Source organism: Ambystoma mexicanum, chromosome 4p, assembly GCF_040938575.1.
Source record: "Ambystoma mexicanum isolate Mex_15411 chromosome 4p, UKY_AmexF1_1, whole genome shotgun sequence".
Classification (NCBI taxonomy): Eukaryota; Metazoa; Chordata; class Amphibia; order Caudata; family Ambystomatidae; genus Ambystoma; species Ambystoma mexicanum.
This window is the reverse complement of record NC_090927.1, coordinates 252,875,360-253,163,717: the sequence shown is the minus strand read 5'-3', so window position 1 is coordinate 253,163,717 and position 288,358 is coordinate 252,875,360.

The window sequence follows — 288,358 nt, the reverse complement described above, 5'->3', positions numbered from 1 at the left end:
AACATGGTGTATTAGAGGATAGTGGCACGCCGAAGACGTTGGAAAACATGGTTTGCAGGATCGGCTGGGTGAAAGTGGGCAAAGCAAAGATATTGGCAATGTTTTGTGCTGTAGGCTATGGCTGCCGGTGGTTATGTGACTTAGTGTGTTTGCGTTGATTTATGGTGGTGGGTTTGTGGGGAATTGTTGCCATGCTTGTCTGACTTGGCTTGTAGTGGTTGTGGGTAAGGCATAGCCTTTTTACTGCATGGGCATGGCATGTAGAAAGAGCCTACGGTTTGGGCACCACCCCGCAATGTAATACCTCTATGCAGCTGAGTTTGGTCACACCGTTGTTGCAAGGGAGTCCGTAACAACATGGGGAAAGTGAAGTGTTGTGTGGCAGCACACTGTTGCAATATGGACCATTCCTTCAGCTACTGACATACACTGCATTGGTGGTTAGGTGCATAAGGGACTATCATATGTTGGTCAGTGTAGGTAGACTGTATAGGGGATGGGAAGTGCATTGGAGATAATATGAGGATATTTGCAGTCAGAGTGCTATGTTGTATTGTGCCTGCAAAACCCAAACTGGCTTGTGTGCATGGCTGGGGCGCTTGGATATAGCAGGGTGGGCACTGGTTGGAAGTAGGTAACAGAAAGTTGTCTTGATTGGGTTCATTACAGTACCAATATGTACCTGTGGACAGAAAAGGTAAGTGGTCAAATGTTTCCATGCATGGGTCTATTGCTTTGCAGTGTGTGTGGCGTAGGAGTAGGCTGTTGCTAACAAACCGGCAGCGCAACACTGCTATTTATGGGAGTACTGTATGTGGAGTGGAGACATATGTACAAAGAGTCACTTTGGATTAAGTCATTTGCATCAGTTATTATAAGCATACCGTGTGCCATACCATACACTTGTAAATATGTAAGTGTCCTAAGGTCCGCACCTTTGCAGAATCACTGGAGGACAGTGTAGTTCGCAAAGGAGCATTGGTGAGAGAAGACACCATTTGTGCTAGGAGTGGTGTAGCCGTGAACAGTGCCTTGCTTCAGGGATTGTAGTATGAATGTGGAACATGAAAGTATTGTTTTACTGCGTAACGTTTGTGTCATGGCCCATGTATGCAGATCGTAACAAATAAAGCTTTGTGGGGTAGGTGTGCAGGTGACACCCTTCAGAGGCTATTGGGGATGGGGAATGTATTGCAGGTGATATAGGGATTTGTGTAATCGGTGCACCATGTTGTGTTGGCAAGCACATACTGCAGTGTATGGATGGCTATGACCCTTTAACGTAACAATGTGGACATTTTTCGGAAGTAGGTTTCAGAATGTTACCTTCTTTGGGTCCGTTCTTATACTGATATGTAACTTCAGCAGGCACGATTGGAAATATGTATGTCTCCTGTGGGTGCTCACTGTCAAAACATGGTTGTGGAGGTGGCGTGAAGTGACTGCACTTGAATATGGTGTACGTCATTGGCCTTGTTGCCATTCATGGACTGAGATGCCAAAATTAATGTACAGTATGGTATATCCCTCATAATACCCTGTACTTTGTGAGCAAAGGAAGGTAGTGAGACATGACACAAGTTAATTACCATTACACATGTAAAGTATGGATAATGTACAGTCCAACACACATACATTTGCAGCCGACAACATCATGAACGCTGTTAAGTCCAGCCATATACAGGATGGCAGGCCATCTGACTGTTAACTCTGTTTGGTGTACTTGTTGAGATGGGCAATGGAAGCGGCTGGAGCTTTTAGTGTGTGCAATTTTAATGTGTGCATCGCTTCCGTTACCTATGCCTATGTGCCGCATACACCATCGCAGCAGTCACTGGCATCAGTGACTCTACTTGTGTACAGTCGTTCCTCATGGTGTGCACTCTAGGTATTTATTTTATGTGCGTGGCAAGCGTAGCACACTCTGTCATGTGAGCACCTAGCTCTGGAAAGGAACAAAATAAACAAAAGCAAAAGCCGACATGCCCACACAGAGTATATGGTTCCAGAACATTCTGTACTTTAGTAACAATACAGTGAATGGTTGGAAGTGCTTTATTTTGCCACAGAATGTAAACGACAACGTGCATTCACCTATCTTTTATTTTGTAAACAAAATCCAGTGACCAATGCCATCTGTACAATTCTGTACTTCTGTTCTCATCTAGCAAAGTGGGTAAAGGAGTATGCAGTGGTTCGTGGTGGCCCGTGTGGAAGAATCCATTTTCTTTGAAAGGTAGAGAAGGTAGAATCTGGTTCCTCTGGGATGCCTTACAGTATAAAGATTTGCAGGTTGGTTTCAGTGGTCGAAGTGTAAGAAAAGAAGCAGTGGAACTATGTTCCCTGCTGGCCTGCCCCGCTCCTCACAAACCCCATTGCCCTGCCCCCTCCCACACACAATACAAACCCCCAAACACATGTGCCTGCTGTTTAAGGGAATGTTCAGTGCACTGCACTGAAAGTGCAAGTTTCAACTACTTCCTACACTGTTATTTTAAAATGAAACCGTTCCGGAACAGTTTCTTTTTAAAATAAAAGTATAGGAGCTGTAAAACCTAATTTTAAAAAGTAGAGGAGCACCGCTCATAACCGCTCCCGCTCACTTCGAGCACTGGTTGGTTCGTAAAGCAGGAACCACAAGTGGACATACCTGGCCATATCGGTTGGCCCAGATAATAATGATGGAAAAGAAATTGCTTAAGATAATTTTCCAATGGTTGGTCCACCAGTCATCTATTGGAATATGGAAGGGGTGCCACACGCAGTAAGGTGCAAGATATCTGAGTAGAAAGAGGAATAAGATTAGATGTAAGTAGCGGGTATTAGTTGCAGCGTACAGGACAAAACTTTGTGGGAAGGATAATGTAGTAATAGCTGCCTGCCTGATGGACCATGAACTGTGTGTTAATGCATAGCATCATATGTTAATGCACTGCCTTGGTCTCTGGTTTGAAGGTAATACTGTGATTGTACGGCTGTACGCAAGAAAATGTCTTGAAACCGTTTGGGACTAGATGCTGTTTTCATTTGTTTTACAAAAGTTGACAGTGGTAGCAAGTATAGTTGGACCCACGGCACAATGTGTCTGTGTGTCTGCAAAGAAAGTAATACACCAAGAATCCTAATGGGGGTCACCTCGGATTGCTGGAGAATGGAGGTGCTGCTTTGGTAAGAAGTATGTCAGTGAAATGTGAGCTGTAGATGTTTGTGTGCCAGTTCACCGTTGCGTGCACCTGTGGCCGTTATAACATTCAGTACACTGAGGATGCGAAGACGTAGTAATTGTGTGAAAGGGTATACAAAGGGCACAACAGGGAATGTAGCAGTGTACAAGTGCGCAGAAGGTATGGTGCTTTAGTGTACGACTTGTGTTTCATGTTCATCTTGCCTTGTATGTCTGCATTTAGAGGGTGTGGGGAAGAATGGCAGCAAAAGAAAGTACAATGACAGTTGCAATTTACCGGGAATGGTGGAGACATGGCAGTGTAACAGTGTTTTTTTCACTGCCGTCACAAAGGTATGTGTAATGTACAGAAAGAAAGTGAGCAGTAGAGTAGATTTTTAAATATGCATACTGAGGAGCAGGTTAATAAATATTAATCATAATACACATGTGATGTAAAGGTGTACGTAAGATGTAAAATTGCAGTGTACGACATATGGGATCATTGCAGACTACCTTTGGGCAACATGGACAGAGGGACTGCAGTATAAGTTGTGTATCTTGTTTTGCTAGACTTCTATACAATATCTCACCTTGGAGCTAAACATGCTACCCTCTCAAGGCTGTTTTATAATGAGCGTGTGTCCTGTTTAAGGAGAGGTATGTTAGGTTTCGATTTCCGAACCTGATGCAAGAAAAAAAGAAAGGAAACAGCCGGCAACTTGTTTTGATTGTAGCATGTATTTACCAATGTTGGTAGTGTCATTACAGTGAGGTTAGTGCAACGTACAAGCTGATATGATGGTGCCGTACAAATGGTGCAGTGAATGCACAGATGGCAAAATATATAAAATGTGATTTTACAATGAGTAAGGACTAGTTATATGTGCAGTGTGTTACGAGGCAACGGTGGGCGATTTTAGACTGTGTTCCTGGTTCAGAAGATGTGGGTGGGTGGTCCATTGTATGCAGTTTGGTGTCGTGCTGCATGACCTTGTTTGGGGCTACTGTTCAGGAAAGGAAAGGAGTTAGTGTGAACGTTTGTCTAACATTGTAAGGTGGTTATGGGCTTTAAATGGTGTTTTCTTTACACAATAAAAAAGGGAAAGAGAAGTTTAAAAAGTTAAGCAGTAAGGCAGTGGTTGCAATATGGCTGGGGAACTATGATCTATGCGCTGCAGTGAAATATGGGTTGGATATGTTTCTTGGAAATGGTGTACATAACAATGAAAATGACCTAATGGCTTACACAGTGCCAGTGGAAAGCAAGGAGCCAAATGTTGCAGCAGTTAAGACAGTTACGTAAGATGTATTGATGCATGCATGAAGTTGTATTGTTGTTGTGCAGATTGTAGGGTAGGTTTCTGTCATGTTGTTAATTCAGTGTGTGCACTTACGATAGGCTTCATTGACCAGTGTACGTAGGAAACAGGTTATGTATTCTGTGGAAGAAATAGCAGCCAATGTCAACTGTAGTGTCTAAGGGGTAGGTGGCTGTGTTATGTGTAGGGGTAGTGGTGCGTGGATAGATGTCTTTATGTATAGTTCTGCAGTGAAGCGGCAATAGTGGGAAGGGTGTACAATATTTAGTGTATGGCTGGAGGCCCTACAATGTACAGGGTGTAGTGAAGTGTGTAGGGGGTAGGCACAAGCTGCATAGTGTAATATAGGTGTGCCTTGTGAATGATGGTATTTGTATGTGTATAGCAGATATAAGTGCACTTAATGCACTTAGGATATTGTAGAGAAGTATAATAGCAATCATTCCAGCCTTACTGTTTGGTTTGAGGAAGGCCTGCACTGTGTTTTGTGTATGGAGTGTAAAATGTTATGGTACTGGTTGCTGCATTATCTGTGGGAAAAGAAAACAGAATATGTTAGCACAGGTATTTCGTTTGTTAGCAGTCCACTACATAGCATACATTTCTTTATTTTGTGGACCTTCATAACTAGTAATTCCTAAGTACTGTGCTTTGAACCAGTGTACTGTGTAATCAGCACAGTTCCTGTGGTTCTTTGCATAATCATTGGGTATATGGGAAAAAAATCCATTCTGGGTTAAAAATGAAAAAAAAAAATCAAAATGTCATTGCTGCTATGGTGCACAATGAATGATAGTGACATTTGGAATGGTTACAGCACTTTTTAAGGTGTACTGTTGAAGTAGGAGGAAATGTAATGGTGTATGATATCTGGACTACACATGTTGGTAGGATGGGTGGCGTTGTATAGCAGGTGGTGATTTGTAAATGTTTACCTGCTTCCTTTTTGTACCACTGTTTATGTTTATGCATTTGGTTGCTGCTGGTGCTTTGCAAGTATTATGAAATTGGTCTGTGCCAGTGAAGAATTCTGACGGTAGTTAGGTACCTGTTGGCGTACTGTAACTGCTCATACTTTGGAAGTGTTTGACGCTATGTTTGTAGCACAGTAGTTGTTGAAGGTTGAGTTGGGTAGTTGTGATGCTGCTGTTTACAGTGTCCCGTTTGTAAAGAGTACATAAAGAAGCTTGTGCATTCCTGTGGTTACTTGGACATCTGTGTACATTTTGAAGTGGTACTGTCCAATTGCAGAATTACGTGGTGATATGTCCATATGTGTTGGAGTTGTATGACTATTGTTGGAGAGCTGGTGACTGATTTGCGTAAGTGGTGATTTTAGAGGTTACTGAGGATAGTTTTGAACCCTCATACTTAGCACTTTCCCTTCCACTTATTCAGTGTAAAATACTGGTACTGTGCTTTGTGTACATGTACCGTTTGTGTGACTGTACCCCTTGGGTTCATTGTGGATAAAATTGTCCAACAGATACTGTAGTGCTTTAGATCAATATTATGGAAGGAAACATTTTTTTAGTCCTCTTACGAAGGTACTGGTTGGTGCTGGGGAGTAAGTTATAGTAGGTTTGCACATCAACAAGTACATTTTGGCTTCAAGAATATTAAGTAGGCATTTGCAAGATTTGCAGGTAGTTTGTGCTTTGGACAGATGGAAGTATCATTGCATTCCCACCATGACATTTGCTTTCTAATGTGTGCAGTATAGTGGCCACCATTGGTGGAGTCCCCTGTGTGGTAGATTATGGCTACAGTTGTGAAGGTTTTTTTGTAAAGTGATACCTGTCCATGTGTAAAGGCAGTAAGTTTGCAGTTGTTTTTGGTACCGTCATCATTGCATCTTAAGAGCATTAATATCACATATTGAATATGTGAGTGTATATGTAGCGTTGAACGAACATCAGAATTGCACGACGTACACCACATGCTATGGTTTGCATTTTGCACCCATAGCATGAAAGTTGTTGAAATGGAATGGAGTCACAGTTAGGTATTGATACACTCATGACAAATGTGTTACGGACTTGCTCCTCAATGGCATGGTTGCAAAGAGTGCATCTATGTTTCCACATGTGGGAAATGTGAAAGATTTCATTTATAAGTATATTTTTTTTCTTTCCAGTATTTGTAGTAAGTACATTAGATATTCCTGTGGACCTTCTTGTCGGTTTAAAGTGAATTTCACCATTCCAGCACTGTAGTCCAATTCTTGCCTTATTCCTGCGACACTGTAAATGGTGTCAGGATGACTTACTGCATTTCTGTGAAGGACGAGAATTTGCAAACCCAACTAGTCTGCACCATTTAAATAAATGTTTTCACCAACTGCTGGTATTTGGAATAGAACATTGATGTTTACATTTGCATATGTTTTGCACAGCTGCTGGTATTTGGAATAGAACATTGATGTTTACATTTGCATAGCAATTAACACCTGTTGTTTTGGAAAATGTGAATTCTACAGGTACTTCTGTGTCTGAACCCTCTGATGTGTACCTGGTTTCTTTGAGAAGCATTTTTTTTTGTGGGTGGAGTTGAGTATGCTTTGTCCATTTTACTCCTTTTGTATGTGCTTTTGGTAGTTGCTGTAGTATGAATTTCCTTCAATTTCTTTGATGGTAGAGTGGCAAAATCATTTAGTACTTCTGATGGAATAAGCCTTCTTTTCAAAACTTTCAGTTTCTGAGGAATAGGGTACATGTTTAGATGGGTGTGTACATTGTACATAGTCTACTGTACTCTATGATGCAAGGAATTTCTGCACTGACTGCAGTTGCATCAAAATGAACCAGATACAGTCCTCCCAGTGTACGTAGCCGTGACAGTGCTACGTAACTCATGCCTTCTTTGAAGGCTGTTTTGCCAATATCAATCAATGCTTGATCTAACATTAGACCTTGCAATTTATGAATAGTTACTGCATAAGCAAGCGAGAGAGAAAACTGTTATCTGCGTACATACATGTCTTTGAAAAGAAGGAATCTCGCAGTTGTGCGTCCTATGTTTTTGATTTCTGAAAGTTTATCAAACTTGATGTATACAAACTGAATGCTGTTGTCCCGTGCCGTTGTCCCTTGGGTATGTCTGGAAGCTCACAACTGTACCAAGTACTCCATTAACTAAATCTTGCTCTACGTCAATGGTACGCTTTAGCATAACTCTACAGTTGACACACAAAGTTAACATTTTCTCCAAACCAGCTGTTTTGGAGATGGAGTTCTCCAAAGCTTGTGGTCGTGCTATGCCTTGTTGACACATAGGTATTGTCATACCGTGTATGTCCGCTTTGTCTGTGGCATGAATTTGCACTAGTGGTTGTTTTTCTTTTTGCAGCATTGTTGCATTAAATTGTGCACAGCTTGCTAGAGTTGGCATTAAGGCCATACAGCTGACATTTTTCTGAGCTAATTGTTCCATGACATCAGAAGCACTTGTGTTACACCGATACAGCTCATGCATCCGTTTACTATTGAAGGTGGGCTGGGCCTCCTTTGATTGTACAGCAATCCGTATGTTTTGAAAAATGTTGACATATGTGAGGTCTGAAGACTGACGCATGTTTTGAGTTAGTTCTATGCATTGGAAATGTTGCCAAAGATTTACATTCCCAATGCTTTGACAGCACTTTTTGTGTCCTAAGGTTTTGAAGATAGGCTCACCTTTGTCTGGTGTCAATTGAAGGAGATCTCCGAAAACAATGGGCTTCATTACGAGTTTGGAGGCAGCCTGGTGCTATTAGCACCATGGCTGCCTCCAAACCGGGCTCCATTACCGGGTTCCTTCAATGAGGAATTACCGGGTCATTCCAACATTAGAGGATCCGGTAATTCCTCCTTGAAAAAACCATTCCCCATTCCCATTTGAGCCCCCATAGGGCTCAATGGGAATGGGGACAGAGGTAATAACGGGCATATTACAGATGGCCCGTTATTACCTGCCTCTTCCCCTCGGGGGACCCGGAATGGACATCTGGTTTTACCTGACGTCTGGTCTGGGTCCCGCAAAGGGAACCTGGTAGTCAGCGCTCACATAATGAAGGGTGCCGGTCCCATACAGGCACCCTTTATTACGTGAGCGCCAGCGTCGTAATGAGACCCAATGACTGTCATGAACCACCGATTCTGTCCATTCTGGACTTCGTGGTCCATGATGCATGAAGGTCTGAACTCCGTAATCCTTCCAACATGGCTGTCAATATCAAAACGCTGCTCACCAGCCCTTGCGTGTTACCTTCACCTTCCTACTAAACAGACATGCCCCCGCGGCTCTGCGGGTCTCAACGCTACTGCTTGGAGTAGTCAGACGTGTGTTGCCGGAGTCTGCTCGGTGTTCCCTTTCGAGTCCTTGTTCCCATCTTCCTGATTCCATCTCCCGTTCGTTCCCTCTCCTTGCCCTGCCTACCTTCCGCACTTCATTTCCTGGATCCTTTCTGTACTCGGTCCTACGATGTTTCCCGTTCTTCTGATCTCAAAACTGTTCTCTTCCTGGTTCCCGGTCCTGGATCTTTGAACGCTACCCAGCAAGCTTCACCCTCTTTCGAAGAGGTCTGAATGATGAGATAAAGGATGAATTAGCTAGGGTAGTTTGCCCAAGCTCTTTCCAAGCTCTCATGGACCTCTCCCTACAGATCGATTTCCGGATCCAGGAAAGAAAGGCAGAGAAAAGAAAGTCTAAGCCAACATCCCCAAAGGCAGCCACAGACCACCCCTACAAAAAAGAAGCCACTGCAGCAAAAGCCTCAGATCCAGAACCCATGCAACTAGGCGCCTTCCGAGGACCAATTACCCCCCAAGAAAGGATCAGTCGGATTAATACAGGACTGTGCATATATTGTGCCTCTGATAAACATCTTGTAAGAGAGTGTCCTATAGCGCCACCCCAGCGTTCGGGAAACGCCAGCTCCCGATCCTAAGTGGAGCACCGTTTTGGGAGAAAGATATCTGCTCCCCATCAGTTCCTTCCTTGAACTCCCCTGGACAGAACAATCTTGTGATTCTACAGACATTTCTGTCACCTTCAAAAAAAGAATCCTACCCCATCCTGGCCTTAGTGGATTGCGGGGCTATGGGCATTTTCATAGATCATGATTGGGCCGTCAGCCATCACATTCCCTGGGAAACCAGAGATAATGCAACCTGTTGAAGCCATTAATGGCAGACCCTTGTCTTCTGGACCCATAACACATCAAACCAAGGAGATTCTACTTTCGATAAACAACCATCAAGAGAAGATTAGAATTGACATCATAAGATCTGCCCACTATCCTATGGTTTTAGGCATGCCTTGGCTTCAGAAGCACAATCCATACATCAATTGGGGAGCAGGCTCCTTGTTTCTTGGTTCAGAACATTGTACGTCCCATTGTTTATCTCTTACCACCTTCCCCAGCCCCTCAGAAAAAACCCCAGGAACCCCAGCAATCCTCAGTTACCGTCTCCAACATCATCCAGATTCCCCAACCTTACCAATCATACTCAGAAGTGTTTTCAGCAGCCATTGTTCAATCTCTCCCACCTCACAGACCTGAGGATTGTGCCATTGATACTGAGCCTTCAGCAGTAATTCCTTTTGGAAGAATTTTCATTCTATCTGAGCCAGAAAAGAGGGCCCTCCGAGAATATTTGGACACCAACTTAACTAATGGAACTATTCGACCTTCCAAGTCCCCAGCGGGAGTTTCTCTCTTCTTCGTTCCTAAGAAAGATTCCAAGGAGCTTATACCATGTTTGGATTACTGTGGCCTCAATCAATGCACCCTCAAAGACCGTTACCCATTACTTCTCATTTCAGACATCATGGAGGCAGTAAGGGGTGCAGTCATTTTCACTAAACTCGATCTCAGGGGTGCCTACCATCTCATTCGTATAAAAGAAGCCGATGAGTGGAAAACAGCCTTCAGAAATCCCTTTGGCCACTTTGAGTATCTGGTCATGCGCTTTGGACTTGCTAATGCCCCCGCTGTATTCCAACGTTTCATGGATCGGGTTTTTTCAGACATGTTGTTCCTTTTTGTCATTGTATATCTTGACGACATACTGATTTACTCCAAGGATCCTCTGAAACACCATGAACACGTTAAGGCAGTCTTACAGCATTTACATGAACATAAGCTCCTGGCCAAGCCTGTAAAATTTATTTTCCATGTATCAACCGTTCACTACCTTGGATTCGTTCTTAGCCCCAAAGGTATCAGAATGGATTCTTCCAAGGTTGATTCCATCCTATCTTGGCCTGTTCCTACCACTGTGAAACACATTCAATCCTTCCTGGGGCTTGATAACTTTTACAGGAAATTCATACCTGCGTTTTCTGACAATGTACACCCTATTGTGACACTTAAAGAAAGACACTCCTTTTTAGTGGTCTTCAGCTCAGGAGGCGGCATTTCAACGATTGAAGTCGGAGTTCACTCGAGCCCCAATCCTAGCTCAACCTGATACAGATCGACCCTTCCTAGTTGAGACTGATGCTTCCGACTACGCCATCGGAGCAGTTTTGAAACAAGAACTTGATGACAAGATGGAACATCCCATTGCCTATCTCTCCCGTACCTTGACTCCGAGTGAAACACATTATTCCATCCTGGAGAAGGAGTTGCTAGCCATCCGACAAGCCTTCACTGACTAGCGTCATCTCCTCCTGGGAGCCAAACGCCCAGTACAAGTCCATACGGACCATCGGAACTTGCACGTCTTACAATCCCTGGAGTGCAGAAACAGCCGTCAGGCCCGCTGGGCCTTCTTTTTTACCTAATATCAATTTCAAATCCACCACTTTCCTGGAGCATGTAACCTCATAGCTGATGCCTTGTCCAGACGTCCTGATTATGAACCCCTAGAGGACCGTACCTTTCCCAAGATGTTTCCTAACACAGTGTTCGTTGCTCAAGCCATTACTCTCCTGGAGGATATTCGAGCCAAGACATTGTCTTCCGACCTTTGGAAGGAGTTTAAAGGAGGCAATCTAAGGAATCTCAAGATGAAGGACGGGTATCTATTCAAGGAAACCCGGCTGGCTATTCCCATACCAGAGCTGAGACAATAGATTACGTACTTATGCCATGATACCCTCCATTCAGGACACTGTGGAATCACCAACACCCTCTGTCTTATACAAAGACACTTCTGGTGGCCAAGGATGAAAGACAACGTAAGAATCTATGTCCAGTCCTGTGCAGTGTGCAATCAGAATAAATACGATAACAGAAGATCAGCGGCTCTCTTACACTAACCAGCAATACCAACAAGACCTTGGGAAATCATCGCCACAGAATTTATCGTGGAATTACCCCCAACCAGAGGATACACGTATAATGGTTATCATCGATTTGTTTACACATATGGCTCATTTTACACCTTTATACAAGCTGCCATCCTCATCTGAATTGGCTGGGATTTTTCTGGAACATATATTCAGGCTTCATGGACTACCTTCCAAAATCATTTCCGACAGAGGGCCCCAGTACATATCCCAGTTTTGGAAACAACTATGTCGGATATTGGGGATCCAGCGCGCATTGTCCTCGGGGTATCATCCACAAACCAATGGGGCAACTGAACGAGCCAACCAGACTTTAGAACAGTACCTTCGGTGCTTTGCCACCAAAGTCCAGGATGATTGGTCACTCTTGATTCCTGAAGCTGAGTTCGCATACAATTCGTATCATTCAGCTATCAAGACCAGTCCATTCTTTTGCAGTCAAGGATTTCAACCTTCAGTTCTACCATCCGTTCTTCAACATCCTACCTCGGTTTCTACGGTCGATTCCTGGATTGAAACACTGATCAATGTACACAAGGAAGCCAAGGAGCACCTGGAAAAGGGCCAAAAAGATGTCAAACAATATACAGACACTTCAAGAAGGCCTAATCCTTCCTATGCAGTCAGAGATAAGGTTTTGCTGTCTTCGAAACTCCTTCCTCGACATCTAAGACAAAATAAATTGGCTCCTAGGTATTACAGACCTTTCTCCAGAAAGGAAATTATTAATCCAGTGGCCTTGCGACTTCGACTTCCAGAGTCGTGGAAAAGGATTCATCCCGTCTTCCACACTTCTCTGTTAAAACCATTCATACAATTCACTCGAACTGCTCCACGATTTACTCCAGTAATTGTCAATAAGCAACTTGAATTCGAGGTCTCTAGGATATGCGACTCCAGGTACAGAAGAGGTCAACTCCAGTATTTGGTCGAATGGAAAGGATATCCTCCCAGTGAGCACACCTGCGAACCCATCTCAAACATGAATGCCCCCCAATTGATACAAAGATATCATCATATCCACCCAGACAAACCGGGAGGTGTGGGGCTTCGGAGAAGGCATACTGTCATGAAGCAATGATTACGTCCATTCTGGACTTCATGGTCCATGATGCATCGAGGTCTGAACTCTGTAATCCTTCCAAAATGGCCGTCAATATTGAAACGCTGCTCACCAGCCCTTGCGTGTTACGTTCAACTTCCTACTAAACAGCCATGTCCCTGCGGCTCTGCGCATCTCAATGCTATTGCTTGGAGTAGTCAGACGTGTGTTGCCGGAGTCCGCTCGGTGTTCCCTTTCGAGTCCTTGTTCCCATCTTCCTGATCCCATCTCCCATTCGTTCCCTCTCCTTGCCCTGCCTACCTTCCGCACTTCATTTCCTGGATCCTTTCTGTACTCGGTACTATGACGTTTCTTGTACTTCCGAGTCAGGACACTATTCTCTTCCTGGTTCCCGGTCCTGGATGTTTGAACGCTACCCAGCGTAGGACATTGTAATCCTTGCGCTGGAATCCGAAGACCTGCACACGGGCCTGTATAAATCCCGGACCGTACGAAAGAAGGAAGTCACTTCCAAGAAGGTCGCAAGTAAAGAGAAACAGGTGAGAAAGGGAGAGACTTGTGACAATGACATGCTGTCCTCCAAAGAGTTCTTCGTAGTCTGTTTTGAGTACCTCTTGCAATCTGAGGTGAATGAAAGTCAACATTAGGTTGGAGACCATGCTCAGCTCGTCTATTATGAGCATTTTTATTTGTTTCAAAACTCTGCATAGCTCCATACCAGATTCTGCTGAAAGTGTATTGTACTCTAATTTGTTTTGGTGTTCTACTGGAAGGAGATGCAATCGGGGTAGAGTGACTCCACCTATGTTGTAGGCAGCCAAACCTGTAGGGCCGGTTATAACCACAGAAAAGTTGTTGTTTGTTAATTGTTGTAGGTATTTATTGATAATTTTCTTTAGGAATGTTTTACCTGACCCAGCTTCACCAGTTACATACAGCAATACAGGTTTGTAGTTTTCACAGTTGCAAGTAATACCTTTGCGCTGTTTACCATGTTCAATGGTTTTACTTTCTTCTACAAAAATGGTACGCTGTTCACCGTTTAGTTGCGATTTAAGTACTTCCAACTCTTCTGTAGAGTGCTCATACTGAAGCATAGTTGTGGTTACCTCCGTCATGGCTAATTCTGCCTAATTTGCTATGACTGGCTCTCCAAGTGGTTCTTGGCTACCTGTTTGCGAAGGTTCACTGATCTCAGAAGTGTCTACAGTTAGTTGTACTTGAAGTTCTTCTTTTTGTTGGCGTTCACTGTCCAATATGATTTTGTACTGTATAAAGTTTTAATCTGTAATTGTACTTTCAGTGGCTTTGAAAGCATCTTCATAGGAGGTGTAGGTGGCTAATAAATCGTCTTCTATTCTCCATGGTTTGAAAGGTTGCAGTAGAGCCATGTAGTACAGTTCTTTGTGTTGAGGAGTTTTTAAGGACACATTCATATGATTAATTGGGCTGCATTTGGTAAGTCTCAGCAGGCTGACTTCACAACTTTCCATTCTGTATCTATCTTTTTCCACATTTTGGTGTAATGTTGTTTTTGTATGAGATGTTTTGGGCTACCTGGTACAAGCACAAGGCTTCTAAAGTACTACTTCTGTTTAGGTAGTATGTGTCCAATACATTGTTCTTCAAAATGTCCTGGCTGTTGGGATTGCTTTTGGCTATTGTTTGTATGTCTTTGTATGTTTTAAGTTCTCTTCTTCTGGATGCAGCAGGCCCAAGGCTTAGCCACACTATGTTGTCACATTTACCATATAAGGCTGCGCCATTTAGGCGGCCATTGGCTTCGTATCTGTCATATTCTCTATGGGAACGCATTTCAATGCCAAAGCTGTGCAATTTTTGTACCAGTGTTTTGTCAGGGGATATGTCATCCCAGAGGTCTTTTAGCTCTGTTTTCTCTGCTTTGGTTAAGTAGGCAGTGACATATAATGCAACAGCATTGTAATTGTCTACAATGTAGTGTACATCACATTGGCATTCCATAAGAGGGCAATAATTACATTGTAATCATTGATGTACTTCACTCCTTTTTTATGCAGTATGTGTTTTTAGGAGATTTTCCTTTCACACTGTGTCGAACCGAAGACATGAAGTTGTTTACTTGGCCTGTTGTTGAAACTGGTCTAGGGAAACCAAAGTGGCATTTGGTGTAGTATTTGCCTCTGTTCTTATATTTGCGACAACAATACTTGCCACACTTGTGTCTTTAGAATTGCAAAATGTGTGCTTGTAGGTCAGTATGGGTACTTTCCGAAAGGGATTTTGCAAGTGACATATTTGTGAATGAACCGCAAAATAGTTTCATCCCTTTCCTCACCAAATTTAGGAGCATTTTTAATCCACAAAAGCATGTGGATGTTTGGTGCTCCTCTGGCTTGATAATCATTTCTCCAAAAGAAGTGTTCCACTTCTCCGAGGGGAGGAAGTGCTTTATTGCAAATGAAGTGCATCATGGCAAGGATGCGATGTTGAAAGTAGTGTGAAACATTTACTGATTGAGAGAGCAGAGCTTGCCTGGTGTTTTGATGTCTACACCTGATGGGTAGCGATGCTGATGTCTGTGGGTGCAGAACGCATAGATCGCTGTACAGTACTTTCTCGTGCAGGAGCTTTTGATTTACAGTATATTTGACTTCTGCGTGTTTAACAAATGTTACGCAATGTTCAATTGATGTGATAGCATTACATGCACAGTTCTTGGATCTAATTGGTGGATGTGCATGTAATACTTTAACAGTAGCCAATCAGGGAGTGCTGCAGAAAGAGTACTTGAAAGGAAAGAATGACTGGCCCTGCTTTACTGGGCCGTGGCCCTCACGGTAGTTGGGGAAATTGCATGTGCTACATGCTGTCCTTCGTAATGTGCTTGCTTTGGAAATGGGAAATGCTTTGGAAATGGGACTACAGGTTTAGCGATTCATGTGTATGTCTGCTTTTGTGTTCCGTGGTAGAATGTTCTTTTGTGCCCATAACAATGTTAGTGCTCGTAGTGTGATGTTTGTCAGCGGCAGTTCATTTTTTTCTCTTATTGCAATTAGTAATCTGTTGCACTATGTACAATGTACACTGTAGACACACATGTAGCAATGTACAGATTACATGCCGAGAGCAACCCCTAAAAAGGAGCACACAAAAAGGTGTTTCTTTACACGTACCTTTACCAAAATTAGAAAAAAAACACTTTGCACAACTTCTACGAAGACACGCACTTTCTATAATGCTTACAATGTATTGTGCAGCCCCATATACAGGGCAATATGTTGGCAAAAGCCATGCCTTTTGGCGGTGCGCACATGCTACATCAGGGTCTTTTGAGGGAGGCTGCAATGGAAATGGGACTGTGGAGGAGTTGGGATTGGTCAATATAAATTTGTGGGTGTGGTGTGTAGAAACAGATTGTGCCAGAACGTCTGTTTGCCAATAGGAGTGGACATGGCTATGGGGACGGGTGTGCCGTTCAGTAGGCGGACTATATGGCTGTTGGGCGACTCGTAGATACATTGGATACAAGTTTACGCAGAACATTGTGCACTAGCAGCACACCTTCATTTCCATAATGTTGATGCGCACTGGTATGGAATACGCAGGATGCAGTGGTTCAATGTTGGTCCTCTTTTTGCCAGTTTGGTGACGCTTGCTCATCCACATATTATTGTTTTTCATTCTGGAGGGCACAGTTTAGGGCGTGTTACCGGCATTTCATTGCAGTTTGCAATGAAGAAGACATTTCGGCAACTCATGGCCATTTTTCCAAAATCACACATCATTTTTTCTCGCATTGCCCAGATACAGATGTGGCTGCGTTCTTCCTTCTGTGGGCCACAAATGGAGAAAGCATGGTGCAATGTGAACAAGGATGTTCGCGCTTCTTTGTGCGACGTTGGCATGTTCTCCTTCGACAATGAAAACATTACGTTTCGCAGTCGGAACATTTTGCGTTCAGATGGCGTTCAACTGACTGATGCTGGCAATGAGATCTTTCTGCATAGTATCCAAAATGCTGTGTAGGGCTTACTGCAAGTGTAGGAAGCATTTTCCCTGTGGATGTTCACTACTTTTAACATTGAAACTACAAACAGCACAAAAAGGATCTTTTAAGGGCCACCACTTTTTTTAGAGAATGCGTACAATGCTTTTAACGGCGTCCTGCCACCTATTATTTCCATCACTGTACGCGGTGCTTATAGGCAGCGTCACTGCCTGCATGCTTGCATTCAGCTTCTATTTTTGAACAGTGCAAGGTGGCTCTGAAAAGAGCCTATTTGTTCCCCCCACATTCTGGCTGTGTAGCATTTTTCCTGTTGTTATAAGACACGCCAGAAAATCCAGCAGTGGAAGGGAGATTTGGATAAGTGTACCAACCACAGGGAAAATAAATTGTATGTGAGGAGCAGAGGATGTGGGGTGCACCTTAGTTGGGTAGAGGGCAGTGTTTGTCATGCTTCTGGACCGAAGACTCAAAAGCACTTTGTAAATGTTCTCCCCTACACAGTACCACATTGCAGCATATGCGCAATACAGTGACCATTTGAAAGGTAGGGTTCTGTTGCACTGTGTATGTGCTCCAAGGCTGCTTGCGGGACACAGTGGTCCACTGGAGTGTCTCTAGCGGTGGCAGGAGCAGATGCAGAAGATGTGTAGCAGACAATAACCTACTGCCTGCTTGGAAGGGGACAACACTCCGAATAGCTGCCTGGTGGTTCGCTTTCAGGTGCTGCCGCAATGAGGTTGTGCCATAGCTGTACAAGCCAGGTTTTCTGCGACTGAGTACTATGTTGCACTCAGTGCACTGCACCTGGTTTGCACAAGATTTTGGCACATCTCAAATGGTCCTAAATCGTTTCCACACCCAGGATTGGTGCTGCCTGTAGGCAATGGGGAAAATGTCTACTTTATTCTTGTTTCCTTTTCTATGTCCCTCCACATTATGATGCCTGTCCCCTTGCTCAGAACTTTCAGAAGGAGGTGTTGGTGGTGAGGGTGTGGGTGCTCCTGAGTCAGAGGTAGTAGCAGAAGCTCTGGTGGCCATTACTTGGAGAAGTAGTTTGCAGGCACACAATAGGTGAAAAGCAATTTCTGCCCCAACCAATGTGCACCGTTGCTTTTCTATTCAAAGCCAAACATAGCACTTGTAGGGTGTGCCCTTTTATAGGGCTAATGTGGAGCATGTGACACTGAAAAGTGACTCTCTTTCCCTACAATATCTACATGTAGAAGGAAGAGTGGAGGATATCTGTAAGGGTGCATTATCACTGTAACACCCCATACATTGCAGAAAAATGTCCTCTTTCGATGTATATGGATGTGGGTCGTGTCCACCAAATAAGGGACCACGCGCAGTGTTGATCCCTTACCATGGTGATGTCCCCATTGTTCTCCATTTGCAAGCTTGTCTGCCGGACGTATATTGGCTGTTATACTTTGTGGCCACGTGCATAGTTCTCCTAACAATACTCTTGCCATCCCCGGACTACTTAAACATATGGCCCACGCACATTTCTACGTATGCTTGCTGTGAGCACGATATAGTTGATGGAATGTTTATGTGTGAAAATACTCACAGGACGTGGGTGTATGGTATACACGCATTTCGCCGAATGAAATGTCATCGTGGGACATTTCATCGCCGGAATTCTCATCGCCAGAAACCCTTTTTTTAAAAAAAATATTTTTTGGGGGGTGTTTTGTGCGGGTTGGGGTATGATTATTAAAGTAGGAGGATCTGGGGGGGAACCCCCTCTGAAATAAAAATAAAACAATACAGGGTTTCTGGCAATGGGATTTCGGCAATGAAATGTCCAACAATGACATTTAATTTGGCGAAATCACATAGAACCCACTAGGAGCTTCATGTTTGCATGCACACAACCGCTTGTAAATAGTTGCAGGAGCGTCCATTTACTTGATGTAGTTGTACTAGCTGGAAGCATACACCCAGTTCTAAGTTTGTATGCATATGTTCACCAGGGACAGTGCTGCCAGGCATCACATGATGATAGGCGCATGTGCACAGTTGTGCCACAGATAAATGGACGCTCCTGCAACTATTTACAAGCGGTTGTGTGCATGCAAACATACGGCCCGTAGTGGCATCCAACGGGTGGTTTTATCATGATTGCGCATAGGATAATGTAGTAAAAATAGCACTTTATAGCGCCTTGGAGTGTGTAGCGCTTCCCTGAATGTGATGGCATTGTGTTGCTAGTAATAATGTTGCACACACATATAGCCAGTCTATGTTGCCAGTATAACATGTGAGTATGTGGCTGGAGACATGCAAGGTACAGGATTTATAATGCAGCAACAAGCTCAATGTGAAGCTGCAAAGTTTAAAAGTGCACCACATTTTTTTTTCCTTTGGAATACCTCATGCATAGGAGACTACATTATTTACATGACTGACTGATTTAATTAACAATTACTAAACACTAGTGCTAACTCATTAACATTAGTATTCTCCATGTACAAAATGAGGTGAAAATACATATTCTGAAATTCGTTTTTCAAGCGTGCACTTGAGGTTTTTTTTCTTCCTTCTCTTTCTGTGTTTGCAGCAAGCACAGAGCCTGCATACCAGGAAATTATATTAGATACAGTTGCTTCCTAGGTAAAGAGACCATTGTGCAGAAGTGAAGGCTGCTGCTGCCTTTCAACCTGATTGGAGCAGAGTATCTGCAAATTTATTACGTAGGCAAAATGGGAAGGTGCAGAGCTCTGCTGGGGGAAAACTGTCAGAGGGAGAGGGAGTTCGGGATGACTGGGCTCTGAGACAGACGTGCCTGGTCTCACTTATCGCTGTCTTGAGAACTCTATGTTTTCACTGGGCACTTCAAACATTCAAGATTACAGAGGCAATTTATGCTGACTTGGGCCTGTTCTTCTGAAGCAAGTGAAAGAAGGTTGTGTGTGGGAGAGAACTGCAAATCTTTGGTAAGCATCCAGAGTTGAAGTGAGGTTATCGTTTGCTGTTGTTTTACAAATGTCTGATCTAAAAATACCAGGCAGCCAGAGTAGCAAAGCAAAAGAAAATCCCCTGCATTTTTATTCGTCATGTTTAGAATCATAAAAAGGTTTATTTGCACTGTGTCTGTTGTTTTTATTTTCTTCTTAGTTTATTACAGGTAATGCAGAAATGTACATGGTAAGATTTGTATCATGAAATTGTGTTTATATAAAAACAAATGGTTTAGAGTCTTTATTGCTTTGGGAATTGCATATGTGGACATGGGGAAGATGTGTGTTCTTTGGTAATACATTTGCCAATTTGCCCATGCAGCTAGAATAACAAACAGAATAAGCAGTGATAAATAGGTGGATGCGTGTGTTCCCCTTGCATGTTGTTTGGGGAATTATAATATAACATATAGATTATTGGTGTAAATAAATCAGTGATACTGGCTACAGGCTGTAGGTGGCACTCGTTGGTTCCCTTGCGTGAATAAGTCCAAGGCTCTCTATAGATCACTGGGAGGTATTCTAATATAAAGGACGGTTTTGTGTATGATGTGGTTACAATGTAGGGAAGGAAAATTATGCTGACCACTAAGTAATTTACTATCACAAAATACAGCCAATAGTACACATTACTAAATTCTCCAATATAGTGTAACAAAGTATGGTCACTAGAATGATAGGAGGCTAAACCCAATCTAAATGCAAGGATAAGTTATTACCAAACTACCACTCTTCTTTTGGCGGTAAGAAAATACTGCCAGATCCCAAAATGACACAAAATATCTTACATATATGGTGCATTGGCTGGCAAAGTGATTGTAGAGCACCTACTGGGCATGGCAAGTGTGCCTCACACTACCATATGTGCATTAGAGGAAACTCATTCCATAATAGCAGTGTGACACTAAAAGTGAATTTCAGAATGTCTCAAATGGAAGCCACATTCCCAGATCTAGTGCAATATCTGGAGGCAAAGTTATATGCACATGAGACATGGTCATCAAATAATGCCACAGAATGGCATGACCACATTTATGGTAAAGTACAGAAGGAACCATTAGACAGCATTTTTGCAGAAGCCTTTTGAGACTGTTAAATGCAGCTGATAAATATGCAGAGAAAGATTGTCTGATACGGCTATGTGCCAGGACATGGTTTATCCTAAATAGATCCCTGCGAATGCAAGAAAATAATACCAAGCTGATTAGCAGGTTAAAAGCTGAGCTGGATGGGGCAAGTTAAAAAGAGGAAATGTTAAGAGCAGAATTGGAGGTATGTCAAAAAGACATGCAGTCAAAATATAGTGATCTTGAATCTCAATTGTCTCAAAGCAAGAAGCAGTTTGAGGATAGCGAACAAGAATTGAAACATTTGAAGGCATTGGTAGACCATATTAGACAAGACAAAGATGAGGGTGTTTTGGAAATGCAGATTTTGCAAAAAGAACATTGTGAGAAAGAAAGTGATCTCCAAAATGCTGAACAGGAAATGGTTAAAATGTTTCAAGAAAGAGACAAGAGAAACAAAGAATTCAATGAATGCCAAATGCAAATGGGTGATATGCAGGAGTTAATTAATACACTGAGTGAGGAATACAACTATTTGCATAAGGAGGCAGAGAGGCTCCTTAAAAAGTCCAAGGATTTGGAACAGCAAATGCATTTTCAGGTCCCAGGATAGACGGCAGGGCACCACATTCAATGGAATTGAGGTGAATCCTATTTCTACCCAAAGAGCTAGTGCCCCAGTGATTGGGCTGGTGACTGAACTTGGTTGCAGCGCCCTTGGGGGATTTGACACACCCATTGGGGGCCGCCACCAATCCCATACACCTGAAATCAGAGTTGAATCACAAAGTAGTGCAATTCCGTGCATAGCAACGAGTAGCCCCGTAAAGATAATGAAATCAATCAAAGCTCTGATTAAACCATTTAAAAAAGGAGGGGAGTGCTGCATGGAAGACCACTTAGAAGCGGTGCATGATATATTTACGGCTCTCCAGATAACTAAGGAACAATGCAGGCAATATTTTCATTTGACTCTAGATGCTCCCACAGCCAGTATCATAAGAGGATTAAATGAACAGCAGAACAAGACATGGGCAGAGTTTGAAAAAGGGATTAGACGTAATTTTTCTCCTTTCCAATCATTACAAGAGGCAAAAAAGGTACAATTACTGCTGGGCCTTATACGTCACCTTGCCATTTTTTTGCAAGACTTGAAAAGAGCTTTTTCTCGCTTTGTTGTATCTTTTGACCCGAATTCCAATGAGTTTAAAACTGCATACCTCTATGAGCTACAGAATGACATCATATCACAATTAGTGCGTGAATTTGAACATGACAGGTCCCTTGAATGGATTGTACACCAAAGCACAAAACTTTGAGAAGTACTATATTGTCAGGGAAGAGAAAATGATAAAATGAAAGACACTAGACCAAAATCTAAAGAACCTTCGGCAACAGTGATGGAGATCAGATCAGCCAAAATGTCTCTTGAGTCCGCTCAGTCTAGGTAAAAATAATTTGACACCTGAACAAAGGGGATATCAACAAAGGTCGTCACTCCCTGCACCAATGTTTCAATCACATGATCCTAGTAATAGGGGGAACTACATTATTCCTAGGTACTTAGGATATAGGCCCCGGGCAGGATATCGGCTTGATATTTCAGGTATGAACAATAACCAAAGGCAAAGCCAGGATCAAAGAAATAATGGTCCCTACCAGACATTGGGGACACAGAGCAGATTTGACCCTAACACCATGATATATGGTTATCAGTATAGACCCCGATATGTGGATCAATTTACTGATAATGGGAATCAACAAAGGAGTCAATACCCACAGAATGAGAGACAGGACATGAGGCAGAATATGAATTATGCTCCACGTCAATACAATGAATTACAACTACAACCAAAGGATGGGTGCACCTTGTTCCCCTCCACATATCAATCAAGAGTCCAGGAACAATCCCAATAGAAATCATTCTCCTGAGAGGTATCAGAATAGATTCAAACTGGGGAAAACAACCAATATCGATCTAGGCCACAGAAATAGGATTCTAGAGAAATGGAACGATTCCAGTGTCTCGAGGCCCAAGTGAAAATGTTGGCAGAGCAAATAGGAAAACTCTGTACAGCACAAAAGCAGTCATCAAAGGAGTGGGCAGAAGGCCATAGCACTGACCGGGTGGTTTCTGAGAAGTGACTAAGTATGAATGATATCTGCAATGGTAAGAAAACAGATTGCCCTGATTTGATTTTGCATAATGATTCTGAGACGCCTAATGATTTAAAAATGAAACCACCGGCAAATGAACATGTGACAGAAGGTGCAAATACTTCTAAAAAAGAAGTTCGGTTTAACCTAGAGCTAAATCAAACATTGGAGATTTGTACAAATGAAAAAGGAAAACATGAAATTCCAAAAGAACAAAGAGACAGATTTAAGAAAAATAACTCATGCATACGTAATACCAGTGAACAGGGAGTAAGTGGGGATGCTAGAATTCCTTCCCTGGTCAATCAAAACACTAACCAAACACAGGTAGAAAAAATAAATACACAAAAGGAGGGTCCAGATCAATCACCCGAAGAGTTGTTTGAGCCACAGATTTTTGAAGAAGTTAAAAGGACTGGTACCATACCAAATAACCACAAATGCACAGAATTAGAAAACAACAAATTACCAAGTGATGTTTTTACACATGTTCAGTTGCAGGATTGTAGTGTGAACTCTGGTGATCCCCAAATGAAAGGGCGAACAGTGGCCACAATCCAAAAGAAAACTGAATGTGGGGAAATAAATAAAGTCTCTCACACAGAAATGGACAGAAAGGAGGAAAAAATATCCTTCCATTTACCAATGTGCCTAGCCAAAAGTGAAAAAGGCCTGAGAAAGGTGAGTCATGAAATCAGTAAGAATTCACACTTTTTTTTGTGTATTAGAAGAAGTTGAAGACAGGTATTATGCTCCCATCACTGTAGAAGAGAAATGCAATACATTTGTGAGATTGACACCAGCACACATGCCACAATTATGTCCAAAGAATTGGTCAAAAGTATCAATGGAGGGAGATGCCCACAGAGTCAGATCACAGTGAGGCTAAATGAAGGTCCAGTGCATAATTTTAACGGGGAGGAGGTGCCTTTTATAGGTGTTACTGAAGTTGACATAACATTGGGAAAACACAGAATGAAACAGGAGGTATTGAGCACATCTATTTGTGAAATTCCATTTCTGATGGGGACAGATTGCCTGAAAAGATTTTCTCCTCTCATAGATGGGGTGAATGGAGTACTATGGTCCTTAACCAAAAAAACCATTGAGACCTAAGAAAATACAATCACAAAACAGAAGTATAAATGAATGCCACACTGTTGCCAAAAAGAATGATGCAGTGGAGGTATAACTCCAGAATAGCTGTATACCTAGTGTTACTGTTATCTTGATGTGTCAGGATAAAATGCAAAGTGAAAATGAGAAACAATCTGTGCAGATTTATTTAGACCCTAGGAAAAAATGGCAAACTGAAATAGATGAGCACACATTGCGCTTCTATTTAAAAGAGAAGCAATACAAACAGAATACTACTCCTAAAACAGACACAGAAAAACACATTACTACTCTTGCTGAAACACACATGGAAGATGAGCAACCATTGATTCACATCAGTATAAATGACCATTCTAAAGTGATAAAAGCCACCTTAGCGCTTGAACAGGAAAGAAGCTTTATTAATGAGAAATTACTGCAGAAAATAATGGAGAGGGAGGAGATCCCAAAATATAGAATTAAAAACCATTATGTCTCGGGATTGGACAGTCCAGACTTTGAAAACCGAATTGCAGGCAGATGCATGCTAAAGATTAATATTGGGCAGTAGACAATTTATCATAATGTATGGATAGTGAATGGAACCCAAAATGACTTTCACATGGGCAATGATATCATGCACAGAATGTGTATGGTGTTAGATTTACTTAATCAAAAAATATGGTCACGTCTAGGTGGGCCTGCACCTGAATTTGAAGACAAAAGAAGGGCTTATCATTGTGCACAACTGGTACCATATGCAATTGAATTACAGGTGAGGAAGGATTCTATTATTCCTGCATTCACCAACAGGTTGCAATAACGCTAAAGTGCAAAAGTGGACAGCAAATGAAAGATTCTGATGTATTTGTGTGCTTGAATGAATCCATAAAACAGCAAGTCCTGGATTATGGATATGTTCCATTGATAGATGTTGGTGAAGGGTCTGTAAACATTATGGTGAATAATAAAGGGTGTCAGGATATTCATTTAGAGGAAAGTTCTTCATTAGGAATGACAATACAAAAATCACACTGTACTGTAGATTTCAATAACATGGTAATTGGAAATATTCCTGAAAGGTATGTAGATGCAGGGGGTGTGTTGCCAGAATACCTGGATTCTCAGCCCAAAGGGATCTTTAGAATTCAATCTGTGCACCCTTATGATTCAAATGAGACAGTGTGCTGTCATCAAGAGGATTATATAGTATTTGACTTAAATGAAAGTGAAACAGAAAATCAGCACATTGAAGTGGAAGCTGATATGCCAAAATATTTAAAAGTGGCAGCTTTGCAGAGAGACACAGCCACACAGTTGGAAGAAAGCACAGAGATTCCTCCACTGGAGGATTTCCCAAAATTCTCAAAAATGGTGGAAGAGCAGATTTTGTCCGCAGATGCATGCGATAGTGATGAAGAAAAAAATGAATTGAGGAAAATATTTATGGAGTTTAAAGATGTCTTTGCTAAAGATACGTATGATTGCAGACTAACTAATGTACCTGTTGCCACATTATCGGAAGGGTGTAGTGGAATTCCTGTATTTGTGCGCCAGTACCGGTTACCACTGGCATGTTTAGAGTCATTGGCAGAGATAATTAAAATTTGGAGTCTCAGGGAATTATCATGCCTATTCATAGCACATCCAACACACCTATGTTGGGTGTGTTAAAACCAAATGGTCAATGGCGTCTGTGTGCAGATTTGAGAGAATTAAATAAAAGAGTGCCAGTGTCCAGATGGCCACTGCCATTCTTTAATCAAGGCCTTGCTCAGGTGCATGGCTAAAAGGTGTATACTACATTAGATCTCACATCTGGATATTGGTGTGTGCCATTGGCAGAGGAGATTCAGAATTTGTTTCATTTTCATTTGATAAGACCCAATACGCATGGGTTACAACACCATTAAGGTATGTCAATAGTGGGAGTGAATTTGGCATATTTTTGAGCAAGGCAATGCCTGATGCAGCGGAAGGAGGAACTATAGTTTATGTGGATGATGTCCTGATAAAAAATGAAAGCTTAAAAAGCCATTTTGATGAAATTAGACATGTTCCTAGCCAATTGCAAAAGGCAGGTGCCAAAGTATCTTTACAGAAAGCACAATGGTGCAAGAAAATGGTGAATTTTCTAGGCCATGAAGTGGCTGAACATGGACTAAACCCACAAAAGAAGAAGGTAGAGGCCATACAAAAACTAAAAACCCCAGAAGTGTGAAAGGTTTGAAAAGTTTATTAGGAATGAAGGGATATAACAGAAAGTTTATTGAAAACAATGCCGAAATTACTCAACCATTGACTAAACTACTGAAGCTGAATACACCCTGGAAATGGGAAAAAGAGCAATCTGAGGCAGTAGCTAACTTAAAGGAATGTCTAATAAAGGCACCATGTTTAGAATACCCCATAAAGAATAGGGATTTCTTTATAGAAATAGGGTTCTCTGAACATTTTATGTCAGCAGTGTTATCACAAAAACACAATTTGAATCACAAAACCATTGATTATGCAAGTAAGGCATTTTGCCAAGTTGAAATTAAATTCAGTGAATGTGAAAAGGCCCTTTTGACCACTGTGTGGGCCTTACAGCATTTCCATCCCATTGTTCAGGGAGAAAAGGTAATCATTGAGACTAATCATCAGCCACTGCAATTTTTAGAGAGTAAAAGAATTAGGTCAGGCAACCTAGCACAGTCCAGAGTTACTTAATGGACACTGGCATTGCAAGGCTTTCGAGTAGAAGTGAGATACGGCCAAAATAAAAAGAGCCCAGCTGCTCAAGGATTGGCACATTTACATGACTGTGCAGCTGAACATGTATCAAATGAAGTAGAGATGGAATGTAGTTCCCAGGAGTTTGGACAATCACTACACAAAGCTTTTGATGAAAAGACATGCAAGGATTTGCCAACTGTATATGTTGACGGTTGTGCTTTTCACATTGAAAATGACAGTAATAAACAATTGGTATCAGGTATAGGAAATGTCTGGTTGAAATGTGAAGACATTCCCAGTATAGGGATGAGAATTGGGGCTAGGAGCAGTCAAGTAGTGGAATTGGCAGCCATTTATAAAGCAATTACTACTGCAGTTGATAATACATTTAGTGAAATTGTCCTGGTGGCTGATTCTGATTATACACAAAATAGCTTTGTGGAATATTTGCCTGGCTGGAAAGCAAGAGGCATGATTACATACAATAAAAAGCCTATCAAACATGGAAACATGATACAGGCTATAGACACATTGGTGTCAGAGAATGATTTAGCAATATACTGGAGGTAAATTCATGGACATTTAACAACTCCAGGAGAAGATAAGGAGGGGAATGATAGAGCATATAATTTAGCCAAAATTGGGGCTGTGATGGGAGAATTGCTACTGATTGAACATTTACTTGGTGAAATACAGATTGATGCAGTTACACACTCTAAAGCTCCAGAAGAGGTAGAACAACCAGTAGTGCAATGGAGTTATGATACACCAGATCAAGACGTGATTAAGGCACAAAAAGATGATCCAGGTTTGGGAATCTATTATAATCATTTGATAGACCCTGACCTGAACAAAATCCTTTAACAGAAAATGATTGTGTGGGAAGGGAGAGTTGAGGGTGCTATTAAAGAATACAAAATGAATCAGACTGCATGATTAGGGAATCCATAAAAGGACAAATACAGTGGGCGGTGCCCCTTTCATTCAGAGGGCTAATGCTACACCATGCACGTGATGCAATAACTGCAGGACACAGAGGTTCACAAAAAACATTAGAGATACTGAAAGATTATGCTTACTGGCCACATATGTCCCAAGATGTGGAATTGTATACTAGAGGATGTCTAGTATGTGCCCAATTTAAACGTGCTTCACCAATGCATAGAACCCCATTGATGAAAAGAGGCTTAACCCTTCCATGGTCAGATTTGCAAATAAACTATGTAGGGCCTGTAAAAAGGTCGGGCAGGGGGAACCGTTATATTTTAAGTGTGGTTTGTTTAATGTCAAAATGGATAGAGTGTATTCCTGCTCTAGCTTGTAGCGCACAAGCAGCAGCTACATTACTGGTAAATCATATATTTTCAAGGTTTGGGTTACCACAAAGAATGGAATCAGACAGAGGAAGTCATTTCACAAGCGCTTTAATGGGTAAGGTGTGGCAGATACTGGGGGTGAAAAGAAAACTGCATATTGCATACAGACCCGCCTCTGGGGGTGTTGGACGTTACAACAGGTCAGTTTTGGATATATTAAAGAAGTTTGTAGCAGAGGCAGGTTCCAGCTGGGATTTACATTTACCTCTGGTTTTGATGGCAATCAGACCAACTCCTGCCAAAGCAACAGGTATCAAACCTCATGATGTATTGACAGGTTGGAAGATGGTGTTACCACCACATTTGTTGTACAGAACACATGAAAAGACACTTGTAAGCTCATCTACATTTCATGAATATATGGAAGAACTGAGGAAGCATTTACAACATGCCCTTGCGTTTGTGCAGCGGAATTCGGAAAGGGCTGCTGACAGTTCAAAATCATTTTATGATAAAAAGACATCCGTGAAAGAGTATAGTGTAGGCGATCAGGTATATAAATTTCATTTTGGAAAGGGTAAATAGAAAAATTAAAAATTTCTGGCGGCTTGGCAGGGACCATTTCAAATCATAGATAAGGTGTCGCCAGTGGTTTATAAAATATTAAGAACAGAGGGTGAAACGGTAACAGAGCAATTTGTTCATGTTAACCAAATTAAGCCCTGTCATCCCAAACATGAAGTAAGGAGGCTTGAGCAAGTAGAAATGAATCAAGGGCCCTAAATACATGAAAAATAACACATGGATCTATTTATAGTGCCCAATACCAAGGAAATAAAATAGATGTGATTCTTGTAGTGGAATAGATGTAAATAAAAATACCATCAGGGTAATTCATGGAATAAATGTGCGCCGAAAAAGGGAGCACAAGCGTGAAAATCTCAGCGCACGCATGCTATAGCCGCGCACAAAGCTGTACATCGATTAATGGAATGCGCTGCGCTAGTAAGACCTGGGATGTGCACCAAATCCATGGGTGGCGAACGCGGGCACACACGTCACTAAACGGCATGCGCTACGCACACAGGGAAAGTGCACATCGTGTAGCGCACACAAGAAAAGTGGGCGTAACATGGGGCGTAACACGCAGAATGGGGAACAACGCGTGAAAATGTGTGCATTACGGGGGAAGTACAGTAGGTAAATGCTCGCAACGCCCACATGCGCGCTAAGAACACATATTCATGGAATCGAACAGGGGAAAGCCGTGCGCTAAAAAAGACACGCTAATCCAGAAACACGTACACCAGCAGGAAGCAGGCGTAAGTGGCCCCGTGCAGCATAAAAGTGCTCGCAAACAACAAACAAGCTCATACGCTACAATGAATATACCGTTCCTCACAGCAGTGGTCGTGGGACATCGCAAGAGGAGGAGGATAGCCAGGCCCTGCATTTTTTTACCCAGGACCAGCCTTTTTGGGATGCCTGATGACCAGGTGTATAGGAGGTAAAGGTTTCCACCACACATAATCTTAGAAAAGGTCAGGGAGTGGGAGGATGACCTCACATCATCCACCCTGTGCTCCCAAGCACTGAGCCCCTTGGAAAAGGTGCTCAATGTACTGCACTTCTTGGCTACTGGGTTATTTCAGAGGACAAGTGCCATTGTCGGGGGTGTCTCACAGGCCACGCAGTCACGCTGCCTACACCAGGTGTTGGCCATCATGACTTCACGCCCCTCAGTCCGCAGGCACATATACATGCCCAGAACACCTGCAGAAAGGCAGGCTGTCATCCAGGACTTTTACGGGGTGGCACACTTACCCAAAGTGCTAGGTGCCATTGATTGCACCCATGTGGCTCTACGTCCTCCCAGGGCCACTGAGCACATCTATCGAAACCACAAGCACTGGCATTCCATCAACGTGCAGGTTGTATGTGATGCCAAGGGAATCATCACCTCAGTATATGCCAACTATCCAGGGTCCAGTCATGATAGTTTCATATTCAGTATATCAATCCTATACTGGGACCTGGAAGCTGGGCGGCATGATGACACATGGCTAATTGGTGAGTATAAATGCCTCTGCACATGCATGCATATTAGAGACTCAGAAATGTGAAAACCCCACTAATGACAACCCTTATCACCTCCCCAGGGGACAGTGCCTACCCTCTGAGCACCTACATGATGACGCTAATTCGGAACCGCACCACACCACCCGAGGTAAGATACAACACAGCCCATATTGCAACCTGGGGCATAATGGAGTACACATTCGGAGTGCTCAAGTTACGCTTTCGCTCCCTTGACCGCTCTGGTGGGCAGCTGCTCTATGCGCCCCCAGTAGTGTGCAGGATCATAGTGGCAGCATGTGTCCTGCACAACGTTGCAAACCGGTGGGGCGTGCCGGTGGAGATGGTGGGGACTCCACATCCCCAACCACATGCGCGGCCGCTGCGCATGGAAGGTAAAAGGGCACGTGGTGAGGCAGCCCGTACCCAGCTTGTGGCAAATTACTTCACCTAAAATCCCACCACTGCAGAGTGCACACAGGCCTGGCACATACCAGCAGACAATCAATGATGATGACAAAAGGGACAGTCAACTTTCACAACCATACCAGACTGAGATTGTTCACCTGGAAGTGCTACATTGTGTGCATCGCTAGCTACTTAAAGACAGCCAATGCTGTGTCAGAAAAAGCCACACATTCATGCAGCATGAAGGACTACCCCCTTGCAAAATACCACATCACAATAGTGGCATGTCACCCAACCCCTCCCCATCTCAGCTATCCAACAAACCATGGCACGGCATGCAATGTGAAAGCAACCAAATGAATGCACATGACACAAGTGTCACAAAGTGCACTGTGCCAAATTTAAACAGGCCACAGACGATTTGTTCTCAGTAATGAATAAAAAAAAACACACATGAACAAATACTTACCAGCAAGACAAAACATCAGTACAGGATCAAACAGTGGCAATATATGACAGTAAAAAATTAAAGTAGTGCAAGTGTCACAACCTGACTAAGGCAGCACATCGACCCCTTCCAACTGCAGAGTGTTGCTGGTAGGCAAATATGTCAGTGTACTGCATAAAACATGAACTGCATCTGCAAAGGAGACGGACTTGTTAAGACATGAAGAAGGTACATGTATATAAGGAAAACCTCATGGATGTAGAAGCATATATAAATCCACAATGCAGTGGAGAATAGAACAACAATCCCCACTAGGGATATATACACCGTTTTGACTACAGACTGCCCACACAACTGTCACTATGTAAGTTACTGTCACTTGGTCACACCCTTTGCGAGCCCATGGAAAGGGGAAGCAGAAGGGGTGTGTGTGTCAGGAACCCAGGTTTCTAACCCAAAGACAGGACAAGCCTGCATGTGCCCAACTGGAATACACAGTGGACGCCTACGGGAGCCACACAAAGCAACACAGTGTAAAATAAACATAAAAAAATAAATAAAAAATGGCCATGTGTGGACTGGGGGGGCCACCCAGGAGGGACAAGGTACAGGGTGCACCCCAACACCGTGGATGTTGAGAAAAAAAACCTCCATGGGCTCATGGCTTGCACGGCTACGCTACAGTGGGAGAACTGTTGCTGTCATCACCCTCTGGTGCTACATCAGAAGGTGGGCGTGATATTGGAGGCAGACCACGCAAAGCCCTGGCATGCTCCTCCATGGCAGCAACCATGCGGGTGTGAAAGGTTTGGTTCTGCAGGATGATGGTACGGAGATCCCCATGCAGCGCCTCATTTATGCCTTTATGGCCTCGCGTGATGCCAGGATCTCCTGATGGGTTGCATGGAGCTCAGCTGAGAGTGTGTGTGTCAGCTGCTCCAGCTGCTGTTCTGACCTTGTTCCCCGGGACACCTCAAGATCACACAGAATATCTCTGAGGGACCTGTGTTCTAACCTCAGGGCTTCCCTGTGGGCCTGTGACTCTGCAGATATGGCTGTGCGCAGAGTCTCCAGTCCAGCCCATCGGTCCCTGTCGGACGCCAACATGTCCTCCCTGTGTGAGTGGCAAATGGACTCTCTTGCCTGCTGGTGGAGCCCAACCTGCCTTTCAGGGGGGAGAATGGAAGTGTCCACCCTATCCATGGCCTGAGCCATCATTTCACACAATGCCCCCTGTTGTGCTGCTATAGTGTAGATAGAGTTCTCCCACACAATATTGCCTGGTGGCGCACGGCCACCACGTTGGGGGGCACCACACCTGTTTGGGGCAAGGTGATGTGCACCTTGCTGTGCTGGCACTGCCTGAGGCTGCAGGACTGCATTCCTCCTTTGATCTGCTGGCCCAGGAAAAGGAGAAAATATTGTGGAGTGTGACCATGCATCCGTAACCCCCACAGGCGGACTTTCCAACACTGAATGCCCCATAGAGGGCATCCCTTCCAGGAACACTCACCTGCAACGGTACATAAGTCTCAATGTCCGTCTCACGTTCACCTGGTCTCCATGGGCCGTAGCACGTGGATACACGAATGATGTCTGCGCTGGCGTGGTACTGTGTGATTGGTGATGTTGCTGCGACTTCTCCCTTGTTATTGTCTGCAAGGTCAAAATAAGGTATTAGCGACTGAGGAGGGAGTTGAGTTGGACCAACCTCCGCCACCACCTGATGCCCTTCTCCGCTTGCTCTCACCTTGAAGTTTTGTAAGGTAGGCTCTCCATCCTACAACCTAGCAGGGGCACGAATAACACAGTCTTTCCAGGATTGAGTTACTTCACTGATCCAATGAGCGATTGCTGAGTATTGGAGAGCTTGGTCAAACAGGTAAGTCTCTATGCCAATGACTGCTTGGTATAAAATCTTTGAGTCTTTATTTTGCCCCAACTCCTTTTAATCAGTGTCTTTTGTCTTCACTTTCAGGCGCGACTTCGAATGGATTTTGCATGAGGGTTCAAGTGGACTTAGAACGCTGAGCAGATGTCCTACAGGTGAGTGGAAGCGCAAGAATGAAGTGCTGTAAGTCTGAAGTAATGTTTTTCCCTTCTGTTCGTGACTAACCTGTCACTCTTCTTCTTTTGCAGAGGCGGCGCGGCGCTGGAATGAATAATGGAGGAATCGCTCCGAAGATGCTCTGGAAGGATGCTGAACCCGAGAGGACTCTTACAGCCAGACCGAAGACCGTCCCCTTCAGCCGGTGCGAAGGCCCAGGAGCGGCTGAAGAAGCTGAAGTAGCAACCGATGGAAGGATGCTGCAGGTAAGGCTTAGCCGTTGTACTGACTTGTTTTTCCTCTGTCTTTTTCCCTTCCAGGTACCAATGGATGAAGTCCTGGACGGGAGTGGCTTCAGAAGTTTAGGAACAGAACAGACACAGTGAGCGTTACGCGGCAGGACTGTGGAATAATGCAAAGCGTGTTCTGTATGCAGGGCGTGCCTTAAATAGTCTCGCAAGTAGTCCCAGGTAAAGTAGTCCCTTTAGCACACCCTGTTCTTTGAATAAAATAGTCCCTCAGCCACACCCTGAGGAAACAGAAAGGCTCAGCCTGACTAGACTGGGCAAGTAGTTCCACATGATTTATCCCATATTATGAGCCTGGCGCCAACAGCGCCAGGACTGAGTCCAAGAGGGTCTGGGGGCTTGCAAAGCCCTTATGGGAGTCGATGACTGGGGGGGCCCATCAGATCCATGGGGCTTTTAGTGCGAACCATGACAGCACTGCCCCCCAAAACCCCCCTAACGGTGGGTTCTCCCAATGGGCCCGGTTTGTTCGGGTGGTTATGATGGAACCTCTTCAACAACCGAGGGGCATGAATGTGTTCGCTGAGTTCCCACGATCTTTCATTTGGTCCGTATCCTTTCCAGTCTATTAGATAAAATAGTTTTGATTTGACGATTTTTGAGTCCAGGATATCCTTAACTTCATATTCAGGTTCCCTGTCAACTATGATTGGTTTTGGTGGTTTCAGTATTTGGGTTCCGGGATGCACTGGCTTCAAAAGTGAGATGTAATGCGGGATGGATTTTCATGTGTGAAGGTAAGTCTAGCTTTACAACTACTGGATTGATGATGGCCTTAATGGTGTATGGGCCTATGTATCTTGGAGTGAAGGTGCAAGGTCCTTTCATGGGGATATGCTTTGACACCAGCCAGACTTCATCCCCCACTCGGTATTTGGGAGCTTCACTCCTATGCATATCTGCTGATTTCTTGTATCTTTCTTTTGCTCGTCTCAGATGGTCAGTTGCTTGTCTGAAAGCTTGAGTGATAGTCGTGTGCAAACTTCTTACTGGTGGCATTTCCAGGGGTTGACGTGGGTCAAGATTAGAGGTTCGTGGATGCAGCCCGTAGATAGTATAGAAAGGACTTTGTCCAATGCTGGAGTGTAGGGAGTTGTTGTAGTCTTATTCCGTTATCCATAAAACTTCTTTCCAATTGTCTTATCTTTGGTGTAACATACACCTAAGGTATTGCTCTAAGGTCTGATTGGTTCTTTCAGTCTGCCCATCAGTCTGGGTATGGTGACTGGTGTAAAGTCTTACATCGATGTGAGCTAACTTGCAGCATTTTCTCCAGAAACGTGATACAAATTGACTGCCACTGTCAGAAATCAGGATCGAAGGAAATCCATGTATCCAGACTATTTGTTCTAGGAATTCCCTTGCCAGGATCGAAGCCGAGGGTAACCCCTTCAGTGGGATAAAATGAGCCATCTTGGAAAACAAGTCGACTACCACCAACATTGTGTTGTAGCCATTACAAGGAGGAAGATCAATTATAAAATCAAGCGACAATGTATGCCAGGGTCTAGGTGGAATATCCAGAGGTTGCAATTGGCCTCGTGATTTCTTTTTTAGGGCCTTGTTTTGTGCACAGACCCCACAGGATAGCACAAACTGTTTGATGTATTTACGCCAAGTTGGCCACCAAAAGTGTTGCTTTATCTTGGCTACAGTCATAGCGATTCCAGGGTGACCTTCGCTCACTGATTCGTGATAATTTGAAATGACCTTTTCTTGAAGTTCCTTGCTGGGCAGATAAAGATGACCCTGAAAGTATGGTAATTGGTCTAAGATTGAATGGTGAGCACTTTTGGTAGGCCAAGCCTTCAGAGTGTTGGTATCTATGAGTTGAGTGATTTCCTCATGGATGTCATCTAAAGTGAGAGACGTTGTAATTCCCAAGATTTTTGCTCCAGGGATGATTGGCACTGGATCTGGATTGACGGTCTCCTCGTCTACTCCTATATGAGATAAAGCATCCGCTTTACCATTTCAACAACCAGGGCGATAAGTAATCACAAAGTCAAATTCAGCAAAAAATAGTTCCCATCGAAGTTGGCGAGATGATTGAGCTTTTGCCACCTTTAGGTACTGTAGATTGTGGTGATCATTGATTACCGTGATCGTGTGCCTTGCTCCTAAGACATAATGCCGTCAAGCCTTAAAGGCAGCCTTGATTGCCAAGAGGTCTTTTTCCGTAATGGCATAATTCGGTTATGGGCTGTGAATTTCTGCGAGCAAAAGGCCACAGGGTGAAGCTGACTGGATTCAGGGTCCTTTTGCGAGAGTACCGCTCCCATTGCCAAACTGGAAGCGTCGGTCTCAACGATGTATGGTAGATCTGGGCGGGGATGTTTCAGGATTGGGGCTGAGATGAATTTTTGTTTTAAATCCTGGAACACCTTGTCTGCTTCCTCTGACCATTGAAAACGCCTGTTCTTTCTCAGTAACGAAGTAATAGGGTGCACCAACTGTGAAAAACCTGGAATGAACCGATGATAGAAGTTTGCGAATCCAAGCATACTCTGAACTCCCTTAATTGAGGTCGGGGAGGGCCAATTGAGGATGGCATCCACCTTCCGCGTATCCATTCCTACACCTTGAGGGGTTAGGACAAATCCAAGAAACTCAACCTCTGTGACGTGGAAGAAGCATTTCTCCGGTTTTGCAAATAGTTTGTGTTGGCAGAGTTTGTCCAGAACAGCACGGACGTGTTTCACATGTTCTTGTTCAGATGGGGAGTACACCAAAATGTCGTTGATGTACAGTACGACACACAAATCGATTAGTTCTCGCAGGACATCATTCATGAAATACTGAAACGCCGCTGGGGCGTTGCAAAGGCCAAAGGGCATCACCTGGTATTCGAACGTCCCATATTTGGTGTGGAAGGCGGTCTTCCATTCGTCCCCTTTCTTGGTTCGTACTAGGTGGTATGCCCCAGGGAGATCTAACTTGGTATAAATTTGTGCGTCTTTAACTTGGTCCAAAAGTTCAGGAATTAGAGGCGAGGGATAACGGTTTTTAACTGTGATCTGGTTCAATGCGTGGTAATCAATGCAAGTTATAAGGTCACCTTCCTTTTTAGGCATGAAGAATAAGGGGGAGGCGGCCGAGGACTTGGACGGGCGAATAAAACCTTTAGCCATGTACTGGTCTAGATATTTCATTAGATGCAGGTTTTCGGGTTCGGTGAGTACATAGATTCGACTGCATGGAATCTGTGCGCCAGGTATGAGATCGATTTGACAGTCATACGATCTATGAGGAGGCAAAGTGTTGGCTTGATCCTTCTGGAAAACATCATGGTAATCTTGATACTCCAGGGGCAGTGGATTAACTAGGCTCATGAACGTTGTCACTTCCTTGTACAGGGGTTCTTTTACCTGATAGCAGGTATGAGCACATTCACCTGAGAAGGTCAGACTCTTAGCATGGCAGTCGATGCAGGGATTGTGTAATACTAGCCAAGGCATTCCCAGAATAACTTGGAATTGTGGGGCTTAATTATATCGAACACAATGGCTTATTGATGTCCGTCTTGTCACAAATGTGTCATCTCAGTCGCTGAGTGCGTTACAGGACCCGAAGCGATCTCTGTTCCGTCGACAGTGGTGACTAGATCTGTTGTTGCCTTTTCACAGAGAGGAAGATTCATCCTTGTTGCCAATTCTTGGTCCATATAATTTCCAATGGCTCCGCTGTCAATATAAGCTTGAACTGCATGCATTTGAGACGGCTGTTGGTTATTTATAAGGATCATTGGCAAGGCTACGTGCGCGGTCTGGAAGTAATTCTTTTTGCTCGACAAGCGGACCTCTACGCTTGTCAGGCGGGGTAGTTTTCCGACACTGGCTCTGCTTCCATTTTGCAGGCAACCCCAACTGCTTTCTTCGGAGGCTTCACGGGGCACTCTCAGAGAAAATGACCGGTTGACCCACAATATAAACACAGTTGCTGCTGCCGTCTCCGATCTCTTTCAGCCTTCAATAGTGGCCCTCGTACCCCTCCAATCTGCATGGGTTCGCCCAAGTCGGTGGTTCTAGACGCATTTTCCTTTGGGCGTACAAATACCCGAGTGTCCATTCTAGCTCTGTCCGCCTTACGGTTCTGTAGTCTATGCTCAAGCTGAATCACCAAGTCTATATATTCAGCTCAGTCTCTGGGAGGGTTAACCACTTGAGCTAAAACATCCGTTAATTCACCTCTTAACCCTCAGTGAAACAGTGTTGTTCTTTTGTCGTCTGGCCAGTTGGTTTCTACTACCAGCTGATTAAAAGTGGCGATGTAAGTTAACAGATCCTGATTGCCTTGGCGTAGAGTCAAGAGTTTGTTATCCAATGCCTGGCCCTGGGAATGGCTGGCAAAGAGCTTCTCCATGTTCAATTGGAACCTCTGAAAGTCCTACAAAATAGGATCATCCCGACTTATTACTAGTGGCAATGACCAGTCCGCCGCGCTGCCACTGAGATATGACAACACAAAGGCCACCTTAGCTTGGTTGTTCGGAAAGGCTCCTGGCCTACAAAGAAAATGCAGTCGGCACTGATTGATAAAGACTGCATACCTTTTAGGGTCTCCCGCAAAGCGTTCCGGAGTTGCCAAAGGTACGCCCCCTGGAAGGACCACTTGGACTGGATTACTTGGCATTGTTGGAACCGTTGACCCCAATCCAGGTAATGGTGTTTGCCCCGCCTGTGACTGAAGCAATTGTCTAGCAAGGTCATCAGTATGATCATTGGCCACAATCAGTTCTCTCCTCAAGGCATTGGGTTCCTGCCGAGCTGAATATACCTCAGCCCTTAGTTCCCCCAAAAGCTGAGCTAGTTGATCTGTCTCAGAAGTTTCCATGACGCCCGGGTAGAGGTTTTTGTATAAGGCTTCACATTCCGTCACGCTCACCTGGTCTCCACGGTGGCATAGCACGTGGCTGCAAGAATGATGTCTGCACTGGCGTGGTACTGCGTGATTGGTAATGTTGCTGGGACTTCTCCCTTGTTATCACCCTCCCGAGGCTGCAAGGTCAAAATAAGGTATTAGCGACTGAGGAGGGAGTTGGGTTGGACCCACCTCTGCCACCACCTGATGCCCTTCTCCGCTTGCTCTCACCTTGAAGTTTTGTAAGGTAGGCTCTCCATCCTGCAATCTAGCAGGGGCGGGAATAACACAGTCTTTCCAGGATCGAGTTACTTCACTGATCCGATGAGCGATTGCCGTGTCTTGGAGAGCTTGGTCAAACAGGTAAGTCTCTATGCCAATGACTGCTTGGTATAAAGTCTTTGAGTCTTTATTTTGCCCAAACTCCTTTTAATCAGTGTCTTTGTCTTTACTTTCAGGAGCGACTTTGAATGGATTTTGCATGAGGGCTCAAGTGGACTTAGAACGCTGAGCAGATGTCCTACAGGTGAGTGGAAGCGCAAGAATGAAGCGCTGTAAGTCTGAAGTACTGTTTTTCCCTTCCGTGCGTGACTAACCTGTCACTCTTCTTCTTTTGCAGAGGCGGCACGGCGCTGGAATGAATAATGGAGGAATCGCTCCGAAGATGCTCCGGAAGGATGCTGAACCTGAGAGGACTCTTACAGCAAGAACGAAAACCGTCCCTTTCAACCGGTGCGAAGGCCAGGGAGCGGCTGAAGAAGCTGAAGAAACAACCGATGGAAGGATGCTGCAGGTAAGGCTTAGCCGTTGTACTGACTTGTTTTTCCTCTGTCTTTTTCCCTTCCAGGTACCGATGGATGAAGTCCTGGACGGGCGTGGCTGCAGAAATTCAGGAACAGAACAGGCACAGTGAGCGTTACGCTGCAGGAGTGCAGAATAATGCAAAGCGTGTTCTGTATGCAGGGTGTGGCTTAGTGCAAGTAGTCTCAGGTAAAGTAGTCCCCTTACCACACCCTGTTCTTCAAATAAAATAGTCCCTCAGCCACACCCTCAGGAAACAGAAAGGTTCAGCCTGACAAGACTGGGCAAGTAGTTCCACATGATTTATCCCATATTATGAGCCTGGCGCCGACTGAGTCCAAGAGGCTCTGGGGGTTTGAAAAGCCCTTATGGGAGTCGATGACTGGGGGGGGGCATCAGATTCATGGGGCTTTTAGTGCAAACCATGACAATCCGATTCAGCACCTGATTCATAGAGGTCTCCGGAGGTGTACCCAGAGACACCCGTGGACAGTATGGTCTGCATGAGTAATGGGTTTTCACCCACCACCACCCCACGTCCTCAACTGGTGCCCGGTTGTGGCTGTGAGTACTCCTGGCTCTGCGCCATCTCCTCCTCCTCAACAGCATCAAGCACCTCATCACGTGCAAAAACATGAAAGAAAAGTAATGAAAACAAGCATGAGCACCATAGCACACACAAATAGGCATGACGAGGCAGACATCCAGTACATAAATGACACGTCACACATGACAATAACTCTGGCATGCATGCACTATCAATGAGTTGGAAGGGGAGGCAAAAAGCAGACACTGAGGATTCCAAGATGGAAAACCAACACATGTTCTGCATGCTGGATAGCACTGGCATCACACATCAGCCTGTGAGTGGCATGGACAATCCACATACATGACACATGCCAGCACACAGATGGCACGTAGCAGAGCCATGGCAGATTTGAAAGGACACCCAGATGGTAGCAAATCAGTACTGTCACCCATCCATGTGAGATGGACATCATGAAATAAAACATGCAAAATAGTGTGACAAAACATGCATGTGCAACACGCTGCAACAAAGCCAGTGTTGACTGATGCAGTGATGGCAGGCACATGGATACATCAATGGTTGGTCACTTCGACATGACAGAAGACAATTGTCATGTTCAACATTCAAACAGGGCCCCAAAATGATTGTGTGAAGGCCATGTGTAGGTGCACATTACTCGATCAGCCTGATTGGTGAAATCATTCCCATAATAAGGTAAGATATGTGGGCCATTGTGGGGTGTAATCTATGACTGAAGTATGTCACATTTGGGGCAGAACAGCACAAAAATGTGCTGTAAAAATACTAATGTTTTCATCAATCAGGCAGAATGAACAGCAAAACAGTATGAACAATGTTGTGGCCAGATGACAGTTGAAGGGCAAGTGCAGTAACCAGGTGTAAATTGTCAAGTCCGGTCAGAAGGGATACTGTGAAACCGAAACCCAAGGCCGGGGAATGGTTTGGAGGGACCACATGGGTGACCCAGAGCAGTCATGACTACACAGCCTCACCTGGCACTCAATCAGAACACATCACCCAAGCAACATACACATGGATTGCACACACATGCATGGGCACACACCGGACATTGCTTCAAGATCTGGTAGGTCTCCCATGCCTTGGATCTGAACCTCTGTGATGAAGGCTCCAGCGATAGATTCATGTTCAGTGAGTTGTTCCTCCTCTGGTGGAGACCCACCGCCAGTCACCAGAGTAGAGGCATGATTAGAGGCCAGCTTGTTCTTTGCTCTGTGTTTCAGGTAATTCCACTGCTTAGAGCAATCATCAGCTGTGCACCTCACAAATCCAAGGGAACTAATGTGGTCCGCGATGGTCTGCCAGTGGGCCCTATGTTGAGAAGTCGTAGTCTTGCACCCTGCAGTCACCCCCATTTTGCGTCCATGGGCAGACATGTAGCCCACAAGTGCGTCTAGTTCTGCATCATTGAAACTAGGCTTCCTTGACGTGCCGGAGTGGGTAGCCGTGTCTGGGGTCCCAGCCTGTACCTCAAGAGCACCCTTCTTCCTCTTGGAAGGTGGTGCAGACCTGGAGTGGCTTACCCCACTCTGATTGGTAGGGGCTGAAGCGCAGGTGGACTGGGCCGTGGAAGTAGCCAAAGGCATGATGACCAAAGGTCTCCCTGCAGGCATTGGCTGCTGGGTGATGTTGGCAGGACCAACCACGGTGTGATGGACTTGGACGAACACTGTTCCGGCTGGGAGACTCAGAGCTGGGGTGGATTGAGCTGCAGCTGCCCCTGCAGCCTCTTCACCCTGGCTACTTGGGGCATCAGATGACATTGCTGCCCCAGATCCACGTGGCCTGGTGACAGCAACTTTCACCGCCACACGTGGCTTAGACTTGGTGACACAGAAGTCAGCCTGGGAGTCATCCTGTGCCGGTTCGGTTGACAATATGGGCCGGGTTAACAAGGCCTGAGCAGGGATGGTGTCAGCTAAATCTCCCCGACCCATTGAGGGGGGCATAGGTGTCTCTGATTGGTCCGCCACACACTGGCCTCTTGGGCCACCCTGCACATCCTGGCCACGTCCCCTACAGCGCCCACCTCTTTGAGGTCGGCCACCTTTGCCTCCCTTACTGCTTGGTCGCCTCCCAACCATGGCACTGATGTTGTTGTGCAAATGGGAGGTGCAGTAAACAATTTTCCTGGGTAATTGGGTGAAAGGGGTATGGTACTAGATAGAATACGTACCCTAGTGCTCTAGCAAGGATGTCTGTGACCCCTGGGCGAAGATGACGAGTCACGCAACGCTCAGGGACCCCGAAAACAACATTTAACGTGCACACGACCCCTAGTAGACCACATGCGTGGAATAAAGAACCCGCACTATGATGTGGCACCCAGAAACACAAAAATAAGCGTACACGTGGTACACGCAGGCTACAATGACCTCTGAATGGGTACGCTACACATGAGGGCAACCACAGTTGAAAAATACGCGTGCGACTCACCGTCTGCCTGTAAAAAGAACGTGAAAAAGATGCGCGTGTGCACGTTGGGCTCATGGACCCTGGATTTGTACTTTGTATATAGTTGAACACTGGATTTCACTTCATTATTTTTTTATTTTACCATGGATCAATGGATTTGTCTTATTTTTTACCTTTGGATTTGGTTTGAGGGACAGACACTTTGGACCCATGTTCATTCAGATTTATTTGGATTCTGCTTTCACACATTTTTTTTCTATTATTTTTCATTCCCTTGCTTTTGTGTTTAATACATTTTCTATTTCGTACTTCAAGGTGTGGTATTCTCTCATAAACCCTCCTCCGACCCCTCCTGTCTGGCTAACTATCGCCCAATCTCCATCACTCCCTTCCCGGGCAAGCTCCTGGAGAAACTGGCCATCTCCCAGCTTAACCTCCATGCTGAAACTGTTGGTAGTCTTCATGACCATCAATCTGGCTTCAGAGCGGCCAGAAGCATGGAAACTGCTCTCCTGAACATCCGTGAGGACCTGCTCTTGAACCTCGACTCCAACACTCCGTGTTTTCTCATTCTGCTCGATCTCTCTTCTGCCTTTGACACTGTCAACCAAGCCATCCTGCTCAACCGTCTCCGGGATAACCTGGGTATCACTGGTCAGGCTCTGGCGTGGCTGACCTCTTTCCTTTCCAAACAACCCTCCCAGGTCCAACTTGGGTCCTTCCTCTCTGACATTTTTTTCTCCACCTGTGGTGTTCTCCAGGGATCTAATCTCTCTCCCTGGCTGTTCAACCAGTATCTGGCACTCCTTGCCCACCGCATCGCCGCTCTCTGCCCCAACTTTCAGTGCTATGCGGACTATACCCAGCTCCTTTTCAGGCTACTCTCGGCCTCCTCCTCTCCTTCCCTCATCTCTGACTGTCTGTCTGCTATCTGGGAATGGTGTGCCGCCAATGACCTCTGCCTTAATGCCAGTAAGACTGAGATTCTACTCAAAGGCACACCCACTCCCTCCTTCCCTGCAGCTCTATAGCCAGCCTGTCTTGGCCCTCTTCCTGCGCCTACATGCAAGGCAAAAAACCTCAGGGTCATCTTCGACTCCACACTCTCCTTCTCTCCTCATATATCTGACATCTCTAAGAAGTCTCACTACCAGCTGCACCTCCTCAGAGGTATTCTTCCCTTGCTCTCCTTCCCCCAGAAGCTCACTGTCTCCCGAGCCCTGGTTCTCTCGAAGCTGGACTACTGTAACAGCCTCTATCTTAATCTGCCTGCCTCCACTCTCCACCCTCTGCAACTCATCCAGAACAGAACTGCGAGACTTGTCCTTGGCCTCAAGCCCAGGGACCATATCTCTCCAGGACTGAAATCTCTACAATGGCTCCCAGTGGCTGCGAGGATTAAGTTCAAAACCCTCTGCATTGTCCACAAGGCCTTCTGGGGCCTAAATACCTTCAACTCTCTCTTCCTAAATATCTTCCTTCCTGAGCCCTTCGCTCATCCGTCTCCAACTCCCTCAGGGTCTGCCGCTTCTCGAAGCAACGAGCTGGGGGTAGATAGCTCTCCGCGGCAGGGGCCTCTCTCTGGAACAGCCTTCCTGCCTCCCTGAAACTTGAGGAGAACCATCTCCGGTTCCGGAAGCACCTCAAATCCTTCCTCTTTGCTTCTGCTTTCTCTCTCCCTCTCCCCTGCTAAATTCTTCACTGAAACTGCACTGAATCTGCAACTGGGCCACTCTCACCGACCTCGGTCCTGGGCCCAGCCACTCTCCACTTGCACTGCCTCCCTGGCAACCCCTGCACTGCGGGACTGTCTCTGTATCCCTACAGCCCCCCCTTCCCTGTACTTTGTACTGCACTTCCCCCCTCCCCTTCTCCTTGCACTTTTTCCCTTCCCCCTACCCCTGCTTTTGCGCGGTCTGAATGACACCTGGCCTAGTAGGATCGTTGTCTGTCTTCCCCTTGTTCCCCCCTCCCTGCCTCGTCATGCCCTGAAACACTTGTGTATAGGCGCGTTACAAATGCCATATCATATCATATCATTGGTTTCATGCATGTCACGATGTGGGTTTACTCATTCACTTGCTCCCATTGTGTGTGTGATGGACATGTATTGATGTGCATACTTCCCATTTGGGATGCATCATGTGATGGGGATTTCTATGTGGGGTGGATGTAATACTTGGTTGTGTGTTTGGACTGGGGTGGTGTGGGGTGGGATTTGGGTGGCCATAAGGGCCATGATTGTGGGCCGTGATGACATGTTGGGGTGACATGAGTTGGGGCCTGCTGGCAGGTGCCTGTCACTGCTGGGTGGGTGAGTGGGTGGGGGGACATGAGTCGGGGCCTGCTGGCAGGTGCCTGTCACTGCTGGGTGGGTGGGGCTCCAGAGGGGTATGATTCGGGGCCTGCTGGCAGGTGCCTGTCACTGCTGGGTGGGTGAGTGGGTGGGGGACATGAGTTGGGGCCTGCTGGCAGGTGCCTGTCACTGCTGGGTGGGTGGGGGTGCAGGGGGACATGATTCGGGGCCTGCTGGCAGGTGTCTGTCACTGCTGGGTGGGTGAGTGGGTGGGGGGACATGAGTCAGGGCCTGCTGGCAGGTGCCTGTAACTGCTGGGGGGGTGAGTGGGTGGTGGGACATGAGTTGGGGCCTGCTGGCAGGTGCCTGTCACTGCTGGGTGGTGGGGTGCAGGTGGACATGATTCGGGGCCTGCTGGCAGGTTCCTGTCACTGCTGGGTGGGTGAGTGGGTGGGGGGACATGAGTCGGGGCTTGCTGGCAGGTGTCTTTTACTGCTGGGTGGGTGGGGATGCAGGAGGACATAATTGGGGGCCTTCTGGCAGTAGCCTGTCACTGCTGGGTGGGTGAGTGGGTGGGGGACATGAGTCGGGGCCTGCTGGCAGGTGCCTGTCATTGCTGGGTGGGTTGGGGTGCAGGGGGACATGAGTCGGGGACTGCTGGCAGGTGCCTGTCACTGCTGGGTGGGTGGGGGACATGTGTGAAGTCTCCCAAGTGCATGGTACCATGCGGCCTGCCTGCGGGGCATGTCCAGGGGTGATGGGTTGCCTGCGGGGCATGGGGAGGGGGGTAGGGACACACCAGGGAGGGACCACACTGCCAAATCGCATGTGTAACTCCCTGCACACCCCTCATAAAACACGTACCCCTCTCGCGCTAGCAAAAACGCGTGTAAAACTACCTGCACACCCCCAAAATACACGTACCCTGCTCGCACAAAGCCTATCGTGTGTGAATCTTCCCGCTCACCCCAGAATACACGTACCCCGCTCGCACAAGCCCTATCGCATGGAAAATTTCCCGCGCACCCCCAAAATACACGTACCCCACTCGCACAAGGCCTATCGCATGTGAAACTTCCAGCGCACCCCCAGAATACACGTACCCCGCTCGCACAAGCCCTATCGCATGTAGAACTTCCTGCGCACCCCCAAAACACACGTACCCTGCTCTCACAAGGCCTATCGCTTGTGAAACTTCCCGCGCACCCCCAGAATACACGTACCTTGCTCGCACAAGCCCTATCGTATGTAAAACTTCCCACGCACCCCCTAAATACACACAGCCGCTTGCGCAAGGCCTATCGCGTGTGATACTTCCCGCATACCCCCAAAATACGCCCAAAATACATGTACCCTGCTCACACAAGAACTATCGCGTGTGATACTTCCTGTGCACCCCCGAAATACATGTACCCCACTTGCACAAGCCCTATCGCGGGTGATACTTCCCGCGCACCCTCGAAATACACATAACCCGCTCACACAAGCCCTATCGCATGTACAACTTCCTGCACACCCCCGAAATGCACGTAACCCACTCACACATGGCCTATCGTGTGTGAAACTTCCAGCACACCCCAAGAATACACGTACCCCTCTCGCACAATCCCTATCGTGTGTAAAACTTCCCGTGCACCCCCAAAATACACATAGCCTGCTCGCACAAGGCTTTTCTCTTCTTATTTTATTACAGGTAATGCTGAAATGCACATGGTAAGATTTGTATCATGAAATTGTAATTGTCTGCAATATAATATATAAAAATAAATAGTTCAGAGTCTTTATTACTTTTGGAATTGCATTTGTGGACATGGGGAAGATGTGTGTTCTTTGGTAATACATTTGCCAATTTGCCCATGCAGCTAGAAAAACAGAATAAGCAGTGATAAATAGGTGGATGCGTGTGGTCCCCTTGCATGTTGTTTGGGGAATTATAATATAACATATAGATGTACTGGGGGGTCTATGAACCAATAATGATGCCTACGGTATGTGGCCTAGATATGTCAGCAAAAGAAAAAAGAGTGAGCCAGACATGTGATGTCATCAGTGATGTCATCAATGACATGTGTGATGTCATGTTTGATGTCGTGGGTGTTAGTCTTAGCAGTGCACGGTGGTGGCGTGAGTTATGGTTGCTTAGTTTACCATAACTGGCGAATTTCAGGGGTTTTTCGGTTTTACTTGGAACCATAACGTCCCTTTAACAAGTTTTTTTCACTGAATTTCATAGGTTTTTAAAAGCGCAACTTAACCATAATGTCCCTTTAACAACTTTTTTTCACTGAATTTCACAGGTTTTTAGTAGCGCAACTTAACCATAACGTCCCTTTTAAAAAGTTTTTTTACTGAATTTCATAGGTTTTTAGTAGCGCAACTTAACCATAACGTCCCTTTAACAAAGTTTTTTACTGAATTTCATAGGTTTTTAGTAGCACAACTTAACCATAATGTCCCTTTAACAAAGTTTTTTCACTGAATTTCATAGGTTTTTAGTAGCAAAGCTTAACAATAATAACTTTGACTTTATGTACATGTAATATAGAATATACTGAACCCCTTCTACTGAATTTGATGTCTGCAAACTTTTTTGATGTCCACAGACATGTTCGGACAACAGTACCACTACCTAAAAAGTCTGGGGGGGTATGTTTAATTGTTATATTATAACATAGTAACATTTAAAAAATTCACAAAGTAGCACACATACATATTATATGTAGTAATACATAAGAAATGTAACCCATATATGCAACACACTAACCATTCATTTAAATACAATATGTTCTAAAATGGAATATAACAAATGAAGATAAATTGGCTTCCAACATAATTACCTCACAGACACTCCGCAACTAAGAGAAGACCAGACCTACAGAGTACTCAGAACATATATCACCTGAAATAGTAAGTGTACTTCATTTTACTCATATATTTATAAACTTTCTGTATTAGGTTAAAAAAATATATATTATCTTTTTCTTACAGAAATGTCTAGTACTCTGGAATGGCTAGAGGAGCACTTCCCACATGACGAAATGTCAGAAGATAGTGAAGCTAATGGTACACACTTTACAATATAAACCATTTAATTATTATTATTTGATATATATTTAACATATATATATTTTTTTGTACAGAGCATACCAAAATAGAAAATACCTCTGAAGAATCTGTTACGGATAACACTCATGAAAACATAAAAGAAAAAACGGATTTATTGTTGACCAATTTTAATAATTTGAAAACTTTTGTTGAAGATTATTTAAAAACAAAAACCTCATACCATTGTCCCACATGTATCCCAAACCCTCTCCATAACCCAAAACGTTTTGATGAGACTTCCATCCCTTCTTCACCTGATACAAATCATGTTGAAACCCCTAAATCTCCTGTTTTTGTTTCCGTTTCTGCCTCGCCTTCTCTATCATAAATTATTAATTTATGTTAAATAAAGTTACATTTTTATATTGTGTTGTAATTAGTTTCTGTTTAAAAAAAACAATGTAGGTGTCCACGGACAGCGCATGTGGTCAGAAATGTTCATAAAGAAACGAAAATTAAAGTGTCCTGAAGAACACCTGTCCGTAGTGTTTGCTAGCAAGTTGAAACTGTTCTAAGAACACAATTGGTGTGCTGAAATGTTTGTAAATAAACGGAAATAGAGGTGTCCTGAAGAACACTATACCTGTCCGTACTGTTCGCTAACAAGTTGAAACTTTTCTAAGAACACAATTGGTGTCCTGAAATGTTCGTAAATAAACGAAAATGGAGGTGTCCTGAAGAACACTATACCTGTCCGTACTGTTCGCTAGCAAGTTGAAACTGTTCTAAGAACACACACGGTGTCCTGAAATGTTCGTAAAGAAAAGAAAATTAAAGTGTCCTGAACAACACTATACCTGTCCGTAGTGTTCACTAGAAAGTTGAAACTGTTCTAAGAACAAAATTGGTGTCTTGAAATGTTCGTAAATAAACGAAAATGGAGGTGTCCCGAAGAACACTATACCTGTCTGTACTGTTCACTAGCAAGTTGAAACTGTTCTAAGAAAACAAGTAGTGTCCTGAAATGTTCATAAATAAACAAAAATGGAGGTGTCCTGAAGAACACTCTCCCTGTCCGTACTGTTCGCTACCAACTTCAAACTGTTCTAGAACACATGCGGTGTCCAGAAATGTTCGTTTGATGTGTGACGCACTTTTAATTACTTCAGGACCCGAACAGTGTCCGTAGAACATCAACGCGCATACGCAAACCAATGTCCGTGCATTTGGTGTCCTGCGGACAGTCGCTTCCTTCACGAACATGTTCGCGAAGCGATCATGTGTCCGCGCCCATGCTGATCGCGTGTTCTGAATGCGGACACTGTTCATGTCCCCGAACAATTTAGAAGTACATTTTCAAGTAATCCACAACATTTCTCAATAAAAACTCACCATAGCACAAGTCCCACATACTAATCCTGAGTTTCTACATACTTTTTGAAAGTTTTTGAACCTATTTTTGTGTTCGATCTGTCCACAGACAGCGCGCATTTCCGTGAACCGCGTACAAGCACCCCTATAAAAGACCATGCCCTAGAGCTTATTCTCATTGTGTTTCTGGCTATTCTTCAGAGCACAGCTATTTGTCCTGCAACTTGCATATTACACCATCATCGAGATGGCACCCATGGCTGCACTACTTCCACCTGGTGCTGCACCTGCTTTAGCACCACCCCCACCCCCTCCACCACCACCACCTTCCCAAGGGCCTGAAGAGGGGAACATGAGTGAGGATGCAGAGGAGGAAGAAGAGGATGACGAGAATGAGGTAGAGGAAATCCCTACTACCCGCACTAGGCGTGAGTCTTGGGTGTGGCGGTTGTTTACCATTTATGGGAATGGTCCTAAGGCTTGTGTGAACCATGTCACCTGCAATGAGTGCAAAATGGTACTCAGTCGCGGGAGGCATGGTTCGTACAGCTTTGGGACCACAACCATGAAGTGACACCTAAGGTCATTTCACTCTGGGGCCATTCGCAAGGTTGTACCTTGCGAGGAGCGTAGTAGGTTGATTTCCTCTACTTCATCCTCCGTTTCTGATCCTGTCACCACAAGGACCACCTCTGTGGGACAGCGTCTTCCTCAAGCTGCCTCACAGGCCATACAGAATTCTGACGACCCTTACCTTTCAAGGGTCACAGTTGTATGTATGAACTGCGACACAGTACTCTGCAGGGGGGAGCGACTTCGCAGTGCTTTTGAGACTATCGTCTCAGAGCATGAGAAGACGTGCTCACTACCCAAATAAAACCCACTCTACATCTTCGTCTATCAGCTCGCCCTTTCTTATCCCTGTGGTTTGTGTCCTCCTTTTACCCTCCTTTCCCCTGCTCTCCTATTATGTCATGTATTAAAAAAACAAAAAAAAATACAAAATAACAAAAATCCAAAAAAAAAGGCTCTTTTCAGAGGCGCCTTTCACAGTTAAAAAATAGAAGTGAAAATAAATTAAGCAGGGCCCTTTGTATTTTTTAGAAGTCTGCAGAGATATAAAAATTTGGGGTGCTACCCTATCATAACCATTGCAATTTTCTCTGGGAGGAAGTGGTGGCTCTGAAAAGAGCCTTTGGGAGGTGTTTGTATGTCAAAAATTATAAATACTCAACACCTACTTCAAAATGGATGCTGTAATTCTAAAAAAGGTCACAATGCATTTTGTACATTTCTCAGAAAAATCTGAATGCCAGCTTAAGTAAGATGGACTCCATCTCTGCGAAAAATGTATGTACTACGAAACATAATATTTTCATTGTGAAAAGAGGACATGCCAAAATCTCTTAGAAAGGCACAAACAGCCTTATTAATATTGTGCCTTGCTTTTTCCATGTGTGGACCAAATGAAGAAGAACAAAGCCACATTTGTCCCTGCGCAATACGTGAAACTATTACTTGAGAATTAGGAAACATGTCCATGACCTTCCCATGTCCTTCTTTCATAGCAAATTGCAAAGAAATTCCAGACACATGTCCTAAACCATTCCCTCCACAATGAATTACAATTATGTCTGGATGTTGCTCTGTCTCCAAAGTAGCTCAGATGGATAGCAAGTTCAACCACTTCATTCCACGTACTCCATGCCAGTATACTTCCACATGTGGGAATCCAAGATCTACAGCTGCTCCACAGTTTTCTGCATGCACCTTCAACCAATATAACCATGAATCTCCCAAAATCCATACAATCTTTTTCCTAAAATACACAGTCATAGCTATCTGTTGTTCTCTCAGCAAAAAGAGTATCTGAGAAACTTTCTCCTGGCACAACACACCCACTAAACATTCCTGACCAATCCCTTTCAGTGCTCATTCTCATTTGCATGACTTCTGAACCCAAAAATCCCCAGATGTAAATCCTGATGTCCGCGAACTACCGCCATGTCCGCAGACATATTGTAACATGAACAGCCCTTCTACCATTTCCACTTCACTCTCTGTGCCATTCCCTCATTGGATGTAGCTAAGAAGTCACATGACCATCCACCAATCACATTCAAGACCTCTACATCTAACTGCATCATCATAGATCAACACTGCAAATGTACTGTGAATCTCTCTGAGTACAAGTGTCATATCATTGGCAAGCACCATCTACAAGAAATACTGTACAAGTCTCCAAGATTTCTACTTGCAGCTCCATGCATATCCATATGTATGAACACAAACTACAGGTATGCATATTTTCTGTACAGTACATGAACACATTTTCAAAATGGTTTTTAGCTTGTGTAATCTGTAAAATGAATCTACTGTCTTTTTTTTAATCTCCTAAAATCAACTGTCAATTATAAACCTTCATACTATTTACTTTCTTTATACACACACACTCAAATCATGTTAAACTAACATTTTTGAAATGAAATATATAGACTACATATATTACAACAAAATTGCATGCACACTCTATGTTCAAATCTCAAAAGAAAATACTTATACAATTACATATTTTTTGTATATCTTTATTTATTTAATTACTTTAATTTAAGCATTACATTGAGGCACTATTACCTGGAAGAGCCTAGTTACAGAAATAGTGGTATTCAGTGGTACATTATGAATTTCACAAGACATAGTAAAGATATTTGTTTGCTACAGTTAGTCATTGCAATACAATTTGTTCATTAAGAAAATATCATATGTATTGAACTGGTGCGATGTATCTTATGTAAATAAGATATTTTTAATGGTTTTGAGGAAGGCGCTGAGGATTTCAATTTAAAAAATCAATGTCTAAATTAAAAACAGTGCTATATACAAACAAAATTACTAATTTGTTTCTTTTACAATTGCAGTGAAGGCCATTCCCCTGAAAAGAAACAGGCGAATTTGACGAACAAAGAAGAACTAAGAAGTAACCTGTTCATTTTAGAAAAAAAGTAAGTAGTATATCACCATAACATTTGTATTATTGCTCAAAGACACTGTAAAGTTAATTCATGCTATTTCTGTGCCTAAAAATAGAGATTGTGCACCATTCTGTCCAAAAATCCTGATGTCTTAAACAGCGATTAACAGCCAGAATGGCCCACAAATTCCTATTTTTGGACACACAAATTACCCAACTCAACCGCTAGAATTTTGATATTATAGAACAAACAACTGTTTTAATTGTATACATTAGATTTACTATTTGTACTTCTCCACACCACTAGCTTACTGTTTTCTGTCATCTGAACCGCAGTTTAGTAGCACATAAATTCAAGAATACCCATCCCTACTAGTTGTAGTTTCCAATGCACAATCACACACCATTACCTTCTTTATTTTTTTCAACAGACCCTAAAGAATGATGCCTACCAAAAGTCAAATCCGTGGAAAGCAACACAGAAGTAGAGCAAATGAAAATAAAAGTGTCCAACATAAGCATCCATCTCTAGCAGAATTTGTAAAAAAAAGTTGAAACAAAACAGCTAATACGGTCATTTAGTGAAACACAGGAAGTTTCAAGTACAAAAACTTTGCCTCCTTTATCAAAATGTAAAACAAACCAAAAAACAATTAACAGAAAATCAGCTATCACTACAGATAAAACTGCTTCTTTAAATTTTGATATAGTGCAAAGTAAGCATATCAAGAAAAGTATTTCAGCCAAAATATACCGTCACAAAGTCCTTCGAAATCTCTAGAAGCGTTGATAGACAGTGGAATTCTTCTCAAAAGAAAGTTATTTATTTTAGTGTTAACCAAAATGAAACCACTAACAAAACTAATAACTAAATTACAAAAAAGACTTCTCAATAAACCTAATGTCAACAGAAAGAACTTCTTAAGTATCTGCGGAGGTGAATGGAATCACACTACGAGCGCAGAACCATACTTTAATGAAGAAGCGTACAAACAAAAGCAAACAAATACAATTGCCATACATAGCAGTGGTCGAGGTTATGAAAAAGTGAATAATACCATAATGGAACAAGAAGTACTCCTTACAAAAATATGCCCTGAAAACTTAGAATTACCCCTCCATTCTACAGAATCAGAACATCTAGTATACAAATGGCCATGCACGTCAATGTGTAACATTCCCAAACAATCTTTCAAGTCTTTACACCAATTCCTCAATCAATATGTAAAAATCAAAGACAAAATCAAAATTAAACTACTGCAAAATGTGGATACCTGTCCAGTGCGCAAGTACACAGGACTACAAGGACATTCATTGGCCTGCATTACAGGACCTACTTGTAAAACCACCTTCCATGATATCAAAAGGATATCAACACATCATTCAACTATACGAAATCTAGTCTATAAACTGTACTATGCTAACAGTCCTGCTTTAGCACTAGCAAATTTAAATAACATTCTTCTACATGGTACAGCAAAAGACCTACTTGAAGAAATTGACTATATCCAGAAAAAATATTTTGGATGTGAAAGCCACTTACAGAATGAAATGGCTTTAAACCAAATTAGCAACAATTCTGCACATGGCAACCTTTTACTAAACACATACAAAAAAGAAATAATACAATTTAAAAGTACATCAGCTGAAGTACCAAACCATGTGTGTGTGTGTGTTGCCGCAGAACTTTTTATAAAAGTAACACAAAAACGGTAGACCTATCAGACAAAATAGAAGACAATGAAGATTCTAAATGGTTTGAATTAGCTCTCTATTTTGTGGCAGGAAACAAATACGAAATAACTGACCGCTTAATACTTTGCAGTTACTGCACTACAAAACTTGACAACAACCAAACTCCTTCATGTGCTATCACAAATAATTTGGAATTATACCCACTACCAAATCCCCTACAACAACTTAATTTATATGAGAGCATCATAATTCAAACAGTGCACCCATGTCAAGCAATAATATACCTTCAACCAAATACAGCAAAATGACCTCCCTCTGAATTGGTAAAAGGCATTCGTGGAAAAGTAGTTTATTTACCATTAGATCTAAAAGAAAATGTGCATAATCTATGCGTGCAACGTCCAATGCAGCAATCTTTAATTATCTTAGTAAATGGAGTACCTCCAAAAGACAAAAAAATATGGCAACAGCTGGTAGATTTACATAAAGTTAGACAAGCCTTGCAATATCTTAAAGAGAATAATGAATATTACAAAGAAATTAATATTGAAGAAAACTTGAAGGATACAACTGAAATAATTCAAGAAACACAAGAAACTGGTCATTTTGAGCTCCTAGATCCTGCTACAATATCACATACTTTAGACCATTATACAATTCATCCTTTGCACTCTAATGACACCATAGAAGATGCACTGGAAACATACCAAATGTGCCAAACAAAAGGATCACCAATCAGCATATGGGAAAAAAGTATAGAAGCACATGCTTTTCCTCTACTCTTTCCTACTGGCAAAGGAGGAAGGTACGATGATAGACCTATTCAAATATCAGCATCCGAATACTGCTCATTACGGATGTATTCTGAAGATCCCAGATTTAGACAAAATGTGGAATACATATTCCACCTACTCTTTGAAAGTGGACTAGCAACTTTATGTTACAGAGTTGCACACATATCAAAATCAGGATCACACTTTCAAAATATGACAGCTACACAATTATTACAAAAAGTGCAACAAAAGGATGAGGTTTTACAATCAAATATTACAAATCTAATATGCATAGCACTAAAGAGTATTTGTTTCGACGTCATGGAGTTGTACGTTGTATGATCAGAAACCTTGTCCCACCCACTTGGTTTGTTACATTAAGTTGTGCATGGGAAGATTTACATGATTTTCTACGCATATCAAACAAAAACAAAACAAACATAGATATACTAACACCTGGAGAACTTTGTTCTTTGGATCCTGTTAATGTTGCAAGATATTTTCACCATCGCTTCATTGCTATGCTACATTTTATTTGTAATAAAACTGTTCCTCCCCTTGGAGAAGTGCAACACTTCTTTTGGAGAAAAGAATACCACGCCAGAGGAGCACCACATATCCACATGCTTTTATGGATTAAAGATGCTCATACATTTAGTCAAGACAGTGATGCCACTGTTTTACAGTTTATTGACAAATATTTCACTTGTGAAATTCCATTGGAAGCAACAAATAGTGATCTTCATGCACAAATTTTACAATTTCAAAGACACAAATGTGGAAAATATTGTCTTTGCAAATACAAAAACAAAGGGAAATACTACACCAAATGCTGATTTGGTTTCCCTAGACCAGTTGCAAATACAGGTCAAGTGAACAACCTCATGTCTTCAGTTAGACATAGTGTTAAAGATAAGTCACCTAAAATACATATTACATAAAAAGAAAAGAAGAAAAATATATCAATGATTATAATGCAATCATTGCCCACTTATGGAATGCAAACATAGATGTGCAGTACATTGCAGACAATTCTACTGCAGTTGCACGATATGTCACAGCATACTTAACCAAAGCAGAAAAGACAGAGCTCCAAGACCTCTTTAATGACCTGTCTTCAGATAAAACAGTGTCTCAGAAATTATACAGCTTGGGCATAAAAATGCTCTCCCATAGAGAATGTGGATCATATGAAGCAGCTGATCGTTTAAGTGGTACTGCATTGTATGGTAAATCTGAAAATATAGTATGGCTAAGTCTTGGTCCAGCTAAATCTAGAAAAAGAGTTCTAAAATCATACGAATATATAGAAACAATAGCCAAACGTGGTCCCAACAGCCAAGACATTTTAAAAAACAATTTATTAGACACATACTACCCAAACAGAAGTAATACTTTGGAAGCCATGTGTCTATACCACATGGCCCAAAACTACACATACAAAAATAAAATAAAACCTGATGAAAGAAAGGTAAATACAGAGTGACAAACTGTGAAGGCAGCTTAGTTAAAGTCACCAAACCAAATTTAATTAATCATCTCAAATTGTCATTAAAGACTCCTCATTAAAGAAGTATATTACATGTCCCTGCTACAACTCTTTAAACCATGGAGAAAAGAAGAAGAAATAATAGATAACTATGACTCATATGAAGATGCTTTCAAAGCAAATGAGAGCACTATAACTGATGTAAACTTTACACAGTACAAAACAATGTTGCACAATGAACAGCAACACAAAGAAAAACTCCAGGCACAACTAGATAAAGAAACTCCTGACAGTAGTCAACCTTCTGTAACAGGAAGCCAAGAACCACTGGGAGAACCACTAATAATAAATGAGGCAGAATCAGCTGTGATAGAAGTAGAAAACACCATGTGTCAGTATGAAGATAAAGAAGACTTAACTATACTACAATCAAAACTAAACAATGAGCAACGTAGCATTTTTCAAGAAGTAACCAAACAAATTGCACATGGTGTAGAACATGAAAATAAAGAATGTTCCTGCTATAATTATAAACCTATACTACTGTACGTCAGTGATGAAGCTGGTTCTGGCAAAACATTCCTGATCAAAATCATCAGTAAATTCCTTCAACAATTGACAAACAACAAACTGTCAGCTTTTGTCACTGCCCCCACTGGCTTAGCTGCCTACAACATAGGTGGTTTCACATTACACTGATTACTACTATTGCCAGTAGAACACCAAAACAAATTAGACTATTACAAACTTTCTGCAGAAGCTGCAATGGAACTACGCAGAGTATTGAAACAAATGAAAATGCTACTAATAGATGAAGTGAGCATGGTCTCCAACCTAATGTTGGCTTTGATTCACCTCATATTACAAGAAGTACACAAAACAAACTATGAAGAGCTCTTTGCAGGAAAACACATTATTGTTTTCGGAGATCTTCTTCAATTGATACCAGTAAAAGGTGAGCCTATTTTTAAAACATTAGGACACAAACTCTGCCATAAAACTGTTGCACTTTTTGGGTGGTTTATAACTCCGCCCTCCCTAAACGAATTCTCACCACACTTTGCAAAAAATGTATATGGCCCACTCTGAATTTATTTGCAAAGAGGGGCAAAGTTGTAGGGGTGGGGGTTCCCAAAATTGCTTTTTTCCCCCATAGACTGATTGGGGAAAAAACTTTGCTCATGCCTTCAACCCAAACCGCTGGATGCATTTTCACCAAATTTGAGGCATAGACTGAATGGTGAAAATCCGTCCAGTAGTTTTCTTAACAAGGACCAAAAAGTAGGTCACAGTAGTTAGTGATATCTATGTCCGGTCCACGGACACACTTCCCTGTTTGCTCTGCGGACAGTGTCCTGATTGGCTAATCGGCTTGCGTCATGTCCGCAGACATGCAACGTGTTCACTGATTGGATGGTGAGGAGCGTGAAGTGCGTCAGATTTTTGGGAACGCCCGCCATCTTGGATTCGTGGACAGCAGCCGATGACATTGTGGTAAAAACACATGAAAAAACACAGCATTCCACTTGTCAAACTTATCAAATAATCTCTGGGAGGTGAGGGGTGATGAGGATGGGATGGGATATGGCTGCAAGAAGCAAAAAAAACAGGTGTTTTTTGCTGCAAAAGTCTGCGAACACTCCTGATGTTCGCGAACAGTCCTGTGAAAGTTTGCAAACACCTTGGGATTACAGGGTTGGTGAAATGCAGTTCTTGGATGGCTTATGGGTTTGGTGGGATTCTGTCATGAGGGGCAAAATTGGAGGGGGGGTCCCAAAATGATGTAAAGGCTTACAAATGAGGTGCCATTTGACAAATCTACACTTCATTTGTCAAACTGATAATAGATCAAGATATACATGTTTTTGCGAAGTTTGGTGGGATTCTGTCTAGAGGGAGCAAAATTAGAGTGGGGGTCCCAAAATATTGTAAAGGCTTATAAATGTGGTGCCATTTGACAAATTTACACAAAGGTTTGCAAAAAGATTATAGATCTAGATTTAGATTTTTTTGTAAAGTCTGAATGGATTTTGTCAAGTGGGGGATAGGTTATATGAGGATTGTATGTGCATACATTTGACACTTTTGAAAAAATAAAACATGGGTGGATGTCCAGCAAACTTGCGTAAGGAGCATTGGCAAGGACCTGCAAGCATGGTTTTGCAAATGTGAAAGTGTTTTATTATTTGACAAGTGTCATAATGTAGCTACAAAAAATAGCTGTATACCTTTAGTGACTGAGGGGTAGCCTGTGGCTATGGGCAGTGGCCAGATTGCCCGGGTCATCATATATGGTCAATATTCTGGACAATCTGGCTACTGGCCATGACCACAAGGCACAAAACATAGGATTAAAGTGGCCATGTCCACCTGGGACTGGCTTTGTGGAAGAGTTATTCGAAGTTAGGATAGATTTGAAAGGGAAGAAAAATGTGCTTGTGGTAATATGGTCACAGGGTTCTCTTTTTGCCTTCTGCAGGCGGCTATGGGAAGCGAAGAGGGCCCTGTATCAAACCCTCACCTTCCCTTTCCAAAGTGGCTATCCTGGAAACGGATTTTCCCTCCTACAACGAGACGCCGCAGGCATCCCGGTGTTGGAAGAAAAATCCTATTTTTTAGCACCCCGGGTTCCCGCTTAGGGAACCTACGGTGCTAATGGCCTTCATCCCCCCTTTCAGGGGCTCGAATGGGGGGATAATGGTCCATAGACCTCGTTATCCACCCTCGCTTCGCTTTGGCTGATAACCTGGGCTGCTGGGCCGGTATCCACCATTCCAGTCCCAGGAACAGAGGATGAACGCCACAATAGTCCATTAGCATAACACAAAATGCAAATGGAAATGTTGTAAAATCTTATTTAGTCTATGTACTTTACTGAGAAATATAAAGTAGATGGAGTTTATACATTCTTTTTTTGTAGTTCTATTTTTTAACTTTGAAAGGTGGTTCCTAAAGGAATATGTCATTTGTTATTTTTGGATGTATTTTTTTCGGCAGGAGAGCTGAACGAAAGGTGGGAAGGAAATGAGGGAAGAGCAACCAAACACTAATATGGAGGAGTAGGTGGACAAGGAAAAATGTTGCGCGTGTGTTATTTCTAAGTTAGGGGGCACTGTTTTGCATGCTCCTTGATTACAGCAGTGGTGGTTGCTCTTGGGGGGGAGGGATGGCATTAGCTGATGCCATTTTAAGATAAATAGCAGTTTTGCTAAAAGTATGTACTGCATACTAGATTGTTAATGTATAATGAGTATTATTAGGTGTTGGAGCTGTGCAAGGGAAATTTTGAAGTTGGAAGCTCCTAGATCAGTAGAAAATGCAGTTCCGAACTGTCTGCCAAGCAGAGATCTTATTGTGAAGTGTGGACGGGTTCTCAGACACGTCATCATGCTGCGTGCCAGTGTATGGTCATGTGGCACTATCCGGAAGGTCCGCTATGAAATCATATGTTCGTAGACATCTACGGATGCAAAACTAGATGAAATAGTTGCAAGAAGTGTATAAAAGGGTTACATTTTGTTTCCAGATGGTGGGAAATGGCAGAGTTTTAAGGTGAAACTTTGGAAATTGGACACAAATATTGCTATATCGGGTAAGCATGATATTAGTAAGTTGTAGGAAAATAGCATGCACTGATAAAAACCTATGCAATTCAATGAAAAAACCTTGTTAAAGGGATGTTATGGTTAAGTTGCACTAATAAAAACCTATGAAATTCAATGAAAAACTTTGTTAAAGGGACGTTATGGTTAAGTTGCACTAATAAAAACCTTTGAAATTCACAGAAAAAATGTTGTTAAAGGGACGTTACGGTTAAGTTGGACTAATAAACACCTATGAAATTCAAAGAAAAAACATTGTTAAACAGACGTTATGGTTCCAAGTAAAACCGAAAAAACCCTGAAATTCGCCAGTTATGGTAAGCTAAGCAACCATAACTTGCGCCACCAACGTGCACTGCTAAGACTAACACCCAGGACATCAAAGATGACATCACAAATGTCATTGATGACATAACTGATGACATCACACATGAAATACATTTTGATGAAAAGTCTCTACAAGGAGTTGTGTTTATATTGTTGATAAAAAGATGTCAGGAGTGATCGGGAGACCTATCATGTACTACTTAATCTATTAAAGAATGTACTCATCTAATATCATGTATTGGAGGGTTGTTGTTAATACAGAAACCTAATCATATATAAATATATGCAATGTCTGCAGCATGCACCATAGAAGTACACTATTTATAATATTGTAATTTTGGATAGTACAATAATGAATGCTCCCTTATCAGAGTTTTGAGTAATGTTAAACATGTAATAACTAGCTAACAATTGAAGACTTACAGCACTTGTGCTGGTACAAACAATACATATGAAGCACCACAATGCAGACAAATCAGAGGCACATACAGGGAAACTAAAGTAAGGAAGAAAGAAACTGCATCATCAGAAAATGTTCATGACATTAAAGTTTATCTTCATGTATACAAATGAATTGTGTGTTTGAGGTCTGCTCATTTCCCCATGTATGTGCACTATGAGCTGAGACCAAACCCTAAGGAAAATACTTAAAGAACATATGATAAGGTTAACATCTAGATATATAGCACCTTTTTAAATGTTATTATTCTGACTGCCAGTGAACAAAACCACATGGCCTATATATGTCAAGGAACAAAAACAAGTGGGCCAGATATGTGATGTCATCAACGACATTTGTGATTTCATCTTTGATGTCCTGGGTGTTAGTCTTAGCAGTGCACGGTGGTGGCACGAGTTATGGTTGCTTAGCGAATTTTAGGGGTTTTTCAGTTTTACTTGGAACCATAACATCCGTTTAACAAAAAAAAAATCTTTGAATTTCATAGGTTTTTATTAGTCCAACTTAACCATAACGTCCCTTTAACAAAGTTTTTTCATTGAATTACACAGCCACGGTAGTGGCCGTGTAGTTATGGGTAAGTTGCTGTTTCCATAGGAAGAGCACTTTTTGAGCGGTTTATAACTCCGCTCCCCCTGGACGAATCCTAACCAAACAAAAAAGTATATTGCCCACTCTGAATTTTTTTGCAAAGTTTGGTGAGGTTTGGTCCAGGGGGGACAAAGTTATAGGGGGGGACCCAAAACTTATTTTTCCCATATACTGAATGGGGGAAAAACTTTGCGCACAGCTACAGATCAAACCGATTGACAGATTTTCACCAAATTTATGGCAGGAGCAGCAGTTTGGTCCCGAAAGCGTGCTTTTGTAAATTTGGTGAAAATCCGTCCAGTAATTTTTGTTTAAACGATCAAAAAGTAGGTCTAAAAAATGTGTGATATATATGTCCGCTCCGTGGACACACTTCCCTGTTTGCTCCGCGGGCAGGAGACACCGATTGGGTAATCGGGCGCATCATGTCCGTGGACATGTGACACGTTCACTTATTGGATGGTTAAGGGGGTGAAGTGCGTCAGATTGTTCCGATGTGCCCGCCATCTTTGATCCATGTTTTGGTGTCCGTGGACATCACTGCAAAAACATATAAAAAAACACAACATTTAACTTTTTAAACTTATCAAATATTGTCTGGGAGGTGAGGGTTGATGAGGATGGGACGAGATGTGGCAGCAAGAAGTGAAAAAGTGGTGTTTCCTTTTCACCAAAGTCACACGGTAAATTGGAAGTTGCTGCTCAATATAGTGTCCGTAAAGTACAGGCGAAGAATTACTGTGTCTGTGTTAAAATGTATTTAAAATAATATTGCAGTCAGACTGGCGCCCTAGAGTTTGAAAACTGAGGCAGCCACCTGCAGTGTTTGATGGAAACAGCAGGTCTGCGAGTGTATGGGAGTACCACTTCGCATGTTCTGTTATGTTTTCCGAACAGCTACATCCTGCCTTACTGTGATTGCCATGGATTCCAGATGCCAAGTGACGTTTTTTTTCACATGCCAGATGCACGTACTCGTGACCGGCTGCCTAACCGTGACTGTTTTGTGGGACGATCGTGAAGGACCTATTTGTCCGTACGCTGCAGTGGCCATTAGGAGTAACATAGCATCTCTTATGGTGGTGTAGGCCGAAGTTCATGCTAACGTCTTGGAATTCACTGTGCGACCGAAGCGTTTGCTTTATCGAAAACAAATACTTTGTGTATGGGAAAAGAACAACATTTGCCTCACGATTAACATTTTCGATGATGACCGAAGAAACAAAGTTACTATTTGATTGAACATGGGAATAGTCCGATGGTCTTGGGCAGTTTATTGTGAAATAAAAGTACTTTACAAATTGTAAAGTGTTAATGTTTTCTTTTAAAACCCAGTTTATTAGTTCAAAATGTGACATGCTACATTGTACGTCTATGTGTGTTAATTTTCAGGTTCTTCGTCATGGTACGTAGGTGGTTATGGGCGCATTTGGCTACGCTGGAGAGGAACGTCATCCAAAAAAGGTGTAGATTATCATTAGGGTTGGTTATGTAACAAGATGAGTGTTTTCCTATTTGACAAGTGTCGTGATGTAGTTAAAAAAAATAGCGGTATACCTTTACTGACTGAGGGGTAGGCTGTATCCATGGCGATTGGGCAGAATGTCGGGGTCATTGTATAAGGTCATGATCCGCACAATGTGGCTACTGCCCATGACCAGAAGGGAGGAAAGATAGGATTAAAGTGGCCATTTCCACCTGGGACTGGCTTTGTGGTAAAGTTGTTCGACATTAGGACACATTTGAAAGGGAAGAAAAATGTGCTTGTGGTAATATGTTAACAGAGTTTCCTTTTTGCTTTTTGCAGGCTGCCATGGAAAGCGAAGAGGGGCCTGTATGGAACACCCTCCTTCCCTTTCTGTGGTGGCCATATTGGAAAAGGATTTTGTTTTCTAATCCGGGACGGATTAGGACAAAAAATCATCTTTTTTAGTAGCACGGGTTACTGCTTTGGAAATCTAGATTGTTAATGGCATTAATCTCCCATTTTAGGGGTGGAAGGTGGGGTAATGATCAAGAGATTGCGTTATGCACTCTCGCTTCGATTGGGCTGATAACTTGGCCTGCTGGCCCTTTATTCACCGTTCCAGTCCCTGGAATGGAGGACAAACGCTACAATATTCCCATTAGCATAACACAACCTGCAAATGGAAATGTTGGAAAATCTTATTGCGTCTATGTACTTTACTGAGAAATATAAAGTACATGGAGTCTCTGCGATTTTTTATTTATTTATATTTTTAAACTGTGAAAGGTGGTTCTTAAAGGAACATTTCATTTGTTTACGGATGTTTTTTTTTTTTTTTGGAAGGACAGCTAAGAAGGAAAGTTGCGGACAGAAATGAGCAAAGAGGCACCAAACAGTAATATGGAGGGGTAGGTGGATGGGGGAAAATGTTGTGTGTGTGTTATTTGTAAAGTAGGGGCAGTGTTTCTCATGCTCCTTCATTACAGCAGTGGTGCTGTTTCTTGGGGAGGAAGGATGGCCTTAGCTCATGTTGTTTTCAGATAAATAGTACTTTTGCTAAAAGTATGTACTGTGTACTACATTGTTAATGGCTGAGTACAACTAGGTGTTGGAGCTGTGCAAGCCAAATGTTAAAGCTGCAAGTTCCTACATCAGTAAAAAATGTAGTTCAACACTGTCCACGAGGCATAGATCTTATTGTTTAGTGTTTATGGATTCTCGGATACGTCACTGTGCTGTGCGCCAGCATATAGTCATGTGGCATTCTCCGGAAGGTGTGGAGTGAAGTCAGATGTGCGTTTACATTATGGTTACGTGCCACTACTAGCAACCTATCAACTTCAGTAAAAAAACTTTCTTAAAGGGACGTTATGGGTTAGTTGCGCTACTAAAAACATATAAAATTCAGTAAAAAAAAACTTTGTTAACGGGATGTTATGGTTCCAAGTAAAACCAAAAAAACCCTTGAAATTTGCCAGTTATGGTAAGCTAAGCAACCATAACTTGTGCCACCATTGTGCACTGCTAAGACTAACACCCAGGACATCAAAGATGACATCACAAATGTCAAATAAGAAGTAGAACCCATATATGTAACACATCAACCATCCATTTAAATACCTTGGGCTTCATTACGACTCAGGCGGTAAGGGTTTTACGGCGGCGTAAACAGCGCCGACCCTTACCGCCTGAGTACGAGGTCCCTTAGCGCCATGGCGGATTTAACACCTGCTTTTAGCAGGTGTTAAAATCCATGGCGCTAAGGGACCATGGAGTTAATTACGCCACCGTAATTTACGGTGGCGTAATTAACGCCTTCCCCACTCCCATTATGCCCTATGGGGCAAAATGGGAATGGGGAAGGGTAAATGGGAAAATGGGGATTTACCGCCCCGCCAAGGTTGGAATGGGGCGGTAAATCCGCCAACCACCATGGCGTAAACGTAGTTTACGCCATGGTGGTAAAGTCACGGCCCAGGCGGTAACTTACCGCCTGGGTCGTAATGAGGCCCCATATGTACTAAAATGGAATATACCAAAACAAAAAAGATATGCCTCCAACATAATTACCTCACAGACACTGCACAGCTAGGAGCAATAGCAGACCTACACAACAGTAAGAACACAACTTACCAGAAGCTAGTAAGTAAACTTAATTTTTCTTATATATTTCTAAACTTTCTGTATTAGGTACACTAAAAATAATATATTACGTTTTCTTTTACACAGAAATGGCCAGTACTTTGGAATGGCTTGAGGAAAATTTTCCACATGAGGAAATGACTGAAGATAATGATACTAATTGTAGACACTGCTCTATATAACCAAATTAATAATCATAACTTTATGTTTACTTTTTTTTTTCACAGACCATACAAACATTGAGAATAATACACCTAAAGACACCTTAGAACATATTCTGCACCGCACGGAATTAAAAATGGACATGCTAATGGAAAATTCCCTGTGTGAGCGAGGTACATGAATTTCGGGGTTGCGCGGGGAGTCTCACACGCGATTGGCCCTGTGCGAGCGGGGAACGTGTATTACTGGGGTTTTCGGGGAGTTTCACACGCGATTGACCTTGTGCGAGCATGGTACGCGTATTTCAGGGGTGCGTGGGAAGTTTCAGACACGATTGGCCCTGTGTGAGCGTGGGATGTGTATTTCGGGGGTGCGCAGGAAGTTTCACACACGATTGGCCCAGTGTGCATGGGGTACGTGTATTTCGGAAGTGCGTGGGAAGTTTCACACGTGATTGGCCCTGTGCGAGTGGGGTACGTGTATTTCAGGGGTGCGCGGGAAGTTTCACACGCGATTGGCCTTGTGCGAGCGGTGTACGTGTATAACTGGGATTCGCAGGAAGTTTAACACATGATTTTGCTGTCAGAGCGGGGTACGTGTATTTCGGGGGTGTATGTGAAGTTTCACACGTGATTTTTCTGTCAGCGCGGGGTACATGTATTTCGAGGGTGTGCGTGAAGTTTCACACGCGATATCGCTGTCAGAGCAGGGTACGTGTATCCAGTGGGGTGCGTGGGGAGTCCCACATGTGAATTGGCAGTGTGGGTCCTCCCAGGTGTTGCCTCTACCCCCTCCACGCCCCCTGCAGGCAGCCCACACCACAGAGGACTACCCTGCACCCCTGGTCATGTCCTTCAGGCAGCCCATCCACCATGGGCATGCCCCCAGCCAAGCCACATGTCACCTTGCAATATGATCACCAACTCATGTCCCCCAGCAGTGAGGGGCACCTGCCAGCAGGCCCCCACTCATGTCCCACTCATCTCCCCCTGCACCCCCACCCCCCAGCAGTGAGGGGCACCTGCCAGCAGGCCCCCACTCATGTCCCACTCATCTCCCCCTGCACCCCCATCCCCCAGCAGTGAGGGACACCTGCCAGCAGGCCCCCACTCATGTCCCACTCATCTCGCCCTGCACCCCCACCCCCCAGCAGTGAGGAGCACCTGCCAGCAGGCCCCCACTCATGTCCCACTCATCTCCCCCTGCACCCCCACCCCCCAGCAGTGAGGGGCACCTGCCAGCAGGCCCCCACTCATGTCCCACTCATGTCCCACTCATCTCCCCCAGCACCACCAGCCCCCAGCAGTGAGGGGCACCTGCCAGCAGGCCCCCACTCATGTCCCACTCATCTCCCCCAGCACCCCCAATACCCAGCAGTGAGGGGCACCTGCCAGCAGGCCCCCACTCATGTCCCCCAGCACCCCCACCCCCAGAAGTGAGGGGCACCTGCCAGCAGGCCCCCACTCACGTCCCACTCATCTCTCCCTGCACCCCCACCCCCTAGCCCTGAGGGGCACCTGCCAGCAGGCTCCCACTCATGTCCGCCTGCACCCCCACCCCCCAGCAGTGAGGGGCACCTGCCAGCAGGCCCCCACTCATGTCTGCCTGCACCCCCACCCCCCAGCAGTGAGGGGCACCTGCCAGCAGGCCCCCACTCATGTCCCACTCATGTCCCCCAGCAGTGAGGGGCACCTGCCAGCAGGCCCCCACTCATGTCCCCTGGACCCCCACCCCCCAGCAGTGAGGGGCACCTGCCAGCAGGCCCCCACTCATGTCCCACTCATGTCCCCCTGCACCCCCACCACCCAGCAGTGAGGGGCACCTGCCAGCAGGCCCCCACTCATGTCCCACTCATCTCCCACTGCACCCCACCCCCCCAGCAGTGAGGGGCACCTGCCAGCAGGCCCCCACTCATGTCCCACTCATCTCCCCCTGCACCCCCACCCCCAGCAGTGAGGGGCATCTGCCAGCAGGACCCCACTCATGTCCCCCCCAACATGTCAACACGACCCACTACCATCTTCTCTCGTTATTGTTCTGATTGTGGGTCTGGGGGTTTCGCTCTTGTATAACCATGCCAATAGCCTTCCTGTTTTATCCCCTACCGCATGCTGTCTCTCTGTATATTTTTTATAGTTGAGGTTGCACAGTCTTCCCCATTGCTCTGTACATTTCTGCTGTAGTTTAAGTATCCGCTCCATGTCTCTATCCGTTTCCCCACCTCCCTTCAGTGCCTTTTCCAGTTCCCTTTCTGCTTCTTGTAGGTCAGCCAAGATCCCACCTTGCAGACCTTTAGATTTTGCTATGGCTACACCTGGCATCACCACCTTGAAAGCTTCCCATAATGTGCTCGCTGAGTCCAAGCTACCCGTGATCCTCTCAAAGTAGTTGATAATCTCTTCCCTTATATCCTCTCTGAAGCAGGGATCCTTAAATGCTTCTGCCCGGAGGCGCAATGTCGGAATCCTTGCCCTTGGGGGGCAATATTGCCAACCGAGAACCAGGGCGAGTGGTCCGAGAGGACCCTCGCTTTTTATTCTGTCTGAGTAATCTCTGTTATTACCTCCGACGTAGCAAATACATAGTCCAGCCTCGTATGCAACTGCTGCAGGGCGGAATAGTGCGAGTACTGCCTTTCTTAGGGGCGTATAGTTCTCCACACATCTGCCAGACCAAAGTCGTCTAGTAGTGTCTGCAACGCTTTAGCCGCTGGGGCGGGTCTATCAATCTTTCCATCTGATCTATCCACCCTGGTGTTTAATACACAGTTAAAATCCCCACCCCAGATCACCACTGAAATATGTTGCTGTATTCAGATTGGGGGCGTATGTATTTACAATGCTAATCTCCCTATTCTCCACCAACCCCCTCAGTATGACCATCCTCCCATCCGTTTCCGCCTTTTCCTGCAACAGTTGAAACGGGACGTGCAGTGCCACCCAGATGAGCACTCCTCTAGCATAAGCAGAGTATGTCGAGCCCCCCCTGCCCCTTTCCATTTCTTCACAACCATCTCCATCTTTTCCTGTGTCAGGTGTGTCTCCTGCAACAGTGCAATGTCTAGCTTTTTTCAGCGCAGGTACAACATAACCTTGTTCCTCTTTAGATAACTACTAAGTCCCCTGACATTCCACGTAATTATTCTAAGGTCCCCCATGGTCCATTAGAGTTCCCCCTCCCCTCCCATCGGTGCAGTCCAGATCCCACTTCCATCTCAGTCCGTGTAGGCTTGTATTCCCCTTAACCAAAAACACACCAAACTCCCCAGTCCCCCCCCTCCCGCCTCCCTTCCAATCCCCAACATCACCCCCCCAACTGTTGTCCAGCTCCATCCCTGGATCTCAGGCACCCCCCGCATCTAGCTCTTTCTGGCAATAGCCTTTACTCGAAGCTCAGCAGGGTGAGGTCGCCCTAATGGCTATCCTGCGACTACAACTACTACTACCAGGGGGTAGGGTACCATCGTCCTGCCACTCCTATTTCGCTTTAATTCAACCACACATTGCTGCTTAATTCCCTTATATATTCAGTCTTCTATATTCCAGTCCTTTAAGTTCAACAAAATCACAGGCATCCTGCCAAATGTCAGCACTACTCGATCGCACCCCTTTATCTTATCACTATCATAGTCTCTACTTTGGTACCCGCTCTGCATCATTTCAATATGCATATAATATCCCAATCACTTATCATGCTCCTCATGGGCCTTCTCTGCATCTCGTTCCGGGCAACCTTGTAGATCCAGCCATGCCGCTGCTTCCTCTGGGGTGTCAAAAAAGAACATTCTACTTTTGTGCAGCACTTTCAGTTTCGCAGGGTACAGGAGCATGTACTTAATTCCGGCCATGCACAATCTCCTCTTGATTGCCACGTAGCTGTATCGTTGCCTCTGGACCAACATTGCGTAGTCAGGATACGCCGTGATGGTACTCGAGGCCCTTTCAATCGTTCCCCCTTTGCAAAAATACTCCAAAATCTTCTTGTGATCTTTATAGTTCAGTATCTTGGCAATTATCGCACAAGGAGGGGCCCCCGGCTTTGGTTTCCTCAGGATGGCTCTATGTGCTCGCTCCACCGTGAATCCCTGCGAGAGTTTGTCAGCTCTAATTTCTTACAAGATCAAGTTCTCAACATAGTCTGTAGGGTCTTGGCCTTCCTCCCCCTCCGGCAGTCCGACCACATGGATATTGTTCCTTCGTGCCCTTCCTTCCGCTTCCTCGGCGCGGTTGTCCAGGTTGGCCACCTGTTGCTTCAGTATATGCACCTCTTTCGTGTTGCTGGTGCTAGTGTCTGTGTTGGTTTTCACCGCACTTTCCAGGCTGCTTGTTCTCTCTGCCAGCGTTCTAACATCTTGTCGCAGTTGGGTGACTTCTATGCCCACTGCGTCTATTTTAGCCTCCAAGGAGGTTCACAGGTCCGCCATCACTATCCCCCGTGAGTCTCTCAGCTCCGTTATAGCCGCTAGTATGTGGTGGTTTCCAGCCGATGAGGTGCTCTTCGCCGGTGCTGTTGCGCTGATGTGCGTTGTCGCCGCAGGAGACTGCTGTGTCTTGGCAAATGCTCCATCGTGGATTGTTTGTTTTTGCTCTTGCTGACTGTTCCTCGCCCCGCCATCTTGCAATCTCTGTTATGTATCTGAGGGTACCTGGTCTGTCGCATATCAATCCTGCCTCTCTGTCGTGGTGTAGCACCAGTGTGTCACTCCAGGCCCAGGACAGCTGTCCTTGAGAAGCCCCTGTTTAAGTTTGTATTTGTGACGCTGTATCTTCGGGTGGGCTGTGTCCTCCCACGTTCCTACTTAATTTACTACTTCCTAGAGGCTATTTTATACTATCAGAATGACCACCCATCTCTTGGGCTACTCGTGGTCTTCACACCACTTCTTTTCCCATTGCGGTCCCCCCTGTGTCATGCAGGCTTGGCTACTTTCCAAAACCCTCAAGTGGGTCGCGTCCTCCCACGTATCTCCTCTGGCTGCTGTGGTAAGCCCCCCTTTGCCTGTTTCTTGGATCGCTGGGTGCTCCCCCTTCCGCACGCCAGTAAATATGTTCTATGCTATTTGTGCGCTTCAATGCCTGCCACCTGTCCTCTGACTATCATCGCATCCGGCAAGTATCCAGGAGGTGCCAGCACATGGACTGCACTTGCTACAGTAATGGCAGCACACCCTTATATCCACTTTTCCTGGCCGTGCCTGGGTGCATTACCCATCTCTTCATGCAGGTTATGGGTGCTCTCCCTACCCTTTGTGGTGATATGGTTCCCAGGCCCCTTCACAGTGAAGGGCATGCGTCCAGCGGACTCCAGGTGCCAAAGTGTCTCAGCTTCCCATAGGGGCACAGCCCCCAACTATCATTGCATTAGAGTTGTATGTCAGTTAAAACTTTAAGTTCCACTGCACACCAAGGGCGTTTATTATTTTTTATTCCATGTGGGTCATCAACTTCTTTTATCTATGCCCAGCTCGCTTTCCGCACCTATTCTCTGGCCTTTGCTCATGTGGGCAAAGTATCGCCTCCCAAGCCATGCGTTCAGGGGTGCAACAATGTTTCCACCGCATCTGCTCCAGCCCGGCAGTGTCTATCAGCTGGAATAAGTGAGATCACGTTAGCTCCAACACAAAACCAGTCCCTCACGCATGAAACAAAATATCCTCTTTGCTGTTCGCCTGCAGCAGAGGCGCTCCCAGCAATCTGTGCTGAGTACGCCAAAGCCTCACGGAGCCCTGGACGGCTCCCTCGCTGCTACAATTGTAGCTGCCTGGGACACTTCGTTTTCCTGCCGATGCCCACCGCCGCCACTCTCAGCCCCCTCCGCACCGCGAACGCTGTGTGCCATGTGCTTTTATCTCCAATGCGGCAGCAGGCTCTGCAATGCGAGCGTGTCTCTTCTTGCAGCCGGCCTCACTCTCCACGATCCTTGACTCCAGTCTTCACCGGCCAACGCTCGGGTCATTAGGCTCGAGTCCTTTGTTCGCCGCCATCTTGTGCCCCAGGCCGCATCCAAATAATGTTTCTTTTTATGACAATTAAGCCTCCGTTCCGTTTGTAATGTTCAGTTATTGAGTAGCACACGTTCGGACATCCCTGCTTCCATTCGTAGACGCCGTAAGTCATTTTAAGCATGTGTATCATCGGATCGACATCGGATACATAGGAGCAGCTCCGTGGGACATGTCCTACTGCATGGCTAGCTGGCCACGCCCCAGAGGAAAATAATACATTAATTGTGAATGACCTCCACTCTCAAGAGGAATTTGCTCAGGAGCGCCAGAAATTCCATACTATAAAAAAAAAAAAACAAGAGATGACCTGGCGGAGCAAAGGGGCTCCCTGAATCAAGAGAAAGACGCCCTAGGCCAGGAAATAAGCCAGTTACAAACCGAGTTACAGGAAAGTAAATTGGCCCTCCAGGAGTTAAAGGAACTAAGAACAGAGCAAGGGAAGTTACTGGAGCATGCCAGACGGGTAGAAGGTGCTCTGAAAGAGAACACCAAAGCCAAAGACACATAAACCCAGGAAATTAGTCACTTGCAACAGAGAATGTCCCACTGCTCCCAAAACATGCAGGAAGCACAGAGGGACAATGAGGCCCTTTGTGAAAAGATTGATGAACTTCACCAACAAGTATCAGGGCAACAGCGAATCATTGAGACCAGTAAGGCCTTTATAGATGAACAAAACGACCAGAGTTTTGCTTATCACCAGGAAATAGGGGATGAAAAAGAAAAGGTAGAAAGATTAGAGAAAGAGGGTGCTAGACTAAATTATAACTGGAGGGACAGGGCAACCCCTGATCATGACATAAGGACCTCTGTACTCAGGGACTCCAACCCATTCAATACCATGAACACTGCCAGCTTCATGTCTATGGGCTCATATGAATAGGGGTCCATGGGGATGGCAGAATTCAATAGGGTTGGTAAATGAGACTGACAGATCAGAGCCCCCCAGAAATTGATGGACGAGCATCCCTGTATAGATCCCCAAATGTTATGGCTGATATCTCTGACCAGGAAGACTCCTATGAGGGGAGAGTCAGGGAATTGGATCCACAAATATACCGCCTTCCAAAAGATCAGTTTGTGAAATTTGGAGGGGAACTAAATGAAATTAAGCCCAAAAAGAGTATCATGAAGACCTGTACCCAGTTAGGGCAGTGGGGAGGGGGTACTCTGCCAATCCTGGGAGCAGGGAAGAGTCAGTGGTGGGATAGGGAAACTAGATCCCAACATTCTGCAAGCCCTTCACAAGTTCGCAGAATCAGGGAGTGCCTAGAGGATCAAGAAGCCACCTCCAGTAGCAGTGCCTCTGAGTCTGAGGACGAGTGGACTCGGTTGACTAAAAACAAGAAGGCAAACAAAATTAATAGAGCTATCTAAAAAGATCCCCTTAGGTAGATCAAGGCCATTAGGAGTGTTATAACTCCTTATCATAAAAATGCAAAGTATTCTGTCTGGGAACACCTAGAATTATATGAACAAATGATGGACACTTTTTATATGAAAGACAGCCAGAATTGCATACAGTATGTGAAATGGACATTCTCCCCTGAATACTCCAGTATGACTGGAGGATCAGAACCACTCAAGATGGTCCCCCTACAGGGCGGCCATGTTAAAGCATTTCTCTGCACACAGAAACCCCCAAGAGGCCGGCAAGGCGGCCTACAATCTGCAGTACGGGAAGGAGCTCAAACGCGCCTTTGCGCAGACCACCAGGAGGGAGCGCACAGATAGTCGGGAGTTCATCACCACCTTCTTTCCAGATATATAATGACCCAGCTGGTGAGGGACTTTCATGAGAAGAGATCACTGGACAGGGTAATAGAACAGGTGATCCGCATTTATGAGGTACAAAATCCGGCAGAAAACAAAAACACAAAGAAAAACTCCAAACCAGCCAACACTCCTGCTGCTGCTAAGGTGGTGGAGGTAAAGGTTGCCCCCATTCTAGATCTGGAGATGGGGGGGCCTAAAATATACCTGTACAAAATCCATTCAATCAAAGAACCAGAAGGCCCTCGGGCCAATCCCAGACAGGCGGTAGTCAGGGAGGTAATCCCACAAAAGGGACCCCTAACTCCCCTGATCACTTAAGCCCTTGGTACAAGGATAACAGACCCATACTGGGGTATGTGTGGACTCTCCCAGCCCAAGGGGGATCCAACCAGGAAGGTACCACCCGAGGAAACATCCCTCCTAACTTTCCCCAGGTGGGCAGTAACGCCCCAAATGCCATGTTGAGTTTCTTTCCCCGGTACCCACAAAATCCCAACCTGCTGAACAACCCTGCTTTCTTTCCCCACTTTCAAGAGCCCAGACAGCCCAAACCGGAAGAGGGGAGGCCAAGGGTGGAGGGTTACCAAAATTCTCCAAACCCATGGTACTATGGGAGAAGGGATAGTTACCCTTCCCGTGATTCACCTAGGATTGACCAGAGACCCCCGTACAAGCCACAACGGGTGTCACAACTGGAGCACCAGGTCCAGAACGTGTCCCAGGATCTGGGTCGCATGTTGAGGGCTCAGCAGAACCCTCAGATGAACGTGGTGATTCAGAACCCCACAAACCACGGGTCTGGTACTCCAGAACAATGACAGGGAGAGAACCTTTGACAACTCACCGGTTCCAGAGGAGGAGGCATGGGGGGAAGGGAGGTGTAAGGCCATGGAGGAAGCTTCCTTCCTTACCCGTGGAAAGCCCCTGGACACACAGGAACCGGAACGAAAATCTCCAGCCCCTGAAAGTCTGCAACTCAGGGAACAGAGGGTGGGTAGGAGAAATAAAGAACCCAAAAAGGCTCATTTTGTGTAGGAGATTAGTGTCCTCCAATTTGAAGGGGAAGGATCCTTTGAGGATTCTGGGGAAATAATCTCCTTCTGGGATGGGGGAAAACCTCCCAAAGAAAAATGGGTCTCAAGAGATCCAAATAAAGAGAAAAATCGCCCATCATTGAACCCCAGAATGAATATCCCAGAAACCACACTTTTCAAATCAAGTCTGAGGACTGCCTCCAAAAAGGGGGGGCGGACCAGAATCAGAAGAAGGGGAGCCCCAAACTCCCCACATATCCCAATGTCAAATTCTTCTTGCAGATCCCCAAGCTCCTACACAGAATCATGGCCATACTACCCCTGTGTTGGAGTCAAGAATCAGGAAATGGACCAACCAACTTGCCCAAAATGCACATTATCTTTGCCCCCTTGAGGAGAAGGAGGGAAGATTTTATGCCCCGGTCCAAGTACAAGGGCAGTGTACAGTGTCGGCAGTGGTGGACACTGGATCCCAAGCAACTCTTCTGTCAAAGTGGGCCTTTGATCAGACGAATTCAGGAAGAGGGGAGAGATACCAGATCCCTCTCACCCCTCTTCGTGGACAACTTCAGAACTTCGATGGGAATGAAATTCCTGTCGAGGGGACTGCAGATCTGGAAATTAAAATTTAGTGAAAGGTGAGACACCCAGTGATAGTCGTGACTCCGGAGGGCACACCCTGTCTAGTGGGGAATGACATCCTGTGTAGGTTGTATCCCCCTAATAGGCTGTGTGAACAATGGCCTCTGGACACAGACTAACAGGCTAATAAAATTAAAACATAGTGTGAAACATGTTAGTTTAAATGGCACATGCCACGTGGTTGAACAAAAACCAGATCATATTGAGTTCCATTTTCAGAACAACCAAGTACCTGATGTGAGCGTAATGGCAATCAACCTTCCTTGCAGTTTCAAGTGACATTCCACACTGGAACGAAATACTTTGAAATTTTATACCAATTCACAATCTGAAAATCCCAATTCCATAGTCAAGAGTGATGAGAAACAAGCTCAAAGTTTAGCTGACATTCAGAAAATTAGAGAACAGTTATTCATCCCTATTCATTTAAATGAGGGGAAGGAATGTGTTCTCGCCCGCGGGTACTTGAACAATGGTAGGAACTTCATCAGCAAAGCCATGTTTCCGACAGCTCCCAAAACATCCAGCCATTCCCACATTTAAATTGATCAATAAGTGGGAAATGGGCATTGAAACTCTCAATTCTAAACATCTGCTGCCTAGCAGGTGCATGCTTAAATTCTCTATCGGAAACAAAATCTTAGTGCATAATTGTTGGGTCATGCAAGATGTCCCTGCTGCATTCTATTTAGGCGGTGACATTCTCAATAGGTTTGCCTTTAATTTGGACCTGATCAATTACAAAGCCTGGTCACGATTAGGGGGTAATCCCATGGACTTTGATGATTCAGAAAAAGCATTTCGGTCACCCCAATTGCTGCCATATGCAGCTGAAGTTGAAATTGGAGAGGAAATCACCATCCCAGGACGGTCCCAACTATTCCCACTTGAATTAAAAATTAAAAGAGGACAGAAACAGCTAAATCCTGAGGCATATGTTCACCTCAATGCCCATCTCCATTAGTCGATGTAAAACACAACACCATTCCAATATTGATGGATAACAGCGACCTTAGGAGTATCACTGTGAGCGCAGGCACCATTATTGGAATGGCGGTTGATGATCGACATTTTTCCATAGATTTAGGTAATGAACTGATTGGACCAATCCCCAATGACTGTTTTGACAGTGATAGCGACAATAACATAACACCGGACAGGATCTTCACCCGGCAAGCAGAGAATTTCCTGGTGTACTCTTCCTGCCCTTATGGTGAGGAAGAGATGACCTGTGATATCAGGCGGGATGAGGTGATCTTCCAAGTCCACAAGGACTGCCTCCCCTGCCGGGAACCCTCTGTCCAGGTCAATACTTTAACCAGGGACCTGTCCATCCAGTCGAACGGGGCCACTGGAAAAGCCAAACAAGAAGTCTACCCAGACTTCAGGCAAACGGTTGAAGAGAGAGGCAACCTAGCTGATGCATGTGAGACTCTGGAGCAAAATAAAAAGTTCAAGCAGGTGTTCTTAGATTTTCAAGATATCATTGTGGAGGACTCATAGGGTGGTGGTCACACCTAGCCATGTAGGAGGTTGGCTGCTCTGGAGCTACCATGGATCCGTTCATTATCCTGTTGATGCCCACCGCCTAAACAACTGAAAACCTACTACAAAAACAGACGAATTGATGGGAAAGTCAGCTGCATTCAACGAGATGTCCAGAAGCCGTAACTATGTTGCACAGAGGAAGCTGTTGAGATAAAAGGAACAAACTGTTACAGAGAATACTGCAACAAAATGGCCACTCTGAAGAACAAAAGGCTCAGAAGACCGAGCACCGCGGTGACAAGCGAGCACTGACTTGCATATGAGACAGAAAGGATTATCACTGGACAGTGCTCGACTGCGAGCCTGGCTGCATGTCGAGGAAAGGGCATGCTGGCAATTAAAGCGTGTCAGCCTTGTATGCACGCAGACCGGAGCCCCTGCAAACGGTGTGACTTTGGGCTCCGAAGCGAATAAGGACACGCAGACCAGCTGGTAGTACTGGAGCCGGTGCATGAGAGTGTGACTGCGCGTGCAGGCCCCCACGGAGGATCGGGTCCATACTTCCCCCACAGAGCCGCACGCAGTACACAGCCGAATTAGAGTGGGGCGGAGGCCGGCTGCATCCATTGCAACTGGAGACACCGCACTACAGTGCGCAAGGACTGGCTGCGAATGTTGAAGGGGACATAAGGCCATTCTATATGAAGCACATGGAATAAATCGGAGGAGTGGGACCCGCTGGCAGGCCAAGCAAGGCCAATATAACATAAAGCTAAGAAACTGTGAAATAAAACCCCAGCCCCATATGGACAAGTGCCGGAGCGCAAGAGGCAGGACAGGGGCGCATGAGTCTGGCGGAGGTGGCCTCACTACATAATACTCAAGTAAGGCGGACCACACCTGACAATGGCTTGAGAACACAGCACCAAGTAGGGCCATTGCTCCGAAGGCTGCTGGCACATAAGATCTTCGAGACAAGACACAGCCAGTGCCTCATACAGAAGGGGAGACACGGCTGGGGTGTAAGAGACACACTGGAATAGCAGGCGAGAAAGGCACCAGCACAACACACGTGGAAGACGCAAGACACAGCACCCCCAGAACACATGAGAACAACCACCTCCACCGGGAGGAAAGGACAACTGCCCCAGGGGAACAAGCGACACTGATAACTTGGACCTTGGAAGCGTGTGCATGGCGAAGTAACCAAAATTGGGCTGGAGCAGGACACCTAGGCATCCTACGTCCTGATTGAAGCACCCCACCTATGCAGTGAGTAGCCCCTGGACAGACCCCAGCACCAGGCAGGAGAGCGAGCGTAAATATTGGGAACCTCAACCCCAACCACTTAGACTTGCAACGTTGGGACATACAGAGATGGCATCCAAGCTGCCTAAATCGAAGGGGAAGCAGCCCACAATGGAGGACTTTACAAAAACTCCACAAATAACAGAGAGAGCCAGGAACAAAGAGAGGAATGCTCAGGTGGATGCATCGCAAGCATGTGTAGACCAACCTATCCTGAAGGCTATTGCAGACCTGAAAGTGACATGGGAAACGAAACTGGAGGCGGCCATGATCACATTCAAAGAGTCGCTAGAGGTCAAAATTGATGCGGTACAGGTGGACGTTAACTTACTGAGGCAAGATTTAAGGTCAATAGCTGAACGCTCAGGCACCCTGGTAAAGGAAGTAAAATCAAACACGGCTGCCTGTACGTCACATGCCTCGGAGATCCATGCACTGCGACAACAGCTGAGCAACTTAGAAAATAGAGCTGAGGAAGCCAAAGAACGCGCACGAAGGAACAATATATGTATCATGGCCCTCCCAGAGGGAGAGGAAAGATCAAACCCTACCGAATACATTGAGACACTGCTGCGGCAAGAAATAGAAGGGGGAGCACTTACTCAAGGATTTGCGGCATAGAGGGCACACAGAGCCCTGGCGGGAAGACCCCACCCCGGGTATCCTCCCGAGACCAATTATAGCCAAGATATTGAATTATCGCGACATGGAGAGGATTCTGGAATACTTTCACAAATGTGGCACAATACAAAGGTCTTCTGCATCTATCACCGCACATCCAGATTACACACTCAAGGAGCAAAGACGGCAATTGAACTTTAGAACAGTGAAGAAGAGGCTTTGTGAAGCGGGCCTCAAATATATGCGGATGTATCCGGCGAAGATGAAAATGTTCCACAGGAATCAAGCAATATTTTTTGAGACCCCTGATGCGATGGAGTGGCTTGATACTCAGAACTGTCCAATGGGTACAGATGACCAGAAGGAAGGCAAAACGGAGAAATGAGGCACTGGCTCCAGAGACTGAGGTGCTGTATAAACTGGGACATTGGGACTTGATTATAGACCTGTGAAGCTAGACGAAAGTGGCCAGAACTAGATAGAACGGTAGTTCGGGAGGTAAAGAGCACCCAAACTCATACCCTTGTAGATAGTTTAGTTGGGCTACTAGTAGTACAGTAACCCCCTGCTGGGCTCCTAGTGCCGGGTTAGACAGGGTAGGGCCAAATGCGGGATCGCCTGAGATCCAGGGATGGAACTGGGCAACAGTTGGGGCGGGGATGGGAGGGGGGCGGTAGGGAAGTTGTGGAGTTTGTTGTGGAGTTTGAAAGGGAACAAGCATACACCCATGTGGCACTGTGCGTGATACAGAGGATGAAAGAGGTTAGAGGTGGAACAGGGTACGGCTGAGAATGTGGGACCTCAAGATACTAACCTGGAATGTCAGGGGACTGAACAGTTATTTAAAAAGGAATAAGGTAATGATGTACCTGAAGAAACAGAAAATAGACATTGTCCTATTACAAGAAACCCACCTCGCAAGGGGCAAACAGGAAATGATACAGGGAAAATGGAAGGGAACCACCAATGGGGCAACATACTCGACATACACTAGGGTGGTGGCTACCTGGATCGCTCCCCATGTACCTTTTCAGCTAATACAGTCCACAGAGGACACAGACGGGAGGATGGTAGCGATAAGCGGATTGATCGAAAATAAGGAGGTGTTCATCATTAACTCATACGTACCCAAGCAGAATACTGTAGCATATTTCAAGACCCTATATGGTAAAGTCAGCCCGTACTTAGGAGGGGTAGTTATATAGGGAGGTGACTTCAACTGCACGCTGGACCCTGGGATGGATAGATCAGATGATAGACAAAGCAAACCCACCCCCGCTGCCAGAACCTTGAAGACCTTGTTAGGGGAACTACAATTATGTATATGGAGGTTACGCCACCCACAACATAGACAGTACCCACACTATGTGGCCCCACAAAACCTATACACTCGGCTGGATTACGTATTCGTCTCTTCAGAGGTCACTGGGGAAATAGCACAGGCAGAATACAAAGCGAGGGTCCTCTCGGACCATTCAACACTGATTGTAACATGGCAATACCTGCCCACTAGACCAAGGATCCACACATGATGGCTCAGAGTTGAGGCATTGAAAGATGCAGTGTTAAGAGAGGATTTAAGGCAGGATATTATTGAATATTTTGAGAAAAACATTGGTAGTGTGCGATCGGTGGGCACCCTGTGGGAGGATTTTAAGGTGGTGGTGAGGGGATCAGCCATATCGAAATCTAAAGGGCTCCAAGGTGATATAATTCCGGATCTACAAAAAGCCAAGGAGAAACATGAAATAGCCATGAAAAAGGGTGATAGCTCCACGGGGGGTGCTGAAGCCATAAGTAAGCTACAGCAAGAATGTGGGTGAAACTGGGAGAGACTATGTAAGCTCAATTATAAGAAATATACAGAGAGACAACACGCGGGTGGGGACAAGCCAGGAGAGGTTGCTGGCATGGCTGTACAAGATGGAAATGCACAGATCAGCTATCAGAGCAATAAAAGGGGATAATGGTCAAATGCTAGACACCCAAGAGGGAGTGAATGATGGGTTCCTCAAATTTGACCAACAACTGTACCAAGACACAGGAAAGGGGGAGGGGAGCGAGTTCACAGAAATATTGCAGGATATAGGCCTACCGAAGCTGAGTGCGGAAGAAAGAGAAAACTTAGATGCCCTGATTACGCTAGAGTAGCTGGAAGCAGTGGTTAAGCAATTGCCCACCAGTAAGGCCCCGGGAACTGATGGACTGCCTAGTGAATTTTATAAAATGTATAGCGCGGAAGTACTTTCCCCAATGTTAAATATACTGAATGAGGTGTTGGAAGCGGGGAGGTTACCGGAATCCCTCAGAGATGCTATCATTATCCCACTTCTCAAGCCCAACAAACCAAGCACGGATTGCAGGTCATACAGACTCCTCTCCATATGAAACCAGGATAGTAAGATTCTTACAGTGGTACTGGCAACCAGATTGAGACAAGTCATAGGCAAGCTCATAGACCCAGATCAAACCGAATTCGTGCCACACAGAAGCATATCTGATAACTTAAGAAGGCTCCACCATATCATAAACCAAGTAGAAGGTGACACGCAGGAAGCAGCTATAGCCTCGATAGACGCGGTGAAGGCCTTTGACTTGGTCACATGGCCTTGGCTGCTGGCCACCTTGAAAGAATACGGAATAGGGCCTGGGTACTTACGATGTGCTTAATTGTTGTACAGCTCCCCACTAGAAAGAGTCAAGACGGGAGAGATCATCTCGGATAGATGGCAGCACAGCAGGGGCACCAGACAGGGCTGTCCCTGGTCTCCGATGCTGTACATCCTTGTATTGGAACCCCTAGCAATATATCTGAGACAACAATACAAAACTGTGGGAAGCTACACCAAGGGGGGACCACATCTCATATCGTTGTATGCTGATGATATACTGTTATACCTGAGATATCCAGAGGAAAATGTGCAATATATCCTTGAAGTAATGGAGCGATTCCCGTCACTCTGGGTTTGCAGTCAATCCCATGAAATCCAGACTGTTCCCCCTTGGTAGATGCAAAGGGGCTTTGCGTGAGGACCTACCAGTATTACAGATACCTTGGGAGACAAGTACCTTAAGATACTTGGGGGTTGATATATATCACAGGGTGGAAGACGAACACGTGCACAACGTGGAGAGGGCAGTAGCAAACTTGGACAAGAGCATGAGATTCTGGGCGAAGCTCCCCCTGGCCATGGTAGGCAGGGTGGTGCTGTTGGAAATGGTGGCACTGCCCAGGCTTTTATACTTTTTGTTAATATCCCCTACATGATACCCAAGTGATTCTTTGGTAAACTATAGAGCTTATGCAGAGGTTTGATATGGCACAATACCAGAAACAGGACAGTCTTATAGAAATTACAGAACACATACAATAGAGGGGGCATCAAATTACCCAATTATCCAATTACAGTACATGGCTAAATGGTTAAAAGAGGACCCCACAGCCGAATCCAAATTGCTTAGGTCCGAATGTGCCCTGTTTTTCCTGAAAGAAATGATATGGGTGCCCAAATTAGTACTGAGAGGGTGAGCGAGGCTGTTGGAACTGGGATGGAGGGTATGGCGTAAGGTCTCTTGGGCCTTGGAGAACTGACTCACTGTTCCCCGCAGGTGCCGCTAGTGGCGCTGGTCGGAGTAGATGAAGAACTGCGAAAGATGATTCAAAAGCACTAGGGAATCGGTGGGCATCACAACAATGGGAGACCTATTGCTGGAGGTGAAGGTTAAAGAATTTGATGAGCTGATAGATGGAACCGTATTACACCCCGGTCAATACATTACCTACAACAGGGTCGTTCGACAGGTGAGATAATCATGGCCTGATTTGGTGCTGGAAGACCAGCCAGATGCAACTGTTGAAACAATGTATGACATCTCGGAGGGTGGACTCCTGATGTCCAGGGTGAGGAAGGAGGTGACGCAACTGAGGCGGGATAAGGAGGAAGAAGTAGGGGTACCCAAGCATGACGGGCTGTGGGAGGGAGCCCAAGGATACCACAAAAAAGTGTCCAGGAATGCGAGGTTGCAGCAGATCTAACTATACATAACCCACAGGGCATACATGACCCCTCAGAGTGTCGCTAGGTTTAAATACACAGGAACACAAGCTTGACCTAAATGTGGAGAGGTGAATGCCAGGATGGTGCACATGTTCTGGGCATGCCCGGAGATTGGGAAATTTTGGGGCGAAATCACCCAACAATTAGCCAAGAAAGGAATCCAGCTAGATGTGGAATCAGTGTGGGCATGTATGGTAGGGGGCTTCACGAGACCTCACAACCTGAGGCATGTAAGCAAACTCAATGACCTAGCCTACATACTGGCTAAGTGTAGAATTGCCATAGGGTAGAAAGCGAGCCACAGACCCAGAATAGAGGTGTGGTGGCAAGATCTCCTGAAATGGGCAGAGGCGGAAACAGCGGTATGGTATGAGGCGTCCAATAAGGGGTAGGGGGAAACAGAAACTCTGTTGGCTTGGAGAAACATAATAGCTACACTGTATGGGTCTACCCAGGATTGGCCAAATGAACCGAGGGGAGTGTACCTCTGGAAGACACCATGGTGGAAGGAGTGGGAGAGTAGGCTCGATGTGGGGGGTGGATTAAGGGAGACCAGTGGTTAACTTGCAGTATTGTGTCAAACACCTGATGAAAATGACATACACTGCTGGATAGTGTTTGTGTGTTAATTGTTGTTAATATAAATAATAAAAATTAAAAAAAAAAAAATTCCCATGGACCCTGGCATGACTCTTGCGTTTGTGAAGCAATACTGCTTGACTCTCGCTTCCATGGAGTCCCTGTCAGAAATGATCAAAAACCTTCAGTACCATGGGATAATTCACACAGTCCACAGCACCTTCAATAATCCGTTGCTGGGGATTTTAAAACCCAACGGCCAGTGGAAACTCTGTGCTGACCTAAGGGAGCTGAACAAACGGGTTCATATGTCCTGATGGCCTCTCTCCTACATTGACCAGGGGCTGGCCCAGATCCAGGGCTCAAAGGTATACAATGCCATTGCCCTGACCAATGGGTACTGAACGGTACCTGTCAGTAGGGAGCACCAATACAAGCTGGCCTTTACCTTCGGGGGGCAGCAGTATACATGGATCTGGACTCTCTTTGGATACATCAACAAATTTAACATCTTCTTACACAAGGATATGCCAAACTTGGTTGAAAGGGGTAACCTGGCCTATGTAGATGATGTCCTGATCAAAAGCTCAACGGTGGAGGAACATGTAGCAGAAATCTGTTATGTTCTGACACAGTTGAGGGATGCCGGAACAAAACTATCCTTCCAAAAGGCACAATGGTGCAGGCCCCTGTCAATGTCTTGGGGCATCAGATAACACCTGAGGGTCTCTGTCCCCAGGAAAAGAAAGTGGAAGGACTCATGAAACTAGTTCATTGAAGACTACGCATAGATCACAAGACCCCTGATCCATCTGTTAAGGGGTGGTCAAGTGGGAGTGGGGTCCAGAACAAGCCGAGGCACTAAATAACTCAAATGAAGCCTCTCACAAGTGCCTTGTCTAGATTACCCTGTCAAAAACAAGGAGTGCATCTTGGGGACAGGGTTCTTGAATACATGCTTGACAGCAGTATTACATCAAAAGCATGACAAGGTCAATAAAGTAATCTCCTATGCAAGCAAGACTTTATCCTCTGTGGAGGAAACATTCAACGATTGTGAGAAGGCACTCTTGGCAACGGTGTGGGCATTGAAAAATTACTGCCCTTCAATGCAGGGGGAACACATCATAGTGGAGACTCACCACCAGTGTTTGCAATATCTCCAAAGGGACCGAATCTAGGCCGGAAAATGTCAGTAATTCCAGAATTATTTCCTGGATTCTGTCAATGCAAGGCTTTCCTGTGGATTTCAGATATGGCCAAAACAAGAAGTGTCCCCTCGCGTACGGTCTGGCTGACTGTCACGATGCCCGCTCCCGGGGAGCCGGCTCAGGCCCTGCGTCCCCGAAAGCGGACATCAAGTCCCCGGGGAAGGTCCCAGCAACCCCTTATAGGGGCCCTTTGGACAGCGTCCTGGCGCCTATGGCACCAGGCTCATAGAAAACGTCAGTCCTGGCGCCATAGGCGCCAGGCTCATTATGAAAGTGTTTGGGTGCACTTACCTGATGCAGACCCTGCTGCAGAACCCCGGCCTCCTTGAGGCCTGAAAGGAACTACTTTACCTGTGGGACTCATTTACCACCCGGGCGTGGTCGGGGAAGGATACATACCTGATTGGAGGAAGGACACATTCTAGGAACTTCTTCCAAGGCTATTTAAACCACACCCGATCAGCCACACGTGCTTCGCGTTGTTCTGCATCTAGCAGCTGGACGCTCACCGTGTCTGCTCCTGCATCCTGACTTCTGCCACGCCTGCCAGCATCCTTAATAACCTGCAAAGGAAGGGAACAAGAGAACAGAAGAAGGAAAAGGCCTTACCTGCTAAATCTGCATCCCAGAGACATTTTGCCGACGATCCTGAAAAGGAAGACATTTATTTTTAAAAGCACATTGCATCGATCGCTGCAGCGCCTCATTCTACTCACCTTACAGGGCGCTTCCATGTTCTGCAGCGACCATCCGGATCCGCAGTCGTGCCCCAGCGTCTAGGAGAAAAAGACAATAACGAAGGTGAGAGAAAGAAGGGAAAAGGGAAGCTAAATCTCCATGTTAAGACTTACCTGCTGGGTCATTCCCTTTTCATTTCGGGTCCGCGCCGCATCCAGGCATTTTCGGACCCCGGCCCCTAAGGGGAAAAAGACATCAGCGTTAATGAGCGAATTAAAAGACATTACCAAGACGCTCATTAAAGACTTACCTAATTGCCACAAGGATTTCACCTCTCATCTCGGGTCGGTGCCTGTTCCCCGGCATTCCGTACCCCGGCCCCTATGGGGAAAAAGACACTAGCATTAGAACATTAATGCATGGACACAAGGGGAACCACTTATCAAAAACTTACCTGGAAGCCAAGCAAGTTTGGTTCTCACCAATCCGAAAATCCAGTGAAGTAACTGGATACCAACGCGCCCCCGCATCAGAAACCACCAATCCGAAAATCCAGTGAAGTAACTGGATACCAATGCGCCCCTGCATCAGAAGCAGGATGGAGAGCTCGTCCTTCCAGACCCTAAGGTGAGACGCTACGGGGAAGCACAGAAGGGTTTTGAGGAGGGTGAGAGGGGTAAGTGGGAGGCCGATTGCATTACCCCGCAGACAGTTAACCCCCTATTTTCACCTACAGAAGGATACTTCTGCGAGACAGACAAGCCAGATTTGGGGCCCGGTCCATTCCGTCTTCCGACCCCTGCGCATCACCTTAGACGAGGTCACAACAGCGCGAACCAGGCCAGCGCCTCCGTGGGAGTCAGGTGAGCGTTACAGAACACAAAGCCTTCCTACAAATTCCCACCCAGGCGCTATGGAAACTTCTGAGAATGATCAGTTGGCCCAATTATTGGGGGAATTACGGGCCGAAGTACATGCCGCTCGTCAAGAGACTAATGCCCTCAAGAGGGAATTAATAATATCAAAGGAAAGAACTGATGACCTGGCCAGACAGCTTTTGCAAAGTCAAGCTGGGCAAACTCCTCTACCCAGTTCCGGAGGGAACCCTGCTCCTGTGGTTCCCAGTAACCCTGTGCATATTAATCTACCTGGAAACATGCCGCTGGCCCCACCCGAACGCTTTGCTGGGGACCCCAAACGATTCGCCGTATTCATGAATCAGTGTCGTTTGCACTTCCTATGCAGGCCTGGGGCCTTCCCTAATGATCAGACCAAAGTAGCCTTTGTATTGTCATATCTCAGCGGCTGCGCTGCTGATTGGTCAGTTCCACTGGTTACTCAGGATGACCCGATTCTCCGTGATTTTCAAGGATTTCAAGCAAGCATGGAAAGGTTATTTGCTCGACACTCTCAGGGGCAGGCTCTGGATGATGAACTTCTATCCCTGCGACAGGGCAATCAGGATCTCCTATCCTACATTGCAACCTTTAATAGACTAATTGTAGAAACTGGGTGGCCAGAGGATAAGAGAATCACGTTATTTTATCGAGGTTTACGTGGAGAACTTAAAGATGTCCTGGCCCAAGTTGTAAATCCACCCCGAGAATGCACAGAATATATAGACTTAGTGGTCCAATTGGATCACAGACTCCAGAAAAGAAAAGCAGATCGGTCCAGGTTTGAGACCCGGGTGTTGGTCAAGACCCACGCTAACCCCAAGAGAGTTGATGTCTCAGAGCCTATGCAAATTGGTGGGGTTAAAGGACCTTTAACTCAAAAGGAACGTGAAAGGAGGCGGCAATTAAAGTTATGTCTTTATTGTGGGAACTCTGGACACTTTCTACGAGATTGCCCGGCAAAACCGCCCCAAAAGGCGGTAGGGGCCGCTGATAAAAACCTTGAAGACTCTGTTTCGGGAAACGACTCAGCCCGACAAGCGTAGTGGTCCGCTTGCCGAGCTTATAAACTAACTCTCAGACCTCGCATTTCATAGTGCCAATGGTTCTCGTAGATCTAGAACAGCCTAAGCAGTTGCATGCAATAAAGGTATACATCGATAGCGGGGCTATTGGAAATTATGTGGACCGTGAGTTGGTCTCCAGGATTAACCTCCCTCTCCGTCCTAAAACCAGCAAAGACGTCATCACCACAGTAGATGGAACTGAAATTGCCTCTGGACCGGTAACGTATTCCACTACTGAGGTGACTCTTATTGGTCCCGACGGCCATCGGGAGGCAGTTGTGTTTGATGTAATCAAGGCCCCACAGTTTCAGGTTATTCTTAGAATTCCTTGGTTAGAGACACATAATCCTCGAATTGATTGGCGAGCTAAGAGAATAACCTTCCCGTATTGTGCACAAACCTGTTATCCAGAAAACCTGAAGATTAATCTAGCATCTGTAACCTCTGCCTCCATGCAATTGCCTCCGGAATACCAAGACTTTCAGGACGTCTTCCAAAAGGAACAGGCCAACACGTTACCTCCTCATCGATCGTACAATTGCCAAATCGATCTGGTGCCCGGTGCACAACCCCCTTGTACTAGGATTTATGCCCTTACCGAACCTCAGAACCTGCATCTGAGACAATATTTGGATCAATACCTCGCCAATGGTTTTATTCGCCCGTCAAAGTCCCCGGCATCCTCGGCTTTGTTGTTCGTGCCTAAAAAGGAAGGCGACCTTAGAACCTGTATCGATTATCGTGCATTGAATCAGATAACGGTTAAAAACCGTTATCCTCTGCCTCTGATCCCTGAACTCCTTGACCAGGTATAGGACGCTTGCATATACACCAAGTTAGACCTCCGGGGGGCATATCATCTGGTGCGAGTAAAAGAAGGCGACGAATGGAAAACGGCATTCCGTACTAAGTATGGATTATTCGAATACCAGGTAATGCCCTTCGGGTTGTGCAATGCGCCGGCTGCCTTCCAATTCTTCATGAATGATGTCCTTCGGGAACTCATCGATGTTTGTGTTGTCGTCTATATCGATGACATTCTAGTGTACTCCTCTTCGGAATCTGATCACAGAAAACATGTTAGGGCAGTTCTGGAAAAACTGCGCCAACACAAACTATTTGCTAAACTGGAGAAATATGTTTTCCATACCACAGAAGTTGAGTTTCTCGGTTTCATCCTGACACCCAAAGGAGTCCGAATGGACTCAAGAAAAGTTGATGCCATCCTCAAATGGCCATCACCTAGCTCTGTAAAAGGGGTTCAAAGCATGCTCGGCTTTGCCAATTTCTATCGCAGGTTTATCCCGGAATTTTCACGCATAGTACAACCCATTACTGCACTCTTGAGGAAAAATAAACGTTTTGAATGGTCTGAAGAAGCTGAGCAGGTCTTCCAGGATTTAAAAGCTAAGTTTACCTCCGCACCTATATTGAAACATCCACGTCCAGATCTCCCGTATGTCGTCGAAACTGACGCATCCAGTCTAGCCATGGGAGCAGTTCTGTCTCAAAGAGATCCCGAAACCAACCAACTGCATCCCGTAGCATTTTGGTCCAGAAAATTCTCGGCCCCAGAGATTAATTATGCAATCACTGACAAAGAACTGTTAGCCATAAAGTCCGCTTTTAAAGCCTGGCGGCATTACCTGCTTGGCGCTCGACATACCATCACAGTGATCACTGATCACCGGAATTTACAGTATTTGAAAACCGCCAAGGCTCAGTCATCACGGCAGCTCCGATGGGCTTTGTTTTCCACTGAATTTGATTTCGTGATTACTTATCGACCTGGCTGCAAGAATGGCAAAGCAGACGCCTTATCCCGAATTGGAATGGGAGAACCTGATACAAACTCAGAACCAGTACCAATAATTCCCGAACAGAGAATTCTAGGCATGACTTTGTTACAGACGCTTGAAGACATTCAAGTCAGAGTAAAAGAAATCCTGGACCCTACAGTCCTACAGGATTGGATACAAAAGGGATCAGACTTTACCATAGATAATGGTTTACCTTATTACCAAGGACGCTTATTCCTGCCACACAAGGATTTACACGAACTAGTTATTTCTGGTTATCATGATACATTAATAGAGGGACACCCCGGTATTGCCAAGACAATGGAAAAGGTGAAACGACAATTCTGGTGGCCCTCTTGGCGAAAAGATGTTAAATCTTTTGTGATGTCCTGTGGTGTTTGCGCCCAAAATAAAGGTCAAAAGAAAAGACCAGCCGGTCTCCTCCAACCTCTAGACGTACCGCCAGCACCCTGGCACACCCTATCAATGGATTTTATTACGGACCTGCCTCCTTGTTCGGGATATAATACCATTCTGGTAATTGTGGATTTGTTTTCCAAAATGGCCCACTTCATTCCTTTGAAAGGTTTACCTTCAGCTTCTGTCCTAGCCAAAGAATTCCTCGAAAATATTGTTCGGCTACATGGATTCCCATCTATACTAATCTCTGACCGGGGAAGCCAATTCATTTCCCACTTCTGGCGCAAATGTTGTCAAATGGCACAAATCGATGTAAGATTATCGACCAGTCACCACCCTCAGACCGATGGTCAGACTGAGAGGACAAATCAGACCCTTGAGCAGTACTTACGGTGTATGTTACAGCAATCTGAAAGCAACTGGAAAGACATTCTTTGGATAGCCGAATACGCATATAATAATTCGGTACACTCTGGAACTGGCCATAGTCCTTTTTATACCTTGTTTGGACATCACCCTCGAACCTCAAACCTCGACTCACCTCAGAACCTCGGAGTGCCCGCAGTAGAACATCTGCATTCTACCATTACCCGAGCCTTCAAAGAGGCAACCACGCATTTACAACAAGCCAAGAGAAAATACAAGGAGAATGCTGACCTACATCGGAGTGAAGCACCTCCGTATCAGATTGGGGATCAAGTGTGGTTAGCTACCAGACATTTACCGCTCAAAGGGCCCCGAACTTTTAACCCAAAATATCTGGGACCTTATTCTATTACGGCAATAATTAACCCAGTAGCGGTTAAACTTGATTTACCAGCTAATATGCGAATTCACCCTGTTTTTCATGTGTCACTTCTGAAACCAGTGGTACCCGGAACCCGACTACTCAAACCTCCAGAACCTATTCAAATAGATGGGGAACACGAATTCGAAGTGAGGAACATTTTAGATTAAAAAATGTTTAGGTCAAAGCTTTTCTACCTAATTGATTGGAAGGGGTACGGACCTCAGGAGAGGTCGTGGGAACCCAGTGACCATGCGCATGCACCTCGATTAGTCAGGAAATTCCACCGACTCTTCCCAGACAACCAAAACCCCCGGAGGGAACAACCTTGGGAGGGGCCTTGGGGGGGAGTGCTGTCACGATGCCGGCTCCCGGGGAGCCGGCTCAGGCCCTGCGTCCCCGAAAGCGGACATCAAGTCCCCGGGGAAGGTCCCAGCAACCCCTTATAGGGGCCCTTTGGACAGCGTCCTGGCGCCTATGGCACCAGGCTCATAGAAAACGTCAGTCCTGGCCCCATAGGCGCCAGGCTCATTATGAAAGTGTTTGGGTGCACTTACCTGATGCAGACCCTGCTGCAGAACCCCGGCCTCCTTGAGGCCTGAAAGGAACTACTTTACCTGTGGGACTCATTTACCACCCGGGCGTGGTCGGGGAAGGATACATACCTGATTGGAGGAAGAACACATTCTAGGAACTTCTTCCAAGGCTATTTAAACTACACCCGATCAGCCACACGTGCTTCGCGTTGTTCTGCATCTAGCAGCTGGACGCTCACCGTGTCTACTCCTGCATCCTGACTTCTGCCACGCCTGCCAGCATCCTGAATCACCTGCAAAGGAAGGGAACAAGAGAACAGAAGAAGGAAAAGGCCTTACCTGCTAAATCTGCATCCCAGAGACATTTCGCCGATGATCCTGAAAAGGAAGACATTTATTTTTAAAAGCACATCGCATCGATCGCTGCAGCGCCTCATTCTACTCACCTTACAGGGCGCTTCCATGTACTGCAGCGACCATCCGGATCCGCAGTCGCGCCCCAGCGCCTAGGAGAAAAAGACAATAACGAAGGTGAGAGAAAGAAGGGAAAAGGGAAGCTAAATCTCCATGTTAAGACTTACCTGCTGGGTCATTCCCTTTTCATTTCGGGTCCGCGCCGCATCCAGGCATTTTCGGACCCTGGCCCCTAAGGGGAAAAAGACATCAGCGTGAATGAGCGAATTAAAAGACATTACCAAGACGCTCATTAAAGACTTACCTGATTTCCACAAGGATTTCACCTCTTATCTCGGGTCGGTGCCTGTTCCCCGGCATTCCGTACCCCGGCCCCTATGGGGAAAAAGACACTAGCATCAGAACATTAATGCATGGACACAAGGGGAACCACTTATCAAAAACTTACCTGGAAGCCAAGCAAGTTTGGTTCTCACCAATCCGAAAATCCAGTGAAGTAACTGGATACCAACGCGGCCCCGCATCAGAAACCACCAATCCGAAAATCCAGTGAAGTAACTGGATACCAATGCGCCCCTGCATCAGAAGCAGGATGGAGAGCTCGTCCTTCCAGACCCTAAGGTGAGACGCTACGGGGAAGCACAGAAGGGTTTTGAGGAGGGTGAGAGGGGTAAGTGGGAGACCGATTGCATTACCCCGCAGACAGTTAACCCTCTATTTTCACCTACAGAAGGATACTTCTGTGAGTCAGACAAGCCAGATTTGGGGCCCGGTCCAGTCCGTCTTCCGACCCCTGCGCATCACCTTAGACGAGGTCACAACAGCGCGAACCAGGCCAGCGCCTCCGTGGGAGTCAGGTGAGCGTTACACTGACTTGCATGATTGTGCCAGAGAAAACTGTCTTGAGGACGAAAGTCTTAAAACTCAGCACAACATGGAGGCGTACCTGAATTAACCGCACAAAGTCTATGAAGAAGACAAGTGCGAGGAAATGCCCACAGTTTATGTGGACGGGTAATCCTACCATGCTGACAACAGCGGGGAAATGGAACTAGTGGCTGGCGTTGAGAATGCCTGGGTGAATGATGCCCCGGAACCCTCCGCTGGGTACAAATTTGGTCCCCATAGTAGTCAGGTGGCAGAGCTGATGGCAGTTCATGAAGCCTTCCTCACTGCCTTTCAACACCAACTCCGCGAACAGGTCATAATCACTGATTCAGAGCACCTGGATAATTGGATAACCAGAGGCATGCTATATGATAATAACAAACCGCTCAAACACGGCAAGCTAATACAAAATATTAATGATCTGGTCACCTCTAGTGGGATGACCATCTATTGGAAGAAGATCAAGGGTCATTCCAGAATAGAGGGACCAGACAAAACTGGAAATGACCTAGCTGATCAGCTGGCCAAAACCAGTGCCATTAAGGGGATCTCTTTGGGATCCAGTGTCTGTCAGGGGAAGTCCAGGTTGCTGCTATCACTAGGTCCCAGACAAAGGCTTACAATGAACTCTCAATTGCCCAGTGGAGTAAGGAGACCCCAGATGCTGATTTAATCATGGCACAAAAAGGGGATCCAATCATTGATACATTTTATCAACAAATTGAGGATCCTGAGAACTTTCCCCTATCGGATACCGATTGCATTGGGGAAGAGGACTTCAGTGTGTTGATGAAATGTCCAAAAATGTTCCAAATCCAAGACGTTTTGTTGGTAAGGAGATCCATATTTGGCTGTGACCAGTGGGTGGTCCCTACCTCATTCCAAAGCCTGATGCTAAGCCACCCCCATGATGCGGCCACAGCCATTCATCGGGGGTTTCACACTACATTAGAAATCTTGTGAGAGGTTGCATACTGGCCACACATAGGGCAGAAACCCGACCAATACTTAAAGGGGTGACTTGTGTGTGCACAATTTCAGCCAACATCACTCATACACCGATCTACCCTCCAGAACAGGGGGATGACACTGCCTTAGTCAGATATACAAGTAAATTTCATCAGGCACAAGATTCGCTCCTCTAGGGCAAACCATTACATGTTAACCATAACATGCTTGTTTACCAAATGGGTGGAATGCCTCCCAGCACCAAATTGCAAGCCAGAAACAGCAGCTGCCCTGATGATCAACCACATCTTCTTGCGTTTTGGCCTACCCCAAAGGATTGAGTCAGACCGAGGTAGTCACATCACCAGAGAGGTGATGACAAAGATGTGGGAATTACTCGTGGTTAAAAGGACACTACACATTGCATACCACCGGTCCTCTAGTTGGGGAGCTGAGAGGTACAATAAAACCATTGTGAGCATACTAAAAAAGTTTGTGGCAGATTCTGGGCCAAGTTGGGACATCCGATTACCGCTTGTCCTGATGGCTATCAGATCCACCCTTTCTTCTGCAACTAAGATGTCTCCATTTGAGCTGATGACTGGACGAAGGATGGAGCTACCCCAGCATCTGCTCTATAGAACACAAGAGCAGCCACTAATAAAGGCCTCCACAACTCATGAGTATGTTGAGAATCTGAGAAAACACCTTCAACATGCTTTTGCGTATGCTCAGCGGAATTTAGAAAGATCTGCAGACAGCATGAAGACCCACTATGATCTCAAGACAACCAAAAAGGAATACCAAGTAGGAGACAGGGTCTACTTGTACAATTTCCAAAGGAACCAGACCAGAGTGCACATTTTTGCCTAGCTGGCAGGGACATTTTGAAATTGGGGCCAAAATCTCACCAGTCGCCCACAGAATCCGTATCCCCAAGGTTGACTTGACAGAAGAGAAGTGGGTCAACATCAATCAGCTAAAGAGTTGCCACCCCAGGTACACTTTGCAGCAAATAGAGGAGTCTACAGAAAACCCAGTGGGGGATACATCTGAAGCATAGGAATATTTCAATTGTCACTGAATGTATGCGTATCCCACTGCTGTCATCCCGATTGGAGGACAGTTAGTGGGAAATTTTCGTAAATGGTTTGTGTTCTCTTACATAGATTTGTTCTGGATGTGCCCTCATAACACCCAAGGAGGACCGCCCCGGTAACCTGGAAGTGAGAAGCCAAAGGAGATCCGGAAGTATTGCTCCACACTATGGGCCTCATTATACGTTGGGCAATCCAGAAATAACAGTGGCGGTAAACCCGCCGGCACTGTTAATTCTGGACCGCCCAATCCTGACGCCTGAAGCGGGAGGTGATGTTCCCACCAGGTCCGAAATGGCGGGTTTAACACCGCCTGCCTGCATGCGGACGCGGAAACACCAGCACCAGTCCTATGGGACTCAATGGGAATGGGGATTTACCGAATTCCGCCTCCAGAATTCCCGGGACATCAGGGTCGTAATGCCCTGGTATTTCAGGGAGCCACGGAGGCGGAATGGTAATACGAGTCCAGTGGTAACCAGGTGGTTTTACCACCTCGGTTACCGCCGGACTCGTAATGAGGCCCTATGAAAGGAAGATCCCAGGGAAAGCGAGGAAGGGTCATTCCAAGTTCCGTCCAGAGACAACAGGAGGAGCAGGATGCACCATTCTCTGATGGAAGAGGGCCTCAGCCCTGCCGGAGCCTGCTGTGCCCCATGGAAGAAATCCCACTTTCCCGAATCCCCCACGACTGGAAGTCAAGAAGAAGTCATGGGGGGAATCTGTTGAATAAATTAACCCACTCAGTTCTGCTTTACTGCATCACTTTGCTGCGCTCGTGCAAGAAACAGCAAAATGGCTGTGCTGACTCCTGTGTGCGGCAGGATCTCTAAACTGCATTTTTGCAACAACCAGAAAATGGATGCACCACCATGCCACACACATTTCAGGTGGGGTGGAACAGAGTACTCACTGCAGGAAGGTGCCAGTGGCCTCTGCAACATTTAACATGGAGTGAAGTGAAAGAGGCAGCATTACGTTGCTGAAAACCCAAAATGCCTCTTAAAAATGACACATTTTTCAACCTTTAAAAGTGCTGCTTGATGCTAAACTCATCCAGTCCTTATGAACCACTGTGATTAAAAAGGCACTGCAATGCCCAGGATCATCCATTGTGTCTCATCAGAAATGTGCCTAATTCTTTAATGAAAGCTCCTGTCAAAAGTATCTTTGAAAAATCAACCAGGGGCTTTGTTTTCATTTTCCTTGGGAAGCACGTCTAAAACTTTGCAAAAGTATCTAAAAATCAGCTGTTCAGAGAAAGACTCTAAATAGATGCCTGTGTTAATGTATCCATGCTGCAAATCAACTCCAGCACTCAAGGAAAGAACTATAGGTGCATAAAGTGTGTATTTGCTGGAGATGAAAACAAAATATAAAGAAATAGTAAAATGTGTTTTTTCTGACTAAAGAGAGAAAATCACCTATTTAAAAGTAAATTGTTGTGTGAAGGTCTGCTTACTTAGCAATGTAAAAGGATTTGTTGCTGGTAAAAGTACAGCTATAAATTGTTTTGATTCCACAGGTTTAAGTCAAGATGTAAAATGAGAAAATAAAAACTAATCTCATAGGCCAAGTTGGCAAGCTATAAAGAAAATCTTGCTAAGCCAGTTGCTAGCCTTGAGAAAGGGTGACACCTCATAAACATCTGGCACAGGAAAGCGCTAATTGCCAGCTTGAAAGAATTTGAATGCACAAGGACAAAGACACTTCACAAGCTAATCAGACATTCGTCTTTGCTCCAAACTGGGTCAATAGCAGGCAGAGACTCTCACCTGTCAAGTGTGAGGGGCAATAAAACCTTCAATCAAGAGAGAGGCCCCTCATCCTGCTTCAAAGAAACTGACAATTGACAGCAGTTGGGGAAAGAAAAAAAAACTGATCAAGTGACAACGGACTTCCTTTTGGCTTTAAAGGCTATTTTGTAACTTAACTTTAAAGGTGTTTATCTTTGTAGCAAGAATTAGGAAAAAATATGAAATGTTTGTTGTTCTAAATCGAATTTTATGTTCTTTCTTTGAAAACTTCGTAGAACGCATTACTGCATAAGGAACATAAGTTATAAAAAATGACAGATTACAGGGAAAGTATTGATGTTGCGAACATAACATTTTGTACATACACCCCTGGGGATAATGGACATCTGTGTACAAAATTGGGGAATTTTAGGCCAAATCTTTCATGTTTAAAATTACCAAAATGTGTCAGCAAGGCAAAACCAGGTCCAACAGACTTGGATTTTGGATTGAAATATGACACACAAAATATGCAATCTGTGTATCTGATTTTCTCAGAGGTTGCAACTGCATAAATGTATGTTTGTGACAAAATTTGATTTTGGTTCCAGTAGCTTGGGGAGGTTTATAAACATTGTAAATATCACCCCATAAACATGACATCCTTTTTTCTGTGATCCAATTAGCTAATAGCTAGGAGGAGACTTCTACCTTGCCCAATCCTGTTATTAGAGGTGCGAGTAGTAGTGCGCCGGCCATATACTGTAGTGATGTCAGCTGGCATGACAAATAGGGGCCCCTGACAGCACACAGGGTAGACACTGATTCCTGATTCCTACGCCGGCATCCTGTTCCTGTCTGTTCCTGTCTTCATCTTGCATCTATCCATCTAAACTTTAGGTGCCAACCACAAGGCCAAGCAATTGCTGATCCTGATTCAGATAGTCCTCGACTCTAAAATAATCCTCATAAACCCAGGGAAGCACTGTGTTTTTTTGGGGAAGCATCCTGAATTTACCTGGCTTGCTTCCACTAACTGCTATCCTGCTATATTGTATCCTGCTATCTTGATGCCCTATAGTATCCCATAACCAGAAATGCCAGTCCAGAAGAACTATCCTTTGGTATCCAGTCCCTGCCCAGCTGACTATGCCCTGTTGAGTTGTCCAGCTACCCTGTGTTAGACCAGATCCGGGTGGTGATCCAGATCGCTGACTGTCCAAATTCCAAACTAAAAGTTGACTGTGAGTATCGATAGGAACCATAGAAACATAGTAGACCTTGTCTTGCGTTGTTCCATCCAAATCTCTAAGTCTTCCAATACTCATCCTGATAACTGTAATATTGTCACAATCATTCTTGAAACACTGCTTTGATTCCTAGTGCTAGTGCTAATATATTTAATCATTTTGTCTCTTGAAATCTTAAGCACTTAATCCTCCCTTGGGTAATAGGACTGGGTATGCCAGGGCGGGCACAGAGGTGCTGGGGTTGATTCTGCGGATCAACTCTGGAGCTTACTGTGTCTCAAGCTGGTAGCCTAGCCTGAAAGCCCTAGTGTAAAGTAAAACTGTCCTCGTAAAAAAAATGATTTCTGTTCCTTTTTCCTGCCTTTATTTTATGAAAATGCAACTCACTAGATCCTGCATATCTCACTCAATTTAACAGCTAGAGAACTCATTTAAATTTCATATGATACCTAGGATCCATAGCTACTCGCCAGCCCAATCCAGATTCACTAAATTTCACCTGTTTTTAATAAGAAACTGTTTGGTTAATTTCAGGCAGGAATGAGCATTTTTGCAAAGTTGTACGCGTGTTATTTTTCCTATCAATTGTTTTAAACCTTCCATTCAGTTCTGAATCAAATGCTTTTGCTCAATCTATTGCTTATGATTGCTTGTAACTTTCCAGTGTTGCTCCCACAGAGAATTGTACTTATTTAAGGATTTTTGCACACATTCTTTGTTTTATTCATCCATTTCCGAGTGTCATTTTAACCTTTCAAGGGTTCGTATCTGTTTTTCTCTGTTGTTTGGGGAGGGAAGGTTGGATTCAAATTGTGTTCCTTATTCCTCATTACTGATAACCTTCTGCTTCCTTATATCTATTTAGAATTGATTATTTGTGGGTTGAGAAATATTGCAGGAGGAAATCCTAACTTGAGTGCTATCTTTCCAAATATTCAAAGTATCTCTATTCTCTGGTGTTTCTATCTGTGTTGCTAAAGGGTTAATTTAAGTGCATTGTTCACATTCATATTTCTTATTGTCACCACATTAGTGATTGCTGCCACATGTATTCAAAAGTGTGTGATTTTGTTGAATTTCTAAATAAATCAATAAGTATTACCTTTACCTACCAGCCTGGTTGCTGGTCCATTGTGACCCGGGGCATTTGAAAAGGGGTGTGATATGAGTGGTGTATCTCTCAAACATTGAACCTGCGTATATAACAAAATAAGCATTTCAGTTGTGCGCTGCATACTAGGCTGAGACCAGGGTGTATCGCCTGATTGAAATCCTTAACAAATTTGGGGGCTTGTGCCGTGATTTTGAGTTTAATTACCACCCGTGACAGTCTAGCACAGCAGGCTAACCTGTAGGGCAGTGATACTTTTCATGGTTGGTATACTGTGCTACACTGTACAATCGCCTCCCAAACAAATACTCTAAGACCAGGCTGTAAAAGTAAAAAAATATCAACTCTGAAATAATTAATAAAGAAATTGACACTTAAGGTAGAGCAAGACACCCAATCACAGGCACTAAAAGAGGAGTGTCAGGAAAGGGTTGACTCTATGTCTATGGGCTACATGTGACTACATGACTACATGTCTATGGGCTCACATGAACCGAGGGCCCTGGAATGGCAGAATTCAATAGGGTTGGTAAAATGGGACTGACAAATCAGCGCCCCCCAGAAATTGATGGACGAGCGTCCCTGTACAGATCCCCAAATGTTAGGGCTGTTGACCAGGAAGACTCCTATGAGGGCAGAGTCAGGGAATTTGATCCACAAAGATATTGCCTTCCAAAAGATCAGTTTGTGAAATTTGGAGGGGAATTAAATAAAATAAATCCCAAAAAGAGTATCCTGAAGACCTCTATCCAGTTAGGGCAGTGGGGGGGATGGGTACTCCGCCCATCCTGGAAGCAGGTGAGAGTCAGAAGACTCTTCTGAGCACCACAAGGATAGGGAAACTAGACCCCAACATTCTGCAAGCCCTTCTCAAGTTCACAGAATCAGGGAGTGCCTAGAGGATCAAGAAGCCACCTCCAGTAGCAGTACCTCTGAGTCTGTGGACGAGTGGACTCGGGTGACTAAAACCAAGAAGCCAAACAAAATTTAGAGAGCTATGCAAAAAGATCCCCTTAGGCAGATCAAGGCCATTAGGAGTGTTATAACTCCTTATCATAAAAATGCAAAGTATTCTGTCTGGGAACACCTAGAATTATATGAACAAATGATGGACACTTTTTATAAGAAGGACATCCAGAATTGCATACAGTATATGAAATGGACATTCTCCACTGAATTCTCGAGTTTCTTTGTGGGAGTGGAGGATCAGAACCACTCAAGATGGTCCCCCTACATGGCGGCCATCTTAAAGCATTTCTCTGCACACAGAAACCCCCAAGAGGCCTGCAAGGCGGCCTACAATCTGCAGTGTGGGGAAGATCAGGCCCCACACGAATTTGTGCAGGAGCTCAAACGCGCCTTTGCGCAGACCACCAGGAGGGTGCAGACAGATAGTCGGGAGTTCATCACCACCTTCTTTCATGCACTCCCCAAATATATAATGACACAGCTGGTGAGGGACTTTCATGACAAGAGATCACTGGACTGGGTAATAGAAGAGGTGACCCGCATTTATGAGGTACAAAAACCGGCAGAAAACAAAAACACAAACAAAAACCCCAAACAGCCAACACTCCTGCTGCTGCTAAAGGGGTGGAGGTGAAGGTTGCCCCATTCTACATCTGGAGATGGGGGGTCTAAAAATATACCTGTACAAAATCCATCCAATCAAAGAACCAGAAGGCCCTCGAGCCAATCCCAGACAGGAGGTAGTCAGGGAGGTAATCCCACAAATGTGACCCCTAACCCCCCTGATTACTTAATCCCCCAAATGCCGGGTTGAGTTTCTTTCCCCGGTACCTACAAAATCCCAACCTGCTGAACAACCCTCCTTGCTTTCCACACTTTCAAGAACCCAGAAAGCCCAATCCGGGAGAGGGGAGGCCAAGGGTGGAGGGTTACCAAAATTCTCCAAACCCATGGTACTATGGGAGAAGGAATAGTTACACTTCCCGTGATTCACCCAGGATTGACCAGAGACCCCCGTACCAGCCACAGCTGGTGTCACAACTGGAGCGCCAGGACCAGATCGTGTCCCAGGATCTGGGTCGCATGTTGAGGGCTCAGCAGAACCCTCAGATGAACATGGTGGTTCAGAAGCCCACAAACCACGGGTCTGGTACTCCAGAACAATGACGGGGAGAGAAACCTGACAACTCACCGGTTTCAGAGGAGGAGGCATGGGGGGAAGGGAGGTGGAGGATGCTTCCTTCCTCACCTGTTGAAAGCCCCTGGAGATCCATGAACCGGAACAAAAATCTCCTGCCCCCGAAAGTCTGCAACCCAGGAAACAGAGTGTGGGTAGAAGAAATAAAGAACCCAACACGGCCCATTTTGTGGAGGAGATTAGTGTCTTCCAATTTGAAGGGGAAGGATCCTTAGAGGATTCTGGGAAATAAATCTTCTCATCCTGGATGGGGGAACTCCTCCCAAAGAAAAATGGGTCTCAAGAGATCCAAATGAAGAGAAGGTGGGGACTGAGTCAAAATCGCCCATCATTGAACCCCAGAATGAACATTCCGGAAACCACACTTTTCAAATCAAGTCTGAGGACTGCCTCCAAAAAGGGGGGGGCGGACCAGAATCAGAAGAAGGGGAGCTCAAACTACCACATATCCCAAAGGTAAATTCTTCTTGCAGATCCCCAAGTTCCTACACAGAATCATGCCCATACTACCCCTGTTTCGGAGTCAAGAATCAGGAAATGGACCAACCAACTTGCCCAAAATGCACATTATCTTTGCCCCCTTGAGGAGAAAGGGGGCAGATGTTATGCCCCGGTCCAAGTACAAGGGCAGTGTAGAGTGTCGGCACTGGTGGACACTGGATCCCAAGCAACTCTTCTGTCAAAGAGGGCCTTTGATCAGCCGAATTCAGGAAGCGGGGAGAGATACCAGATCCCTCTCACCCCTCCTCCTGGACAACTTCAGAACTTCCATGGGAATTAAATCCCTGTCGAGGGGACTGCATATCTGGAAATTAAAATTGAGTGACACAAGGTGAGACACCCAGTGATAGTCGTGACTCTGTAGGGTCACCCTGTCGACTGGAAAATTACATCCTGTGTAGGTTATCCCCCCTAATAGTCTATGTGAACAAGGTCCTCTGGGCCCAGACTAACAGGCCAATACAATTAAAACATAGTGTCTACCATGTTAGTTTAAATGGCACTTGCCACATGGTTGAACAAAAACCAGATCATATTGAGTTCCATTTTCAGAACAACCAAGTACCTGATGTGACCGTAATTGCTGTAGGAGAACAAACTGGTAATGGTTACTCCTCTCCATTTCTGACAACCAACCTTTCTTCCAGTTTTAAGTGTCATTCCACACTGGAAGGAAATACTTTGAAATTGTATACCAATTCACAATCTGAAAATCCCAATTCCATAGTCAAGAGTGATGAGAAACCAGCTCAAGGTTTAGCTGACATTCAGAAAATTAGAAAACAGTTATTCATCCCTATTCAGTTAAATGAAGGGAAGGAATCTGTTTTCGCCCAAGTGTATGTGAACAACGGTAAGAACTTCATCAGCAACGCCTTTTTCCGACAGCTCCCAAAAGATCCAGAAATTCCCACAATTAAATTGATCAATAAGTGGGAAATGGGCATGGAAACTCCCAATTCCAAACATCTCCTGCCTAGCAGGTGCATGCTCAAAATCTCTATCGGAAACAAAAGCTTAGTGTATAATTGTTGGTTTGTGCGAGATGTCCCTGCTTCATTCTATTTAGGCAGTGACATTCTCAATCAGTTTGCCATTAATTTGGACCTGATCAATTAGAAAGCCTGGTCCCGATTAGGGGGTAATCCCGTGGACTTTGATAATTCAGAAAAAGCATTTCGGTCACCCCAATTGCTGCCGTATGCAGCTGAAGTTCAAATTGGAGAGGAAATCACCTTCCCAGGATGGTCCCAACTATTCCCACTTGAATTAAAAATTAGAAGAGGACAGAAACTGCAAAATCCTGATGCATATATTCACCTCAAAGCCCATCTCCAACAGCAAGGGTTGGGGTTAATCCCAACACCATTAGTCAATGTAGAACACAACACTATTACAATATTGAGGGATAACAGCAACCTTAGGAGTATCACTGTGAGCGCAGGCACCATTATTGGAATGGCAGTTGATGACCAACATTTTTCCATAGATTTAAGTAATGAACTGATAGGACCAATCCCCATTGACTGTTTTGACAGTGAGAGCAACAATCACATAACACCGGACATGATCTTCACCCGGCAAGCAGGCAATTTCCTGGTGTATTCTTCCTGCCCTTATGGTGAGGAAAAGGTGACCTGTGATATAAGGCAGGATGAGGTGATCTTCCAAGTCCACAAGGACTGCCTCCCCTGCCTGGAACCCTCTGTCCAGGTTAATACCTTAACCAGGGACATCTCCACCCAGCTGAAGGAGGCTGCTGAAATAGCCAAACCAGAAGTCTTTCCAGACTTCAGGCAAATGGCTGAAGAGAGAGTCAACCTAGCTGATGCCTGTAAGACTGGAGCAAAATCAAAAGTTGAAGCAGGTGTTCTTTGATTTTCAAGATCTCTTTGTGGTGGACTCATAGGGCTGTGGTCGCACCTAGCCATGTAGATGTTTGGCTGCTCTAGAGCTCCCGAGTATCCGTTCATTATCCTGTTGATGCCTGCCACCTAAACTACTGAAAACATACTACAAAAACAGGCAAATTGATGGGAAAGTCAGCTGCATGCAACGAGATGTCCAGAAGCCATAACTATGTTGCACAGAGGAAGCTATTGAGATAAAAGGAACATGTAAGCAAACTCAAGGACCTAGCCTACATACTGGCCATGTGTAGAATTGCTATGGGGTGGAAAGCGAGCCACAGACCCAGAATAGAGGTGTGGTGGCAAGACATCCTGAAATGGGCAGAGTCAGAAACAGCGGCATGGTATGAGGTGTCCAATAGCGGGGGGAACGGAAACTCGGATGGCTTGGAGACAGTTAATAGCTACACTGTATGGGTCTACCCATGATTGGCCAAACAAACAGAACTCCTCTAGAGATACAGAGGCAAGTGAACCTCTTGAAAACACCACGGTGGAAGGAGTGGGAGAGAAGGCTCAATTTGGGGGGTGGGTTAAGGGAGAGCAGTGGTTAACTTGCGGTATTGTGTCAAACGCCTGTTTTTGTGTGTTAATTGTTGTTAATGTAAATAATAAAAACTTTAAAAAAACAAAACAATTCCCATGGACACTGGCATGACTCCCATGTTTGTGAAGCAATACCGCTTGTCTCTCGCATCCATGGAGTCCCTGACGGAAATTATCAAAAACATTGAGTCCCGTGGGATAATTCGGCCAGTCCACAGCACTTTTTATAATCCGGTGCTGGGGATTTTAAAAACTAACAGCCAGTGGAGACTCTGTGCTGACCTAAGGGAGTTGAACAAATGGGTCCATATGTCCTGATCCCCTACATTGACTTGGGGCTGGCTCAGATCCAGGGGTCAAAGGTATACACTGCCATTGACCTGACCAATGGGTACTGAACCGTACCTGTCAGTAGGGAGGACCAATACAAGCTGGCCTTTACCTTCGGGGGGGCAGCAGTATACATGGACCCGGAATCTCTTTGGATACATCAACTCCGGCAACAATTTTAACATCTTCTTACACAAGGATATGCCCGACAAAAAGGTAACCTGGCGTATGTAGAGGATGTCCTGTCAAAAGCTCAACTGTGGAGGAACATATAGCAGAAATCCATTATGTTCTGACACAGTTGAGGGTTGCTGGAGCAAAACTATCCTTCCAAAAGGCACAGTGGTGCAGGACCCATGTCAATTTCTTGGGGCAGGAGATAACTCCTGAGGGTCTCTGTCCCCAGGAAAAGAAACTAAAAGACCCCACAACTCTGCGTGAGCTAAGAAGCCTCCTTGGACTGACTAATTACAGTAGGAAGTTACCCTGTCAAAAACAAGGAGTTCTTCTTGGAGACAGGGTTCTCGAATACATGCTTGACAGCAGTATTACATCAAAAGCATGACAAGGTCAATAAAGTCATCTCCTATGCAAGCAACACTTTATCCTCCGATTGTGAGAAGGCACTCTTGGCAACAGTGTGGGCATTGAAAAATTACCGCCCGTTCATCCAGGGGGGACACATCATAGTGGAGACTCCCCACCAGCCTTTGCAATATCTCCAAAATGACGGAATCTGGGCTGGAAATGTGAGTAATTCCAGAATTACTTCCTGGATTCTGTCAATGCAAGGCTTTCCTTTGGAGGTCAGATAAGGCCAAAACAAGAAGGGTCCCCTCGCGCAAGTTCTGGCTGACTTGCATGATTGTTCCGGAGAAAACTGTCTTGAGGACGAAAGTCTTAAAACTCAGGACAACATGGAGGCATACCTGAATTCCCTGCACAAAGTCTATGAAGAAGACAAGTGTGAGGGAATGCCCACAGTTTATGTGGACGGGTGCTCCCACCATGTTGACAACAGCGGGGAAAAGGAACTAGTGCCCGGCGTTGGGAATGCCTGGGGGAATTATGTCCCGCAACCGTCCGCTGGGTACAAAATTGGTCCGTGTAGTAGTCAGGTGGCAGAGCTGATGGCAGTTCATGAAGCCATCCTCACTGCCGTCCAACACGAGCTCCACAAACTGGTCATAATCACTGATTCAGAGCACCGGTTAATTGGAAAACCAGAGGGATGCTGTGTGATAATAACAAACCGCTCAAACATGGCAAGCTAATACAAAATATTGATGATCTAGTCACCGCTAGTGAAATGACCATCTATTGGAAGAAGATTAAGGGTCATTCCAGAATAGAGGGACCAGACAAAACTGGAAATGACCTAGCTGATCAGCTGGCCAAAACCAGAGCCATCCAAGGGGGTCTCCTTGGAATCGAGTGTCTGTCAGGGGAAATCCACGTCACTGCTATCACTAGGTCTCAGACAAATGCTCACAATGAACTCTCAATTGCCCAGTTGAGTAAGGAGACCCCAGATGCTGATTTAATCACGGCACAAAAAGGGGATCCAATCATTGGTAAATTTTATCAACACATTGAGGATCCTGAGAACTTTCCCCTGATGGATACCGATTGCTTTGGGAAAGAGGACCTGAGGGTGTTGATGAAATGTCCAAAAATGTTTCAAATCCAAGACTGTTTGTCGGGTAGGAGATCCATATCTGGCTGTGACCAGTGGGTGGTCCCTACCTCATTCCGAAGCCAAATGCTAAGCCACGCCCATGATGCGGCCACAGCCGGTCATCAGGGGTTTCACACTACATTAGAAATCTTGTGAGAGGTTGCATACTGGCCACACATGGGGCAGGACCTCGACCAATATTTGAAGGGGTGACTTGTGTGTGCACAATTTCAGCAAACATCACTCACACACCGAGCTCCCCTCCAGAACAGGGGGATGACACTGCCTTGGTCAGATTTACAAGTAAATTTCTTCAGGCCCGTGATTCACTCTTCTCGGAGAAACAATTACATATTAAACGTAACATGCTTGTTTAACAAATGGGTGGAAAGTCTCCTGGCCCCAAATTGCATGCCAGATACAGGAGCTGCCCAGATGATCAACCACATCGTCTTGCGTTTTGGCCTACCTCAAAGGATTGAGTCAGACCGAGGTAGTCACTTCACAAGCAAGATGATGACAAAGATGTGGGAGATACATAGGGGTAAAAATGAAACTACACATTGCATACCGCCGGTCCTCTAGTGGGGGAGTTGAGAGGTACAACAAAACCATTGTGAGCACACTAAAAAAGTTTGTGGCAGATTCTGGGCCAAGTTGGATCATCTGATTACCACTTGTCCTGATGGCCATCAGATCAACCCCTATTCTGCAACTAAGATGTCTCCATTTGAGCTGATGACTGGATGAAGGATGGTGCTACCTCAGCATCTGCTCTATAGAACACAAGAGCAGACACTAATAAATGCCTCCACCACTCAAGAGTATGTTGAGAATCTGAGAAAACACCTTCAACATGCTTTTGCATATGCTCAGCGGAATTTAGAAAGATCTGCAGACAGCATGAAGACCCACTATAATCTCAAGACAACCAAAAAGGAATACCAAGTAGGAGACAGGGTCTACTTGTACAATTTCCAAAGGAACCAGACCAGAGTTCACATTTTTGCCTAGCTGGCGGGGACATTTTGAAATTGTGAACAAAGTCTCACCAGTCGCCTACAGAATCCGCATCCCCAACGGTGACTTGACAGAAGAGAAGTGGGTCCACATCAATCAACTGAAGAGTTGCCACCCCAGGCACACTTTGCAGCAAATAGAGGAGTCTACAGAAAACCCAGTGGGTGATACATCTGAAGTATAGGAATATTTCAATTGTCACTGAATGTATGCGTATCCCACTGCTGTCATCCCGATTGGAGGACAGTTAGTGGGAAATTGTCGTAACCGGTTTGTGTCCTCTTTTATAGGTTTGTACTGGATAAGCCCACATAACAACCAAGGAGGACCACCCCGGTAACCTGGAAGTGAGAAACCAAAGGAGATCCGGAAGTATCGCTCCAGACTATGAAAGGAACATCCCAGGGAAAGCGAGGAAGGGTCCTTCCATGTTCTGTCCAGAGACAACAGGAGGAGCAGGACGCACCGTTCTCTGATGGAAGAGGGACTAAGCCATGCCGGAGCCTGCTGTGACCCATGGAAGAAATCCCACTTGCCCGAATCTTCCACGACTGGAAGTCCAGAAGAAGTCAGAAGTGGACTCTCTGGGATAAATTAATCCACTCGGTTGTGCTTTACTACATCACTTTGCTGCGCTGGTGCAAGAAACAGCAAAATGGCTGTGCTGACTCCTGTGCGCGCCAGGATCTCTAAACTGCATTTTTGCAACAAGCAGAAAATGGCTGCACCACCCTGCCACACACGTTTCAGGGGGGGTGGAAAAGAGTACTCACTGCAGGAAGGTACCAGTGTGCTCTGCAACATTTAACATGGACTGAAGTGAAAGAGGCAGCATTACGTTGCTGAAAACCCAAAATGCTTCTTAAAAATGACACCTTTTTCAACCTTTAAAAGTGCTGCGTGGCTCTAAACTCATCCAGTACTTATGAACCACTGTGATTAAAAAGGCCCTGCAATGCCCAGGATCATGCATTTGTCTCAGCAGAACCGGGCCTAATTCTTGAATGACAGCTCCTGTCAAAAGTATCTTTGAAAAATCAACCATGGGCTTTGTCTTCATTTTACATGGAAAGCATGTCTAAATCTTTGCAAAAGTATTTAAAAATCAGCTGTTCAGAGAAAGACTCGAAATAGATGCCTGTGTAAATGTATCCATGCTGCAAATCAACTCCAGCATTCAAGAAAATAACTATATCTACATAAAGTGTCTATTTGCTGGAGATGAAAACCCAATTTAAAGAAACAGTAAAATATGCTTTTTCTGACTAAAGAGAGAAAATCACCTATTTCAAAGTAAATTGTTGTGTGAAGGCCTGCTTACTTATCAAAGTAAAAACATGTGTTGCTGGTAAAAGTACACCTATAAACTGTTTTGATTCCACAGGTTTAAGTCAAGATGTAAAATGAGAAAACAAAAGCTAAACTCATAGGCTAAGTTGGCAAGCTACAAAGAAAACTTGCTAGGCCAGTTTCTAGCCTTGAGAAAGGTTGACACCTCATACATTTCTTGCACAGGAAAGCGCTAACTGCCAGCTTGAAAGACTTTGAATGCACCAGGACAAAGAAACTTCACAAGCTCATCAGACATTCATCTTTGCTCTAGGCTGGGACAATAGCAGGTGGAAACTCTCATCTGTCAAGTGCTATGGGCAATCAAACCTTCAATCAAGAGAGAGGCCCCTCATCATGCTTCAAAGAAACTGACAATTGACAGCAGTTGGGGAAAGAAAAAAAAACTGATCAAGTGACAATGGACTTCCTTTTTGCTTTATAGGCTATTTTGTAACTAAACTTTAAAGGCATTTCACTTTGCAGGAAAAAATAGGAAAAATATGAAAAGTTTGTTGTTCTAAATCTAATTTTCTGCTTTTTATTTGAAAACTTGGTAGAACTCTTTACTGCATAAGGAACAGAAGTTATAAAAAATGGCAGATTACGTGTAAAGTATTGATGTTGATAACATAACATTTTGTACATACATCCCTGTGGATAATGCACATCTGTGTACAAAATTGGGGAATTTTAGGCCAAATTTTTCATGTTTGAAATTCCCAAAATGTGTGAGCAAGGCGAAACCAGGTCCCACAGACTTGGGGTTTGGATTGAAACATGACACACAAAATATGTAACCTGTGTATCTGATTTTCTCAGAGGTTGCAACTGCATAAATATGTGTTTGTGGCAAAATTAGATTTTGGTTCCAGTAGCCAGGGGAGGTTTCTAAACAGTGTAAATATCACCCCATACACATGACATCCTTTTTCTGTTATCCATTCAGCAAAGAGCTAGGAGGAGACTTCTACCTTGTCCAAACCTGTTATTAGTGGTGGGAGTAGTCAGTCTGCCCCTGCCATATACTGCAGTGATGTCATATGACATGATAAATAAGGGCCCCTGACAGCACACAGGGTAAACACTGATCCCCGCTGAGTTGTCCGGCTGCCCTGTGTTAGACCAGATACAAGTGGTGATCCAGAGGTCTGACTGTCCAAAATCCAAACTAAAAGTGGACTGTGAGTATCAATAGGAACCAAAGTAACATAGCAAACATTGCCTTGCATTGTTCCATCCCAATCTCTAAGTCTTCCAATACTCATCCTGATAACTGTAATATTGTCACAATCATTCTTGAAACACTGCTTTGATTCCTAGTGCTAGTGCTAATATATTTAATAATTTTGTCTCGTGAAATCTTAAGCACGTAATCCTCCCTTGGGTAATCGGACTGGGTATGCAGGGTGGGCACAGAGGTGCTGGGGTTGATTCTGCGGATCAACTCTAGAGTTTACTGTGTTTCAAGCTGGTAGCCTAGCCTGAATGCCCTTTTGTAAAGTAAAACTGTCCTTATAAAAAAATTGATTTATGTTCCTTTTTTCCGCCTTTATTTTCTGAAAACGCACCTCACTAGATCCTGTATCACTCACTCAATTTAACAGCTAGAGACTTCATTTCACTTTCATATGGTACCTAGTATCCATAGCTACCCCCAACCCAATAACCGCATCCATACTATATTTCACCAATTTTTATTGAAAACTGTATGGTTAATTTCAGGTGAATGAGCATGTTTGCAAAGTTTTACACGTGTTATTTTTCCTATCATTTGTGGTAAACCTTCCATTTATTTCTGAATCGTATGCCTTTGCTCAATGTATTGCTTATGATTGCTTGTAACTTTCAATTGTTGCTCCCGTAGAGAACTCTACTTATTTAAGGATTTTTGCACACATTCATTGTTTTATTCAGCCATTTCCAAGTGTCACTTTAACCTTGCAAGGGTTCGTATCTGTTTTTCTCTGTTGTTTGGGGAGGGAAGGTTGGATTCAAATTGTGTTCCTTATTCCTCATTACTGATAACCTTCTGCTTCCTTATATCTATTTAGAATTGATTATTTGTGGGTTGAGAAATATTGCAGGAGGAAATCCTAACTTGAGTGCTATCTTTCCAAATATTCAAAGTATCTCTATTCTCTGGTGTTTCTATCTCTGTTGCTAAAGGGTTAATTTAAATGCATTGTTCACATTCATATTTGTTATTGTCACCACATTGGTGATGGCTGCCCATATATTCAAAAGTGTGTGATTTTCTTGAATTTCTAAATAAATAAATGTTACCGTTACATACCAGCCTGGTTCCTGGTCCATTGTGACCCGGGATATTTGAAAAGGGGTGTGATATGAGTGGTGTATTTCTCAAATATTGAACCTACCTATATAACAAAATAAGCATTTCAGTTGTGCGCTGCATACTAGGCTGAGACCAGGGTGTATTGCCTGATTGAAATCCTTAACGCTCGAGACTGGTGACTTAAAGCTCACCGTTCACATGCTGGTCTTGAAGTTTTACCCACATATAGTAGGCTGCATGGGCACTTAATACTGTATATTACACCGGATGTCATACGAGTAGCATAATCATGTAGGGTTTATTTTTCTGCCTGTGTCTGGATGAGTGTTCACACCCTCTTTAATCGCTTTGTTACAGTTACTAAACATCAGACTGGGAAATGTCCCCTTCTTACGGGTACTCAAAACAGCTTGTCTGTCCCTCTCTGGTTTTTCTGCTTGAACAAGTTTATACCTTCAGATTTGTGCCACATTCATAAGCCATCATAGGCGGTGTTTGGAACAGTTTGAGTTTTGAGTAATTGTGGATCAAAGTGTAATATATGCAATTTCCTTTTCAAGACGTTTTCAATTTGAAAACTTTGCCTATAATACTTTAAAGTGTATATCACGGGTGTATCAATGTCATTATGTCTGAGTTTCAACAGTAGATCTTTCGGGACTTGTGTGCAGAATCCCACAGAAGCCCGCCAAAAGGACGAACAAAGGATCCCCAACCTGGGTTAGGATTATAGAGAAAGACACGAGAATTAAATATTATTAAAGTTCTGGCAATAAAAACCTACCAGAGTAAAGTTAATATTAAATTAAACTGGCGGTATGTTAGAGGCTGTCAGTAAAAATGGTAGCCTCGAACAATGGGAGAAATTCCATAGGGAAATATTCACGGTCGAATATTTACAGTAGTAACCACTGCCACCAGCCAGAAACCTTTGAGAGAGGGACTGTACTGTACCCCCTCGAAAATGAATGTCAGGGGAAAACTATTAACTTTTTCCAGTACTTCCATAGTAAGATGGGTTGTACTGGTTTAGTACATAAGAATGGACTAGTAAAGTCAATGGGGACTTTACATGCCCTGAGAGACAGTAGTCAGTCCCAGGGTATGGAGTCTATGTTTGGGGGTCGGTACGACACCCCTGTAGTATGGCACGGAGGGTGCTGTGTACCACACAAGTTAAAAAGATGATTCCTATGAGGGTGATAAAAAGCCCCATAGACCAGAAGCACACAAGATAGCCTAAAACACACACTAGCAATCTGTCTAAGAGTGGGAAAAAAGGGTATCACTCTTAGCAGGAGCAACAAATAAACCCTTCAAATTCAGCAAAGCTGCTGGGGGACTCTAAAGGTAAGGGAAATTAGCCTTAGAAGAGAATTCACCCTAACATTCACCCCCCACCCCCCAAGACTAAGGGACAGGAGGATCTAATCCACTCCTGGATGAGTCTCTTACCTCGAGTCGGTTAAAAACCTCCTAGAGAGACCATCAGCATGTTGGTGGTGACATCCTGACCTGTGCTCAATGGTAAAATCAAACCCTTGGAGGCAGATTGACCATCTTAATAATTTTGGGTTTTCCCCTTTCATTTGCATCAACCATCTCAAGGGTTGGTGGTCAGTCTGAATGGTGAAAGTAGAACCATACAAGCATGGCCCAAACTTCTTCAGAAACCACACAATGGCAAAACATTCTCTCTCAATAGTTGCCCACCTTGTCTCAGGTTACTTCAGTTTCCTACTGATGTAGCAAATGGGGTGTTCCCTACCTTTCTCACCCAGTTGGCTAAGGACTGCAACTATACCTGTATGTACAATGAAGAGTTGGTGGTAGTCAGGAGCTCTTAGGACTGGAGCTTGACAAAGGGCTCTTTTTAGGCTTTCAAAGGCCTGATTGCACTCCTCATTCCATTTGACCTTTTTAGGGAATTTATGAGAAGAGGTGACATTCAGTGAAGAAGCTATGGTCCCATAGTTCTCAATGAAATTCCTGTAATACCCAGTGAGACCTAAGAAGGCTCTCACCTGGGTTTGAGTAGTAGGTGTTGTCCAATTTTGCACAGCTTCTATCTTGCAGAGCAAAGGCCTTATTTCACCACCTACCTCATGACCAAGGTAGACCAATTTACTCTATCAATATGACATTTGCTTGCCTTTATGGTCAGCTGGGCCTGCTCAAGAGCCTTCAAAAAATATATCCTAAGTGGTCAACGTGTTCTTTCCAAGTAGGGCTGAACACTGCAATATCATCCATGTATGCCATGCAGAAGTCATCCATCCCATTCAAAACCTGGTTAACCATCCTTTGGAATGTAGCAGGTACATTCTCTAAGCAAAATGACATAACCCTAAATTGGTATAAGCCAACTGGGGTGGAGAATGCAGTTTTCTCCTTGACATGGTCTGTCAGGGCTATTTGCCAATAGCCTGATGTGTGATCAAATATGCTCAGGAACTTGGCTGAACCAAGTCTATCCACCAGCTCATCTGTCCTTGGCAAAGGATGGGCATCAGTCTTAGTGACTGCATTTCGAGCTCTATAGTCCACACAGAATCTCAACTCCTTGGATCCTGCCTTTGGAACTAACATAACTGGGCTAGACCATGGACTAGTAGAGGGTTCTATCACCCCGTGATCAAGCATCTTGTTGACCTCTCCTTTGATGTGGGTTCTGACATTTTCTGAAATTCTGTAACCCCTGCTTTGGACAGGTAAACAGTCACCAGTGTTTATGTCATGCTGGCCCCAAAGGGTCAAGCCTGGTAAAAGTGAAAACAAGGGGGCAAATTGATTTAACAAAACTTTGCACTCCTCCTGTTCTTCGGAAGTCAGGTTAGAAGAGAGATTGACTCCTTCTATTTTCTCATCTAAAGGCTTGCCTCTGAGAAGGTCAGGCAGAGGTTCACTCTCCTCCTCCTCTTCAGCTGAAACTCGAAGCAAAGCTCCCAGTTCTGGTCTCGAGACATAAGCTTTTAGAAGGTTGGTGTGAAAGACTCTGGGAGCCTACTTAGGATTGCCTAAATCCACCAGATAGTTCACCTCTCCAAGTGTTCCCACAATCTTGAAGGGTCCTATCCACTTGTCCTGCAAGGCCCTCTGCCTTGTTGGCACCATAACAAGAACTAGCTGGTCTTGAGCGAACTCAACCATGTTGGCCTTCTGGCCATGCCAATGTTGGACCAGAGCCTGACCTGCTTTCAAGTTAACACTTGCCTCAGCCATCATGTGTGACATTCTCCTCCGGAGTCCTATCACATAGTCAGTCACTCTGACTGGCTTGGGGGAAGGAGCACTCTCCAACCCCTCCTTGATCAGGGCTAATGGACCTCTGACCGGATGGCCATAGAGAAGTTCGAAGGGACTGTAACCCACTCCCTCCTGAGGGACTTCTCTATATGTAAAGAGAAGGCATGGCAGTAGAAGATCCCACTTTTTCTTAAGGGGGTCATCTAAAGCTACTATCATGCTCTTCATGGTTCTGTTAAATCTTTCTACCAATCCATTTGTCTGAGGTGGTATGCTGTTGAGAATTTGTAGGTAACTCCACAGTTTTTCCACATGGCCTTCATGTCATGGCACATAAAATGTGACCCCCTTTCAGATATTACCTCCTTAGGAAACCCAACCCTGGTAAAAATAACAAGGAGGGCCTTAGCCACAGCCTGAGCTCTAACAGTCCTCATAGGAATTGCTTCAGGGTACCTAGTAGCATGGTCTACTACAACAAGGATGAACCTGTTGCCTGAAGAGGTTGGAGGGTCAAGAGGAACGACAATATCGATTCCCATCCTCTCAAATGGTATTCCCACCACAGGGAGAGGCAGTAAGATGCCATGTTCTTGGATCCACTCTTACCAGAAGTATGGCAGGTGTGGCAACTCTTGCAATACTTATCTTCCTCAGCCCCCATTTTAGGCCAATAAAAGAAGAGAGAGAGCCTTTCCTTGGTCTTCTTGAAACTCAAGTGACCAGCCAAAGGTATCTCCTGGGCTAGTTGCAAGAATTGGAGTCTGTTCTCTTGGGGCACTACAAGTCTTTTGTAGTCTCCAGGGGTGGACTCAGTCGGTTCACTATAGAAGAGGCCATCTTCCCAATGTAACCTATACTTCCCAGGCTCTTGTCCTTTTAGCTAAGAAGCTGCCTGGTGGCAAAGACCTTCCAGAGTTGGACATTCTCTTTGTCACCTACTGAAGTCTGCCCTGCTGGGGCCACCTTCTGCCATTAAAGACTGCAGCTCAGGATGGTCCAAAGGGTCCTGATCGCCAGTAAGATCCTGGCCTTCTACTAGATCTGAATCCGCAGGCTGTAGTTCAACCACACAGGGTGGTACCTCCCTCTCAGCCTCAGTTGGAGGAGGAATCACAGGAGTGATTGTTGACAGCCTAGGAGAGCTAGTGGTTGGAAGCACTGGAGTGATTTCTGCTGGTTTCTTTTTGGAAGTATTAGTTTTCCCCTTTGCTTCTGGTTGCTTAGAAATTGCAATTAGTAACACCAGTGGAGTAAGACTGATTTCTTTTTCTATCATCTCCTGAGAAGAGCCTCTCAAGGTCCTCTCCCTTGCAGGTCTGGTGAGCTCCTGTAATCTCTTACTAGGAGGTTTGGGAGTACTTGATACTACTCCAAGATCTTTGAGATCATTGCCCAACAACATCCTTCCAGGTACTTCAGATTGGATACTAACAGGTAGTCTGACAGTCATGTCATTGCACTGGATGAGAGCTGGTAACTGGGGAAGCATCTGCACAGGCCCTCCAGCTAACTTGGTGAGGCATTTGGGTGCCTTAGCAACATCCTCTACCTTATAAAATGATTCATCCACCACAGTTATGCTGGACCCAGTGTCTCTAATAGCAGGGGTCTCCTGACCATTCTCTAGGCCACTGTCCTTACAATACTCTTTAGTATTATTTGGGATAGAATTATACACATCTAAATTCTGTTGTTCCCACAACTGCAAGGATACTAAAGATACACTAGCTGAGACTCGGATGGGGTCTTCAGCTAATAGTTGAAAGTTTCCACTGGTCATTGGTACTTCCTCATCTGGAGTGAAGGTTAAGGAGACCGTGTGGATCCCTGTAGGTTTACCCTTACATCTGGGATCCCCTTTCACATGGTCAATTGAACCACAAACATACATTTTCCAAATGTCTTTATGAATGGTGGTTTGCTCTGACCTCCTTCTGGTCTGGGACCAGAAGGTACACTAGCCTGATTCAGTTTCCCGTGTGGCTTACCCTTAGAATTTTGTTTGTGGCCCTCTTTGGAATTGAAACTATTCAAATTCTCTTTGTTGTCTTTCTTAGGCTGCTTTCCCTCATACTTTTTCTGAGTGACCCCTGAATCCTTGTGAGTAGCCCTGTTAGCAACCCACAAGTCAGCAGCCTTAGCTAGCTTCTTAGAATCTAGTTCTTTTGAATCAGCCAAGTGCTGTCTGAGCTCAGGAGAGCAGGCATCATAGATAGACTCCAACATTACAAGATTTCTCATTCCTTCATAAGTGTTCACTCTGTAACACTTAATCCATCCCTCTAAGTTTTTCAAACAGTCATTTACCCAAGTAGCCCAAGGGGTACTAGCATGCTTTTTGAGGGTCCTACACCTCTTAAGGTACTGTGAAGGGGTCTTCCCAAATCTAGCTATCAAAGCTAGTTTCACACATTCATAATCCATCCTATCCACCTCCCCCAACTCCATTACTACCTCAGATGCAACATGAGGAGCCTAGAGAATAACCAAGGGATCAACTGATTCCCTGTGATATCCTGGAACCCATGATTGTATTCAAACATAGCTAACCAATCTAACACATCCAACTTAGGTTCATACATACCACAATCTCTTTAGGCATCCGGGGTCTTTTGGACTGGAGGATCGAGAGGATTCGTGGAGAGGAGCATTTTCCAAAGACAATTTCTTCATCTCTAGCTCAAGATTGAGCTCCAATTCTTTGAGCCTTAGATCTTGATGTTTCTGTTCAGTTTCGGCACTAATTCTTTTGAATTCAAGTTCAAGTCTCATTTTTTCTAGAGTGATAAATTCTGGGCTTAATGTGGGACCTGACAAAGGTCCAGTAGCCACAGGTTGAGGCCTTTGAGCAGGCAGAGGGCAAGAGGGTGTGATATTGTTATCCTCCTCTTCCTCATCTGCTTCAACAATAGCATCATCAACATTATCATCCTCAATGCTTGCTACATTTTCTGGAGGGGCAAGCACTACAGCCCTACTCTCCAGTCTTTGGTGTTCTAACACTCTTTCAATCATTTCTGATTTCTTGCCTTTGACAGGAAGACATTTCTGTCTGCACAGATTCTTTACATAATCAGCAGTATTTACAAGGAGGGTCTCCTGGCTATACCTTTCCATATTTGACTTCTTTTAAAATTAACTTTTAGTGATTGTTAAGCCTTGTGGTTAATTGAACCAAGGTACTAGCAGCACTTTAAAATGTAAATCCAATACTTGTATCCTCACTGCTGTACACCAGTGTTAGGCGGAATCCTGTGCAGTTCCCTTAGGGAGCACTACAGAAGATTTAGACTACAGGTATATGCAAGAAAATCCCCTTTGGTATCAGTCTGTACTACAAAGATTTAGTTGGTAGCTGTGGCTAAGCAGTCAGACTTATCTCATGAGGGAGATGAGCAGTATTCAGGGTTAACACATTAGGACTACAATACTATGGAACAAGGAAACACAGACCAAAGCTTTGTATCAAAAAGAATGTATATATTTATTTTACACACTCTGATGTTCATACACACATCTCTAGTATTGAAGCAAGTTAAATATGTCAAGAAAAGTATGCACAACTTCCTATTTAATTTGCAGACAAGTTTGAGCAAGAGTGAAAACTGAGCAAAACGGCACAGTGAAAACCAAGCAGAAATGGCACTCTATCAATTTCTAGGTGAAAAGCAATCTAGAGAAGGCAGTTGTAACAGATTTAGCCAGAATCAATAAGCCTGTGCCAGTGTCAATGGTACAAGGCAATGTGCCAGTATCAAAATGTTCTAGTAGCTGCAGTCAAGTCTTTGTTTAATGATTCAAAAAGGCGGTTGCAGAAGGTGAAAGACAATGTTAGATGCTAGGAGCAGCCAACCCAGTAGGTAAGTAAAGGATTTAAAACACCTTTAGTGATACCCAACGAAATGGGAGGCCTGGCAAGACAATGTATCTTTAAAGTAGAAGAGGCTCCTGTAGTGGTGGTAGTTCCTGGCAGTTCTTGCAGTTTGGGAGATCCAGCAGAGGAAGAGAGGCTCTTGACATGGAGGAAGGTTCCAGTTACTGCATGAAACCAGCCGCGGTGCTGGCAAACGAATAAAATGTACGCTCCTTTAAATCGCGGTCTGGGTGAACGGGTCCCTGGCTATCGGGTCACCTAGTGCTTGGCACTGGCAATTCGACCAAGGGAGGTCTGGGAAGGCGATTAGCGAACTGGTTGTCCCCACCAAAACAAGGGAAGAAGACTCTTTCAGAGGACGATCTTCTCAAGTCAGAGAAAAGTGGTGAGGATATGCAGCAGGGCTTCACCGGTGGTTCAGTCGTTTCAGATGTCTTCCGCTTCTCTCCTCTTCGGTTTCTTAGTTCCAGTGGCGCTGTCTTGTCCTCCAGTCCACAGGACTCTGCGTTTATGCAGCAAGACCCACATTCATGCAGCCTAGCTGTCACTCACACAGTGGGGTGGGTCTCCTGGCGTGTCGGAATTGAAACAATATTATGCCTCCTATCGCCACAATTATATGTGTATTGGCCTACGCCAAGTTGTCTAAACATCATATGCGAACAAACTCCAAGGCAAGGTCTTGACCTTAGAGAAAGTAATGTAAGCCGCCATTTTAGGTTCTCTTGTTATATGGAAGTCACCCTGAACATCAAAATGAAGGCCGAATGACATTCTGAGTAAGATTCTGGCCGTTGTGACCTCCGTACACATGAATAATTAATATTCCTGCAGGCCACTTGTCGGGGTCGCGAACTGAGACCTTGTCCTACCGTTGACCTATATGTAAATGTACAACTATATCAGTGAAACCAATCAAAATGCATATATTAAAGGATTGACCTGGCAAGGAACCCATAGGCCCGGCTCACAGAATGGTTAACCCGCGAGAGGGTTGGCCAAGGGCTGGATAAACTGTATAAAAGAACCAGGTATTCCAATGTGCTCTCTCTCTCTCACTAACGCATCGAACCCTCGTTGAAGTTTGTTATGTTACTCTGAGAGCCGAATAGCTATCCGTTTGTCAATTGACTTTGGTAACTGTTGTAGCTTTTAAATAAAGCACTTGTATGTTCTTTGTAACCTGTGTTGGTGTGTTTCTTTTTGGGCTTCCCGGCCTCATATTATTTCTCTGTTTCCACAGTTGGCGCCCGAATAGGGACCCTCAAGATTGATGCCGGATCATTGAAGGTTGACGCAGACTATCGAACTGGGATCGGACGGTGTGATACTGTGGGCCCGACCGAACGAGACGCGATACCTCGGCAGCGCTGCACAATCCGATCCTTGGACGATAGTCGTGTGGTCTGACACGGCATCTTGACGAGGGTCCATTTTTGAGGCGGGAAGATTTGTCGAAACCACCAAACACAAGGTAAAATTCATTAGGTAAGTTCTTTGGTAAACCGTACTGTCCTCCTTCGGTTTGGTCAGGTGTAGTCGTGACCCGACTCTTAATTTAACCCTGACAATTTGAATTTGGCGCATTGTATCTGCAGACACAATTATTGACTAGGTAACAACAATTTTTTGTGAAATGCCTGGGAAATTGTCTAGCTGCTTTAGGGCTTTGTTCCGCAGCGATCGACAATCTTTGGAATTTAGCCGCCCGGCACCACAGGAGGGGTCGCCGGCATGTACTATGTACTGTAAGTATGGCATTGGAAGTATAGTATTTAATGATATTTGGCACAGACAAACCAGACATGCCTCCGAATTTCAGTGGCCAATCAATGGTAGTTTCGAGATCCCCCGTATTGAATACCTAGAATCGGCCTTGCTAAAAAAGAAGGCCAGACCTGCAGCATTTGATGTTTTGCAGAATTGGAAAAAAGAAGCGTTGCAGCAATTAAAAGTAGGGATAAATATGCACGCATCATAAAACAAATGCCGAAAAGGCGTTGTTATATGATAAGGAAAAACATTCGGAGTCAGTCAAAAATATGGATAGGGCTTTCTCACTCGGTATCCAGAAAATGTATCCCTCTAAAGATTTCCATGCTTCTGAAGAATTTATTGAAAAATTGTTAAACAAACGCAGGCCTGGTGCCTCTGCGCCACCTCCGTATGATCCTCTCCCTGGTGCTCTGCCCATTCCTGCTGTTATTCCTGTTCCCCCTGTACAACCTACTGTTCCTATTCCTCCAGTTGTTGCTCCTCCACCTATCCTACCACCCCTTCCTCTTGCGCCAATAGTTGCACCCTCATTGAATTTGCCCACACCTCCGCTCCCGAGTGGTTCTGTATTGACTGAAGTTGATCGGGGTGCGGGGTCAAAGATTGTTACTCGAAATACTGTTTCTGCAGACAAGAAACGGGAATTATTTGCATGGGCTAAGCACTGTATGGAGAGAGGTGATCAAGCTAACGTTTTTTCCACATTATCAAATATGGGCAATTTTCCCGAGAAAAATGTTTTTATCGAAGGTTTGGGGACTCATTTATATGTAATGGGGGGTATATTACATAATTTGGATCTCCCACAAGGGGTGAGGGATCGAAATACTTTAGCGCTTTCGAGGGACACAGAGGAGAAAGTACATGGTCATGTTGAGAGATTGTTTGAGTATAGGAGGGACTTTGAGAAATTACGGGATGAGGATGGTGAAGACGACAGTATGTATGTGCAGAAACGGTTCCTTCCATGTCGTAGATCGGCATCTGAGGAAGTACGAATTTGTACCAAAGATGCGATTCGATGGATCTCAGATTCATCGATACCGCCGGATGAAGTATATGACACGTATAGTCAGTATACAGTAGAAATGCAGAGGAAGGTGATTCAGGTAATGGTACAGTACCTGCAGGGTGAATGTGTAAGGAAGAAGGTTAGTTGTGCTATAGAGTTATTGGGTATTTGTAAGAGGGCTTTTTCGCCCGACATTTCTTCAGCTGCCTTACCGCTCGACCTGGCTCTGTTGCTTAGTAAGCGGTCAGAGTTACCTATATCTCAATTGCCTATGAGAGAGGTTCCTCTGACATTTGTCCCAAAGGTTGAGATTCCCGCTAACGTTGGGACTGGTGCACCCGCTGTGGACCTCCCTGCACATTATGTATCACAATTTGTTCACGTCCCGTTTTCACCAGAGGAAGTGAACACTATCAGACAATCAATTCCCGATATTATGAAAACCCCGACATCATTCTACAAAGAGATAGAGTCCGTTTTGCAGTCCTCTGTGTTCATCTTAAGTGATATTGACCTGCTATTCCCTGTACTCCTGCCCGTAGATTTATGGAAGCAGGTTCGAACAATAGACGATGTGCCAGGGTTGGGATATACGTGGGCTAATATGACTAGGTTTGATGGGGAAAACCAGCTGGTGAGAAACCACCTCAGGTAATACTTACTTTGCCTGATAGAATTGTCGCAAAATTGAAAACCATAATTCCTGAGAAAAGAATTATTTGGGACAAGCTTACGGCCTGTGTTCAAGGAAAAACTGAAGGTGCCACCGAGTTCTTTAATAGATTCGAACAGGTATTCCCTGACTTCAGTGGACAGGACTTGGGCACAGATTCTGGGAAAAGGTTGTTTGTGGACAAATTTGTACGTGGATTGTTGCCCGACATCCAGTCACAGATTATGTCCTCTGAGAGTGCTTGGCAGGCGAAATCCCAATCTGAAGTTTTGCACATGGCTCAGTATTATGAGAACTGTGTTAATAATGAAAAGGAGAAAATTGAGAAGAGGAAAGGAGATTTGAAGACTGTAGTATTGTTACAACAAATCGTTAGAAATCCCAGAGTGGGTACTTCACAGACCAGAGGTCAGTATGTCCCAAAAGGAAACGCTTCTTTGGGTCCTGTGAATGTTAATCAATGTGCCTATTGCCGCCAGGAAGGTCATTGGCGAGCACAGTGCCCCGTCCTTCGACAAAGGCCAAACAATGCATTTGGGAGTATGGGTAGACGACCTAGAGGTCGCCCTGGAACGGGGGACCCTGATAGAGGTCAGTTTTCGCAAGATCCTCAGCAACCTTTTTCACGGGAAAATCAGACTTCGAGTGTGGACACAAGAAACATATTTGATCACCCTTCTGCTGCCTACCTTTCTGAAGAGCTTCCTTCCGATGACATTTTATTTTGTTAGGACTGCCTGAAGCAGGGTTTGGAACTTTCACCTATTCCCGTTAATCAGAAAGGTCCCTACGTTGAATTGTTAGTGGGGAATAGGAAACATCAGTTTTTGATAGACACTGGAGCACAGAACTGCTCCATTGATCATTCCCGGGTTCCAAATATTCCACTGTCAGGGCAAACAAATGTTTCTGTAGGGTTTTCTGGCATACCAATTGCTTGTCCGGTTTCTTTGCCGGTGCCTGTTTCTTTGGGTCCCTTCACGGACCATTGTCCCTTACTCCTGACTTCGAACTGTGGGGAGAATTTGCTGGGGTTAAATTTGTTGAAGAAATTGAATCCAGTAATTCATTGTTCCTCTGACGGAGTGCGACTGACGGTTTCACCACAGCAACTTCCCAATTCTCAGTTTTTGACTCGACCATTGCCTCCTGAGTTTAGTGTTGTTCCAGAATGTTTGTGGGCGGTTGACGACAATGATGTCGGGGTGCTACAGATTGAGCCCGTTAAAATAGTTTTGAAACATGGAGTTAAACTGCCACACATTCCGCAATATAAAATATCAGTTGAGGGCGAGCATGCTCTGAAGTGCATTGTCTCCGATTTTGTGCATCGAGGAGTGATTGAAGAGATTGCGGGTAGTTTATGCAACAGCCCGGTTTTGCCTGTATACAAGAAAGGCGACAATGCAATCCCATACCGTTTCATAATTGATCTACGTGCTATTAACAAAGTTGTCGCCCCACAATTTCCAATTGTGCTTGATGTAACAACGATACTAACAATGATCCCTGCTACAGCTACGCACTTTAGTGTTGTGGATCTAAAGAATGCTTTCCTTAGTATTCCTATACACAAGGAGAGTAGATATTTGTTCGCGTTCACCTTAGGAGGACGTTTGTTCACATTTACTTGTGCACCTCAAGGGTATACTGAAAGTCCAAGCATTTATAGTAGAGCTTTGAAAGAGCAGCTTGATACCCTTGAATTGCCACCTACTTATACACTGCTTCAGTATGTCGATGACTTGCTTTTGGCTGCAGATTCTGAAAGTGCTTGTAAAGAAGGCACTGTATTGTTGCTTGTTCATTTGGCTAAAAACGGTCATAAAGCTTCGCTCAAAAAAATTTAATATTGTTGTCAGGAGGTCGCCTATTTAGGCTACCTCCTGTCAAAGGAGAGGAGAAGATTGACACCTGAAAGAATAAAACACATTTCTGGCATGTCTGTTCCAAATACACAGAAGGAGGTCAAACCTTAATAGGTATGGCTCCTTACTGTAGGTTGTGGATCCCAAACTTTTCACTAGTGATAAAACCGATGTTGGCTTTGACGAAGAAGGGCATTTCTTTGCCGCTGCCATGGAAATCAGAACATCAACGATCATTTGAGTTTCTCAAAACTGCGTTATGCTCTGCACCGGTTCTGGGTACTCCAAATTATGACAAGGCCTTTGTGTTGTTTGTGCATGAATGTGATGGATGTGCTTTGGCTGTGTTAAGACAGCAACACGGAGGGAAGAATAGGCCGTGCGGCTACTACTCTTCCACCCTTGATCCTGTCGCATGCGCTTTGCCAAGATGTTTGCGAGCTGTCGCTGCTGCTGCCGCGACGGTAAAACAGAGTGAGGGAATCGTCCTAGGCCATGATTTAGTTTGATGGTACCTCACTCTGTAGTTGTCCTATTGAATAAAACCCAAACGCAACACCTCACCTCTGCACGGCTGACATGGTATGAATTCATTCTGTTTGCCCCTCACATTCAAATTAAGAATGTGTTGTGTTCTTAATCCGGCTGAACTCCTACCTTTCCCGCAAAATACTGTTTGCGGTGACGAAGAATTACATGACTGCCTGTATACTACTGAACAGGAAACGAAGGGCAGGATAGAACTTATAGATACTCCTTTGGGCAATGCGGAAGGGGAGCTGTTTTGTGATGGTTCCTGCTTCAAACTCCCAGATGGTACATCTACAGCTGCCTACGCAGTTACTACGTTGAGTACGGTTGTTGAAACTAAGAGAATTACGCATCACTCCGCACAGGCTGCAGAGATTATAGCGTTGACCCGAGCTTGTGAACTCTCCGAAGGGCATACAGTAAATATATATACTGATAGCCAGTACGCCTTTGGGGTGGCTCACAACTTTGGGAGGCTCTGGTCGGAAAGAGGGTTCCTAACCTCACATGGGACCAAGATTCAGCATGGTCCCCTGATAGTGCAATTGCTCTTGGCACTCTCACTCCCTAGGCAGTTAGCGATCATGAAATGTGCAGCACATCGTAAGGTCATAGATGATGTGGGAAAAGGGAATGCTTTTGCTGACCAGATAGCCAGGCAAACGGCCACAGACCTTAGCGCAGACATGTATGCGCTAAGGGAAACAAAAGATGCCTATGTAATGGATGAGGGTATCGGGTCTGTGCGAGATATCCAAACTGATGCCACAATAGAAGAATCTAAAAGGTGGGCCGAAGGGATGGGGAAACTGGATGACGATGGGTGTTGGGTGGATACATCTGAAGGGAAATGGTTGCTCCCTGATTCATATGTGCTGGCAATGGTTACGATGGCACACGGTCCTACGCATGTGTGTGCTCAACAGATCACGAAAATGTTAAAACAAGTCTGGGTGAATGATACAATTTTGAAGATTGCACAGCGATATGTTCAGAATTGTATGATTTGCTTACAGCACAATGTGGGGAAGGGGACAGTAACTCTAAGGGGTAGCTTTAGGCCCCCTTCTGTTCCCTTCGATGTCATCCACTTTGACTTTATTGAGATGGAACGGTGTAACAATCTAAAATATGTTCTTGTGATTATTTGTGCCTTTAGTAAATGGGTTGAGGCTTTCCCCGTTAAGGATGCTACTGCCATGACCACTGCAAAGACTATGGTAAAGGAATTCTTTCCACGATTTGGGCTACCTAGGGTAATTTGGTCGGACAACAGTCCCCATTTCGTTGCAGCAGTAATTTTGCAGATATGCACAGTGTTACACATTGAAAAGCGATTTCACTCGGCTAGGCATCCTCAAAGTGCTGGTTTGGTAGCTAAAGAATAAGCTTGCAAAAACATGTGCCGGCACCAAATTGAAATGGCCAGATGCCTTGCCTATTGTATTGTTAACCATGCGTACCACACCTCAAACTAAGACTGGGCTCTCTTCATTTGAGGTAGTGATGGGGAGACCTGCTAACATTTGGGGCCTTCCGAAGCCCAAAACCCTGAAGGAGGTCAAAAATGTATTGCTTGTAGACTACTGTAACCAGTTGACTAAAAATCTGTATCTCATTTATCATCAGGTCCAATCAGCTTTACCTGTACGGTATACGGGCCCAGGTCATGATATTCAGCCTGGAAGTTGGGTCCTGGTGAAGGCCTACTAAAGGTCTTCCTGTCTCGCGCCTCGCTGGCGGGGACCCTACCAGGTGCTGTTGGTCACCCAGACAGCAGTGCGGGTGGCTGGAAAGAAGCATTGGATCCACGCGACGCATGTCAAGAAACTTCCTCACCCAACACCACACGTTACAGAAGAAGCAGAACCCCTCGCTGATGCTACAATCTCTGATCCTGGAGTAGCAAACAGCGCTGCGAGTGTGTCGGAGAATTTCTCTGAGCCCGTGGAGCTTGGGGAACAGTCCTTTTCGTCTCCGCACTCTTTGAAAAGATCACTTCCGGAAAACATTGTTTCAAGTTCTGCGACTTCCGTCGGCTCCGATACGTTGCTTCCCTCAGGAAGTGATGTTACCCTATTTCCGGACCAAACAGTACTGGGTACCACCAAGTACGACCTTCGATGAAGAAAATAGAACTACGGCACAGGTTTTTTCTGTGCATCTGGAAAGAAGAAGTGATTGAAGGTTTTCTCTTGTAAAAGAAAGTTCTTTTTGAACAAAAAGAAAAAAGGGATTCTGCTGGCTAGGGTTGGGGAAGGACTAAGAAGTCGCGTGACCGTGGTGTCGCCAGCAACAAACATTGGGGTCGTCGATTGAGAAACTACGATGCCTGCGACCTCCACCGCTGCTGCTCGCATTGGACTTGTAAATAAGGGGGTGACCAACTCGGACAACAAACAATGTGCCTGGGCCCCGAAAACGTATTGCTGTGTTGTGTTAATAATAATTGGAATTTGTACAGTTACTGCTGTGGGACTTTGGTACTTCGAAGAAATGTACCCTCTAAAACCTCTACTGCCAATTGAGATTGTACCTACTGCTTTGACTCCCTCTGTACACCTTCATACTCTGTCACCTAGAGACTCCCAGCATAGACGAAAGTACCATAATAACACTTTAATGATAATAATGAATTCAACGCATGCCATCTTTAATAAGAGTAATTGCTGGATTTGTACTCATTTACCGCAACATGGGAACAAGGGGCTAGGATGGTATATTCACCCTTTACCTTTGGCGACTGCTTGCTATGCCTCTCTTAGAGCACTATTCTTTGGTGATGGAATGATAGCATCTCAGGGAACTTTGATGGAACTAATTTAAATGATTTTGAGAAACGTGAATTGACTCCCCTGGGATGCTCGCTTTTTGCAAATAGAAGTAAACCTAATGTTGCTTCTATTAGGCCATCTGATAAACTATCTCTTCCTTTTCAAACTCTAATTTCCTTTAAAATGGCTCCGATAGGCAATAAGGACGATGTACCTCCTTCCTACTCTATTAATCATAGCCCTGATTCAGTCCCCTTTTGTGTACAAAGAAATGGCACTCGGTCAATGGGAGATTTTGAAGGTTGTGTGAACATTGTAAATTTGACTGGGGAGAACAGGTCTCTGTATGTAGGGGGGGCCTGTCTATTTCGTTTGTGGTAGTACAGCATTTCCCTGGTTGCCCAAGGATTGGCAGGGAACCTGTTATTTAGGAATCCTGTTACCTGGGGTATTTATAGCTAGTACATAGGAAGTCTCTAATGCTCGCCCACGGCGGGACGAGAACGGAGATACCCCTGGGCAAGTATTGGGAGATATAGCAAAATCAGTTGTGCCATTTTGGGGACAGATAGCAAATTCTGAAAATATTAGGGGACTAGCAAGGTTACTAGAGAGAACCATCAATCGGACCGCGGATATAATCTACAATATGACACTAGAACAAAAGGCAATAAGATTGGTAGCACTCCAAAATCAGATGGCATTAGATGTCATCCTGGCAGAACGTGGTGGAGTATGCAAATTAGTGGGGTCCGCTTGCTGTGTTTTTGTACCAGATTCCTCACCGACAATTTTCAAAGCAATACAGAACTTGCACATCCTTAGTTCTGAAGTGCATGTTCCTGTGGGAGATTGGAATATTAGCGCCTGGTTCTGGGATTCTTTACGATCCTGGGGTTGGAAGGTGCTTTCTGTTATGCTGGTTATTTTGGGAATTCTGCTATTCCTTTGTTGCTGTTTCCAATGTCTACCTAGTGTATGTGCAATGCTAGGGGGATGTTGTGCTGAGGCAGTGAGCACAATAGGGCACAAAATGTATGCCCCAGATACAGCATCTAAAGAGTTTGTGTTACAAGAGGTTCTGATGAACGACCTAATGGCTATAGATATTACGGAAAATGATTCAGGATGTATGGACGACAATGCATGGAGTTATTTACAGAGATATTAGAAATGATATTAGCACTTGGCATAGGCCAAAAGGAGGGTTTGTCGGAATTGAAACAATATTATGCCTCCTATCGCCACAATTATATGTGTATTGGCCTACACCAAGTTGTCTAAACATCATATGCGAACAAACTCCAAGGCAAGGTCTTGACCTTAGAGAAAGTAATGTAAGCCGCCATTTTAGGTTCTCTTGTTATATGGAAGTCACCCTGAACATCAAAATGGAGGCCGAATGACATTCTGAGTAAGATTCTGGCCGTTGTGACCTCCGTACACATGAATAATTAATATGCCTGCAGGCCACTTCTCGGGGTCGTGAACTGAGACCTTGTCCTACCGTTGACCGGCTCACAGAATGGTTAACCCGCGAGAGGGTTGGCCAAGGCTGGATAAACTGTATAAAAGACCCAGGTATTCCAATGTGCTCTCTCTCTCTCACTAACGCATCGAACCCTCGTTTAAGTTCGTTATGTTACTCTGAGAGCCGAATAGCTATCCGTTTGTCAATTGACTTTGGTAACTGTTGTAGCTTTTAAATAAAGCACTTGTATGTTCTTCGTAACCTGTGTTGGTGTGTTTCTTTTTGGGCTTCCCGGCCTCATATTAATTCTCTGTTTCCACAGGCGGGAGAACCCCCCAGCCTATCAGGGCAAAGTGCGACTTGGGTTGCGTAGGCAACCCTTTCCAGGGTGCATATTCCCCCTCCCACACATCCTGTCTACCCCAGACACAGTGGCGCCGAGAGGAGGGCTTCTGTGCAGAAGCCCGCCAAAAGGACGAACAAAGGATCCCTGACCTCGGTTAGGATTATAGAGAAAGACATGAGAAAGAAATATTATTAAAGTTCTGGCAATAAAAACCTACCGCAGTAAAGTTAATATTAAAATAAACCAGCGGTATGTTAGATGCTGTCAGTAAAAATGGTAGCCTCGAACAGTTGGAAAAATCCCATAGGGAAATATTTGCGGTCGAATATTTACGGTAGTAACCACTGCCACCTGCCAGAAACTTTTGAGCGAGGGACTGTACAGTACCCCCTCGAAAATGAATGTTAGGGAAAAACTATTAACCCTTTCCAGTACTTCCATAGTAAGATGGGTTGTACTGGTTTAGTTCATGGGGACTTTACATGCCCTGGGAGACAGTAGTCAGTCCTAGGGTATGGTGTCTATGTTTGGGGGTCGCTACGACACCACTGTGGTATGGCACGGAGGATGCTGTGTACCACACATGTTAAAAAGATGATTCCCATGAGGGTGAGAAAAAACCCCATAGACCAGAAGCACACAAGATAGCCTAAAACACACACTAGCAATCTATCTAAGAGTGGGAAAAAAGGGTCTGACTCTTAGCAGGAGCAAAGAATAAACCCTTCAAATCCAGCAAAGATGCTGGGGGACCCTATAGGTAAGGGAAATTAGCCTTAGAAGAGAATTCTCCATAAAACATTATTTTACCAGATTTTGTGTCAGGACTGCCCGAGCCAGTGCAACGGCAAATGAAGAAACAAGTGGCAATAGAAGTGAGACCATGGCCAGAAATACAATTGATGATTGTGCATCATTTCCAATTGATGCAGGAGAAGAAGAAGAAAGTAGGAGGAAGCAAATTTAGTCCAGAAAAAGTTGTCAAACATAGCAATAGTGGGGGTGTTATTATTGAGTAATGAAGGTGGGGTGACGCAGGAGATTTAATCACTGCATCAAAACAACATAGTTTATCCCACAGATCAGATTGGGTACAACCTTTGGCCAAGAGGAAGAGGGAATGGGCCAAGAGGAGGAGGATGAGGTGGATTTAAAAACCCTCCAGTAAGAGGATGTCAAGATCAGGATCCTCTTGGGCAGCCCCAGTCTCAGTGTACAACTGAGGTCCCCTATCACGGAGTGACATTTCTCCCAAGAGCGCAGCCTGCAGGAGAAGACAACCTGCCAGGCTAGGGGCTCAGGTGAAAAGGCTGGAGCAGGACAGCAGAGCTAAAAGGAAAAAACAGAAGTACACAATAAAGCACCATGCAGAAACTCTGTTGAAGAGGGGAAAGGAAAATACTAAGCTGGGCGGAAAGAGGGTGCAACTAAGGCAAAACCCCAGTAGAGGACCAGGAAGATGGAAGTCCATAGCACCACAGTTTCAGAGGAGAAATCCCACGAAATGTCCCAATACAATCCCAAGAGCGAGGGAGTTCCAGGAGGCACGAAGAGCCAGGTAGTACTTGAACCAATGACGAGAGAGTCTGAGTTTGTCAGCCAATGGGAAAAAGCAAGATGCAGTCCAGAACCCAGAAGCCAAGGTCAAAAGGGAGCCAAGGAGACCAGTCAGGGGACCAAACACCTGACATAATTCAAGGGCCAGAAGCAGAGAGTAAACATGGGATGAATGCCAAGGTAGAGGGAATCAAGCAGCAAGGAGTGGAATTGAGCAACAGGCACAGTGCAGGGACAAAACAGAAGCAATCCGATAAGGAAATCTAGAAGGTCCGAATACACGGGCAAGCAGGATTGCAGGAGGAAAAGCAAGAATGGAGCAACCTTGCAAGGCAAAACGCGATGGTTAAGGAGAAGGAGCGTCGCCCGACAACCTAGAAGCTGGGATATACTGTTGCTTCCGGGTGGGATCTCGAGCATGGCTATGTGCCCCATCACGTGGGAGATGGACTCAATGGTGGCTGGGAAGGTAGTCGCTTGTGAACGGCCAGAATATTTGTTGGGTTAAGTGCCACAGCAACCGCCAGACCCTCCAGTGTGCAACGTTCCAAAGCTGTCTGGTCCTCCCGTGCAGATGGAGCGTGACAGAGGAAGATTTAATGGCGGATGGCTGCAACAAGGCTGGATTTGCAGAAAAATAGGACACCTAGCCAGAACATGTAGAGGTAGAGGAGGCATGCAGCACAATTGGCAAGCTCCAAGAAGGGGGATGAGCTATGGTCTGCAATATAATAAAGAACCACAGGAATATTAAACCAAAGATCACACAGAGGTTCAGACATATATGCTGCAACCACAGCAATTACAAATTCAGTCACCACAAGGTCAATCACACAAGTACCCATACAGGCACAACAGGTACAAACTCAGCAAGCACCTGCACCCAAATTAGGGAGTGTGACTGTGGAAGGAGGAAATCCTTTCACAGGTACAGGGCTGCATTTATATCAACAATAGGACCGCCCTCAGAGCGACCTAATATGTTCAGTACCATCAGTGACACCAGAACCCCAAGAGGAACCAAGGGCCAAGGTGACAATAGAAGGCAATACATTTCTTGTGGACACTGGAGCAACTCGCTCCTGTGTCTGTGAGGGGAAATATGCAATGTCAGGTATTGCAATGAATGTGCATGGATTCTCTTAAGCAATGAGTTTTACAGACACATTACCAATTTCTATAGGAGAGCACAGCATGTCTATGCTATTATTATATTCTAGGCAAAAGCCAGTTAACATATTAGGGAGTGACTTAATGATAAAATATGATATCTTTTACTGACAAAGGAATAGTGTATTCCACTCCAGGGAAACATTATATTAATGTGAGAGTGTTTATATTAGCCTTTACAGGCCAGAAAGCATTCTGAGTGGCCCCTTTGGACTCAGAAGTATTTTTGAATGGAGTGACTGTTTTGTTGTCGTGGGTACCTAGATTGATAGGTAAACTATCAATAATACCGTATGTGTTTTTGTTCAGGCCAGAAATTCCTATGGATGAAGAAGACGGGCATATTATCCCCTTGGAGTTAGAAGCAGCAGTGGTCAGAGAAGAAAGAATGGTTATTCATGGAACTGATGATGGAGAACAATGATAGCCCTTGGTGAGGGTTATAGACTGGTAGATTTGACTGAGGAGAAGTTGTGTAAAGATAAGTATTCAGATGATGAATTTGAATTTGTCATACATCTTACTTATTGTATAAAAGTAGAGAATGGAGAAATATGGCAGAGTATGGCATAGGTAAAAAAAGAAACCATCATTTTTCCAGGAAGATTTAGAGAAAGTGCCAAAGATTTTGTGGACCACAAGTCCATATGATGTGGTTCTATTAAAAGGAGTAGGAGCAGTTCAAATCAAGCTTAAACTAGGAGCACTTTTGCCCCGTGCAAAGCAATACCCCATGTCCAGAGAGGCTGATGAAGGTATATTTGAGACCATTTATGATGTGATAGGTTATTTATAACACACTTAATACCCAGAGGTTTCGAAGCATGGACCCGTAGATCAAACCTGTGTTGCTCCATGTTGTCTTGCTTCCAAGGTGAGCACATTGCCCCTGAGCTATCCGCCCAATACCTTATGCTTTGATGAAGCAAATAATATTGGTACCATCCAATTCTCCATGTAACACAACTGTGTACCCAGTGAGAAAATCAACACGTTGGTAGAGAATAGAGAAATATCGCAGAGTATGGCATAGGTAAAAAAGAAACCATTATTTTCCGAGAAAGATTTAGAGAACGTGCCAAAGATGTTATGAACCACAAGTCCATATGATGTGGGTCTATTAAAGGAGTAGGTGCAGTTAAAATCAAGCTTAAACCAGGAGCACTTTTGCCACGCGCAAAGCAATACCCCAGGTCCAGAGAGGCTGATGAAGGTATATTCAAGACCATTTATGCTTTGATGAAGCAAAAAATAATGGTACCATCCTATTGTCCATGTAACATGGCTGTGTACCGAGTGAGAAAATCGACAGGGGGGTCATGGAGACTTATACAAGACCTTCTCCCTCAAAACAATATAGTTGAAGCTAGGTTTCATTTAGTTTCAACGCCTGTGACCATAATGTGCAACATCCCGTCTAAGGCAGAATATTTCACAGTCATAGATTTAAAGAATGTGTTCTTTTCAATTCCCCTCCATGAAGACTCACAGGATTTGATTTCCTTTTCATACAGAAAAATCCACCTGACACATATGTGTACTGTGAATTCCATTCAATCGTTAATAGAGTCCTCCAGATGGACTTAGACAATGTTCCGCTCAAAACTGCAATAGTTCAATATGGAAATTACATGTTGGTGTGCAGTGAAAGAGAGGAACGATGTAGAAAATATTCAATTAAGCTTATGACTATCCTTTCAGAGAAAGGATACCAAATGGACAAATAGAAGCTACAATACCGTCAGGAAGAGGTCTTGTATATAAGACAGTCGATTTCTCATGAGGGGAGGAACGTGAAAGAGCAGTAGCAATTATGTAGACCTCAGAACCTAAAAACAGTGGGAGAAATAAAACCATTTTTAGGCCTATGTAATTATTGCAGGGCCTGCGTTTTCGATTTCAGTACATACATTCAACCGCTTTTAAAAGGGCTTAAAGAAGCACAGGTGGGCAAGAGTAAAATAATATGGACAGATAAAATGACTGAAGGAGTTAAAGAATTAAAAAAGGCGATCAGTGCAGCCCCTGTGCTGGGAATTATAGAGTTTCATGAATAATTTAATTTATTTTCCCATTGAAATGGAGAAGTCATGACAGAATTCCTTACACAGAAAATGACATTAGGACATGGACACAAACCATTAGCCTATTATAGTGAGATTTTAGATCCAGTTATGAAAGGGCATTATCCTTGTGAGCAGTCTTTAGCAGTTGTGATTGAAACAGCTTCAAGTTCAAAAATGGGGTGTTCAGAAATATTATTATTTCAGCATGCATTATTTGCAATTTTAGAGAAACACAAAAGTACATTGACCACACAAAGAGCATTAGGAAACAAGGTAATTATGTTGAACTCTATGAATTTGTGACACAGTGAATTCATCAACGTTCATAGCTGAACCAGTAGGGGAGGATGATTATGTACATTATTGCACAACGTATGCTGAAAATTATAATGCGATTCCCCAATCTAGAGAAAATACCCTCATGAGGGGGGAAGTTGGTTTTAATGACGGTTTTTCAAAAATTAACCAGACAACCGGCGAAAGATATACTGGATCAGCGGTAGCAAAGCTGAACCGAGAAGGGTTATTAAAAGTAGTAACAATTGTGAGATTTCCTCTGCATTGCTCAGCACAGGCTGCAGAATTAGAGGTACTTATTTCCGCGCTTTAGCGATTCGAAATGAGAAAGTGACTGCGTACTCTGACTCCACCTATTTGATATGATATGATATGATATGACATGGCATTTATAACGCGCCTTTACACAAGTGTTTCATGTGATGTCAACTGTACATGCAGGTCTGTCATGCGGAAAAGGAGTGGCTTCTTCCATGCAGATAGCACTCCAGTGCAACATGCAGTCCTGTTGGATAAACCTATTGAAGTTCTAGCACTCCCATTTGACTGTAGCAGTCGTAAAATGTGCAGTGCATTCTAAAAGGACAGATTTAATTTCTCTCAGAAACGAAGCTACAAATTTAGAAGCCAGAAAGGCAGCCTATTTCCAAACCATTTCTAATTTTGAAATGGATAGTGTTGAACAAATGACAGGACGGTGCATGTTGGCAAAGGAGGGCTTTAACATGCTGTTTATTGTCCAGTTAGTTGAGATACAAGGGGGCGAGCACCAGAAAAAGAAAAGGATTTATGGAAGAAACAGGGGTGTTCTTTATCCCCACTGTGGCAATTTGGAGACAAGTTAACACTGGAAAGTCAGTTATGCCTCTAAGATTATTGAAGGTAGTGCGGGAGCAGCTCTACTACCCCACCCATGTGACTCTAGAGAATCTAGAAGCTACAATAGCAGAAGAGTGTTTTTTGCCAATTCTGATAGAGCATGTGGCACAGTTTATTGTAAATTGCAATGTTTGCCCAAAAGCTACCGCAGGGCACACATTTGCAAACTGTTAGAGGAGCAATGCTTAGAACCAATGGCCCATTTCAGAACCTACATAAATAATAATACATTTATTGTGAATTAGTTAAAATTTGAACTTTACACAAACAATACAAAATACCAATACATCCAATAACTTAATACATACATACATACAATCTACACATTAAATAGTATAAAGTAGTATAAAATGTAAACAAATCCAAATGCAAAACATAAATAAATGTGTGTCACGCATCATATACATCATATACAACCCATAAACACAAAACACAAAGTACTTCACACATAGCACTAGGCACTAATCACTGAACACTAAACACCAAGCACCAGGGCCAGTCCCTAAGGAGCCACTCTAAGTTCCGCTGCAGCCGGCTGGTTTGGCAATACACTTTTAACTCTAACCCAAACCCTATATAGTGCCAACTGAGTCCCAATTGAGTCTGAATTTAGACAATAATCCCAAAAGGACTCTCCCTTGATGGTATCATAATTGCTTACCAACTTTCCCAGCATACACATATACAGTGGGCCGACTCGGGGGCACAATGTAAAAACATGCCTAATAGTTTCTGGATGTTCTCCCATATCACAGATACAACAGCACCCGTCCTTTTGTAAAAAGCCCAGCCGTGGTCCAACGACCGCTAGTACCTGAAGCTGATTCGTCCGCACCGTTAGCATAAATTGACGTACCCCCGGATCTGGGCATAGTATCAAGTATTGTTGGGGCTTTCTGTATCTATGGATTACATGCGTTACAGCTTCATACCCCTTCAGGGTGGAAAATTTGATATAATTCTGCGTGCAATCTCATCTGTTCATTTTTTGTATGAACGATTTTTTTAACTGTATAAATGGCATTAGTTGTTTCTTGTCATAAAACCAGTGTATATCGGCATTTAACTGTTTGTAGATGTTACCCTGAGGTGACTTTTCGTTATCAAAGTTGGTACCAGCCAAGCTAAGCAATTTACATGATATAGTGGAAATAGCTTTCAAATAGAACACACCTTGTGCTCGCAAGGCCATACCTTTCAGTGATTTTAAACCCAGTTCCAACCTTCAATACTGAACAGAACAAGCTAGGCCCATACCCAGTACTGCACTCCAGTACTGTCCCTCTAATATATTGAGCCAATTCAGATCCTGTATGGCTAATGCCTCCAAGCCATACAAGATAGCCGGGACAAAGCACTATAGGATGATCTGTACAAAGTTTTTACGACAGTTCAAAAAATTGAGCAGCACCTAGACAAAATGAACAAAGAGTCTATAGAGATTACAGATACTCCCGTTGATCAATTGATAGATGATACAAACAAATCATATGGTTCTGATAGTCCCTCTCATTTGACGGACTTAATTGATCTTGCGGGAGATTGTTCCCGGTTAGGAATGGTGAAAATGTCTGATCCTATTGTGGGTGATCTGATACCTAAGCCTATAACAGTCCTAACCCGGAGGGAAAAGCGACTGGCGGGAAGGGCCCAAAAAAGGAAAGCCAAAGCGTTAGCCTTAATAAAAAAACAGGCAAGGATTGTACAAGTTGAGAAATCTAATGAAATACCAGTCACCTTTGAGAATGAGGAGATGATTAATCTTTCTCAGCTGAATGATGAATCAAGGGTATTATTAGATATCAATCCCCCTGATAAGAACAATGAGAAAAATAAGGAGGGAAAAATTAATAATAAAAAAAAAAAAAAGGTTAATGTACATAAGAATGAGGAGCCGATTGATTGCCAATCTAATTTATCTTGTTCTAATCCCCCGGAATCCATAAGTGGGGGGTCACAAATGTCCCTTTCTCAATTCTATCCTATAAGTAAGAAACAAACTTCCTCTAGCAAAGTGAAAACTAATGTCACCGTACCTAGGGATCCTAAGATACAATCGGCTAAACTGGAAACTTTACACCATTGTTCTTCCGACGAACCCTGGATGTTGGGTGTATTGGGTGGGGACTTGTTGCGATCCCAGGAACCTATGGAGGACCCTATAGTTGATCCGGGGTCCAATATTTCACCTCCCATAGTCAAGTCATCTAATGAAAATACTAATCTGACATTGACGGAAATGATAAACCCTAAAATGGTAGGTTCTCCTATTATCAATCATAAGACGGTTCATAATGAATTTGAGTCCATACGTGAACCTCCATACATACTTGGCTGGGAGAGTGATCCGAGTGTTAATGCTAAACAAAACTTGAACCGCTCTTCCCTGCTAAAAGCTTTTCACACAATACCTTGCCTGCGAACTCTGAGATCTGATGATATAGACTGGGTAAGACCTGCAGATAAAAATAACAACAGGATGACCTGTGGCCTATATTCAAGATTGATTATGAAACTTATCTGGGAACAGAAGGAAAACTTTGTATTCATTGGCTTAACCCCTTTTTTGATCCAATCTGATGAAGACGCGAGGGTCTTTTTGGATAAGCCACTGGTACTAACATCCACAATTGACCAGAAAATGATACAATCATTGCCACAACAAATTAGTGGTGATCTGGTCCGACAGATAATAGCAATGGCTGCTGCATTGTCGGGCATACATCCAGCCTCGCAATTAACAGCGACGAATCTGTCTCCCTAGCCCGGCATATCATCAACAATCATTTGTATGTTTGTCTTGGAATTGTTGTGTGCTTGCTAACTTTAATAGATGGTGGGGTTCATGCGAGAGCGATAAGATCCCTGCTATAGTTTTACTACAGGAAACCATGCATGTATCTCAATTATCTGTCGAAGGTTTTGTCTGTTACTCACAACCTGCTACTCGAGGGAATAAGGGTCGGCCCTCAGGGGGCCTAGCCATTTTAGTAAATAACGCCTGTAAATCCCCAACCAGACTGGTTTATAAAGATTCTAATGTATTAGTTATAGAACTGTTCCCTGTATCTCCACAGGATCAACATATCATTTTTATGTGTATCTATTGGAACAGAAAGCTAATAATGCTTAATAATATCATCGATATTCTTGATTCCATCTTAGAAGGTATCTTCATACATCATGAGGAGGTTGGTGTGGTGGTGGGGGGTGATTTTAATTCCTCCTGTTTAATCCACAATATAGGCCCGGGCCAGCAATCCCATACAGATACTATATCGGCTATGAATGGGAGAAAATGGGTGGAGTTCTTTCTTAATTGGGATATCCAGATAATTCCCATTGGAACGATGGATCTCACATATACATGGTCTAGGGGAGGACATCACTCACATATTGATCATTTTTTTAAATCATCTAATCTTTGTCTGGAAATTGACACTGTAAACGTTTTAAACTTGGGCTTTAGTGACCATAATGCGATTTTGATAAATCTAAAAATCGAAGGTTGGGGATTGACTTCAAATCGTTCTCTACTAATGGTTGAGAATGACAGAGCGGGCCTATCTGTGAGGTAGAACCCTCTTGTATGTCATCAGCTATCAGAGCGACTCAGAGATGACCTTGATCTGAATCTATTAGTGATTGATAGTGACTCTATACGTATAGATCAATTTATCTCAAAGAGGATTGAATTCCATTTATCACAAATAGTAAAACAAAGAAAACCGGCTCTGGATGTAAAACATCATGTACATAAATTTGATATTGAGATCTTTAAATTAAAGAAGCTCAGGAATTTTAAACTACGACATCTATCTAGGTTGTCTCTGGAATCAACACAACACTATTCTCATAAAAGGGCAATCCTTGCTACACATAAAACTGCTGTCAAAAATCTAAAAACACAACTTTATGTGAAAGATAACCAGAACATGATTTATCATATTTTGAAAAACGATACACGCAAAATATGGTCCTTATTGAGACTGATTAACGGCGATAATGAGGGGTTGAAAGAAAATGCCATCTCAGCGGATCAGTGGGCAAACTACATTAGGCTGAAGTACGAGTTACCTTTAGTATTCCACAACAACTTTAAAACGGTAATTCTAAATACAATACCTACTCGCTCCCCTTGGAGCATTGAAGATGTAACACGTGCAATTAAGAAACTAAATCCTTCTAGGGCTATGGGACCCGATGGCATCCCTGCTTGTCTTTTTCGATCGGATATCCACTTGTGGGCTATCATTTTGAAAAACAAATTTGATGTGATATTTTCTTCCCAAGCAATTCCTAGTTCATGGTGTTCAGCTACTGTCATCCCCATATATAAAAAAGGCCCTATTAATGACCCTGGTAACTTTCGCCCGATTGCGTTAACTGACTCATCCTCTAAGGTATTCTCTCAACTGATCCTTGAAGAAATGCAAGTCTATATGAGAACCAATGCCATCCTGTCAAAATTTCAAACTGGTTTTCGTCAGAACATGGGATGCTCTCTTAATGCTTTACTGATATCTCACATCGAGTGGAACTCCAAACATAACAACACAGGTGCTGTCTATATGGCAGCTCTCGATCTGAGCTCAGCATTCGATACTGTGCTAAGGGAGCACCTGTGGCGGAAGTTGAAGGTGTTGGGTTTCCCGGCTTATCTGATTGCATTAATACGGCTTCTCCATACAGATACAACCTACAGAGTGCGCCTTAATAAAGAAGGTATGTTAACTGACAAAATTCCATCGAAAATTGGATTGAAACAAGGTTGTACTCTGGCTGCCGTACTGTTTAATCTGTATACTTGTGATATAGAGGAATGTTGGACAAAAGAAGTCATCTATCCAATCCTAATTGGTAGCACAAGACTGAATTATATTGGTTTTGCTGATGACATTCTTATTTTAGATAGAACACCATTTGTTCTCCAGCATAAACTAAATGCTTTCATCTGTTATGCAAATGCTCATAACTTGAGAATCAATCACTACAAATCCCGAATTATCATCTTTAGGGATGGTTATAAAAAGAGTTGCTCATACACTTGGCTCATGGAAAATACTCGGGTTACCATTACACATGAAATTAAATATCTAGGGTATCCTCTATCGAATGCCTACTCAAAAATCTGGTGGAAAAAGAAAATATGTGAGAAATCTAAACCTCTAACTTCTCAGATGAAAATAATCATGGGTAAATACTGTGGCCTTTCTCTTCTACCTGTCATCCAATTCTACCTCCTTAAAGTTGAACCATCGCTACTTTATATATTAGACATGTGTATATATGAGATAGACGACATCCTAGACACACTTCAAGGTGGGATCTGGAAAAGCGTTTTGGGGCTTCCGGCATCAGTCCCAAATGATATTGTTCGTCATGAACTAGGTATCCTCCCTATATCTGCCAAACGGAACTGGAGACTCCTGAATAACTATACAAAAATCCTGGATCCCCCTGGTAATTCACTGTATGAAGACCTTAATGAATTTCTTCATATGGGTTGTATGAAATCTTTGACCCGATATGCGGATAAAATGAACGATCTAATGGCTCTCTTGGGCATCCTGAAAGATGACTTAATACTAGGTTTACCTAGTTGTAAACAAAAGTTGTATCGCTATTACTGGAGCTGTCAGGCTGATAGAATTGGGTCTTACCGTTTGTACTACGAGTTTGCCCAATTCAGAAGAAAATTGGGAGATAGAGCTGGCTATATTTTACAGTTCCCTTCTGCTATGGGTCGTAATATTTATTTACGGTTCAAACTGAATGTATTCCACACTAATGAACGATTGTGCAAATGGGGCACCTCTGATAAAGAATTTAACAATGGTTTTTGCCGTTTCTGTAAGGATATGTTTACTCTCGAGTCTCTTAAACATCTAGTTATCTACTGTGAACATTTTGAAGTTTTGAGACTATCGAAGTTTGGGAACTATATGATCTCTAATTCAAACCTATCGCGTGAAGTACTATGGCAGCGATGCATGCTTGGTGATAGTACTAAATTCATTTTAAGATTGCTATCTGTTTTAATAATTATTGAATCTGAGCTAAAGGATATAAATGATATAAGATGAGCTGTAAATACTTATATGGTATGTGATGCATGTAGGCATGTTGTTTAGCTATGCACAAATTCTTTCTGCTTAGGTAGCATATAATGTATGTGATTCATGGTCAAAATGGGAAAATGAACTGGTGAGAATTCTGTTATGTATGAAAAATTTCTTTGTAAAGGTTTTTAACCAAATACAATAAAAAAAAAAAAAAAAAAAGCACTATTGGTAGAGTTTAATAATCCCTGCAATACTATAGCCTGCTGTTCCTTTAGAGAATTTACAAGCCTGAAATGTGAGGAGTTTTGCCCGCTCTTTTTTGGGAAATTATCAAATTATAATTAGGTTGGGTGTCGAAATCTGCCCCAAATATGGGTAAGATTGATTGATACTTATTCTACCCAAGCTTGTCCCGACCCCTGAGCGACAAGGGCCACTTTTAGCAATTGCCAAAATCTTTGATTTCCTCAAGTTAATGGTAAGACCCATTTGCGCCGAGTAAAGGGACAACTCCTCTAGCGTGCTCTTTTCTCCTGACAACGTGAGATCAAATAATATTAAGACGTCAGCATAGAGCATGCCTACAATGGGCGTATCCCCTAACTACGGAGGGCAATTTGCTTTAGTAGCCATCCAAGGTAACAGGTCAGCTATATATAGATTATAGCACATGGGAGCCCCCACAAAGCCCTGTTTAACTCCCATGTTGATAGGAATAGAAATAGTTGTTAAGTCTGACCCTGGCACTGTTGTTACTATGTAAACTCAACAATACATGTAGTATGCAGCCAGGGCACTTTAGGTCACTTAACTTATTCCACATGGTCTCCGTTTTAACTTGATCAAGGCACTACAAAAACAAACAAAGATTATATAAAGAGTGGCGGTTTTATTGCTCAATGTGTTGTTAATCAATAGGTCCAGGACCCTTATGTTGTGCGCTGCCCCAGAACCAGGTCTAAACCCCATCTGAGCATAGTTCAAGATTTTGTTTGTTACAACCCAATTTTCAAGTTCCCTGAGGACAAGTGTCATGAATATTTTGCTGTTTACATCAAGCATGGAGATAAGTCGGTAATTACCAGCATTACATCGATCTCCCTTTTTGTGCACTGGTATGAGTACCGACCTTCTCCATGAGGACGAATTCACAGCAGACCTACAGACACGTGAAAAGAGTGTCAAAAGTACATGTGCCCAATTGTCTGGATCCCTTTTTAACACAGTATTTGCTAACCCATTTAGGCCTGGAGCATTAGAGGGTTTAAGTGCTACAATAACCCGCTTTATCATATTATGACTTAGAGGTAGAGGCCATATATTTGTTCTTAGTACAATGGAGGGAGCGGGTATGTTTACATCAAAGAATGTGTTCTTAATGTGTTCTACCCACTGTTCCTCACCAATGGGATTCACTATTCTTAATCCCTGTTCCCCTTCTGCCTCTCCTAATGTTTGCCAGATTCTTCTAGTATTTCTACTCATGAGAATCTGTATGAAATTTTCCCATTTTTCACGTTGTTGGGACTTACGATGGTGATAAAGCCATGAATGACACTGCCGCTTGATATACTTAATCTCAGTCAACCTCTCCTGCTGGCTCATATTATTAGTAAAGGCCAGTCTACAGGCTCAGATTTCTCGCGCCATTAACCGTTTGCGATCCCGGATCTTAATGTCAAACTTGCCCCTTTCAACTGCTTTCCATTTAATTTTGGGAACCAGAGGACGCTTGAAGAGAAACTGAGTGAGAGATTGTATCCATACCTCTATCTCCTCAGGGGTTTTCCCCCTTAATACACTCTTCATACAACATCCCTCAGGGAAGATCAAGGTCCTCATTCTTTCAATATTAAACTGTGTCCACCGTATCAATTACCTGGATTGTTTGTGACCATGTTACTCCATTCATTCCAACATCCCTTTCCCCCTCCCCAACTCAAGGTCAGGGTAACTGAGGCATGACCACTATAAATATTAGGAGCAACGTGAATGCCAATGACGTTACCCAAAATGCATTCAGAGACCACCATATAATCCAACACCGCCCTCTTGGTTCCCATTACCCATGTTATTTGACTAGGGTTATCACCAGTTGTGCAGCCATTCAAGATTGTGCACCTCCATTCATTTAAATAATCTAACCATGCCTTGCCTTTAGTATTAGAGGTTATTTGCGGTATACAGCAATAGTCAGTCACATTAGTATAATTACCACAACCTTCTAAGTCTACACATCTTGCGTTTAAATGACCACATAATATGATTGGGTTACTTTCATTATCATTATCTGTATCCCAATTCGATAATATGGTGTCCAATTGCTAAAAAATAGACTCAGACTTCGAAATACCCGGTGGATCAGATATATCAATGATTAACAGTTCTTGTTGCTTTCCTCCTCTCTCCGGTGTGGTCACAGCCACGGCTAACACATTGCCACCAGGTTTAGGATCATTTACCAATCTCGGGTTGCATGTCGACTTTATTCCCATTAGAAGCCCTCCCTTAGGGCGTCCAAGCTCCCCTTTGGTGGCCTCTGCTTGAAAATTCACATAGCCGCCAAATTGAACCTTGAATGTAATCCAAGTCTCTTGCAGCACAAAAACTTTGTGGAAGAACAGGACTTCCTGGGCACTGCCCCCATTGAGCCAGTGGCTGAAACCCCTAGTGTTCCAGCTCACAATTGACCAATTTCAATCTGAGCATGTTTTTGTAGCAATCATGTTCTTTAACCATTCCCAGCCTTGGTTATCATTACATTTAACTACTGCCTTTGGTTCACCTTTAGAGACAGAAGGTTTAGATTTTGGGCAATTACATTTGACACATCCTTTCACAGGAATTTCCATCCTTATCGGTATGTCCAAGTCATACCCTAGATATCCCAAAGATACAGAATGTGATCTAATAAGAGCTATAGTCTCAGGCCTACATGTAGACTATGTAGATATGTTGCAGACATTCAATCGTTACAGATATATGCTAGTCGTTGTATGTCCTTTTTCTAGATGACTTGAGGCAGGTCCATGCACATACCATGACACCACCTGCACTGCCAAGTTCCTTGTGCATGAAGTGTTCCCAAGATGGGGTGTGTGTGAGGTGTTGTGGTGTTTGAACAAATATTTCTTCTATTAGGCATTAAGCATACATTTTTTTCTGTGTATCACCCACAGGCGAATGGCGTGATTAAAGAGATTAAATGCATTATTGAAGAAAAGGATTGAAAAATAAAGAAGACTTTGAAGAAGGGATAGCTACATTGCCTACCCCTTGACCTATATGCATTAAGAAGCCATCCTGGCACAGATCACCATCTAACTCTTCATGAGTTGGTGACTGTACGCTGCATGAGAACCCCCTTTCTCCTCCAACTAGGTTAAAAACTTATCCCCATAGAGTAGCAAAGTCACAAGGTGATAATATGCATGATTACCTAACAACAATGACTGCAAGTATTTCTTTCATGTCTCAACAGGTCAAAGAGAAGTGACAAAGACAATCAACCCATTGAAGCAGAGGATTTGTTAAAAAAAAACAATTTTATCCCCAGGGAACCAGGTGCTATGAACGTTTGTATACACTTGGAGTACTCACTGTTTTGAAGGTCTGTACGAGGTGGAAGAAGTCACACCCACAGCAGCCAAGTAAAAACAACAAAGAACCTGGCTTCATTTGCATGACATCAAGCCATATAAAAGATAAAACCCAGACACCTCCTGCAACTACTGACTCTGAAGCAAGAGAAGAGGTTCTGCGTATGCAGACTTGTTCTATGGCCAAGATTAAAAACAAGGAAAATTAACAACACAGCAGCACCTTAGACTACAGGTCAAAATATTTTAACATTTGACTGAAGGAAACACACCTGCAGTTATCCTGGAACTTTTTTAGATAGGCTAAAAAAACAATGTGTCTAATTACCAGAGCTGAAAGAAGAAAAGCACACTTCATCATTACCTATTGCAATAACATTACACACATTCTTGTATGCTGTTTTTTTCCTACATATTACCGTCTTATCCAGCTCTAATAAAAAGATTCACCAATGTCATAAAGTTTCTTGGAAATTCTAAGAACAATCATATTATATTTAGAATAAATATTGCAATCATCTTGCAGTTCTTGATATAAAGGTGTGACTCATAGAGACTTACAGAGTTACATATTAAAAGTCTGAGCAAAAATTAGGTGGTTTCAGAATTTAAGAGGCTCATTGCCATCAAGAAAATCGATGGGTTTACATGGAATCACAATTGTGGCATCCTTTAGCATTCTGATTTGTGCTTCCCTCCTGATTGTTATGACATTTAGACATATTATAAGAAACAATACAGATATGATGGATGATCATGAAATAATTACTAGTGCCACTGTTGAAATCACATACAAAATGTGTTATAGTCTTAGTAGGCATGTATTTCAATTTAAAAGGGATGTTGGGGAAGATCATGAAGATATAAATATATATCATGATAATTCGGCTCATTCAAAGAATAACATATGGTATCAGCACATGAAGCAGGTGTGAAGAATAACATCAGATGAAAGCTGCTATGTTAGTTCCCTTATACTTTATGCTTTGGAAGAAAAAGAAAGGTAAGGTGCACACTCCCGTTCCCAGTCATATATACCTGCTGCAGTTCAGTTGATATTTTCCTCCAAGCATGTTCATGTCTCTAACAATCTTCAGGGAGGCATTCTTTCTTTTCAGGTGTTACTGATTAGTTTCAAATTTCAGTCTCATGTAATTCTGGTAGCTGTAGTAATAGCACAATGTTTTCAATTCAGATGACCAGGAACCAACTCCCCTCCAAAAGCACAATTCTTTCCCATAATTGGGGGAGGGGTGAAAACCATCATTATGGCTCTCCTAGGTGGGGCATAGTAACCCCGGTGCCGCTGCCCCTGGAGCCCGGGACTCTTGTAACATTATGTAGAAAAAGGAAGGTGAGGCGTGCATTCCAGTTCCCAGTCATATATACCTGCTGCAGTTCAGTTGATCTTCTCCTCCAAGTGCTTTCATGTCTCTAACAATCTTCAGGGAGGCAGTCTTTCTTTTGAGGTGTTACTGATTAGTTTCAAATTCAGTCTCATGGAATTCTGGTAGCTGTAGTAATAGCACAATGTTTTCAATTCAGGTGACCAGGAACCAACTCCCCTCCAAAAGCACAATTCTTTCCCATAATTGCTAGAGGGGTGAAAACCATCATTATGGCTCTCCTAGGTGGGGCATAGTAACCCTGGTGCCGCTGCCTCTGGAGCCCAGGCCTCTTGTAACATTATGTAGAAAAAGGAAGGTGAGGCGCGCACTACAGTTCACAGTCATATATACCTGCTGCAGTTCAGTTGAGCTTCTCCTCAAAGCGCTTTCATGTCTCTAACAATCTTCAGGGAGGCAGTCTTTATTTTCAGGTGTTACTGATTCGTTTCAAATTCAGTCTCATGAATTCTGGTAGCTGTAGTGATAGCACAATTTATTCAATTCAGGTGACCAGGAATCAACTCCCCTCCAAAAGCACAATTTTTTCCCATAATTGGTGGGGGGACCATCGTTATGGCTCTCCTAGGTGGGGCATAGTAACCCCAGTGCACACTTCATCCTCTTTTTTTCTAAAAAGTGTTACTAAAGTCCCGGGTTTAAGAGGCAGCAGCACCGGGATCACCATACCTTACCAAGGAGAGCCATAATGATGGTTTTCCATAATGATGGTTTTCCCCCTCCCCCAATCAAGGGTAAGATTTTTGCTTTGGAAGGGAGTTGATTCCTGGTCATCTGAAGTGAAAAAAAGTGCTACTACAGCTACCAGGATCCTTTGACACTTTAATGGAAACTAACAAGCAACACCAGAAAAGGAAAAACAGCCTCCCTGATGATTGTTTGAGACAAGAACACGTTTGGAGGAGAAGACAAACTGAGTTGCAGGTAAACATGACTGGGAACCAGAGTGAGCGCCTCATCCTCTTTTTTCTACAAAGTGTTAATAAAGTCCCGGGCTTAAGGGGCAGCAGCACCGGGGTCACCATGCCTTTACCAAGGAGAGCCATAATTATGGTTTTCCCCCTCCCCCTATCAAGGGTAAGATTTGTGCTTTGGAGGGGAGTTGGTTCCTGGCCACCTGAAGTGAAAAAATGGTGCTACTGCAGATTCCAGAATTCTTTGAGACTTTAATGGAACCTAACAAGCAACACCTGAAAAGGAAAAACAGCCAACCTGATGATTGTTTGAGACAAGAAAACGTTTGGAGGAAAAGACAAACTGAGTTGCAGTTATTGACTGGCAACAAGAGTGCGCGCCTCATCCTCTTTCCTCTACATTATGCTATGGGAACCTCTGAAATATTCATAGCAACAGAACTATTAGTGAAAAGGGTACCTTTCCTGACAAACCTTGCACTTTGCCTAACCAGAGGACAGTTCCAGCATCCATAATGTGGGTGAATAAAGCGACATCTCAAAGAGAAGACAAATATGTATGAGACATAAAGTCAAGAGAAAAGACAGAAACACTGCATCAAATAATAAAATACGAACAGCCTGGAATAAATGGAGAAGGGTTCAATATTGAGGAAAATAAGGTATTATAATGCAAGGATAAGAATGGGAAGGAAATATACGAGAATGCTTGTAAAGAGGTCAACTCATTTTTAAAGGAACAGTGCTTACTCCTGACAGAAGGGCTGATGGATTGGTTATGTGCACAGCAACATCATTTACCAGACAATGGGAAGTAGTTGTGGTAAATGCAGAACAGGAATGCAAAAACCAATGACCTAAGATTGCAAAATTGTTGACATGGGTCGAGGATGAGGGGGGACAATTGCAGATACTGCCCCTGAAGAATGCATTTTTATGCTTTTGAAATAACAGCACAGTAAACATTGCAGACAACTGCACGTGTGGCCCAGTTTTTGATGTACCAGGCATGAAGGAAGGAACAGCAGTGTTGATGGACTATTACTGGGCCTGTCGATCTAGAGCATACATAAAAAAGCCACCAAAGTGGGGAGGAGTTTGTTCATTGGTACTGATAAGCATACCAGCCTTAGTAGTGCCACAAAGTGAACTGCAGATTACAGACTTCCCAAAAATGGACAAACATCTAAGGAAGAAAAGATCTTTCCATCAAAGTAGACAGAGGAGAGATAATTACTTCTTACCAAAATCAATAGAAGTCTATTAAGACATTGCAAATGAGCATAAGTTGTTTAGCAGAACACCAGTGATATTTACAGCTATATTCCTGCCAGGATTTCACACTGCAGTAAAAATTCTAAGTGGTACATACAACCAGATGGGAGCTGCTACAAATGATCAATATGACAATAAAAGGTTGTAATGTGATCATAGAAGACTTGAGGGCAATCAGGCGCATGGCCCTCCAGAACAGGTGTGTCCTGGACTGAATTTCAGCAATGGAAGAAGGCATGTGTGCCAGGGTCGGGCCTTCTTGCTGTACATTTAGACCTGCCCATGATAAAGAGAATGGGACTTTGACAGAAGCAATAACAATGTTGTCAACCTTGCACACAGAAATGGTGGATAAAGTAGCCAAGACCGAGGAGGCCGGCTGGTTTTCGTCTCTGTTTTCATGGATTCCATGGATGGCAAATGCCTTCAAATTACTCATAGCAGTACTAGTATTTGTATTGCTAGGATTTTGTCTCATAAGGGCAGAAGACAGCGATAAAAGCTATTGGGATGAAGATCATGATTGATATAGATGCCTGAACTGGTGAGCAGATGCAAAATGAGGAGAGTACCCAGTGTGAATATAAACAAATGTACCCTTGAACCTCCAGGAACAAAGTTCTACAACGCTAAGGTTCATAAAAATAATGTAGGATGATGGATTTTCTGTCCACTATCAGGAGATTGCTGCCACATGACCTGGAGTGTGGATGAACATATAAAGAATCTTGGCCACCTCAAGGGGGGGGTTGACAAACGTATGGGTCCAAAAAAAAATGACAGTTTGAAGAGATGATAAAGGAGAACAAAGTGAAGAATGTGGTTGAGGACTTGACCAGAGGGGGGAATGTAGAGGAACAGTTGGATATATTTCCCTAACTTCCAACCCCTCACCGCCATCATACTGGAACAGCAGGAAAAAGAGCCCTATATGGAACTCCATGTGTTACACCTATACCGCATTGAGCGTACGAAGCATGATATGTACTCAGACAACCATATTGAATGTACCCTCACACTAAACATGTGGAAGGATGTCGTGTGGAAAGATGTCAGCACACACCCGTGGATATCATGTAGTACTGGGATTAATCTGATATGGGAAGAGTGATCTCATAAAGAAGTAATATGAGGACATACTGAAATGATATAAACAATACTGAAGAGTAACAAAGTAATTGAAGTGTTAAGAGCAACATGTACGAAATGATAAAGTAAACATGAATACAAAAGAAGACAAAGTAACTTGCTGACATAAGTGTAAATATGCATTAACACAAGGTAGATCAGATACATAGAGGCTTGGTATAGACGAATCTATACTGTGGCACGGACGGCCATAATTGGAAAATGGATGCCACCTCATGTTAAGATTCAATTCAGCTACCTCAGAAACATATCAGGGTTGCAGAGTCAGGAGACGCTGGAAGAACAGCTTTGTGTTCAGAAGAAAGAGGAGTCTATTGGCTTGGGATCAAGGATGCTATTTTTAAGGAATAGCTGCAAAACCACCACAAAGGTAGGCAGTCGGATAAGCCATAGACGACACATATTTCTCTTAGATTAAAGAAGAAGAAAACATCTGCAAGAGCCAAGTATTGGACAATTAAAAGTGTATAAAGTCTATACAGTAGAGTGAGCAAGTCTCTCGAGGCCAAGAAGAGCAATGACACTTAGTATAATTAAATCAAATAGCAGTAAATAAGAGGCCAAAATGGACATATTCAAGATCTCTTCACATGTGACTCAGAAGTCGAAAACAAGGGCTATTCATTAAGCCTTGAATGAAGATAGTGACACTCCATTTAATCTCCCAGAACAGAGAGCAGGCTACACGGTCAACTGCAGATGGGAAACCTTGGCTCATAGCCTGACTTATAAGAGATGATCGACTAATTGGGAAAGTGGGGAGTAGTCTGATGTGATTCAAGCACTTGGGTTTCATTTCGCTTAGGTGCTGCTAGCCGAGCTGAAAGTCCAAGGTTGAGTGAGAATGCCAATCAATCAGTGGTTCTATGGTGAAACCTGCTATATAATGTTGCATAGACAAATCCACTTCCATTTTGTTCACTATAATCAGTATTATATGCATTTAGAGGTAGTTTATAGATAGGAGAGAGCCAATGGTGTACTCATCACTATGTATTCCATTAGTAAAGATGTTCCCAACCAAATCCGCCCATTAATAGTTTTTTTCGTTTGCCACATAGCTTATCATAGATGACACATATTGGGTTATAAGACATCTGTGTAATCAAGTACATGTGTGAGTGCGCAAGCATCAGTCCAATGACTGCCAGTTGACCCTGCTTTATTAAATTGAGAATAAAATAGTACTTTGCCATATTCTTTGAGTCTGTCCGGATATTTGGCCTGAGATCTTTATTGGTAATTTCATCTAGCACAAGAGATGCTTCAAGGTGCTAGAGCACAGGAGCAAAAGGAGTGGTATGAGATCATAATCCCTTTACAAAATATGTGGTCTATAATATGCAGTCACAGGGGCTATTGCCAAACCATAAGACAAAGATAAAATGACTACTTAGAATAAGGTGCTAATAAGAAAAGTCCTATTGTTCAGACCAACAACACTTCCTTTTTAAAACCTTCTTCTTAATTAGACAAATGCTGCATTGTGTTGATACAGTATTAAGATCTATGGGGTATTTAGTGGGAAGGAAAACCTAATTTACACAGTTATATTCGTTGCACAAAGGGTGGCACACACTCTGAAGCAGTTGAATATGTCAGAGAACGACAAAAATGAAAAAAGTGAAGATGTGTATTATGTTGAACCAAATGTAAGAAAAGTACCAACGCTTTTTTATGAGAAGCTGCAGAATAGGACTGCAAGTAGAATGAAAGCACAATAGAAAGGAAAAGTAGCTAAATGTGTGCAGGAGCTAATGGATCAAAAATGACATAGGCCTCATTACAATTGTGCCGGTCCAGAAACAACGGTGCTGGTAAGCCTACCAGCCGTTGTTTCCGGATCAGCACACTACAACTCTGCAGGTGGGTGCTGTCCCGCCCTCCAGGGTCTGACCTGCCAGGCCTACCCTGTTTCTTGAACACATTGTCTGAGATTCTTGAAGATATTCTTTGTGACCAAGGTGGAGTAAATGTGTTGATGGGTGGTGACCTGAACACAGTCTGATGTGAGTTTGAAGGAAATAGGTATCTAAATCTGTGTGAGATCGGTGGAAGGAAGAGAGTGGATGATTTTCTTTGATAAGTGGGGTCTTGAGATGATCAATGGAAATGTCAAAGGAGATATTCCCCCGAAAGCCACATGGAAAAATGAACTCAGTATGACATGTATTGATTATATTGTTACATCTAAAACTTTTATATCATTTTGTCTAGAACTTCGAATTCCCCCGACTGTGCTAAGTGACTACAACCCCATAATGGCAATTTTTTATTTTATAATTCAGTTCTCCAGCCTAGTTTAACTCATTTAATTCTTTCAAGTGGAGGTAAATGATAGATGAAGTGGACTTTTAAGGTACATAAATGTATAGATTATTTTGACCATCTGTTATGTACAACATGCTCATCCGAAAACAATTGAAACCTTGAAGGTGGGATCTTTTAACTGTTTGCTTGATGGATTTTCTGAAGTAAGGAAAGTGAGGAGTAAGACCATAGGGGCAGGTTAAAATCAATGTGATTGTTTGGTTCAGGAGCTGAAAAATAATCCTGCAAAAAGAATTACGTGGGTTAGGAAAAATTCCATGTGTAAAGAATACTTGATTGGGTGGGAAAAAAACTGAAACAAGGATTTAAAAATTGGTATAAATCCAACTGTTACTATAGATTGTACTTACAAGGTGAACACATTTTGCAAATCTTCCTCAGAAATGATTCTCAAAATGCTGGGGTCGGGTGAATCAACAATTTGGTGCAGCCTCGTGATGATAGATTAGATAATCTAATCTCTGAAGCAGTTTGGTGTGACCATTTCTAACACATTTATAGGGATCCAGCAATCATTAATCGGATCCACCCATGAATACTCCATGGAGTTTGAACATTGGGGTAGCAAAAATTGAGGAAGTTATTACAAAGTCTTCCAATTCAAGGGAGGTATTCCCGAATGGCGTCTCTAATGCTACTCTAAAGCTCAACACTGGGTTATGGGCTTTGATTTTGTTTTTCTTATTTCAATCAGTGCTGGTAAATAAAGAGACCCCTAGCACATGGAAGCAATCTGTGATTGCCACTATATTTAAGAAGGGGGATAGGAATAGTCCGTCGAACTATCGACCAGTATCGTTGCTGGACTCTATTTGCAAAGCCGAATCCTTAAGGAATTGGAGGATTGGGCCCTTGTTGCTGGCTGCCTAACCAAATTTCAAACAGGCTTCAGAAAGGGCATATCTACCTCCTTAAATGGCTTCATAATATCCTGCATACAAAAATGTGCTTGGATAGCGTCTACAAGACAGGCATTTCTTATGGCAATTCATTTCTCATTGGCATTTTATTTGGTGAACCGTTCACGCCTTTGGACTAAATTGTACGCCTGGGGAATCCTGCACGCTCTTCTGTCAATATTGATACATCTGCATGAGGGGACAGTTTTACAGGTTAGACTGAACAGCCAAGGTCCGTAGTAAAAGAATGATGTGCTCGTAGGGAGTTGAGACAAGGATGTGTACGCTCTGTCTGTTCAACTTGCATTTGGCAGATTTGGGGGAATGGTTGAATGCAGTGAGCTTTGTGGTACCTAAGCTTGGAGACTTATGGGTATCCTACATGACCTATGCAGATGATGTCATCATGTTGGACATTACACAAATCAGACTAGAAACGTATGCTGAGTTAAATGAACTCAAAATCAATAGTGCTAAAATAGTGCTAAAACGAACATACTAAGATTTAAAAAAACCTTTGGGCTTCTCTTGGTCAATGTTCAGTGTAAAGGTGATCACCAGAACCGAGACTTAACTCTCTGGGATTTTCATACATTTTGGCCCTAATAAGGGAGCTGTTATGGGTAGGATAAGATCCAAAGCTGAATAATTGGCTGCCCAGATGACAAGGACTTGTGCCTGTCTTGAACTTCTATAATTTGAAGGTGGTCCCAGCACTTATGTATGGTACTGAAATAACACATGTCCATTGATTGATTGGGACAAATTCAAGGCTATTATTTGGAGGAAAGCTTTCACTTTGCTGAATTGTTTACCAATTGCTGCACTTTGTATAGAGCTGAGTCTGAATACCCTGGCCTTTATTTTTAGATGTAACATGTTAAATCATTACAGGCTTATACCTAATCCTCCGTTGAATAGTTTGTTTACTGATCTGAGAATGGCCTTGGAGTGGGGTAAGTGTGCACTACTGGTTGCCTTTAGAAAAGCAGTGGAGCTCATTTTGGTTAAGTGCACCACAAATGGTGAGCTGTTGGTTTCCAACCCAGAATTGTTTAAGAAAAAGTTTAGAGAGTTGGATTAGTGTAAAACATTGGACAAAATCAGTGCATATACATTGTATAGGACTCGCTAGATTTTTCCTAAGCAACTGTGGTATTTATCCCTCTGCTTGAGAGGGTTTTTCAATCCATATTGGTGGGAAGAAGTCTTCAGACTGTGACTAAAACTAATTCTGCTACTAACTGGAGAAATCAAGAAGGTCAGGTCTGGTGGGGAAACTGAAGAGTTGGGGGGTTTGGAAACTGTTCAATGTGTAAGCATATTAATACCTTCCAGACCAGAGAGCATATCTTGGTAGATTGTGAGGCATTACATGCACAGAGGCTGGATCAAGGACAGCCACCCCAGTGGGAGCTGGTTCCATTCAGGCACTCAGGCATATAAAGAGCAGGGGAGTTAAAAACACCTCCCTCACTTCATGCCTGCCCAGACACACTGGAGTCTAGGTGGGTACACTGAAGGGCTCTGCCAAAGGCAAAATACACACACAAACCTCTCCCTCCCAGAATAGTAGAAGAAGAGCTAACAAATAAAAACCATGCTACAAATGGCAACAAAAGAAAGGAGTCACCAAGTTAGTACCTATTGTGCATAACCAAGACTTTGAACATTTATACCGAAAGGTACTGCACCGTGCCATGGTGAGGTGCAAGTATGTTGCAGCATGCCAACTCCTGTCTCTCCTCCACGTCTGCTCTGGCATATGTCAGCCAGCCACACATGCCCATTCTCAGTTCAGTTTACTTCAGAGTGCAAAGCACATCAAGCGATAAGCGACTCGGAACAGCAACATACAGGATCCTTGAGTAGGGAACACCTTTTGCTAGTTCTAAATAAAGCAATACAATTCTCCAAATTCAGTGCAAGAACCGGGACTGAAAGAGCCAATCCATTCAACATGGACACATCTGACAATACTGAACATGCCAATACTCTCCGAAAGTAAGCATTTACGGCTAAAAACACCTGATTTGAGTAGTCTTCACACTATGCATTTTCTACCCCTATTCATGCTTAAAGAGCGTTATATTCAGTGGGCCATGAAGCTCTTTACAGTGACTTCTTACAATATAACGTATAAGCAGTTCTTGGATTTGGGGCAGTTCCAAATAATAGTTTTAAGAGGAGGCTCGCATAACAGTTTGGATATCATTGCATTAGTCCCAATTTAAGAAAAAGAGCACATTCTAGCTTGATAAGTATATTTATTTATACATACATTGCCTTCCACACACCTCCCTACTCACAAGCACAGCCAAATACAAGGGAAATATCTACACCCATTGCTAAAAAGGCTATTGCAGTGAGGCAGCCCTAAACCATCAAGAGAAGGAAGTGTTGATGCTGCCAGCTCTGTACATTGGCCAATTTGCCTGCAGCAACTTTTCCAGTGAATATGCTCCAGCCCTTCATCTCCACTGCATGCCACTCCCTTCTCCCACTCAATTGTAATTAGATATATTTGCTCCACAAGTGGTTGCAAGGTGAAGGCAGCCCAAAAGCTACTGAGGACCAAGGAGACCCACACAGCCGATGTTCTGCAGTACCAATGTGTGAGAGATAGCCCAATCTGTCAACCCTGAATAATCAACATACGTGTGCACTTTGTCAAGTAAAGGGCTAAACAGTGCGACTAGAGACTCGTATTTGGAATGGAGTGAACACAGTAAAGATCCAATCAGTTAATTCATCTCAGGGTCAGGGAAAAACCTGATTGGACTAATGTCATGCTCGAATGAAACTTCAAACAAAAGAACTGTATATCTATACAGACATCTAAAAGGCAACACTACACAATAGTAACATTCTGGCAAAGTTGAAAGTCGACTTGTAGCCAAACCTAATGTCATAACTCTAATAACTTATTTAACCAATAAGCCCCGAGCCGCTGGGGCATTACCAAGTCAGGTAATGCCCCGGGGCCCATAGTTAACAAAGGCCCCAGGGTATTACCTGACTCAGTTATTCACCCACGGCAAAGGGCTTATTGCTATTAGTACCCTGGCCCACAAGACCGGGGTACTAATAGCATTGTTTTTGTGTTCCAAAAAATGTCAAAGAAATGCCTGCCAGGAATGGAAAACCAAGTCCATTTTCCCTTTCCATGGCAGCCATCGGGAGCGGACGCGCTGGGAACAGATGTGTTCCCAGCGCCTTTGCTTATGAAAAAGGACCAAAAAGAAGGTAAGTGTGGTCGGGAGGGCAGAGAGGGGATTGTTTGGAGGGTGGAGTGGTGGGAGAGGGAACAAACACTTACCTGAATCCTCGATAGGGTAGGATGGCAGCCTCCAGCCGTGTGGAGGCTCGGAGTGGGGATTGCCCCGTTTCAAACCTCCTCATTGGCTGAGGGGCTGCCACACCCCTCCCCAGGAACAAAGGAAAGGAAAGGAATACCGGGCGAGGGATCTCCCCGTCGGTTAAAGCGCCCCGGTGACGGCCAATCAGATTGCATGTAACAATCTGATTGTCCCTCGCTGGGGTAGTAATACTATTTATTGACTTTAAACTGACTGTTGCTTGAGCCTATGTAGAACAGAATCCCCCCTGAGAATGTCCCCCTAAACGTTACCATTTAACAACCATTTAACAACCATAAGTTCCAATTCGACATAAACTGACACCAACATTTCCCATAAGAAGTTTTATATTTGTAACTGTTCGACTCCGGTAGTCTGGTTGTGAAACATTGCGAATTCAGGTCCCCCATTATAATGATCTGATCGCGAGGGAAGTCCTCTAAGAGATCTGATACATTTTGTATAAATTGTATCAACGGTAACTCTGAGAGGTTCCAGTATATATTTACTATTAACCAGTTTGCGTTTTTTGTATAAGTTTTCATTTGAGCTCTGATCACCTGAATTCATTTCGACATACCATGGGAGCATTCATGTGACTACCTCTTCAGAGCCATGTCTTCTACACTGACTGTAGATGGCCATCTTCATATTATCATCTGCATCCACTACATTGCTATGTAATGTATTGATTGTGACCTGTGCACAATAACCACCTGTATCTAGTAGTTGGTCACCAATAGGATGTTTCTTTATGGTGCAGGTAGGTGGGTGGTTGTCACGCAGGATGCTACTTGGGGAAATGGACAGTTTTTATATCCCCTCAACCATCAATTCCTGGCTGCACCTTGTCCCAGCACTCATCCCTTTCTTTCTGTCCCCTTACTAAACCTTCCATTCCCCACCAATGATTTAGTAAGCAGGGAGTAGGGTAGATCTGGTAGGGCTTCTGGTGACTGAACGGTCAATACTTAGGTACTTGGCCCTTTTACATCTCTCTGTCCAAAACTGTTCTGCATTGTGATGCAGTCACTCCCCATGCTTGCTGCCCCTTCCTGTTTCCTCAAAATTTGACCACACAATACCATTTCATTTGGAGAAAAAAAATATTTAGAGGTAGCTTACACGCAATTCATAGGTCCATAATATCTGGGTGTCCCATGTCACTTCCAGCTCAAAATAATCTATTCTTTCCATCTAACCCATGTAATTTTTGGACTTCTCTAAATGATGTGTGTCACTTCTGGCTCATCAACAGTAGCTTCTGAATGAATTGCATCACTATAAGACTAACAGTTAGTTCTTTCAGGTAACCTGTGCTACTTACTCAATTTCAGTGAACTCTTCTGGGAGATGTGTGTCACTCCCAATTAGACTTTTTTTACAAGAGTTACTACTTCTAGGTGACTATTGTCACTTCTGGCCTGCCAATTCATACTGTTGGGTAAACTATGCCATTTCAGGACCTTTAATGCTCACGTTTGGCTGACCAACATTGCTTCTGGATTACTAATTAGTGCATACAGGTGAACTGTTTCACTTCTGAGCCACCAGCGAGTGCTTCTGAGTGACGTGCATCACTTCAAGTCACTTCCTAAAATGTATTTTGAGCAAGCCCCATCACTTTTGAACAATCAGTTCTTGTGGGTGACTTGCATAATAACCCGTATCCCTTACTTCTGGCCAGCCTTAACTCCCAGTATAATGCCATAAATGTGATGGAGTTAGAGTTCCGTACTATCATATCATCAGGACCCAGTCCCTAGGCCCCTCCAGTCTATATCTGGAACCCCATAAATGTGCTTGTTGAGGGTAGAGTAATCCTGAATGTGCATGCCACCCTTTGAGATGCTGTGACACTGCTGGCCTACCCTATTCCTCGGTTCGTTCTGGATCTCCTGTAGCTCCAACACAATGCTTGGATCATCTTGGGACACAGGTTTGACTCCCCTTCCTTCTCATTAATTCTCTCATCCATGTACAACTGGAGCACTGGTTAGAAGGATGACGGTTAAGGAGATCCCTTTCCTGATAGCATGCTATAGTGACTTCTACCCAGATGCATATCAAAATGCATGGTGTACCAGTTGTAAACATTCCGTCAAGCAGAAGACTAACTAAATTGTGTCTGCCTTATAAATATCAGGCTGATACAGACCAATATATATGGTTAGGTAAGCCAAGTCTGTATCACTTTGCACCTCATTGATGTGAACTGCATTTAGTTACATGGCCTGGGAAGGAAATGCAAAGTAACTTGTAGACAGCATCCACCTGCTGAGCTTTGGGGTGGACCCTTGAAATGTTGCACAGGCGAAGAAACCATTCAAATATACCCTTTGATGGCTGGAGCCTAAACTAAAAAGTTAACATCTATGCAAGCCCCCACACATTACCACCTTTCCCGGCTCTGGAATCAGAGAAAGTGTCCCATCCACTTACAGTAAATATAGCTCATATTGAGTATTGAGATATTAAGAACCAGACTTTGCATTTGTGAAACACCAGGTGTCTCTGTAGGACCCCCATGAATATGCCAAAAACCTGGACTTCCTTCTTTCTTGTCTAAGTATTCACCTATACGGTTTCCCACTTCTATTCCTAAAGCTTCTTTCGGCATTTGTCTCTTGGCTAACCCACTACTGCTGCATATATATCCAGTATCCCATAGCCTGTCAGTTATAACATGTCCAATCTTCCGACAGAGACAGGGTTGTGCAGGTGGTGCACTCTTTGGATCTCCTTATTGCCAGGCATAAGGAGCAAACATCACACATTCCCATCCCTCTTTACTGGGACTGAAAGTGATCACTGAGTCCAAAACAGAGAACTGCTCCAACAGATGCCAGTCCAAAATATTTGGCAGTTAGATAAGCCAAAGAAGCTCTGAATGGAATATCTATTTGTGGCTGCCTGAAGAGAGCAAGCCTCTGGCATATCAATGCAGCTTGTGGTTTGTAGAGAAGAAGTATTGATTTTGGATTGCATGTTTTGCATGGTACTCAAGCAGCTGGGCATCCCCACTGTCACGGCTAGTCTTGTCAGCCTGGCAAGTCTGTTCTAAGAGACAGCATTTCCACTGAATTTCGATAACTTCAGTGAACTGTAAGCAGTGCTTTAAGTGGGATTGAAAATCGAGGGGGGCCTAGTTAGGGGGTGTGGCCTAAGGACACACCCCCTAACGGGAGCCCCCCCCTTCGATTAAGTGGGCGGGGGCGGCTGTTAAAAGTTGGAGCTGGAGCACACTGGAGTTATTACCTTTGATGCGCCCAGGCCCTCCTTTTAAACAAAAGAAGGGGCTGGGCGCACCAAAAGGTGTGACACCAGTGTGCCCCAGCTCACAGGCAGCAGGCAGTCATTTCATTCAAGGGGCCCGCTTTAACCACGGGCTCCTTGAATGAAAGGTCTGTACTTGACACAGGAGGTAGCCTGGAGGGCCCAGTCTCTCCTTTTGTTTTCAAGTAACTAGTCATCACCTAGCATTGTGCTGGGTGAAGACTAGTTAATTACTCGAAACAAAAGGAGAGCTGTGCAGTCCAGCCCTCCTGCTGTTTCGAGCACTTAGTCATCAGGCAGCCCGCACTGCACGGTTACGCCTGCTGCTTGCAGCCGTCAGTACTCTGGTTTAGAAAAAAGAAAATGCAATGCCTTTTCTTTTTTCTAACCGGAAGTGCTGACACCTGCAGGCAGCTCGTGTAACCGTGCAGCCTCTACAGGGGCTGCCTGAGGTGTCGGCTGGCTGGGGCAGGTTCGGGGTGGGCCCTGGCAGGACCCTGGCTAGGGAGCCTTTTCTGGAGACTGCTGGGCCTGGCCCCGGCCCACTTAAAGCCCTGACTGTAAGGTTGTTAGCAATCCTGGAAATGGACAGAATTCACTGGGGGAACTCCCCCACCTTTGCGCTAGGGGGGCTGATTGTCAGTGGTGTGAGCAGGACTGAGGCCAGATTGCCAGTGGTGCGGGTGGGACTGGAGATCTGGAGGGCAGAGCTCAGTGGCAAATTATGTGTGTGTTCTGAAATTAGGATGCTGTCTGCTTTGCATAAAACAAAGTTAATTTTGTGAACATAACAATGGCAACCAATTTGTCAAACAAGTCTGTGCTAGTAATTCAAACATTCATTCCTTATAGGCACGCAATTCATGCTTGGTATGGTGCTCATTTCCTCTGTGCGAATAGTCACCCTGACAGAAAAACCTGTGAAAGTATGAGACATTTATACAGCTTTGGATAGTTTCAGTTTTTAAGTTTGGGCTGTTAAGCAAAGGACGGCTTTCAGATACAGTCTTTGGTAATGTGCTGCTTTGTTGCATGAGACAGTGTTCAAAAGATTCACGGCAGTCATGGCCACAGAGCTTCCTCAAATTGGGGAGGTTTGGGTTTGGGCTGCATGTCTCCAAGGAACACTGTTTCTTCAAGACAGTTTTTGCATGGGTGCAGCTCAGGCCGAATTCCTCCCGAGGATTAGTAATCTACTGTAAACCCATCCAGCTGGGAAGCTGCCTGTTGGTGAAGACCTTCAAGAGTAGGAGACTCTCTTTGACCTCTGCTGAAGTCTGCCCTACAGGGTCCACCTTCTGCCAGTAAAGACAGCAGCTCTGGATGGTCTGCAGGATCCTGACCTCCAACAGGAGCAAGGTCCTCTTCCAGCTCTGATTCCTCAGCAGCTGATTCAACCACACAAGGTTGTTCCATACACTCAGCCTCAGCTGATGGAGCAGTCAAAGGTGTGACTTTGGACAGTCTGCTCTCGGATGTCCTGGTTGGTAGCACAGGGATGCTGGCTGGTTTCTTCCTGGAGGTTTTAGGTTGCCCCTTTTCCTCCTTCTTCTTAGAAATTGCAGTCTGTAGGTCCTGTGGACTGGGAGTTATAGTGTCATCTATAATCTATCTCCTCTGGAGAGCCCCTTAAGGTACTCTCTCTGGCCTTCCTAGTCTGCTCCTGTTTCCTTTTGCTGGGAGGCCTGGGTGTGCTTGATACAACTCCAAAGGTTTTTAAGTCATTCCCCAACAGGACTCTCCCAGGTACTTCACTCTGAACACTTACAGGTATCTTGACAGCCATGTCATTGCACTATATGAGAGCTGGTAACTGTGGAAACATTTGGACAGGGCCTCCAGCAAGCTTAGTTAGGAATGTGGGTGCCTTAGCAACATCCTCTTCCTTGAAAAATGATTCATCAACTACAGTTATGCTCGCCCCAGTGTCTCTAACGGCAGGGGTCACCTGAACATTCACACGTACATTGTCTTTGTAATGCTCTTTAGTATTGTCTGCAATAGAGTTATACACATCTAAGTTCTGTTGTTCCCACAGATCCAGGGGCACTAAAAAAAACAGTGGCTCAGACGTCCATGGGTTCCTTGGCCAGTAAGTGAAAGTTTCCACTAGGCAATGCTGCTTTATACACTGGGGAGAAGGCTAAGAAGACAGTGTGGACCCCTGAAGGTTTACCCTTACCTCTGGGATCCCCTTTCACATGGTCAGTTGACCCACAAGCATAACATTTACCAAATGCCTTTATGAATGGGGATTTGTTTTGACCTCATTCTGGTTTGTCACCAGGAGGTACACTAGCCTGATTTGGTTTTCCTTGTGGCTTAACCTTGTTATGTTTGTGGCCCTCTTTTGAAGTGGAAGTATTAGAATTCTCTTTGGTATCTTCCTTGTGCTGCTTCCCCTCATCCTTCTTCTGAGTTACCCCAGAATCCTTGTGAGTAGCCCCGTTGGCAACACACACGTCAGCAGCCCTTGCTAACTTCTTGGAAACAATTTCCTTAGAGTCAGCCAAGTGCTGTCTCAGCTCAGGAGAGCAAGCATCACATATATATATTCCAACATAAACAGATTTGTCATACCTTCATAAGTGTTCACTCTGTAACCCTTAACCCATCCATCTAAGTTGTTCAAACATTCAGTCACCCAGGTAGCCCAAGGGGTACCATCACGCTTTTTGAGGGTTCTAAACCTCTTAAGATACTGAGAAGGGGTCTTCCTAAATCTAGCTATCAAAGCTAGCTTCACAGTTTCATACTCCTTTCTGTCTATATCCCCCAACTCCATTACCACATAAGTTACAACAGGGGTTAGCTTAGAAAAAAGCCAAGGAATCAACTGATTCCCTGTAATGCTTGAATCCCATGGTTATATTCAAAAGCAGCCAACGAATCCAAAATATCAAGCTTAATCTCATACATACATACATACTACATCTTTGAGCATGCTAGGCCTCTTAGGACTGGAAGACCTAAAGGACTCTGGGAGAGAACCAGTTTCAAGAGACAACTTTTTCATTTCAAGGGCATGATTCAATTCCATTTCTCTGAGTCTAAGCGCTTGACGATTTTTTTCAGTTTGAGCTTGGATGATTTTAAATTCTAACTCCAGTCTCATCTTTTCTAAGGAGACAAATTCAGAACATAGATTTGGACCTGATGAGGTCCCTGTAGTCAAATGTTGAGGCCTATGATCAGGTAGAGGTAAGACAGGGCCTACATTCTGAGACTCTTCTGCCTCATCTAACTCATCCACAATATAAGAGCTGGGCTCTGACATATTATCATCCTCATTAACATTTTCCACATTTGCTGCAGATGTGGGGGTTTCAGACCCACTCCTCAGACTTTGGTATTCTAACAACTTTTCTATCAATCCAACCTTTTTGCCTTTTACAGTGAGATTTCTAAATTTACACATATCTCTCAATTGATCAACAGATTAAGTCACTAGGGTCTCCTGTCTGTAGCTTTCCATATTGGTCATGATAAAACAATTGCTTTACTAGTGCTGCTTTGCCTTGAGAGGATTATTTGAACAAAAGTAAAAGTAGCACCCTAAATGTAACAAGTATACTTTATTTTCACAGCTGTGCACCAGTGTTAGGCAGAATGACCTGCAGTAACCTTTTGGAACACTACAGGCAATTAGTACTACAAGTGTAAGCACAATGTCACCTTTGGTACAAGCCTGTACTACAAAGTAAAGTGGTAACGATGGTTGAGCAGCCAGACTTATCTCAAGAGTTTAAGTGAGCAGTAGAACAAGTTACACAAAGGAACAACTAATACAGTGATTCAAGTAAAAACTTATTCAAGGTTGCTTGGTAAAAGAATATACATTTATTTATTCAGTCAGTTATAAAACATTAAATAGCATAAGCAGCTCAATATCACACACTAATAGACCACAAAAATACAACCGGTAAGTAAATGAACGGGTGTAGCTCCAAAATGAAGTGGGGGCAAAATGGCACTTCAGATACTTAATAAAGGAGTAAAAAGACAAGGGGCCTCATTACGAGAATGGAGGTAATGAAAATAGGAAGGCAGAATGGCATTACCGGCCTCGTTAATGGGTCCATGCCATTATGACCCGCCAACCCGCCAATACTGCCACCGCCCGTACCGTACCCCTTAATACCGGCTCGCGTGCGTACACGCGCCCCGTCGCGGAGTAAATACCGGGATTCCGGTAATTGGAGGACATTACAACTCACGTGGGCATGCAATTACCAGCATCCCAAAGGCAATAATGAGGCCTGCACGATGGCGGCCATACAGGCATCGGGGACCACCCGCCAATAGCAACCTGCAGTCAAGGCAACTGTCACAGGTGCACACAATCCCCACAGGTGGAGTCAATGGAGCCTGTCCCAGTATAAAAGGAGTACACCCACACACCACAACCCTTCCTACACCAAAATGATACCACTAGCTGTTGCAATCATGGGGCTGGAGGACATGCCTATACTGCTACAACCACAGAAACAATACCAACTACAACAACAACTACAGCTACAGCAACAGGCAGCACAGAGGAGACGCAGGAGGAGAAGGAGGGTCAGACAGGCCCAGCAATTACGACCAGTGCAGCCAGTGGTACCTCGGAGGCAGCCACCAATCCCTCGCATCAGACCAAGTCCATTCAACCTAACCCCTGAGCAGATCCACACCCTGTACCGGTTGGACCGGGACACCATCACCACCATTGTGGACATGATACATGATGACATTGTCAGCCTCATTGATATACGCACTGCCATCCCCCATTACTAAAGGTGGTGTCTGTGCTCCACTTCCTATCAGCACACAGTGGGCCAGCTGCATGACATATCACAACCACTCTTTTCACACATGCTGACCCAAGTGCTGGATGCCCTCCTGAAGCACGCTAGCACCCACATATACCTAACACGGACTGCCCAGGTGATTGCCAACACCAAAGTAGGCTTCCATGCACTGGCAGGCATGCCCAATTGCGTTGGTGCCCTCGACTGCACGCATGTAGAATTGGTAGTCCCCCATGCCCTAGAGGCGGTGTACCGCAATCACAAGCAATGCCACTCCATCAATGTGCAGATGGTATGTGACTCCAGCAAGATCATCACACATTGTTGCGCCCGATATCCCGGATCTACACATGATGCCCTGGTGCTGCGTAACTCCATGCTACCCCGTCACATGGAGCGACATGCTGGATGACGTGCCTGGCTGCTTGGTGAGTTGCCGGACTGGCCCATGCCAGTGCATTTGGGTTGTGAGGTGTGGGGATGCATACTCCACCAGGGTGGGAATGAGCAGTGAGTGGAAAATGCACGCAGATCTAAACACTCCTGACCTGAACCTCCAAATCCGAACATGACACATCACTGCCACACATTGGACCAATGCCGTATATCAATGACAACATGTAAGACACACAAACTGGCCACCACGGGTATGTCAAGCAATGCATGACTAAATATGATTGCAACTGTGCCAATGTGGCTAGTGTGATCATGCACAGTGTAGTATGCACAGCAATAATGGGAGGCAAAACATTGTCCTGCATCCACAGTACATCCGCATCAGTATGCAAGAAATCACCCTGCATCATCTGTACAAAGCCATCCAGACTACCACACCCTATTGCAGTGTACAATGCATCTAAATAATATTTGTGCATATGTACAAATGTGCATGTCAACACCAAATTACTGTGGCCATGGCTGTAAATCCTGAAGCGGGCAGTTCAGAGTGACTCACACCGACCTATGTGTATTCGCTTGCAGGTGATGGAGGATATCCCTTGAAGCCGTGGCTACTGACCCCTGTGCGGAACCCGCGGAACAGCCATGAAGAGGAGTACAATCGGGTTCATACTCGTACCCTTGTTGTGATTGAGCAGACCTTTGTCCTGTTGAAGGTGCAATTCCGCTGCTTAAGCAGGTCTGGTGGAGCACTCCTTTATAGGCCTGAGAAGGTGGAAAGATCACCATGGCCTGTGTCATGCTGCACAACATGTGCGTCCGGAGAAAAGTACCACTGCCACCGGGTGAGGATAATGAGGATGAAGACAGAGGAGAGGCAGCACCCCTGCCAGTACGTGATGCACAAGATGGCCGTGCAGTACGCCAATCACTGATTGACGAATACTTCTGACCCACAGGGACTTTGATGGATATGTGTCAGTAACACATTGTACACTGGGTCCATGTGGACATGCACACAGGGAATTTGGGGAGTTGGGCACTGTGCACTGTCATGAATAAAATGTATACACACGAAATGAAAAACGTCCAGGCATTGAATGATTTTTCACACAACGCGTGTATTAATATCAACTACAGAAATTTGCTACCCCCCATCTCCCACAACAAAACACCCCATACCCCCAATGAACACCCCATACCCCCAATGGACAACCCATACCCCTAATGAACTCCCCCTAATACACCTATACACTACTGACACCATCTGACCCACTCCCATTGTTGTCCCACACTATTTCCTTGCTTTCTTGTCCGGGGGCAGCATTTCTGAGTGCCTCACAGTCCGTCGTGTCGGACGCACATGGCTGAAAGGTGCAGAGGAAGCAGGTGTGGAGGATGGGGGTGTGTTGGATGGGGTGGAAGCTGTGGTGATTGGCACAGCTGGCGCGGGTTCTTACTGCTGCATGTGCATCATCAACGTAGAGGCATTAATGGCGGCTGTGTTCCAGCATTGAGTCCTATCTAGCCTCCACGCTTGCTAGCCGTGCCTCAAGGTTGGTGGGAGCAGCAGTGGTTGTGGCTGCTGCGACCGGGCGTGCATTGGCAGGGCTGTCCTCGTGGGGTGCTGAGGTCAGAATCATGCAGTAAAGGATCCGCAATGCTGGTGGTGGGTGTGGCCTGAGTGTGAGGTTGGGGGGTGGACACAGGGCTTGGGGAGTGTGGACATGCCACATGGGTTAGTACATCCTCGTCCACATACTCCTCCACTGCAGTTTCAATGTCGCTCAGTGGGGCAGTGGCTGCTGCCTCGCCCACCAAACTTGTTGCTGCCGAATGTGTGCCACTGGCCTTGCCTTCCACTGGTGTTGCCAGCTCTGTGGTCCTGGTCTCAGGCATAGATGTGGGGCCCTCATGTGCCGCCATGGCCTGGGCACTCGCCCTGGGTTTTGGTGTGGCCTGCGAGACAGCCCCGAAGGGGGTCTTGTCTGTGAGGGTTGTCTTGTGCTGGGACATGGATGCCATTGTGGGTGTATCTGCACTGGCAACCTTTCCATCGGTGCCTGGTGGTGTAGAAGAGATGCAGGGCATTAGTGATGGGGTTACATGCAAGATGCATTATATGGTGCTGTGGAGAATTTCATTTATCATGCATTCATATCTTACAGGTGTGTCACACAGTGTAGTATGAAGGGGGCATTTTGGCATTTGCTGTGACGTCTTAATTCAGGAATGATGCATGGCAGGTGGCATGCCGTTGTATTGGGGTTTGTGTGATGTATTACATGGGCACGGTCTGTGTGTTTTGGCTGTCTGTTGGTAATGGAATTGGCACTCAGCATGCATTTCAGTGTGGCAGGGTTTGGGCCTCCATCTGGACAAGAATATGTGGATGTGTGTGTTGGGACATGCATTGCCTTGCCTAGACTCTATTCCAGATCACTTGTGCTATGTCATGGTTTCCCCTATTGGGATCTGCAGGGTCACTCATCTCCATCTCCAGATGTTGCGGCACCCGTCTCCATCGCCCCGAAGCCCTCGATGGACTCCATCTGGATGAAGGTACTGCATGTCTCCTCCCAGCGCATTACTTTTGTGGGTGAGTGGGGACCCCCGCCTGTGGCCATGGCCTCCCTCCTATTGCTGGCCAGGATGTTCCGTACCCTGAGGCGGAGGTCATCCCACCTTTTCTTACAGTCTTTGACTGTCCCTAGGGTGGTGCCGACTGCCGAGACCTTGCAGGCTACCTCCTCCCAAATCTCCTTTTTTCTCTGCTGCACCGCCCTTTTGAGGTTGTTCTGGTTAATCTCCTCAGCATGGGCAGCAAGGGTGTCCACCAACATGGTGAGTTATTTGTCAGAAAAACGCTTCTTGCGCAGGCGGGGGTTTGATTTCCTGGTAGCCTTAGACATGTTGAATAGATTGGCACTGGTCTCTCCTGTACACAACTGGTGGTTTGGGAGGATTGCAATGGATTGTGTTTTTAAAGATGGCTGCCGGTGCATTTCCCGTTCCGACGCAATGACGTTACTTCTGGGTCCGGTATTACGAGCCCGGTATTAGCATGATGTTATCACTGGGTCGGTATGAAGGGGTGCCCCTGTGAGTTCACACCTGCCCCTTCCACTGCCTAGGAGCCCACATCCAACCTTGGCCTCTTGGGCCTCCCTTCGGCAGCTGCGGCCGTAGTGGTGGACGCGGCACCAGTCCCCGGAAGATGGCATAACCTGGGAGGGTGACTGGACCTTGCGTCTCCGGCCGGTGGAGGCATCCCCGCCGCTTGGCTCCACAGCGCCGTCTCTGCCCTCTTCTTCACTTGCCTCTGTGGAAAGGGAGACATTGAACACAATCATCAGGGTACTGAACATAAGTCTGCTAGACACAAAGCAAATGCACATGAGTGGCACTGTCGTACATCATATCCATCATCACCTTCCACAACACACGGGTCCTTGCAAGCAACACACATGCACATATACCACTGCAAAGTCATGCAGCCATCTGTGTCCAGCTCCCATCACAGTGCAATCATGGACAACTAGGCCACAACAGTCAATGCACGCATCAAGATGTGCATGTGTCATGCATCCATGGCATTTCCCAGTCACACACTCACCACTCAGCAACACGCACATATACACCATGCATGTCCAAGAGGGTGAGATCAGCATCCATGATTCACACAACAGACATGGCCAGGTACAGACACAGGCATGCAATCATGTGTGCGTCGTCACACGCAGGTGTATGCAACACACACTACATTGTTGTTGCACACGATTGACCGGACTCACATGCTTCACTGTCATCTCACTGCACACAGACATCCATACATGGGGCATGCCAGATATACATCCAAGGTGCACACACCTGACACACCTCAACATGCACTACGCTGGAGATGAACACATGGACACTTACCACTCAACTCCGGACAGGTCTGCATCTCGAGGACATGGTAGTGAAGCGCTGGGTTTATGCACTCCAGGACCCTCATCTGGATGTTGGTCAGCTGGTCCCGGCGCCCCACTTATCCAAGAGCTTCAATGAGGTGCTGGGCCTTCCTGAGGGCCATGGACCTGAAGTCCTCCCAGCGCTTCAGGACATGGTCATAGTCACGGGATGCCACCTCCTCTGTGTAGATGGCATCCCTGATGTCCTTCCAGATCCTCCTCCGTCTATCTCTGTTGAGGCGCGAACTTGAGAAGAGGACATCATAATTCTCCAGGACTAGCTCCACCAGGATGCCAACTTCATTTTCAGTGAAGCTGGCAGCCCTCTGCTTTTCTGACTGGGGGTTGCCACTGGCCCCAGATGGTGTTGAGTTGGAAATGGCAACCCCCGAGGCAGGTGTGGGTGGGCAACTTGGTCCTGGGGCTGAGCTGTGGAACAATGATACACCAGTCGGGAGTCTTCTGGGTCAGCAGAGGTGGTGTCAGGTACAGGATCCCTGGCTATGGCATCTGTGCAGGCACCAAATAGTAGGGCACATTGGCAGCAGGCAGGCCGGCAGCAGCAGATGGCTCGTAGGAGGCTACTTGGGGATCTGGGGGCAGGTAAATGGCCTTCTGGGCAGGAGCGTGGTCTTCCGTGTGTTGTCGCGTGGCCAGCTTGATGCAGAGTGAGCCCAAACATGAAAAAACAGCACGTGAGCGTGTAATCTGAGGAAAGGCCCTTAGCGCGTAAGTGCCTAAGTGACGTGACCTGCGCAGGTGTTGCCTTCGCCAGGGGTTAAAAGTCCACACGGGGAAGCAGTTCACTGTACGTGCTTTTCATGGAGACCGACGGTGTGTGTTTCTTCTTCTTGTGGGTTCACACGTGAATACTTCATAGCGCTTAAAGTTTGTACTTCTTGTTTTGGCGGGGGGGTTGCCTGTGTGTGTTTTTCTTTTCCATTCAAGGCAGACAGTGAGTCGTGTGTGCTTATTTTTCCCACTGTGGTTGCCCCTGTGTGTCACACCCCCATTTTCGAGGTCAGAGTAGCCCGCATGTTCCATGTGTATGTATTATTTGTGTTCCTGTGTGCCACAGCGTACTGCAGGAGGTTTATTCCACGAACGTGGGCTACCGGGGTTTGTGTGCATGTTTATTATCATTTTTTAGGGTGCCTGAGCATTGCGTGACCCGTCTTTAATCACCAGGGGTCACAGACAGCCTTGCAGGAGCACAGGTGTGCGTCTAACATCACATACCCTGCCCCCTTGACCTCAGTTGCCCAGGACAATTGATGTGTGCACCTCCCATTGGCAAAATACCATCTTTGCCATGGTTGGGAGGGCACGTGGCTGGGGTGGCCAAGGAGGCCAGGGAGGCCAAGGTGTACACACAGGGGAATGTGGCCAGCGTGTACCTCCGGGGTAGGATTTTGCCATGCCACCACCCTCAGCGCCTCAGGAAGATACTGCTGCTGCAATCATCCCCAGCACCCATCTGACCCCACAGTAATATCATCTGTCATCTGCTGGCACGGGCCAACAGGTGGTGGAAGCTGCAGGTCCAGCTGTGGCAACCACTGTTAGGCAGAATCCTGTGCAGTGCCCTTAGGAACCACTACACATAATTAAGACTACAAGTGGTAATACAAGTTCACCTTTGGTACAACCCTGTACTACTATGTTAAAGTGGTAGCAGTAGCGGAGCAGCCAGGCTTATCTCAAGAGTATATGAGCAGTAGCAGAGATTACACAAAGGGACCACACTTACTGTGACTCAAGCAAACACTGACTCAAGGTTTCAGGTAAAAAATATAAGTACATTTATTTTTCAACCATTTGTTATAAACACAGCACTTCTAGTAATTCAAAATCATACGTAAAACACACTACAACCAACCAATTCACTTTGGAACACTCTAACTCAAGGTAAGTACCCTATGTTTTAACGGACCGGTGTTGAGAAACAAAAGACGTTACCGGGAATACATATGCAATCACTTTTTGACAGTAACAACAGTTTGGTCTTACTAAAGATATGCGTATCCGCGGCAAGAAATGTTACCGGGGCAAAAACACACTTAGAACCTGAGTTAACCAGAGAGAGTTGGGGGTAGAAATCATAGGCAATACTTTTGTCAAGGCAGACAGAATCAAAGAACACTTGTTGACAGAAATTCAAGAGTCAATGGGCTTCATTACGAGGTGGGCGGTAAGGGATTACCGGCACCCGTAAGGACACCGGAGCCGGTAATCCCTTACCACCCTATTCCGAGGTCCCTTAGTGGGTCCCTTCCTCAAGGCCTGGTTTTTCCAGGCGTTATGGAAGGGATCCGTTAAGGGACTTCAGACTAGCTCCATCTCCATTCCCATTGAGCCCTATGGGGGCTTGAATGGAAATGGGGAATGGTTCCTGGAATGGGGACTTACAGGGTCCTCCAAGGTCGGAATGACTCAGTAAGTCCCTATTCCGGGGACACGGACCCGGCATTCGGTAAGGGGGTAGCAATGGTGCTAATGGTGCCATGGCTACCTCCTACCTTGTAATGAGGCCCAATAGGCCAGAGCCAGTGTCAAGTGGAACTGGGTTCCTGTTGTGGAGGGTCACACAGTCGGATAGTTCAAGATTCAACGTAGCCAGGAGTACTTAGATATTGTCAATAGAGGAAGCACAAGTTATAAGAAGGAGGGATTGATACAAGCATTGGACTGACCTGTGACTCTGTGCAAAACAAAAGCAGGCCTCTAATTACTCCCTGACGCTGGTGACTGGCAGTGGGCCACCAGCAGAGGAGGATGAACTCAATCAGCACGCGGAAATCGCTGCAGAGTTCATCGATCAGGGACTTATCCAGGGAGTAGGATGGATGTCGGATTATGATGCAACATCCGGTGAGTCTTGATGCATGTGTGTCCAGCCCATGTGTGTTTTGCTTGTGTGATGTGTTGTTATTGACTGCCAGTTCAGGCTATGTATTAATGAGTGACATGTGTGACACATGCAATGCTTGACCGATGCGTGTTTGTCGTCAAGCAGTCTACATGCAGGACATGTGCTGCACACGGGAGCAGTCCTCATCACCCCACATGCACCCTAGTTACATGCAAGTAACTTGGCAGCTTCTATTGTCCATGTTCAGGCTCAACGGCATGTTTGCATATAGCCAGTGGTGTAGTTCCACCCAACACACAGCCTATGTCGTCACATGACTGATGGCTACGTGAGGTCACCCTGCAAGCTGCTCCTCCTCGCGGGCATGCTTCCTTGCCTCTCCACCACCCTGCAGCTCATTGTCTCCATGATACTGGCGGTTTCTGTGTTGGACTACTGCATGGCCTGTTCCCCTTTCCTGTGTACATGCACACTCCCCTGCATAAACCTGACATACCTGTGCTGTGGGGTACATCCTTTGTCCTTGATGCAGGTTTGTCTGACTTGGACAATGCAGATGGCACAGGCTTAGAGGGCACATGAGTGTTCATTCATGGACCATTGCATTCCCTGCAAGGACCTATGGGTCCGTGGCAGGCTACTCATTGTACCACATCTCCAATATTTTATCCGTATCGATTTCCGCGCACATCGTATTCATGGATTTTAGCGTCCAAAACCAGCCGTGGTGCAGCGACTCTGCAGCAGCGCCGGTTACGCCCCGTAGAACGCCCCCGCGCAAGGAAAAGCCATCAAAATTCCCAATTCAGCGCAAAGGGCTGCGCTAACCCTGGACCAGTTTACAGGGTTGCCAAACAGCAAACGCCAAGCGGGGAACATGTATTACTGGGGTGCACGTGAAGTTTCACACGCGAAAGGGTCTGTGCGAGTAGGGTACGTGTATTACTGGGGTTCGCGGGAAGTTTCACACGCGATTTCAGCAGGGTACGTGTATTAAGGGGTTCGCAGGAATTTTCACACGCGAAAAGGGCCTGTGCGAGTGGGGTACGTGTATTACGGGGGGGCGCGGGAAGTTTCACACGCGATTGGGCTGGGTACGTGTATTTCAGGGGTGCGCGGGAAGTTTCACACGCGAATGGCCTGGGTACATGTATTTCAGGGGTGCGCGGGAAGTTTCACACGCATTTGGCCTGCGTACGTGTATTTCAGGGGTGCGCGGGAAGTTTCTCACGCGATTTCAGCAGGATACGTGTATTACAGGGTTCGCGGGAACTTTCACATGCAAAAGGGCCTGTGCGAGTGGGGTACGTGTATTACGAGGGTGCGCGGGAAGTTTCACATGCGATTGGGCTGGGTACGTGTATCTCAGGGTTGCGTGGGAAGTTTCACACGTGAATGGCCTGGGTACGTGTATTTCAGGGGTACGCAGGAAGTTTCACACCCGATTGGCCTGGGTACGTGTATTTCAGGGGTGCGTGGGAAGTTTCACACGCGATTGGCCTGTGTACGTGTATTTCAGGGGTGCGCGGGAAGTTTCACACGCGATTGGGACTGGGTACGTGTATTTCAGGGGTGCGCGGGAAGTTTCACATGCGATTGGGCTTGGTACGTGTATTTTGGGGGTGCACGGGAAGTTTCACACGCGATTGGGCTGGGTACGTGTATTTCAGGGGTGCGCGGGAAGTTTCACACGCGATTGGCCTGAGTACGTGTATTTCAGGGGTGCACGGGAAGTTTCACATGCGATTGGCCTGGGTACGTGTATTTCAGGGGTGCGCAGGAAGTTTCACACGCGATTGGCCTGGGTACGTGTATTTCAGGAGTGCGCAGGAAGTTTCACGCGCGATTGGCCTGGGTACGTGTATTTCAGGGGTGCGCAGGAAGTTTCACACGCAATTGGCCTGGGTACATGTATTTCAGGGGTGCGCGGGAAGTTTCACACGCGATTGGAGTAGGGTGCGTGTATTACCGGGGTGCGCATGAAGTTTCACACGCGATTTTGCTGTCAGAGCAGGGAACGCGTATTTCGGGGGTGTGCGGGGAGTCCTACACGTGAATTGGCAGTGTGGGTCCTCCCAGGTGTCCTCTCTAAACCCTCCACGGCCCATGCAGGCAGCACACACCACAGGGGACTACCCTGCACCCCTGGTCATGTCCCACATGCAGCACATCCACAATGGGCATGCCCCCCAGCCAAGCCACATGTCACGTTGAAATATGATCACCAACTCATATCTCCCAGCACCCCACACCCCAGCAGTGCAGGGCACCTGCCAGCAGGCCCCCACACATGTCCCACTCATGCCCCCTTGCACCCTCACCCCCCAGCAGTGCAGGGCACCTGCCAGCAGGCCCCCATTCATGTCCCACTCATGTACCCCAGCACCTCCACCCCCCAGCTGTCAGGGGCACCTGCCAGCAGGCCCCACACACGTCTCACTCTTGTCCCCTTGCACCCCCACCCCCCAGCAGTGCAGGGCACCTGCCAGCAGGCCCACACTCATGTCCCACTCATGTCCCCTTGCACCCCCACCCCCCAGCAGTGCAGGGCACCTGCCAGCAGGCCCCCACTCATGTCCCACTCATGTCCCCTTGCACCCCCACCCCCAGCAGTGCAGGGAACATGCCAGCAGGCCCCCACTCAAGTCCCCCAGCACACCCACCCCCCAGCACTGAGGGGCACCTGCCAGCAGGCCACCACTCATGTCACACTCATGTCCCCTTGCACCCCCACCCCCCAGCAGTGCAGGGCACCTGCCAGCAGGCCCCCACTCATGTCCTACTCATGTCCCCTTGCACCCCCACCCCCCAGCAATGCAGGGCACCTGTCAGCAGGCCCCCACATATGTCCCCCAGCACCCCCACCCCCCAGCAGTGCAGGGCACCTGCCAGCAGGCCCCCACACATGTCCCACTCATGTCCCCTTGAACCCCCACCCCCCAGCAGTGCAGGGCACCTGCCAGCAGGCCTCCACACATGTCCCCCAGCACCCCCAACCCCCAGCAGTGCAGGGCACCTGCCAGCAGGCCCCCACTCATGTCCCACTCATGTCCCCCAGCACCCCCACCCCCCAGCTGACAGGGGCACCTGCCAGCAGGCCCCCACACATGTCCCCCAGCACCCCCACCCCCCAGCAGTCAGGGCACCTGCCAGCAGGCGTCCACACATGTCCCACACATGTCCCCCTACACCCCCACCCCCCATCATTGACAGGCACCTGCCAGCAGGCCTCGACACATGTCCCCCAGCCAAAATGTCATCACAATCCAGATCCCTGGCTCTTATGGCCCCACAAATCCCACACCACAGCACCCCAGTCCAAACAACCAACCAAGCTTTACATCCACTCCAAATAGAAATCCCAATTACATGATAGATCACAAATAAGCAGTATGCGCGTGAGTACAAGTCTGTCCGACCCACACAATGGCAACACATGACTCAGAAAACCCACATTGTGACATGCATGAAACCAATGAGAGATGACCACACACTGAAGTAAGAACCACAAATGTAATCAAGTCAAAATGAAGGGAATGAAATAAAAACACTATATAATAATGCCAATAATAATGAAAATGCAGCATGTCCCAAAACATGATAAATAAAATAAAAAGGGAATCCAAATTAATCCAAATGAAAATGTGTCCAAAGTCACCATCCAACAAAGCAAATCCAAAGGGAAAGAAAAGCATAATATACATTGCTCCATGGTGAAGAAAAATAAAGATGAAGGAGAAAAATCCACTGTAAAACTATGTACAAATAGCAAATCCAGGGTCCATGAGCCCAACGACATAAATGAAACCTACAATGAAACCTACCAAATTACTAACTACATACAAACATGTGGGGCATAGTCCATGCACCCCAAATGAAATAAAAAAGAAATGAAACTTAACACTAATGAACTATATACAATGGCGGCGGGCAAGTCCAACGGCTCACTTGTTGATGTCATGGGCCAGGGCATCATCGAATTCCTGTTCAATGTCTTGTAGGCGGGCCTGCTCTCTGGCCCCGAGGTCTCGCAGGGATAACGCCATGTCCACCTCCAACTCCCTGCGAATTCCCTCGAGGCACTCAGCCCGCCTCAGTGCCCTGTGCATGGAGTTCTACGCCCTGACCATCGTGAGCCGTGCCTCCTCTGCCCGCCGCCGCTCCGCACCTATCTGCTGGCCCACCGCTGCCACAAGGAAGACACTCCCATTCTAGGGTCCTCCTACCCTCCGGCCGATGCCTGCCCCTCTGATGTAGATTGCCCCGAGCCATGATGCCTCCCACGTTGAGCCTGCCGTTGCCTCCGACGCAACTGCCTCTCGCAGCACGACGGCATCCAGGCTGATGGAATCCACAACGCCGTCGTGCACATGCCCTGCTCGATGATGCCGGCACATCCTCCATCTGCTGGGGTCCAGTTGCTGTGGTGTCCACCCCTGCTGGACCTCCGACTCCCGACTGTGGCAGGGATGGGATCCCCACCGAGCTGACTGCGTTGGTCAGGGCAGGTCCACAGGGGGCCCTGGTGGCATCTGGGCCGGAAGACGGCATGGAGAACGACTGGCGCATAGTCTCCACAAAGGAGGAGAGGGCCACCAGAGTGGCCGACATATGTACAAAACCCTCGAACATGGACACTCCCAACTGGGCCACGTTGGCACGATGCTCTTCGTGATGACGTGCGTGTTCCCCCCGGGAAGCATGCACGTCATCACGAATGTCACGCGTGCGCAACGCGACACCAATCAGGACCTTCTCCATACAGCCAGGGGTCCCCTCGTCCACAGGTAGAGGAGTGTCAGATGACATGGACATCCCCCCTACGTGCAGACGGGCCTGGGATGGGGCATCCCTGCTGGTGCATGGTGGTGCAGTCACAGGGTCAGGGACAGCGATATGCACAGGCCCCTCCACGGTGACATGTGCTGCCTCCTGCCCCTGGCCCTGGATTGCACCACTTGCACCAGTGGTACCACCCCCACCAGGCCCCATATGTGGCTCAGTAGCGGCCTCCTTCTCCTCTGTGGAAACCACCAACCTGGATGGCTCCACACCGTCTTCCGCCGTTGCAAGTCCCTGTGGGGACTCACCCACCCCTTCCGCTGCAGCCGTAGTGGCAGACGCAGCACCAGTCCCCTCACTACCGGACGATGGTAAATTCTGGGAGGGTGACTGGGCCTTGCGTCGCCGGCCGGTGGGGGCATCCCCGCCGCTTTGCTCCACAGCACCGTCTCCGCTCTCTTCATCACTTGCCGCTGTGTAGAGGGATACATAGAACACAAGCATCAGGGTACTATACAATGGTCTCGTGCAAAAGGGATGTGACCTAGCAGTTCGGGCTGGACTACCCCTTTGGGAGTGGGACCAAGCCTGATTTGCATATGGTTTTTCCCCTTTTGTAATGGCTTGGCAGGAGAAGAACGATGGTCTGGAGGGTTGCCCAGAGCAATGCCAGAGGTCAAGATTTATTCTAAACATTCCAGCCATCAACTCTTTGTTTTGCTATTGTCACCCCGAGTGGGAAGGGTATGCCCAGACGTGGGTCCCTTGCCTGCTGGGCCTAGAGACCCAAGCTACTCCTCACTGATGACGCCCAACAAGGCTGAAACATGTCTGGGGATGCTTGTGGTCTCGTGCAAAAGGGATGTGACCTAGCAGTCCGGGCTGGACTACCCCTTTGGGGGTGGGACTAAGCCTGATTTGCATATGGTTTTTCCCCTTTTGTTATGGCTTGGCAGGAGAAGAACAATGGTCTGGAGGGTTGCCCAGAGCAATGCCAGAGGTCAAGATTTATTCTAAACCTTCCAGCCATCAACTCTTTTGTTTTGCTACTATACAATGGTCCCCTAGACAGGAAGCAATAGCAGATGAGTGGCACTGTCAAACATCACTTCCATCATGTCCCTCCACAACACATGGGTCAGTGCAGGCAAAACACATGCAGTAACAGGCATGGCGCATGCTATGAACATTAGCATACATGTCCAAGGGACTCTTCAAACATACAATGCTGGTTTGAAACTCACATGCATCATGGGTCATGCCCATCACATGCACACACTTCACCCTAGTTTCATCCATCTGGCCTCGTACACCCCAGACACAGTGGATACAAGGATGAGTAGGCTGCATCAGTGAATCTGAACATTGTCACAGACATGTGTCATGCATCCATGCCATTTCCAACTCACAGACACGCAAGTCAGACACACAGACATGGACACCATACATGTCCATGACAGCAGCACCCATCTCTCACACCCCATCCATGTCCAATAACAGAGACAGCCATGCATTAATGTGTGCATTCCCCATGCTGCTCCGCATGTTGCATTGTAACACATGCATCAACCATGTGGTTCACACATTACTGGTCTCACATGCATGACCATGATGTCCATGCACACACACATACGTACATGGCCTATGTCACACATACAGGCAAGTATCAGACAACCAGCACCCTGCAACATGCCCTGTCTCACAAAGCAATGCTTGGCCATTTACCGCTCAACTCCGGATGGGTCTGCCTCCAAAGGATCTGGACGTGGAGCGCTGGGCCTACGCTTTCCAGGACCCTCATCTGGATGGTACTCATGCTGCCCCGGCCCCCCTCCACGAGGCACCGGGCCTTGTTGAGGGCCCTGGACCTGAAGTCCTCCCAGCGCTTCTTGACATGATGGAATTCGCGGACTGCCACCCCCTCCTTGTTGATGGAAGACACGATGTCCGTCCAGATCCTGGTCTGTCCTTCCTTGTCGGCGCGCGACCTTCCGAAGAGGGCATCATAATGCCCCAGGACATGCTCCACCAGGACACCAACTTCGGTGGCAGTGAAGCTGGTGGCCCTCTGCCTCTCTGGCTGGGGGTTGCCAGTGGTGCCAGATGGAGATGTACCCGACATGGCAACCCCAGAGGCAGGAGTGGGTGGGCAACTGGGTCCTGGGGCTGGGCTGTGGAGCGATGGAATCCCAGTCGGGAGTCTTCTGTTCCAGCAGGGGTGGACACAGCAACAGAACCCCTGGCTGACTTGCAGGCAGCAAATGGCAGGGCACGTGGGCAGCAGGCAATCAGGCAGCAGCAGATGGCAGGTGGGAGCGTGCTCAGGGCTCTGGGGGGCAGTAATTCGGCCTGGGCAGGAGCGTGGTCTTCCATGTGTGAACGCATGGCCAGCTTGATATAGAGTGAAAATCTTGCACGTCAGCGTGTAATTCGAGGAAATGCCATTAGCGCGTAAGCGCGTTATCGCACGTATGTGATTTCATTGGACCAAAGGCCCTTGGCGCGTAAGCGCGTCTGTGACGTGACGCACGTGGGTGTTTCACTCACAGCACGTGATGACAGAGCACACGTGGAAAAGCTGCACGTCCGAGTGTCAGCGCATGTAATTGGAGGAAAGGGCACGTACACGCGTAAGTGACGTGTATGTGTGGGCCAGTTTAAAAGGTACGTGTAGGATGCCATTTCCTTGTATGTGCTTTTTGTGGAGAGCGAGTGGGTGGATTCTGTACTTCTTGTCGGTTACACGCGATTACTTCACAGCGTTTCAAATTCGTACTCCCTGTTACCTCTGACAGCTTTCATTTTTCTACTTTTTTTGGGCCTGTTTCCTCAAACAGTGAGCACTTCTCCTTTTGTCCTGTCTCCTCAGGAAGCGTACAATTCTTATTTTGGAGGGGGTGTTGCCAATGCGCCCATGCGCATATTTTTCACGTTCTTTATCGAGGCAGACGGGGAGTTCCGCACGTACGTAGCAACTGTGCTTGCCCCGTGTGTCGCGTACCCCTTCAGAGGTCATTGTAGGCTGTGTGTATCACACATACGCTTATTTTTGTGTTTCTGGGTGCCATAGCGTAGTGCGGGTTCATTTTTCCACGCACGTGGTCTACGAGGGGTTGCGTGCACGTTTATTTTTGTTTTTGGGCTGCCTGTGCATTGCGTGACCCATCATCTTTCCCCAGGGGTCACCGACTGCCTTGTTAGAGCACTAGGGTATGAATTCCATCTAGTACCCTACACCTTTGACCCCAATTGCCCAGGACAATAGTTTACTGCTCCTCCCATACACACAACAACATCTGTGCCATGGTTTGGAGGCGACCAAGCGGTAAGGGAGGCAAAGGTGGCTGACCTTCAAAAGGTGGACGTGGTGGGCACGGTAGGGGACGTGGCCAGGATTCGCATGGTGCCCCTATACCCCCATGTGTGGAGGACCAATCAGGGACACCCATGACCCCCCCGATGGTTGAGGGAAATGTGGCTGAGACCATCCCAGCTCAGCCCTTGTTGGACCAGCCCATTGTGGCACCTGACCTGGCACAAGATGACTCCCTGGCTGACTTCCAGGTCAGCGAGTCTAAGCCACGTGTGGCGGTGCAAGTTGTCACCAAGCCACGCGGATCTGGGGCAGCTATGTCATATGCTGCTCCAAGTATGCAGGGTGGTGAGGCTGCAGGGGCAGCTGCAGCTCCATCCACCCCAGCTCTGACTCTCCCAGCCAGGACAGTGTTGGTCCTGGTCCATCATACTGATGTTCCCCCTGCCAACATCACACTTCAGACAATGCCTGCACCAAGTCCTATGGTCAATGTGCATTCGAACACTCCAACAACCCAGTCCATCGGTGATTCTGCCCCTACTGACCAGAGAAGCGTTAGCCACTCTGGCTCCGCTCCACCTTCTAAAAAGAGGAAGAAGGGTGCTCTGGCACGACAGGCTGAGACCCCAGGCACGGCTACACACTCTGGTACGTCAAGGAAGCCTTGCTTCAATGATTCGGAACTTAATGCACTTGTGAGCTATGTGTTGCAACATAGCCACGAAATGGTGGTGACTGCAGGGTCCAAGACCAGACCTGGTCAACTTAAGGCACACTGGCAGACCATCGCCAACCAGATAAGTGCCCTTGGATTTGTGAGGCGCTCAGCTGATGATTGCTACTAGCGGTGGAACGAGCTGAAACGCAGAGCAAAGAACAAGCTGGCCTCAAGTCATGCCGCTACTCTGGTGACTGTCAGTGGGTCCGTCCAGATCCTGGTCTGTCCTTCCTTGTCGGCGCGCGACCTTCCGAAGAGGGCATCATAATGCCCCAGGACATGCTCCACCAGGACACCAACTTCGGTGGCAGTGAAGCTGGTGGCCCTCTGCCTCTCTGGCTGGGGGTTGCCAGTGGTGCCAGATGGAGATGTACCCGACATGGCAACCCCAGAGGCAGGAGTGGGTGGGCAACTGGGTCCTGGGGCTGGGCTGTGGAGCGATGGAATCCCAGTCGGGAGTCTTCTGGCTGACTTGCAGGCAGCAAATGGCAGGGCACGTGGGCAGCAGGCAATCAGGCAGCAGCAGATGGCAGGTGGGAGCGTGCTCAGGGCTCTGGGGGGCAGTAATTCGGCCTGGGCAGGAGCGTGGTCTTCCATGTGTGAACGCATGGCCAGCTTGATATAGAGTGAAAATCTTGCACGTCAGCGTGTAATTCGAGGAAATGCCATTAGCGCGTAAGCGCGTTATCGCACGTATGTGATTTCATTGGACCAAAGGCCCATGGCGCGTAAGCGCGTCTGTGACGTGACGCACGTGGGTGTTTCACTCACAGCACGTGATGACAGAGCACACGTGGAAAAGCTGCACGTCCGAGTGTCAGCGCATGTAATTGGAGGAAAGGGCACGTACACGCGTAAGTGACGTGTATGTGTGGGCCAGTTTAAAAGGTACGTGTAGGATGCCATTTCCTTGTATGTGCTTTTTGTGGAGAGCGAGTGGGTGGATTCTGTACTTCTTGTCGGTTACACGCGATTACTTCACAGCGTTTCAAATTCGTACTCCCTGTTACCTCTGACAGCTTTCATTTTTCTACTTTTTTTGGGCCTGTTTCCTCAAACAGTGAGCACTTCTCCTTTTGTCCTGTCTCCTCAGGAAGCGTACAATTCTTATTTTGGAGGGGGTGTTGCCAATGCGCCCATGCGCATATTTTTCACGTTCTTTATCGAGGCAGACGGGGAGTTCCGCACGTACGTAGCAACTGTGCTTGCCCCGTGTGTCGCGTACCCCTTCAGAGGTCATTGTAGGCTGTGTGTATCACACATACGCTTATTTTTGTGTTTCTGGGTGCCATAGCGTAGTGCGGGTTCATTTTTCCACGCACGTGGTCTACGAGGGGTTGCGTGCACGTTTATTTTTGTTTTTGGGCTGCCTGTGCATTGCGTGACCCATCATCTTTCCCCAGGGGTCACCGACTGCCTTGTTAGAGCACTAGGGTATGAATTCCATCTAGTACCCTACACCTTTGACCCCAATTGCCCAGGACAATAGTTTACTGCTCCTCCCATACACACAACAACATCTGTGCCATGGTTTGGAGGCGACCAAGCGGTAAGGGAGGCAAAGGTGGCTGACCTTCAAAAGGTGGACGTGGTGGGCACGGTAGGGGACGTGGCCAGGATTCGCATGGTGCCCCTATACCCCCATGTGTGGAGGACCAATCAGGGACACCCATGACCCCCCCGATGGTTGAGGGAAATGTGGCTGAGACCATCCCAGCTCAGCCCTTGTTGGACCAGCCCATTGTGGCACCTGACCTGGCACAAGATGACTCCCTGGCTGACTTCCAGGTCAGCGAGTCTAAGCCACGTGTGGCGGTGCAAGTTGTCACCAAGCCACGCGGATCTGGGGCAGCTATGTCATATGCTGCTCCAAGTATGCAGGGTGGTGAGGCTGCAGGGGCAGCTGCAGCTCCATCCACCCCAGCTCTGACTCTCCCAGCCAGGACAGTGTTGGTCCTGGTCCATCATACTGATGTTCCCCCTGCCAACATCACACTTCAGACAATGCCTGCACCAAGTCCTATGGCCAATGTGCATTCGAACACTCCAACAACCCAGTCCATCGGTGATTCTGCCCCTACTGACCAGAGAAGCGTTAGCCACTCTGGCTCCGCTCCACCTTCTAAAAAGAGGAAGAAGGGTGCTCTGGCACGACAGGCTGAGACCCCAGGCACGGCTACACACTCTGGTACGTCAAGGAAGCCTTGCTTCAATGATTCGGAACTTAATGCACTTGTGAGCTATGTGTTGCAACATAGCCACGAAATGGTGGTGACTGCAGGGTCCAAGACCAGACCTGGTCAACTTAAGGCACACTGGCAGACCATCGCCAACCAGATAAGTGCCCTTGGATTTGTGAGGCGCTCAGCTGATGATTGCTACTAGCGGTGGAACGAGCTGAAACGCAGAGCAAAGAACAAGCTGGCCTCAAGTCATGCCGCTACTCTGGTGACTGTCAGTGGGTTTCCACAAGAGGACAACAAACTCACTGAACATGATTCTGTTTCTGGGAACTTCATCACAGAGGAACAGATCCGAGGTGTGGGAGAACTACCTGATTATGACACATTGTCCGGTGAGTGCCCATGCATGTGTGTGTAATGCATGTGTATGTCGTTTGGTTGACGGGTTCTGATTGAGTGCCAGGTGAGGGTGTGTGTGACTGAGTAGTATGGGTCACCCATGTGCTTCATCCAAAGCATTCTGTGGCCTTGAATTTGAGTGTGACACTATCCCTTCTGCCCACAGTAGTAATTTAGCGCAACATTACGGCAGTTGCCCTTGAGGTGGCATCATGCAACAACATTATTTGTATTTTTCAGTGTTCTTTCAGGCTGATTGTTTCAATTCTCCCACTTTTGCAACACATTCCTCAGCCCTATTGTGACATATGTGACATGCTTCTGTCATTGAAGAACCCCACATTGGCCCACATGTGTGACCTTGGTATTTTAATGATTTGACCATTCAGGCTGAATGAGTATTGTGCTGATCACATGATGTTTTGGGCCTGTTTGAATGTGGAACATGCTAGTTGTTTCCTGTCATGTTGAAGTGCACAACCATTGATGTGTACATGGCCCTGCAATCACTGTATTTTTGTACACTGGATGTGTTGCAGTGTGTGGCACATGGTGTATCTTTTCACACAATGTGGCATTTTTCATCTCTTCATGTCCATCTCACATGGATGGGTGACAGTACTCATTCACTGACATATGGATGTACTTGTGGAATGTACCATGGCTATGGTACATGCCATCTGTGTGATGGCATGTGTCATTTATGTGTATAGGACATGCCACTCACAGGCCAATGTTTGATGGCAGTGCTACCCAGCATGCAGCAAATGTGTTGCTCTTCCATCTTGGTGTCATCAGTGTCAGACCTTTGCCTCCCCTTCCAACTCTGTGACAGTGCATGCATGGGAGGGTTATAGTCATGTGGGACATGTGTAACTCATGTACTGGTTCTGTAGCTTGTCAGGCCTATTTGTGTGCTATGGTGCTAATGCCTGTTTCCATTTTTTGTCTTTCATGTTTTTGCAGGGGATGACGCACTTGATGCTGTTGAGGTTGAGGAGATGGTGCAGACCCAGGAGGAACCTGAGGCACAACCGGCCACCAGTGGGGGACGTGGTGTGGTGGTGGGTGAGAACCCACTCTTGCTGCAGACGATTCTGTCCAGGGGTGTCTCTGGTGCACCTCCCAAACCTCTATTCAGGTGTTGATTCAGATGATGAGACCTATGTGGCGTTGCAGGTAAGTGTTTCTGGAAGGGGTTCTGTTCTGTCCAACCCACCTGCACCAGGGGTAGAACCCTTTATGGGGATGTCAGTGTTGGTTAGTCAGCCTTTGGCGGTTACGGGTGCAGGGTCACACCCCACAACATCTGATCCTGTTCCTGGGCCAGCAGATCAGAGAGGGAACGCAGTCCTGCAGCCTCAGGCAGTGCCGGCACAGCAAGGCGCAGATCGCCTTGCCCCAAACAGGTGTGGTGCCCGCCGACGCGGTGGCCGTATGCCACCAGGCAATACCGCATGGGAACAATCCATTTACGGTATGGCAACCCAACAGGCAGCATCATTTGAGAGGATGGCTCAAGCAATGGAGAGGGGTGGCCACTTCCATTGTCCCCCCTGAAAGGCAGATGGAGCTACTACAGCAGGCAACAGACTCCATTTGCCAATCACACAGGGAGGACATGTTGGTGTCCAACAAGGGACAGACGGGCGGGACTGGAGACTCTATGCCAAATGATATCAATAGAGTCCCAGGGCCACAGGGAAGCCCTGAGGGTAGAACTCCATCCCCTCAGGGAGACTCTTGTTGACCTTGAGACTTCCACTAACTTGAGTACAGAACAGCAGCTGGAGCGGCTCACACGTTCGCTCTCAGCTGAGATGCAGGCAACTCGGGAGGAGATCCAAGCATCACGTCAGGTGCTGCATGGGGATCTCCACACTATAATCCTCCAGAACGAGACTTTCCACACCCGCATGCTTGCTGCCATAGAGGACCATACCAGGGCTTTGCGTGGGCTGCCTCCCATAGCACCACCAACTCCTGTGGCAGCAGCAGAGGGTAATGAGGGCGACAGCAGCAGTTCTCCCACATTGGCATAGCAGTGCAGGCCATGAGCCCATGGAGGTGTTTTTTTTCCCAACATCCACACAGGCGGCTGTTGGTGGGCACCCTGTCCTTGGACCTCCTGGGTGGCCTCCCCCCCAGCCCTCACATGGCCATTTTTGATTTTTGATTTTTGATTTTTGATTTTTTGATTTTATATTTTTTATTTTTTATTATTTTTTAACAGTGTGTTGCCTTGTGTGGCTCCCGTGGGCATCCACTGTATTCCGGCTGGGCACATGCAGGCTTGTCCTGAGTTTGGGTTCAATACTTGGGTTTGTGACACACACACCCCTCCTGCTTCCCGTTTCCATGGGTTTGCAAAGGGTGTGACCAAGTGACAGTGATGTACACAGTGATGTTGGGCTCCCATGAGCTGTGTGGGCAGTCTGTAGTCAATACTGTGTAGACATTTCTTGTGTATATTGTTGTTGTATTGTACACTGCATGTTGGAATTATGTATGCGTCTGCTTCCATGTCTCTCTCTGAATTTGCAGGTTCATTCCTAATGTCTTCACTAGGCCGTCTACTTTGGAGATGGAGTTCATGTTGTATGCAGTACACAGACAAGTTTTGAAGCCTGCAAGACTACAGTTGGAAGGGGGCGATGTGGTGGCAAATTCAGGTTGTAAGACTACGACTACTTTAATTTAGTACTGTCATGTTTTAGTTATGTTTGAGCTTGTGTAGCTGCATTGTATTGTTGGTAAGTATTTGGTCGTGTGTTGTTAGTTCAACATTACTGGGAGCATATTGTGTGTGGCCAGTTTCCATTAGGGACACTGTACATTGTGACACTTGTGTCAGGTTTTGGGGATTGCTTTGTTTGCTCTCACATAGCATGACATGTCATGGTGTGTTGGGTGGTGGTGCTAGGGAGGGGTTGGGTGACATGGCACTGTTCTCATTTTGTATTTTGCAAGGGGGTAATGCATTTAGCAGCATATGTGTCTTTTGATGACACAGCATTGGTGGTGTTTCTGTAGGTAGGGATGCACACATTGTGGCACTTCTAGGTGACCAATCTCAGGCTGGTATGGTTGTGACAGTTCACTGTCCCTTGTGTCATCATCGATTGTCAGCTGGTATGTGTCAGGGCTGTGTGCACTCCACAGGGGTGTGATTCTAAGTGAAGTAATTAGCCACCAGCTGCGTTCGGGCTGCCTCACCCCGTGCCCTTTCCCCTCCCATGCGCAGCGGGCGTGCATGTGGTTGGGGATGTGGGGGCACCACCATGTCCACCGGCAGGCCCGGGCGTGTTGCAACGTTGTACAGGACACATGCTGCCACTATGATCCTGCACACTACTGGGGGAGCGTATAAAAGCTGCCCGCCAGAACGGTCAAGGGAGCGAAAGTGTGCCTTGAGCACTCCGAATGTGTGCTCCACTATGCCCCGGGTTGCAATATGGGCTGTGTTGTATCTTACCTCGGGTGGTGTGGTGGGGTTCCGAATTGGCGTCATCATGTGGGTGCTCAGAGGGTAGGCACTGTCCCCTGCGGAGGTGGTGATGGGTATCATTAGTAGGGTTGTGACATTACTCAGTATCTGGATTGCATGCATGTGCTGTGGCATTTATACTCACCTTGCAGCCATGTATCGCCATGCTGCCCAGCTTCTAGGTCCCGGTTTAGGGTTGACATTATGTAAATGAAACTGTCGTGGGTGGACTCTGGATAGTTGGCATATACTGAGGTGATGATTCCCTTGGCATCACATACTACCTGGACGTTGATGGAATGCCAGTGCTTGCGGTTTCTATAGATGTGCTCTGATGCCCTGGGGGGACGTAGGGCCACATGGGTGCAACCAATGGCACCTAGGACTTTGGGGAATTGTGCCACCCTGTAGAAATCCTGGATGGCAGCCTGCCTTTCTGCAGGTGTTCTGGCCAGGTATATGTGCCTGCGGACTGATGGGCGTGCAGTCATGATGGCCAAGACCTGGTGTAGGCAGCGTGACTGCGTGGCCTGTGACACCCCCCCACTATGGCACTTGTCCGCTGAAATGATCCGATGGCCAAAACGTGCAGTACATTGAGGACCTTCTCCAGGGGGCTGATTGCTTGGGAGCACAGGGTGGGTGATGTGAGGTCATCCTCCCACTCACTGACCAGGTCGAGTATTATGTGAGGTGGAAACCTGTACCTCCCATACACCTGGTCATCAGGCATGCCAAAAAGGCTGGTTCTGGGTGTGAAAATTCTGGGCCTGACTATCCACCTCCTCCTCCTGCGGTATCCCACGACCACTGCTGCTAGGAACGGTATGTTCATCCTGGCGTCTGAGCTTGCTTGTTGTTTGCACGCACTTTAATGCTGCGCGGGTCCACGTACGCCTGCTTCCTGCTGGCGTACATGTTTCCGGATTAGCGCGTCTTTTTTGGTGCGTGCGTGTGGGCGTTCCGCGCATTTGCCTCCTGTACTTCCCCGGCCACCCCAGTTATACACGTACCCCGCTCGCCCAGGCCCAATCGTGTGTAAAACTTCCCGCGAGCCCCTGAAGTACACGTACCCCGCTCGCCCAGGCACAATCACATGTAAAACTTCCCGCGAGCCCCTGAAGTACACGTACCCCGCTCACCCAGGCACAATCGCGTGTAAAACTTCCCACAAGCCCCTGAACTACATGTACCCCGCTCGCCCAGGCACAATCGCATGTGAAACTTCCCGCGCACCCCCGAAATACACGCTATTTTTGACACAGCGGGTGTCCGTGTTTGTCGCGTACCCCTTTGCACGTCATTTGTCATAGAGGGCCACAGTATGGGACATTCATCAGAGCTGTATATACGGGATTTTTGTTAGCGTACATTTTTTTAATGCACAGGAATGCTACCGCCTACCTTCGTGTGGCGGACATGTGTTGATGTACATAGTTGACTTTTGGTTTGTGTCATCAGATCGCCATTTCACTGCTGGGGGGTGGGGGTGCAAGGGGACACGAGTGGGGGCCTGCTGGCAGGTGCCCTGCACTGCTGGGGGGTGGGGGTGCAAGGGGACATGAGTGGAACATGAGTGGGGGCCTGCTGGCAGGTGCCCCTCAGTGCTGGGGGGTGGGTGTGCAAGGGGACATGAGTGGGGGCCTGCTGGCAGGTGCCCCTCAGTGCTGTGATGTGGTGTGAAAAGGGGACATGAGTGGGGGCCTGCTGGCAGGTGCCCTGCCCTGCTGGGGGGTGAGGGTGCAAGGGAACATGCGTGGGGGCCTGCTGACAGGTGCCCCTCAGTGCTGGGGGGTGGGGATGCAAGGGGACATGAGTGGGGGCCTGCTGGCAGGTGCCCTGCACTGCTGGGGGGGTGGGTGTGCAAGGGGACATGAGTGGGACATGAGTGGGGGCCTGCTGGCAGGTGCCCCTCAGGGGTGGGGGGTGGGTGTGCAAGGGGACATGAGTGGGGGCCTGCTGGCAGGTGCCCTGCACTGCTGGGGGGTGGGGGTACTTGGCGACATGAGTGGGGGCCTGCTGGCAGGTGCCCTGCACTGCTGGGGGTTGGGGGAGCAAGGGGACATGAGTGGGACATGAGTGGGGGCTTGCTGGCAGGTGCCCCTCAGTGCTGGGGGGTGGGGGGGCAAGGGGACATGAGTGGGGGCCTGCTGGCAGGTGCCCTGCACTGCTGGGGAGTGGGGGTGCAAGGGGACATGAGTGGGGGCCTGCTGGCAGGTGCCCTGCACTGCTGGGGGTGGGGGTGCAAGGGGACATGAGTGGGACATGAGTGGGGGCCTGCTGGCAGGTGCCCCTCAGTGCTGGGGGGTTGGGGTGCAGGGGACATGAGTGGGGGCCTGCTGGCAGGTGCCCTGCACTGCTGGGGGGTGAGGGTGCAAGGGGACATGAGTGGGACATGAGTGGGGGCCTGCTGGCAGGTTCCCTGCACTGCTGAGGGGTAGGGGTGGAGGGGGTCATGCGTTGGTGATCAGTAGTGCAAGCTGACATGTGGCTTGGCTGGGGGGCATGCCCATGGTGGATGGGCTGCCTGCGGGACATGACCAGGGGTGCAGGGTAGTCCCCTGTCGTGTGGGCTGCCTGCAGGGGCCATGGAGGGTGTAGAGGGAACTCCTGGGAGGACCCACACTGCCAATTCACATGTAGGACTCCCCTGCACCCCAGATATACACGTACCCCACTCGCACAGGGCCTGTCGCATGTGAAACTTCCCACGCACCTCCGAAATACACGTATCCCGCTCGCCCAAGGCCAATCGCGTGTGAAACTTCCCGCGAACCCCAGATTTACAGGTACCCAGGCCAATCGCGTGTGAAACTTTACGCGAACCCCAGGAATACACGCACCCCACTCACACAGGGCCTATCGCGTGTGAAACTTCCCACGAACCCCAGATTTACACGCACCCCGCTCGCCCAAGGCCAATCGCGTGTGGAACTTCCCGCGCACCCCCGAAATACATGCACATGCTATTTTTGACACAGCGGTGTTTGTGTTTGTCGCGTACCCCTTTGCACGTCATCTGTCCCAGAGGGCCACAGTAAGGGACAATCATCAGAGCTGTATATACATGCTTTTTGTTAGCGCACATTTTGGCACACATTTTTTTTTAATGCACAGGGATGCTAGCGCCTGCCTTCGTGTGGCGGACGTGTTTAGGCCTGTGCGCCTCTTCGCCCGTGCGCTGGTTTGCCCTATTCGATTCCATGAAAACGTGTTGTAGGCGAGCGTGTGGGCGTTCCGCGCACTTGCCTCCTGTACTTCCCCCGTGACGCCCACATTTTCACGCATTGTTCCCCATTCCGCGTGTCACGCCCCGTGTTACGCCTACTTTAGATAAAGCATAGATGATATGTGATTAGTAATAGAATGACAATGCAATGAATTATCTAATGATTGCACGCTCTATCTGATTGCTACCACAGGTGTATGCTCAGTGAAGCAGGTTGTGAACCGTAATGCATAATGGAATAGTGGATTTAAACGGATAATGCTTATGAGAAAGTTTTTATTTTTAAGATATTTAGCGAAATTGTAAAAAATGCAGGGTGTGTTCCACATTTTCATCATCAGCTTTTGAATTATTCTTATGTACTGATCTGTGAATTCTTTCAAGCTTTTCATGTGAACGTTTGTGTAGATAAGTTTTCCTATGTTATATAATGCACATCAAGATTCTGTAAATACTGTCAACCCTTGCTTTTACATTTCTTGCATACATTAAGTTGACATTTCAGAAGAGAGTGAAGGTGCTCTAAGCAAAGCTAGCTAGAACCTTACCACTTCAAGGCAGGTTTTGGCATCAGATATATAGTATGCTTACAGCTCCAGCTTCTTTTCATGATTCGTTGATGTAAATAACATCTTGAGAGGGAGGCTGAAATGGCTAGCCAACTATGAGTTAAGAGAAATCATGCACCACAATGGAAACATCTCATAAACATGTCTATCCCTCAGGTCACCCACCAACTAAGGAACACTTCTGGGTACCCTATTGTGGTGAATGATTAGTCTCTATCAACTACCTTTTGTATTCCTTGTAAAACCTTGAATAACTGTGCTGCCACTCAAGCCAAACATGTAATCTCAGTTCCTGAATGATCCCAATTACCCACTCATCTGGAACTGCATTACTTCTTCAATTACTACCTATTGCTTTTTGGCTTAGAAAGTGGATGAATATGACCTTAAGGAATATAAGAGAACTACTTTAATCCAGGGATCAGAGTCACTTCTGCACTGATTCTCCTAAATCTCACAGCAGCCGTTGTCATTGTTGACCACTGAATTTGAATTTGACAGTCTTGTTGAGATACAACTATGCCGCTTTCTCTTTTCTCACAAGACACAACTGCCAGCTTAAATGTGTTTCTTTGTCATGCACACAGCACTATGTACCATGGAATACACAAGGCTAGAACAATGGATACTCACCGACAAACTCCCTTGCCACATGGTGATCAATGAGATGGTCCTCAGCTGGTTGAAATCATACTCTGCTAATCACCACCAATGTGTACAAATTAATTTGTCACGATCACCAACTCTACCCATCAGCTGTGGAGTTCTGCATATCCATCCTCTCCACCTTGATCTTCAATATTTACATGGAACCACTTTTTAATTTTTATTTTTTTTATTTTTTTATTTGTATGAATCAAAATAAAAAGATTGATTTTTACAAAGAGCTTGTCACTGTCCATGTCTGTTAAATGTCTTTTTGTTGATTTTGTTTACATGAGATGCAAAGTTGCTAGGGTTTTCAGCCTTCTACGGCCTCTTCAAACTGGTATTAGTGAGTGGAAGATATGATTAATCATGATCTCTATTCATTCGCAGCTGCTACCTCTAGGTTTCGCGAAGTTGTGAGGGCAAACGTCGCGTCCTGACTTTCTGCTGTCATTTCTGGAGAGGTCAAAGTGTCCAGTTTTGCCATGATTTGGTGAACTATTTGCGTGGTAGCCGTTAGCCAGGTCGGTCTATCTCCACTAGTCATTCTTGACCTCCAACAAAGTTCAATGTCTAAAGAAGGGTCCAATGAGAAGTGTCGCATGTAGGTGGTCCTAATTGGTTTGGTTTCTGGGCAACCCAGTAGGAGATGTCGAACTGTCTCTTTTTTGTTTGTATTGTGACATAATCTGCAGTGTGATAGAGTTGACATACCCCTAATGGCTTTAATTTCATTTGTAGGCAACAAATTCAATCTCACTCTTAGAATACAGTTTCTTGCTTTTCTGTTGGGAAATTGTTTGATGTATCCCTGTAATTCATTCAGTTTCTTTGTATTCGGTGGCAAGTGTTGAGTTAGCTTGTTTTCTGAAGCTTTTGCCAACGTCTTAATCCAGTCTAGCTTTTAGTTTTTTTCAGAATTTTTCCCGGATTTGTGATCAAGTCATTCTCGTCACATTCAATTTCTTTTAGCAGTCTTGAGATGTAGGTCTTCCAGGATTGTAGAATTTTGTTAGACTCGGCTGCTAGTTCGATTTTGATCAGTCTGTATAGCAGTGGACTTTCAGGAAGTAAGATTTTTCTGTAAAGCCTTAGTGAATTACAGTTCAACGTCCCTTGCTGGGACAGAAGACTCAGTTCCCTTCGAATTGATGCTACTGGCGTAGACGTAGGAAGGCCGAGAACAGTTCGCAGGTAATAGGCTTCAAGTTTTGGCCAAATTTCACGCGGGAGCAATATCATTGCTTCAGTACCGTAGGTTAGAGCAGAAACCACCTTCATTTTGTAAAAATCAATTGCCGGGATCGTAGAAAAGTGACCCAGCTTATGATCGATAGCTTTTCCTTGTGAGGCAAGTTTCCTGGTTTTTGTTCTCAGATGATCTTGCATGGCTGTTTCTTTTTTGGTGTTGTCCAGCACAATACCCAGGTACTTGATGTTTTGAACTTTTTCGATCTCCTCTGATTGGAAAAAACACTTTAGTTTTTCAGTTTTCTTCGTTGATTTTCCCAAGGTAAGTATTTTTGTTTTGGTTTTGTTTACTTCCAGGTTATTTGCTGTAGTATACCCGTACAGGTTGTCCAGTTGACGCTGTAGACCTATGGGTGTTTGAACTATCAGTATAAGGTCATCAGCGCAGAAAATTCTGCTAATGGTGTGTTGACCCACCCGGGTTGGGAAGGCTCTCACAGAGGCTTCTGAAATTTGAAAATCACTGAGGTAGACCAAAAAGAGGGAGGGAGCCAAGGGGCATCCCTGTTTGACACCTCTTTGGGTTGCTTTTGGTTTTGATAGCAGGCCTTTGTAGATCAGTTTTCATATATAGTGCTTTAATGGGGTTCAGTATGGACTCAGGGCAAGACCAGGTTTTCAGTTTCCTCCAAAGCGCAGACCTGTCGACTCTGTCAAATGCTTGGGAAAAGTCTATGAAGGCCAGATGTAACCTAGGCCCTCCTTCGAGCATTTTGATTTTCAGTATACTTATCAGAAGAATATTGGCTGTAGTTCCCAAGTTCTTTTTAAATCCAGATTGAAATGGATCATTACATGCGGCGTTCAAGGCCCATTGTTGGAATCTTTTCAGTAGCAAAGCGCCGAATAGCTTTCCTATTGGATCAAGGAGCGCTATGGGGCGATAGTTCACTGGATCGTTGATGTCTCCCTTCTTGTATATGGGTACAATTGTGGCTGTGGTCCAAGAAACAGGAATTGATTTTGATTCCGCACATCTTGAGAAGACTTGACAGATAAAAGAGGACCAAGCTTCTGGGTTGGATTTCAGGTCTATATTTGTAATACCTTCGGGGCCAGGAGCCCTTGAATTCTTCAGGTTGACGATTAGGTCGAAAATTTCTTCTTGATCGCTGATTTTTACCCAGGGTAGTTCTTGACTCTCTAGTGTAGCGGGTTTCTGGCCCCAAGGTAGACCAAAAGTTTTCTTTATGTATTTGTCCCAAGTTGCTTCTCCAATAGCGTTTTCAATGCTTGCACTACTGGTAGATGATTTGGAGTTTATTAATGACCAGAAATCTTTCGAATTTTTTGTGCAGATGGCTCTCAAAATAGCTTCGGAGTCTTGTTGATATAGAGTTCTGCGATGAGATTTTAGCCAGGAGCGGTAAGTGGACTTCACTTTCCTTTTCTCCCTCTTTGCTTGGTTAACTTCAAGTTTTCCGGCAATTCTAATTGCTTAGCGGTATTCTCTTTGTTTTTCCACTAGCCGTGTGTCATACGAATGCTTTGATTCTAGGGGGAGAGATATCGTAGTACCAGGCTTCCTATATGTTGTTAGCAAGGGCCGTAATCGGTCTCAAACTCCAGGTTATTTGTTTTGGCCTTACTGTACTTATTGGGTAGTTCTATAATATCTTTCGCTGTAAGGCGTAATCTGTTTCCCTGAGGATTTAGTTCCACCTGGTAGTTCAACGATTCAACTGCTTTGTTGGAGCTTTGCCACGTTGTAATTAGAGGGTTGTGATCACTTGCCGTTGTTTGTTTCACCTTGAAGTCTAAGATCAAGTTCAAGAAAGGGCGTGATAAGAATATGTGGTCAATTGATGACTCGGAAACCCCATTTGACCAGGTCGATGTTCGTGACTTGTCTGGAAAGACCGTGTCTAAATTCTGGAACTGTCTAGACTTCATAAGGTCGAGCCACTGACTTCCTCTTAAGACGGCAGGGGTTATGGCTTTTTTTGGTTTTTGTTGGGGACATGCTGCATGTAGATCACCGCAAATTAGTATATGCGTCACTTGGTGGACTGTCAGAATCTCGTCTATTTCTAGTTCCATTTCTCTAAGGAAAGTAGTCACTTCTGTTTTTGCTGGATTCCAGTATATATTTAAAATAGCTAAAGATGCGTTTTGGTCTTTCTTGTCGTGATTGCTTTGTTGGGACCACTTTAGAACTACTAGAAGGTGTTGGTTGGCTCTTAAGACTTTTTCCAGTTGTAAGCCGTGCCCCATGCGGATGGCTGTCAAAAGGCCAGAAGATGGCCAGCCTTTCGTGCTTTTTAAAGCTGGCGCCAAGACAAGTTCGTAGCCATCTAAAGTCGGTAGTTTTGTTAGCCACGTTTCTTGTAGACATAGTATATCATAATCCCCTAGATGGATTTCGCCTGGGTTGGTCAAATGGTAGAAACCCCTCGTGTTCCAAGAACATAGACGGATTTCATGTCTACCCACGACTGTTGTCTGGTGGTCTATATGGCTGTTTTCCGAGTACTTGAGTTGCTATTGAATTTTCTTTGATGTTAGTGCTTTTGGAAGCCAAGCCCATAGGCTTGTTGCTGTAGACTTGGTCAAATTTCCAGTTTTGTCCAACGTTGAAGGTTGTTCCGGTTGGCTGAAGGTCTTGCGTAAGTTATCTCTAGATGGAGTGTTTGTAGAGGACATTCGAATATTCAGGTTCGATTTTGGTCCTGTTGCATCGTACTTCGAGATAGATTTGACTCGCCCCTTTGGACTGGTAAAGCGTGGGTTTTAGTGTCGCTGTTCTCACTCTGCTCTATTCTGGCCGTCAACGGTTCCCCATTTCTTTGGCATGTTTGGGTAATTGAATTCGTTTTTGAATAGTCTCCTTGGGATTTTCCGTTTCCCCTCGGGGTGAGGGGTTTAGTGCGCGAGTGATCTCTGCTGTTTGTTGTTTCTGTGAGGTCGTATCCCATCTTTAGTAGATTTTTTGCTTCTCTTCTTAGCAGGTCTTTGATTGTTGTTGAAGAAATGTGCAGATATGTTTGTGCCTTACCTTTCCTGTGGCTTGGATCAACTATCCTTAGGTCATTCATATTAATTATCCTCAGCTTGGGCACATGATTGAATAGTATTAGTACTGAGCTTCTATTCAAAATCACGTCGTCATGGTTTCCTGGAATTTGTTCTAGTTTGAGGACCCACAGTCGTTCTTGAGGGGCTTTGGAGATCTTTTTGTATTTGTCTGTTTTGGATCTGTAATGCAGAACCTCGATTTTTTGTTTTTGGTTACTTTGTTCAGGTCTTTCTTCGCTAGACTTTTTTCCTTGTGATTGCACCTCTTTCGAGGCTTCATGGCTCCGAGCGTGATATCTTTGTGTGTCAAACCTTGAACTAGTGTCCCTCACCTTGTAGGAGCTCGTTGTTAGTTTTTGTTGGGTTGTTGGCTGAAGTTCCGTTGCTTTCGGTTCCAGCTTCTTTAAATTTTGAATTGTTTTGTTACGACGTTCTTCTAATGTGAGGAAGGGTACAAGTTGGTTTAGGCGCACTTCTTCTAAGGTGGCATCTAAGCTGGAATGATGGCCCACTAGAATTTCTGTTTTTCCTTGCGATTTAGCTATTTCCTCGATGGTGTCTGATGGATAGCCTTCCTCTAAGTGCAGGCTAATATTCATCAACGATTCCTGGATCATGAAGTCTTCAGTCGTTTTGGGAGAATAAGTGGCTGTGTTCTGGGGGGTGGGAGTGCTCTGGGTTGCCGAGGGAATAGTCTCCACTCTAGCACATTCTGGGTCGACTCTGTTCGGTTTAGTTCTGGGTTTAATTGAGGGTTCCTGTTGTTTCTTGGGGTTGGAAGGTTGGACATCGCTCCTTTTGCTTTGGTCCTTATCCGTTTTCTTTTTGGTAAAGATCTTGTAGGCTTGTTCAGTGCTTTGGCTCTTGAAGGGGTATCCAGTGTCTGGGGTGAAGGTGTCGTCTACTACCAGCACAACTTCCTTTTTCTCATCTTGGCCTCTAGGTTTTGTTATAGAATTCGTTTGGCTTGTGTCGGTTTGGGTTTGACAGTTTTTGATGGTAGTTTTCACTGTCAAATCTATGAACGTGGAGGTTTGTTCTCCCACCTCTCTCGTGGTTTTATTATGCAGTGAATCGGCAAGTTTTGGATTTTCCTTTCTCGCTTTCTGTTGTGATGGAGTAAAATAAAGGTTTTGATCTTTTGCTTGTTTCAGACGCTCTTCGTGGACCATCACATAGCCCTCCAGGAAAATGAGTTTAGTGTACATCATCGCATGAATTGAAGTGTGGTCTTTGAGAGTCTCATTTAAGGATTCATAAAGTTTGGTGAATGGGGTGATGCCTATCGAAATTGCAGACATGATGGAAAAAATGTCTGTTTTTTTTCGCTGATGGAGTTTTTGAAGGCGATTTGGCTTGGTTGCTACGACTTCTTTGAGGCGAAAAAACAGTAGAGGCCGTCTTGTAAGATTTATGATAATGTCTTGTGGAGGGATGGTCGAGAGAGTGTCTTCTCTGAGAAGGCCTGGCTGGTACTCTAGAAATTGATTTTGGGCTTTCCGTCTCACAACCAGTGCTTCTAAAATGTTCTTTGTCCACTGTAAGGGCGCTATTTGGCGTTAGAGGTTGGGCCAAATCCGCCGTCGGAATAGAATCATGCTTTTCCTGGTCTGGAGGAGGTCCAGAGTCTGACCAAGAGATTTGTGGATCGGGCTGAAGATCTTCCGATCTGGGAATTGTTAAAACCTGCTCTTTTGTGGTCACCGGTGTTGAGTTCTTGACTGGTTCATTTGTATTGATTGGTAGGCCAACATCGTGCTCCTTGTCATTGCTTTTGTTGGAAATTTCCCCGGTTGGTGCTTTTGGTTGTACGGGGTGGTTTGTTTGGAGCTCTCTCCCCTTCTCCGTCTGGGGCTGAGGTTTCTGTTTTAACGGTGGTGGCGTAGCCTCTGAGGTGTCGGAAAGTTGCTTCTACTTTTGGTGTAAAATAGCAGTAGCTAAAGTCGCCAATGTTTGTGGGTGGTGAGTCAGTTGCACAGTCTTCCTGTATTTTGACGGTGGGGGGTTTTCTTCTAGTGCTTCCAAAATTTCAGTGTCCGTAAGCTCTAGAGTGCGATGAGAGTATTGAGAATATTGAGAAGTTTTTGGATTGAAAAATCTGGTGAGCAGGTTTTGTGAGGCAGTGTTTTGCATTGCCTTACCTGACCTTTTCGAGTAGGCTGTTAGGCCGTTGTTATTAGTTATCCTTGTGACTAAGCCCTTATTTAAAAGCAACCTTCTTTTTTTGTTGTCTTTTTTACCGCCTTTAAGGCGTTTCTTTTCTGTTGTTTTATGAGCTGCCGGTGAGTGTCTAGGGCGTTTACTTTGTTTTGACCTGGCCGGCGTTGAAGTAGTGCACAACTTATCTGGATTTTCCTGGTCATTGCAAGCGAGTTCCTCATCCTGGTGGAGAGACTCGGGGGGAGTCCTCAGTGCCGAGGCAGATGACGGTGGGTCGCGCCCCCGCGGGGTGGGGTCTTCTTTTTCAGCAGCCGCGTCGCTGTGTATGAAGGCTACAACTGTGACGCGGATGCAGGGTTCGACCTCTCCGGACTCGGCAATTACTGGGCCTTCTTCGTGCGGCTGACTTCGGTTTTTGCCGGTCCTCGAGGCTGCATCGGAGGCTGAGGCCTTGGACGACGGCAACGTACATCCTCGTGGGCCTGGATCCTCTCCCCTGGATGGCACGGACCTAATATCTCCTCCGGGACCAATAGGTGAGGGCGCCAGAGGGAGAGTGATCGCAGGGTCCACGAGGTACCCGGTGAGTCGGGCCTCAAGATGTAAGTCCTCTATGATTGATGTTGCAGAAACTCCTGGCTCTGGTTCCGGCATCGTTTCTCGTTGTTTTTCTTCCGTCGAGAGCGCCGAGGGGGCCGTAAGAACGGCTTCTTTCCTCCGTTGCTGTTTATAGTTGAGCAGTGTCGTTGCCGGCTTATCAGTTTTTCCTGTTTTTCCATATGAGCTACAAGCTGTGGAAAAACAGTATACTTGATTTTGTTTAGTGTTTGTCAGTTCTTCTAAAATAGAGGGGGACGCGAACTGCGCATCCAGCGTTTTGCTTCCAAGTCAGTAAATGGTGAGGTTGGGGAGGTGGCAGTCCTCGCAGCCTCGCCTGCCATGACTGCAGGACTGCCACTCGCTGCCACTCCGCGTCCGCTCCGCAGACTGTAGAGGTAGTTATAGAGTAGTTGAGAATTGGCTCCACCTCCTATGAAGACAGGGAAAGCAGACTCTTCAGGCAAGGGATACTACAGGACTGCCACTCGCCGCCACTCCGTGTCCGCTCCGCGGACTGTAGAGGTAGTTATAGAGTAGTTGTGAATTGGCTCCACCTCCTATGAAGACAGGGAAAGCAGACTCTTCAGGCAAGGGATACTGCAGGACTGCCACTCGCCGCCACTCCGCGTCCGTTCCGCGGACTGTAGAGGTAGTTATAGAGTAGTTGAGAATTGGCTCCACCTCCTTTAAACACTGCTGCATCTACAGCGATTCATTCCACTTTGAACACTACTACTACTAATAATAATAATAGTAATAATAGTGGTAATAATTATAATGATAATAATAGTCTAAATTCCAGGTACATCCAAAATCTAAATGGAATAGTTCATGAAAATCATGAATAACCTGAAAGGGTTTACCTGTGACTCATAAAACTCTAGGATCTAATCTAATAATGACAGTTCCACAGTTCAACTATTATCACAAATCCATCTCCATGGTATCAGGGTCAACCTGGTTCTGACAAAGGCAAGTCTTGTTTATACAAGTTAATGTTAAAATCTAAACCATTTGCTTTAGTTATTCAATGTATTGTAATGACCGTCTGCTGCCTTACATTTACAATCGTCTAGTGCACAGCTGCCCTTGGCCTACATCACCTGGCTGCCTCTATACAACAGACTATTCATAAGCAAATCACACTATGATCTAGATGCCGATAATTAAAGAAACCATTGGCTTTGTGCATTTATTCTAGAAGATTACACACATGCATGCACAACACTGCTAATAATGCAAGGCAGCGTTTCTATTTACAGTGGGTCATACGTCACTTTGGGGAAGCCAAAGTTAAATATGGGATCAAAAGCGCAGAATACCATGCAACTGCAAGTCTATTATAATGTGCTGTTCAGAACCGAACAATACTTTTCAACTAAGCGCAGTTTCATTTGTGTGGTCACATCCCGGGCTTAACTCACACTACACACTGGCTAGGATGGGAATGTAATCACACACTGACCTGATGTTCAGAGCTCCTATTTCATCAGCTGAAATGTAGCTCACCTGTACTTAGGAGTTACTGTAATGAGATATGCATCGACTGTGCACTCGGAAACAGAAGAGAAACATCGTGTTCCCAACTCAGTCACAGTGACCTTTGGTGTTTTACTAATTAGAATGTGGCCTGCGTATGTAGGCTAGATCAAAAACCTTATCAAACTCACACATGATGAGTGTTCCTGCGATTCTGTCTGACGAAATGACTAGTGCTCTGCAGGAGGGCAAGGATGACATTGGAGGAAGTATATATCATTAATGGACGTCTGACTGTAATGACGCTCATCAAGAACAAGTCAGTTCCAGCCGACATGTGTCACAAGTCACCTATTAGTACAGTTGAATTAAGACCACACCTGCTTTCTAAGCAGAACTGCAATTGTACATTGTTAGATTTTTTTATGTTAGCTTGTTCATTATGAAATGATTGTTGGTGTAGGTGTACACAAATTAATGTGTAACGTGTTTTATGTTTGTGCATATGCCACTTTGTACAAAAGGAAAGTGACCCCGCAGGTCCTTTAAGACAAGGTTACAGTATCTGAGATGGATGGGGATGCAGATCTTACTTAAACATCAATAATCAGACCGACTCAGGAAGTTTGGCAAAAACGCAGCTGTTTTAATTACACTTCGTTGATGTCCGTTGTACTCGCTGTTTTAACAAACTGTACTTAAAACAGGTGTGTTTTTGCCACCTTCCTGAGTCAGTCTGATTATTGATGTATGAGTAATATCTGCATCCCAATCCATCTCAGATACTGTTACCTCACCTTAAAGGACCTTCGGGTTCACTTTCCTTTTGTACAAGTTTGCTAAAATGCATTGTGGAACATCCAGATTCTATACATACATATAGACGGATTTTCACAAATTTGTGGTTTGGTCCCGAAAGCGTGCTTTTGTAAATTTGGTGAAAATCTATCCAGTAGTTTTCTTTAAAATGATCAAAAAGTAGGTCTAAAAAAATTAGTGATATCTATGTCCGCTCCGTGGAGACACTTCCCTGTTCGCTCCGCGGGCAGGACACGATTGGCTATTTGGCTCGTGTCACTGATGTATTCGCCATGCCCGCACTGTCCGGGATGTTCATAATTAGTGAAAATGAGGGGTGTCTTAAGGATAGTATTCCCGTCCGTGCTGTGCACAGGCAAGTTGAACCTGTTCTAAGCACACGCGCGGTGTCAGCGGACATTAAAATTGAGTATATGCCGCAGTTAAAATGTTTGATTCTATGGGTGTGATACTGCTTTATAAGCCACCATAGGTGTGATATGCTGCAGTGGTTGTGGCCAGGGCCTAGAGTCTTTAGTGCATGGCTGCAGGCTGTAGGCCGTAGGCCATACACCCAAGACTCTAGGCCCTGGCCCCAACCACCACAGCATATCACACCCATAGATCACACCCATAGAATCGAATATCTAACAGGTGGTTGTGGGCAGGGTCTAGAGTCTTGAGTGAAGTTATAAGTACTGAAGTTATTAGCCACCATGGGTGTGATATACTGCGGTGGTTGTGGCCAGGACCTAGAGTCTTGGGTGCATGGCCAAAGGCCATGCACCCAAGACCGAAGTTATAAGCACTGAAGTTATAAGCCACCATGGGTGTGATATACTGCGGTAGTTGTGGCCAGGACCTAGATTCATGGCCAAAGGCCATGCACCCAAGACTGAAGTTATAAGAACTGAAGTTATAAGGCAGCATGGGTGTGATATGGTGTGGTAGTTGTGGTTGTGAAATGCTGCATTGGTTGTGGCAGGACCTAGAGTCTTGGGTCCATGGGCAAAGGCCGTAGGCGTAGGCTATACACCCAAGACTCTAGGCCCTGGCCACGACCACCACAGCATATCACACCCATAGATCACACCCATAGAATTGAATATCTATCAGGTGGTTGTGGGCAAGGCCTAGAGTCTTGGGTGCATGGCCGAAGACCGAAGTTATAAGCACTGAAGTTATAAGCCACCATGGGTGTGATATGCTGCAGTGGTTATGGCCAAGACAGAAGTTATAAGCACTGAAGTTATAAAGCAGCATGGGTGTGATATGATGCAGTGGTTGTGGTTGTGATATGCTGCGGTGGTTGTGGCAGGACCTAGAGTCTTGGGTGCATGGGCAAAGGCTGTAGGCCTTAGGCTATAATGAGCAAAGGCCATGCACTCAAGACTGAAGTTATATGCACTGAAGTTATTAGTCACCATGGGTGGCTTAGAACTGCGCTCTCCGTGGATGAATTCTCACCAAACTTTGCAGAAAGTGTGAAATGGGTGGGCCCATATAGACAGTTAAAATGTTTGATTCTATGGGCATGATCTATGGGTGTGATATGCTGCGGTGGCCCTGGCCACAACCACCACAGCATATCACACACATAGGTCACACCCATAGAATCGAATATCTATCAAATGTTTGAAATCTACAGTTTCTGTACTGTTTGATTTGTGTATGTGATGTTTTGGCTATGTCATGTTATTAAGATGTTAGACTTTGGTAACAAGCACTGTAGTATAACGTATGCATGGAAGTGAACATTTTGTATTGTGGTGTATGGTTAGATGTTTGCTTCAGTGGTTCTGTTATGCAGCAGTATTTATGTGTTCTATTAGAATATACTTACTGTTTGATTTGTTGAGATTGGATATATTTTTTTCATGAGTTTGGCAACTGGAGTACATATTCGTTTTCAATTTCTGTGATAAAAGAAAAGAGCATGTTAATGTATGTATAGACTTATTGCATTGCATAATAGACATTTCAGCTTTTTTTACCCTCATATTTAGTTTACAAACCAGTGCACTGTGCAATTTTCTCAGTTTCTGTGTTTTTTTTTTCAAATCATTGGGTCTGTGGTAAAAAAAAACATGTTGGATTAAAAAAACCTTTTTTTGTTATGTTACAGTCTATTTGTTTGTTTGTTTTCAGTGTTCACTTGTTGTTTCTGGCTAATGTTCTATCTGTTGGCTTGTTGCAGATTTTTGGAGCAGTTAGATACCTGTTGGCGTATTCTAACTGTCTATTTTATGTTATAATTTAGTGGTATTCATTTATCTGTTTGGTTGTTATAGAATCTTGGGGCAGTTAGATACCTGTTGGCGTATTCTAACAGTTTATAGTTTTTTAATTGAATTTGTGTTAATGTTTAAAGACATGGGGCCTCATTCCGAGTACGGCTCTAACCAATGGCGCTATTAACGCCTTGGTTGACGCCGTACCCGGACCGGCAGCGCCTTGGTGGATGGCGGAATCACCGCCCCATTCCAAGGTTGGCGGGGCGGTAATTCCCCATTCACCAAGGCTCTTCCCCATTCCCAAATGAGCCCCCATAGGGCTCAATGGGAATGGGGAAGATGCAAATAACGGTGACCGTTTATTACGGTCACCGTTATTGGCTCGGAGGCCCCTTTGCGCCCTCGACTTTAACACCTGCTCAAAGCAGGCGTTAAGGGCGAGGGCGCAGAGGGAACTCGGAGTATGGCGGTAAGGGAATACCGCCACCGGTCTCGTTACCGGTGGCCGCTATCCCTTACCGCCATACTCGGAATGAGGCCCATGGTCTAGTAAAAAATGTTATTGTCCCTACGGGTCGGCCATGTTTTTTTAAGCCTAAGTGGCTCGATTTTAGAAAACTTTCCTATGGACCTTACCCGAATTTTCGTCCATTAAACGCACGCGAAAACAGGCACCAGGGAGCTGCCATTTTGTGATAATCCTATCACTTGCCGCATCGCCCTGGCTGACCTGCTTCTGTGGCACTAAATCAAATCCCCCGCCCCTGAGCCTGTCATCAGCAGACTCGTACCGCCCATTTCCCAACGCCAAAGCACGTCTCGTGTCAACAATCACTGCGCCTCAGCTAATGACGCGTCGCCATGGAAATGGAAGGACGCCTCTTTCCTCAATAAGTATAAACAGACAGTTTCACAACACACATCAGCAGATTTTCGATTCCATTCATCTCTCTGTGTTACTTTGAGTATTCTGTGACTCGTTTCTGTGCTCTGGTCAGCTACTTTCGCCGCTTGTAGCCCGAGTGAACACCTGTACCATCTCTGTAAATTATTTTACTTTGTTTACCACACAATGGCTTCAATAATGCCCTACATGTACGAGCCCGAGTATACCGAGGAGGAACTACTGGAAAGGGAAGCACTCAAAAACGAAGGGGATTTTGCGTGCTGGGGGGGCCCCAGATGAAGAGCCTGGGCCTAGTCGCATGGACGGCGTCTCCACCTGGTGCACATGCAATCGGTGCAAGCTAATGCCAACCGAGGACGAGAACTGCTGCTGCCGAGAAAACTCGGGATGCCTGGCCTACATTTCGGAAGGCGAGCACGACTGCAATGCATCACCGAGCTGCCATATTTCAGGGCAGCCTGCCTCACACGGGCCGTGTTGAGAATAATGATGGTGCTTAGGCACGAACTTCGCGCAACTGTTCGTTCTCGTAATCCGAGTAACGAGTAAGTATACTCTGCTTGTCATGCCACTCCTATTTCATGGTCTTCTACTATATCCAAAATTATATATTCATATCATAGTAACGCATGAAAGTTGTTCAATAGTGTGCATTCTCTAGATAGCATTTGTCCGTGCAGAATGACATTAGTTACAAGAATTGTTATTGACAACAAACGTTTATTAAACTTATCTTGGTCATTTAAAAACAGTTTGTTTCATTCCTTTTCACAGGTGGTACAGGCTGGTGGCCTATCGTTCCTTTACATGGTGGCTCCACGGGAGGCTTGGACACCGCGTTCGAAGAGTGATACCCGCCTATGCCGTTCGGCCATAAGAGAAACGTTCCCGAGTGACAGCGGTCAGTATAGGGGATTTTCTCTCGCTGTGCTGCAACCTGACCTGTATAATCTTTAAAGTCCTGTATTTTTGTGTCATGAAAATAAGATACAAAATAAAACACCACATATATTTTAACAATGGTTGTTTCGATTTTTTAAATGAATCAAGTGTGTCTCCATTAGGATGGAAGTCAGACATCTGTGCTCCGAATGGGTGAAGGTCTGGTCGCTGTGAAGCAGGGTGGTCACTATCTATCTAAGCTAACATAAAATATTCTCGATAATGCATGCACTAAATAACACTTGTTCAAAGTCTTTCAGTAGGTTATGTCTCTATAAAAGTCACACATATATCTATACTAACAATTACCATTGGATTATACAGGCCTTAGGTTAAGGGTCTTGACCACTATAATACACTGGTTGAAGTGTGGGTCTGTGCTCACAAGAATCTCTGGTATGTGGCATTTGTTATTGATAAGCAACGATATACTATCAATGGCAGTTCGCACCCGTGGATGAGCGCTGGCATGTGGGGCTGTCTGGGGCGCGAACGGCCAAGTTGCCAAACAACATGTACACTTCAAAAGGTATCCCACGCCAAGGGGCCATCGCTCACATGGCCTCCTCAGACCCCGTGTCTCCAGCCAGGCCTCCCCTTGAAGCAGGCCGCCCCCCTGCAATCCACATAAGTGTGTCTCCATTCAGCAGTCTTCCTGTGCCTTATCTGCACGCCCCAGGCCCCTCCATCCCACCCACCCTCTATCAAAGGCGGTTCGCGCCAGTGGATGCGCGCTGTCAGGGGCGCGAAAGGCCAAGGTGCCAAACTACATGTACACTTCAAAAGGTATCCCACACCAAGGGGCCATCGGTCACATGGCCTCCTCAGACCCCGTGTCTCCAGCCAGGCCTCCCCTTGAAGCAGGCCGCCCCCCTGCAATCCACATAAGTGTGTCTCCATTCAGCAGTCTTCCTGTGCCTTATCTGCATGCCCCAGGCCCCTCCATCCCACCCACCCTCTATCAAAGGCGGTTCGCGCCAGTGGATGCATGCTATCAGGGGCGCGAAAGGCCAAGGTGCCAAACTACATGTACACTTCAAAAGGTATCCCACGCCCAGGGGCCATCACTCACATGGCCTCCTCAGACCCCGTGTCCCTGGCCAGGCCTCCCCTTCAAGCAGGCCGCCCTCCTAAAACCACGACATACATACGTCATTCATTCACAAACACACCCCTGTTTCTAATACTTTATAAACCACTTGATATGTCTCATGAGAACATCTTTGTGCTTTGCAAGTCAACTCCTGAACGTGCTACCTGGCAACCACTGAGATCTACGCTAATCTGCTTGTTGTCGTGCTATCCATGAACTTCTGTGACCGCTTAGAGCAAACCCATAAGTGTGCTGCCTGTGGCCACCCACCTATTCTCCTGCAACATACTGCTCTGCTTGCTGAATTCAACTGTTTGTTGGTCAAGGTAAGGCCATGTATCCTAGTCATATTTCGCAGATTTTTTAAATTTGTATCTATTTGCGAGTAGAGTACACAATAGTGCTATGTTCATTGGTCTCATTGCTATTGACTTGAGTTTCCATTGCTATGCTATCAATGGATCTATTTATTTTCATCTTTATCTATTGTCATCGAATTGCATCCTTCGGGGGTCCAGTCTATAATGTAAGCATGTTTCCTTCTCATGCAAGAAAGAACATCCAAGGGACGAGTCACATGTTCAGATTTTAGTCACATCATTTATACATTTATGCAATTTATGCAAATACTAAGCCGCACATAATGAACTGGTATAGTTCCTGTGACCAAAACAAACCTTGCATTGATCATTGTATGATTCATTTACTTTTGTATCAAATCTTTATTCATGAAGATTGTATAATAATGTCGATATTTACTTTTCAGATTTATCAACAATGCCTGTCTGTTCGATTAGCGGTTGCCCTTCGAAGACCCATGCGAAATCTGAAGGCACTACAATGCAAGTATTCCCGAAAACTGTTGATCGAATAAGAGAATGGGTCAGACATTGCGGATATCAACTGGATGAGCTGGAAAGTAGAGTCCAACAAGTCTTACAGGACAAGAGGGGTGATCGATACTGCATCTGCAGCCGGCACTTTTCGTTGGACATGTACACAACATCTTGGGTAACAAAGAAGAATAAATGGCGAACGACACGGAAATTGCTCGAAAACGCTATTCCCACTCTATTTGTCCACATTCCGCCACCGGTGAGTCAAGTGTCCGGATTTAGCTTTAGGCCTTTGCGTAGTGTGTAGGTAGCCGAATGGATTAATTGATATTGTAGGTGTTCTATCCCTTGTAATAATTTCAATATTGATATGAGTGTATAGCTTTTTGAATAATGACATTTATCAATATATTCTTTTTCGATTTCATAACCCATAAACAAAATGTATATATATGGGAACAGGGAACTGTGCTGTATTGAGCATTTTTCAAGTATTCTGTCACCTTACATGGCTATTTTTAATATTGGCATTTCATTATCCATCATTAATTTACCTTTACAACTTCTTGACTATCCCTTGAATCTGAAGCAAGAACATTCTACATCCTTGACGTGGTCGCAGTTATCAACCACTTCTAGCGCGTATCAGGTAATCTTACTAGGCTAATCCGCTACAGACTTGTTTTATGCATGTCAAGTAATAGTTTTATTTTACTGTGTAATTATTTTACCAAATGTTTGGTTAGTGGTTTCCAATTGATATACACCTTAGTTATCGTCCACTGGTGTTTGTTTTCAGTTACAATTAGTGTTATCCATACTAATGCAAGTACTGTCTTTCAGGGAGATGCTGAAGCGTCCGCCACATCTACAACATGTCTAGATGTTCTTCACCAGCAAGAACTATGGATACTGACAGCTCCATCGAACGTCATCATCAGAGCTGGAATTCTTGTCGTTGGATTGTTCTACAACCTTTTTCATTCGTGGTTAGCCGTTGATATGTACCTGTGCTGTTGACCACAGGTGTGTTATGTTTTCACTATTGTAATCCTCACTAATGCAAGTACTATGTTTCAGGCAGTTGATGGAGCGTCAACCCCTGCACTTGATGCAGAGCCTGACATTCAAGTAATTCCAGGGGAAGTGGAAGCGGGACCATGCGTACACGAATCGGCGCAACAGCTTTCGGAAGTGTGCACTACATTTGCAACATCCATAGATATTCTTCAGCAGCACGAGGTATGGATACTGACAGCTCCATCATGCGTGATCATATAACGTGATTCCATTTGCTATACTTTCTTCCCTATTAACACAAGTGCTGTGTTTCAGGGAGACGACGGAGCTTCCACTACAATCACAACATCCCATTTAGATGATGCAGATGTAAATAAATCGGAGAAATAAGTCGATGAAATGTGATCATATTTAGATTTTCCTTGATTCTTTTACACAATGCATCATTTGTGGTTATCTCTTCATATGTATCTGTGCGTTCGACCCCAAGTGTGTGTTATGTTTCCAATATTGAAAACCATACTAATGCAAGTACTGTGTTTCAGGGAGACGACGGAGCTTCCACTACAATCAGAACATCCCATTTTGATGATGCAGATGTAAAGGAATCGGAGAAATAAGTCGATGAAATCTGCATTTGTATATTTTCCTTGATTGTTTTAGACAATGCATCATTTGTGGTTATCTCTTTATATGTACCTGTGCCGTCGACCCCAAGTGTGTGTTATGTTTCCAATATTGAAAACCATACTAATGCAAGTACTGTGTTTCAGGGAGATGCTGATGCCTCCTCTCTAATACAACCATTCATGGCAGTCCATGCGGAGCCAGAGGTATGGATACTGACAGTTCCATCGAAATAGATCATCACAGGTTGAATACTTGTCGTTTGATTGTTGCACACAATGTTTAAATCCTGTTTGGCTATTGAGATGTACCTGTGTGTTCGTCCACACGTGTGTTTTATGCTAACAATATATTGATACATAGTAATGAAAGTACTATGTTTCAGGGAGGCGATGAAGCCTCATTCCATGCTGTCTATGCGGATACAGAAAATATAGTCGTTGCAGCGCAAGAGGAAGGAAGGACATGTGGAAACGAATCAGAGCTACAGCGTGCAGATGTTGAAGGTCAAGTCAAAAAAGTTGCAAAGAAAAAAAAACAAAAAAAGGTTAGTTACAAACAGTTCATAACTTTAAAAAAACGTTTGCGCTGGGGACTATTTATGTTTTTTTCCAGTCAATTGGACTACACTTTATCTTGTGTTTAAACTGAACATCCCTTTTCCAATCTCTCCTCTAGTTACCTGTGGGTGTCAGAACTATACATACACAGACAGTGAAGCGAATGAGAGATGTTGCTTGCCAGACCATGTACACTATGGAGGAACTATTAATTGAGGTGAGGCGTGTTCAGGCTCGAGATGCTCATGTCCAATGGCCAGAACATGAATTAACTGTGTTTGGAGAATACAGCAAAGTTGCATTGGACCATTGCTACAGTGCGACCGCACCACCACAAGAAGATGATATTGAATGTATTGAAGATAGCTCAGAGGTAGTTGCAGATCAATTCACACAATCTACACCCGCCAAAAAATGCCACCCAAAAACATGTCGACATTGTTGTGTTCTCCCATCAATGTTGAAGTAGGAGATGTCGAAATGGCAGAGAATGAACCAGCCGCAGCATCCATAGACGCATCAGAACTTGATAGCAGCAGCGATATTACTTTCCAATGTGTTGAAATCTCCGCAACGTCACAGGCCGAAACAACGTTGACGCAGGATGACAGTCTAATGAAAGAGAGCAAATACATTGTATTCAAAAGTTGTTTGATGGATATTATAAGTATGCTGAAATGTGGGCATTCGGTTAGAGGGAAAGTATGTGGGAAGCTATTGATTAATGTGACTCGTCAAATAAAAGGCAGTAACGTCAAAATAAATGCCGCCTGTCGATTAAATCGTAGGTTCTCATGGTCTGCACAAACGATGCTGGGGAAAATGCCTGCAGGCAATCTACTGTGTGCAGCTGCATCACTTTTTAGTGGCTCCAGTTTTAGAAAGTTAGAGGCTTTCTTTCAGTTTGTGGGACTCCATTTCATTTCTAAATCGCTGTACTACATATACCAACGTGATTATCTGTTTCCGGCCATTAGTGATGCTTGGAAAATTGAACAATTGTCTCTAGCAAGTACATTCGAAGGGAAACGTTTCAGGCTAGCCGGCGATGGACAGTGCGACAGCCCTGGATTTTCGGCCAAGTACTGCACCTACCACTTTCAGGACATGGATAGTAAGAAAATTGCGAGTTCGGTGGTCGTGCAGATAACACAATGTACATCCTCAGTGGCCATGGATTTATAACTAGGATTTATAAAATCAGTGCAATATCTACAATCAAGGGGAATGCACATCGACCTCATAGCCACGGACAGACACATTTCAATTGCCAAGACAATGAGAGAGCAGTTCCCGCTTATTAATCATCAATTTGACGTATGGCATCTTGTTAAATCAATCAGTAAGAAAATCTCGGCTGCAGGAAAAAAAAAAGGTTTTGAAAGTATTTTGCAGTGGTCCCAGTCTATCACCAACCATCTTTGGTGGAGCTCAAAACTTGTGAAGGGTCAGTTGAAATACTACTTGAAAAATGGCGGTCACTGATGCACCACTGTACCAACGTTCACCGCTGGTCAGAAAACCTACATTTCCACCAATGTGAACATGACCCTTTGTCCCCAGAGGAGGCAAGGAAGAAGAAGTGGTTGATTCCATCTTCACCGACACACTAAGCCATTGAGAAGATTGTTTTCGACAAAACTCTATCAAGAGATTTGAGAGGACTGACAGAATTCTGTCACACAGGAGATTTGGAGGTGTTCCACAATAAAGTACAGGCCAAAGCGCTTGCAATTTAGCTTTCGGGGCATGAAACATCGCACTCTACTTGCGGTCTTGGCCCATAACAGCAATGTTGGACGTGAACAATCTAGGACTTGGGGTATAGTAACGATGCCCTCTACACTAAGGTGTTTTCAAAACGAAGTAAGCAATGGGTGATCAAACCAGTCTATGATGAAATGCAGTTCGACTTTGTGAAAGGCCTTATTGTTGCTGTGTTAGAGAAGCACAGATATGGAATTTTGGACGTTTCTGTGCAGAGCAGTGATCCATTGCCACCGAACATTGCAACTGTGCCATGTCCACCCGAAGCACAGCTGGTTGTGAAGTACAAATCCCGGTTTAAATAATTGCAATACGATTGTCTTTTTGTAAATAAATGTTATTGTACAGTGTACCTGTAACCCTAACCCCTACCTTCACCGTCATGGGTGGCGAACAAGCTGGGTGTCATCTTTGAATTCTCTCTATTCACCTCATATATGTGTATGTATATATTTTCTCATGTCTCATCTCATGTAAATGTAAATGCTGCGCACTGTTGCGCACTGTTAACGGAGGGGAGGCAAATAATAAAACAAACAAACAAACAATAAATCTCACTTTTAACTCAAGTCCTGTGGTACTTTATACTTTCCCTGACCTTAGTTATGATTCTTTGTGGCTGCAAAGCTCCCAGACAATGGGGACAAAACTGGGGGCCTTAGAATGCGCCAAGCGGGCCGTGGCATTTGGGCGAGAAGCCAGTTCGCATTTGCACATTGTGGCGCACTACATAGAGGGATTCTAAACTTCAAGTTCTCACAGATGCCTTTACTACGGGATGTTGCAAATAAAGAATGAAAATAAAGAATGCAAAGGACAGCGGCTTTGATTTTCATCTCACGCCCAGAAGAGGCCCACAAGTCGCACTGGAAGTATAAGGGTCTATTGTTTTTTGACCTTGATACAGGGACCATGCCGAAAGAACTTCATTTGAAGGGGGTGCGCAATAAAGAAAGAGATGATAAGGCAGAAAATTCAGAAACTAGACCCAGTTTCATTTTAGTTCAATATACGAAAAATCGTTGTCAAGAGCACGGTCGGATTTACAGACTGCATTATGCAGAGACACAATGGAAATTTGAAATATAATGTGAGTAAATCTTTAGACGCTTTTATACCGGAATGAAGAATTAATGAATGGATGCATGAATAAATGAATGAATGAAGAGCTAGGAAAAGCAAGTAAAACGTGTTCGTAGAGGGCACATGGGCATGCAGGTCCACAGGTCTCACCGATCTCGGTCCTTGGCCCAGCCACTTTTCCCTGCACTACCTACCAGCACTACGGGACTGACTGTCTCTGTATCCTTCAGCCCCTTCTCCCAGCATTTACCTTGCACTTGCCACCAGCTGGCCCTATTATTTATCTTGTGTTCTACTAACCATGTACAGCACTTTTTCCCCCCTCTCCTCTTCCCCTTGCGCGATCTGAAAGACACCTGGCCCAGTAGGATCGTTGTCTGTCTGCCCTTGTTCCCCCCCTGCCTCGGCGCACCTTGAAACACTTGTGTATAGGCGCGTTACAAATGCCATATCATATATCATATCATTCCACACGCATGTAGACAAACTGTCGTTTCTCATTGTGTGTTGGCCTCGATTTATTTTGTTACTTTTCGCATTGATTTTAGAGCCGAACATACTCCATTGAACTATCCTTGCAAGCAAATAGTTTCTGATCGGCCGTAATAAATAAAATAATTTCTTTGTTTGCATAACAGGTATTTGACCCCGTTCTGCTACTGTCATTGGTTTGAGACACCGGCAGATAGTTTTTTCAACAGACACCTGCAGCTTCGTGTGAACAACTGGAGCACACTGACAATTTTATGGGATGATCGCCAAGGGCCCACATGCCCTTACGCTGTACTAGTGGCTAGAAGGAACATATCAACCTTTACGATGGACTAGTGCCTAGTTGATGGAACAGTCTTGCGGTTCACCGTGCTTACAAAGTGCTTCTTTTAACGAAAACCAACACCCTGTGTACCATAAAGGAAGAGCGTGTGACTCAATATAAACTTATACGGATTTGCGGATACAGGTAAAAGAAAATAAATGGCTTTCGGAGTTCATATGGCAATTGCTGAATATTCTCTAAACATTTAATGTCAAATAAATGTACTTTACCAAATGTACCGTGTTGCTGTTTGATTTTAAAGTACAGTTTCATATTCCGAATTGTGGCGCGCTGTGTTGTGAGATGGTCTGTGTTGGTTTCCGGGTTCTGTGTGGAGTCGCGTAGAAGACGACTGGGCGTGTTTGCCTACGCAGCACAGTAACGTCATGGAGAAAGGCGGGGAATATGAATGTTTTGATAATGTCAGGCTATGGGGCAGGGGATTTGATTTAGTGCTGCAGAAGCAGGTCAGCCAGGGCGATGCAGCAAGTTATAGGATTATCACAAAATGGGAGCTCCCTGGTGCCTGTTTTAGCGTGCGTTTAATGGACAAAAACTCGGGTAAGATCCATAGGAAAGTTTTCTAAAATCGAGCCACTGAGGCTTAAAAAAACATGGCCGACCCGTAGGGACAATAAACATTTTTACTAGACGATGCCTTTAAGTACAGGTTAGTTATTAAATTTTGGTTATAAGAAGATTAAATAAGTGTTTGTAAGATTTGCTGGTAATCTCTGCTTTAGAGTAATGGTACTATCATTACATTGGAACATCCACATTTCTTTTTTATATATGCAGCATATTGACCTGCATTGGTGTGGCTCCTGCGTGGTAGATTATACCTATTGTTGTGAAGGTTTTTCTACCAAGTGATACTTGACCATGTGTGAATCCAGTCAGCTTGCAGTTGTTTTTGGTACCATCTGCATTGTAACGTAGAAACATTAATATTTACTATGTGTTTGTATTAGTAAGGAGGACGATTATCTGAATTGCAGTTAGTACATAATCTGCCATGGTTTGTATGTTGTACAAGTTGCTGATATGGAATGGATTCACAATTTGGTATGGATACATACACAAAGCGTTCATTATGGATTTCTTCTTGTGTAACATTGTTGCAGAGAGTGCAGGTATGTTTCCACATGTATGAAATCTGGAAGATTTCATTTATGGTATGTTTTTGTTTTCCAGTATTTGCAGTAAGTACATTAGAAATTCTTGTGGATCTTCTTGTGAGTTTATAGTGAATTTCACAATTCCAGCACAGTAGTCCAATTCTTGTCTTATTCCATGAACACTGTACATGTTGTCAGGATTGTTTGTTGTGTTTCTATGTAGGACTAACATTTGAAAACACAATTGGTCTGTACTGTGTAAGTAAATGTTGTCAACAATTGGTGGCATATGAAATATAATGTTCATTGCTACATTTGCATAGCAACTTACACCAGTTATATTTGAAAATTTGAATGGACCAGATAGTTCTGTGTCCAAGTCATTTTTTCGGAGTGTGTGTTGCTTTTTTGAAGAAGTACCTGAGTTACTTTGAGTAATAGGTTCTTCTTTGGTTGTGGTAATTGATGAAGTATTAGCTTCTCTTACTCTCTTTGGAGGATTTGCAGTCAGATCCTGTTGCATTTCTGTTTGAGATAGTTTTCTTTTACAATGTTTTCCTTTTTGTGGAACAGGATATGTTTTTATATGGGGGGTGTATATTGAACGTAGTCTATTGCATTCTAAAATGCAAGGAATAGCAGCATTTACTTTACTTGCATCAAAGTTGATTAGAAGTAGACCGTCAAGTGTACATAAGCGTGATAGTGCTACGTAGCTCATGCCTTCTTTAAAGACTGTATTACCAATATCGATCAATGCTTTGTCTTTATTTATGAATGGTGACTGCATATGCTAGAGTTAGAGAAAATTGTTCTCTGCGTACATACATGTCTTTGAAGAGAAGGAATCGAGCTCTTGAGCACCCTATCCTTTTTACTTCTGACAGTTTGTCAAAGAGAATATTGACAAACTGAATATTGTTGTCACGTGGGTATGTTTGAAAGCCAACAACTGTACCCAGTGCTCCATTAACTAGGCCTTGCTCCACGTCAAGGTTACGTTTAAGCATTATTCTACAGTTTAAGGATAATTTTAATATTTTTTCCAAACCATCTGTTTTGGAGATAGGTATTTAGTCTTGTTGTGGCTTGTTGACAAGTAGTGTCATACCATGTACGTCCAGTTTGTCTGTGGAGCAAATTTCAATTATTGGTTGCATTTTTTTTTTCAAAATTGTTTCATTGAATTTGGAACAGCTTGCAATTGACATTTTGGTGCGCTAATTGTTCCATAACATCAGTAGCACATGAGTTATCACCATGAAGTGCATGGATGTGCCGGGTTTTTAATATTGTTTGTGCTTCTTGAGATAGTACACCAACTCTAATACTTTTTAAAATGTTGGCGTAAGTGAGGTCTGCAGATTGGCACATGTTTTCTGTTAATTCGCTGTATTGGAAATGTTGCCAAAGGTTGATATTTCCTATGCTGCCAAGAGTTCTACGGCAGAGTTTGTGTCCTCAGGTTTTAAAAATTGTTTCACCTTCCACTGGTGTCAATTGAAGAAGATCTCCGAAAACAATAATGTGTATTCCTCCAAAGAGCTCTTCGTAGTTTATTTTGCGTACTTCTTGCAATCTGAGGTGAATCAAAGCCAACATTAGGTTGGAGACCATGCTCACTTCATCTATTAGTAGCATTTTCATTTGTTTTAACACTCTGCGTAGTTCCATTGCAGCTTCTGTAGAAAATTTGTAATAGTCTAATTTGTTTTGGTGTTCTACTGGAAGGAGTAGTAATTGGTGTAAAGTGACACCCCCTATGTTGTGGACAGCTAAACCTGTGGGGGCAGTTACAACAGCTGAAAGTTTGTTGTTTAACAATTGTTGAAGGAACTTGCTGATCATTTTTATTAAGAATGTTTTGCCTGAACCAGCTTCACCACTGACGTATAGTAGTATAGGTTGGTACTTTTGACAGGTACATTCTTTATTTTCATGTTGTACACCATGTGCAATTTCTTTTGTTACTTCTTCAAAATTGGTGTGCTGCTCTTTGTTCAGTTTTGATTGTAGTACAGTTAAGTCTCCTGTATCTTCTTCATAGTGACACATGGTGTTTTCCACTTCTGTCATAGCTAACTTTGCCTCATTTGCTATTAGTGGGTGTCCCAGTGGTTCTTGGCTTACTGTTACAGAAGGTTGACTAGTGTCAGGAGTGTCCACATCTAGTTGCTCCTGGAGTTCTTCTTCTTGTTGCTGTTCATTGTGCAACATTGTTTTCTACTGTGTAAAGTTTAGGTCTGTTATAGTGCTTTCATTTGATTTGAAAGTGTCTTCATAGGAGTCATAGGTATCTAGTAAATCTTCTTCTTTTCTCCATGGTTTAAAAAGTTGTAGCAGGGACATGTGATATAGTTCTTTCTGTTGAGGAGTTTTTAATGACAATTTGATATGATTAATTAAGCTTCATTTGGTAAGTTTCACTAAGCTGCCTTTACAATCTGTCACTCCATATCTACCTTTTTGTTCATCAGGTTTTATATTATTTTTGTATACAAAGTTTTGGGCTATGTAGTATAGACACATGGTTTCCAAAGTGGTACTCCTGTTCTGGTAGTATGTGTCTAGTAAATTGTTTTTCAAAATTTCTTGGCTGTTGGGATCATTTTTGGCTATTGTTTCTTGGTCCTCATATGATTTGAGAACTCTTATTCTAGATTTAGCAGGACCAAGACTTAGCCATACTATATTTTCAGATTTTCCATACAAAGCAGTACCGGTTAAACGATCTGCAGCTTCATAGGAGCCACATTCTCTAGGAGAGAGCATTTTTATGCCTAAGCTGTACAATTTCTGACATATTGTTTTGTCTGATGATAGGTCATTCCAGAGGTCTTGAAGTTCTGTTTTTTCTGTTTTTGTTAAGTAGACTGTAACATATCGTACAACTGCAGTGGAATTGTCTGTAATGTACTGCACATCTATCTTTGCATTCCATAAGAGGGCAATGATTGCATTGTAATCATTGATATATTTTGATTCTTCTGTTCTTTTTATGTAATATGTGTTCTTAGGTGATTTACCTTTAACACTATGTCTAACTGAAGACATGAAGTTGTTCACTTCACCTGTTTCTGCAACTGGTCTAGGGAAACCAAAGCGGCATTTGGTGTAGTATTTCCCTTTGTTTTTGTATTTGCAACGACAATATTTGCCACATTAGTCCTGGTTACAAGAGACTTACCCAGAGTCTTTAGCTCACTACTGATGAGGTCCAACCAGACCGAAACACGTGTCTGGGGTTTCTGTTGGTAGTCTTGTTCAGAGGAGAATTGCCTAGCATTTCGGTGCTGGACTGCCCAAGGGCAGGACAAAGACTGATATGTTTGGGATATTTCTTCTCTGTGAAAGATAGTGAGCTAAAGACTCTGGGTAAGTCTCTCGTAACCAGGACTAATGTCTGGCAGAGGGACTCCCAGGACCCCCCTTGTTAATTTGCATATTTAAGTAACTTTGGGTCTCACCCTAAATTACTTGGGGAATCCAGATATGGACCCCTTGCTCACTATTCTTAGAGAGGCACAGATCCACCCTACTGGTGAGATCCAACCAGACCGAAACACGTGTCTGGGGTTTCTGTTGGTACTCTTGTTCAGAGGAGAATTGCCCCAGGGCAGGACAAAGACTGATATGTTTGGGATATTTCTTCTATGTGAAAGATAGTGAGCTAAAGACTCTGGGTAAGTCTCTTGTAACAAGAACTAATGTCTGGCAGAGGGACTCCCAGGACCCCCCTTGTTAATTTGCATATTTAAGTAACTTTGGGTCTCACCCTAAATTACTAGGGGAATCCAGACGTGGACCCCTTGCTCACTATTCTTAGAGAGTCACAGATCCACCCTACTGATGAGGTCCAACCAGACCGAAACACGTGTCTGGGGTTTCTGTTGGTACTCTTTTTCAGAGGAGAATTCCCTAGCATTTCGGTGCTGGACTGCCCCAGGGCAGGATAAAGACTGATATGTTTGGGATATTTCTTCTCTGTGAAAGATAGTGAGCTAAAGACTCTGGGTAAGTCTCTCGTAACCAGGATTAATGTCTGGCAGAGGGACTCCTAGGACCCCCCTTGTTAATTTACACCATTTACTAAGACAATAAAAGATTGCTCTATTGGACTTTTCACTCCTAGAGTGTGCACATTTTCTTTCCGATCTAATGGTAAATAAACACCTTTGCCACAAATGCCTTTCACTAATTCAGAGGGAGGTAATTTTGCTGTTTTTGGTTGAAGGCGTATTATTGCTTGAAATGGGTGCACTGTTTGAATTATGATGCTCTCATATAAATTGAGTTTTTGGAGGGGTTTTGGGACTGGGAATAATTCCAGGTTATTTGTGATAGCACGTGAAGGAGTTTGGTTGTTGTCAAGTATTGCAGTGCAGTAACTGAAAAGTATTAAGGGGTCAGTTATTTCGGATTTCTTTTCTGCTATATGGTAGAGACCTAACTCAAACCATTTGGAATCTTCAGTCTTCTATTTTGTATGTTACGTCTATTGTTTTTGTGTTACTTCTGTAAAAAGTTCTGCCGCAACACACACACACATGGTTTGGTACTTCAGCGGATGTACTTTTAAATGTTAGTATTTCTTTTTTGTATGTGTGTATTAGAAGGTTGCCATGTGCTGAATTGTTGCTAGTCTGTTATAAAGCTATTGCATTTTGTAAGTGGCTTTCACTTCCAAAATATTTTCTCTGGATACAGTCGATTTCTTCTTGTAGGTCTTTGGGTGTACCATATAGAAGAGTGTTATTTAAATTGGCTAGTTCTAAAGCAGGACTTTTAGCATATTGCAGTATATAGACTAGATTTCTTATAGTTGAATGATGTGTTGATATCATTTTGATATGATGGAAGGTGCTTTTGCAAATAGGCCCTGAAATGCAGGCTAATGAATGTCCTTGTAGTCCTGTGTATTTGCGCACTGGAAATGTATCCATATTTTGCAGCACTTTCATTTTGATTTTGTCTTTACCTTTCACATACTGATTGACGAAATGCCGTAAAGATTTTAAAGATTTTTGGGTAATGTTACACATTGACTTGCATGGCCATTTGCATACTGGAGGTTCTGGTTCAGTTGAATGGAGAGGTAATTCTGAGTTTTCTGGGGATATTTTTGTAAGCAGTATTTCTTGTTCCATTATGGTATTATTAATCTTTTCATAACCTTGTCCACTGCTATGGATGGCATTTGTGTTTGTTTGGTTTTGTTTTTATGCTTCTTCCTTAAAATATGGTTCTGTGGTTGTGGTGTGACTCCATTCACCTCCACAGATATTTAAGAAGTTATTTTTGTTGACATTCCTTTTATTGAGAAGTTTTTTTCATAGTTTAGTAGTTAGTTTTGTTAGTGGTTTCATCCTGTTTAAAACTAAAATAAATAACTTTCTTTTGAGAAGGATTGCACTGTCTATGAAAGCTTCTAGGATTCATTTTCTATGGTAGGTTTTAAGGGTTGTGCATGATTTCTCTCCTGTTTCTATAAGATTCTGAAGGACTCTGTGGCGGAACATTTCCTAAAATACTTTTTTTGGTATGTTTACTTGCTAGTATATCAAGATTTATAGGAGCAGTTTTAGCAGTAGTGGTAGCCAAATTCTTGGTAAGCATTTTTTTGTTTCGTTGTACATTTTGATAGAGGAGGCAAAGTTTCTGTACTAGAAGCTTGTTTTGCTTCGCTAAATGACTGTATTAGCTGTTTTGTTTGAACGTTTTGTACAAACTCTTGTAGAGATGGATGCTTATTTTGGACACTTTTATGTTCATTTGCTATATTTCTGCATTGCTTTCTATGGACTTGCTTTTTGGTAGACATTCTTTGGGGTCTGTTGAAAAAAAAAGAATGTATGTGTTGGGCCGTTTTGCAATGTATGTGTGCTGTGTGCATGAATGTGTGAGTATGATCGGAAAGATGTATGTGGTGGTGTATGATTGTGCATTGGGCAGTTACAATGAGTTGGGAAGGCTAATCTTCTATTTGTGTTTTACTAAACTGCTGTTGAGATGAGAGTAGAAAGTGAGCTAGTGGTGAGGAGAAGCATTAATAGTAAACATAATGGTATAAAAATAAAACAGTACTTTGTTCTGTAGTACTAATATTCAAAGGGTTGAGTATGTTATTTGTGTTCCAAAAAAAAGGGATTTGTGTGCCATGCTGCCTGCTAATCTCTGTTTAATAAATGGGGATTTTTGTGCAGAATGGTTCAGAAATCGCTGTTTTTTTGGTGCGCAAATTACATGAATGAACCACACAATGTCTTTGAGGAACAGTAAGAATATTAAGGTAGTATCGTACCTACTCTTTTTTTGTGGAATGAGCAGGTTTCTTCAGATATGTTGTTTGTGGTTTAGATGCTGCTGATTTTCAGGAGGGTGGTCTTTACTGCAATTGTAAAAGAAAGAAGTTAGTAATTATGTGTGTTTATAGCACTGATGTTAATGTAGACGTTGATTTTTATGTTTTTGTGGTAGTATTCTTGTTTGATATCTGAACATAGTGTATGCATGCGTTTCATTTGACTATGTGCAGTATTTATATTTTATTTACAATATGTTAGTTCAATATGCTTTGCAAATGAGTAAAATTTTAATTGCATGAAATTCACTTGTATTTTTTACAGCTGTGTTGTAGAGAGCAGAGAGGTTTGGAAGTGATGGTTGATTGTAGTAGATGGGAAACATTTCAGTAAGTTAATTTTATAGGTAGACATGCCAAAAATTGGGAGTCCCAGAGACGGGGATTTCAGCATAGCAATCGGGAACATTTATTTTTCTCATAGGATTGCATTGGGATTAGCATTAATTTAGGCAGGAGACAGTAAATAATTGTGCGATTTTTCAATGAAAAATCAGGAGTCTCGTGCCTAAATCGGGAGGGTTGGCATGTATGTATAGGTTATGTGGGAGACAGTAAAAAATAGTGCAATTTTTAAATGAAAAATTGGGAGACTCGCGCTTAAATCAGGAGCGTTGGCATGTATGTATAGGCTATGCAGGTTTAGTGGCATTACTCTGTTTATATGGATTCATAAGAGTTGTACATGTACTGTGAATAAAATATGCATACCTGTAGTTTGTAATCATGCATGTGGATATGCATGGAGCTGTAAGTAGAAATCTTTCAGACTTTCCAATGATATGAGACTTGTACACAGAGTGATTAACAGTACATTTGAAGTGCGGAACTCTGATTATGGAGTTAGATGTAGAGGTCTTGGATGTGATTGGTGGATGGTTGTGTGACTGCTCAGTTGGATCCAATGAGGGAATGGCACCGAGAGTGATGTGGAAAGGGTAGAAGGGCTGGCTAAGAGTTATGTGCCACACGGACACCACGGCTTTCCGCTGGTAGGGTGTGCCACATCCGGGGTTTTCAGCAAATCCGGTATGGAAAGGGAACTGTAGGAATCAGCCAATCAAGGGGGTAATTCATAGAATTCAGTGCACAAGTGGCGCACGCGGCTGGCGCCCAGTGTGCACATGCGACAATCTGCGCTAGCTGTGTGCGCCAAAATCCATTTCTGCGCACAGCGTATTCATGGATTTTGACATCCATTACCAGCCGTGGCACAGAGTGGCGCAGCGACCCTGCAGCAGTGCCAGTTACGCCCCCAAACCCCCCAGTGCGCCATGCACAGCGCACAAATCCCGTACATGGCGCACAGGCCAGTGGACCAGCATACAGGCCCCCAACCACGAAAATGCCTGTAAAACTCCCTGCGCAGCCCTCCGAATACACGTACCCCGCTGCGTGGGGAGAATCACAAGTTATTGGCCCTGTGCGAGTGGGGTACGTGTATTACTGGGGTTCACGGGAAGTTTCACATGCGATTGGCTCTGTGCGAGCAGGGTACTTGTATTACTGTGGTTCGTGGGGAGTTTCACACGCGATTGGCCCTGTGAGAGCGGGGTACATGTATTACTGGGGTTCACGGGGAGTTTCACACGCAATTGGCCCTGTGCGAGCGGGGTACGTGTATTACTGGGGTTCACAGGGAGTTTCATACGCAATTGGCTCTGTGCGAGCGGGTTACGTGTATTACAGGGGTTCGTGGGGAGTTTCACACGCGATTGGCCCTGTGCGAGCAGGGTACGTGTATTACTGGGGTTCACAGGGAGCTTCACACGCAATTGGCCCTGTGCGAGCGGGGTACGTGTATTACAGGGGTTTGCGGGGAGTTTCACACGCAATTGGCCCTGTGCGAGCGGGGTACGTGTATTACTGGGGTTCACAGGGAGTTTCACACACAATTGGCCCTGTGGGAGCGGGGTACGTGTATTACTGGGGTTCACGGAGAGTTTCACACGCGATTGGCCCTGTGTGAGCAGGGTACGTGTATTACTGGGGTTTGTGGGGAGTTTCACACGCGATTGGCCCTGTGTGAGCAGGGTACGTGTATTACTGGGGTTCACAGGGAGTTTCACACGCAATTGGCCCTGTGCGAGCGGGGTATGTGTATTACTGGGGTTCACAGGGAGTTTCACACGCAATTGGCCCTGTGCGAGCGGGGTACGTGTATTACAGGGGTTTGTGGGGAGTTTCACACGTGATTGGCCCTGTGCGAGCGGAGTACGTGTATTACTGGGGTTCGCGGGGAGTTTCACACGCGATTGGCCCTGTGCGAGCGGGGTACGTGTATTACTGGGGTCCACGGGGAGTTTCACGCGCAATTTGCCTAGTGCGAGTGGGGTATGTGCATTACTGGGGTTCACGGGAAGATTGGCCCTGTGCGAGCGGGGTACGTGTATTACTGTTGTTCACAGGGAGGTTCACACGCAATTGGCCCTGTGCGAGCGGGGTACTTGTATTACAGGGGTTCGCGGAGAGTTTCACACGCGATTGACCCTGTGTGAGCAGGGTACGTGTATTACTGGGCTTTGCGGGGAGTTTCACACGCAATTGGCCCTGTGCGAGCAGGGTACGTGTATTACTGGGGTTCACAGGGAGTTTCACACGCAATTGGCCCTGTGCGAGCGGGGTATGTGTATTACAGGGGTTCGCAGAGAGTTTCACACGCGATTGGCCCTGTGTGAGCAGGTACATGTATTACTGTGGTTTGCGGGAAGTTTCACACGCGATTGGCCCTGTGTGAGCAGGGTACGTGTATTACTGGGGTTCACAGGGAGTTTCACACACAAATTGCCCTGTGCGAGCGGGGTACGTGTATTACTGGGGTTCACAGGGAGTTTCACACGCAATTGGCCCTGTGCGAGCGGGGTACGTGTATTACAGGGGTTTGCGGAGAGTTTCACACGCGATTGGCCCTGTGTGAGCAGGGTACGTGTATTACTGGGGTTTGCGGGGAGTTTCACACGTGATTGGCCCTGTGTGAGCAGGGTACGTGTAATACTGGGGTTTGCGGGGAGTTTCACATGCGATTTGCCCTGTGCGAGCAGGGTACGTGTATTACTGGGGTTTGCGGGCAGTTTCACACGTGATTGGCCCTGTGCGAGCGGAGTACATGTATTACTGGGGTTCGCGGGGAGTTTCACACGCGATTGGCCCTGTGCGAGCGGGGTACATCTATTACTGTGGTCCACGGGGAGTTTCACACGTGATTGGCCCTGTGCGAGCGGAGTACGTGTATTACTGGGGTTCGCGGGGAGTTTCACACGCGATTGGCCCTGTGCGAGCGGGGTACGTGTATTACTGGGGTTCGCGGGAAGTTTCACACGCGATTGGCCCTGTGCGAGCGGGGTACGTGTATTACTGGGGTTCACAGGGAGTTTCACACGCAATTGGCCCTGTGCGAGCGGGGTATGTGTATTACAGGGGTTCGTGGAGAGTTTCACATGCGATTGGCCCTGTGTGAGCAGGGTACGTGTATTACTGGGGTTTGCGGGGAGTTTTACATGCGATTTGCCCTGTGCGAGCAGGGTACGTGTATTACTGGGGTTTGCGGGCAGTTTCACACGTGATTGGCCCTGTGCGAGCGGAGTACATGTATTACTGGGGTTCGCGGGGAGTTTCACACGCGATTGGCCCTGTGCGAGCGGGGTACATCTATTACTGTGGTCCACGGGGAGTTTCACACGTGATTGGCCCTGTGCGAGCGGAGTACGTGTATTACTGGGGTTCGCGGGGAGTTTCACACGCGATTTGCCTAGTGCGAGTGGGGTATGTGCATTACTGGGGTTCGCGGGAAGTTTACACGCGATTGGCCCTGTGCGAGCGGGGTACGTGTATTACTGGGGTTCACAGGGAGTTTCACACGCAATTGGCCCTGTGCGAGCGGGGTATGTGTATTACAGGGGTTCGTGGAGAGTTTCACATGCGATTGGCCCTGTGTGAGCAGGGTACGTGTATTACTGGGGTTTGCGGGGAGTTTTACATGCGATTTGCCCTGTGCGAGCAGGGTACGTGTATTACTGGGGTTTGCGGGCAGTTTCACACGTGATTGGCCCTGTGCGAGCGGAGTACATGTATTACTGGGGTTCGCGGGGAGTTTCACACGCGATTGGCCCTGTGCGAGCGGGGTACGTGTATTACTGGGGTCCACGGAGAGTTTCACACGTAATTGGCCCTGTGCGAGCGGGGTACGTGTATTACTCGGGTTCACAGGGAGTTTCACACGCGATTGGCCCTGTGCGAGCGGGGTACGTGTATTACTGGGGTCCACGGGGAGTTTCACACGCGATTTGCCTAGTGCGAGTGGGGTATGTGCATTACTGGGGTTCGCGGGAAGTTTCACACGCGATTGGCCCTGTGCGAGCGGGGTACGTGTATTACTGGGGTTCACAGGGAGTTTCACACGCAATTGGCCCTGTGCGAGCGGGGTACGTGTATTACAGGGGTTCGCGGAGAGTTTCACACGCGATTGACCCTGTGTGAGCAGGGAACGTGTATTACTGGGGTTCACAGGGAGTTTCACACGCAATTGGCCCTGTGTGAGCAGGGTACGTGTATTACTGGGGTTCACAGGGAGTTTCACACGCAATTGGCCCTGTGCGAGCGGGGTACATGTATTACAGGGGTTCGCAGAGAGTTTCACATGCGATTGGCCCTGTGTGAGCAGGGTACATGTATTACTGGGGTTTGCGGGGAGTTTCACACGCGATTGGCCCTGTGTGAGCAGGGTACGTGTATTACTGGAGTTCACAGGGAGTTTCACACGCAAATTGCCCTGTGCGAGCGGGGTACGTGTATTACTGGGGTTCACAGGGAGTTTCACACGCAATTGGCCCTGTGCGAGCGGGGTACGTGTATTACAGGGGTTCGCGGAGAGTTTCACACGCGATTGGCCCTGTGTGAGCAGGGTACGTGTATTACTGGGGTTTGCGGGGAGTTTCACACGCGATTGGCCCTGTGTGAGCAGGGAACGTGTATTACTGGGGTTTGCGGGGAGTTTCACATGCGATTTGCCCTGTGCGAGCAGGGTACGTGTATTACTGGGGTTTGCGGGGAGTTTCACACGTGATTGGCCCTGTGCGAGCAGAGTACGTGTATTACTGGGGTTCGCGGGGAGTTTCACACGCGATTGGCCCTGTGCGAGCGGGGTACGTGTATTACTGGGGTCCACGGGGAGTTTCACACGCGATTTGCCTAGTGCGAGTGGGGTATGTGCATTACTGGGGTTCGCGGGAAGTTTCACACGCGATTGGCCCTGTGCGACCGGGGTACGTGTATTACTGGGGTTCGCGGGGAGTTTCATACGCAATTGGCCCTGTGCGAGTGGGGTACATGTATTACTGGGGTTCGCAGGGAGTTTAACACGCGATTGGCCCTGTGCGAGCGGGGTACTTGTATTACTGGGGTTCGCAGGAAGTTTCACACGCGATTGGCCCTCTGCGAGTGGGGTACATGTATTGGCAGTGTGAGTCCTCCCAGGTGTGCCCTCTACCCCCTCCACGGCCCCTGCAGGCAGCCCACACCACAGGGGACTACCCAGCACCCCTGGTCATGTCCCGCATCCATCCCATCCACCATGGGCATGCCCCCCAGCCAGCCCACATGTCACCTTGCACTTGTGATCACCAACTCATGTCCCCCAGCACCCCCACCCACAAAGCATTGAGGGGCACCTGCCAGCAGGCCCCGACTCATGTCCCCCAGCACCCCCACCCACCCAGCAGTGAGGGGCACCTGCCAGCAGGCCCCGACTTATGACCCCCAGCACTCCCACCCACCCAGCAGTGAGGGGCACCTGCCAGCAGACTCCGACTCATGTCCCCCAGAACCCTCACTCCCCAACCCCCAACAGTGAGGGACACCTATCAGCAGGCCCCGACTCATGTCCACCAGAACCCCTACCCACCCAGCAGTGAGGGGCACCTGCCAGCAGGCCCCGACTCATGTCCCCCAGCACCCCCACCCACCCAGCAGTGATGGGCACCTGCCAGCAGGCCCCGACTCATGTCACCAAACAGGTCATCATGATCCACAATCATGGGCCTCATGGCCTCCCAAATCCCACCGCACGCCACCCCTGTGCAAAGACCCAACCAAGTATCCCATCCCCCCACACTGAAATGCACATTACATGATACAACCCAAATGGCAAGAATGTACATCAACACATGTCTGTCACACACACACAATGGGTGCTGGTGATTGTGAAAACCTACACCGTGGCATGCATGAAACCAATGAGAGGATACCACACATCAAAGTAATAAACCAAAATGTATTGAAAACAAAAAGAATGTAATCAAATGAAAACATGAAAAGAATGTTTGAAAAAAAGATGAAATGCAGCATGTCCAAAACACAAAAAGAAAAACATGAAGTCTGAATCCAAATAAATCGAAATGAAAATGTGTCCAAAGTCTCCAGCCACCAAATCAAATCCAAAGGAAACGGAAACAGGAAAATCCATTGCTCCATGGTGAGAAAAATAATAATAGATAAATCCACTGTTCAACTATGTACAAAGAACAAATGAAATGAAACATAGCAAAAAAACGACCTTATAAAGAACTATATACAAAAAGGCGGGGCATAGTCCAAGCGCCCCAAATTAATGAAAAAGATATAGGAAATCTAAAACTACAAACTATATACAATGGCGGCGGGCTAGTCCGACGGCTCACTTATCGATTTCCCGGGCCAGGGCATCATCGAACTCCTGCTCGATGTCCTGGAGGCGGTCCTCTTCCATGGCCCTGAGGGTTCGCAGGGACGATGCCATGTTGGACTCCAACTCCCTGCAAATGGCCTCGAGGCACTCAGCCCGCCTCAGTGCCCTCCGCATGGACTTCTCCGCCCTGACCACCGTGAGCCATGCCTCTTCTGCCCGCCGCCGCTCCACATCTATACGCCGGCCCAACTGCAGCCACATGGAAGACACACCCATGCCAGGGTTCTCCTGCCCTTTGGCCGATGCCTGCCCCTCTGATGTCGATGGCCCCGAGCCATCATTGCTCCCACCTAGAGCCTGCTGCTGCTGCTGTCCATGTGCCCTGTCCGATGATGCCTGCACATCCTCCATCAGCTGGTCTTCCAGTTGTTCTGCTGGACCGCCGACTCCCGACTGTGGCAGGGATGGGATCTCCATCAAGCTGGCTGTGTTGGTCAGGCCAGGTCCACGGGGGGCCCTGGTGCAATTGGGCCAGAAGACGGCAGGGAGAACGACTAGCGCATAGTCTCCACAGAGGAGGAGAGGTCTGCCAGAGTGCGTGACACATATAGGAACCCACTGACCAGGGCCCCTCCCAACAGTGCCACGTCGCAACACTGCTGTTCGTGATGGCGTGCTTGCTCCGCCCAGGAAGCACGCACGTCATCACGAATTGCACGCTTGCGCAATGCAACACCAAACAGGATGGAGCCCATACAGTCGTGGGACCCCTCATCTGCCTCTCCATCTGTGGAGAGGGAGATGACGTGGCACTCCCCCCTACCTGCGGATGGGCCTGGGACGGGGCATCCCTGCTGGTGCATGGTGGTGCAGTCACAAGGTCAAGGACAGCGACATGCACAGGCCCCTCTGCGGTGACCTGTGCTGCCTCCTGACCCTGGCCCTGGACTGCACCACTTGCACCAGTGGTACTACCCCCACCAAGCCCCATGTGCTGCTCAGTAGCGGGCTCCTCCTCCTCTGTGGAGACCACCAACCTGGATGTTTCCACACCGTCTTCTGCCATTGCAAGCCCCTGTGGGGTCTCACCCAGCCCTTCCGCTACAGCCGTAGTGGCAGACGCGGCACCAGTCCCCTCGCTCCCAGATGATGGCTATTCCTGGGAGGGTGGCTGGCATCCCCGCTGCTTGGCTCCACAGCACCGTCTCCACCCTCTTCTTCACTTGATGCTGCGTAGAGGGAGACACAATATTCCCCTAGACAGGAAGCAATAACACATGAGTGACTCTGTCAAATGTCACTTCCATCCTGTCCCTCCACAACACATGGGTGAATGCACACAACACACATGCAGAAACAGGCACGGCGTCTGCAATCAACATCAGCATCCATGTACAAGGGCCTCTTTTAACCAAAATATTGCCTTCAAACTCACATGCATCATGGCTCACACTGATCCCATGCACACATATCACCGGAGGGTCATGCATCATAACTTGTACACCACAGACACAGCGGATAGACTGAGTGGATACAACGGTGACCACACTGCATGAGTGAATCTACACATCATCACGGACATGTGTCATGCATCCATGGCTTTTCAAAGTCACACACACACTTTTCAGACACACACACATGTGCACCATACATGTACATGAGAGCAGCACCCATCCCTCACCCCCCTCCATGTCCAAGAACAGAGACTGGCATGCATTCATGTGTGCATTCCGCATACAGCTCCCCATGTTGCATTGGAACACATGCACCATCCATGTGGTTCACACATTACCCGGTCTCACATGCATGACCATGATGTCCCTGCACACACACATCCATACATGGCCTATGTCACACATATAGGCAAGTATCAGACTACCAGCACACTGCAACATGCCCTGTTTCACACAGCAATGCTTGGCCACTTAACGCTCAACTCCAGACGGGTCTGCCTCCAAAGGATCTGGGGGTGGTGTGCTGGGCCTACGCATTCCAGGACTCTCATCTGAATGTTGCTCATGCTGACCCGGCCCCCCTCCATGAGGTGCCGGGCCTTGCAGAGGGTCTGGGATCTGAAGTCCTCCCAGCGCTTCCGGACGTGCTTGATGTCATGGGTTGCCACCCCCTCCGCGATGATGGGAACCACTGCGACCTCCCAGATCCTCTCCCATCCTTCCTTGTTGGCGCGTGATGTTCCAAAGAGAGCATCATAATGCCCCGGGACATGCTCCACCAGGACACCAACTTCCTTCTCCTTGAAGCTGGTGGCCCTCTGCCTCTCTGGCTGGGGGTCGCCAGTGGTCTCAGATGGTGTTTTTCCCGACATGGCGACCCCTGAGGCAGGCGTGGGTGGGCAACTGGGTCCTGGGGCTGGGCTGTGGAGCGATGTTATCCCAGTCGGGAGTCTTCTGTTCCAACAGGGGTGGACACAGCAACTGGACCCCTGCAGATGGCTGACGTGCAGGCACCAAATAGCAGGGTAAGTGGGCAGCAGGCACACAGCAGCAGATGGCTGGTGGGAGCGTGCTCGGGGCTTTAGGGGGCAGGAAAATGGCCTTTTGGGCAGGAGCGTGGTCTTCCGTGTGTTTTCGCGTGGTCAGCTTGATACAGAGTGATTTGGCACATGGTGTTCCCCACAACACGGTTACATTGTGATTCAGCACGTGAAAAAACTGCATGTCACCCGTGCAGGAAAGGGCTTTAGCGTGTAAGCACGTAAGTGATGTTGCACGTGTGGCTGGCTTAAAATTTACGAGTATCACGCTATTTTCTTGTGCATGCTTTGTGTGGAGAGCGAGCGGGTGTTTCTTGTACTTCTTGTCGGTTCACACGCGATTACTTCACACTGTTTCCAGTTCATACTCCCTGTTTCCTCAGACTGTGTTCTTTTCTTCTTTTGGCGGGGTGTTGCTAACGCGCACACACGCGTCTTTTTCACGTTCCTTTTCAAGACAGACACGCACATATTTTCCAACTGTGGTTGTCCCCATGTGTCGCGTATCCCAGACTGCGTGTAACACGCGCACTCTTATTTTTGTGTTTTTTTGTGTGCCACAGTGTAGTGCAGGTTCATTTTTCCACGCACGTGGTCTACCAGGGGTTGCGTGCACATGTACTTTTGTTTTTGGGGTGCCTGTGTGTTGCATGACCCGTCTTCTTCCCGAAGGGGTCACATCCAACCTTGCTAGAGCACTAGCGTATGAATTCCATCTAGTACCCTACCCCTTTCACCCCAAATGCCCAGGACAATTGTTTACTGCAACTCCCATACGCACAACAACATCAGTGCCATGGTTGGGAGGTGACCAAACAGTAAGGGATGCAAAGGTGGCTGACCTCCAAAAGGTGGGTGTGGTGGGCCCGGTAGGGGACGTGGCCAGGATTTGCAGGGTGCCCCTAGAGCCCCATGTGTGGAGGACCAATCGGGGACACCTATGCCCCCCCAATGGTTGTGGGAAACTTAGCTGACACCATCCCAGCTTAGCCCTTGTTGGACCAGCCCATTTTGTCACCTGAACCGGCACATGATGACTCCCAGGCTGACTTCCAGGTCAGCAAGTCTAATCCACGTGTGGCGGTGAAAGTTGCTGTCACCAGGCCACGTGGATCTGGGGCAGCAATGTTATCTGCTGCACCAAGTAGCCAGGGTGGGGAGGCTGCAGGAGCAGCTGCAGCTCAATCCACCCCAGCTCCGAGTCTCCCAGCCGGTCCAGGTCCATCACACCGACGTTGGCCCTGCTGACATCACCCTGCAGCCAATGACTGCACCAACACCTATGGTCATTGTGCCTTTAGAGGCTTCTAGTACCCAGTCCACCTGCGCTTCTGCCCCTATTGACCAGAGGGGCGTAAGCCACTCAGGATCCGCACCACCTTACAAGAAGAAGAAGAAGGGTGCTCTTGCACTACAGGCTGAGACCCCAGACAAGGATACACACCCCGGCACGTCAAGGAAGCCTAGCTTCAATGACGCCGAACTTGATGCACTTGTGGCCTGTGTGTCGGCACATAGCCGCAAAATGTTGGTGACTGCAGGCTGTAAGACTACACCTGCTCAACGTATGGCCCACTGGCAGACCATCGCGGACCACATTAGTGCCCTTGGATTTGTGAGGCGCACAGCTGATGATTTCTACAAGCGGTGGAATGACCTGAAACGCAGAGCAAAGAAAAAGCTGGCTTCCAATTATGCCTCTACTCTGGTGACTGGCGGTGGGTCTCCACCAGAGGACGACCAACTCACTGAATATGAGTCTGTTGCTGGAACTTTCATCACAGAGGAACAGATCCAAGGTGTTTGAGACCTACCAGATTATTAGGCATTGTCCAGTGACTGCCCATGCAAGTGAGTGTAATCCATGTGTATGTTTCTTGGGTGATGTGTAATGATTGAGTGCCAGGTGAGGGTGTGTACTCCTGAGTGGTATGGATCACCAATGTACTTCCTCCAAACCATTCACCAGCCTTGGGTTTGGGTATGACAGTATCCCTTCTGACCAAAGTAGCCAATTAGCACCACATTACTGCAGTTGCCCTTGAACTGTCATCTTGCAACAACATTGTTCTGATTTTCAGTGTTCATTCAGCCTGATTGTTTCAATCCTCCCATTTTTGCAACATAGTTTTCTGCCCTAATGCCACATATATGACATTCTTCTGTCGTGGATTACAACCCACATTGGCACACATTTATTACCTTGTTATTGGAACGATTTGACCATTCAGGCTGACGGAGTAAGGGCCTGCTCACATGAATTTTTGGGCCCTGTTTGAATGTTGAACATGACTGTTGTGTTTGGTCATGTTGAAGTGACCAACCATTGATGTATCCATCTGCCTGCCATCAATGTATTATTGCACACTGGATGTGTTGCAGTGTGTGGCGCATGCATATTTTGTCATACTATTTTGCATTTTTCATCTCATCATGTCCATCTCACATGGATGGTTGACAGTACTCATTCACTGACATATGGCTGTACTTGTCAAATGTACCCTGGCTATGCTACTTGCCATCTGTGTGCTGACATGTGCCATGTTTGTGGATTGACCATGCGACTCACAGGCTAATATGTGATGACAGTGCTATCCAGCATGCAGCACATGTGTTCATATTCCATCTTGGAGTCCTCAGTGTCCGCTTTTTGCCTCCCCTTCCAAATCATTGACAGTGCATGCATGCTAAGGTTATGGTCATGTGGGACATTTGTTGTTCATGTACTGGATCTCTGGCTTGTCAGGCCTATGTGTGTGCTATGGTGCTCATGCCTGTTTCCATTTGTTGTCTTTCATGTTTTTGCAGGTGATGACGCACTTGATGCTGTAGACGTGGAGGAGATGGTGCAGACCCAGGAGGAATCTCAGCCACGACTGGGCACCAGTGGAGGACGTGGTGTGGTGGTGGGTGAAAACCCAATCCTCCCGCAGACCATACTATCCAAGGGTGTCTCTGGGTGCACCTCCCCAAACCTCTATGATTCAGGTGCTGAATCGGATGATGAGACTTATGTGCTGTCGCAGGTGAGTGTTTCTGGCAGGGATTCTGTTCTGTCCAACCCACCTGCACCAGGGGTAGACCCCGCTATGGGGATGTCAGTGTTGGTAACTCCGCCTTTGGCGGTTACGGATGCAGGGTCACACTCCACAACATCTGATCCTGTTCCTGGGCCAGCAGACCAGAGTGGGAATGCAGTCCTGCAGCCTCAGGCAGTGCCAGCACAGCAAGGTGCAGATCGCCTTGCCCCAAACAGGTGTGGTGCCCGCCAACGCGGTGGCCGTGCGCCACCAGGCAATACTGTATGGGAAAACTCCATGTACGGTATGGCAGCACAACAGGGAGCATCGGTTGAAATGATGGCTCAGGCTATGGAGAGGGTGGCCACTTCCATTCTCCCCCCTGAAAGGCAGATGGAGCTCCAACAGCAGGCAATCACACAGGGAGGACATGTTGGCATCCAACAGGGACTGACGGCGGCACTGGAGACTCTGCGCAAAGCCATATCTGTAGAGTCCCAGGGCCACAGGGAAGCCCTGAGGTTAGAACTCCATTTCCTCAGGGATAATCTGGTTGAACTTGAGGCTTCCCGAAATTCTAGGGCAGAACAGCAGCTGTAGCAGCTCACACGTTCGCTCTCAACTGAGCTGCAGGCAACCCGTGAGGAGATCCGGGCATCACGCGAGGCCATGTGTGCAGAAATGCAGGCAACCCGTGAGGTGCTGCAAGGGGGTCTCTGTACTATCATCCTCCAGAATGAGACCTTCCACACCCGTATGCTTGCTGCCATGGAGGACCATACCAGGGCTTTGCGTTGGCTGCCTCCCATAGCACCGCCACCTCCTGATGTAGCGGCAGAGGGTGAAGAGAGCGACAGCCGTGCAGGCTATGAACCCATGGAGTTTTTTTTTCGCAACATCCATGCAGGTGGGATTTGGTGTGCACCATGTCCTCGAACCTCCTGGGTGCCCCCCCCGGCCCACACATGGCCATGTTTTATTTTTTTATTTTTTTTTTTTACAGTGTGTTGCCTTGTGTGGCTCCCCTGGGCATCCACTGTGTATCCAGCTGGGCACATGCAGGCATGTCCTGTGTTTTGGTTAGATGCTTGGGATCCTGACACACACACCCCTCCTGCTTCCCCTTTCCATGGGCTTGCAAAGGGTGTGAGCAAGTGACAGTGACTTACACAGTGACATTGGGCTCCCATGAGCTGTGTGGGCAGTCTGTGGGCAAAACTGTGTGGGCATCCCTAGTGGGGATTGTTGTATTGAACACTGCATGGTGTATTGATATGTGCTTGTGCATCCATGTCTTCCTCCTTATTCACAGGCACCTTCTTCATGTCTTCACAAGGCCGTCTCCTTTGCATATGCAGTTCATGTTGTATGCAGTACGCTGACACATTTGCCTGACAGCAACCCTTTGCAATTGGAAGGGGTCGATGTGCTGGCTTATTCAGGTTGTTAGACTTGCACTTCTTTGATTTTGTAATGTCATATTTTGGCCCTGTTTCATCCTGTGTTGCTGTGTTTTGTTGCTAATAAGTATTTGTTCATGTGTGCTGTTTGTTATTGATTGCTTGGAGCATATTGTCTGTGGCCTGTTTCCATTTGGGACAGTGCACTTTGTGACACGTGTGTCATGTGTTGTGTATTCATTTGTTTGGTTTCACATTGCATGACATGCCATGGTATGTTGGGTAGCTGAGATGGGGAGGGGTTGGGTGACATGGCACTATTTTCATGTTGTATTTTGCAAGGGGGTAGTCATTCATGCAGCATAAATGTGTGCCTTTTTGTGACACAGCATTGGTTGTCTTTCAGTAGGTAGGGATGCACACAATGTAACACTTCCAGGTGACCAATCTCAGGCTGATATGGTTGTGACAGTTGACTGTCCCTTATGTCATCATCATTGATTGTCAGCTGGTATGTGCCAGGGCTGTGTGCACTCCACAGGACTGTGATTTTAGGTGAAATAATTAGCCACCAGCTGTGTACGGGCTGCCTCACCACGTGCCCTTTCCCCTCCCATGTGCATGTGGTTGGGGATATGGGGGCACCACCATGTCCACCCGCAGGCCCCGGCGTGTTGCAACGTTGTGCAGGACATATGCTGCCACTATGATCCTGCACACTACTGGGGGTGCATATAGCAGCTGCCCACCAGAGCGGTCAAGGGAGCGAAAGCGTGACTTGAGCACTCCGAATGTGCGCTCCACTATGCCCTGGGTTGCAATATGGGCTGTGTTGTATCTTACTTCGGGTGGTGTGGTGTGGTTCCGAATTGGCATCATCAAGTGGGTGCTCAGAGGGTAGGCACTGTCCCCTGGGGAGGTGATGATGGGTATCAATAGTGGGGTTGTGAAATTACTCAGTATCTGACATGCATGCATGTGCAGAGGCATTTATACTTACCAAGCAGTCATGTATCGCCATGCCGCCCAGCTTCTAGGTCCCGGTTTAGGGGTGACATTCTGAAAATGAAACTGTCATGGATGAACCCTAGATATTTGGCATATACTGAGGTGATGATTCCCTTGGCATCACATACTACCTGCACGTTGATGGAATGCCAGTGCTTGCGGTTTCTATAGATATGCTCAGTTGCCCTGGGAGGACGTAGAGCCACATGGGTGCAATCAATGGCACCTAGCACTTTGGGGAAGTGTGCCATCCCGTAAAAGTCCTGGACGGCAGCCTGCCTTTCTGCAGGTGTTCTGGGCATGTATATGTGCCTGCGGACTGAAGAGCGTGCAGTCATGATGGCCAACACCTGGTGTAGGCAGCGTGACTGCGTGGCCTGTGACACCCCCCCACTATGGCACTTGTCTGCTGAAATGAACCAGTGGGCATGAAGTGCAGTACATTGAGCACCTTTTCCAAGGGGCTCAGTGCTTGGGAGCACAGGGTGGGTGATGTGAGGTCATCCTTCCACTCACTCACCAAGTCGAGTATTATGTGTGGTGGGAACCTGTACCTCCCATACACCTGTTCATCATTCATCCCAAAAAGGCTGGTCCTGGGTGTAAAAATTCTGGGCCTGGCTATCCTCCCACGACCACTGTTGCGAGGAATGATATATTCATCGTAGCGTCTGAGCTTGTTTGTTGTTTGCGTGTACTTTTATGCTGCACCGGGCCACGTATGCCTGCTTCCTGCTGGCATACGTGTTTCCGGATTAGCGCGTCTTTTTTGGCCCATGCGTTTCCCCTGTTCGATTCCATGAATACGTGTTGTAGGCGCACGTGTGGGCGTTCCGCGCATTTGCCTCCTGTACTTCCCCCGTAACACCCACATTTTCACGCGTTGTTCCCCATTCCGCATGTTACACCCTGTGTTACACCTAATTTTGTTGTGTGTGCCGCGCTATTTGCGCTTTCGCTGCGCGCGTAGCGGACGCCGTTTGATGACTTGTGCGCCCACGTGCGCCATGCAGGATTTTAGCGCACATCCCAGGATTTACAATGCACGGACTTCCATGAATCGATGTGCGTGGGTTTCGCTCGCTTGCGCTGCGATTTTCGAGCTTGCCCTGCGATTTTCTCACTTGTACTGCGATTCGCACGCTTTCGCACACTTGCGCAGTGCACATTAATTCCATGAATCAGCCTCCAAATGTTGACGTTGTGGATTTGTACAGAAAGAGTGTGTGTGTAGTGAAGATGGCAGAGGTGGATAAAGTCAGGGTGTTGGTGCTCGGAGATATGTTTGTCCGTTGTTTACAGCAGTATTCTCAATGCAGGCATGTGGCAAACAATTTCGCTGTTGAAGGAGTGGAGGTGGTGTGGAGCGCTGTGCCTGATTGCAATGTAGAGGCAATTCTCCAAGTTTGTGAAGATATGGTGCTTTCCATTTGGGCTACGTGAGTGCCCCTACTTTGTTGACAGATTTGGAACAGTTGTTTCAAGCAATAATGAACATCCTTCCAGATGCAAAAGTAATTTTTTCTGGATTACTACCTAGGGCAACATGGGATAATAGTTTTGTTTTTTTTCCTCAGCAAAACATTGCTAGGTTGCAATCAATCAAGGCATGCGTGCTTTCCTGCTTAGAGATGATATGTTTTTCAATGAGACTATTGATTCGAGTAATGCTGTTTATTTTGAAGAAGATGGTGTTTCTTTATGTTTTTTGGGAAATGCCATGCTGTTTTGGAATGTAAGGGTTGCTTTGGAGAAAATTATGTGAAGATTCTAGTTGTAAAATAAGAAGAAAACCCCCCCAAAAAATACAAAATAACAGGTCTCTGTCAGGCATCTGCAAAAAAAAAAAAAAAAAGGCTCTTTTCAGAGAATGCCACAAAGGGGAAATGGGGCACACTATCACCATGCTCAGATCTTCGATATGTTCGCGGACATGGCGGTAGTCTGCGGACAGTGCGTATTACATATGAGGATTCTGGGGTGAAGAGGCATGCAAATGAGAATAGGCGGAGCTAGGGATTGGTCAGTAAGGTTTAATGGGTGTGTTGTGTAAGGAGAGATTTTGTGAGAACGTCTTTTTCCTGAGAGAAGAACAGATAGCTATGGCCGTGTGTTTTCGAAAACAGATTATCTGGATTTTGTGAGACTCATGGATACATTTGTTGGAGGTGCATGCAGAATATTGTGGAGTAGCTGCAGATCTTGGATTCCCTCATGCGGAAGTGTGCTGGCATGGAGTGCGTGGAATGAAGTGGCTGGACTTGGTACCTCTCTGTGCTACTTTAGAAACATAGCATAACCAGACATAATTATAATTAATTGTGGAGGGAACAGTTTAGGACATATGTCTGGAATTTCTTCGCAATTTGCAATGAAATAAGGACTCGAGAAGGTCATGGCAATGTTTCCAAATTCCCAAGTAATTCTTTCTCGTATTGCGCAAAGACAAATGTAGCTACGTTCTTCTTCATTTGGTCCACAGATGGAGAAAGCGAGGCACAATGTCAATAAGGCTGTTTGTGCCTTTTTAAGAGATGTTGGCATGTCCTCTTTTCACAATGAAAATATTATGTTTCGTAGCACATACATTTTTCGCAGAGATGGAGTCCATCTTACATATGCTGGCAATCAGACTTTTCTGAGAAATGTACAAAATGCATTGCAAACTTTTTTGGAATTATAGTCATCTATTTTGCAGTAGATGTTGACGATTCCAAAAAATGTTATGTGTCCTAGGACTGTCCGCGGACTTTCAAAAAATACGCAGGGCCCTGCACTTTTTATTTGACACTTCTATTTTTAAACTGTGAAAGGCGGCTCTGAAAAGAGTCTTTTTATTTGGATTTTTGTTTTATATTTGTTTTGCTTTTTTACACACGACACACTAGGAGAGGAGGTGAAGAAGGGTAAGGAAGGGACGCCAACCATGGGGATATGAAAGGGCAGGTGGAGAGTGGAAAATGTAGGGTGGGCCTTATTTAGGTAAAGTAGCAGGTCTTCTGGTGGTCTGTGACCATAGTCTTGAAAGCACTTCGAAGACTCTCCCCCCTGCAGAGTACTGCGTCGCAGTACATACACAATATTGTGACCCTCGAAAGGTAAGGGTCACCAGCCTCGCAAATGGCCTGTGAAGCAGCTGAGGGATGCACTCTCCCCAGCAGTGTCTCTTGTGGTGAGAGGAGTGGAAACGGACGATGCTGTAGAGGAAGACAACCTTCTACGTTTATCACAAGGTACAACCTTGCAAATGTTGTCACTGTGGAACGAAGTTTGGTGTCGCCCCATGGATGTCGTACCAAAGCTGTACGAACCACGACTCCCACGACTCAGCACCAATTTGCGCTGGTTACAGGTGACCTTGTTCGCACGTGCTTTTGGTACGTTACATAAACGGTAAACAAGCGCCACACCCAAGAATCCGGCGACTGCTGGTAGTAGGAAGTTCCTCGACCTCATTCTCTTCAACCTCTTCATCCTCGTTCTCTACATCCTCACCCGTGTTCCCCTCTGCAGGCCCTTGGGGAGGTGGTGGGGGAAGAGGATTTGGGGGTGGTGCTGAGGCAGATATTAGGGTTGATGAGATAATCTCAGCAAGAGCAACAAAGGCAGCAAAAGTCAATCTGCAATAGCCAGAAGTGCAATGAAGATCAGCTCTTTTTTTACTGTAAAATAATTTGGATTGTCTGAATAAGTTCTTTTAAAATGTTAGGGAACCGGACAGAGTCCGCAAATTAGGACACACGCTCAGTATGGGTGCGGTCACATGATGACGTTGGGAACACGTCCGCGAAGGGAACGGGTGTCCGCAGTACACCAAATGCACAGAAATGGTTGTGCGCATGCGCGCGGGTGTTCTACAGAGAGTGTTCGGGTCCTGAAACTAATTAAAAGTGCAACACAAGTGAGACGGACAGTTACGGACAGGCGCGATGTTCGCAGGACTTATGGGTGTGGTGCGCATGTGCGTGGATGTTTTGCAGACTGTACAGCCAGTTATAGTGTCCTTAGGACACCTCCATTTTGTTTGACAACAGAGTTCCCGGACACCGTACGTGTTCTACAAACAGTTCCAACTTGGTTGCGAACGGTACAGACAGGTATAGTGTCCTTAGGACACCGCCATTTTGTTCTTCTACGGATATCCCGACACCTGGTGTGTTCTAAGAACTGTTCCATCTTGGTTGCGAACGGTATGGAGAGGTATAGTGTCCTTAGGACACCCGAATTTTGTTCATTTATGGACATCCCAGACATCTGGTGTGTTCTAAGAACAGTTCCATTTTGGTTGCGAATGGTACGGATAGGTGTAGTGTCCTTAGGACATCAACATTTTATTAATTATGGACAGGGCGGACAGGCAGGTTGTCCGCGGACATTCTAACTGCTTTTAATAAAAAAATAAGACACAGAGAATGTCATTAAAAAAAAACATAACATTTATTTTATTATATACATATTCACAATTTATGAAAGAGAGGGGGAAGCAGTAACTGATCCAAATACAGGGGAATTTGGTGTTTGGCGAGGATGGATAGGAGGGGATGAAGGGATGGAAGTCTCATCAAAACATTTATCTTGGTCTTGAGGGTTTGGGGATAGTTCACTGGGACATGGAGAGGGGGCACAGGTACAGGTGGGACAATGGTACTTATTTTTTTCTTTTATGTGGTCCTCCACTAACTGTTTAAAACCATTGAAATTTTCCTTGAGCATGTCTATTTTCTGTTCCAATGCGTTCCAGAGTCTTTTCCAATGTGTCTTTTGGTGTAATATTTTCAATGTTTGTATGGTCTGTTAAAAATAAATATATATATGTTAAGTACACATAAAGTAATGATTATTAATTTGCTTATATAGAGAAGTGTCTACCATTATTATCACTGTCTTCAGACATTTCCTCACGTGGAAAATTGTCCTGAAGCCATCCCAAAGTACTGCACATTTCTCTTTGAAAAACAAAAATATATTAATTGTAGTGTACCTCATGCAAAAAATATATAAGAAAAATGAAGTTTACTTACTAGTTTCTGGTAAATTGTATTCGTAGTGTTGTGTAGGTCTACTGTTGCTTCTAGCTCTGCAGTTTCTGTGAGGTAATTATGTTGGAGGCATATCTTTTTTGTTATGTATAATCCATTTTATTACATGTGGTGTTTAAATGGATGGTTGATGTGTTAAATATGTAGGTTCCACTGCTTATTTATTATTATATATAATGTGTGTATGTGCAGCTTTTTTGAACTTGTTCAGTGTGTATATGGTATGATAGAGCAATTTTAGATACCCCCGGAGTGTTTGGGTAGTGTTGATGTCGTCCATGACCGTCCACTGACATGAAAATCATTAGTGTGGTATTCGTTATGTTCTATGTTACATGTATATAAAGTAAGGGAATCATAGTAAACATCTATCAAATTCACACTATGAAAATGTATATTTAGTAAAAAAAACTTTGATAAAGGGAGGTAATGGTTAAGTTGCGCTACTAAAAACCTATGCAATTCAGTAAAAAAATGTTGTTAAAGGGACCTTATGGTTAGGTTGCGCTACTAAAAACCTATGAAATTCAGTAAAAAGCTTTGTTAAAGGGACGTTATGGTTAAGTTGAGCTACTAAAAACCTATGAAATTCAGTAAAAAATCTTTGTTAAAGGGACGTTATGGTTCCAAGTAAAACCGAAAAACCCCTGAAATTCGCCAGTTATGGTAAGCTAAGCAACCATAACTCGCGCCACCACCGTGCACTGCTAAGACTAACACCCACAACATCAAAGATGACATCACAAATGTCATTGATGACATCACTGATGACATCACATGTCTGGCTCCCCCTTTTTTCCTTTACTGGCATATCTAGGACACATGGTTTTCTTCAGTAACAGTCAGGAACTAAAAACTGAAAAGGTACTATATTTGTAGACTTATCCTTCAAGTGTGTTCTTACAGTAATTCCCTTAGGGTCCAGTCACATCATATGAAACATAAACATAGGGCACGATGAATAAAGAAATGAGTCGAAGACCCTTCCTTTAGAAAGGCAAACAGGCACAGGTGATTGGATCATAGCAAGCCTGCAGAAAAGGGTTAGACTGTTACACCTTTTCGGCATTGGCAAGTCCGACATCGCTGGTCACTGTGTGGAAGTCTGCTTCTGGGTCCTCCCAATAGGGTTGTAGGTAACCATTGCAACGGTCTAGTGGTTTCACGTTGCCGGCAGAAACACATGATTGACCACATCTCTTAAGGGAAGCAGAACACCGCGTCGAGGCGTCGCTTCTGTTGTATGTGATGCTCCGTAAGTTCGGAAGGGTTTATTTAGGACATTCTACTTCTTTGATATGCTTGTTCACTCTTTTGTCTAAACCTCTTTTCTCCCCTCGTAGTACCGAACCCCGTCCTTTGTTTCCTACCTTGGGGCCCTCAGGCTCTCCCATTGATTCTCCCGTTACTACGGGTAGGAAGTTGTTCCACACACCCGACCCGATTCAAGACGAGAGTCCGCTGTACGGAAGTGAGTTCCAAGCCTTTAATTCAATTCCCGTTCATTCTTTCTTGTGCAATTACTCACCCTTCTTTCCGTGTTAAGTGCATTCGTCCTCCTGGGGAGTCCAACGCTCACAGCCGCCCGGATGGTTCAAGGCGAAGGGTGCCGTTCTCAGAACCGCTGGTACTAGTGAGCATTCTCTTTCCCTTCAAGCTTTACTTTCAAACCTCTTATCCTTTTCCTCTTACCTCTTATTCTCTCGCCCTGCAGAATTCCTTCCTCCCACTTCGTCTTAAGAAGAATCCATCTTTCAAGAGGGATCGTCCAGGGTCTCCCGCGTCACTCATCCAAGAAGACCGTTTCCCGGCATCAGGGTTTTTTACCCAAGAGGGTTTCCCTGGGGTTCGTGCTACCCTTCACTGGTTCATATTTCCCGGTGATAGGGGCGAGCAGGGACTTCAGGGTGATCTTTCCTTTCTGCAGCTGCTATTTCCGTCACGTCAAGGCTCGGTCAGGTTAGTGGCAATCTCTACAACAGTCATCATTAACATAGACCCTGTCTCTGTGACACTTCCCTTCTTGGATCATACCCAGAGGGTTTTGTTCCTGAGGAAAAGAGGGCACAGGAAGAAGAAACGGCCTTTCTTCTTTCTTTTATTTTGTTTTTCTCACATTAAAATCATTTATTATGTGAAATTATGTCACCAACATTCCATGTAAGGCACTTCTCTTTATATTACTATAACTCCATATACGTAGGCCCGTCAAACCTCAAAACCACCACCAATTCAGCTTCATCCAAACTGCACTGAAAGACAGATGCTAAACCTCCACACAAGATGTTCCATCCCACCAGCACTCAAGACCCAAAACAAGTGCCTCCACACTCAAAAGCAAGAATCCATCATACATGTCGACTGAGCTTCCCACTTGCATTAGAATAGAACCCAATTTCGAAAGGTTTGCCAGAACTCTGAAATCATCGTTGCTCAAGTCCACCTTCTCAGAATACTGACTCACTGGGTGACTTCCAGAGAGCAGCCTGATGATTCACTTAGAAGACTTCGCAGTTTTCCTTGCTAGGTACTGCCCCCAGCCCTGCTGTTTCACTTGCCTAAAGATGTTACCTACAGCTCTTTCACACTCCCTGGATTCATTTTCTATTTACTTTTGTTTTGTTGCTTTGATATTCAATGTATTTAAATAATCTGATATAGGAAAGTATGATACTCTGTGTCATGACTGGTTGCATTCCGTGTTCCCAATTTATCTCCAGGAGCTTTGAAAAACTTGTTGCAAGCTGATGCATTATAAAATACACATACCCATTAAAAGCTATCAGACCAGTCCCAGACATGAACAAACCCCCTTGTTTGATTGAAACAGTAAATACACGTTTTTTTTCTCCATGTATAAAAGAATTCTGAATCATAAACAATGACCTTCACTGCCAAATATTGTTTTCCTCCTTATCACAGAAGTGATGCTAGGGAGTGTGATCAGTGGTCGAAGTGAGCGGGAGCGGTTTGGAGAGGTGCTCCTCTACTTTTTTCGTTTTAAAATCAATGTGTAGGAATAAGCTGAAACGTGCACTTCAGTGCACTACACTGAACGTTCCCTTAAACAGCAGGCACATTTGTTTAGGGATGTGTATGGCATGTGGGAGGGGGCGTGGCAATGGGGTTTGTGGGGAGCGGGGACAGGCCAGCAGGGAACATAGCTCGACTACTTCTTTTCCTGCACTTCAACCACTGAGCATGATACTCTTTTTAACAACACAGTGCAGTGGCTTCATAACATTTATTGTTAATGTTAATGTTAAAGGATATGTGTACCACGGAGTGGTCCCGGATCTGAAAAGGAAAGGTGGTGGGTTTTGTACAGGCATTCTTAGCCAATACGGCACTGGTTAAACTGTCTTGTTCGTTTTGATAAACACACCTAGGCCTAGGCAGGTCACGGCAAACTCAGCAAGCACCTGTTCAGGCCTATTTACCCCCAATAGGCCCTTGGTCTGTGCTCTTAATTAATAGATTGCCACCAAAAATCCCTCCTGCTTTAAAAGCTAATGTTAGTATATGTATCTGAGTGAACACACACTGCACATCTATCTGTTGATAGCAGCTAGAAGATCACCAAGTTCATGTAAACTCACTTCACTCTTGGAAAACAAATGTCTTCCTTCAATGATCCCCTTTTTACTTGAGTCATATAGGGCAGATTAAGGGCAGCATTTCTTCACTGCATGCCTCTACCAGAGATGAGGCCTATCTCCAGAATGAAATGGCTACATCAAAACACAATCCAGCCACATAAAGTCATGTTGCATCACCGCACATCTGGAAGAAGTTGAAATTCCTGTTTTTGGTGATGTTTAAAATATTCAACATCATAGCAGTGCCCACTCAGTTATATCGGGAAATGCCAGTGGTTCTGTTTATTCTTAAGGCCTTCAACTGCAATGATGTCTAATCAAAGGGATTTGGCAATACCTGGACTGTCATGATCACATTAGGAAGAGTAACCCCCCCTGTGTTATCCGAAACCCAATTCATTTCGTTTTCAGTTAGAGACCTGTGCATACATACCTAGCAAGCACTATCATTCTTGCATGCAGTCTAACCCACTGCCATGTGGATGTTATCGTCGTCCCATTTTTGTGGTTGCTGGCTGTGGTTCTTTGACTATCATTAATGCAGCTAACCCATCTCACAAAGCCTGCATGTCCCTCACATTTTCTTTTTTACACTGGTGGGGGAACACATGCCATGACAAAAGGAAGGTGTTCTAGTCCCTTGATACTCTAATTCTATCTAGAGTTCATCCAGACTCATCCCATCTTCAGGCTGTGCAATCCACTCAGTGAGGCAAACACACTTTGATACCCATCTTCGTGTGTTAAACATTTTTACATCTCTCACACAACAAGATTTTCTCTTTTCTTTTAGCAAGACTATTTGTACATCAGCATTGGGCAGGAGACGCAGAGTTGCCCTTGGCAGTCACACTAAAAAAACCATAGCAGCCTTGCAAAATCTACACTTCGCATTAGAACAGAAAAACATTGAAAACCAATTAGCACCTCCCAACGCTGACCAAGGCTTGTCCTAATCACCTATTGAAGTAATCTTTATTGTCTTGACTAATACTCACCGAGCCCTGAGATAGAGGATTCAGCTTGCATGGGAATTGCCTTCAGTCAGAACGGCTGTCTTTCTCCCACACAGCTGGTGCCTCTGGCTTGCGCAGCGCAGGCCTGCCCCTTCTTCCTCTAGACTGTGGCTACAGTCTGTCAGCACACACACGGCCAGTCAGCTACCAGTTCTCAAGTCTCTTGAATCCTCTCCTTGTCCCTCGTACCTCCTTCTTCTGCCTCTTTCTGTCGGCAGCCCCTCTCTTTACTCCTCTTCCTTTTAAGGACTTTTTCCTTCCGTCCCAATTTGCATTTACCTCCATGAAGAAAGTATATGATTTTGCTGTGAGGTCATTCAATTTGGCACCTACTCGCGTTTGGCCAACTCCTGGTAAATTTCCAGAAGCCTTTTGTTTCTTGACAATCACCTTTGTACAGCGTTGATTCTCCAACCCGGAATACACATGCACCATTTTTTATTCCAGCTTCCTCTGTTGTTTCCTGAATGAACAAAGGGCTGTTCTTTCAACTGCATTTTCCTGTCTCATTGCACTCTGCCACACTGCAGAACAACATTTACTTTGTGCATTAGTCCAACGTTGCAGTGCAGATTCATGCACCCCCATCCTGTAACTGGGTGATGGCTTAAATCCCATTCTAATTACTAATAGTTTAATTTATTAAAATGTGTGGATTAGTGGATTAGTATTAGTCAGGTTAATTGAACGTCCGTACACTGCAATACATTGTTCATTGCTATGCTACGGTATGCTAAATCCCAACCCCTTTCTTTGGTTGGTATAATTATCATCAGTGTCTCACATCAGGCTCAGAGCACACCGAAGCTGCACACTGGGATCCCTTTTACAGTGTTGCTTTACCATCCCTATTGAGATCAGTGACTCTGTTGAAATCTGTGCACAGATGTCATTTGTGCACTTCTTATCCCAACAGTTGGGAACGCCAATGTAGAAGAAATCTGGACCACATTTATGAGTGTTAATAATGATGCCTGTATCTTATACATGGTTACTTTTTTTAAGCATATTTTATTAATGTTGCAGAATCTCGGGTCTTAAGGCTTCACAGGTCTTTTATGTTTGAGGGATTCCGTGTTGAGCATGTAAATATCTAATACTCTAATGGAATCATGATGATTCTGCTTGTTTTATTGATGTGGCATGTATTAATAGTTGTTTTGTCAACTGTATAATACTAACAATAAAAAATAAAATCTTGGAGAGCACTGTACCGAAGAAGATAGGAAGCAGATAATAAGCCATCCAAGTGTACAGAATAAGTCAGGCCAGATACAGAGAAAGAAACCTGCGAAGAATCGTTTTTAAGAATTCGAGAAAAGTGAGAGTAGCCAGAGATATAGAGTGGTACACTACGTCAATCACAGCCGAAAGATCTAATAGAGCCAATAGATGGCTAATAGATTCTGAAAAGAAGACACACGTGGGAATCCAAAGAGGTCTCACTTGCGTGAATCGCTCTACAATGTATAACCCAGAATGTCCAGCAAAGTCCAAAATGTAAAGAAAAAATACAATTTGGAGAAATTTGCAACCACAATACCAGTGAAATACGTGGGAAACAACATATGTCCTACCTTCTCACGTTTCCACAGGTGTCCCGATGAAAATGTGGGTGCACTGAACTGGATGCAAAGGGAAAAGGCTAAACCACTTGTTCACTGAATGCCCTGGAAGGACCAAATCCATACTCTATTTGGTCTTGTGGACAACCCATAAATTTGGGGCCTGCGTTGTTACAGCCACCAAGGAAAACACAGAACCCCATTCATTTCTGGAAGAGAAGACACCAGTGGAAATCCAAAGAGGTCTCACTTGGTTTAATCGCCCTTCTATTTATTACTTGGAATGTCCAGCAAAGTCCAAAATCTAGGGGGAAAAACTACATTTTGAGATTGTTGTGTCCAGGAAACCACCAAATCAAGTGGGAAATAACACATGACCTACCTTACAATCTTCTCACAGGTGTCCCGACGAAAGCAGTACCTCACCTCGACGCAAAGGGAAAAGGCTGAACCACTGGTACACCAAACACTGTGGGAAGACCACATCGATACTCTTCACAGATAACGCCCTGGGGTGTCACAGCCACCAAGTAAAACAGGGAACCCATGCATTTATGAAAAGAAGACATCCGTGGGAATCCAAAGAGGTCTCACTTGGTTTAATCGCCCTTCTATTTATTACTTGGAATGTCCAGCAAAGTCCAAAATCTAGGGGGAAAAACTACATATTGAGATTGTTGTGTCCAGGAAACCACCAAATCAAGTGGGAAATAACACATGTCCTACCTTACAATCTTCTCACAGGTGTCCCGACGAAAGCAGTACCTCACCTCGACACAAAGGGAAAAGGCTGAACCACTGGTACACCAAACACTGTGGGAAGACCACATCGATACTCTTCACAGTTTACGCCCTGGGGTGTCACAGCCACCAAGTAAAACAGGGAACCCATGCATTTATGAAAAGAAGACATCCGTGGGAATCCAAAGAGTTCTCACTTACATGAATCACACTACATGTTATTACCTAGAATGCCCAGAAAAGTCCAAAATGTAGCAATGAAACCACAGTTTTGAGATATTTGCAACCAGGAAATCACTGAAACACATGGGCAATAACACATGTTCTATCCTGTCATGTTCCCACAGTGTTCCTGATTAAAACGGTACCTCACATATGCAGTGTACTGACCTGGGCACAAAGAAAAAACGCTAAACTGCTGGTACACCAAACGCTGTGGGAAGACCAAATTCATACTAAATTTTGGCCTTGTGGACAACCCACAGATTTAGCCATGGGATGTATGGACAAAAAGACACCTTTGCAAATCCAAAGAGGTCTCACTTGCGTGAATCACACTACAATGTATTACTCAGAAAGCCCGGGAAAATCCAAAATGTTCCCACAGTTTTCCCTATGAAAATGGTACCTCACATGAGTGGGTGTATTGACCTGGGTGCAAAGGGAAAAGGTACACCAAATGCCCTGGGAGGATCAAATCCAAACCGTATTTGGTCTTGTCAACAATCCATTGATTTGGGCCTAGGGTGTCGCAGTCACCAAGGAAAACAGGAACTCTATGCATTTCTGAAAAGACCCCCGTTGCAATCCAAAGAGGTCTCACTTGCATAAATCGCCCTTCAATTTATTACCCAGAATGCCCAGCAAATTCCAAAATGTATGGAAAAAACACAGGTTTGAGATATTTGCATCTAGGAAAGCACCAAAACATGTGGGCAACAACACATGTCCAACCTTGCCACGTTCACACTGGTGGACACCTGTGGGAATCCAAAGAGGCATCATTTGTGTGAATTGTGCTACAATTTCTTTCCCAGAAGGCCCTGCAAATTTTCAAATTTAAGCAACAATACACTATTTTCACACATTTGCCACTGAAACCACAGAAACACGTGGGCAACAATGCATGTCTTACCATCCTAGTGCTCCACATATCTCCGGACGAACAACAGACCTAACATGCATGGGTGTGATCACCTGGGAATACAAGAATCACAGTTCATTAGCTAGCGCCGCCCAGTTTTTCCTCTTCAAGCCCTCTCACAGGCACCTTTGCCCACTCTCCTCATACATACAGTGCATAGTGTAATACAACACCCATGGTTGATTTTAGCCCAAGATAATGTATGGTTGTGTCTTCCTGGGAGTGGCAGGAACATAATCAGCAAAGTGTTGTTCTTGCAATCTGGCTACATCCTCAACTTCTGCAAAGTTGGGAGTTGGTACAAACTTCAAAAATGTCACGTTTGTTTTGTGGAGCAGCTGCACAATATACAACATATGTATTGTATGTATCTACATGCATAATTTGAACTGCCAACTTTTTGTACCACATGCAAAACTTACATGCTAAATGGTATGGCTCAATAATTGGTCTATGTTGTCTACTCCCCCCATGTACCTGTTGTAGTCCAGAATGCACTTTGGCTTCAATACTTGCTAAGCGTTCCTGTGCACAGTGACAAGGGAAGTACTTTCATCATGAATAGTATTTGGCATGTGCACATCCATTCTGTCACAGAATTTTACTGACAACAGTTCATCACACTGCAAAGCCATGCATTCTCCCCTGTCTAGATTCTTACAAACAAGCTGTCTGGGGAAGCCTTTTTGGTTACTGCAGATTGTACCACATACCAGTGTGCCCACATTGTACAATTGCTTGAACAGTGGTATTCCTGTGTAGAAACTGTCCACACACAAATGGTGACCCTTGTGGAACAATGATGTGGCAAGACCAAACACAATCTTCTCACTTATCCGTAAATGGGCTGGGAAGCCCGGAGGGATTATGCTGGAGTCTTTTCCAGTGTAGACTCTCATGTTGAATAGCCTATCACAATTTGAGTCAGTTCTTGGTAATGCTGTAGAGTTGTCATTGAAATGCAGCAAACGTTGCAGTGCTAGAAAACGACCTGTACTCATTATTGATGGAAAAAAGGGCTCGCCTATAGAGCTTCAGTAGATAGACGGCTTCCCCACCATTCCCATTAGCAGAGTGAGAGCCCTAAATGTTCAATCTTAACACCTGTAGTTGGAACCCAAAGGTGTTCTCCGGAATGTGGTTTCAGATGGGCCTCCGTGCCATGAAGAACTGTTCAGCATACAGATTGGTTTGCTCAACCATATCTGAAATGAACCCATCATCCCCAAGAAGGTTGAAAAGGTCAGTAGGCTCACAACCATCTGTATTCTCTCTGCACCCTGATACTCCAGTGAAAGGTGGCAACCATCTGGGACATTGCTGGAGTCACCCAGTCAAACTCAGCCTTGTGATGAACTGGCACACTCCTCACACGTCCTGCATCTCCCCACATCCTTGCAGGTGAACTTTGTGTGGGAAGTGCTACACAAAGTGCATGTACCCCTTTTCTCCCTTCATCATCAGATGAGGAGCTTGAACTAGCCTCTACAGAAAACACACTTCCTGAATCTGTTTCATGCTCACCCTGAGAAGCAGATTCTGTTTCAGATTCTGCTACTGGTTCTGTGACTGAAACAGTAAATTGAGAGCCTCCTCACCAGACATCTGACGTAAAGCCGTGACAAATGTGCTGATCTAAATGTTTACGGTCCTAAGAACAGATAAAGACTGAACACCAAGTAACTTTGCTTTTGAAAGTAAGGGAACTAGTGTACAAATTGGTCTTCAAAGAAATACACCAAGACCACACAATATGCCGATTTTTCCCGAATCTGCTTAGAATATTTAGCAGCCCTCTGAGAAATAATCTACTCTCAACATTCCAAGTACTCATTTGCTGGCACCAGTACACAAGTATAGCTCCCTGCTTACTTGCAAGTGGTTAGACTGCAGCAACACACTTGCACCTACAACATAGAGAACAATACATCTAAGCAAGATGTCATCTTTAACTATACATAAGACAAATACTAGTGTGGGGAAGAGGAAAGAACCCACACTGATAATCCAAAGATCCCCACCATGAAGTAACCCTTCCACTCCCCCATGGAATTCAGGTGGGTGGCAAATGCAGGTGAGAAACAACATTGCAATGTATTTCTGTAATCCCCTTTTGGGAGCAGCGAGCAAAACAGCAATATAAACACTTCAGAAAACCCAGAATGCAGCCCTGCGTATTGTGTACATACTAACATGGAAAGACCCAGTATTGGTGGCCAGGAAAGAGTTACACTGGCTACCTGTGACAGCCAGAGTTGCGTTTGAGATATTAACTTTTGCTCATATATGCATATTGGGGATTGCCCCCAGTACCTCAGAGATAGGCTGGTATTATACCAACCCACGAGAAATCTGAGATCAGCAAAAGCACTTCTCTTGAAAATTGACCATATAAAAAGAGTCCAGGGAATAGATTACTCTTTTCTGGTCTTGGCAGCTCGAGCATGGAACAAACTTCCTGAATCCATGTGAAAAGAGGAAAGCAACATGGTATTTAGGAAACTCTTGAAAACCAGGTTATTTGTGTAATGTTGGGAACATCAGAGCTTCTCCTACTCCTTCTGTAATGATGAGCACCTGGATGCTCGAGGGCTTTGGCGCCATGTAAATGATTTAACAAATAACTAATTGGGTAAGGGGAAAAGGCAGAGAGGCACTGGAGGCAGAAAGTGAAGATAAGGAAACTACATTGAATGCCCCTTCAAGAAAATTGCAGTCCTTTTTCGAAAAAAAAACCCTGTTCCTTGACAGAGGATAGGGAGTGGAGGGGGAAGGTCATGACCACAAACACCTACATGGCCAGCAGGAGGAAAGAAGCTACACAATGTGATGAAGCGTTGGAAAGAAAAAGGTGGCACTGATATATTGGATACATGGAGATTCCACCAAAACAAAGTACAATCCAGTCCTCAACAAGGCAGTCACTGTTCTATTATCATGGCACAGGACACAATTAGTGCATTAATTATTGGGAACCCCACCATCCTGCCAATGTAACATCTCAGTAAACTTCATTATGTCCTCAATGAAAACATCCATGCCTCTATTAGATAGGTGCACTCTGTCTCTGTGAAACATCAATTCATGTTTGATAAAACCATGGAGAATTGTTCTAATTTTGTAATTTGCCTTAGTCTATTTTGCCAGATCACTGTTAGGCATCCTCACTGAGGAGTTGATGGCCTTTTCCTTCCCTGGAGATCTGCAATCCCTCCTTGGAATCATTTAAGTAGCTCCCATCCCCCTCTCCATCCCAAAGAGACCATGTCTTTCTCGCCCCAACAATCAAGAAAGGAGGTGGCATCACCTGGGTATCGTAGATCAATCCTCTGAGCTGGTGAAGGAGCATACCCCTGATACCAAACCAGTATAATGACACATCAGATGTGTTTGGCACGTGTAATGTGCTGCTACCCTTGGGATGTGGCCGACAAGCCATACAACCCTCATCCTCTCTAGGAAATGCAAAACGAAAAACTGACATGAATAGAGCCAGACATAAAATCCATCTATTGGCACAGCAAGCGCATTCACACATGTTTCTTGCAGCAATTCCAAACACACACTACTCCCAATGTTATAATAAGCATTTCATGTGAGGGGAAACTGTGCACATCAATTCAAGGTTATTATGTAATGGATGCCTACTTTTCAGGGAAGGAGGTGGAGGACACATTATGTCAGGTTGTGCAAATGTCACAGTTGTGCTAGCATATTTATAATCTGTGAAGCTTTCTGTTCCAGCTTTACAAGAGTGTACCTCAACGTGGTAAGCAGAATTGCACACTACACAGTCCTACAGAGGAATCAGGGAAGGTAAATATGAGAGCGCTACTGCCAGAAAGAAAGGCTAAGTCTCAGTGAAGTCTCCATGGATAGCATTTCTTAGGGCACTGTACACTATGCATAATTCTCCCACAAACCACCTACTTGCTTTGTTTAAACCTTACACTGAACAGCACTCCTTACCACCATACACTTGAAACAGTGCCCCAACAGCTTCTACCTCTTCCAATAGTTGATTAAACCAGTGCAACCTGCCTCCTACCTTTGCTCAACAGCCCAAGCACAATTAAACTGTCCAAAACTTTGCACATACTTTGTTAGGGTGACTATTCTGACAGAGAAAATGAGCACCATAGCAAGTGTGCATTGCATACCCTGACAATAAGTGTGCAAATCAAGAGACATTTATACAGCGTTGGACAGTTTCATTGTTTGAGCTTGGGCTGTGGAGAAAAGCACAACTTTCAGATACAGTCTGTGAAGTCTTTTTTATATCCTGGCTCAGTCACACACATAGCAACGCTGTGCCTGTGCCTGTGTGTGTGTAGCTGAGCAGTGATATGCAGCAGACTTCCATAAACCCCCTGACCACAACTTGAGGAAGCTCTCTGCTGTGCATGTCTCAGACACAGTGTTCAGGGGACTCATGGCAGTTTAGGGCAGAGAGCATCCTCATCTTGGGGTTGGGTGCTGTATGCATACTTACCTTCTGCTATCTGGGTTCCTGCTCTGACCTCCGCATCCCCAGCTCCTTTCACTTTTGTTACATCCACCACACTTTCTCTCTTCAGCTCTCATTGATGAATGAATGGATATGCTACTGTTCCTCCTCATGGTGTCATGCGTTCTTGCCAATGCACTGAAACAATGGTGCTCACATACCGCTTAAGATCATACAACCTCTTTTGGAGTCATTAGTGCTCCAGAGCTGTGCTGACACCAACCACACTCTATTGTCCTGCACCCTGTCCCACAGCTGGGTATGCTTGTTTGGTGAAGTTTTAAACATGTGGTTTCACACCAGCCTGGGCCCTCTTTGGCTAACTCCTCAGCCAGGACAGTCTGTTGGCTTCCTCTTGAGTCCATCAGCGCACTGGCCCTTGCTGCATCTTTGGCTCAGTTAATTTGGATGGATGAATGATCATGGCACTGATGCTGGATCTGAATTGTTTGTGAACTAGAAGTGACAACCAAACGTCATGTTTGTGAATGCAGAAGTGCTGTTTGCCCTTCCAGTAACAGTATTTCCACATCAAGCGTGAATCAATGTCCCAGAAACCATAGTCCTAGAACCCTCAAGTTCTACCTGGAATCCGTCCTTGCCTCTCTCCTATTGTACACTTGCAGCATAGGACAAATTGTGCCAATACATATTTGCAGAATCTGTTAATTGTATTTAATGAAGTTCATAGAGGCTTACTCATGACTAGGCCTGGATGAACTTTTTCACAATGATCCAGGCACCGGGTAGGTCGAGCAGAATCCCTGAAGGCAGTTTGTGGGCTAGACACACTCACCTGAGTTTGCTGGGATGGAGGAACTGAGATTCAGAGAGGTAGGTGACAAACTATTCAGTGTCTGTCTCTTGACAAAAGTGGATTAGAAAAGTGTCATTGGTTGGCATCCGGAATGAGGAGCCGTTTGAGTTGGGAATACCTGAGGGCATCTTGTAGGAGGGTCGAGTTTGCCTGATTTGTCTGGGGGGTAGCACAAGAGATGCAGGTCGTAGTCTAACACACCTGCCAGTGCATGTCTCTTGACACAAGTCGATGAGACACATGTCATTGGATGACACCTAGGAGGAGGAGGAAGATTTGGAGGAGCTGGGATTCTCTGGGGACAGTTTGTAAGAAAGTCACACTTAGCTGATTTAGCAGGAAGGGAGCAGCTCAAATTTGGGTTTGGCACCAATCAGTGCCCGTCTCTCGATGGAAGTGGAAGAGACACTTTCTATCAGGTGAGACCTAGGAGGAGGAGGTGGTAATGCCTTGGGGCAGCTTGTGGGACAGCCATGGGAGAGTCATGCTTGCCTGATTTTGCTGGGAGGAAACAGCAGAGATTCAGAGAGGCTGCAGGTACATCAGTCAATGTCCCTCTCTTAATGGAAGTGGACAATCACATGCACTTTGCAGTATCTGGGAGGGGGAGTGGGAGGAGATTGGAATCCCTAGCAGCATGTGGTATAGTCATGCTTCCCTGATTTTTCTGGGAGGGAACAGCAAATATTCAGGGAGGAGGGTGTCAGTCAGTGTCTGTCTCTTTATGCAAGTGGACAAGCAAATGTAATTGGGTGACAAATGAGAGGAGGAGTGGGAGGAGATTGGAATCCCTGGGGGTAGTTTGTGGGAGATGTGCCTGATTTTGCAGGGATTTCTGCCACCGGGGTTCAAAGAGTTGGGCAACATGCCATAGTCAGTATCTCTCATTCGGCAAAAGACACTCTAGAGCAGTCTACATGCGAATATCAGTTGCCATTACATGTTTACACAAGCCCTAAGTAATCAAAAAAGAAACCTGGCAAGTAACTTAATTCTTACATTTAATTACACATTTAATGGTTTCAAGCGTATGGTACACCAAATGAACTGTTTTACTAGTGTTACATCTAAGGTAGCGTTCCTTGCAAGATTTTTCCAATGGCTTCCAGTTGCTTCTTGATGGCCATTGGTATCTTTGTGATACACATAACATCATCTGTTTGCAACTGCCACCAATCAATGGTTCCTCACCTTCTCATCGCTTTTAATTTCGGCCAGGTTATTGATATAAAGAAGGAACAGGACTGCGGCAGGGGCACAGCCTTGCCTAACAACAGCACATACTTCAAACTGGTCAGTACATTGTCTTCCTTGCCCAAACCTGACCTTAGCAGAATTATTGTTGTCTATATTATCTGCAGCCGTGACTTCATCCATTGGGGTTGCTACATCCTGGAGCACCATTCAAAATCTCCCTCTATTACTGCTATCAAAAGTGGTTTTAAAATCAATGAACATCAAATAAAGTTACTTTTTTGCAAACACAAATTGGTGCAACAAAGCATTGATTATAAAAACCTGTTCATTAGTACCTATGTGTCTTCGGAAGACCCCTCAAAGATCAGATATAATATTATTATCAGAGGCTCATTTTTCAAATCTTACTAAAATGGCCTTGACATACATCTTGGCTGTGTTTTCTATAAGGGAAATTGGCTGATGATTTTCACATAGGCTCGTATCTCCTTTCTTATAGATTGGAACTATTTTGCCCTTACGGTGCCAACTAGAAGGACAATGGGCTTCCTTACATGTTTTGCATTAATTTAGCAGTAAATCTGATGAATTACCAGCAAACTCGTTTAAACTTACTGTAACTTGGACCCATGGGTTTGTCTCTGCATTAAAAGTGGCAGAAGGACAGTGTTAATTTCTATTTTTGAAGTCCATAGGACTCCAGGGGGATTTTGCTGGAATTAAAATGAGGGGTAATTACACCAAGGTACTTTCATCAATATTTTGCTTTAAAGTGGCAGATTTACCCCCAGCATGATGCTGCAGTAAAATGCTCAATTTCGAGGTCAAACTTGTAGTTCGGCAGTTAGGGAAAAATGGCAGTAATTACTGCAAAAAAAGTGACAGTAACAGAATTACTATAATTAATTTTCCTGCACCAAACTTGTAATGTGGCCCAAAGTTTTTGCAGACTGTGCAACAGGATTGACGGCAGTGTCCAGTGCACTTTACAAGGTATCTTGGGTCAGTGGTCAAAACATGTTCCAGCAAATGTCCATATAATTGTGGCAGGAGATTTTAACCTTCAATTTGAACCGGAAAGGGAATCGGAAGGAATGTGGGCAGACCAGGACACTGTTGGGATATCCCAGAACATAAATCCACTTATCAGATTAGATTGCATAAATTGGCCCTAGATACTGCTTGCATTATAAACGATCTTGAATTGAGGGCTTGCAATGGGAGCTTGGCCCTGAACCAGCCAACTAAAAACAACTTCATAGGTAATAATGGAAGCAGCAAGATTGATTATATACTTATATCAGCTAGGGATTGGGACCTCATGGAAAGTTTTGAGGTGATGGATAGATATGATAGTGACCATAAACCTCTTTTTATGACTCTTTGGAATATTTGTATCCAATTATGGAATTCCTCTGATAAGAATGATTCTATAGTAGTCAGTGGGCCTCATTCCGAGTCCGGTGGTAACCCTGCCTGTGCTAGCGGTGGGGTGCTGCCGGACTCTGAATGATTAACCAGTGCCTGACTTCTCGGTGGTGCCGGGGAATTACAACCCCGGTGGCCCATAAAGTCAGGCGCCGGTAAATTGTAATTACCCATTCCCATAGAGTCCCGTTGTTAACAATGCCAGTGCTTCCGTAACGGTCTGCCTAAGCCTACTGGCACCGTTGTTTCCAGACCGGCATACATATAATGAAGCCAAGTGTCTCTGGCCATTCCCTTAATTAAATGGTCTTGCTTAGACAAAAACTTGTATCCCATGTATTTAACAGGCTGTTCTAAGCCACATTGAAAGGTTTAATGACAAAAGTTACCCAGAGGAGCTGATGATTCTGGAATTTCAGTCCCTTGTTCAGAAAGTTCAGCTATTAGTCACTAATTCTGGGGCAGTGGTGAAAAAGCATGCCTTAAAGACCACACACTGGTATGATTGCGAATGCAGGGAGGCAAAAGAAAGCTATAGTTGCCTGCTTATACAGACAAGGGTCACTAGCACTGTCTGAGGGCAGAGTATAGGAGCACTGTCAATCACAAGAAGAAGTCAGGATGAAAGATGGGACACCTTGCTATTTATGGTGAGGGCTGGAGATTCTATGCCTGTCGGGGAAATAGTATCTGAGAGCAACTTCAAGGAGGATCCAAAGTTGTATCAGGCCAGATGTGTGGTGTGGGCATTTCAGTGATCTTTACAAGGAGTCTAGAGATGTATCCATGCCCCCAGAAGATTCCCCACTTGGGCAGGAAGAGTGGTTGGAGTCTGGGGAAGTCTGTCTCGTCCTCACATTAGGGGATGTTTGGGAAGCGATAGCCTTTCAGAAAGATGGGAAGGACCCGGGCACAGACTCGGTAAGATAGCTCAGAGCAATACAGGTTCGATCCCCGGTCCGCGCTTAGAAACCTCTGGGTATTAAGCGTGTTATAAATAATCTAGCATATTATATGAAGATACATATTGAATTTTTTAAAGAAGAACATGTTGTCTGGGCACCCATAATATATAGCTTTGTCATCGCACTTATCAGGGCTCTATGTCATTTCATCAACAGGTGTAATTTCAATGGGTTTTCACAAGTATTTTTACCAAAAAAACAAACCAAAATGTATTTATTTTTATTTTTGGGGGTTCCCCCCAAACCCATCCCCTATTGTTGTTTACCTATTCCCGACCGCCCACCCCTTACATACACTTTTCCAACCCCCTATATGATTCAATGAGTTTTTCTGATAAAATGTACTTGTAAAAAAACTTCACAATGACACCTGTCGATGAAAGAACGCTATACCCTTATAAGATTTACAAATTGTCCCGGACTCCTGGATGTGTGCAGAAATTGTGCCAATTTACTAGAAGGGAGGTTGAGATTCCCCCGCAAATTATTACCCGATTTCTAAGGCACACTCAATGGGAAAGATTTTTTTAAATGTTCTTTTTGTGCCCTTATAGGAATGGTCCAATTCCCTAGATAAAGAGGGTAATTAGGAGTACCCTGGTCCGGAAATAAGTTGCTGGTAATAGCGTGAACTGGCACCTGTAATATCCCAGTAATCCTGGGATATCAGGCCGCAGAAATGGTAAGCTGAGGTTTCCAGTGAGCTACCAGTAATATTGGCAGCTCTCCAGCAACCTTGTAATGACCCCCATAATCAGCCATTTACCAGCTGGTTATCAGTCTGGGAAGAGTATAGTTGACCAGGCATTTCGGCTCTTTTTGATCATGCAGAAATACGTCTCCTTGGAAAAAGTTAATATTTAAGCAGTCTTTGCTGATCTAAAAACTGCATTTGATGGGGTTCTGTGCACTCTTTTACGGCACATGCTTAGAGATATCCCGGGTCACCTTCTTACCCTGCTACATCTCTTTTACACTTATAACTACACGGCTGTGCACTTGAGACTGCGAAGTGCCCTTCCCGATTCCTCCCAGGTTGAGAAGGGAGTCGGACAGGACTGTGTCCTATTCCCTTTGTTATTTTGCATCTATGTGAATGAGGTCATAAGGAATCGTTTGGAACACTCAATGGATCAACCCAGGTTAGGTGTGGATAGGATACCTGCCCTTTTCTTTGCCATCAATGCAGTGCTACTGTCCAATGGGGATTAGAAAGACCTTGGGTACTTTTGATGCTACATGTAAAGCTCCAGGCGTACAGATAAATGCCAGTAAAACAAAGGCAATGATATTCAGACCAAAATGTCGCATGGCCCTCTCATTGATTTGAGGGTAGATAGCATCAGACTCGTATTAGTCCTATCATATGATTATCTGGGATTGAGATTTGCAGAGAAGTGCTGCTGGAACTCTCACCTAGCAAAAGCCAGTAGTATCCTCAGCAAGAACAGTGGGGCTTAAGAAGATTTGCTCAGCGGCAACATGGCTCTGCTGTGCTACCAGCGCTGCACATTTATATAGCCCAAGACCTGCCCACAGCAATTTACGGGGATAAATTGTGGGGGCATTCTAACTTGCAGATCCTTGTCAATGCTGAAATATCTTTTTAAAGAAGCGTATTCTGCTCCCCTTACCTGGAGACAGATATTACACCTATTGTGGAAGATCTTATGCTCAGATCTGTCCTGTTTTGGGTTCGGATATGTGTGTCTCTAGGATTAGCAGAGTATAGTGAGGCACTGATACATGTTATGACAATGGAGGGAGGGAGGTCACTCCTATGGTTCGCACATAATAAAGGATGTTTGATTACCCTTGGGCTAAGGTCTTATTGGGATAATCCTTACAGTATATGTGCTGGGGGAAACACTGTTGTGAAAGAAGCGGCTGTCGTCCTAGCATGTACCCGGATGAGTGATTCATGCTCTCAGATATTGACAGGGATGCAATATCTTGTATTTAATTTGGATTTTGGTTATGAAATTTTCTTAGATGTTGTTAACCCTCCCTTTGCATGTGCACGTTACTTAAAACTCAAACTTTGATCATAGCCAAATGTACATATAATTGGAAAACCGACGGAACTACTATGTCAAATATATGGCGGTGGCAAAGAGACTATCACCCATTTTTATGTTTGTATGTGTCAGTATTAAAGATTTGGGAGCCAGATATTTGAAGCTGATTTTAAACCTTCACAGTGTGCTTAGTCTTGCACAATCTACGGGTTTTTGTAAATCATCAGAGGATTTAAATGTTGTTAATTTTGTTTTAAAATATCTACACTGAGCATGGCTTTGAAGGCCCCAATTGTTGAAATGCATATCTTAAGTATTGAGACAGAGTTTTAATGTATCACATGTATTCCCCATGAGTGATTCGGTGTGATAAAGACTGATGACATTTTCTAATTGTGTAATTTAGATTGATGTCTACTTTGCACTTGTTTTATGATATTGATCATCTCAATTGTATTCAGCATGGTCTATTGTTGTACTTGTTTGATCATATGTTTTGCCTATAAAACTAAGATATTGAAACCCATATATTAGGCTCTATTAACAAAGAAATTTAAGAAAAGAAAATAAATAAAAACGATATTGTTGATGGGAAAACTACTGGGACACCGGATCCTTGCAATGGTATTAATTACAAATTAATCTTACCTACCTGTATGTAGCCTCTTTGGTAAAATTGCCTCCTGTTGCAGATCAAAAGTTACATCACATCTTTCATTACATGGCATCTACAATTTACCCAGCACCACCACTTCCCTCAACATCATGCCCACACGAATGCAGCCTCTTTGAGGTTAGCCCTTTAAGAAAGTCAAATGGATGGCAGTAGTTCACAGGAAATAAACAGCAACCAAGTCTGCTACATGAACACTGTCAGAACAAATATATACCAAGGGAAGGCAGGGGGCAAGGTTGGGTCCTATTTTTATGTGGTCATGCAGTGGCACAATGAGACATTGGAAGAAGTAGAAACATCTGAAGTGCATACCTTCTCGTACCAGGAGACAAGTAACATAACTCCACAGCTCTGCACTTTTACCCCTAAAAATACTTCAGCGGCACCAGTGTTTAGCACAAGGAATGGCACAAAAAGCATAGCACAGCAAGCTCTGTCCCCTGCAACCAAGCAACCAAGCAACGGATAGCAGCGATCCTCTAATATGGGATAATCTGTGTATCACAACCCAAAATAACTCATTATTAAACTCATTATTAAAATCATATAGCTGAAATTCCGAATTTCTTTGGAGGGGGCATTTACTCAGTCAGGATATGTTAAATCATTAGTACATACAGAGTTGAGTTACTGGTAGCTTGATTTAATCCATCTGCGTTTCAGTACTGCGAAATATGCTGGCATATGTGTGTGATTTCGTATCTAAGAAGTATGCATACTTAATCGTACCTATTTACAGTTGAATACGCACCCAAGCAAGTCCCCTCAAGTCCCGCTTTGCCGTGTGTGACTTTGCTGTTCATTTGGATTTTGAATTGGACTTTCCTTGGACGCGTTTCTTCGTGTGCGTAACATACTTTCCCTCATCAACTACAACTACCAGAAGGCTTTCTGGCATAACAGCAGAGGCAGAGCCTTAAAAGGGAAGCTGCACGCGCACCGCGCGCACGCGCCCAAGCAAGTCCCCTTAAGTCCCGCTTTGCGGCGGGTGACTTTGCTGTTCGTTTGGATTTTGAATTGGACTTTCCTTGGACGCGTTTCTTCGTGTGTGTAACACGCTTTCCCTCATCAACTACAGCTACCAGAAGGTGACTTCAATATTGACTTTAAGATAGCACTGTTAGTGCCAAAGGACCTTCTAATACGCAGTATTTCTTTCTGTTTAGGCTTTCTGGCATAACAGCCGAGGCAGAGCCTTATAAGGGAAGCTGCGTGCACACCGTGCGCGCGCTCCCAAGCAAGTCCCCTCAAGTCCTGCTTTGCCGCGGGTGACTTTGCTGTTCGTTTGGATTTTGAATTGGACTTTCCTTGGACGCATTTCTTCGTGTGTGTAACACGCTTTCCCTCATCAACTACAGCTACCAGAAAGTGACTTCAATATTGACTTTAAGATAGCACTCTTAGTGCCAAAGGACTTTCTAATACGCAGTATTTCTTCCTGTTTAGGCTTTCTGGCATAACAGCAGAGGCGGAGCCTTAAAAGGGAAGCTCCCAAGCAAGTATCCTCAAGTCCCGCTTTGCTGCTTCGCTGCGGCAATGTGGGGCCGTGGGTTTCTTGCTTTTTTCTCTTTCCCTTGCTTCGTATAGAATGTTTCCAACACTTAAAACTGGTATGCCTAAAAATCTACAAGTTGGTCCTGGGACAGTGGTTTCAAAAAATCTACAGAAGCCTGTCGTGAACTCTACCTCTACTCCGAAAACCTTACAGTTCAAAAGAGGCGTGAAGCTTACTTTAAAAAAAACAAATTCTCCTGACATTCGTAAATTCTACAAAGAAACCCTTGTTCGATCTCTGAAGGTCTTGACAGACAAGTGTTGTACGCCTGTGCACTGTGACATCTCTCGCAAAACCTATTGAAAAAGATGAATGGTAACCCCCGCCAGGCTCCTGCTCACCCCTTGAGCTTCCTTCCTACTCCCTAGGATCAACAGCATGTATCTATATGCCATGGAGCACCAAAGCCATCCAGAGCTCTGTTTAGTAAAAACTTTGGGGATTCCAATGCAATTACGGACAGCAGTATTCTGGAAAATGTTCCTCCTACTGCTGAACTTTTACTAAATCGTTCTGCCACTACATCACATGTCTCTGATGTTGCAGTAATTGATCTCAATCCCTCCAATTCCTCATTTTCTACACATCTTATGTCTGATAACCTATCTAAATCACCTATCATGTTTTCGAGCTGTTGCTCTTCCATCTCCAATATTTCTTTTTGTGTTCCAACGCCCCACAGACCAGTAGCACCTCCTGAAAATGTCACTGCCATCTCAATCCCCTCGACTGTTAGCAGTCGAGTTCAAGCATCTTCTCTGAAATGCACTTGTAAACAACTCCATCTCTGCCCTGAAGCACCACATGTACCTCAGATTGATAACAACCTGGTGCTCACTCAGTTTGCGCTTAATGCTTTGCAAGTGTCTTTAACAGCCATAACTAAACTATATAACACTCTTGATGTGAAGCTACAGAATCAAACGACTTTGTTAGAAAAAATAAGTGCATGGCAAATGGAGTGGGCCAGTGAGCATCCTAAATCAGGCTTACCGTCCTTTCATATTCCCATTCATTCTGGTTCTCAACCACTGTCTGAAAACTGTGTTCCTGTTTCAGCTGTTATTATTCCTCCCAGTCCCTCATTACCTATTGATGACTGCTTTTCACCGCCTTCAGTCATGGTCACCCAAACTCCATTGTGTGACCCCCCGAATCAGCGTTTGCCTCATATTGATCAAATAATTCGCCCAATTGAAGTCAATGTAGAATTTGTGTGTCCTGACACCTGCTTGAACATTGAATCCTGCAATGTTCTCATGAATCCACAGTCTTTGCCTGCAGATTATACCCCTTCTTGGCCTGATAAACATAAGGAATACGTGATGCCCACCTTAGCCAACTCAAAAACAAATTTGGTGTTAAATGTGTCTCGAAAGACCCCGTGCTTGGTCACCTCTCAAATACCAGCAGATTCCTCCAACAAAGAGACCTACACCATTTTCTCTAAAAAAGAAAAGACTCTTTCTATTGTTCCAAAACTACCTAAAAATGTTTCTGGAAACAAAAAAATAAACACTGCTAAATCTAAATCATTCATCAAGAACCTGAATCTGCCTAAAAAAACACATTCAACGTGGCTCACTCAGTCTCTAAGAAATATCTTGCGATGAAACAGTCTAAGGTGACAAATAACGCCATAATTCAGTCTCAATCTCCCACATCGTATCCTCCTTTGGATCAATTAGTTGAAATTGTTCATCAACAATCGCAATTGGAACTCCACAAAACTTCCGGTCTTAAAGTTGTTACAATAGAGGCTCCTGTTGCAAAAATCAGTGCTACTCTTATTCCCAGTCCCGATGTTGCACATCGGGAAGAGATTAGGAATGCGGTCGATGCTTATTTATCTTCCATGATGCAGAAGCCACCCATCAATAATATCTCGAATAGCCTTCCTTCTACTGATATGCACATCATGAAGCCTAGTTATGAGCCGAACCCCAAGTTGTCTGAAATCTTACCAAGGTATCCTATCATGTGCCCACTGCAAATGTTGTGTCAGCACCCATGACTGATCCCTACGCGCTGCTGGTGAAAATCACTCCAGAAATGATTGACACGTTACACTCAGTCACTCAATCCAGACAAACATTAAACATTCCGCCTTTGAAGGCGTCAAATGTCCCCCTTGCTCAAAAAATCCCTTTTCCTCAAAAGCCCCTAGGCAAACCTCTGGCTAATTATTCGCTTCTTCTGGCCTGTAAACCTAGTCCAGCTACTCAATACATCTTGAATAGAAGCACACTTCTGGCTATATTTTCTGACATTCGTTCACTTGAAGATATTAGTTCAGCAGATATTGCGCTAATTGAATTTCTGGTCCAGCATAGTGTTAACTCCGTTCGAATGTGGATTCATTCAAGAGCCATCCTAAATTTAATTTGGATGGCCATAGCTGAACTTTTTTTCTTGGGCTTTGTTCTTTCAATTGACACTGTTAACAAGTTAGCCCTTAATCAAACCTCTGTTTCGTTCACCAATTGTTAATATGTTTCCCAGGGTCATCAAATTCAGCAAGCTGCCATTTCAACTGGTCAACGAAACCTTGCAGGCTTGCAGCCAAACTAGCTAGTTTCGGAAGTGTAATAAACAATCTTTATCGCTCATTTGTTGGAACACCAGAGGTTTCTCCCATTTAATTAATAACAATAATAATCTCCTCATGTGTTATAACATACTTCTGTTCCAAGAAACCTGGATGACTTCGGCCACTTCGTGGGACCAACATGATGTTTTCCTCAATCCAGCTCAATGGGGGACTTCTGGGAGACCCACCTCTGGCCTTTTAAATAGCCGTTAGGATGGGCCATGGATTGACTGCCAAAGAAAGGTGTTGCCCGAATCAGTTTCTGCAGATGGTTAGACTAACTGTTCATGAAATTGAATATGCACTAATCAATGTTTATTGGAATGTAGCTGGTATATCTGATGGATGTTTTTTTAAGGCCCTTACAGAACTACTTGAACTGGTTGCACTTGAGTCTTCGGTTACTAATGTAATCATTGCGGGAGACCTAAATTTAGATTGTTTTACGCCATGCGCCAGTAACAAATCTAGACTAACAAAATGGCTGGCTTTGGTTTCCAACTATGACTTAGTCATGCTCAATGGAGCATTTCCATCGGATATACCACCGAAGTCTACCTGGAAAAGAGGTCGCAGTCTGTCAACAATTGATTACATTTTTGTAAATGCCTCTTTGTTCTCAAGCATGAACAACTTCCAAGTTTTCTCCAATGACAACAGTGATCATAATCAGTTAGTTACTGAGTGGACAATTCATCCTATAGGTGCAAGGTCTGAACATCCTTACTTCCAGGCAAATCTAGTGCTCAATAATGGAGGAAATCGCCCCTGATGGTCTATGCAATCCTTGTGTGAGTTAAATGGATCCCTGGAAAATGACTGTGACCGTGAAATTGTTCACTATTGCAATCTGTTGCAATATTTCCAGACCTCCAAAACGTCAAAAACTAATAATGGTTTCACAAAGCCTGGCCCCAGACTTCATGTTTTTGATATTCAGGTCCAACAATTAAAAGCCCACATTCGTGCCCTCAAACGTCAAGCCATGCATGCCACGGCTCTACTTAGAACTGCCATTCTGAAGTCCATCAAGACGAGGCATAAAAATGGCATGATGGCATATAGAGCTCAAATGTATCAGTTTGATGGGGAAGTCATGGTGTCTTCCTTTCAATCTAAATCTGCAGCAGGAGTAGGCTCTCTAATAAATGAAACCACTCGCCCTCCACAAGTTGTTTTGCAAGTTAACGCGGTCACTGAATTAAAGTGGATTAATCATTTTTCTCTATTGTATGCTCGTCCTTCTCATTCCCTTTGTATTCCAACAAACGCTGCCCCAAGTCCTTTCCATCTTTCCTTCGATCTTAGTGACATCAAATTTTACATCTCGAAGATCAGTAACTCCAGTGCATGTGGTTCTGATGGCCTCTCAAACCGAATGTTTAAGACACATCCTGATCTCTGGGCCATGATATTAAATAAGATCTTCACTACCATCAACATTACACAATGTTTACCTACATCCAGGTCTCATTCGATAATCGTTCCCATTTATAAAAAGGGTGATCGCTCTTCCCCGGCCAATTATAGGCCCATAGCGTTATTAGACGCTCCAGGAAATTTTTTGGCACGAATCATCCTCCGGGAATTTAATTCATGGACACTGCAAAACAACTTGAGAGTCCATTCCAGACGGGATTTGTTGCCGGCCTTGGGACATGCCCAAATCTCCTAACTTTAAACATCCTTAAATCCAAATATGCAGACAGGAATCAAGTGCTATATTTAACTTACATCGTTTTCAAAGCAGCATTTGGTCCATCTTACATCAGAAATTAATTTCACATAAGTGTCCAACCTCTCTTCTGACTTTGATCATGTTGCTTCACACTCACACAACCATCCAAACTAGACGTTCCATGGCAGGCAAACTTTGATCCATCATCGAAACTGCAAGAGGTCTCAAAGAAGGCTGCATTCTGGCCTCATCAATTTTCAATTTTTTTCGTTTCGATCTAGGAATTAGATTACAAGCCACAAAGAGTGACTCCCCTAAACTTGGATCCCACATTATAACTCACTTGGTATATGCTGATGATTTAATCCTCATTTATCAGACTCCTTCTGGGCTCCAAAACCTTCTTGATTGTTTGACATCATATGTATTAACCAACAATCTCACAATTAATACAAAAAAAACTCAAACCATGACTTGCAAACCGCATGCTAAATTTAAAGTTAAGTCTTATAGTTGGCACTTACAACAAGTCTCATTATCTCAAGTTGACTATTATAAATATCTTGGTGTCACTGTACAGGCTTCCTCCTCCCATCATGAGAGAGAAGATGAAATGCAACTCAATCTTAGCATGCTAATTTTGCATGCCAAAGTTTTAAAGAAGAAGTATGGTGAATTCACAATAAAACACATACTTTTATTTTATCAGCAAAAAGTGATACCCACCTTATGCTATAGCTCTGAAACGTCAACAGCTAAGAAACCCGAATGGTGGCAAATTCTAGAGGCTCGCTTTTGGAAACAACTTTTACAATTGCCTCAGAGTGCGCCACTACCTCTCATACGGCACAAATTGGGAATTCCATCCCTAGAATCTTATAAAAATGGTGGATGTGTACCCTATTTAGGAAAACCCTATTGGGGCTGACCTCCAGTGGTCTGTTGGGCATCTTAGCTCAGCACATTCTAGCACGAGATCAAGCCTTTACCAAGAATTGGTGCAATGTAGTCCTTGACATACTAGCTGATGCATCTATTACGCTAGACTTGATTATATCAAATCCAGTTCATGCTAAACAAACAAAATTTCTTCATGACTGGATCATTAATCGTAGTCTATGCTTAAAATATAAGGACTTTGATTCTCGTGTATTTCCCACTAAATCCTTGCACTTCACGGCGCTCTATCGGATAAAATGCCCCAGTCCTTATGTTAGACAACAATTTCTCAGATTTCGCCTAAATCTTTGGCCAACAACTCAGGTATTGGCAAGACGAAACCTGATTCAGAAAGACCGAAACTTCTGTTGTTTTTGTTTAGATTAAACCCAAAAAGAAACATTGGAACATTGTGTCCTATATTGTCCAATGCTCGCGAATGAAAGGTTGATGCATTTTAAAAGATGCAGCTTGACTAAATATCATCTCATGTCAATGGACAATATATGGTCCTATATATGCAACAACCCCGACCTGGGCATGATGGTGGACATAGTTCATTTATTAGATGCCATCTTTCCTAAATGTCACTCTGAAGTAGTTTGCGCCTAAATCTTAGATTGCTTTTTATAGGCCTCTATTGCTTTCAGTAACCTCATTGCCCAAAAATCTTGTGCAAACTGTAACTTTCCGTTTTGGCAAGGTGTACATTTTCGTTTTGTTCTTGACAAAGGAAAAGGGGGAAATGCTTGTTTGTGTGACTAAATTTTTATATATTGAGTCTAATCTATTTATCCGCTTATTTTTTATATATTCACTTTTCCCATTTGTATCTTATATTCACAATGAATGTTTTTTTTTCTTCACTCAACTTCTTTTCTTTTTATTTTCACAAAGTTTGCGTTTTCAAAAAGCTCAATTTAAGATATGTAAAAAGTGTAATATGTTTAAAATGTAAAATATAAATAATTATGTGTTGCTTTTTATACATATTTGAAAGGATGATTATATTATCTGTATCAAAACAAAAAAATACGAGTAACACTAAGTGACACACAATGTTTGCAGATCAACAAATGATGCCAACTAACCTGGGAACAAAGTACTGGATACACTTGTGACTTGAACATGTGGAGTGTTAAGAATGTTTAAGAGTGAATAGACTTTTTGGCTCACTGCACATGGGGTTTTACAAATGAACACACTGCCTGTAAGAAATGCTCATTGAAAACACCATTGAGTTTATAACCTGCAATCAACAGAGTTGATGAGGTCACTTGAGAACTAAACAAGAGCAACATCATGGTTATATTGTGTCTTGTAGATTTAAACAGTTAATTGAGGAAGAGTATAGATCTTTTCTGGAGAACAAATAAAACATTTGAGGTAGTGAACTCTTTTGCACAACTATACAGATGAGTAGGTGGAGTAGTGGAACTATTCATTTCATATGGCAATGCCTGAGAGGATTGTGATTTAGTGCCCTCTTATACAGTTGTTCCAAAGTTTTTTATTATATTTTAAATCTTTAGACCCATATTTAAGAGATGAGCTGAAACCTTGAAAGACAAAAATGAACATTTTGGATTGAAGTCTTCCTTATACGTAAATGCGCATGGGAGGAAGCATATCATTCTAATTGTAAACGCTGCCTGCTATGCTAGCATGAAAGGAAGAGTTTATTCATTTGCATGGCAGAGTGCACATGTGCAGGGTGCTGCACATTTGCACTTCACCATACAGTTGACCAGAATTGGCATCAGGGAGCCTACACGTAACGGCTCCGCGCTGCCAAATTACATAAACGAGCACAATGAGCGTGTTTCTTTCTTGGAAACATATTTTTAATACGACTCATTATCAGTTCAATGTTTATCATGCACACGTAATTTTGCTTTTAAAAACTGTTTTTAAGAATTTGTTTTTATATTATAGAGTTCGTAATTCTATTTCAGAAATAACCAGCTAATTAACTCTTAGACATCTAGCACTGTTTTATTTATGAATTTGTCTTGGTTCTCAAGGCTAAAATCCACTTTGCAGGTGGTTGCTGCCTGCCTAAACAGTTAGCTGCTATGAACTACAGTTCCAATCAGCACTGTAGTTTCGGGGGATACAAGCCGGTCCGTGTTGGTCTATAAGAGTAAGCTCTGTTCTCCCCCTCCAGTTAGGCCATATATTTTTAATACGACTCGCTATCAGTTCAGTGTTTATCTTGCACACGTTATAATTGTGCTTTTAAAAACTGCTTTTAAGAATGAATGTTTTTAGATTATAGAGTTCTTAATTTTATTTTACAAATAACCTGCTAATTGACTCTTAGACATCTAGCACTGTTTTATTTATGTATTTGGCTTGGTTCTCAAGGCTAAAATCCACTTTTCAGGTGATTGCTGCCTGCCTAAACCGTTAGCTGCTAGGAACTACAGTGCCCATCAGCACTGTAGTTTCGGGGGATACATGTTTGTAAACCAGGCGCGTGAGCGCCGGCGCATGAGAGTTAAGTCAGTCTGTGCTGGTCCGAGATGTGTCTTGCGGCGCTGCAGATGTTTGGCCAGAGATGAGCTAGATACATTCAGATTGTATACATGATGGCTCAGACAAGGGAAAGCACCCATAACACCAATATTTCGGCAGCGCTACTCAATACAAGTTCCTTAGTTAAACATGCCTCTGAAGTTGCAGATTTTATTACAAACATAATTTGGATGTCAGGTGTGCAACAGACACGTGGCTTTCTATGGTAAAGAACCACACAGCAATCTTAGCTACAGCCAAAGGTTACAGCATTTATAAAGACAACACAATGTGGGGGGAGTGCTGCCATTATTCTCAAAGATATTTTTAAAGCCCACATCTCACCCACACCTTCATTAGAAGACTGTGGCCCTCATTAGGACCCTGGCGGAGTGGGTTTCCGCCAGCGCTAATCGCGGCGGACCCGTCCGCCGTACTACGAGTTCCCTTAGCGCCATGGAGGTTTTCTCCGCCTGGTTTTTCCGGGCGGAGAAAACCATGGCGCTAAGGGACCTCGTTGTTAATTACGCCGCCGTACTTTACGGCGGCGTAATTAACTCCTTCCCCACTCCCATTATACCCTATGGGGCAAGAATGGGAATGGGGAAGGGTAAAATGGGGATTGGGGATTTACCGCTCCGCCAAGGTCGGCATGGGGTGGTAAATCCGCCAACCCCCATGGCGCTATCGACGGCTTTCCGCCGTGCTTCGCGGTGCATTTAGCACCGCGAAATCCGCCAGGGTCGTAATGAGGGCCTGTGAATCTTGTTAAAAATTGGCACAGACGATGATACTACCATTTACATTGCATATATACAATCCATCGTCTTGCACTGTAGCTTTTGAAGAACAAATAACTGTGCTTATTAATGATTCCTTTAAACCCACATCACATACCCTCATCCTTGGTGATTTTAACCTATGGGATAAGGATGAATCTGCCAACAAGGCCTCTTCATTGATGACGACGTTTGACACCTTTGGCATTGCTCAAATCATTAGCACTGCTACCCACCAAAAAGGCCACATTCTTGATTGTGCTTTAACCTTCAATCGTATAGTTTCCTCACCTATAATAGAGCCATGCCCATGGTCAGACCAGTGTTGTATCTTCTTAGACCTGGTCTCACCACATCCTCAACAATGACTTATCCCATCACTCGCTTTGGAATACATGTCAAGGAACATAAGTAGCATGTCTCATTCCATATTTCAGGCTTTTATTATAAACCAGGTGTTCATGCACCTTGACTAATGATACTAATATATTAGTACAACAATGTACTAACAGCACTTCACTGGCTATTAAAACGCTTGCACCTCTTTGCCTGAAAAAAAAGAAAATGGGAATCTCTAATCAGGTTTATTTATTTATTTACGTATTTATTGTTTGCTTGTTAGGTGCTTATACAGGAAATACATTCTGTTTCATAGTGCCACAGGTTACATTTACCACAGAATTACATGGTGCTAGGAAACAGAAAAGATCTTAGGAAAGAATGTGGAGGAAAGACCCATGCCCTGACACATATGCTAAGTACAGAGCTGAAGCCCCCCATTATAAAAAAAGCCTGGCTTTCTAATAAGAAATCTTACTTTGAAAATAGAATAGCTAAAGCCAAATCCGACAAAAGAGAACTCTTTAAAGTATTAACAGAGCTTTAAGGGAAAAAAATAAGGAAACAATTTGAATCAAGTTAGCGACTCATGATGCACAGAACTACCACTAGGTTTTTTAAATAAAATAAAAAGCCACCAAACTAACATCATTAATAGACAGAAAAACCTTATTTCTGTGCAGCTGAACTCTATTAATACCCTTTTTAGTTGAAAATGACACAACCCGTACTCTTTGATTGTATAGTTCCATTGGAGGAGGACATAAATATTTTTTTTAGAACTTAAACCCACATCATGTGTATCAGACATTTGTCCTTCAAGTCTCATTCGGGACACTATTCACTTGCTTACACCCATCTTGTTTAAAAACATTAGCGCGTCCTTTAGAACATCTGTTCTTCCCTCTAGCTTGAAAGATGTGTGGATAACCTATTCAGACTAAGCCTAATTTAGATTCTGTGAATGTTGATAATTACCACCCCATTGCCAATGTACCATTTTAATTGTCAATTTGGATTCCGTGCCATGAATGTCACGAAGACAGCCCTGATTGGCCTACGTGCAAACTTGGTGGAAATAGCAGAAAAGGGCAAGCCTGCTCTTCTGGTTTTGCTAGATTTGTCATCTGTCTTTCACCTGGTGGATCATTCCCTCCTATTGGACAGGATGAGACACCAGGTTGGCTGCTCAGAAGCCACGGTCTCTTGGTGTGCCTCAATTCTTGGCCGTAGTACAGCACAGGTTGTTATTGACAACTTTAAGGCCCCACCAGAGCTGCTCTTATGTGGGATTCCACAGGGTTCCTGTCTTTCGGCTATTCTATATAACAGTCATACCCACCGCAGTTCGACATGCTTGATACTGCGGTTGTGGCCCACACTAATTATGCAGATGACACCCAGCTTATCCTGGAATTTGACGGCGGTTATGATACTGATCTACTTTGTCTAAATAGCGGCTATGGAATTATCCAGCACCGGATGACTTTTGAGTCACTGGCGCTGAATAATGATAAGACAGAATGTATGATTGTAGGATTGCCTTATATCTAACTGCCGTATTGCAGTCAGCCTGCACGTACACATTCTTTGTGTCACACTAGACACTGTCCTGACCATGAATCAGCATGTTTCACAAATCAAATCTTCATGTATTCATTAATAAACTTCTGAGACAGATCAAACCTTATTTGTCTCACACACATCTTGCCCTTTGCCTCATTAGCTGCAATACTTGTTAATTCACGGCTGGATTATTGTAATGGCCTATTGACACGCATTTAAAAAAAAAACCTTCATAGCCTTCAAGTAGTACAAAACAATGCGGTCAGAACAATTTACAACTTGGGCCCGTGCAACCACGTCACTCAGTCAAGACGAGAATTGCCCTGGCTGCCTATATTCCATCGCATTTCTCATAAAGTATTGCCTTTGTCATACAAATGCCTTACCAACCAAGCACCCAGCTACCCAGCTAATAGATCAAGAAAGAAGACTACTACTCGCACTCTGAGGTCCAGCGAGCAATTTAAACTTTCTGTCCCGGCATAAGATGAGAAATGTTGGTGGCCTGTGTTTTTCCGTTCAGGCCCCGCTCCTTTGGGACTCCATATTTGTCTGCATCCGTCTTGCGGCTAGTCTGGCAGGTTTCAAAAAGGATTTTAAGAAATTTGTTTTTAATCATAATGATTAGATTGGAATTGCTTTGGTTTTCTGTCCTGGTCCTTACCCCTGGTATTGGCCCTCTTTCTTGCAGTGCACTGAGGCCTTCTGGCATGTTGCGCCATATAAGAAATCAAAAACATAACACATGTTTTTGGATAACTTGATAAGGCATAGCTTCTCTGCCTTTTTCTCTCTAGAACCAAGTGGCAGAGCATGTAGATATTGAAAAAGCTTCCAGCCACCGAGGGTCATTCAATAGTTTTTTGGCTAACCCCATTTTCTAATTTCCTGTCACACCCCTATCCCTGGTCAGTATCAGTCACATAAAGCAAATATTCTTGCCTCTGTATCACATTACAAATCGTTAGCACTTACTTCAGCCTTTTCGTGTCGCTTCAGCAAATACTGATACTTCAGAACAGGCAACATATGTTGTGACCTTCTGTAGAATCTCAATCTGACCAGTATTTTTATTATTATTATTATTATTATTATTATTATTATTATTGCATTTAAAAACCTCAAGTGCACTAGAAATCTTTGACAGCCAGTGGAAAATCTCATGGCAAGGCTTTCAAAGGTTTAAGGGGTTCACCAGTTATTCCAAAAATGATTACGGTTAACTAAATTGCTGCTTTGCAATATATGTTATCACGAGTCCATCTCTATGAATACAAGGCCTACCTTGGCATTGTCATTCAACACTTTCCCCACAAACATTAGTTGTTCTTTCGAGATAATACAAAATAATAAACCATGTTCCTCTATATTTCAATATATGTGAATGGAGGTCAGATGATTTACACTTAGAATGATCTACTACACAAATGCCTTTGGCCTGTGTAACCTTGCTGTCTCAGAACCACGGATGACTGATTCATAGAGAACATGCAAAAATCTTGCAAAGCCCCCCCTGCCAAAATCAACTTTGTGCAACTCTGCGCATAAACGTTTCTTTCCATGCTCTGCATATTCATACAATTCGAGCGGCAACATAACACGATGCACAAAGAAATTCAATTTGCCTGTGGGACGCCCATAACATGACCCCATGCAAAGCAAATCCAGCCACATATTCCCACCAGTCTTGATCTGCAACATCATGCACCGCTGCAAAACTGGGGCCCAACCCCCTGCAACCAACCAGCACCCCGGTAACACTGCATATGGTCCCCCGTTCCTCCTAACTGCCCTCTGACAAAATGCGTACCATTTCTCGCAATTAAAGCCAGCCCCAGGTAAAATCTGTGTGCATCCTCCTGTAAATCAAGTTTGTACCATGCTAAGCAGCATACGAGCACCCCTAACTGCAATCAGCACCCCAACTGCTTGCATGCATCCCTAAATTCCCGATCCCACCTTAACTTTGTGCTTAGGTTCCGATGCGATTGGTACTTTGCGGGTCCTTGCATATGGCAGTAAGATCGCAAGCTTTGCATGGTTCTTCACCCGACGTGACGTTTCACGTCAGATCCATGAATCAGCTTGTGTTTGTGCACTGCTGGGTGTGCATTTACTTTACGGAGTCCGTCCCTCTCGACACGTCCACGTAAGTCCTTGTTCTTCCTCATTTTGTGTAGGGAATCGAAAAAATATATATGTTCCTCCCCTTATTTATTTCCTTGCATAGGGCCATTCCACACTTTGCGCAGAGCGTCGCGCTGAGCATCTGACTGCACGCATAGACGTGAAGGACCTGCGCAAAGTCCCTACAAGGCCCTGGAAAAACATGCAAAGACGGATCCATGTTTGCACTCTGAAAAGTGTGCAAAGTCACTTTTCAGTGCACAAACAAGTCTACAAATCAGGCCCTGAATATCACTATATGCTCATTGACCGAGATTGAAAGACGCATTTGTTTCAGACATTTAATGCATTCTTTCAACAACAAAAAAATGCCTGCACAATAAAAGGCAGGACAGTGATTTTAAATGCCGTGCGTCGCATTTCAGGTTGATGAAACCAAATCGGAGGTGAAAACAAAAGCACAGATTAGCATTCAAATGCAAAACAATTAAAATGTGCTGGTCAGAACTACAACACAACAAAATAATTCTACCTAATTTTATACCAACTTCCAATGCTTAACTCAAAAGCTTACGAAGGGAAAGATAATAATAATTTGGCATTTATATAACGCTACGAAACCTCAGGTATCTGAGCGCTGCTTATTATTACCCACGGTGTGTGGTGCTCATTTATCGACCTTGGAAGGATGAAAGGCTGAGTTTGGCCCCGCCGGGATTCGAACCTGCGTCAGCATGCTCTGCACAGATGTCAAAGTGAGGGCTCTACTCGCTGTGCCCCATGACTGGTAAGATGAGCGAAACAAGGAATGTTGCATTCCCAATTATCCAGCCCTGTATTGGAAAGTTATCAAAGCTCCTATTACATTAGTTGGAACTTAACGCATGCGTTTATGAATAGACAGTTTAAATGTAGGTGTTAGTGGAATGGAACATGCAGCTGGCAGTCCGTTTGCAAGACACACATGCCTCACGTTAGCAACGCTAACTCGGTTAAACGGAACTTTGGGTTTCTCATTAGACCATAGCGTTGTTATGGACCTAGATTTACAAAGAAACTGTGGTTTGGGTATTATGTCTACCTGGCACACCGGCCCTCCAACAAAGGGAGACACATACACACAGAGCACAGGGTTCAGGTGGCTGGATGTGTCCATGGAGTTGTGCTGGAGATGTATATTAGGGACTGGCCCACTCTTCACAGAGTAGCAGATACTTCGTATATTGTGGAGTAGGCTGCAGATTCGTTTTTTATATAAGATGCTTTATGAACTAACAGAAACTTTCTGCCAGATTACTGGCTGTAAGTAAAAAGTAGGCAGGGCAAACGACCTACCAAGGTCAAGTTAGAAAGTGAAGCTGCTTAACAAGGATTTGAGTATGAACACGGTGATAAAGGGTGGCATTCTTAAGTGTCTCACTTAGATACTGAGACACCTTTATTTTATTGAAGGTGTCTCTTTAATGACCAGGCTTGAATAGGACATGTTTGCAGGTAGGAGTGAAGGTGTGCTCAGAAAGAAGGGAGTTATCCAGCAGGCAGTTTGCCCCTTGAACAGTTCGAAAAACCAAGTGGAGGAAGAGGTGGAGGAGAAAGGATATGTTCTCTTCTTTGGGGACAGAAATCATAATTGTGTAGTGGAGTTCTCAGAGGATACAGGTATCCCTCTTGTGGTTGTGCCCACAGCCGGTATTTCTGGGGTTTTGAGAGTCTCTGGGGGATTACTCAGAAAGAGGAGAGGATGCACGGCTTACAATGGAGGGTTTGCCATTGCTGCCGGGGATGAGGCAGCTGTGGAAGTGGAGGAGGCTGGACTCGAGCAGCAAGTCTTTCTTCACAAGGAGGTAGAAGGTGCTAGTGATGAATCTGGAGAATGAGTAGCAATACATGACTTAATTCATGAGGAGGGCTTAGGAGTTGCAGCTACACTAGACATGTTTCTGGTCAATTGCTTAATCAACATTGGAGATGGAGAGGAGATGATTGTAACTTGCATATAGAGGATGCATAGAGGTGTACAGCTGTCTCGAGAAGGATGAAGAAATACAATGTGTGGTGGATACGAGGCAGCCATATGTGGAGGAGACAGCAGTGTTTACCCAGCAGATAACGCGGTAGGAGGCAGTGCCTGAGGCCTCTGCCCCAATGTCTGCTTTTGTGAAGTTTTATGTGAGACAGGTGTGATTTTGACACCATGTTGGAATTGAAATAATATTATGCCTCCTATCGCAGTAAATTGAATATGTATTGGCCTACGCCAAGTCGTCTAAAATATCATGTGAATAGACTCCGCGGCAAGGTCTTGACCTTAACGAAAAGTAATGTAAGTCGCCATCTTGGATTTAGCCGCCATTTTAGGTCCTCTTGTAAATGTGGAAGTCACCCTGAACATCAAAATGGAGGCTGAATGATATTCTGAGCGCGATTCTGGCCGTTGTGACCTCCGCACACACGAATAATTAATATGCCTGCAGGCCATTTGTCGGGGTCGCGAACTGAGACCTTGTCCTATTGCTGACCTATGTGTAAATGAACAACTGTATCAGCAAAACTGATCAAAACGCATACATTATAGGATTGACCTGGCAAGGAACTCTCGGCCTGATCCCAAGAATGGTTAACCCGTGAGAGGGTTTGCCAAAGGCTGGACAAAACATATAAAAGACCCAAATATTCCAATGTACCGTCTCTCTACTAATGCATCGAACCTTCGTTGAAGTTCGTTACGTTACTCTGAGAGCGGAATAGCTATCTGTTTGTCAATTGACTTTGGTAACTGTTGTAGCTTTTAAATAAAGCACTTGTATGTTCTTTGTAACCTGTGTTGGTGTGTTTCCTTTGGGCTTCCCGGCCTCATAGCAATTTTTATGTTTTCACAACCAGGCCCACCTACAGCCCACTTCATCAAGGCCCTCGGATTACTTTAGCTTTCCAGAGGGGAGGACTATGAACCAAAGTATTCAATGATGTGGGTAATCCATCTCAGAAAGAACGGTCTGCTAATCAGACCCTTCTTTCATTAAGCTCCATGCCAACAGCTTAATCAACACATGTACCCTGCTGCATCAGTCTGCTGATCTGCAGCAACTGCCCTTCTGTGGCACAGAGCAGGATCAGAGGTAACAGATGCACCATTTGACAGATGCAGCGACACAAGGTCAGTGCAGATAGAGATTGCATTTATTGTTTATATTTTGTATTTATTTAATAATAAGCTTAACACAGGCAACACAATTAAAACGAATACACAAGAGCCAGTATCGAAAATAAATATAAGCAATATTTTGTAATCCGACTACAAACACCAGTAATTAAAAATATGACGTCTTAACTGAAGAAGAAGGCACCATACATAACTAATTCTATCAAACAGCAATAAAAGCTTCCCTAGTTTGCCGAACATAAGCAAGATGTTAACAAGACACTGCACCTAGCATGCATTTGATGCTAAGCCACATCTTGGTCAGGTGGTACATTGTTTCAAAATCATTTCCCTGAAAGTAGATTGCATATACCTTCTGCACCGTTGACCCAAAAACATGATAATCTTGGACCTTTCCATCTGGTGGCAGGGAAATCCCTAAGAATAATGTTTAATTTAATATAATGTGATCTAGTTCAAGAAGAACTATTTAACATATTACATACAAAGTATCAAATACATCCATATATCAGCTACATACATAAAACAATAATATTTGTTACTACTAAAATACACAAATTCCAAAGGATAAAACAAATAATTTCACATAATTTCATCATTTCCTCACCCAGTTTGGCAATCACCAGCTACCATACATTGTATAGCGCAATCATTAGGGTCACATTACATGAGTTAAGACAATATTTCCAAAATTAACCCTCGCTTTTCGCAACAGATTTGTAGATGAACCGAGCCAGAAATTTGATGTGGATTTATTTATTTTTGGAATTAATAAAGGATGCTAAGGCAGAGGGCATCAAGGTGCTGGTTATATTGAAAAAAGAAAAGGACCACAAATAAAAATAGATTGCAACTTTGAAAATAGCATTGTTAAACTTAAAACTTGCAGTCTGGATTGAGACAACATTTCATGTACCAAGGATAGAGAAGTGCTTCTAGAGCTGCTCATAAAGGAGTGAGATCAATAGCCCTTATGGCTGAAACAGTTATTTAAGTTGATGATCGAAGAGCCACGTTTTTAGCTCCTTGCAGAAGGCCCAGTAGGAGTTTTCAGCTCTTAGGGCTGGTGGCAGGGTATTCCAGTTCTGAGATGCAATGACTGGGAAGCTGAGCCCTCCAGCACATTGCTATTTCAGTGTAGGGATGATGAGGTGGTGCTGGTTAGTGGAGTGGGTTGGTCTGGTGTATTGCACTTTAGTGAATTTACGAGATATGTTCCTATGCGCAGAGTTCGAGAGGGTGATGGCCAGTGTTTTGAACAACATGTGCTCATGAATAGGCAGCCAGTGTGCTTTTTTCTCTCTGCAGTGATGTGATAATTCTTGGGAATATTCAGTGCAGCTCACAGGGCAATGTTTTGGATTATCTGTAATTTGTTGATATTCCAAGTGCTGGTGCATGCAAATAGTGAGTTGCAATAGTCAAGCCTAGAGCCTATAAGTGCTCTAGCGAAGGAGGTGCAGCTGTCCATAGAGAGGAAGGGTCTGCCAGCACTAATGTGTTTCTTAGTGTAGGCTTCCAACAAAGAGATTGCATTGACTTGTCTTGTTATGGACAGGTTGGAATCCAGATAGACTACAAAGGGTTTTGACTTCCTGAGAGACTAGTATGGGGATGGCGTCAATGATAAATGATCTATAGGCTGGGTCCAGTCTGTTAAGTTGGGGTTGTGATCCGACTAAGCGCAGCTCTGTCTTGTCTTCATTAAGACACAGTGAGTGATGGGCCATCCTGGCCTGTATGGTGTGGTAGATAGCTCCTAATGAGATGGAGTCGGTCAGATAGTCTCGAATAACTGGTAGAAGGATCTGGGTACCATCTGCATCGAGGAAGTCGAAGCAGGGCTTTGTAAAAAAGTTGCACAGTGTGGGTAAGACACAGGAGCCATATGGTACATCGCAAGTGACCCAGGACAGCAGTTTCGGTGCCGAAGCCAGACCAAAACCCAGATTGACATACGCCTAGGAGGTTATTAGCTTCCAAGTGGTGCTGAATTGGAAGGTACACCGCTCTATCCAAAATTTTATGAAGGAACAGTACTGTGGTGATTGGGCAGTAATTGGTAGGAATTTTAGGATCCATGGCCGTTTTTCTTCAGTAAAGATAAGACCCTTGCATTTTTTAAATTAGTCAGTACTGAGCTAGAGGCGAAAGAGGAGTTGATGAGTGAAGCTATGAAAGGTGCCAGTGCTTCAGTGCCATCTTTGATAACTGTGGCAGGGCAGATGTCACCTTGGCATCTAGATTGTTTAATCCCTTTGGTGACGGTAGATACTTCTGTATCCAAGACAGACTTAAAGTCAAAGGGATGGTGTTGTGAGGGGGGTGTTTTACGTGGGGTAAGGCTGGAGGTGGTGGCACTGTGTTTTTATTTAGTGAGATCTTTTTTTGTTGGTAGGTTATTTTGTTAAGTAAGGAATTTTCTATGTCAGTCGTTGTAGGTGGTATTCTTGGCGAGGAGTATAGCTTGTTTGTAGTTTGTATTCTTTAGAGACAGTGGAAAAGTGATTTTTATTAGAGTCAGAGGGGTCATTTCCACAGGCAATTTCAGCTGCTCGTTTGTTCAAGTGGATTGGTTTGAGGTCAGGGGTATACCATGTGTTAAGCAGGGCAATAGGTTTCACTTTCCGGTTCCCTATTGGATCCACTGTGTCAATGGCGTGCAGTAAGGCCTGATTGTAGATGTTTACTAACTTGAATGCGTCCTTAGAAAGATTATGATAGCTGGTAAGGGCCTTCAGTAGCGGTAGGATATTGGCGGGAGTAATTTTTCTGCTGTTTCTAGTTAGGGGGCAGATGCAGGTGCAGGCTTAGCTAAGGCTTGGGTTGGGTTGGAGATTGCTATATTGAAGGTGATGATATTGTGATATGACGATGGGCAAGGCTTTTTAGATAGGATGGATATGTCTCAATTTAAATCAGCCAGCCAGTCTAAGGTCCATTCTTTATTATGTATAGGGCTGGTTTTACGATGCTTGAAGCCCAAGGCTTCAAGGTCGTTGGATAACACAAGCGCATTATGGTCGGTACAGTCATTAAGGCCTCAGATCACATCACATAGGAGGAGGATTCTAGATGTTAGTTTAGCTTCTGCTAAGAGGAGATTAAGAATATCATCCTTAAATGATACAAGGGGGTATGGAGGTCAGTAGATGACATGTAGCTTAAGGGTGGAGGAGTGCTTTGGTGACCATTTGATAGATAAGAGATATCCTGAGGCGAAGTCTTGGATCTCTAATGCCTAAGGACTATTTAGCAATTATGGCCTTCCCTCCACCTCTAGTGTCCAGCCTATCTATACAGAGGATGGTTTAGTTGGTAGGGGTAGCGAGGGATGGTCCTTATGCCGCATGCAGCTACGTTTTCGTGATTGCAACTACATCCAGCTGACTGGTTATGACCAAGTCACAAATGTCAAGTGCGTGGGCTGTGAGGGACATTGTGTTGATTAGGGCTCATTTGATGAATGTTTTAGAGACCTGGCTTTGTTTAATCCTAAGGCAGGGTAACACAGGCACAGGGCAGGCAAGACCTGGCTGGGTAGCGTGTCTGTGATCAGCAGTTGGCAGGCCATAAATTATGTAGTGGCCACAGTGCTGCAGTTGGTGTGGATCCAGTGGGTGTTGTAGAAGGGGAGGAGGTGTCTAGGTGAATCGGGTCCTTGGTGCTGATTGTCATGGGTGAATGGGGGTGCTCGGAGGTGGATGGGTCTCTGGAGTACATTTAGCTAGTGGACACCTGAAGAGCTCGATGGGTAACAGTAGTTTCTGAAGTTCCATTTTGGTTCTTGTGCATGCATCCTTCTTCGGACTGCTGAATGATGAGCATTTAGATTGGTCGGTCACTGGTAAGGTAGGCGTGTGTGTTGTGCGGTGTGGTTTGTCAGTGCATTTGCCAAGGGTGCACTTAGTAGTGCGATGGGACCCTGCGCCAGAAGGTGTTATAGCAGTATGGCTGGCAAGGTAAGCATTCAGACGATACAGCATGGTGTGCGTGCATGCTTGTGGGCATTGATTCCAAGGCAACAAGGTCATAGGTATGCTAAGGGTCGCGTGGGGTGAGTTGCATGTGTTTTAAGATGCTGTGTTCTTAGTGGACCTAAGCAAGGGCTAGCATTCTGGCAAAGGTACTGAAATGGAGCATCGGGGTAGGTGCAAGGTGGCAGCGGGGAGAAAGGCGGAAGGGGGAATAGCGTCATCAGGAGGCAAGGTAGTTAGCGTGGATAACCTAATAGAATGTTTTCGAACAAGTACATTACAGGGGACATACCGTTCGGTGATGCATGTCGATGGAGAACTTTCAAGGCCGGACAGGGCCAGACAGGGGATGGTGACAATGGCCCTGATTGTGCACCTTTGTAGGAGGCTGGCATCGACTGCCAGCTCCCAGGATCCTCCACTATAACACTTTGAGGCAGCCAATCATGAGTGGCTTAGGGCGGGACATGGTGCAAGGAAAAAGCCTGCACCCCAAGCATCGGATGCAAGTTAGCCATTTTTAAATGGCAATTCTGAGTCTCAAAGCTAATCTGGGCAGATGTTTTCAAGTTGCATTTTATGTTGCCCAGCAGGGCATAATGAGGGCTTGATGCAATTACTAAAGCATGTTTGGCATCAGGTGTATGTGTTTCAAACTTTCACACTTAGTTAAAATGCACCGTGTTGTCTCCATCATCACAGGATCTAAACAAAGTCAGCAAATACAAAGTTGCCGAGGGGTGCCAAGTCTGGGGCCCTGATGTGGTCAATGTTGGGAGGTGATCCAGCCTCAACAAAAGATCAAATCTGCGGACCGACACTGCAGGACATTTCAGTAAGTGATGCTGTGCAGAGCGGAAGTTATAACACAGGGAACAATGTTCGGGATATCGCTTGAGTGATTCCATATGGACAAATTTAGCGACCCAGTCCCATGCATTGATTTTATTCACAAACTCCTCCTTCAATTTGAAAAAGTCCAGAGACCAATCAGTTCAACAATTAAAACAGATCTAATGATAATCTTGCCCATGAATATAATCCGTTACCCTTAACTTTCCTTCTTATTGCATAGCTCATCACACTCAAGAAGGGACACTTAGGATCTTTTCATGTCCTAATGAGCAATATAACCACTTTTCTTAGGACTTGTGTGAAAAGTGAAGGCAACTCAAGGCACACTATCTCAATCGGCACTGATCTAGACAGGTTCAATAAAGATCTCCGAAACTTGCCCTCAATTAGTTTTAATCAAATTTGTTTATAGAGCTGCAGTGTGTAGGGTTGCCTTACTTTTCTTCTCAGCCTTTAACTCTGCATATTTTCCCAGCCGAACTCCAAACCCAAATATCTGTAAGAGGCCACCTTTTTGATTCTACCCTCGGAGAGAAATATCAGAGCACTCCTCCAACCTCTGCCTTAACACATATTGGGCCTCATTAGGAGTGTTGCGGTAAGGCAACAACCTTGTTTGTAGTGCTACCGGCGCCGTTGTTGCCATGCTGCAACATTCTGAGTCTCCTCGCAGGTGCCGCTCTGGACGCCTGGTGTTTAAGGGCAACATTGGCCAAATCATTAGGGCCATGCGATTTTGAGGAATGTTGGGGCATACTAACTCTTCACTTAAGGGATCTTGTTTGAAATGTCTTTTTTTATATGTATGTCATCTAAATTAGATTATTGGCCTCATTACGCGGGTTTGGTGGTAGCCGTGCCTGTAACAAAGGCATGGCTGCCTCCGGACCCGTGATTTTACCGGCACCCACAAATGGACAATTACTGAGTCATGCTGAGGTTGGCGGACTGGTAATGGGCCATTCACCGGTGCCAGCAATACGGGACTCCCCATCCCCATTCGGCCCTATAGGGCCGAATGGGAATGCGGAGCTCGGATGCACCCGCACCATTCATAACAGTGCCGGTGCATCCACGAGTTGTGCTTGCGGGTGCCGCGCAGCCCGCCAGGTCGAACCTGGTGGCCAGGGCAAGATCCGCACCCACAACTCGTAGTATGGCAGTATGTTAGCAACGGTGCCGGTAGCGATACCGGCGCTATGTTGCCTTACCACCATACTTATAATGAGGCCCATGTCTTAGCCAATTAGTGTATTTATCTTTGGCTTTTCATACCGGTATGTGAATCTCCCTCATGTCTACGGTTTCACAGTGGATAATCCTAATGTTTAGTCTCAGTGAGTGTTTGGCTAGCACTCTGGCGCTCATCACGAGTTGGGAGGTAACGCCGGCGCTAATAGCGCTGGCGTTATTAGCCCTACCACCAAACCCACAAGTGCTATTAGCGCCAGATCACGGGGTTTGGCAGAACAGGAAATCCCCATTCCCCATTGAGCCCATTTGGGAATTCCCCATTCCCCATTGTGTTCAATGGGGAAATTTCGTGCTTTTACCGCCGGTGGATTTTCCGTCGGTGGTAGAGCTGGGGCGAAATCAGCCGAAGCCGTGATTTGGCGGACCCTTAAATCCGGCGGTAACAGCGCTACCGCCAGATTTAAGGGCTACCACCAAATTCGTGATGAGGCCCTATATCTTTGTAAAATCTTTTATTTGATTCTGATATATTGGCCTGGCATGTCAACGGCAAATTTACCAAAGTGAATGTCCCTGTCATCTTGGCAACCAGTCTTCAATAGCATCAGGAGATTTATTATAGAGATACACCACTTTAGACTCTACTCTAATAACCATATAGATGCCCATTCCATCTAAGTTTCGCTCATGCCAACTAATCCAATTTCCACTGCTATTAATCAGACCTCCTGCCTTAAAAAACACCCTCTTATTTTCAATGGGTACCTCAATCTGAAGGACCAATGGTAGGTGGTCAATATTTTCATTTGGCATGATGTTAAGTCTTCTGACGTAGGGGATAAGGTTGTTGGGGCAATATGCAGAATCCATAATGGCATGTTTTTTCTCCACACTGCCAAATGTGACCTCTGAGAATATCTCCAGTAGTACAGCCATTCAGCCTCACCATATCCTGATCCCTGAGAAAAATGGACCTGCACCTTCAAGCCATATTCGACTTGGTGACATGCAACTTAAACTGTTCATTAGCTTCCAACTCAACTGCATCTTCCCAATTTGCATCTTAGTCCCAAGAAAGTATAATGCAATCTGCGTTGGATGTATACCAACTTATGACCACCTCCATGATACTAGCAAAAATTCCATTCATTGAGTTACCCCCTGGCGGATCAGGTACTTTTAGCAATTATAATCCTTGATGTTGGGCATGGGAACGTATATAAACTTTAAGTTTCTACACAAGCAACACTTGTTTTGTCTCACCACGAAAGGAAGGAACGGTGCTCTACAGACATTGAATGATATTTATTGCATAGAAAGTGGTCTACAATGTTATATTTGCAACTTTGAAAGCAACAAGCATTTTGCTACACCAAAAAAAAGGTAACACAATCAGTCACAGCCATAGAATGCCCTCCTCTACCTCTAAAGAATTCTAAGAATGTTTGGTGTGAGCAACACATACCTTGTCTCACCACATAAAAATTGAACTCTTAGTGACACTTAGTAATTTTCAACGATCTTCAATGTATTATACGCCTTATTTTCTACACAAACAAGATGTGGTTTGTCTCTGTACATAATTATGGTAATCTCATGTTCATGTGCTAATGCATTCTCTTCCCTTAAATGTATTCTAAGATGTTTTATTCACCACTTCACTGGTAACAAACATGTTGCCATAGCACTAAATTACAGTACACTGAATATAATATCGTTCTTCCTGCAAATAAATACTACCTTTCCTTTGTGAATAGTATTTTGCCTCTCAACAAAAAATACCACGCTCAGTTACAACCACTGAATGCACTCTCCTATCTACAAAGAATTGTAAGACTTTTTTTATCCACAGAACATGTATTTTATCTCACCAAAGTTGTTACTGTTGTGTACGCCACACTTTTAGACTGTGAACAAAATCTCTTCCTACGTGCAACAAATTGTAAGTCTTTTGCTAAGAAATCATAATTTATTTTATCTGATGACACAAACTGAAATATCCTGCTACATCCATTCTAAGATGTCTTGTAAGTAAGTAATAAGCATGTTTTCTTGTGACACAAAGATGACACTCTCAGTCTCTTGCCTAAAGAAAATTCAAAGAATAATACGTATTGCACATTTGCAGAGAACAAGTACTTTGCCTCAGCACAAAATTATGGCACACAGAATTTGAACAACTTAATAAAATCGTCACATGAGTCTAAAGAATTATAAGACTTTCTCCTTATTACACGTGTTTGTCTCACCACAGAAATATGCAATCTCAGTTACAAATATTATTAAGTATTTTTCTGCCCATGAAAATATGGTGCACATTCAGTGACAGTCACTGCATGCAATCTCTTGCTTGCCACCAAAGAATTATCAGATATTATGATATGATATGGCATTTGTAACGCGCCTATACACAAGTGTTCTTATCACTTTCACAAGATATGGCATGTGCTTTTATGTTCTGCAATAGTCTTGAAAGGTGGTCACTGGAATCTGCCATAAAAAGTTGCAAAAACATGGCATAGCCCCTTTCAACTTCCGTCCTCTCACTTAACTAAATCCTATTTAGTTGTCTACCTCTTCTGCAATTAAAACCTATATTTCTATTACTCCCTGAATGTATTCCTATGGATTTTCTGCCTGTCCATTAACAACTGGCTGTTTATTCTGTGATCTGATCCAGCAAACTATTGCTTCTGCCAAATAAGACTGATCTTGAAATCCAGTAAAACATGCCCATTACTATTTTAGGAGGTATCACTTCAATATATTTGCCCAAAACACTGGTGGTTTTCAGAAATATTGATGTGATAAAAAAGAACAAAATTCAGGTGTGTCATAATATGAACAAACATGTTCATCCATGCTCATTCACTACTCTTTAACCTGTGTCTGAGTCCCCTGCTGTCACGGCCCTCACCCAAAACCCCCTCTGCAAACCACATGGGCAGGTGGAGTCAGGACTCGGGCCTCTAGAGCCTGGCATCCAAGCTTGACAAACGTAGAGGTCAGTTTGTCGAGTGAGAAGAAAGAGTTGCTGACCTCGCACTTTGCAATACCAGTGATCTTAATTAACCACCAACAGTCGTCAAGAATGCATGCCGTTGAAGCATACATCGATACCGGAGCAGTTGAAAATTATATTGATCAAGAACTGGCAGCAGAGATGGGGCTTCCTTTGTGTTCTATGCCAACTATGGACAAGGTAACCACCATGGATGGGACAGAAATCGCTTCCGGACCAGTAACCCAGTGCACAGCCAGGGTAACCTTGCTGTGTCAGGACGGACATCGGTAGTCTATTTCATTCGATCTCATCAAGGCACCTCAGTTCAGGCTAATATTAGGGATGCCATGGTTGGTTGCTCACAACCCTTTGATAGACTGGCGGGCACGAAAATTAACCTTCCCCAGTGACTGCTCCCCTGCCTGCTATTACCAAGAGGAGAAACCCGACGTCTGTATCCCCATGACTCCCGGAGCGACAGTATCAACCCTGGGAGCAACTAATACCTTGCCAAGTTAATACCATGATTTCCAGGATGTTTTCCAAAAGGACCAAGCCAATACATTGCCGCCGCACAGGCCCTATGACTGTCAGATCGACCTTGTTTCTGGTGCACAAATCCCTTGCGGCAGGATCTACGCTATCACAGAACCAGTAAACCTTAATTTGAAATCCTATTTAGACCAGTACCATGCAAACGGATTTATCCATCCATCCATCGAAGTCCCCCGCAGCCAGTCCTTTGTTCTTCGCACCGAAAAAGGAAGGAGAATTGAGAACCTGTATTGACTACCGCGCATTGAACCAGATCACCATGAAGAACCGCTACCCCTTGCCACTTATCCCTGAGATGCTAGACCAAGTTAAAGATGCCCAGATTTATACCAAATTGGACCTTCGAGGAGCGTACCACCTGGTCCGAGTCAGAAAAGGTGATGAATGGAAAACCACCTTCCGTACTAAGTACGGCTTGTTTGAATATCAAGTCATGCCGTTCGGGTTATGCAACGCTCCTGCGGCATTCCAATATTTCATGAATGATGTCTTAAGGGAGTTAATTGATGTGTGCACCTTAGTGTACATAGACGACATTTTAGTATACTCAGCCTTGGAACAAGTTCATGTCAGGCAAGTTCATTCAGTCCTCACCAAGCTCCGTCAACATTGCTTGTTTGCAAAGCTTGAAAAATGCTTTTTCCACGTCACCAAAGTAGAATTTCTTGGTTTTATCCTTACTCCAGTAGGCATCAGAATGGACGTGCACAAGGTAGATGCCATTCTGAAATGGCCTTCACCAACGCCTCTGAAAGGGGTACAAAGCATGCTGGACTTTGCAAACTTCTACCGCCGGTTCATCCCAGACTTCGCTCAGGTTGTGCACCCAATCACAGTACTATTATGAAAAAACAATAAAAAGTTTGCTTGGACCGAAGAAGCAGAAGAAGCCTTTCAGGAACTTAAACAAAGGTTTACCTCCGCTCCAATCCTGCGACATCCTCATCTAGACCTCCCTTATGTCATTGAAACTGATGCGTCCAGTCTCGCAATGGGGGCTGTCCTTTCACAGAGAGACCCGGAAACCGACCAGCTACATCCTGTGGCCTTCTGATCGAAAAAAGTTCTCACCTTCAGAGATTAATTATGCCATCACAGACAAGGAACTCCTGGCTATCAAATCCACCTTTAAAGACTGGATGCACTACCTTCAGGGGGCCAGACACACCATTACAGTCATCACAGACCACCGAAATCTGCAATATCTCAAAACAGCCAAGGCCCAGTCCTCGCGACAATTGCGGTGGGCCCTTCTGTTCACCGAATATGATTATGTAATCACATTTCGACCAGGAGTCAGAAATGGAAAGGCGGATGCCTTATCTCGCATGAGCATAGATGAAATAGTATATACAACTCCAGACCCAGTACCTTTTATACCTGAAGACAAACTCTTGGGTATCATGACAGCCTTAACACAAGCAGAACTACGAAAAGAAATCCAATGGACAATGAATCCTGATGCCTACCTCGCATGGCAAACTCAAGGAGAACAATATACCATCAAGGACCACCTACCCTTTTTTAGGGATCGCCTATATGTAGCCAAGAAGGAATTACAACAGCATATTATTTCAAACTATCACGATTCACTGATCGAAGGGCATCCTGGGATCGCCAAAACCCTAGCTAAGGTGAAAGAGAACTTTTGGTGGCCTACCTGGCGTAAGGACATCATTCAGTATATTCAGTCCTGCGGTGTCTGCGCACAAAATAAATCACAAAAACAAAAACCATCTGGTCTCCTTCAACCATTGGGCATTCTTCTAGTTCCATGGCACACTCTTTCCCTTGACTTCAGCACTGATCTACCTCCAAGCCACCCTTGTAGTTGTGGACCTATTCTCGAAGATGGCCCATTTTATTCCTCTCAAGGGCCTCCCAGATGCAGCCACTTTAATAAAAGTGTTCCTGCAGGGCGTGGTTAAGCTACATGGCTTCCCTTCGGTTCTGGTCTCTGATGGAGGCAGCCAGTTTGTTTCAAACTTCTGGAAAAAATGCTGTGCGATGGCGCAGATCGACGTTCGGCTATCTACCAGGCACCATCCCCAAATGGACGGCCAAACCAAGAGAACCAATCAGACATTCAAGCAATATTTATGGTGCATGCTGCACCACGAACAAAGGAATTGGAAAGACCTACTATGGATAGCCGAATATGCATATAACAATTCTTTGCATTCAAGCACGGGACAAACGCCCTTCTATACCCTTCATGGCAGACATCCACGTACCTCTGAACTAGACCTTTCAGCCAGCTTGGAAATGCCAGTGGTAAAGACTCTACACACAACCATTACTCAGGCTTTCAAAAGGGCAAAGGAACACCTTATTCATGCCAAAGAAAAACAAAAGAGATTCGCCGACCAACACCGGAAAAAGAGCTCTGATTATCAAGTAGGAGACAAAGTTTGGTTAGCCGCTAAATTCGTACCCATCAAGGGAACCCGGACCTTTCATCCCAGATTCTTAGGACCCTATGCAAGTAAGGCAATTATCAACTCAGCAGCCATGAAACTGGATTTACCACCTAATCTACACATCCACCCGGTATTCCATGTGTCCCTCCTGAAACCAATGCAACCCGGCACACGGATTGGGACACCACCTAAGCCCATACTTGTTGACGAAGAACCAGGATTCGAAGTCAAAGATATCTTGTACTCTAAATACTCTAGGACCAAGCTATATTATCTCGTCGATTGGAAAGGATTTGGACCACAAGATATATCCTGGGAGCCCAGTGAGAATATCCACGCACCTAGCCTAATCAAGAAATTCCATCGGAACTTCCCAACCAAACCTGAGCCAGACAAAAGAAGCACCATGGGAGGGGCCTTATGGGGGAGTGCTGTCATGACCCTCACCCAAAACCCCCTTCTGGCAAACCCATTGGCCAGGTGGAGTCAGGACTCGGGCCTCTAGATCCTGGCATCCTGTTCAAAAGCCCTCATGCGGCCAGTCCTGGCGCCTATGGCGCCAGGCTCATACACCATGAACAACAATGTGCTTGGGAACTACTTTATTGTATTCTCAGACAACATGGAGGCATCCACATAGCTTGGTTCCTAAGAACCAAGCTATGCGGTCTAGTGTTTTGGGTGTGACAGGCCTGGAACTACTTTCCCTGGTACTACTTTACCTGGGCTATATAAACCACACCCTGATTGCAGAACATGCTTCGTGTTACTTTGCAGCTTGCAACGTGACGCTCACCGTGTCGAGCTATTCCCTCGAACCTTGGAGAAGCTGAACCTGCAAGGAGACAAAAGGAACATCATTAGCAGCAGCACCTTACCTGCAATCTTCATCTTTAAACACTCAGAGCTATTGAGAACAGCTTCCTCGAATCTGCACGCCTCCCGGACAGAATGACCTGAAAGAGGAACATAAAGGCAACATTAAAGAAAGCTGTAGAGACATTTACAAATTACGAACTGCTGAAAAGGCTTACCTGGCTGGTCGCCTCTCGGCTGGCACCACTCCGGACATTCCACTCGCGCTGAAGAACACCGCGACCTACAAGGAAGGAAAACACAGGTTAGCAAAGGCAAGACTTTGCAGCGCTGTGCATAGCGCTTACTTACCGCATCATAGCGCTCTTAATGCGCCATCATTTACCAGCGGGGCTCAACCAAGCCAGTTCGCCGCGCTGAAGCACTGCATACCTAAGGGAGACAAAAGAGACATTTTAAACAAAGAAAGGCATGCAGGATATCAACAAAACTAAAGAACAGCAATAAGAACTACCTGAACAATATCAAACGGGCCGGTGTCAGTGAAGTAACTGGACCGCACACGCTCATGAAAGACAACGCGCCCCTGTAAAGAAGGCAGGACGGAGAGCATGCCTAATTCTACCACAAATTGAGGAGAGGGCACCAGAGGGACTGAAAGCATACGGGGGTGGAAGTAGGATACTTACCCCAGTCGGTCAGTCTTGAACACAGTCCTCCTGTATTTTCAGGCAGAACCTTCCCCGCAGACCACATCAGGGCAAAGCTGAGAAGTATACCAGCGGGTAACCCAGCTGGGTGGCGTCCTTGTGGATACCAGGTGAGCGTAACACCTTCCCGCTATCATCTTCTCACACTGCCTTTCTTGATACAACTATGTAGATGACACCCAAATCATCTTCACAATCCCCTGACCTCACTTCATGCATCACAGAAATCGACCACTGGATGATGGTTAACCATCTCCTTCTCAACCCAGGAAAATTTGAAATCATGAACCGTAGCAAGTGGGGTGAGAGGGCTAAGAGCATCTGAAAGCCATTGGTCAAAAGTGTCAAAATGGTTGATGGAGAGCCGACCCGTCAGGGGAGGGAGGGAGCGTATGGAAGGACGCAGAGAATTAGTCAGGTCTAGGGTTACTTTTAACTTGCTCCAAAGGGGGGAGCAGGAGAAGGGTCAGGGGGATGTTGGGACAGACGGAGGGTCAATGGTCGAGAGGTTGAAGGGAATGGCAGTGTGGTTCAATGGAAGGATTTGTATAGGATAGCAATTCCACCTGCCGTGCTAGTTCTGTTATGCACGATGAGAGTGTAGCCTGGAGAGATGGCTTCGTGAGCAATAGGCCAGCTATCCTGGGGGTACCAGGTTTCTGTAATGAAGAGGATGTCTCAGCCTTCAGAGGAGATTAAGTCCTAAACACTGTAGCATTTTTTTGCAACAGATCTGGCATTGACCAAGATGCATGTTAGTCTGTTGCTAGGTTGGGCGTTTGATGCCAGGAGGGAAGGAATACGGGGGGACTAGATGGGAGGTGGTGGCTGCCCCAGTAAGGGGGTGAAAAGGTGGTATTGATGAGAGGGTGTAGGGGTGGTTGCTGAGATCCACTGGGGTGAGGCCCCTGGGTGATAGGGGTGTGCTATGAGGAAGGGATTAAGAGGGCAAGGTAGAGGAATGGCTTGTAGTTAATTGGAGGTGAAAGTTTCCTAAGGGTGGGCCTGTTGTCATTGTTCCGGGGAGTAGAGAGTGAGGCTGAGTCTATTGTAGGTATCTGTGTTAAGAGAATTTGTGAGGTTAGGGTCCTTTGGGTATTGGCAGGTGTGGTGATTAACAGTGGTGGGAGAGTGTGTGAGGGTTGAGCAGGTGGAAACCTTGTTCTGAGGTGTGAGAGTTGATGTGAATACTGAGGTGGGCAGGGTGGTGGTTGGGTGTGCAGGTAAGCAACTGGGGATGTCATAATGGTTTCCTTTTTACAAGTGAGATGTCAGGTGAATGTATTCTAAGGTCAGTGACTGGGTCAGGAGACTGATTCCCAGAGTAGCAGGAGGAGTGGTGTCTGCTGTGGGTGCAGGATTTTTTAACTGGTGGGTTGAAGAGGGATTTCACTGGGTTGAGTGTCTTGGGGGATGCCATAAGCATGTATGTGAGGCGGGATGTCGTAGGTCTGGAAAGAGAAAGCATCTGGGTAGCACAGTATGTTTTTTGGAGATTTTGGGTGGCCTGCGGCGAGAGAGAGAGAGAGAGAGGGTGGGTCATGGCAATGTGGATGAAAGGAGGGATTGAGCAAGGGGGAGCAGATAGGGGGGTCTGGAGGAGGAGGGGATTGGTTGAGCGCCGGTTGAATTGCAGGTGGCTTGGGAGTGTCTGGAGTGAGACCTGGGTAGATGAGGCAGAGGGGTAGGTCTGGGTAGGTCAGGGTTGTTCTAATGAGGGGGCCAGGTTGAGGAGGGACCAGTGGTATGCAGGGGTGTTGTCTGCATGAGGCCGTGGAGAGTTTTTCCGGTGCACCAGAGTGCTCCTGTAACTTTGAAGCTGCTAGCTAGGTATGACAGAGGATCTGTAGCCTCAGAAAGGGAGGTGTA